General features: G+C 44.8%; 10 protein-coding genes, 1 long non-coding RNA gene and 1 pseudogene across 29 annotated transcripts; 5 read left to right on the top strand and 7 right to left on the bottom strand.

Annotated features, from left to right (window-relative positions):
- Window positions 1–547: 547 nt before the first annotated feature.
- STK36 (serine/threonine kinase 36) lies at window positions 548–22,733 on the bottom strand. 2 transcript variants are annotated; one of them, XM_081879164.1, is made up of 27 exons: window positions 22,530–22,733; window positions 21,609–21,723; window positions 21,237–21,377; window positions 20,615–20,692; window positions 19,491–19,621; window positions 19,155–19,404; window positions 18,219–18,312; window positions 17,929–18,098; window positions 17,637–17,833; window positions 16,875–16,989; window positions 16,627–16,770; window positions 15,529–15,708; window positions 14,611–14,708; window positions 14,164–14,269; window positions 13,517–13,658; window positions 12,722–12,849; window positions 12,507–12,611; window positions 12,238–12,333; window positions 11,671–11,765; window positions 10,832–10,895; window positions 10,248–10,358; window positions 10,036–10,110; window positions 8,626–8,797; window positions 8,235–8,382; window positions 4,000–4,159; window positions 2,793–3,536; window positions 548–1,420 (listed from the first exon to the last, which is right to left on the bottom strand). In XM_081879164.1, exons 2-27 carry the CDS (start codon window positions 21,690–21,692, stop codon window positions 1,274–1,276), a joined length of 3,975 nt encoding a protein of 1,324 aa, XP_081735290.1. In that variant the 5' UTR covers window positions 21,693–21,723; window positions 22,530–22,733; the 3' UTR covers window positions 548–1,273. The 2 variants fall into 2 exon arrangements, with proteins under 2 accessions (XP_081735290.1, XP_081735289.1); XM_081879163.1 differs by having other exon boundaries at window positions 22,476–22,733.
- A 96-nt stretch (window positions 22,734–22,829) lies between these two features.
- On the top strand, window positions 22,830–31,283 carry RNF25 (ring finger protein 25). Of its 2 annotated transcripts, none has more exons than XM_081879196.1 (10): window positions 22,830–22,939; window positions 24,454–24,528; window positions 24,953–25,055; window positions 25,149–25,216; window positions 25,979–26,048; window positions 26,150–26,221; window positions 26,632–26,772; window positions 27,684–27,773; window positions 28,458–28,592; window positions 28,934–31,283. In XM_081879196.1, the coding sequence occupies exons 1-10, from the start codon at window positions 22,890–22,892 to the stop codon at window positions 29,672–29,674; spliced, it is 1,545 nt and encodes a 514-aa protein (XP_081735322.1). In that variant the 5' UTR covers window positions 22,830–22,889; the 3' UTR covers window positions 29,675–31,283. The 2 variants fall into 2 exon arrangements, with proteins under 2 accessions (XP_081735322.1, XP_081735323.1); XM_081879197.1 differs by lacking the exon at window positions 22,830–22,939 and adding an exon at window positions 23,377–23,504.
- A 2,351-nt stretch (window positions 31,284–33,634) lies between these two features.
- LOC309336755 (olfactomedin-4-like) lies at window positions 33,635–41,362 on the top strand (annotated as a pseudogene). Its single transcript, XR_014161581.1, has 4 exons — window positions 33,635–33,877; window positions 35,370–35,543; window positions 38,768–38,937; window positions 40,133–41,362. The product of XR_014161581.1 is annotated as an olfactomedin-4-like (transcript).
- A 180-nt stretch (window positions 41,363–41,542) lies between these two features.
- Window positions 41,543–51,369, bottom strand: BCS1L (BCS1 homolog, ubiquinol-cytochrome c reductase complex chaperone). 3 transcript variants are annotated; one of them, XM_081853076.1, is made up of 8 exons: window positions 51,262–51,369; window positions 48,456–48,832; window positions 48,169–48,308; window positions 47,102–47,296; window positions 46,324–46,387; window positions 45,951–46,120; window positions 43,910–44,027; window positions 41,543–41,975 (listed from the first exon to the last, which is right to left on the bottom strand). In XM_081853076.1, the coding sequence occupies exons 2-8, from the start codon at window positions 48,773–48,775 to the stop codon at window positions 41,723–41,725; spliced, it is 1,260 nt and encodes a 419-aa protein (XP_081709202.1). In that variant the 5' UTR covers window positions 48,776–48,832; window positions 51,262–51,369; the 3' UTR covers window positions 41,543–41,722. The 3 variants fall into 3 exon arrangements, with proteins under 3 accessions (XP_081709202.1, XP_081709201.1, XP_081709200.1); XM_081853075.1 differs by lacking the exon at window positions 51,262–51,369 and adding an exon at window positions 50,962–51,049; XM_081853074.1 differs by lacking the exon at window positions 51,262–51,369 and having other exon boundaries at window positions 48,456–49,186.
- Window positions 51,334–65,604, top strand: ZNF142 (zinc finger protein 142). Of its 7 annotated transcripts, none has more exons than XM_081852206.1 (10): window positions 51,334–51,467; window positions 52,155–52,242; window positions 53,962–54,272; window positions 55,762–56,475; window positions 57,034–57,282; window positions 57,834–58,646; window positions 59,526–59,703; window positions 59,827–63,058; window positions 63,790–63,895; window positions 64,865–65,604. In XM_081852206.1, the coding sequence occupies exons 3-10, from the start codon at window positions 54,011–54,013 to the stop codon at window positions 65,350–65,352; spliced, it is 6,042 nt and encodes a 2,013-aa protein (XP_081708332.1). In that variant the 5' UTR covers window positions 51,334–51,467; window positions 52,155–52,242; window positions 53,962–54,010; the 3' UTR covers window positions 65,353–65,604. The 7 variants fall into 7 exon arrangements, with proteins under 7 accessions (XP_081708332.1, XP_081708331.1, XP_081708337.1 ...); XM_081852205.1 differs by having other exon boundaries at window positions 52,155–52,238; XM_081852210.1 differs by lacking the exon at window positions 51,334–51,467 and adding an exon at window positions 51,502–51,558.
- A 1,738-nt stretch (window positions 65,605–67,342) lies between these two features.
- PLCD4 (phospholipase C delta 4) lies at window positions 67,343–87,567 on the bottom strand. The gene is made up of 16 exons (XM_081852747.1): window positions 87,343–87,567; window positions 86,996–87,054; window positions 85,635–85,793; window positions 82,847–83,077; window positions 81,776–81,903; window positions 80,696–80,927; window positions 80,130–80,331; window positions 79,601–79,745; window positions 79,015–79,167; window positions 78,273–78,440; window positions 77,190–77,346; window positions 76,565–76,681; window positions 75,030–75,208; window positions 74,098–74,233; window positions 72,750–72,899; window positions 67,343–71,162 (listed from the first exon to the last, which is right to left on the bottom strand). Exons 2-16 carry the CDS (start codon window positions 87,018–87,020, stop codon window positions 71,059–71,061), a joined length of 2,286 nt encoding a protein of 761 aa, XP_081708873.1. The 5' UTR covers window positions 87,021–87,054; window positions 87,343–87,567; the 3' UTR covers window positions 67,343–71,058.
- Window positions 87,568–108,755: 21,188 nt separating this feature from the next.
- CNOT9 (CCR4-NOT transcription complex subunit 9) lies at window positions 108,756–119,785 on the bottom strand. Of its 4 annotated transcripts, none has more exons than XM_081853388.1 (8): window positions 119,614–119,785; window positions 115,293–115,472; window positions 114,796–114,911; window positions 114,254–114,363; window positions 112,690–112,799; window positions 111,801–111,899; window positions 111,210–111,301; window positions 108,756–110,409 (listed from the first exon to the last, which is right to left on the bottom strand). In XM_081853388.1, the coding sequence occupies exons 1-8, from the start codon at window positions 119,635–119,637 to the stop codon at window positions 110,241–110,243; spliced, it is 900 nt and encodes a 299-aa protein (XP_081709514.1). In that variant the 5' UTR covers window positions 119,638–119,785; the 3' UTR covers window positions 108,756–110,240. The 4 variants fall into 4 exon arrangements, with proteins under 4 accessions (XP_081709514.1, XP_081709513.1, XP_081709515.1 ...); XM_081853387.1 differs by having other exon boundaries at window positions 108,756–110,415; XM_081853389.1 differs by lacking the exon at window positions 119,614–119,785 and adding an exon at window positions 119,027–119,296 and having other exon boundaries at window positions 108,756–110,415.
- A 201-nt stretch (window positions 119,786–119,986) lies between these two features.
- On the top strand, window positions 119,987–152,563 carry USP37 (ubiquitin specific peptidase 37). 3 transcript variants are annotated; one of them, XM_081852606.1, is made up of 24 exons: window positions 119,987–120,333; window positions 123,661–123,870; window positions 125,157–125,325; window positions 125,492–125,589; window positions 126,921–127,102; window positions 127,374–127,445; window positions 128,511–128,608; window positions 129,632–129,716; window positions 131,460–131,621; window positions 133,551–133,682; window positions 134,206–134,329; window positions 134,915–135,120; window positions 135,879–135,996; window positions 137,566–137,645; window positions 138,554–138,718; window positions 139,229–139,294; window positions 140,344–140,488; window positions 141,283–141,538; window positions 142,919–143,085; window positions 144,063–144,126; window positions 145,904–146,019; window positions 147,257–147,326; window positions 147,771–147,909; window positions 148,704–152,563. In XM_081852606.1, the coding sequence occupies exons 2-24, from the start codon at window positions 123,715–123,717 to the stop codon at window positions 148,789–148,791; spliced, it is 2,958 nt and encodes a 985-aa protein (XP_081708732.1). In that variant the 5' UTR covers window positions 119,987–120,333; window positions 123,661–123,714; the 3' UTR covers window positions 148,792–152,563. The 3 variants fall into 3 exon arrangements, with proteins under 3 accessions (XP_081708732.1, XP_081708734.1, XP_081708733.1); XM_081852608.1 differs by having other exon boundaries at window positions 144,066–144,126; XM_081852607.1 differs by having other exon boundaries at window positions 123,698–123,870.
- A 1,214-nt stretch (window positions 152,564–153,777) lies between these two features.
- VIL1 (villin 1) lies at window positions 153,778–185,264 on the bottom strand. Of its 2 annotated transcripts, XM_081852704.1 has the most exons (21): window positions 185,139–185,264; window positions 179,299–179,448; window positions 175,255–175,360; window positions 173,952–174,026; window positions 171,766–171,962; window positions 169,269–169,377; window positions 168,097–168,207; window positions 167,189–167,391; window positions 166,219–166,297; window positions 165,766–165,864; window positions 164,327–164,480; window positions 162,872–162,972; window positions 161,583–161,720; window positions 161,079–161,237; window positions 159,737–159,916; window positions 159,414–159,559; window positions 156,968–157,112; window positions 156,281–156,469; window positions 155,707–155,775; window positions 154,715–154,852; window positions 153,778–153,961 (listed from the first exon to the last, which is right to left on the bottom strand). In XM_081852704.1, the coding sequence occupies exons 2-21, from the start codon at window positions 179,430–179,432 to the stop codon at window positions 153,848–153,850; spliced, it is 2,646 nt and encodes an 881-aa protein (XP_081708830.1). In that variant the 5' UTR covers window positions 179,433–179,448; window positions 185,139–185,264; the 3' UTR covers window positions 153,778–153,847. The 2 variants fall into 2 exon arrangements, with proteins under 2 accessions (XP_081708830.1, XP_081708831.1); XM_081852705.1 differs by lacking the exon at window positions 185,139–185,264 and having other exon boundaries at window positions 175,255–175,365; window positions 179,299–179,396.
- A 4,141-nt stretch (window positions 185,265–189,405) lies between these two features.
- Window positions 189,406–218,743, bottom strand: CTDSP1 (CTD small phosphatase 1). Its single transcript, XM_081853440.1, has 7 exons — window positions 218,538–218,743; window positions 203,790–203,938; window positions 199,191–199,292; window positions 197,988–198,044; window positions 196,538–196,630; window positions 195,745–195,930; window positions 189,406–194,860 (listed from the first exon to the last, which is right to left on the bottom strand). Exons 1-7 carry the CDS (start codon window positions 218,602–218,604, stop codon window positions 194,732–194,734), a joined length of 783 nt encoding a protein of 260 aa, XP_081709566.1. The 5' UTR covers window positions 218,605–218,743; the 3' UTR covers window positions 189,406–194,731.
- A 9,825-nt stretch (window positions 218,744–228,568) lies between these two features.
- SLC11A1 (solute carrier family 11 member 1) lies at window positions 228,569–253,096 on the bottom strand. 2 transcript variants are annotated; one of them, XM_081852969.1, is made up of 15 exons: window positions 252,731–253,096; window positions 246,920–247,041; window positions 244,240–244,362; window positions 243,694–243,813; window positions 243,039–243,145; window positions 240,791–240,861; window positions 240,515–240,582; window positions 239,020–239,175; window positions 237,162–237,320; window positions 235,774–235,872; window positions 235,124–235,243; window positions 232,500–232,649; window positions 231,765–231,838; window positions 229,751–229,904; window positions 228,569–229,005 (listed from the first exon to the last, which is right to left on the bottom strand). In XM_081852969.1, the coding sequence occupies exons 1-15, from the start codon at window positions 252,747–252,749 to the stop codon at window positions 228,925–228,927; spliced, it is 1,623 nt and encodes a 540-aa protein (XP_081709095.1). In that variant the 5' UTR covers window positions 252,750–253,096; the 3' UTR covers window positions 228,569–228,924. The 2 variants fall into 2 exon arrangements, with proteins under 2 accessions (XP_081709095.1, XP_081709094.1); XM_081852968.1 differs by lacking the exon at window positions 252,731–253,096 and adding an exon at window positions 249,192–249,339.
- On the top strand, window positions 230,647–231,784 carry LOC309337179. The gene is made up of 3 exons (XR_014154136.1): window positions 230,647–230,699; window positions 230,740–231,425; window positions 231,670–231,784. It is a non-coding gene; the product is annotated as an uncharacterized lncRNA (long non-coding RNA).
- Window positions 253,097–260,718: the final 7,622 nt, after the last annotated feature.

Here is a 260,718-nt window from a genome sequence, read left to right on the forward strand (position 1 = left end):
TGGATTGCATTTTGGGCCCGAGCCTGAGTTTTCTTATCTCAGACACACTGCGTGATACAGTAGCTCTCACAAAAGCCTGCTTTTATTTGAGTGTAAGATTATGGCTCACATATCCACATTTATGCAGAAGTAAGCCCTACAATGTTCAGCATAGCTTGTTTACAGCTGAATGTGTTTAGAATTGCAACCTTACTTTTTTCATTTGTACATTCCCACTAATTCCCAACACAAATATGGAAGATAATTTTTCATGTTCAATTTTGTAACAAATGTTTCAAGTTAGGTATATTATGTGGCAAAATGTTCATATATTTTCTGCATCTAAGTGTGTTTTTGGCATAGGGTGTAATTCAGTGTAGCACTTAGTGCTATAGGTATGCATGAAATGAGGTCCCCAATCCTCTAGCACAAATTTTAGGGGAAGAGGGAGTCCTGTTGCATGAATGGATGCCATTCTGCACCCACAACTTATTTTTTAAGACCTCTGGGTGGGATTCAACTCTCTTCCACCAATTGCCTCTAGGCTACATCCATATGGAGGAACATGTGAGAAAACAAACCAGGTTTTATTACAAAAGCACACTATTAAATATAAAAAAACAAGAGACCAACTGGGTCAGGGTCCTAGTCAAAGAAATACTGAAACAAATAATGCATGCAATCCATTACAGTTGATCAGAGGCTCCAGGGGGGATACTATAACTCCTATCAAAAACTGAAAATGCTTCCTGCCTTCTGACCCACAACTTAACCTGCAAAAGTCAAAGCAAAAGAGGTACTACTTTATTCTGGCCAGCGATGCCACTGTTCTCTTTTCTGCTTTTAAGTAGCGATGCTTGGTGACTTGTGGCTGTCCACTCTTCTTCTTCAAGGGGAAAGGAAGAAATTCTCAGAAAAAAAGAAAAAACAACTTCATGAAAGACCAGTATCCCAAGGCACTTAATGTAGAGTGCACTGAGCTAAGGTTTTTGCTACACATGAGCTACACGTCTTGTTTAGGTAGGAGAACATAGCAGCTTGGCTTTTTCCATGGATGGTTCATAGCAAGAAAATGGTGAATGGATCTGAACAGCGGACTGTGGCACCTCTGTTCAGATGATGTAAAACAGAGTTCTACTTCCAACTACTTCCAACTTCAGCTAGAAAGACTAGCACGCTCTTGACATTTTGGCATATCGAAGGCCACTCCAAGACAGTAGCTGCAATCATATTTCAGCTCCATGGTTCTCAAAACCTGGTGTTTGGAAGAGCACATTGGAACCCTCTTGAATTCTCAGGCACTGTGTGCAGGCTGCAGGAGGTGGATCAATTTCTTACAATGCCTTGATGATGAGGGCCGTGGGCTGCTGTAGGCACTAGTCTGAGGTTTGTTACATGAAAGTGCTTCCAACTTTTCACTTGCTCCGAGTGACACCAGCACCTGGAAAGGAGATTGGAACAGATATATGTTGTGCCCTGGCATAGCCTATTGTGCTAAGCTATGTAGGGCATTAGCACAATTACTTAGAGAAGGCCTGTGTTTTTAATCCTGCCTCCAACATCACTTCCGCATTATCAGGACACTGTGTTAGGATTTCCATCTTCTGCAAGTAATGCACAGCTGATTGAGGAATATGTTATGTTGGGGATGGGACTGAAAACAAGGCCCCCTTTTGAGTAATTATGGTAACTCCCTCAATGTGAATAACACAGCAATAGGATTCTATAGAGAGCCTCATAACTCCAGTGTATCTTCAACGTCTGGTACTGAGAAAGATGTCATTCTGACAGAGCTGTTCAATACTGGAATGAACAGACTCCCATGAGAGGTGTTGGACTCTCCTTCCTTGGAAGTTGTTAAACAGAGGTTGGATGGCCACTTGTCACATATGATCTAGTTGAGATTCCTGCATTTTGGGAGTTGGGCTATATGACCCTCAGGAACCCTTCCAACTTTACAATTCTATGATTCTTGGGGAGCACAGTCATGTTTTCATAGAAAGGAGACTAGCAACTTAGGGTTGTATTCAGTGTACTGTCAGTGCAAGGCCTTTTGGCTGTGCAAAGTAACTCCCCTTCCTCCCTGCAAACCCTCTAAATCTGTTAAGGGGCTTCCACAGCCATCCAAAGCAAATTTGGGGAAGGTGTGAGGTGCACAAGAATCAAGGAAAGTTCCATTGCACAAATGCCAATCCTTGCACTAACAGAGCAAGTGCATTGGATACCACCCTTACACATAAAAAGTGATGATTGTAACTAGGTAAAGGAAGAATGAGATCTACTGTTGGATGACCTAATATAAGCTCAGGGACACTTGGAACCAACAGAGAGTTATCATGGAAAAAACATCTATTCCTTGAGAATCCAGTGGTGTGATAGTTTGGAGCTCACTTATGTGCAACTGTTTTTGAAAGAATGGAACAGGTTGAGTTATATTGATAACTGCTAATTAAGATGACAAAGCAAGTCAGCTATCACACACTGACTGTTTGTAAAGTGCTTCTCTCATAGAAAGGAAGGGTCAAGAGAATATGGCAGCTAATAGCAGCAATGAACTCTCAAGCCCCCCCCCCCCCCGCCAACAAGAACCTACCAATGTCATTTTCCTTTTTTGCCCCAATGTACAAACCTCAATTCTTGACCAGCAAGCAAAGTTTCATTATCCTCAACAACCACGGCAGGTAACCTTGCAATAAGGCTTCCGTTATGCATTGTCAGGAATTAACTGAAGCACAATAAATCTGACTGCTGGTTTATTAGGGCCTGCCCTCAGCTCGCCAAGTCTTTTCCCTCCACAGTTGCTGAACTAATACCTGGTGGATCCTGGGCTGCTGGCCAATAGATCGAAGAGCAATGAGTGCTGCCTCTTGCACAGCTGGTTGCGAATCATGACAGGCCACATCCAATAGACGACCAGGTACCCTGCTCTGGATCAGCAAATCTTCCAGTTCCACCGACTGGCGGCCCAAGTTGCCCAGTGCTGAAGCCGCATTACAGCGGGTCTTGGCTTGCGGATCACTCAGGAGCTGAACAACCCAAGGGACTGCTTTGCTGAGGGCTGGAGTAAGAGGGCCAGCCTGGTAGGCTGCATTGCCAACAGCAAAGCTGGCTGAGCGTCGCACATGTTCGTCCTCATCCGAAAGGCATTCCAGCAGATGTTCCAGCAGCCCAATCTGGTCCTGCAGAACCTGAGGAAACCCCTGTCTGTGGCGCAGCAAGTTCCCCAAAAGGCTGCAAGTTTTGGCACGAACCGGGCATTCTTGGTGGCACAGCAGGTGGCTCAGTGGTTGGGAAGCAGAGTCTGAACCACATAGGAGTCTCTGTAGGAAAGGCAAGTGAGCTGGACTGGCCCGAGCTATGTGGGTGAGCAGAGAGAGCAAGTCTGCAGTAAGGGCTACTTGGTCTGATAGCAAAATGGCAGACAAGAAGGCAACAGCATGCTTTGAGGCAGCCACCCCCACCACCTGCTCAATGACTCCCTCGTCGCTCAGCACCAAGTGGCACAGGAGACTCAATGGCAACTCTGTCTCTGAGAAGGGAAGGTGGTGAATGCAGGCCTACAAAGAAAGCAAAAGCAGAATAGTGTCTCAAAGTGTGCATACCAGTATGAAGTTGGCACCAACAAAGTTGTGTTTGTGCAAAGACTTCTGCTTATGCTATGGAACTTACTTTCCTCACCCTAGCCACAAAATCTGTTTGTAGTCTTTCCACAAACTGGACAACTTTGTTGGACATAACTCTGAACCTTTATCATTTTAAAAATGTTTCCCATAAAGGGTAAAAATTCCCTTATGTCTTTATGAGACTGGCATTTCCATCCCTTCCCCAGCCTACAACCCCCTTCAAAAAAGGCATTTGGTGCCTTGTTTTATGAAAAGCAGTTTTTTGAGTGCATCCACATAAGCACAACCACCATGAATCAGGATGAAAGGCATTGCTTTGTGTGGAGCAGGGCAACTGGTCTGGCTAAGGCAGAGTCTGCATCTAGTGCTTAGACGACCAACATGAGAAAAGGTTTACCTGGAGTAACCGTGCAGGGATTTCAGAGTCCCTTAGACCTGTTGTAATAAGCTCTAAAGTTTCAGGGTCCATGTCCAGAGCAAAGGGGAAACAGAACAGCTGGCAAATTTGGAGCACAACAGCCGATACCAGTTCTGGGTCACCATCCTCTTGCATCTGCCTGGAAGAGGGAAGAAAGCCGTCAAAGTGAGGTGTTAACTTCCAGCTGTAAGTATATTTGGGCTGCAATAGTAAGCTCCAGACTCTGGTCTGAAACCCTGGAGAGCCTCTTATCTGTCAAGTGTAGACAATAAATGAAAATGAGGTAGACTAATAGTCTAACTTGGTATAAGGCAACATTCTATATTCCATCTGCCCTGCCCTGGCCTTCAGCCATTACATGCTGGTTTTATTTTTTTATTTTTTAAATAATTTTTATTAATTTTACAACATAAACAAAAAACAAACAAACATAACACGACTTCCCCAAACCTCCCCTTCACTGCATTCTTGTTTTAAAATTTTTTAGCAATCCTTCATCCCTTTTTATATTTAATTCTCTTTAAAAATTTTTAAGCTTAAGTTTTTACAGCTGTAATTCTTTATATCCAATCCCTTGACATCTTAACATTCCGAAATTTTACAACAATTTTTAAGATAGATTTTGAATTTTTTCCAGTCTTCTTCCACTGTCTCTCTCCTCTGGTCACGGATTCTGCCGGTCATCTCTGCCAGTCCCATAAATTCAGTCACCTTGGTCTGCCATTCTTCCAGAGTAGGTAATTCTTTAGTCTTCCAATACTTTGCCAAAAGAATTCTTGCTGCTGTTGTTGCGTACATAAAAAATGTTCTATCTTTCTTTGGAACCATTTGGCCTACCATGCCCAAGAGAAAAGCCTCCGGTTTCTTTACAAATGTCCACTTAAGGATTTTCTTAATTTCATTATAGATCATTTCCCAGTAGGCCTTAATCTTCGGGCAGGTCCACCAAAGATGATAAAAAGTTCCTTCGCATTCATTACACTTCCAACAGTTGTTATTGGGCAAATGATATATCTTTGCAAGCTTGACTGGGGTCATGTACCACCTATAGATCATTTTCATTATATTCTCTTTTAAGGCACTACATGCCGTAAATTTAATACCTGTGGTCCATAACTGCTCCCAGTCAGCAAACATAATATCATGACCAATATCTTGTGCCCACTTAATCATGGCTGATTTAACCGTTTCATCCTGTGTATTCCATTTTAGCAGCAAATTATACATTCTAGACAAATTCTTAGTATTGGGTTCTAGCAATTCTGTTTCTAACTTTGACCTCTCCTTCTGGAATCCTAGTTTCCTGTCCTGCTTAAGGGTCTCATTAATCTGGTAATAATGTAACCAGTCTCGGACTTTAGGTTTCAATTTCTCAAAGCTCTGTAGTTTCAACTTTTCACCATCATATTCTATAATTTCACAATATTTTGGCCAGTCTGAATCCATGTTCAGTCTTTTTACCGCCTTGGCTTCCATTGGTGACAACCACCTGGGGGTTTTACTCTCTAACAAATCTTTATATCGGTTCCATACATTATACAGTGCTTTCCTGACAATATGGTTTTTAAAGTTTCTATGAACCTTTACCTTGTCATACCATAAATATGCATGCCAACCAAAGTTGTTATCATAACCTTCCAGATCCAGAATATCTGTATTCTCAAGAAGTAGCCATTGTTTCAGCCAGCAAAAAGCTGCTGCTTCATAGTAAAGTCTTAAGTCCGGCAGGGCAAAGCCCCATCTATCCTTTGCATCAGTCAAAATCTTAAATTTTATTCTGGGTTTTTTGCCCTGCCAGACAAATTTAGATATATCTTTCTGCCACTTCTTGAAACAGTCCATCTTGTCTAAAATTTGCAATGTCTGGAACAAAAATAACAATCTCGGCAATACATTCATCTTGATAACAGCAATTCGGCCTAACAAGGAAAGTCTCAGCCTAGACCATATATCGAAATCTTTCTTCACTTCCAACCAACATTTCTCATAATTATCTTTGAATAAGTTCACATTCTTAGATGTTAAATTTACCCCCAGATATTTTACTCTTTTTGCAATTTCCAAACCGGTTTCTCTTTGGAAACTATCTTTTTCCCCCATCGTTAGATTTTTTTCCAACACCTTTGTCTTATGCTTATTTAATTTGAAACCTGCTACTTGACCAAATATTTCAATTAATTCCAAAACTCTTTTTGAACTGGCTTCTGGCTGTTGCAATGTCAAAACTAGATCATCTGCAAATGCTCTTAACTTATAATGTTTAGTTCCGACCTGTATTCCTTTAACCAGCTGGTCCCTTCTAATCATATTCAGGAAAACCTCCAGTACCGATATAAACAATAGGGGGGATATTGGGCATCCCTGTCGTGTCCCTTTCTCTATTGGAATCTCGTCCATGACCATACCATTTACAATTAGTTTAGCCTTTTGCTCAGAATATATTGCACCTATACCGTTTTCAAAGTTTTTGCCTACCCCCATCCCTTGGAGATTCCTCTTCATAAAACTCCAGCAAATATTGTCAAAGGCTTTCTCTGCATCCACAAAAATCAACACAGCTTTTCTATTTATGTCAGTTTCCAGAAGTTCCAAAATGTCTATAATGTTCCTCACATTGTCTGACAATTGTCTACCTGGTAGAAAGCCTGTTTGGTCCCTGTGAATCTCCTCTAACAAAACTTTTTAAAATCTTTTTGCTAAAATGTCTGCAAAAATTTTATAATCCACATTCAGAAGTGATATAGGGCGGTAGTTCTTGACTTGATGTTTCTCAGTTTCTGTCTTCGGTATAAGTGAGATGAATGCTTCCTTCCACGATTCGGGAGCCTTTTTCCCCTCCAAGATTTGGTTGCAAACTTCTTTCAATGGTTGTACTAACCATTCCTTCAATGCTTTATAGTATCTCGCAGTTAGTCCATCTGGTCCTGGTGATTTCCCTAGTTGCATATCCTGAATGGCACTCTCTATTTCTTGATCTGTAATTTTCTCATTCAAACTCCTTCTGTTTTTTTCGGAAATTTTTGGCAGGCCGTATTTTTCAATAAATTCTTCTATCTCTTGTTCATTCTTTGGCCCTTGTTTATACAGTTTCTTGAAAAAACTTTGAAAACAATTACTTATCTCATTTGGTTTATTAATAAACTTCCCATCTACTTCGAGTGATGTCACCGTACATGCTGGTTTTAAGGGATGTCTTGAACAAAAAGTTAATTGCTCTGAGCCAAATCACTGTTTTTTATAAAAGAAGCATATATGCTCTTTTATAGCTATGTTACACCAGAGGGACACGGGTGGTGCTGTGGTCTAAACCACTGAGCCTAGGGCTTGCTGATCAGAAGGCCAGTGGTTCGAATCCCCGCAATGAGGTGAGCTCCCATTGCTCGGTCCCAGCTCCTGCCAACCTAGCAGTTCGAAAGCACATCAAAGTGCAAGTAGATACATAGGTACCACTCCGGCAGGAAGGTAAGCAGTGTTTCCATGCGCTGCTCTGGTTTTGCCAGAAGCGGCTTAGTCATGCTGGCCACATGACCCAGAAAAACTGTTGGCTCCCTCGGCCACTAAAGTGAGATGAGCGCCGCAACCCCAGAGTCGTTTGCGACTGAACTTAACTGTCAGGGGTCCTTTAACTTTTTTGTGTTATACCAAAGCAGAAATAGGCTTAATGTGCACACCTTATTTTGACTGTAATTTTTGGAATTAGGAATCAAATACATTGGCGAAGTTTGGAAAAGGGCAAGGAATAAAGGTTTACATAGGGATGCTGTAATAAGAAGCTGAAACTGAGGAGAGTTTGGGAGATATGCAGAGCACAACTAGTGCCTCTTTCTAATCTAATCTAATCCAATGGCCTGCTCAATAAAAACCTTTACGGACAAGTATAATCCTAAAAACTTCATCTTTAATATAAAAACAAAGGTTGTTAGAAAGCCAGATTCAGCTGCATGTATCTGGAACATTCCTGAGATTGAACATAGGGACACAGAAGGTTGCATATCATCCACTTCTGCGTCTTGGGGCAGCTTTCTTGCTGAAAATGGAAGTTGGTAAGAAGGGGAGGAGCTAGACCAAAATCAGGGTTGGGGGAGACTGTATTGCTGTGCTGTGTTTGGGTAAATGACAAGTATGTTTCTATGCAGCAGCCCCCTGCCCTTGTCCCACTCTAGCAGCATTTAGTTTACTTCCTTCTATAGCTCAGCCTCGGATTTATCACTCACGTTTGTGCCAAGTAAGTCAGGAAGTCAGGTTCAAGCAGCTTGCTCAGGGTTGCCATCATGACCCCATTGGGCTGGCCCAGCTGGAGAAGGCACTGGTGAGGCTCTCGTGTGAAGATGAAGAGGGCTAAGCTCAGGAAGAGCAAGGTTCCTACAGCAGGGAAAGTACGAGTGAGTACCCCTTAGCCACCTATTCAATGTCCCCTTGCCTTTCCCAATCAGAGAGGTGACTGCCAGAACCAGGCCTGGCACCATGGAAAGACTGTGAGCATCCTTATATACAGCCTCACCAAGACGAACCTCCTCAGCTCTGTCTTCTGACATGTAAATAGCAAGAGGAGACGCCCAAGAGGCAATTTGGGGTGGTTCTTACTAAAGGAAAGCCACTTTGTACCTTGTGGCGAGATGAGGTTCCAGTATGGCTCTGGTGCCTGCTGGCCAGCTCTCGGGGTGTCTCCTTCCATCACTGGCTCCTGAGAAGTCAAGTGGAGCACCATGGCAAAGCGATGCCACACGATGCCCCAGAGTTCGGTGGTAGCAAACTCCCGCACTACTGCTGCATCTCCCTGACAGAAGAGGAACAAGCCCCAAAGCAGTGAGATGGGAGCCTAAACACCCTATTCTGCATTGCAGCTCAGGGATTTGGCTCATCGGAGACACCTTAATTCCGTGGATGCTCCCTCTGTAGCCTGACAGACCTAAACCCTTTCTGACTGGACCTCTCTTCCCACCTGTATCTAAAAAGCAGGAAGCTGGGCGTCCACTAAGAGGAATTGCTGCACATAACTCAGCTGATATGCCCAGAAAGGGCAGAGACTTAACTGCCCTCCCCATTTTGCTAGGGAATTTAAGGTCTTCATCACCACCAACTGTAACATATATTTTCAAAGATGGAACGGGGCCAGTCCTGCAGAATCCTAAGACTCTGCTTTTATTACATTTTAGCTATCATAATATATTTTAATTGGGTGGAAGCAAACTTCTAGTCCATAAGAGGGGAAAAACAATGAGGTAATATGCAGGTGGCTATAGGTGAGAATTTGGCTGGAGTTTCTTCACACACACAAATATACATACACAGCAAATTGTATATATAGTGCAATGTCCTCATCAGTATTTTTTAAAACTTTCAAATTCTATAGAAAGAACTGAGCCACCTAGCCAGAAAATATGCTTGGAAATTATCATATCTGTATAACTATGTTAGCAAACTGAGTTGCTTAGGTCCAGTTCTAGACTGTGCTGTCTTTATCTCAGTGTTAGCCAACCTGGTGCCCTCCAGATGTTTGGAACTCCACCTCCCATCAGCCCCAGTTAAGTGTAGATTAGAAAATGGTTGGGGTGATGGCAATTGTGGCCCAAAACATTGAGGATGCCAGGTTGGGGAAGGCTGCTCCGTCCTTTGACCCAAAGTGGCCCTTCCAGTTGTGGATAGGGCAACCTCCAAGGAAGTCCATGAACAGACAGGACAGCACCTGGATGAGAGCCAGTTCCCTACTGCCAAGAGCTGAGGGGCTACACATGGCCTTGGCAGAATTAAGCAAGCCATTTCTTACCCTACCCCATTCTGCTTCACCTAACAGTAAATACTTTCCCTAATACCTCCTGGATCATTTGTGTACATCCTCTTGAGCAGCCTTTGCCAACTACGTGCCCCCAGATGTTAGACCATAACTGTCTGTTGGACCACATGCTGGCTGGGGCTGATGGGAGCTACAATCTAGCAACATCTGGAGGTCACCAGGTTGGCCAATGCTGCTCTAGAGAATGCAAGGAAGCTGCTTGGTGGGGCATGAAGTCATACCTGGCTTAATAGCTGCAGCATCAAGAGCAAGAGCCCATCATAGAAGCCAGCTCCCATGGGAGGTGGCAGGCATAGCTGAAAGACACCAAGAGAAAGGACTAGACCTGAGACAGTGACCTCAAAGTCAACCACTATATGGCATGACAAGCATGACACAGCCAGTGCCCTATGTGTCCTGATTTGCCCCTGTCTGTCTGGAGCTGGTTTCTTACCTCCGCAGGTTCTGTGAATACAGTAGCTATAATGGCCATGGCTTCCTCTTGCCTGATCATCACAGCAGCGCCATTTTGAATGAAGTATGTCAGCAGCAATCCTGCAGCACTCTGCATAAGACAGAGAGACCCCTCTGTGTGCAGGAATGGCCAGAATGCCTTCTTTACTCGAACTGGATGCAAATCTAGTTATTAGACTCCCCGCAAGAATGGCAATGCTGCTTTCTCCTTCATAGTCTACAGAAGTCCAACTCCGATACCTCTGGTATGACAGGGTAACAGGCAGACCATTTCTTTGCAGTCCAGAAGTATCTAGTACACATTTGTGGGAACAGTGGGATACCTCTTTTTCACAGCTTGTGAAGCTCTGTCTACAATACTTCCAACTGTGTGAGGAAAGATAACTGTTTGGTCCTTTCCTTGACCTTAGTGAGAATTCATCACTCGCCATTGGGTGCATTGTGGAAGAGTTTCTTGTGAGTACAAACCTACAGCTGGGGCTACTGACAATCAGATTACACATATGGGGTAAAAGAATCTATATAGACAGTTCTAAACTCTACCCCGGAGTAGAGATTACTCACTAGAACAGAGGTAGCTGTTGCATGGTTGAAAAGAGCCACGGCTTCCTTCAGCACTATTTCAGACCTAAACCACAATCAAAGAAATAGCAGCATTAGAAGGATGAAGCAACGAATGCCAAGGCCCTCATCTTTAAAGCTAGCAATACTTGCCAGACAGTTAAGTGTGTGCCTGGAAAAGGAACGGCAGCCAAAAACTAAGGCTGGGGCTGCACTGTGGCTCAAAAAATGTGATTATGTCATGTAGCAGATTCAGTGGAATCCTAAAAACCAGTAATTTCATTTTCTAAACATCAAGAAAACTTCTTGGCAGCATTGTTGCTCACTCCTGGGTAGTTTCTGCTTCAGACTAAGAAACCATCAGTTCGACACAGCTTACAGTCACCAGAAGTCTAGTCCTTAACACAGATGCCAGCTCTCTCCTTATGTATATTCTGTGTAAATAGCTGGGAGGCTATTGCTACTGGGCCCCACTCTGGGCAAGTTGCTCCTGAGTTTAGGGCAGCTACATCAAACATTAAAAGAGTGAAGTGGGAGGGATGTATCTGCTTACAGAGCACAGTGAAGCACCATTGCACATCTTCCTGCAAAACATTTCTTGGACTGGCACATTTTGCGATGGGGCATATCCCTCAAAACCAGGGTTGTGTTGGACATTTCCGGAGAACTGCAGATCAGTTTCCCTTTTTTGTCAAGTGCCTCCCCATTTTAGCACTGACTCTCCTTCTTGCCAATCCACTTCTTGTCAATCCACACCACTCGTTAAGTCTCTGCGAGCCTTTTCCCTTGTTCCCAAGCAGTCAAGGCAAGAATATGAACGGTGCCAAAGCAACAACACTTACTGAGGTGGGAGGATCTGTAGCTGGAGGAGCAGGAGGGAGAAGAGTCTCAATGAGGCTTCAGCTGCCTGTACTTGTGCCACTTCAGTCAGTGGGACCTTTCAAAGAGACAAGGCTCAGTCCTGAAACACTGGCTCCACAAACCATCACCTTTCCATCCCATATCCACTCCTAAGAGAAGCTATCCAATGTTCCTCTCACAATGTTTTGCTCTAAAACCATGCTTATCTCAGTGCCCCTCCCCTGCCCATGCCAATCATGTTGGAACGCCTCTCCTGTTTCCACACCATCCTTTCCCTGATACAGTTTCCAGTTCCTTGCTCATTAACTCTCAAACCCCAGCATCTCTGGTTAAAAAAGGATCAGGGAGTAGGTTGACGAGAAAGACCCCCTGATCGAGATCAGGGAAAGACATTTCCAGTCAGAGTGGACAATATCAGATGGAAAAATAGTTTGACCTGGTAAGAGGCAGCTTCCTTTCTCCCCCACCCCACCTTCTTAGGGCTGAGACTTTGCATGTGCTCATGATGAGGCAGTTCTCTTTGCAGTTTCAGAATAAAAAAAAAATACCTTGCCTTGCAGGGCACAAATCAGGGAACTCAGTCTTTCTGGAGTTGCTAAGCGATGGCACAGAGTCAGACTGACATGGCAACAGGCATACAGGACCTGGGTGATGGAAATGCAAAGCAAGATCAGACCACCGAGGCATCATCACTTTCTTCCCAAGTGAGGAGGGAAAAGGGAATGGATTAAGGCATGTTGCCTCCAAGGATAAGATGCCCTGGGCACCAATTCCCCGACTCCCAGAGAAGCAAAAGGAACATGGGGAGACGCGTTACCTTCAACCCATTGAGAGAAGAGGCAGAGCACTCTATTCCTGAGAGAAGACTTGGCAGCAGATCATTATCTTTCTCAATGAGCTTTTGGGCTACTTGCTGAGAGATCTGCAATGGAAATCCCTTGCCTTCAGTGCTAACACCATTATCAGTTTCCACCACTTGAGGGAGCTATATAGCCAACCTCTCAGAAACATAAATGCCAATAAAACTCCCACCTGCTTTTTGGCCTTATGACACGTGCTGTGCCCTCCTGGGATGCCGCAGGATGCAGCTAAGGCTGCAGTAGAGGCAACTGCCAAGTGTTCACTCCACTCTTGCACTGCCTTTGCTTCTTTGGGGAACACTGGTGGGGGTTGGGGAGCAAACAGAATACACCAAGTAAGGTTAAATACACCAACTGGAAGTGGAACAGAAATGCCACTTATAGTGACGACATCTATTATTGTCTACTTTTATTTGTCACTTTTTTGCTCAAAGTAGACCCAAAGCAACTTACAAGAATAATACAAATATTAAAACTAAAACAGAACAAAAACCTAAAAATGCATCCTCCATATAAAAGGGAGGTCTACTACATCCATCCTACCTTTAAACCATCAAATTAAGAGTGAAAAGCCTGGGTAAAAGAAACATTTTTGCCTGGTGCATAAAAATAGAGATGACACACTAGGCTTGCCTCTCTGGGCAGAGCATTCCATAATTAGGCAGCCACCACTGAAAAGGCCTGTTCTCATAGAATTGTAGAGTTGGAAGGGACCCCAAGGTTCATCTAGTCCAACCCGCTGCAATACAGGAATATCAACTAAAGCATTCATGACAGATGACCATCCAACCTCTGCTTAAAAACCTCCAAGGAAGGAGAGTCCACAACCTCCCAAGAGAGACCACTCCACTGTTGAACAGCTCCTACTGTCAGAAAGTTCTTTCAGATGTTTAGTCTGGAATCAGGAGCCATTTTGCATTATCCCAAAATGCAGTCAGATGGGCACATTCTCCACAGCATTTGTTACCTTCCTGAGCTGGCTGCTTACAGCTAGCCCCGCGGCAGAGCACATCCAGAAGACGGTGATGCTCCTCAAACAAGCTGGTGTAAAAGGGAATGGAGATGGATGGGCAGGCACAATCCATGCTCTCACACAAGTGGGTGAAGCACTGTAAGGATAAGAGACAAGGGATGCTGTTGCAGTGAGGATAGTATAGGTCTGGGAGTTGTGGGGAGCCTAGAGCAAGAGTGGGGAGACTTTTTCAACCTGAGGCCCGCATTCCCTTCTGGGCAACCTTCCGGAAGCCATATGCTATGCTGTATTTAGCGAAAGACAAAAGAGGGCACAGAAATGAATGTACTACAAATATGTTATATATTTTGGGATGTAGGAACAATGGCTGCTCCTCATCTTTGAAAATGTCAAACTCTGGGTTGGAACCCATTTCTGTCCCAAGCCTTAAAACACACATGTTCCAGGGGTAGGCAGGGAGAAGTGAACATTAAATTGAGAAGAAAACTGAATTAAATTTAATATAGTTTCCCTGAAATTAAATTTAATGAAATTAAATTGAGCATTGAACATTAAAAGGATGCTGAAGGGAGAGGGAGAGAGACTGAGACAAGATGGAGATGAGTAGACCAGGAGATAGGAGGCTTCAAAGGGACCCTTACCATCAGGCTTTGTTCTCGCAGCCTGTTCTCTTGGTCTGTGGGCTGAACCAGCAGTGCAGGTAACAGGGCAAGGAAGCGACTGGCAGAACTGTGGAATGCCTGCAAACTAGAGAAGTATCTGTGTTTATAGGTTTGACATAGAAGCTTAGCCTTGAAACATGGCAGTGAGCTCAACACAGGCACTCAGATTCCCTCTTTCTTTGGCCAGTACTGTATAATTGTGTAATGCTCAGAACCTGTATGATGGCAGGTAACTAGGGACATTATATGCCATTTCCAGTTCTCAGACTAAATACTGGCACAAGGCATCAGAGTGTGGAATGAAACTGCTTCTTTTTGGTATTTACTGTATTCATGCACACTGTGCTTTAATTTTGCCTACTCCCATACTGCCGACAACATAGCATAATTCACCTTCATATTTCATCTGCCATGAAAGTGTCTTACCTTTCCTTCTTTCCACTCTGCTGTCGGTTGAAATCACTGGCAAAGTAGGCTGACAGGACAGTGATTAAGTCTATCAGTAGGGTGATGTACCAGGGCTGCTGTGGGATAGAGAGAGAGGTATGTGTTCTTGGGGCTGGATTCCAACTGGTTGGGTGCCCCATAGAAAGAACCAGTAATCAAGAACTACCAGAATCATCTGCCAAGGTAAGAAGAATGGGAGGAGGAGGAAACTAACAGAGTTCTGAGTAAAGTGGGCTGAATTCTGTGCCAAATTTAACCTTTGTACAGATGCACAGAATCTGTAGAGGAAAGACTGTTTTCCATTACAGTGTAAACTCCATGCGGCACAAAATTTGGGATCAAAGAATGAGGCTTTTAAATAATCTCACCAATAAATGTTTTTAGTTCCCAGAGTTATCCACATATATGTTAAACATGCTGGTATCAGCTGTGGTAAGGTCAGACACCCTGGAGGTTTCAAGCAATCAGGTGATAAAGTTACTCAGCCAAGCCCTCGGTTCCTAGTCCCTTGTCCGCCATTCATACCTCCTCTTCTTCCGAGCTGCTTATGATTCTTGTCAAAATATCCCAGATTCTGCAGAACACTCTAACAGTGCTTTTGACCTTGTGCAAGTTAAATACTTTTACATAATGAACCTTCTTTTTTAAAAAAAAAATCCAAATACTATATGCTTAGTTTGGATTTTAGTCCAATAAGAAAAAGGTCCAAATAACAGCCTGCTATACACCTAGATGCTTTAACTCTTCAAAATGCAAGTACCCAACATGGTGTCCTCCAGATAATGTGGTCATCATCCCTGACCATTGACCATGCTGGGAGGGAGGGAGTTGTAGTCCAAAGCATCTGGAGGGCACCACGTTGGCTACCCCCTGTTTTGGAGAATGCCTCTTCTCTACCTGCTTGATGTTGATACTCTCCAGGATACTTCCCGCTAGCTCCACAAGGAAGTGGGATAATCCTGTGTCACTGCAGAAGTTGTACAACAGCTCCGTGTCACAGCGGGTACCTAACAAGTTGCCAATAACGTGGAGGGCAGGGCGAAGATGGGAAGCGCCCTCCAGCATTCCCTCCAGCACCTGTATAAGGAAAAGGGGTAAATGTACATAGGACATACAACTCTTCCCCATACAGGGCAAGAGTCATGGCAGAAACAGAGACCTTCCCCACACCAATGCCTAAAGTGCTCTAGAAACACCATACAAACTACTGATTCCACAGTCACTCTGTCTTCAACAGCATCACAGCACACTCTTGCCATCCCAAAATTCACCCATGAGATGTTGCTCCCAACTAAAGAGTTAATGACATGCCCAGCTTCCTTTCTAGGATCCACACATTTTTATAAGACCTCTATACCCTGTCAGGGACGCGGGTGGCGCTGTGGGTAAAACCTCAGTGCCTAGGACTTGCTGATCGCAAGGTCGGCGGTTTGAATCCCCGCGGTGGGGTGAGCTCCCGTCGTTTGGTCCCAGCTCCTGCCCACCTAGCAGTTCGAAAGCACCCCTAAGTGCAAGTAGATAAATAGGTACTGCTTTATAGCGGGAAGGTAAATGGCGTTTCCGTGTGCGGCACTGGTGCTGGCTCGCCAGATGCCGCTTAGTCACGCTGGCCACGTGACCCGGAAGTGTCTCTGGACAGCGCTGGCTCCCGGCCTCTTGAGCGAGATGAGCGTGGAACCCTAGAGTCGGACACGACTGGCCCGTACGGGCAGGGGTACCTTTACCTTATACCCTGTCAATTCTTAAGAGTCTCCATCTTTCCAAGCTGTCCCTAGTCTCTATGTATGTGGCTCATCATGTACTAGCTGAAAGGCCAAAACTACCAAAGGAATTCAACAAGGAAAGAGTGTTTCCACCAGTTTCTTTCCTCTTCTCTCTGTAGGAAATCTCCCTTAGCTTCTGAAGGACATACCCAGCATACAGCAAACATAACGTGTGTGTGTGTGTGTGTGTGTGTGTGTGTGTGTGTGTGTTTAGCCCTTCCCTACAACTCACCTGCCGACCAGAATCCTTGAGTCGGGCATGGATGCGCTGCACAAAAGCAGGGTCTCCCAGAAGGCTCAGTGGGGCACTCAGCTGCACATGGGAAGGATCTGTGGCATCTATCAAGTGCTGCCACTCCTCATCGCTATCCAACTCCTAAGAGGCAAGAGTGAGTCAGTGAGGACCACCACTATCAGAAAGCCAAGAAAGTACTTCCTTGCAGCTATGCAAATGACTGTGGTACCTGGCCATGCACTCACCTCAGTCTCCAGATCCACAGTGTCAATGCTGCGTCTGCCTCGTGCTTCTGCTCTGCCACTTTCTGGCCTCAGCTCTGGGAATTCCCGCTCGTAATCCTGTGTGATCCGATTCTCTCTGTCCATGAAGAAGAGGGATGAGAGGCTGAAGGTGGGCTACACAACAATGAAATGTTCTCACCCCAGCTTTGGTTTTCTCTTGTAAAGGACCCCTGGACAGTTAAGTCCAGTCAAAGGTGACTATGAAGTGCAGCACTCATCGCGCTTTCAGGCAAAGGGAGCTGGTGTTTGTCCACAGACAGCTTTCCAGGTCATGTGGCCAGCATGACTAAATCACTTCTGGTGCAACGGGACACCGTGAAGAGTGCCAGAGAGAACAGAAATGCCATTTACCTTCCTACTGCCGTGATACCTATTTATCTACTCACAATGGTATGCTTTGGAACTTCTAGGTTGGCAGAATCTGGGACATATATATGTCAGCTAATTTAGTTGTTTCCAGTGTTGTCTTGGTCATTTGGTATTACTTAGAGCAACAGTATCTCTATCTGAAAGTCCTGCAAGCTGGAACTTACGTTTCTATGTATAACTTTGTCCAGAGCTGTTTTGCTAAGCCTATGACTTCTACAGCAGTAAAAGATCTGGACCTTACTCTGATTCTGTGTGGTGTCTGGTACTGCCAGCTTTAGATCCACACTTCCCTTGCACGTGTATCATATACCACATTCTCAACAAAATAAACGCATTTCAACTCCTTCTTCTCACCGAGGTGTGGGGGAAGATTCCTTTTGCTCCCACTCCATTCCCTTTCCTCCAAGGCTAGGGTGCCTCTGTTCTCCAGTGCCAGGAGCTGCCCGATTCGCTTCTCTGGGATCTGTCTGAGCAAGGCAGGCATTGCGTGTGTGGCTCTGGACCCCCTTAGGGGTTTCTTCCTTAAACAAAACCCTGGATTTCCCCATCTCCTGTAAGAAGTCAAGCAACACAGGATGATTCTAATGGACTGCACCCCACCATACCATATGTCGCCTTGCCAGCAATGGTTCTACCTGCCTCTCACCTTTCTCCGAGCCTCCTGAGCCATCTTCTGCCGTGCTTTCCTCAAGATCTTTGACTGGCCACTGTGAGGGGCCAGCGAGTGTGTCTGCTGCTCTTTCAGGGCCTGCAGTTCAGGAGGTAGTTTGCTGGTGAAAGGGTTGGTAATGCCTTGATCCGCTGTGTCATCAATCACTGCAAAAGAGAAGGTCCATGTCGGTGACTGGGCTTGCTTGAATTGGGCTCTGTAAGGAAAGGCAGATGCAGGAGCCAGATGGGGGGAAATTGCAAGTAAGCATGGCAGCTGGTACTCACCAGTGACCCGCCCTGCAATGAAGGGGTGATAGAGTAGCTCTGGCCAGGACAGGCGCTGCCGAGGGTCTTTCATCAACAGGCCTTGCAAGAAGCTCTACACAGTAATGAGAGATGGTCACTTGCATGTCCTCACACTACTTATAGTCTATAACCCCAGCTGCTAATTTTACAAGGAAAACCTTGGAGTCAATGAAATTCCTTGGTCGCTGTGGGAAGAGTCTATTCAATCCATGCATAAAAAAAGCACATTTTCCAGAATGTTCCCATTTTTTTTCATTTTTAAGTTTCTAGCTCTGAAGATTACTGAAAAAAGTCTTGCAAACATGGCTGCATATTCTGCCTTAAGAAAGAAACCTGGTGGCCCCAATACCACCTAAACATGTTTGCACACAGAACTACATTCTTTTGTACAATGTAGCAATGTGGTGTCCTTCAGACATTGTAGACAACATTACCCTAGCCACTGGCCAAGCTGGCTGTGGCTGCTGCAGTCAAAATCATTGGGGGGGGGCATCCCTGCCTTAGCAAGTACACTCTTATCCCAGTCTAATCCCCACAGGCAGTGGGGTAGGATAAGGATTGGAGAATGCACTTAAAATCTGTATTTCTACCTTTCAGACATACACACCAACAGTGTGAAAGAGGCCAAGTGGCATGAGTGAACAAAATCTAAGGCGTTCAAGCTTCCAAGGAGAGAACAAACTCAAACCACAGATACATACAGTGTAATGCCAGAGATACAGATAGCTGAATTTGAGTCATGGGAAACCCAAAAGTATAACCTTCTAGAGCAAAATATATCTCTTATGGCCCTTAGCAGGGCAATCTACCTTACAGGGGTCTTGTGTGTGGATAAAATGAGACTAAAGAAGCAATGCATCTAAACCTGCCCTGAGATCATTGGATGGAGTGGGGAAGGCATTTAAGTACAGTTACCTTGAAGTTGGGGCTCATGTTTTTTGGCCACTTGATGGGGTCCTTGATGATCAAGCTCACCAACTGGAAGATGCTGTTGGTGTAGAAGGGTGGTGTCCCCACACACAGCTCATACAGAATGCATCCCACTGACCAGAGGTCAGCTGTGTGGTCGTAGGGTTTCTCTTCCACTAGCTCAGGCGCCATATACAGTGGAGTGCCTTTTATAGATGTCAGCACCATGGTGTGAATACTCATTGCACGGGCAAACCTTCCCAGGAAAGAAAGAAGACAACTGAGACCTTTCAGTAATGAGACCAGAGATTGGTTGGGGAGATCAGTTCTTAACGTACCTACCCAAAGTCACAGAGCTTGATCACTCCTCCTTTCCCAAGAAGGATGTTTTGGGGTTTCATGTCACGGTGCAAGATTCGGTGGGAATGCAGATAATAGAGTGCTGAGACCAACTGAGAGGCAATATCTTGCACCTGAAAGAAAATGACAACCCTGATACTTTGCAAAGCCCATTTAATCCTGTAGATGCTCCACATCTCCAGCATAAAACTTTCATTCCTTTTTGTTATCTTTGCCGATGCCCCTCAATTGTGAATCACAAGTCCTTCCCCAACACACAGAAATCTACTTGTATTATCTTAAGACAATTAGATCTATTTTTATCCTTGCGGGCAGCAGAGAGCAAGCATTTCCACTCTTCTATGTACCCTTCAGGTATTTGAAGACTGCAATCATGTCCATCTGCTGCTAGACTTCTCTTCTCCCGATTCAACGCTAGTTCAAAACACATATGTTCACTCAGGCATCACTTGAAGTGTGACTCCAGATATTCTTATTTATTTAGAATGAGGGCTGTAACTCAGTGGTAGAGCTTTGCATACAGAAGGTCCCAGGTTCAATCCTCAGCATCTCTAGATAGGGCTGGCAATGTCCCTTGTCTAAAACACTGGAGAGTCACTGCCAGTCAAAGCAGACATAACTGAGCTAGATGGACTAATGGTTTGACTCAAGGCAGCTTCCTATCTTCTTATTACTAATCATGGTGAATTTTATACTGAGTTTGTAATGTTTTATGGTTTATTGTGTTTTTATATTGTACCATACACCACTTTTGATGTTCCAGTTTGAGCAATATATAAACTGGTTAAAAACATTAATAAACAAAAAGACATACAGTACCAACTTCCTTAAACCTTTCCTTGATTTAATCTGTTCTAATATCATCCCTGGTATCAAATTCAGAGGGATGGGTCTCTAGTTTCTCAAATCATCTTTTTAAAGATTGGGACTGTCTTGTAAGCACCTCAGTCACTATTCCAGGAGATGTAACAGGTTCATGTCAAAGTACACAGCTGGAGGGTTTATGGCCTAGCAGAGACTGACACCTACCCAGACTCCAGCTACTCTCCCATTCCTGGAGTCATTCATCACACTGAATCCCCACTTACTCTTCTGGTCATAGTTACCTGCTCCTCAGGCAAGTTCCCATCATCCTCAAGGATCTGAAAAAGCTCCCCTTCAGCATAATCTGTCACTACTACAACCTAAAGGAGATAAACAAGACCAGAATGCCAATGAGAACATTTTCAAAGGTGGGACACTTGTGGGTAGGGAATGACAGTATGACTAAGCTCTCTGTACTGTTTGAAGCCAACAGGAAACCACCATCAAAAGAAGAGTGTGCAGCAGCTACCAACACATTTTTATTTGATGAAGGTCCCTATGGAGAGCTCCAAACTCTAAGTGTGTTGGGACATTCTTTGGATAATGTCATTCTGCTGATAGGTCTTGGCAGGCTAATTACCTGATGCAGCCTCAGGAACCAATAGGCTTGATGTGGCAATCCACACTTCTACAGACAAGATGTGTAATTTAGATAGCTGTTACCAAAATGGCTAAATTTTAGTTCACTCCTCCTAGGTACTCATTGGGACATCTGGAGAACACCATATAACCTAAACTTCATCAAACAAAATGTAGCCGTTTTCAGGCCTTTCTGCTTCTTGGGGGAATTTCCACAGAGCCAGGAAGACACCATTTTCTTCTTCACCTCCCACACTTAAAAAGGACTCCCAGCAAGTCCTTTACCTCTTTATCAGTCTCAAAACTGTCAAGCATCTGGACAATGTTGGGATGATGAAGCCCCCTCATGATCTCAATCTCTCGCTGCAAATTCTTCAGCTCTTTCTGTGAGCGACCCACTTTAGGGATAAACTTCAAGGCCACCACCTACCAAGAAATTATTATTATATTAAAAGGCTGGAAATGTGTCATACACTACTTTCCCCTCTGTCTGTCCCTGAAAAACTCATTGTGAAACAATGACCACTGCAGGCTCAGGAGCAGACTTCTTATATAGCAATCTTTGGAAACAAATCTCCCTAAATTAACTCTCTTGCCTGTTGATGAGGTCCATCCCCGTTCCCTTGTGCACTCTGCCCTGTTCCCTTGTGCTCTTACCTGTGCACTGTATTTGCGACGCCCCTTGTACACTCTTCCAAAAGAGCCTTCGCCAATCATCTCCAAGACATGATACTTCTCCATGATGGGAATGTGGGGAGGGGTGGGTATTAATCTGAAAGGGCAGAGACAAGAGATTAAGCTAAACACGAACAGTAAATGAAAAATGTAAGCATAATGGCAAAGCATGTCAATTCACAATACCATTTTGCAAAGTTATTATTATTATTTATTATATTTGTATACCTCCCTTCATCTGAAGATCCCAAGGCTGTTCACAACAGAAAAATGCAAAATAAGTATACAAATCATGCATGTGTGGTCAAAACCAAGAATCAAAAAGAAAAAAGGGAGCGAAGCAGTCAGAAAAGGTTGGGGAAAGGGAAATAGACTCTGGCAAAGCCAATATGACATGCATATCAGGCAAACAGCTCCAAACAGGGGTCCCAGATCTCAGAATAGTTGTGCTTTTTGCATCTCCAGGCAAAATGCATGAGATGCATGACAAGAAAGCTCTCCAACCAAGGAGCTATTGGAGGAGATATCAAGTCCTTGCAATGCTGTAAAACCATTTGCTTAGCCACCAATAAAGCATACAAGTTCCAGGACATTAGGATATAACAGAGCCATCCATGACCATCCAAATATTGCAGGGACAGTCTCATAACAAAATTAATTTGAGCAAGCACCTTCACCGAAAAAGAAGCCAATGCAAGGCATGTTTTTAATGCTTCCCAAGAAAAAAGTTAAGGCACCCCTGGTCCAAAGTGCCCATCAGGAGTCCATCAACACACACAGTCTTTTTAGCCATCTTCTTGCCTGCACAACTCTCCGAATCCCTTTTGCTATACTATATAAAGTCCTCACCTGGCCACGGCGTCTTGAGGAGCCTCCTAAGGCGACGATCCTACGCCCACTTACTTAGGAGTAAGCTCCGCAAAAGTGAAATGGAGCAGAGAAATGCCCACAAGGTCGGGCTGTGCGCTGCAGCCCGACACCGGCTCCTTCGCCTCAGCCTCCTCCTTCCAGGTCAATCCAGAGGAAGGACAGAAGCACCCACGTCCCACCCGCCCCGTCTGACAAAGCCTTTGCAGCGCTGAGCCCCGGCGGGGGCCGTTGGAACCCGGCGGCTCGAGAGCAGGGCGGGGCGGGGCGGACGGAGGCTGGTTATCAGCGCAGGCCCTGCGCAACGGCGTCTCCCGGCTGTTGCCTAGCAACCCTCAGCGCCGGAAGAGAACCCGGCAAGCATTCCAAAGCGGTTGAGTTTCCGGGCCTGTCAAGATGGCGGCGACCGGCGACAGCGAGGAGCAGGAGGAGTTGGCTGCGGATTGGTAAGGGAACGGTTCGGCCTTGTGTGTCCTCCTTTCTCTCTCAGCGGAAGGCAGATGAGCAAATGCCTGGCGTATCCCCCCCCCTTCCTCCTCTGTTTTCTGTAGCCCAGGCCATCTCTTCACGAAGGAATTTTTTTGTTTCTTCGTCTTGTTCTTATGTAATGTTCGACATGTACGATGTGGTTCGTCGTCTTCCTGGGTCTCGTCACAACCCCCGCTATTTCTGAGGGTAGGGGGCTGAGAGAGAAAGGCAGCGCCCAGTAGCCGAACAAGCAGCGATATGAATCTTATATCCAAGCCAAGTGCAAAATCCACTCCCTGGGCCAATCCTGTTCCTCCTCGCCCTTTGGTCTTCTAGCAGGGTTTTTTTTGTTTTGTTTTCTTTTGTTTTTACAAACTCCTTATGAAAAACCATAGATAGAGAAATAAATGCCTTCTCTTTACCGCACAGTTACCTGGCTAGAAGCATATGCCAACTGAGATCTCTTCTCAGTCAGCTGCTGTTATGCCACTGGTTCCTTATGGATATTATGAAAAAATACTCCATGCAACAATCTCACTCTCGGTTAGTATTACAGCTGTGTTTCTGCCCTTTGCAGTATGGAGCTGTGTCGTTTTTCAGCCACAGAATCAAAACAGAAAGAAAGTGACAGCCTTTCTCAAGCATGGTAAACTACCCACTATTGTGGGAATTGTGTGTAAGGTAAAATTCTGAGAAGTAGCCAGAGAGAAATGTTTTTGTGGTTTTCATTATCACTGGCAGCAGCAAAGGTCTGCTAGTTTAGACTTTGTGCCCCTTCACAAGTGCCTATCCTCTTAAGTGTTTTAGTGGCATTTTTAAAATTCAGGTTATTATGTTGGATTGCCACAAGATGTCAGCATTTACAAATGGGTTACATGACCCCCAAAACTTAAATTAATGTAGGCGTCTAATGTGATGTATGTGTTATTTAGAATCATAGAATCATAGAGTTGGAAGACACCACAAGGGCCATCGAGTCTAACCCCCTGCCAAGCATTTGTTCTTCTTGAACACTGATTTGCCTGCCATGGTGATACTCTAAAGCAGTTTTGCCCTGGTGGGCTAGATCTTTATCTCTCCCACCCCAATGGGCCAATTTTGAGAAGTGTGTGGGACCACCTACCTGTCAATCATTTGGTGACATATTGATATCAGGTGATTGACAGATGGACTGTTCCAACCTACTGTCATTGTTGGCCCTGGGGGAGAATTGAACTCCCTATGCATTAGCTCATGCAAGAGTTGTGTGTGTGTGTGTCTCTATGTGTTTCTGTCCTGCTCTGTACATACTGGGAGGTGCCAGTCCAGTTCCAGCAGGAAGAGGCTGGTGTGCTTGATCTGAGCTGAATTGAACTTCCTGAGCATCAGCTAATGCATAGGAGTTCAATCCTGATTTCTATCTGCCCCACACATAACATCATACATGATGGACTGGAGAAACCTGAGGAAATTAGCCTTATGTATCATATTAATATTTTTTTTTCTTACTCAGGGCTCTGCCTTCAGAAGTGGAAGTCTTGGAGTCCATCTACTTGGATGAGCTACATGTGTCTAAAGGAAATGGAAGGTAATTGCAACATTGTCAGATCCCTTGCTGGTTCTTGGTTTTATGGTATTGATCACTCCTGTGATCTTGCATATGTCATTGTGGAACTTGATTCCTGGTTTAGAAGACTGTACCCTGTTTTTGGATTAGACTACAGTGTCCTGCACAAACTCGGAATGAATTGCAACCCCTGATTCATGTTTGTTAATTTCCCAAAATATTAGTCATTTCTTTTTTCCCCTCCTTGTGTTTGATACTACCATTCTGAAATAGTTATCTTTGTAAGAATATGGGGTGGGAAGAATGAAAGGTCTGCATTATGCCTGCTTCAATCTCCTTTCAGCCTGAGAAAGGAAGGAATAACAACCCACCTGCATTATCTCTCCTGTTCCATCTTCCTTTCATTTGACACCAGACTCTCACTTGAGCCTCTCTTCAACCCTAGGTCTGTGCCGTGGGAAATATCTATCACCCTTCATCCAGCAACTGCAGAGGACCAGGAGTCTCAGTATGTCTGCTTAACTTTGGTGCTATCCGTGCCTCTTCAGGTAAAGCCTTGTATGTCCTGAGTGACTATTTTGCTATGTAGCACTTTAGCATGGCTGTACCACTCATTTTGACTTGGCTTTGTTTCTTATTAGTATCCAAATGAAGTGCCAAAGATAGCCATCCAGAATCCTCGAGGGCTGTCAGATGAGCAAATCCAAAAGTAAGTGTATTATGCAAACTCTTTCCAGTTCAGTGCAAGAAGTAAGGTTTTCTTTGTTTCAGTCTGTCACACTTTTAATGGAAAGTGTGGGGAGGTGGGAGCTTCTTTATATTGTGTTCCACCTGCCCAATGATCTTATGTGGAATATGTATTATGCAGCTGTTCTCTTAATTTAGAGCTGTGCTATGAAGGCTGTTGCTATGTTACTAACATTGGGAGCATGGGGAATGAGGTTACAAACAAGACTGGAAGTTCTAATCATGTAATCAACATGTTTGGGTACATATAAATTAATTACGGTGTTTGTGTGTAAAATTGGCATTGGGGGAATACATGTTAAAGGAGATCTTTCCCTTAAAAGTTATTGATAGGTGGACAAAATTAAGAGATGAGAGGCAATGCATCTTGGTACATTACTGTATCAGAAATGCAGCGTCTTCATCCAAAACAAAGTCCCAGCTTCTGTTGCTCTTTACACGTGGCTTACTAGAACCTGCTTTCCCTTCCATGCTTTCCCTTCCCCTAGAAGGGCTTCAAGCTGCTTTTTCAATTTCAGTCTGGTACCACTTCCTTCTAATTTGTACTGAAGTAGCTACTATGTCAGATGAGATACTGGGTGAGAGACTGGAGCCCATCCTGTATTGCTGTTGAGATTGCTATTGCAAGTGGCTGATTTAGCCACTCCAGTTCTTGCCATTTCACTTCCCTGGACATCTATTCTAGCCTTTTCCTTACCCTGCCCCTTTTTTGCCTCCATTTTAGGATTTCCCAGACACTACAATGTACTGCTGAGGCCCAGCTGGGTACAGCTATGTTATATGAGCTAATAGAGGTAAGAGAACAGAAAGGGGAGGCAGGCTGTCCAGACCTATGGCTTGGGCTGTTGCGCCTTTATTGTGTGAAATGACAAACTGACCCTCTCTGTCTTCACAGAAGGGAAAGGAAATCCTTACAGACAACAACATCCCTCATGGGCAGTGTGTGATTTGCCTGTATGGCTTTCAGGTAAGGGCATGCTGGATTGGCATCTTGTTTTCATTTGTGGTAAGCCATAGGGAATAAAAGCACTAATATAAGGAGGTGGAAGAATGAGGTGAAGCTGGGACTCACTCAGAAAGGAAGGAAGAGGGAATGGGAACTTGTTGGGATGTCCCTAGATCCCTTCCTTAGTGTTGTGTTGCATTCTGCTCTGCAAAAGTGTGTGCATGTCTCCCCACAGTGGGAAGGGGAGTAACAGTGGGAATGGGGTGCAAAAAGCCCCTGTTAATGTGATTGTATCTGAGCCAGCATCCACATATATTACATATGAATTGAATTGAAATTGGATTGAATGGGAATTATTATTTCAATGTATGCTGAAAACGCACAGTGTAGCTGATTTGTATTAATAGGAATCTGTGCCTTCCCCTGTGCAGGAAAATGAAGCTTTCACTAAGACGCCATGCTACCACTACTTTCACTCACGTTGCCTTGCCAGTTATACGGAGCATATGGAGGAAGAGATCCGTGCAGAGAGGAAAGAAAGAGTACAGCCTTTGGCACCTCTGCCCAAAGAGGTAATAGCTCCTTGCATGCACCCCACAGCTGCTTCTAGAACTTCACCAACTTTTTCCTCCAGGAATGGCTTCTGAATCTGGATCAACATTTCCAGTTCATTTTGGTTATTAGTTATGGCGTTGAGAGCTGTGGACAGGAGTTTCCCAGATAAATGTTGAAATGGTTTTCCATGGTTCAGTGCTGTGCATACTTTCGCATTTGCAAGTTATTTTGTCTACAGAGAACAAAATGTTAAGTGATGTATAAAGTCTGGGAATCTAGTTAAAGACCAGAGGAGATGGTCAACATATCTTCCTTTGCTTCAAATACTAAAGAACTGGGGTTCTGTAGATAAAAGCAATCTTCGCAGCTGTAATGCAAGTGACCAAAAAGTAAACTCACATTATATCTCATTGAACACCTGTGTTGGTGTGTTTCTTGGTGGAAAAGATTGTGAATGGACTTCAACATACACAAAAAAGCTTTGCCAAGAAACAAAAGTTATCTTCCTCCACTCCCAAACAATAGAACAGTTCTGAGGGCAGGCTTGCTAGTGGTGAATCTTCACTCTGAGATAATTTTTGCACTAGCTTTGATGCAAGTTGTGATTGCATTAGGAAGGCCCAGTAGCATCTTATAAAAGAACGCTTTACTGATGGATTTTTATAGGATGAAGTTAACTAAGTTCCCAGGAGGCTTGGATGATGAGCTCAGAATCCAGGCTGCCCCGTGATCCTTGTAGTCAAACTGCACAGCACTCTTCTGCCAATAACACTGTTGTTGAGTGCTAGAGCTCCCCAGGATGAGTAGCAGTTTATCAGGAAAATATTACTCTCTTAAGACACACTGGCGGAGTATGAGAACAGTAGCTGTATATCCCATGACTAGGTCTAACCAAGGCCGAATTTTGTTGTTATTACCTTGTGTACAGGAATTTGAAGTGCAGTGCCCTGTGTGCAGGGAGCCTCTGGTTTATGATCTTGCAACATTGCAAGCAGCACCACCTCCACAGCAGCCAATGGTAAGGAAACTTTAAAAACAGACCTTTCACATGGACTTGCTGCTCTTTAAAAGATGCACCAGGCAGGCAGCCTCTTGCTTCACTAATCTCTCTCACTTATTGGACCTGTTGGGCAACCCCATTTCTCCAAATGAGGTCTGTTAAGTGTTATTTCCAAATAATCATATACCTGGTGCTCTGTACGTCTGTAGGTGGCTATGAGTTCTAACATTCTTGCCAATTTTTACTTCTACACCAGGGAGAGGAAATTATTTTCAGCCAGGGAGCTGTCTTCCTTTCTATTCAACCTTCCAGGGGCCACATAGGAATTTTATTGTTTGTATAGCAGGCTAGTTTCACACCCCTTCTTCATTTAGGCAAAAAGTATTAAGAGAGTGAAACAACAGATATAGTCAACCCATGTCTTTGCTTCCCCGTTACACAATAGGTAGTACATTTAGTTGTGTTTAGAAATACCAGCTTAGGTTCTAACTAAGAATCCTCTGGGAGGAGCATGCTGTGACTGGAGTTTACTAATGAGATGCTCTTGCCTGTGTAAGGAGGTGGGAGGCTGCATTCCCCCCCCCCAGTCTTTCTCTCTGCCTGCCCCCCGGCAGCCCCTTTGCCCATCAGATCTGGAGGGTTGAGAGACCCAGAAGGCTCTGTTTGGGCCAGTCATCTAATTACATGCCTCTCTTTCTTCAGGAGGTGTACCAACCTGACACACAGACACTGCAGCACAGAGAACAACTGCGCCTGATCTATCAGAAGCAGCAGGAGAAAGGAGGCATCATTGACCCTGAAGCAGAAAGAAATCGCTACTTCATCAGCCTGCAAAAGGTTAGTGCAGGCAGCAGGAGTACTAAGAGGATAATGGTCATAGGGAAAGAATGAAACAATGGAGGTAGCAATTTTTACTTGCTGAGACATCCTGTCTTGTAGCACAAGAGAGATCTTTCATATTTGTATCCTACGCAATTCTTTTAAAGTGCTGATGACACTTGTTGCTGGCAAGTTTGCAAGTTACTATAGGTAAAGATTTAAGCAGCAAAGGCTGGGGAAGACAGATGGGGCGACATCGATATATTAATTCCTGTGGGATCTTTGCCACTCAGACTGAGAATCAAGCCTGCTGGGTTTATGCATTTTCTGCCCTTCATTTTGGTTTCTATCCTTTTTAGCCCCCAGATACCACTGAACATGAACAAGTAGCCATCTCAGAAAATGTTCTGGATACTGACAAGGAACTGAGGTCATCAGTAAGCTCAGAACATACCCAAGGAACTGCAGAGGCTGCTGTTCCAGTGAGGAATGAACCTGAAAAACCAGAGAGACCACCTGTCCCTTTGCATTTCCATAGCAAGAGAGAGAGGACTCGAGAGGAGAAACCATCTATACAAGGCCCTAGCTGGCAGCTGCGCTACAAGTCACTGGAGACACCAGCAGAAACTCATTGTCTTCTCACTGTTGAGGGAAAATCCAGAACCTTCAGTAGAAGACCCAACTGGAGAAAGGAGAGGGGACAGCGAAGCTGTGGGAGGTACAATCAAGACTTCTCAAAATCTTGCAGCAGAGACCAAGTGTCTTCACTGGTGGAGAAAAAAGAGCTGCGCACCAGAGGAATCTCACCAACCAAAGAGGGAATGTATTTGAGAGAGGAGAAAAATGTTGTGGGGAAATGGACGCAGGAGCAGAAAAGTCAAGCCCATGACAGTGAGGAAGTAAACTTGGAGGTTAGCCACAATGAGCTCAGGGGGTCGGCCAAGTGGCAGGGTCACCGTGGGATGCAGGATTGTAGGCAGTGGGAAAAGACCAAGGGCAGAGAACATGGATCTTATATTAAAGTGCCAAGAGGCCGAGGACGCACCACATTGAACTCAAGGAGAGAGCTGCAGAGCCAAGAGACTGAGGATGGCTCCTAGCAGGCAGGAGTTGAGGGGCTTTTTCTAGGGATGAACACTGGTGATTTTGTTGTGCTGTCAACCATTGGCCTTGATTGTACGGAAAAGCAGATCTGTCTTGAAATTCTCCTCTCGGCCATGGGTGGTTTATGTCTTGCAGAGTAGGGGTATATTGTCCTCAGAGATCAGAATTACTGTCTGTGGACTGTAGTAAATAACTGGATAATAAATGGTAGCCAAATGCTATTGCCCATGGGTAAACTGTAGGATCTTACAGTGAATCAGGGCTGTGTAGAGGACTGTTTGAGGCTGAATCACTGAACTAAAAGCCAAGCTTGAAAAATAACTATTAAGTAACCCTGTTCTAAAATAGGTGCTAAAAATAGAAGGACCATAAGGGAGTACAGGTCTCCTTGTTTACTGTCCAGAACTATGGAGAGGACTTGCCATTAATAGTGTCACTATCTTTAGACATGCCTTATTGATGTTATTGGCATATGTGAAAAGAGTGGACTTGAATCAGCATTGACTTGGCGGCTGTTGACCACAGAGGATTCTTTAAGCCCCCCAACTGTGGCCAGACTGAATGTTGGAGTCTCCCACTGCCTCATTGTAATTGGCTAATGTTCAGTAGTGATTGACCTTGAACTGCAAACATCAAACATGCCTATTCTAAAGGGCCTTTAAATTATAATAAGTCCAACTCCTTACTCACCCAGTAGTTGGATTTGGAGCTAGTATTGGCAACAAAGGCTTCAGCTCCAGGTACACCAAGGCTCTTGTCTTTGCCTGTTTTCACAAATGTGATATCCTGCAATGGTTTACTAACTGTAATCCTGTCTAGAGTTCATGTGACTTATGTTTTGGGTCTTATCATCTTTGATTCGAGCCAAATTTGGTTTTGTTGGGGTGAGAAGTCTCTCATGCTCAACTGGCTTTCCCCTCCTAACCTTATGGCTTTGTGTATGTGCATTCACCCACACACCATTCAAGAACAGCTCTACTCTCCATTTGGGAGGGTAATACCAATGTACCTACCTATTTTTAGGCTACACAGTCCCTGTCATCTCCCTCAGCAAAATGCAGCCTTGTCTTCATGGGTATTTCTGCTCAGAGGAGGAATCTGTAGTAATATGGAGTACATGTGGCCACTATGCAAACATTTTGAACAGACTTTCCTCCACTTGTATTTCTATTTTGTCACATATTTATGGCCTTCCTCCCCCCACAACAAATTTTACCCTAGGCTGTGTGAAAGTTCCCAAGCTGCTTAAATTCCTTATATGTCTGCAAAATGTCCCCCTACCCCTCCCCAAGTGAAGCTTTGCCAGACTTCATAATTTTCCTTTTCTGCTTAGCCACAGTAACATTGTAGATGTGTGACAACTTTACAGAGCACAGTGGCCAAAATGACCTTACAATAGAAGTGTGACTGATTTTAAACCAGTTCATTCTAGAGGCTAAAGGATGTCATTACTTATTTGCATGCATGCACATATACCAGTTTGAGCAGTTCTGCCTGTTAAAAGGATTGATGTGAGATTGATTTACCTCCCTGCACTGTGGTGAGGTGGAATTTGTGGTGATGTGATGCAAAACAGGAGTATTAAAAGCAATTTGAGTAAACCAATCTATGATTCTCTTTCGTGGATAAAGAACATAGCTGCTGTGCTGCATGTGATGAGACCATTCAACATTAGAAACCATCTAAAAAGAGGCAGGGAGGTAATAACCTATGACCCATGTAGTTTAGCTAAAATGAGGAACCTTTTGATTATAAATGACAAACAATCGTGTTCTAATCTGGACATCTTTCTGTTGGATTCACATTTTCTTTTTCTTTTCTTTTCTTTTGTAAACTATTCTTCTAAGGAGAAAGGCTGCTTCATTTTGCACCACTTGAAACTTCTGAACAATAATGAATGGTAGCCTACATAGAATATAAAACATGGGTAACACAGTATCTAGATCCTGATTGGCTTTTCTGGACAAGGTTATAATACTGACATAGGTCCAGGTCCAGGAATACCTAAAAGCTATACATCTTAGGGACTTGGGTCATAAAAACTGACCCAAAGGGGCTAATTGGTGAGCAAAGTGCATATAGCTCCTGTAAGTGTGCATGAGTTAAAAAAAAAAAAAAAAGAAGGTAAGAGCTGGATGACAGGCTACTTTATTAGAGTACACAAACTGTTCATTTGAGCTTGGATGGATTATTTCAGATTACCTGTTAAACTGAGCAGTCTTCCTGATTTGCTTGAACCAAACGTGCAGATATACAATGTCTGACTCTGCCCTATTGAGCAGCCATCTTGACCTGAAGGGAGGTTATACAATGATGAACACTCATCCTGATGTGTGGAGGTTATATATATTTCCATCTATATATATTTCCATCTTTTATACCACACATTTTCATGCAATTCCCAAATTGCAAAGAGTCTGGTTTTTAAAAGTGGATTTTGTTGCAGCAAAGCACTTATTCCACTTGAATTGTATAGACTTATTTTTCTGATATGCAACTGAATTCCTTCGAAATGTGTAATGGGAGGGTGCCATGTGAGAGGTATGGCAGAAGAGAGAGATGAACGTGCTCAAAACTGGAACAGGAGCCAAACATTAGACAAGTAGGAAGGGATGAGGCTGGGAAATAAAGGGACAAGAAGAGCAAAGGAGTGAGGGTACCATTTTGTGGGACTGAAGGTGAACAAAATACTGTTTGCCCCATTTGTTCTCTAGGACTGTTGAGATCCTTAAAAAATATCCATCACTATTAATAAGTGTTTGATTATAGGGCATACACAGCGTACTCATGGAGGAAACAGCTGCTGCTTTTTTTTTTCATTCTGACATCCTTGGTGAATGGCTGTGCCTTCTTTGAGTAGGTCTCAAGGCTTCTGGATCTGTGCTGTTGATCACATCCTCTGCTTGACACTTTCCCCTTCTATTGTTTTGCTGTCTCCTGATAGTTCTGCCTTCCTTTTTACCAACTGCTCTCGATCCTTTGAGGACTCTCTCCCTCATTTCATAAACCCACCCCATTTTCTTCCATCATGTCCACATCCAGCAATTTCTTTTATAAAATCTCTGAAGTGCAGGATCTTTTTCTTCTTGAACCTTCCTAGTCTTTCCCATGCTTTCGCCTGTTTGTCTGTGATATATTAGAGTTACTGTCCCACCCTGGGTTAAAACTAATACCTCAAGTATCTTCTCTCTCCACCCCCCCCCCCAATGTATGAAAGAACAATTCCCCCTTTCCATGTTTTGCTGTTGTAACATTGGCAAGAAGAGCAAGTGCTGTTTCACACCTGGGTGTTGCTATAAATAGAAGTGGAACCACCCGCCTCAAGGAGAACACTCAATGGCACTAACAGTACGTCCTAACCCAGCCTGCATGGAGAACCTCATTGTAACCATTAACTCAGATCAAACAGACTTGGGAATCGTTAGAGATCTGGCAGTGCTGTTTACGGCATACGTAGCTTACTGCGCGCACACACATATATATGTGGTTGTTTGTTGTTGTTTAGTTGTTTAGTAGTGTCTGACTCTTCGTCACCCCATGGACCAGAGCACGCCAGGCACTCCTGTCTTCCACTGCCTAAACTCGACACAAGTATTTCCAAGGTGGGAAGAATGAGTGTGTACAGTGGTGCCCCACAAGACGAACGCCTCGCAAGACGGAAAACCCGCTAGACGAAAGGGTTTTCCGTTTTGGAGGCGCTTCGCAAAACGAATTTCCCTATGGGCTTGCTTCGCAAGACAAAAATGTCTTGCGAGTTCCTGCGGGGTTTTTTTCCCTTCCCCCCCCCTTTTCCTAAGCCCTAAGCCGCTTATCAGCTGATCCGCTAAAAGCCGCTAAACCGCTAATAGCACTAATCCGCTAAGCTGTCAATGGGCTTGCTTCACAAGACGAAAAAACCGCTATACGAAGAGCGTCACGGAACGGATTAATTTCGTCTTGCGAGGCACCACTGTACATTGATGTTTGGGTGATGGGCACCATTTTGAATGAAAATAGTGAACCAAGACATTATTTTGGTGTTACTTTGCCCATTTTTGGCACAGGTTCAGTCATCTGTCGAGATCATAACGAAACATTGCACAAGGGTTCCCAAGATGGGGGCAGCAATCTTTGGCAATGTTTGGATGCTGGATGCCAAGCCTGTGCAGAGCTTGTCTGAGACCCATGGCAGAAGTCCCCTGTTGACTGAGAGGAATGGGGTATTATTGGCATGACAGTCCAGCAAACCCCTGCCCCGTCCCCCAGCTGGCTTAGCCCTCTGAGGCCCGGGGCAGGTATGCCTGGCTCCCCCCACTCTACAAAGGCTTCCTGGTCACCATCTTGAATCATGATGGCAGACCAAAACATGACTTTGGCATGAATTCACCCAATTTTTGGTGTGACATGTCTAAACTCACAAATTACACTAGCTGTTTAAAAATAACAACAACAACAGGTTCCTAAAAATTCCCAGGCAGTGCCAGGCACCCCCTGCTAATAAAAGTGGGGGAACCATCTTAGTGATATTTTATATTAAATCCTGATGGGATTCTGATGCTGATGTACTGGGGATGCTGTGAAAATTATTCCGTGCATGAATGAGGAACACTTACCTGTGATTCCTGCATAGCAGGGGTGGAATAAATGAGCTTTGGAATCCCTTCCAAGTCTACAATTCTACGATCCCACAATAAACACCCATCTGGAAGCACCCCAAAAGCCCAAGACGTACGAGAAAACAAATGATTATTTCCCTTTGGCTTTGACACATCAAACAGGGTTTTAAATGCAATAATTCCTACTTGGAAATAATTTATACAGTGGTATAAAGAGGCATGACATGGGTCTGGAGATTCTTGCATTTCATTCAATATTGTGAAACAATGTTTTTGTTCAGAAATCACATGAGACGCAACCAGAACTTAGTACTAAAGTGAGTTACTTAAGCTGCATATATACCTTTAAAGCATATTCTGCTTCTGGGCACTGTCCTTTACTCCTTGCAGAGTTACGATTCCCAGCAACCCTTAAAAAACTGCAGTATCTAGAATTCTTTGACGGAAAGAATGTACTTTGAATATAAAAGTGTAGTGGATATACTCCAGTGGGAAGGGAAGGGGAGGAGAGTAGAGTGTGAAGGGATCGTGGTTTAGCACCAGCAAGCGTAGATTGAAAGGAGTGGATTGAGGCTGTAGGAGAGCAATCAGCTCATAGGCCAAACAAACTACAGTGGTACCTCAGGTTAAGTATTTAATTCGTTCCAGAGGTCCATACTTAACCTGAAACTGTTCTTAACCTGAAACACCACTTTAGCTAAGGGAGCCTCCCGCTGCCGCTGCGCCGCCGGAGCACGATTTCTGTTCTCATCCTGAAGCAAAGTTCTTAACCTGAAGCACTATTTCTGGGTTAGCGGAGTCTGTAACCTGAAGTGTATGTAACCTGAAGCGTATGTAACCTGAGGTACCATTGCAGAAGCTTTATTCTTTCAAATGGTAACTACCTAGACTCAGTACAATCTGTTGGAAGAGACTTTGCCCAAAAAACACAATGTAGAAGGCTCAGTCTAGTGCTGAATGGGGAGCATTTGCTGGCTAAAGGATGTGGTGGGGAGGTTGCTGTTCTCAGGAAACTATCCTGACCTTAGTTGACTATCAGGTTATGAGAATCAAGCGATGAAGCATCCCATTTGCCTTTCTGCATCCATCATCCCAGGTTGCTGCAGATCAGATCATCTTCCACGATGGACCAATAGCAAGTGATGACGAAAACAATAAATGTATCTGCAGCATAGAGCTCCCCGACACTACTTTTCCTTCACATCTGATGGTTATCCTGGAAAATGCTTATAAGAACCTGAGTACTATTTATGAAGAAGAAGCGAGCAAGGTAAGGGGGCACACTTCGGCACATAGACAGCATGCCAAATATTTATTCCCTGCCTTGAATCACTAATGCTGTCTAGTTCTGACTGTTTCCAGCAGCTGAACAATATAACACAACACAATCAGTGACTACAGTATCATATGAGCACTGATCCAGAGCATATTTTCTACAGTGTTTATATTTGCTTACATGTAAGATTGGCTTGTTAAGAAATTGAACTGCATCCCTCTCATATTATTTCTTACAAGTCTGGCTGATGAAGAATTGATCAAGATTGGCTGATGAAGCATTGAACGAAACAGATTGGTTATCCGGAAACTCTGTTCTGGAGATATTTGGTGACTTTTGAATTATTCTACCGCGACTGGTGAAGAAGATTTAGAGACTTTGGTTGCAATTTCTGATCATTTGTATTAGTCTATAAATAGTGTTTAGTGCCATTGTTATTGGCCATCATGCTGTGTTATATTGTTCAGCTTGTCTATATTGCAACACAAGGGTCTGTTTACGGATTACTGTTCCCAGCAGCTGGCAACACTACACAGGGGAATTGTACTGGGGGGGGGGCGTGTGTGTGTGACAGAATGTGGCTCACAGATCTTTCAAGGCATGTTAAGAAGAAGAAGAAGAAGAAGAAGAAGAAGAAGAAGAAGAAGAAGAAGAAGGGGAAGAAGAAGAGGAGGAGGAGTTTGGATTTGATATCCCGCCTTTCACTCCCTTTAAGGAGTCTCAAAGCGGCTAACATTCTCCTTTCCCTTCCTCCCCCACAACAAACACTCTGTGAGGTGAGTGGGGCTGAGAGACTTCAAAGAAGTGTGACTGGCCCATAGTCACCCAGCAGCTGCATGTGGAGGAGCGGAGATGCGAACCCGGTTCCCCAGATTACGAGACTACCGCTCTTAACCACTATACCACACTGGCTCTCTAACCCTTCCTCCAAAGCACTGTTACTGGATAGCCCTGGTAAAATAGTCCACCACCACCCACTATAAACTAAATTTGTCAGTCACAGAAGTGCTCTGAGTTCTCCCATCTCCACACCCCAATGTTTGTGAAAGTGCAAAGTTGAAGTCTACTCATTGTCTGGATACACCTTCAAAACTGAGTGATAAAAGAATGGTTGTTCCAGAGAAAAGGACAAGCATGGAAGCAACAATTGTAATGAAATGGTTGTTCATGATTTGTGGAAAGATGTTTTCAGTATCCTGCTAAGTGTGTGTCCTGCAAATTTCTCTAGGCTATGAAACTCCAGACAGACTTGGTATCATTTAATGGTACCTTGGATAAATTAACCGCAACAGTGTGTCAGGTTGAAATGGAAGGTATCAAGGATGAAGAAACTTATCAAGACCTCCTAGAAAAAATTAATCATACAAAGCAATGGGCTCGGGATCTGACTACATAATGCTCTAAGTGCAACTGATGCGGGCATTACATCTTTAACCAAACAGGTAGGTACAAAATGTTTGGGAGCACAGCAGTTTGAATTGTGCTTGCACATTGTACTGAATACACCAAGAGTGGTGCTCCTGTTTGAGAGGATTCAAACCTGCTTTAGAAAGGGCATTTGGGGGACTGTTTGGGGCTCTTCAAGGAAACTTTTAAAATATTTCTGTGCAATGCTGAGTCCTCCATGGCTAGAGAGCTGCTTCAGGGAGCAGGAAAACATGGGATGAGAATTTTGCCTATTTTAATGCTTACCACTAGCATAAAGTCTCAAAAGAGCTTATTCCTTCCTTACCTTGTTATTTTTTTTAAAAAAACAGACACTTTCAACATTCCATGACTCATGGACCTAATTAAGAATGTTGTGAGCAAAGGCAAAAACCTCTGCTCCAAGGCATGTAAGATGGAGCCAAGCATCATTTTCATCAGGGATTTGGGGACTGGCAGTCCTACTAACTTAGTAGCACTAAGCCCATCCCTGAGCCAAAGGATGCTCTGCCAAGGCTCTTTGAGCACATGCTGCCACAACCACTATCCTCTTTCCTGGCCTCAAAGGTGATTTCTTAGCAATTGAGGACAGGGATGTGAGGAGGGAGGCTGTGCAGAACACAAGTGCCTTCAAGCCTTTTGCAAGTGCTTGCACTGACTTCTTGCAGAAAGCTTAAGCTCACAAAACTGCAATCCTTTGGAATTCAAACAGTGAGATATTCATGCATCCCTAAACGTAATGACTAGATGCACCTAAGTCCTGTTCAAATGTTCTTCAAAAGTGGGTGAGAATAGCACATGGAGGGGAGGGGAGTTGAGTTGGGGCCATGCACTCACATCTCCATCCACAGCATCCCCACTGCCCCTCCTCTGACATACACACATTGAACGAGGAGGTCTGGAAAGGGGACCTCAGTGGCTGAGCATATTGTAGATCCTCCCTGCAATTGGAAAACCAGTACTAGCAGGTTTCCTGATCTCAAGGAGGATTCTAAGGGCATTCCCTTAGGCAACATCCACACCATACATTTGAAGCACATGGCTTCCCCCAGAGAATCCTAGGAAATGTGTTTTGTGAAAGGTGCTGGGAACTGTAGCTCTGGGAGGTGTAAACTACAGTTCCCAGGACACTAACTGCCCAATTTCTGGTTGAAGTCAGAACTGGGCCTCTGGTTGATCTCCTTGATGGGCTGAGATATAATGGCTCAGGCAGGCCTTAAGATATCCTGGACCCAAGTTGTTCAGGGTTTTGAATTTTTCTGAAAACTGCAGGTTCTTTTCACACATAGTACATCTTTATTGTAAGATGCTTAGCTGGGGGGTAGGATTTGAGAAATAAAGGCATACCCCCTTAGCACTTCTGAGATATTTCCCAGTCATTCAGAAGCCTTGGAGAAGATTCAGCTATTAAGAACAATCAGTCAATGTCTCTGGGTCATAGAATTATAGAGTTGGAAGGGACCGCAAAAGTCATTTAGTCCAACTTCCTGTAATGCAGGATCTTTTTGCCCAATGTGGGGCTTGAACTCATGTCCCAGAGATTAAGAGTCTCATGCTCAATCCATATAATAACAAGAGAGGTAATTGGTTACATCATCTCTCTCTCTCTCTCTCTCTCTCTCTCTCTCTCTCTCTCTGTGTGTGTGTGTGTGTGTGTTTGTGCATGCTTTAGCCTTTCTCATTCAATCACTCATGAAGCTGTCAAACACATCTACTACCACAACACACAGGGAGACGCTGCAATAGAAAATTGCTTGGGGCTGTTCAATTAAACATGTGCTAATATGTTTCAGGTCTCCAATGTCTCCAGTATTGTGTGGGAACTAGAAAAGTTTGACGAGAACAATGTGTTGTTGACACATAGGGAAATAGCCACTCTCAAGAAACAACTGGCCGATTGCGAAGACTGTTACAAATCCCAATTCTAGCCTCTCTCCCTCTGGAAACGGGACTCCAGAGTTTGGTGAGTCCTACCGTGTGATTGTGGGCTGGAACTTCTCCTTACATTGGTTTGTCTATAAGCTACATTATCATCACCATCATTATCATCACCATTATCACCGTCACCAGAATTAATATTTGTTGCTTTTTTCATAAAAGTGACTGAAAGCAGCTTGCGCTGTAAAAACCACCATTAAAAACAAATATAAGAAAAATAATAACATCACGGCATAAAATGCTCATTGTATATAAAAGAGCAGATCCAAGTCAATCTGCCCCACTAAAAATGTGAGTGGAAGAAGACACCACAAACATAGTTAAGTACTCTCCCAAATGAAGGGCCAAAAGCCTAGGAGAATAAAAAAAATGTTTTTGCCTGGGACCTAAAAGCAGATAACGCAACCAGGCATGCCTCCCTGGGGAAAGCACTCTACAAACGGGGAGCCACCACTGAGAAGGCTTGCTTCAGTCTGGTCACCCCACAAACTTAACCCAGCTTCTTCTCACAACTAGCACATCCTCAGCGAGCTATTTGAGGCACCACCTGACCCAGGAAAATTTTACCGTCGTTTTAGCTTTGAGCTCTTTCACTAGATCAGTTCTCAGCCTGTACCAGTAGAAATCGGGGTAAAAGGAATTTCCTAATAATTACTGGATTACCTCCCACTTAATAGTTCTTTATATTATAAAGAGGCCTGCAGAGCCCTTCTGGTGCCACAGGGTCCCCCCGCCATTTGACATTAGACTTGAAAGAAGCATTCTGTTGCACTTACTAATAGAATGTAGCATGTGCTTGTGCTTAGTGCTCACAGCAGTTCTCAGGTTTGCAAATGATCCCAAAAGGGATGATGACCACCTGCTTTAGTGAGAATTTTGGAAGGCAAACATGTAATGAACAGCTGATCAATGACAGTACAGAGGAGGAATTGGGAAGCATTATGCAGAGAAAACACAGCAGGGCAGAGGAGTCTGGGTTGGGGGCCTGACCCGTTTTCTAAATGCAGTGGGATAAAACTTGGCCGAGCTTTTGAAACAAGCAGAATGCCTAACATGGTCACAGAAAACAAAGATGATTTAGTTACTTATCTTGTAAAATTTATGCACCTCTTGATTGTTAAAAAATACACACAAAAAAACCTCAGAGCAGTTTGAAGGCGGAGAAAAACTTGTCAAGAGGAGCCACAAACAAAAGTAATTCCCTTTCTATTGCCTGGCAGGTAACTGCGACAACAAGGTGTTGATAAACATTAGCAAGCCACTTATAGTGAAACTCAACTGGCGAGGTTTAAGCTACAAATTCGGAGCTTGGGGAAAGGACTTTGCTGTTGGAAACAAGAATCCTGACGCATACTGAGTTGCCCCACTCAACACAGACAAGCGTTTGTTGGAAGCCTACTGCATCTACAACTCCTATTCCGACCTGCTGCTCTACAAAAACCAAATAGAGAAAAGCCTTTCTCAATTTGTTGGGTTCACCTGGAACTACACTAACTGTGGGCAGGGAAGCGGAACTATTTTGTACAACAGCAGCTTCTATTACAACTGCTACAACTCCAGGAACCTGTGCAGGTTGGATGTGGCAACCAGTAAGGTCCACCGCAAGGCCGTTGAAGACGCCGTGTTCAACAACTGGTACGCTTATAGCGGAATCAATTGGCAGGACTTTTGATTTCTCCGGGGATGAGAATGGACTGTGGCTCATTTACTCCATGGAAAAAAACAAGGGGAAAATAATGATTGGGCAGCTGGATCCCAATACTCTGACAATAGTCAAGTCATGGCAAACCTCACTGTACAAGCCTAAGGCAACCGGCACCTTCATGATCTGTGGGGTGATGTATGCCTTGATGCGGGTGACTGAACACAACGAGAAGATCTTTTACAAATATGACACTAACACAGCCACAGAAGGCTCTATGGACATCATCCTGGAAAAGCTCACAGGCACACCGCAAAGCATAAGCTACAACCCCAATGACCACAACCTATACATGTACAATGATGGCTGCCTGGTCAGTTATGATGTGATATTCTGACGCGTAGCCCTGTTCCAAAAGAGGAGTGTGATCAGTGTGAAAGAGCCAGATACTTTTGCGATGGTCGGTAAAAACCACTTCAGCTCACGAGACTTTGCCATAGCCTGAAAGAGAAACAAGGCCAGGCACGCACAACATTTACCTATTGGCAAATACATATTTTAAATGGTAAAAGTCTTGATTGTAAGGCCAGCAGGCAGTTTCTATCTTTAAAGGGTATAATTAAACAAGCCCTTTTCTTCACAGTGCAGTCAAGTGTCTACCTGTGTGAAGAGAACATGTCACAGGGTTGGCTGCTCTCACCATTGAACCTCCACTGCCTTTCCCTCGCACCAAATGATTCTGGCAGTAACAGGATTAGGGCTTTGGTGTGGAATCTGCTATAGATCATGCCACTGAGTAACTAGGAGTTCATAAACAGCAGGCATACACCCTGAAATCACCTTGCGTGTGTTGTGTTTGTGTGTGTCTGTCCCCTCCGGCTAGTTATGACACCTTTTGGGCCTCTCCTCAGGTGTTAACATTTGCCATCTGGAGGACATAAGTTCCACAACACCTGAGCTTCACATTTATTCATTTTCAAGAGTTGCATTGTAGGAGTTATGTTGGGTTGCTCTTTATTTTCTTTACAAAAAGGTGGCCTCACTGAGGTGGACATGTGGATAGCATCATCCTCATGATTATCTCATCCCACCTAAACAAATCCATGCATGCAAACAACCCTTTTCCTGGGGAAGCCATATGCAAAGCGGTCTCGGGGTTTGTTCAACATCAGGATATAAGAGCTTGCACGTTCTTAAGGGCTGCGTCCGGATCCGCCTTGTATAGCATGAAGTGGCCTTGGACTTGCGCGGCACTGATCCGATCAGAGGCAGACACGGCCTGTTTGGCAAACTCCTCAGCCGCAGCTGCTGGCTGGTCTGGGTAGAACCTCTGGAACATGCGCCCGAGCTGCCACTCTGAGCAGTACCCCACGTACTGCTTCAGGTCCACCCGGCCGGGCCGAACTAGTGCTGGATCGAGCCTGCAGGGAAAGAGGAGAAGACAAATGAGGCTCAGCAAATGCTCAGGTGGGAAATATGGTTCTCTATGCTCCTCTCACTTGGGGTATCATCTCCTTGTTCTCTCTCCAACCCCAAGAAGATACAGGGCTAGGGGAATCTGCTCTCCCCTTTATTTTTTTGAGCTCCTCTCTAAAAGAATATAAAGTAACAGTGCCTTGTAATTTAACTACACCCACGTCTTGCTGCACTCACCCATCATGCTCCTTTCTCCATACCTGCTAAGTTACCCATCCCCTCCTACAATCTCAGAGGAGCCTGCATGGAACCAGGAACAGTAAACAAGGACAGAACCAGATCTTCAGCTTCTGTGTTAAATGCTGCAAACCAGCATGACCAAAGGAGGCAGAAGTCCATATGTATATATACCCCAGACCACTCCCTAGCAAGCATGACCCCAGCATTACCCAAAGCCTTACCCAGCCAGTTTTAACTGGCTGACCCTGTCTGCTGAGCATTTGCTCTTCTACCCTGCACATGACTCCTTCAGCACCAGGCTTACATGGCTGGCAGAGTCCTGTGCTTGTGGGAGAGGATGTGTCACAGGTCTTGGAGACTACAAGAGCCCCAAGATAAGATTCTCTTCCGTCTTCTCCTATAGTATCATCTTCTGGAACAGGAAGTGTATCTTCATTCCTGCTGCCTTCCTCCGTTTTATACTTAAAATAGTTACCAGCTGGTCCCCAGAAAGGCAGACTTTGCCTCATAAAGACAGCACTTCCAAGGGGTGGGACACAAACTGCCCTCCTCTGTTACACACTGCAATCTCCTTCTTGACTGAGTTACAAGGAAGCTCATGGAGTTGCCTTGTGTGAGCTAGGGATGGACGGATCAGTTTGTTTGGGGTCCATGTCCAAAGTGTTACAGGTGTTAAGTCTGCTCTGTTGCTTTTCCACTTTAAGATCTGTATTTTTTTAATTTAAAAAATCCATACAAAAATTCGTATTTAAAAATGCATTTTATTATAAATGCATATTTAAATAGTATTTATCACAGGGTATGCATCTCTAAATTCATTTCCTCCTAAAAAAAAAAAAATATTAATGCATTTTGGGAACCAAGGACTGTATTGCAAAATTTGGAGGAGTGGGGAAGCTGAAGGATAATTGTGAATTCGTTTGGGAGGTACAAATTTGGCTAGCTTGCATGAAAATGCAGACAAAACAAAACTCTCCTCCACCCCTAGCTTGTCTTCACCTCAAAAACACCAATGGAGACATCTTAGGCACTGTGTTACTTGAGGAATCCTTGGTCCCACCAAGGGAAGTGAACCCTTTGGATTGAAGTGGCCTACCACCAAAGGGACTCCATTTGCAGGCTTCCTCCCAGCCACTGAGCAGTGAAGTAGGCTGATTTGCTGGAATACTGGTCTTCCTGTGTGTGTGTGTGTGTGTGTGTGTAGCTGTTTCCCTCGCAAAACAACAGTCCTGCTCCTGTCTGCGTTTGGGCTACCGAGGGATTCAAAAACCTGCCTCAGGGGATACATAACTTCTCCTCGTGGCATGCTTTGGCACCGAATGTGAGAGGGTTGAGTGGAATGGGTTGGGCGAGGTTATCATGGTGTTAGTGTCCTCACCACATGCCGGCTGGTGGTTTCAATGTGTCACCAGTGTGGGACTTCATGTTGTGAGGGGAAGGTGATGAAGGAATTTCTCTATGGGACTGTCAGTTGTTGCTACATCGTCTCCTTCCCCTCCCCCTTTCCCCTTCCTACTTCTGTTACAACAGTTTTGATTTAGCTGCTAGAGGAATGTAGAATCCTAAACCACTGTAGACTCCAGCCTATCAGCCACTACCTTCCTTGGGTGCCATTAAATGATCATTCCCAAGCAAAAGGTTATCTTCAGCAGCTAACAACCTCTCTATCTGCCCCCATTTTCTGTGCAATGCTTCTGACCTGTCCACATAATTGGTGGTCATGAATACGATCCTTGCTTCGGAGGAAGCCACACCATCCAATGCGTTGAGAAGGCCACTGAAAGTCAGGCGTCCCATGCCTTGGTATGCGTTGGGGTCTGGAGGGAAACACAGCGGCACAGAGACAGCTCAGAGGGAGACATTATAGGTACAGTTGTGACCAAGGGCTGCCCAAATTCTGTCTAGGTTTATAGCCTTCCAGGGGAAGGGCAACAATCCCACTGTTGTGGTCTTATGTTACAGTAGTACCAGCTTTATGCTCCCTGCCTGATGTGCAGTGAAAACAAAACAAATTCCTTCCAGTAGCACCTTAAAGACCAACTAAGTCAGTTCTTGGTATGAGCTTTCGTGTGCATGCACACTTCTTCAGATACCTATCAGATACCTTCAGATGCTATCTGAAGAAGTGTGCATGCACACGAAAGCTCATACCAAGAACTGACTTAGTTGGTCTTTAAGGTGCTACTGGAAGGAATTTGTTTTGTTTTGACTATGGCAGACCAACACGGCTACCTATCTGTAACTGATGTGCAGTGGTTTGCGAAATGTTGCTGACACACTGCTGTCCAAATAGATACATGAAGGGGTCAGAGAAAATCATGCCACCTGGTGGCAAAATGCAAGTCGATAGAAAGCAGGACAATAAACAGTCAGGATCCTATGTCAAAAGAAGGCTGGCAAAAAGAAGTGCCTCTAGGATCTCTGCTGGCGAATCTCTTCCACAATGCAAAAGATGTAAACCTGTCCCCAAGCGCCTGTCTTGTTTCAAGTCTCTCTTTGTATATGGATAACTGATTTGGAATAGGTGTCACATTAAAGCCTGCAGATAATTATTTATCATTATATTTATTCAATCTATTGGTAGCTTGCTACGTAAAAAGTATCGAAGTAACTCACAAAGTTTTAAAGACATAAAGCAAAAAAACAACAACACTCAATAAGAAGAAGTATCTAAGTAACTCACAAAATCTTAAAGACGTAAAGCAAAAAAAAAAAAAAAAATCAATAAGAAGAAAAGAGAGCAATACGTTGCAATTAAAAAGAAACTGTACAAAAATCCAGAGAACAGACACAGTAAAGCAGCAGGGGGGGAAACTTGGCAACAAAGCATATCATCCAGCAAATCATCACCATCTGTCAAATACCTGAGTTAAGTTTTTAAAGGTAAAGGTACCCCTGCCTGTACGGGCCAGTCGTGACCGACTCTAGGGTTGCGTGCTCATCTCACTCTATAGGCCGGGAGCCGGCGCCGTCCAAAGACACTTCCAGGTCACGTGGCCAGTGTGACGAAGCTGCACTGGCGAGCCAGCACCAGTGCCGCACACGGAAACGCCGTTTACCTTCCCACTATAAAGTGGTACCTATTTATCTACTTGCACTTAGGGGTGCTTTCGAACTGCTAGGTGGGCAGGAGCTGGGACCGAACGACGGGAGCTCATTCCGCCGCGGGGATTCGAACCGCCGACCTTACGATCAGCAAGTCCTAGGCACTGAAGTTTTACCCACAGCGCCACCCGCGTCCCGAGTTAAGTTTTTACCTGGTGCCAAAAGAATTTTAATGATGGCCCCAGGAGGACCCCACTGTGAAGAGCATTCCACAAGTGGGGAGCCCTGACTGGAACACCCTCTTCCTTGTCACCACACTCCAGACCTCCCTCAGAGTGGGCATTAGTAGGAGGATAAAAAATCGAAGGGTCTGGGTAGGTTCATAAGGGAAGACATTTTCCAAAAGACATTGGTGTCCTGAGTCATTGACCCCTCTTTGTCAGCACCAGGTCACCAACCTGAATCCCATTGCAAAGTGCAGCTTGGAGGAAGGAGCTACTATTCAGCTCTCATTCCCCTCACTCTGAATAAACAATTAGCTTGGGAAAGTTGCTGCGGTGCAGCACTTAATCAGGATGCCCCCACAGAGTTACAACACAGGGGTGATGAACGCTTGGTCCCAGCTCAGTCAGAGGCAGCAGAAAAGGGCAGCCTGGAACAAAAGAGTGGGGAGGCGCCATCTGCCTGTCACTCACTTTCGGCAGCAAGATCCCGGCTGACGAAAGCAGCGTCCACGTCCTCCAGGAGGATGATGCTCTGTTGAGGAGCTACGCTCAGGAGGTGGTTAAGACGATCATCAGAGAGGCTGCGGTCGCTCAGGCTCAGGAGACAGATGCTGTACTGAAGTTCTCCAGCAAGAGCTGTGCTGTGATAGACAAAGGACAATGTTTCCACTGAAGAAAACTATGACAACACCTTGTGCAAAGGTGTAAGCTGTAGGGAGTGATTCCTGACCAGGAGCTACACAAGGTGCCCAGGGAGGTACCCTCAGAGACTGTATCCATGGTCAACAACTTTGAGAAAAGGGGGGTTTTGGGGGGGAAGGAAAGCTGAGGACATGGTACTCACATGAAACTGCTCTTTCCACAACCTGGGGGCCCGTACAGCAGGTATCCTCTCCGATAGGGGATTCCTACAGACAAAGAGGCTAGTCAAAAGGCAGAAAACTCAGCCTATTCCAACTTCTTATGAAATCTGAGCTACCATCATCACACCCAAGAATAAGAATGAGCTGATCGATGATTCCTTGAGCTCACCCCATAGTGGCCAATTCCAGCTGCTGATAAAGAAATATATTGCACAGGGCTCTGACAGAGTACCCAATTTCCTGCCACCCTAAAGGTTTAGGGCACCCTGAACAAAAGCACTACTTTAACCAACTTGGCAAACAGTTGATACAAAATATTGTGGCAAATGCCAGAAACTTAGTGAACGTTTGGTTTATCAGTACTTGGCTGTGCAGAGACTAGCCAGGACAGTCTCTTTCGTAGAAAGTAAGGGATAGTTCCTAATTCTCAAGGATTGGGACTATGCAGGGGCTGTTGTAGAGACTGCAATGAGGTAAGAAGAGGCTTCCCGCTGCACTCATAAGGAGAGAGAGGCATCATCACAGTTGGGAGTCCAAAGCAGGAAGAAGGCGCAGACAGTTTGGAAATGACAGGGATGCAGAAGGCAGCAGAGGTGCCTTTGTGCGCAATAGCAGAGGGCATTGAGAATGATAATCTGGGCTAAATAATGGGATATGCTGGCTCCGTAAGTGGCACCCCCCCTGCCTTAATTTAGCTCATAAAGGAAAAGCTCAGGTTGTGAGGGTATCTGAATGTCACTCCCTGAAAAGTAAACTCACCTCGATCAATGTACCACTTGGGGTTACCAGTGAACTCTTTCACATCCTGCACAATTCTCTCGGACACTCCTTTCTCAAGCACTACAGAGGTGAGCGGACGCCGTCGTCGTGGGAAACCAAATGGCCGCCATTCAGCCCCCATGGCTGTGTACATCACCGTCTTTCCTTCTTGCTGCCTCAGAGCCAATTCTTTGGCTGCAGAGAAAGGAACAAAGCTGGGGAAAGGGAGCTAACTGGTTAGAGAGCCAGTGTGGTGTAGTGGTTAAGAGTCTCGTAATCTGGGGAACCGGGTTCGTGTCTCTGCACCTCCACATGCAGCTGCTGGGTGACCTTGGGCCAGTCATACTTCTTTGAAGTCTCTCAGCCCCACTCACCTCACAGAGTGTTTGTTGTGGGGGAGGAAGGGAAAGGAGAATGTTAGCCACTTTGAGACTCCTTCAGGTAGTGATAAAGCGGGATATCAAATCCAAACTCTTCTAACTGCACATCTGGATACAGATGGGAAGGTGGTAGAGGGAAATTGCCTGTCTGCTAAATATAACAAAGAAGCAAGGAAGCATCACCAAAGAGAATGTGTCTATTTGGAGGATAGCCCCAGCTCTAAGTAGGGGTACTTAAGGAACTGGAGTTCTGTGAACTCTGATGCAGAGTGATATAATTTCTACCTCCTGGAATCAGGTGCAGAACAGAACATAACTAGCCATCAGACTTTGGCCTTCTCTAAATTTTGAAATACAGTTTTCAGTTCAAAAAATGCCCAAAGGCATGCAAAATGCATAATTTGGAATAAAATACATTTAGAAATCCATACAATGAGCTACAATCATAGTTATTTCATAAAAATATATTTAGGTATGTATTTAAACATGATTTTTTGCATATTTGTTTTTTAAAAATTGCAGATTAATGCAGAAACAGGATGGAATGGACTTACTAAAGAACACATGTAAAACAAACCTGGGCCCAGAAATAGACTGATCTATTCATCCCTAGTGCCAACATCATCATTAGATGTATTACCCACCCTTGCCAGCAGGCACCACTACAACCAAGGAGAGCTATTGTACCTTCCTGTAGGATGTTGAAGAAAACTTCTCGGTTGCTACCGATTGCTGTGAAGGTGACAGATTCCCAGGGGGTGCCCGTATGCAGGTCAATCATTTGTTTCTCCCGGTTCCGTTCAATGCGGATCCACTTCCTTTTATACCTGGAAGCAGAGCAGGGAACATGTGAACAGGAACTGGTGGTGGGGAGACAACTGGATGAGCAAGCGTGCACTATTCATGACCACCACTTCCTTATTAGCCTTGCAATACTTCTGCCCATCCCAAAGACGTTCCATGGCCTCACTTACCAAATGAAATGGTTCCCAGGGCTGGGGATAAAGTCAAACTTGGTACTGATACGGCCACTCTCATGCTGCAGGTATGAGGTCTCCACGCTCAGGTGCTGGGTGTGCTTTGCATGGTGAGAGATCCAGCTCAGCAGCCAGTGGTAACTCTTGTCCTTGCTTGGCACCTCTAGGGTGATCATACAATGCCGCCTGAAAGCCACCAAGCCAAGCTGTGCCCCTTTACGGGCCAGGGCCAAGGCTGTACCTACACCCACCAGGCCAAAGCCTGCTCCGAAGTATGGATTGTCCTTCAGGGCCGAGACAAAGTCAGAAAAGGGCATTGTTGTGGGTGGGGAAATAACTCCAGTGCTAAAGAGCCATTCCTAGCAGCATTTCTTCTAAACACCACAACAACACATGGAGAGGAAGAGAAAAAAACAACAAATTAATTATGAAGATATGGGTGGCAAGTATATTGGTCACCTAACTACTTCTTCCAGAAGACGAGCTTTATTGACAAATTCTCTTTAACCTGGGTGTGAGGAACTTTGACCCTCCAGATGTTGCTGAACTACAACTCCTTCCCTGGCCATTGGCTATGCTTGCCGGGGCTGATGGGAGTTGGAGTTCAGCAACATCTGGAGAGCCAAAGTCTCACCACACCTGCTTTAGCCTCTTCCATGCTACCTTATTTTAGCAAAATAAATACCCTGGCAGATCCCTCCCCACTGGAAAACCAGAATACAAGTAATTATGCATACATACTCACAAATTCAGCTTCCCTCTCTATAGTAGTTTGAAAGATTGCAAAGCAAGGCTGCCGCCATTTTGGCTTGTGTAAAGAAAAGTGGATATTCCCTAGCTTGCTTTTGTCGGTGTAATCTGGAAAAATTGATGAAATTGCACTCTGTGCTTGGGCCGTGTCTTCAGCAGCCCATTCCCCATGCTGTTAAGTTAGCACACCGGCTTCACTGGGTGGCTTAAAATAGTCGAAGGCTAAATGCCTGGAGCGTCACTCATTCATCTTCTCTTTCTCTAATGTGTGTATGTGCAGAGATGGGTGTAAAGCCAAGGCTGCAGCAGCATTGGCAGGAGTATGAGGTAGTCACTGAGAAGAGGTTTTGCTCGGTGCAAGGTACCAGCAGAGAAGCTGAAGGTTACATGCTGTGTGGTTCCCTATAGCATGCTGAGCTCGTTAGGATTCTTGCTCCGTGCTTGCAGTCATGGGATTGTTTTATGTTACATGACAGTGTATGTTTTCATTCCACAGTGTGGGAAGTGGCGGAGACGGAGCTAGTATGGTAAAGTTTTACTTCTAATTAGTCAAACCTTGGTTGTCGAACATAATCCATTCTGGAAGACCGTTCAACTTCCGAAATGTTCGATAACTGAGGTGTGGCTTCCGATTGGTTGCAAAAGCTTCTTGCACTCAAGTGGAAGCTGTGTCAGATGTTTGGGTTCCAAAAAACATTCGAAAACCGGAACATTTACTTTCAGGTTTTCAGCATTTGGAAGCCAAAGCATATGGTAACGGAGGTGTTTGGGAACCAAGATTTGACTGTATAGTAGAATAGTTCATGATGTACCAGCATCTCTTAAAAGTTTATGTAGCTAGGGTGTTTATGCTTATCTTAAACACAATAAACACTTTATACTTTGAATTGAACTGAATGGGGAAGGAGTCTTCTTAACCAGGAATTCTATCTGCTTTCTCCACATCATGCATAATTTTATATAACATGTTCCCCTTTACCTGTTTTTTTCCTGAACTAACGTCCCCACCTCCACCCCCACCATTGTAGCTCTTTATCATAGGGAAGTTGCTCAATTTGGACTGCCCTTTTCTAGCTCAAATGCTTAGGCATGCCACCACAATCAAATTTTGAAAGGTCACTCAAAAGTAGCTTGTTGTGTGGCCCAGAAAGCTAGAGAAACATAACTCGGCAACTAGTTACTCCGCCAAATACATGGGGGCCGAATAGTAAATCATTCATGTTTTGCAGCTCATATTCACTTTGAATTTCTTCTGTTTGAGTTAGCGTTTTGTCTGCTCTGTGGAGCTTGCTGTTTATTTCCAATAGCATTTGTGGAAAGTAGAAACTGAACTGATGCTCTCTGAAAAATTTCATTACTTGTGTGTGTGTTTTTTTGGAAAGTCAGCCACATCCCAAATGTTGGTTGCTGCTCTGGAAACATCTGCCTACCACGACTAGAGATAGGAAAATTTATAATACTTTTCTCCACACTTTTAAAAGGGGTGCGATGCTGAGGAGGAAACCTCTCTATGGGGTTAAGTCCCATTGAGTCCAATGGAACTGACTTCCGGTTGAAATGATGCAGGGTCTCAGGCTCAATTTCCTGTCTCGAAAGGAGAATCGTCTGAACCCGCCGCCCTTTTCTCTTGCAGCACTTAATCGCCCCCATAGCATCAAGAAGGTCCTTTCCTTCGTGCCCTCTTCCACACGCCCGGCATAAAGGAACAACACCCGCAGAGTGGAACACGCTCTCCACGCATTAAAGACCTCACCTCCGGGTAGCGCCTCTCTTTCCTTGCTTTTCTCTATGGTTCTTTGACCGGAAACAATTCTTTTCTCTACTCTATCGTCCCCCTAGATATAGAGATATGAAAAGAGTTGCAGTAAACTTATACTGTAAATGTATAAACTTATAAATGTATATTAGCATAAATATCCTTTGATGATGATTCTCTACAAATGCATAATGACAGTCGTTTTGATATCTTCGGGGTGAATCCTCTATCTTGCAGTAGGGACAAGATTTCGATCCTAAATCAGAAGTTACGATAAGGGTAGTGTGCAACTCTTACTTTTTTCTATCTCTACGATAACCCCCAGCTTCAGAAGGCGGAAGTTGGACCGAAGTCGGCATTTCCTGTGCTTATATGTGACAGCAGAGCGGACGCGTTTTCCGGCACTCTATGGTCCCTGAGGGAGCGTTACGTGTCTATATATTTCCTTCGCGGTCACGCCAACCCAACCATTTGCCTGCCTGCCTGGGTTCTGGACTTGCGAGGTGAAGATTAACCCCTTTAAAGCGGTTACGGCAATCCCTGGAAGTCGCTCTGGAAAGCTTCCCTTTATGGTGCCGCCTCTGGTCCTGGAACGTCAGTCAGCAGTTACCATAGAGTTGCGGGGTGGGAGCGGGCTCTGGGCGGCACAAAGCGGGGAGGGGGGATGAGTCTCGTTCTTCCGGGGGGGGGGGGGGAGAAGTGAAAGGAAGAGCTTTTGTTTTGTTTTAAGTGGAATGGGGCTGTGGGGCTCCTCGTTGGCCTAGGAAGGCGGTGGACAAGCAAACCAAAGAGGGAAAGGGAAGGAGGTGCCCGGTGGTGAGTTGACTTGGGTGGGCCCTCCAAGACTCTCACGGCATAGCTGTCAACTTTTCCCTTTTCTTGCGAGGAATCCTATTCGGAATAAGGGAATTTCCCTTTAAAAAAGAAAAACGTTGACAGCTATGTCTCACAGGGGTGCAAGGAAGGCAAAAGGTGCTCCCAGAGACTCATTGCCCCCCTAATGCTGTTGTATGTGTGCTTTGTAATGGGGTTGGGGCGGGCGGGTCATGGCCTGAAAAGGAAGGGGCCCCCACAGGGCTAAGCTGAGCCCTGGAGTTGGTTACTGGCCATTCTGCCTCAGGCATCCTCGTTCATCCTTTCCCTTAAAATATCCGTATTTTTCTCTCTCTTTCTCTTCCCTTGCACTTCAGAGAGCAGTAAAGATGGCCCACGCCTGGCACTGGGAGCCTGAACGGCTGCAGAAGAAGCCCACCAGGAGGAGGAGAGGAAACCGGGTGTGTAAGTTCAGCCCCATTGTTTTAAAGCCTGCTTCACCACCCAGTCAGGTGGCTACATTCCTGCAGGGCTGCTTTACCCCAGCTAGTTGGGATCACTTGCCAGCTGCTATCCAAAAACATGCAGAAGAGGGGATATGGTAAGATGTGTATAAAACGATGCATGGTGTAGAGAAGGCAAACAGAACCATGTTTTTCTCCTTCTCTCCTAATATTGGAGCCTGGGGTCATCTAACGGAGCTGAAGGATAGGAGATTCAGGATATATAGAAGGAAGGACTTCTTTATACAGTGTGTAATTAAGGTATGGAACTCACTGCCACAATATGTAGTGGTAGCCAGTAGCTCGTGTTACTTTAAAAAGGGAGCTAGACAAATTCACAGACAATAAGGCTATTAGTGGCTTCTAGGTGTGATGGCTATATTCTGCCTCTAGGTTCAGGGATATAATGTTTCTAAATACCGTTTACAGGGGAACAACAGTGGGCGAAAGTTTGGCAGAAGCTGACAGGACTTTTAATTCTAAATGGGCAGTGCCCTTCATTTTTTCTGGAAGTTTTGTTAATCATAGAAATAACTATATCATCAAGCATACATGGCACTTGCATATCTAGCACGCTGTTACTTATGTTAATTTGGTCTGGAATCTTTCCTCTAAACATTCTTGGGCATGATTATCTGAAGATGCATGCCAAAATGATTAGGTAACATATTTGTGAGTTTTACTGTGTGCCAGTAGGCAGTTCTGTGTGCTGTTCTTACAGGAAGCAAATTCAAACCCCCAAAATGTATGTCCCAGTGTGAGTCTGATCCTGGAAATTAGCTTTTCATCCATTTACAACTGCCCATCTCTGAGCCAGGTTTATCTGGAATGAATGCAGTGGAGTTCAGCTGTATGTGAAACTATTACCAAGGTGTTTAGACTCCAAGATTTGAAGAAAGAAATCTGGAGAGAGTGTTCCTATTGATTAAAGTACTGGGCTTTACACAGGAAGAATTAACATACCTTTACCAGCTAGAGTGAAAAAGAACAGCTTGGTATTATATATATAATCTAGTACAGGAAGAAGTCTGCAGGATTGTAGTGTTGGGCTCTGCTGTGTTGCTAAAGCAGAACATTCTGCATATTGGTTCTGGGATGTAATATGTTTTGCAGTAATGGAGATGCTTTTAACTGAGCTAATAGAAGACAGTAGACTGTGCTGGCCAGTGGAAGTAGACTGGCAAAACCTCTTCAGGCTGTGAGGGTAGGCTGCAAATAACCCAATAAATTGCTATCTTATCTAATGGTAGAGCAAGCCCCATTATGTTTTGACAGCCTAGATGCAGTGATAAAGACTATCAAAGTGTTTTCAGCTCTAAATTCTTCAGCAGTTTGCCTTAAGCCTCCATACAGTTGGTTTTAGTCTATTCCAGACTTGATTGTAAAAACCACTGACATAGCTGCATAAACTTTCATCTTTCCTCTGTGCTTCTCTTCTCCAGGAAAGTAAATCTGTGAATGTCCTGAATTTTCCCATCCTGAACCAAATACTGTCCTGTTGAGCTTTCTGCTTAAGCAGACATAGTTGCCAACTCCAATAGCTGCCTAATACTAACAAAGCTAACAGTTAATATTGGGCATTACAAAACCACCCCATACTCATTTATTTTGAAAAACTTAATCCTTGGTTGCTTCTCTTCAGGAAAGCAATGGTACCATTTTCTTGCTATGTTTTTAACAGGAGCTGTACCCCACTTTATGTCATGGTGCAAGGCTACACTGAGGAGTGAATGACAATGAGCACGGGAGCAGTTACAACGGAACCTGTGGGAGGAGACAAGATGAACGCACTATGCCAGGAGCTCTTGCTACCCGGCTCAACAGATGCAGGAAATGAGAACAACCATAGCATCTCCAGTGAGAACTTAGTGGTGGGACAAAGCTTGCTTTTAACAGAGGCTTCTGTGGTAGGAACAGAAACTGCTGGTGTTGAAATATTTGTAGAAGCCGTGACTAGCAGCATGTCCCTCAGCAATCCTGGCAGCACTACAGGTATGTTGTGCCCTGATGGGTCTTTGTAACCATGTAAGAATGAACCACTTTGTCACTGTCCTCTTTTAGTGTGAGTGGTTTCTGTCATGTGGCATTTGTATTCTAAAGGAGCATCAGAAAGAAGCCTTAGGATCTTAGGTCTGGTACAAAAGGCCAAGAGACCTGTGAAAGAGTAGTCTGGCTTTTCTGCACCTGATACTGTATTCTGTAATTGTAAGTTGCTTTGATACATTTTAAGTAGTCAGCAGCGAATAAATGCAAGAAAAATGAGGGTAAAGTTTGTACATCTGTTATCTGGGAGAAGGGATATCTGCCACATTCTGTTATCTGCTCTAGGAATTGGAGAGAATGGAGATTGTGTTCTGATTGGGGTTCCTGGGTCCTTGTTATTATCAATTGTCCAGCAAATCACCAAGATAAGCTATGACTGTGGCTAGATTTGCTTGAGGTACTGTGAGCAGCTGAGATGGAAAAGGTGCAAGGTGTATTTGCCTAATAGGAGGAGGCAGGGATTTATTTTCACTGTATCTGATGGGATATTGCTGAGCTTGCAATAGGCATGAAGCTTACTGTGGATCTGTTTGCTGCACCTTCATAAGGCTGCTTATGGGAGCTACCCTTCAATGTCATGGTGATAAATATTGGACTAATGCCATGGAATATAAGGACCAGAGGCCTTACTATGTTCTTTGAGGTCTACAGTTTTGCCTGCAGTGCCTCTGCCATACTCAGTACAAATGACTGAACTATCTTTAGGACTAAGAAGCTAATGTCTTTATTAGGGCAAAGGGGCTGATACTGTGTGCCTCAACATCATCCTCTGCCCCCGTCTCTTTTAACAGTGCTGAGGAGCATGAGGGGTATAGAATATGGGAGAGTGCAGTGCGGTGCCTTGGAGGACATCAAGAGCATAGGATTTGCAGGGTACCATATTTACAGCAAAGTAGGGTAGGATGTTTAATGAAGGAGAAGACACCACTTACAGGGATGTTTAGGTGGTGGCATGTGGGAAGGGGGCTTAGGTGTTAAGGAGTTGGAAGCTTACAAGGGAGTGATTGGCATCAGTGATCTTGCAAAGGAATTTGAGAGGCAAGATTCATATAGGTGGTACACACTGAGACAGGATAGTAAGGGACACGTTTGAAAATTAAGCAGTGGTCCTACCATTGCCCTCCTTCAAATCAAACGTGATATTTTCCTGTGAAAATGTTTGGGTGTGGTTCTAAACACCTGAAGCATGGAGAGTCCCCCCCCCCTCCGCTCCAACCCATTTGAATTGAATCCTGTGTTCTGATAACAGTTCTTATAGGTGACTCTCCACCTATATGCTGATGGCTGTGACAGAGCTTTGGAGAATTCTTGCCTGTAAGCTGACACAGTTTTTAGTAATTTTTGCCTTGGACGAGATTTGAACTGAGGCATGAGGTAGGTGTGTGTGGATTTTTTTCTACCTTATTTTCATCTGTTTTTTTAAAATATCTCCTTACAGAGGTCTTGGTTAAAGTTGTGGAGCTCTATTTCTGCGAACGGTGTGGGCAGAGCTTCTCTGACCCTGGCCTGCTTTCCCAGCATCAGTGCATTGAGCTTCCCAGAGGACAACTTGCAAGCATCCCTCAGCTCCAAGAGCTACCACTGGGCCTTACAAGCCAGAGCCTGGCTGCCTCTGGAGAGCAGTCGACAGTCTATGAGGCACAAGCGCAGGGCTTGCTGGATAGAAGCAGGCAGGACCCTGAATTCTGTACCGATCCCCTCTTGTGCCCTGTTTGTCAGGTGGAGTTTGCCTTGCCCACTGAGCTGAAGGAGCATTTCAGGGACCACCAAAAACCTACGGGTCCCCAAGTGTGCTTTGAAGAAGGCTGTCATTTCAGCTCGGAGGATCGCAAGCAACTCCGGGGGCACCTGCGGCACGTCCACCAGGTGTGCCCAGTCACCTGCACCTACCGTGGCTGCTCGCTCTTATTCCGAAGCCGAGAGGACATGGACCTTCACCGCAGAAGCCACTTCCCATTTCACTGTAGGCACTGTGACTTCATCAGCGGCAACACCAAGCAGTTTGGGCAGCACCGACACAGCCATCTGCAGGAGGCCACACAGCAGGATGTGGAGGCAGCGCTGGAGACGGGAGCAGTCGCTGAGAGCACTGAGCACAGCTTCACTGCCATAGTGGGGAAGCGGCTCACCCATCATCTGCTTCTAACATCAGGTACTTGGGGCTGAGGAAGAGACTAGGGTGGGCAGAAGGGGGAATGCTTGGGAGCGATGCCAGCCACCTACTTCTTAAAAACCCCACTGGATCCTAGGGGTCTCTTAACTCACTTTTGTGACAGCTTCCACTTCACTTAGAGACAATGCCATAGGCAGAGGTAAAGGGGTGAAGCTCCATTAGTCAGCCGGCTTTGTTTAATGATATTGTTTGTGGATGTGGAAAATTATAGCATGAAAAGATGGTGGTAGATTCTGAATGGTGAACCATGGCAGGGAAAGGGATTTGAAATGGTGGGAAAGTTATGGGAATGTAGTAGCTGAGAGCAGCTCTTCCTTTGAAAATGCCCAAAGTTTAATCCTCCTCTCTGTCAAACCATGAAGGTCTTATTTCCACTTTTTATGTGTCTTAATTTTAACCCTCTTTTCTAGTTCCTGTTCTACTTCCCTTTGCCTGGTTCTCAATATGCATTTATTTGCATGTTATCATTTGCTCATCTCAAGCCTTTTCTCTATAAAAAAATGGAGTCCCTGGTTTATATTTCATTTTCTTTCCAAGGAAGGGAAGAACCACTAAGCAAGGCTGAGAATTGCTTGGAAGTTCAGAGTGGTTGGGATGTGACTGAAATGGAGCCTGGCCTGGGGGCACATGTTGGTAGCAGTCATGTGCCTCCTGAGGACTCAGGACCCAAGGAAGACACAGGGGATGAATTTCAGGAGGAGGAGGAGGTGGTGGTGGTGGTGGTGGAGAAGGAGAGCTTTGAGAAGAAAGCATCTTCTAAAAGAACAAAGGCTCAGCTGATCAAAGGTAGAGACTTGCATTAATTTGCGAGCAGTACAGTTTCTGGCATTTCTTAGAAAAGCTTTGCCAAACAGCAAATGCACTGGCATATTACAGCATGCCCTATATTTGAAGAGGGTCTCCCTGCCTGAACTGGTTGTTTTCTTTCCTGAGTTCAGAGGCAAACTACTTCACACATTAGTTCCCACTTCTGCTTGGAAATCTATTTGTGATGCTTTCTTTTCTTTGGAATGGGGTGGAGCATTGAATGCAATGGCTATTCTCCAGTGGGTGCTAACTGATTCCCAATTATCCCTAAATCTCCTGAGCTACTAGAAGCTCTTAAGCATAGGGTGGGGTTTTTAGATAAATTTTATATCTGTAAAAAAACCCCCTCTATTGTTATAGGCCATTGCAATAATTTTTTATTGTAGGGTAGAGAGAACATGGGAAGAGATTGCAGTTCGGAGCAACTGTTATTGCTAGAGATGAGAGGCAGGCAAAATAGACTTCTGGAGCATGACCAAAGGCCTTTTTATTCATTCCTCTGCACTTAAGGCATGCTTCTCTCATTGCAGAAGGTGCGGTTGAGGACTCCAAATACCTGTTCAAGACCCACATGTGTCCGGAGTGCAAGCGTTGCTTCAAGAAGCGGACTCACCTGGTGGAACACCTTCACCTCCACTTTCCTGACCCCAGGCTGCAGTGCCCAAACTGCCAGAAGTTCTTCACCAGCAAGAGCAAGCTGAAGATCCACATGATGCGTGAGAACGGGGAGAAGGCCCACCGCTGCCCGCTGTGCCACTACAGCTCTGTAGAGAAGAATGCCCTCAACAGGCACATGGCCAGCATGCATGAGGACATCTCCAACTTCTACTCGGACGTCTACTCCTGTCCTGTGTGCAAGGAGACGTTCAAGCTTAGCCATGCCCTCAAGGAGCACCTGAAGACCCACAAGGCAGAGCCCAAGCAGCTGAGCTGCTTCCAGGCCGACTGCAGCTACTGCACCGAGGACCGCAAGGACTTCCTGCGGCATGTCAGGGAGGCGCACTACATCAAAGCGGTGGAGTGCAAGTACTATGCCTGCTCCCTGCTCTTCCCCACCGCGGAGGTCATGGAAGCGCATCGCAAGACGCACTACGCCTTCCACTGCCAGCAGTGCGACTTCATCTGCTCCAACAAGCACGTCTTCCGCAAGCATAAGAAGCAAGGCCACCCGGGGAGCGAGCAGCTCCAGTGCAGCTTCTGCCCCTTTGCCACATTCAACTCTGTGGAATTCCACGACCACGTGGGCAAGATGCACGCCAGTGAGAAGATCCACAAGTGCACCGAGTGCAACTTCGCCACGGCACACAAGAGGGTCCTCATCCGCCACATGCTGCTCCACACAGGCAAGTTTGCTTCTCTGCATGGGGACTCCTAGGGAAGCTCTGGAACGTGTCAGCTTAGGTTAGACTTGTTTTTCCTGTACAAAATCCTGGCCTTCTGGGGCCAGGTTCTGCCCCACACCTCTTGTTGAAAGACCTAGATTCTGTACTGGAAAGGGATTGAGATTCTTTAGTAAAATTTAGGCATATTTGCCAGAATTTCAGTTCTGGTTATAGAGTTCAACAGTCTTCAGTAGAAAGTTAGATTCCCTGACTAGACTTTTGTTGGAGTTTGCAATTTTTGGCAGCCCATTCCCTATTTTAGTTGCAATTTCCCACCAGCCTTTCCTTTTCCCAGCTAGCAGCCTTGGATGCAGCTAGGTGAAGGCGCTTAGAGCACTGTTGCATTTACCTGCCCACCCCAACCTCCCAGCAAGCCCCTCCAGATCAGGAAGGTCTGGCAAGCAAAGGGCAGAAACGCGGAGAAGGACTTTCCAGTTTGTGGCCCTGCATGGTGAAGGCACTTGCAGTGCCATGGTGATGAAGCGGCCAAGCAGCCCTAGCTTTCCTCTCCACTTTGGAGTGAGAAAGAGGCAGGGATTGGTGCTTAGCCAATGGGATCATTGACACTCACCTCTACACTTGCACTGTGGGAAGGCATGCTTGTTGCTTGTTAACGCTTACTTGAGGGCAGTGCCACACATGGTTAAAACCTGGGCGGCATCCATATGCAGTGACAGTAAAGCAATATGCTGTGGGAAGGAAGTGCTACCATTTATTTGGGGGTTTTTTGTGGGGCAGGGCAAAGTAGGGCCTCATTTTAAATTGAAAATCTGCTGCCCTCAAGGGGCACTGCAGGCAGGACTGTCAATCTACAGCTTCCAGTTTGCTCTGTGACTTTAGGAGAGAAGCCTCACAAATGCCAGCTGTGCGACTTCACTTGCCGAGACGTGAGCTACCTTTCCAAGCATATGCTGACCCACTCTGATGACAAGAACTACATGTGCACCGAGTGTGGCTATGTGACAAAGTGGAAGCACTACCTGAATGTTCACATGCGGAAGCACACGGGAGATCTGAGGTACTGAGAGACCCCCTTCCCCTTCCCCTGGCTTGTTTCCTGTATCAGGAAGTAATCCGTATGCAGAGCTGAGGCTTTTCTCCTTCCACCGTCTTGACCCACTCTTGTTTTGTGTGCAACCAGGTATCAGTGTAACCAGTGTTCCTACCGCTGCCACCGGGCCGACCAGCTGAGCAGCCACAAGCTGCGCCACCAGGGCAAGTCCTTGATCTGCGAGGTGTGTGGCTTTGCTTGCAAGCGCAAGTATGAGCTGCAGAAGCACATGCAGGCGAAACACTCCCAGAACTACCAGTCTCCCATCTTCCAGTGTCAGTACTGCAGCTACCAGACCAAATACAAGCAAGCCCTGCTCAACCACGAGAACTGCAAGCACACCAAGCAGAGGGAGTTCCGTTGTGCCCTGTGCCCTTACCGCACCTTCAGCAATACCAGCCTTTTCTTCCACAAGCGCAAGGTCCACGGCTATGTGCCCGGTGACAAGGGCTGGCAGGAGAACTATGCCAGCAAGGAGCTGGAGGTCACCTCGACGGAGGTGCTGCTCAGTTACAACCTGGCCATGACCCTCCATGCTGAGCCCAGCCCCTCCCTTCCCAGGAGGCATGACAAAACCAAGGCCCTTATTTCAGAGGTCCAGGAGGAGGATGGCCCCCAGGAGACTTTCATCATGTCTCTCTTTGGGAGTGAAGGCAATGCTGAGACCGGGAGAGAGGAAGTGGTGGGAGAGCAAGACCATAGTAAGACAGATGCAGCCCCTTCAGAGGAACTCTCAACCAAAGCCTTTCCGAAGGGCTCAGGGGAATCGGGCAGTATTGGGAAGCCCCTTCCGACTTGCACACTGCATCTGGAGACCCTGTGCAGCTCTGATCCAGAGCAGCTGGTTGAGGAGATGCCCGCAGCAATGCCAGACAGTGGGGTGGCCCAGAATTGTAAGGAGGTGGAATCGGCCTATGAAGCATTAGGTTCCAAGGACTCCCTCCTCCTGGAGGACAGCGAATCTGCTCTTGACGACATCCCTGACTTTGAGGAGGAGGCAGAGGTCCATGAGGATAGAGAGATGGAGCTGGAGAAAGGTGCTGGGTCAAGGACTGTTGAAGAGAACAAAAAAGATGCTCAGCAGGATCTGGGGGACAGAAAGGGTGATGGGCAGGACTCTGAACTTCAGCAGGCACCACCCAGCCCTGAGCAGGGATTGGGGTGCAAAGAACCCAGTATACAGGAAGCTTGGCCAAAGGGGTCAAAGCAAGATTCTCTTCGACCTGTTACTGGCCACGAGACTCTCCTTGCCCCAGAAGATATGCTTCCTCCCTCTGAAGAAGGCTCCGATTCAGAATCTGTGCTGAAAGCTCTAAGGAGGCAGGACAAGGAGCAAGCGGAAACCCTGGTCCTGGAAGGCAGGGTGCAGATGTTGGTGGTTCAGTCCGAGAGCCGCGTCTTCAAGTGCGAAAAATGCTCTTACATCACCAGGAAGGAGAAATCAATGCTGGTGCACTGCAAAGCTGGCTGTCAGGGCAGGAAATGCCCCTTGGTGTGCCAGGAGTGTGGGGCCATTTTCAAGCAGCAGAGAGGCCTGAATACTCACCTCCTTAAGAAATGTCCGGCCCTCGTGAAGAAGACTGTCGGGAAAGCAGCCTGCTTAGACCAGCCTGTTGCAGTACAGCCCAATGGCAAGAGCCTAGAAATAGCGGAGGCTAAGAAGAATGGGACAGGAGACCCGGACGAGGAGGTGAGCATGCTTCAAAAGGCTTCCTGGGATGCAGAACCGAGGCCTGTGAATGCTGAGTCTACAGCCGCTGTCCTTCCCAACACACAGCCCTTGGCCATCAGCTTGCAAGAGAAGCCATCTCAGGGTGTCCCTGAAACCATGGTAGAAGAACAGTTGCCAGGAGCTACCGCTGACACAGCTAGCTATCCCTTGGAGAAATACTATGTGGAGCAGAGCAAGTTCCACTGCAAAGCCTGTTCTTTTGCCTGTTCGCGGGTGTCCACCATCCGCTCCCACGTAGAGGACGGCTGCCGTGGCTCAGAGCAGTTCTGCTGCCCGTTGTGCTCTAAGCCGTTCCGTTCCAAGAGGGCCGTTAAGATCCACCAGTTGGAGGGGCACGTTGAAGCTCATCCCACCCGGCTGCTAGAAAGGACCAAGCGCACGGCGGACTCAGAGGGCGGAGATCAGCAAGCAAATGGACAAATCATCTGTAAGGAGATGGGTCGGGCCAATGAGCCAGCGGGAGCAAGCTCTCCCCGCCCTGTGGCCACACACAAGAAGCGGCACTTCTCCTGCCCCTCCTGCCCCTTCACGTGCCACCAGGAGCGTGCCCTGAAGACCCACAAGAAGCGGGGCTGCCTGAAGCTGGGCGAGTTCCGTTGCACGCTGTGCCCCTTCACCTCCAAGGCTGCGGCAGCTCTCCGACTGCACCGCAAACTCCACTGCAAGTACTATAGCAGCCGGCCGCAGCTGACCTGCCGCCAGTGCGACTTCACCTGTAAGCAGGTGCGCTGCCTGCGCCAGCACGTGCGCATCAAGCACGAGGGTGAGAAGCCCCACAAGTGCCCTTACTGCGAGTTCAGCACCACCCGGCGCTACCGGCTGGATGCGCACCAGTCCTTGCACACGGGCGTGGGCCGCATCGCCTGCCCCACCTGCGGCCAGACTTTTGGCACCAACTCCAAGCTGCGCATCCACCGCCTGCGGGTCCACGAGAAGAAGCCCACCCACTTCTGCCCGCTCTGCGACTACAGCGGCTACATCCAGAACGACATCACCCGCCACGTCAACAGCTGCCACCAGGGGGAGCTGAACTTTGCCTGCGCCCACTGCCAAGCCCGCTTCAGCTCGGAGACGGCCCTCAAGCAGCATGCCCTGCGCCAGCACGAGGAGAAGGTCTCCTACGCTTGCCCTCGCTGCGCCTTCGTCTGCCACAGCGAGGCCACCCTCAAGTGCCATGTCCAGAAGCAGCACCCGCACCTGGAGTGCACCACCTGCAAGGCCACGCTGGCCACCCGCGAGGAGCTGGAGGAGCACAAGAAGCTGCACTTCAGCCACCACTGCGACATCTGCAGCTACGCGGCCAAGGAGCGGCAGCAGCTGGTGAGCCACTACTTGGAGGCCCATGAGCCCCCCGCGGCCAGCGAGAGGCCGCTCAGGTGCTCCTTTTGTGACTTCAGCTGCTGCCACCAGCTGGTCCTGGACCACCACATGAAGGGCCACGGTGGCACCCGCATCTACAAGTGCTCCGACTGCGAGTACGCCACCAAGAACAAGCAGAAGATCACGTGGCACATCCGCATCCACACCGGGGAGAAGCCTTACAAGTGCCACCTGTGCCAGTATGCCTGCGCTGATCCTTCGCGCCTCAAGGTGAGAGCCGTCCATGCTCGGGATGATGGTTAATAATGATTGCCTTGCCTGATTTGTCCACTCCCTGCCCAATATGTACCTACCTGTTTTCCCTCTTGGAGGGACTTAACTTTAGCTTTATTTGTTCTGGTTTTAACTTCCTGTTATAAGATTTAATTGTCACCAGTGGAGGCAAAACCTATCCAGTAAGATCGCCTTTCAGTGACAGACTATATGAAACATCTGTTGCTATCTGGGTTTTTTTCCAGCCCAGCTAGACTGGCTGCTTCCAGTCTGTGATTCTGGTCTCTTCCTCCTCTCTTGAAATCTTACAACTCTCTCTTATGCTTCAGCCAGTCTTGCCCCTCTCCTGCATGCATTTTGAAAGGTGGAAATGAAAAACAAAATACAAAACACAAAACTAAGGAGTGCCTCAGATGCGGTGTGTTAAGTCTGGCCTTTGTTACTGTGACTTTTCAGTGCCTTACTGTCCGTAGTATTCCCTCTCTGTCCTCATGGTTGCCTGCTAGGACCACTGATCCACTGGGTGAATTATTTTTTTCTTTATTCAGTTTATATCCTGCCCTTCCTCCCAAAGGAGCCCAGGGTACCTGTAAAACATTTGCCTCACTGTTTAGTCTTCCTGGGTTCATATAATAATGTTCCAATCAAGTAACTGGATTAAACCACCTGTGAGGTTGGTGTCCCGCATGTGTGACCCCCCTCCCATTTGTCTCCCTCTCTCTGCCCAGTATCACATGCGCATACACAAGGAGGAGAGGAAGTACCTTTGCCCGGAATGTGGCTACAAGTGCAAGTGGGTGAATCAACTGAAGTACCACATGACAAAGCATACAGGCAAGTGCTTCACTGGAATATGGAGGTCTTGGGAACTCAGGAGCTAGAAAGGGCATCCTCTGTCCCTCTTGGGGGATAAAGCCTTGCAGGGCCATGTGTTTTGTTCACATGATGTGAAGAGCAGAACCTCTTGTAGCCTTCCAAAAGCTGTATGCAGAGACAAACAGTTGGCATGGTCCAGATTTGATAGAGATTTCTTTCATCACAATTGGACTTATGAGAGTAGGCACGGTGATCTGTAGATTCTTGAAGAAATGTGGCAGCAGTCTGTTCTATGAAGAACTAGACAGAATATTGTCCCTTGTGAGATGGTGCTGGTCCACCAGTGCATCTATTTTGGGTGGGGATATCAGAGTAAAGAACTGACTGTAGCTTTTGGAAGTGTTGGTACGCATCAATTTTTGAAATACGTATCTCACCGCAGGCATGCCTTACATGCTAACAAGTTTAGCCCTTACCATTTTCATGCCTGTGCCTGGGAGCAATTGTTGGACCCTTGCAGGCTGAATGGCACTCTTGCTTTCATTGTTCCATCTCCAATCCTTCTGGTTAATAATGCACTGAATGCCACACTGATGAAACTTGGGCTGTGCTTAGAGTATACCCATTGAAATCAACAGGCTTAAGTTAGCCATGTCCATTGATTTAATAGGTCTGCTCTGAGTCTGATACAACTGCTTATTTCCATTTGAGAGCATTTCTGCCTGGTAGCATTTGGGTTGCTGAAAGCGTTTTCATTAGAATTTGGGGTATTTTTGTAGCCATAGTTCAAGGCCAACATATGAGGCTGCAGTACTGGGTGGAGATTTGGGGACACTCCTTTCGCCAGGGCATGCACTTCCTGCAGAACATGGATGAGCGGCAATGTTGAGCACTGTTGAGGTGGAAGATACATGGGCTGTGGCTTGGTTTTGATGGTCTGGCATCTCCCACCTGCTTCCAGTGTGTTGCTCTGTGCTTTCTACACAGGGATCAAGCCATATCAGTGTGACGAGTGCGAGTACTGCACCAACCGTGCCGATGCCCTGCGCATCCACAAGGAGACGCGCCACCGCGAGGCCCGCTCTTTCATCTGCGAGCAGTGTGGGAAGGCCTTTAAGACTCGCTTCCTCCTCAAGACGCACCTGAAGAAGCACAGCGAGGAAAAGCCGTATGTCTGCAACGTCTGCTACCGGGGTTTCCGGTGGGCAGCCGGCTTGCGGCATCACTATCTCACGCACACCAACGAGCACCCTTTCTTCTGCCGCTACTGCAGCTACAAAGCCAAGCAGAAGTTCCAAGTGATCAAGCATCTGCAGAGGCACCACCCTGAGCAGGGCGGGACAGAGGGGGATCTCAGCAAAGGGGTGGGCAAGGACCCTAGTACACTTCCTGTCCACCTGCATGATGCTCAGCTGGAGATCCCCCCCTCCAAGCACCCAGAGGTGATCGAGGCCCAGGTGTCACCGCATGGCTAAGTCAAAGCTGGGGGGAAATGGACTTTGCACATTGAGACAACACTTTGCTGTGGTTTCCATGAACTGGAAGTAGGTGGAAGCCCTCAGCCTGGAAGCACACAATGTGCCCATCCAAGCTGTTTCAAGCCCGCTAGGGCAAACACTGGCCTCTCTAGGTCAGGCGTACGCCATTGTGTATGTTTTATAGTCATATCTGTACATGGGATGTAAAATATGTGACTGTATAAAAGGGATCTCCAGCTTTCTTTGCAATTTTGATGGTGTTGAATTCTTTGCTTTGCCCAATAGGGCAGTCAAGGTGAAGGGTGAGTGCTGGGAGAAACAATACTTTATAGAAGTTGGGAGGGAGGATTGAGCCTGGCTTCTGAAGAAGGGTCTTGGTATGAGAATAGTTACTCATAAGGTCCCATGTTTTCTGATAAGTCTGCACTATTGGGAAATGGTCTTCCCTGCTGAAAGTTGCATCCAAGCACCTCAGGACAGAGCTTTGTGATGCACAAAGTACATTTTTGTGCTACCACCCTTCTGCCTGATGCATTTAAAAATGAAGTTACTTCTTTCATATCCACCTGGACTTAACCATCCAGGAGTCCTTTACCTTTACCGTTTTTTGCCCCAGACATTTGTGTTACTGTGGAATGATGTTCATTTTAATCGGACAGTGCTAATTTGCAAGAGCTGCTTTCTGCTTGCAGGAATTTCAAAATTAGCATGGAAGGTCTTGTACATACTTCTTGCCAGTGGCTTTAGTGGGAGAGGCTTGGCATTTTCTTCCTTTCTTCTAGGGAGTGCAGGGACACATGTCAATCTTACTTGGAAGTAATCAGTTTGTTCCAGCTTGCAAATGATGAGAGCATTTGATAAAGCCTCTTTATGATGGGCCAGGAGCACTTAGCAGGTTGCTGTCTTGGAAACCCTTATGACAAAGTGAGTTTATAGCTGCACTTAATTGATTTTTGACATCGTAGTACTGTGCCACAAGCCTTTCTGGGCAGCTTTACTACACTAAGCCTTGCCTTTCAGGTTCACGTACTTTCCACCCCTGCAGTGTTTCCTATGAAGATTGTTCATGACGTGTGCGTTCGCTTTTGCTGAAAGACAAGTTAGGTGCTGATGCTGCATAACACTGAGAGTTGTAAAAATTTTGAGCAATAAGGTCATGGCATACTTGTCCACTTTTTAAATTTCATGTGTGTTTACTAACTCTAGTGTCCACTCTGATATGCACAGATCAGACACTCGCCCATCCTTTATTTCCCCATAAATGATGTGTTTGAGACCAGAAATATTCATTCTGGGCAACAGAACTGGCACCAGAACCTGGAGTCATCCTTTGCCTCCTAGTTTGAGCTGCTACTCCAAGAGCTGTGTTTTGAGTGTGAGTGTGTGATGCACAAAAAGAGAGGCTCCCTCTTGTCCCTGTATATGCATATGGTTGCTGTGAATGAAAGATGTCCTCTTCTTTGGAAACTCAGCTAAGCTCAGTCTTCCTCTTTTTATGGTAAACTCCAGGGGTTTGTGTTTCCTCTTTTTCTGTAGCCCACAACATTTACGAAAGGCTTTGCAGCTTTGATTATGTCATGGAATGGATGTCTTCTAACAGAAAATTGAGTAGGTACTGCCATTTCTTAAGAATTGCAAATTTAAGGTTGATTTCTACTGCTGTGGTAGTCTTAAACATTGCTTTTTTGTTCCTATATGCTCATGTTTTGCTTGTGGATTTCTCATTTCTCATTTCTCATGGGAAATGGGATGCTGGACAACATAGGACTTCTTTGCTTCTTTTCTATAGCTCTTCATTTTCCCTGTGTTTTAATCTTTATTCCCAACCTTCAGTTAGCCAAAATCTAAATTGTGCAATGAAATGAAGCCATGAAAATGTGCATAAATTACCCCATGGCAGAATTGTATGTCTCCTCAGCTCCCCACTTTGCAGTGTTTGAAACTCCCAGCATTCTAGGCACATTTTGCAACAGGGAATTTCAGACCATTTTTAACTTGTCTTTTTATTATTTTGATAAAACCAATTTGCATATGTAGGGTCTCAGCCCTTTACAAAGGAGGCAGTATTTGGGAAGTAAATGACATTCCATGCATTGCTATAAATATTTTTAGACATATATTGCATCTGTAAACATACCTGAGTTAAACAAAGATGTACAAGTAGGAGGGTTGTGGCTAGGGAACAAGACAAGCTGACTGGATGCATAGGCATGCTGTTAACAGGCAAGCTAGCTTGCAGGTAACTGTGTCACATCCATCACAGCCAAAGTGCTGTTTCCACATGAATTAGGTTTCTGTTCTGTGAGACTCTAGCCCAAGGGCAGCCAACATGGCACTTTCCAGATATAGTTGAACAACATCTCCCATCATCAGCAGCAGATAGCATATTCAGTGACTAGGTATGCTAGGAGTTGGAGTCCAGCATTGAGGGCATCATGCTGACTATCCCTGATCTAGGACTGGCAAAGTCCAACTGGCCTCCAGTGGGGTGCATACAGGGTGTACTTCAAATGATGAGGGACTACAACTCCCATCATCCCTGGTCAACCTGGCTAATGGTAAAGGATAATGGGAGTTGTAGTTCAGCAGCCATCACATTGGCTGCCTCACTGCTCTAGCCCATTTAGACTTAAGATGGAGGCAGCTTTTACAGTATCAAATTCCTCTTCTCTTGGCTACCTTAGAGTTGCGGAGAGTTATCCTGTCTTTTGATTTTTCAACCAGCAGGCCTCTGTAGTTCTATCTGCTATTTCTGCTTCCCAGCAAAAATCATTCCACACAAAAGGGTTGCCTCTCAGAGGCAGAAGCCTTTGGCTGCTATGTGGAAGTTGTACATGCACTATTTTGTGTGACTGGATAATTTAACAACTGAAATTGCTAGAGCACAAAAGCACTGGAGTATACCTGCTGCGAGACCAGACTAAATGGTAAGGAGGTGAGCCATGGTTATAGGGGCAAGCAACCTTGTTGTTTTGCCTTGGTAATGGACTGGATGAGAGCAAACAAACTGAAGCCTAATCCACCTAAGACTGAAGCACTGTTAGTGGGTGATTCCCTAGACCGGATGGATGGGAGGTTCTTGATGGGGTTACACTCCCTCTGAAGGAGCAGATACATAGCTTGGGGGTACTTCAGGGTCCTTTGCTGTCGCTTGAGGCTCAGGTGGCCTGAGCAACCCAGAATGCCTTCCATCAGCTTTGGCTGATGGCCCTACCCCTATGCCCCTATCTGGGCAGGGATAGCCTAACTTCTGTCATCTATGCTCTGATAACCTATAGGTTAGTTTATTGCAACGCATTATATGTAGGGCTGCCTCTGAAGATGGTTCGGAAACTTTAGCTGGTGCAGAATTTGGCAGCCAGGTTGCTCACTGGGGCGAAACAGGTTGAGCATATTACATCAATCCTGGCCTGACTGCACTAGCTGCCAGTTAGTTTCCAGGCCCAATTCTAAGTGCTGGTTTTGACCTACAAAGCCCTAAATGGCTGAAGACTGCAATACCTCAAGGACTGCCCCTCCCCACACGAACCTACCCAAACAATGTGATCATAATCTGAGGCCTTTCTTTGTGTGCCTCCACAAGAGGTCAATAGGGTGTTAACATAAGAACAGGTGTTTTCTGTGGTGGCTCCCTGTTTGTGAAATGCTCTCCCCAGGGAAGGCCACCTGGAACCTAGGTGCCAGGTGAAAACATTTCTCTTCAACCAGGCATTCAAGTGATTAACATTCTGTAGCCTTTTAAATGTATTTGTGGGAGGGGAATTAATGGTTTGCTTTTGTTTACGTTTTATTATGCAGTTTGTATTCTCATTTTGTATTTTTCTATTGTGAACTGCCCTGGGATTTTTGGATGAAGGGTGGGATACAAAACTAATTAATAATAACAGTAATAAGAATTGTGCCACTGGGTACATTTTTTGAGGAAGTGCTGTGGGTACCAGTCACAAAATGGCTGCTGTAGGAATGTGGCATAACAGAAAATGACTACCACATGACTAAGAGAACAGACAAGGAGGACTACAAATGGTACAGATAGCCCAGCCCCCCCCCCATCATTAGGTGGAGGAGGACACCAAAAGCGTGTATAATCCTGGTATCTAAAGAAAAAGGGTTGAACAAGAAGCTCAAACAGTCTCTTGCACATTATGGATTTTTGAGATGTTTGCTGAGACCTTTTTTGAGCACCATAGGAACTAGTTGATGCACTGTCACCTGTGGGTTCTGTGTTGGTGACCATTGTTCTCATCACATTTTTGTGGAGCTAGCATCTTAATTGCATCAGAAAAAAGGCGTTATGTTTATGGAGGCTTTGAGAATGCCAAGGCATTCCTGCTGTGGAAGAATTCTTACTGAGGAGTCAGTTGTATGAATATTGTTAGTGCTGATGCAGAAAAAGACAAGCTCATCTAGAAGAATCTTATCGCTTCCTACTTGGAGTTGATTTAGAGGATGATTCGAGTCTAGCCAACATCTTTCTATATAAAGGCAGAATTAGACTGTCAGAGCTCCTTGGCCAACACATACTTGAAAGGAAGCCGATGGTTATTGAGCTGAGAAAAGGAGTTGTTGGCATTCCTTCTATCTTTATGGCCGTCTTCAAGGAATCAGTGGGATAAGTCCTTTCTACTCTTTCCCTGAGGGCTGATAATCATAGGCACACACTGTACATCATTTGATGGCTTCTACCTAGCTGTGCAAACTGCCTCCATTGGAAAGTATTGTCAGCGGCTCTGTGGAAGGCTTTCCATGTGCGATGTCAGTTTCCCAGATGCATGTTGTCAAATGTTTGCGAAGCGAGGCAACATCCAAATATACAAGCACCCTATTAGCTGCTAACTGGGTGGTGGTAACGGGAGGGCTACAGCTAGGAGATGAGGAAGGAAAAATCTTGCAGTATCTCAATACCATTCAGATTGGGCAAGGTGAATAAATAGAGCAGGGTTTCCCCTTTCTCATGCAATCTGCAAGGAAAAAGAGCAGGTGGTCCAACAACTTAGCTTCTTCCTGTCTCTCTTGCTCAGTTAGAAAGAGATGTTGCCACAAGAGTCAACCCCGGAATCCTTTCTCTCTTCTCTCGGTTATTGCCAAATCTTGTCAGGGGCATCCAGGAAAAGCTTGATCAGCCACCTTCTGATGCTACTTTAAAGGTGGCTAGCAGACTGGACCTACTTCTGGGCCCAGGTCAGAAGAGTTGCCCTTGAAGACAGTTGGAAAAACAAAGCCCTTTGGAAAGACTTGATGGTTGGCTGATGTTATTGAAAGAAATTCACCCTTCCTTTTGAATATCGTTAAGTCTGCTTTGGGGAAGGTCCCATTCGCGGCTGCAGTAGCCTGTCCTGCCCTTTTTGCACAACGGAGGTAGATTTTAAAACTGAACCATACGAGTGGACGGATATAGTTGGAGGGTCTGGGAACTGTGCAAATCACAATAGTTTAAATTCTTTCTTTAAAAAAATAGCAGCAAAATGATATAAAACTGTTGGGTTGGGTTCTCGTTTTGAAAAAATAATAATAATATATATATAGTAGTGCAAAGTAACTTTTCAGTCCAGTGCTGTGTAGGAACAAGAGAGGCAGGCAGATGGAGTGGGGTATGGCATCCATTCTTAAGACAACTCTTGTCCCCTTCCCTCCCCCTCCCCCCACATTCTCCAACCTAAATGGGGCAGAGAGGGAAGAGCTGTATTTGGAGACACAGTTGCTTTAGTCACTCTCTGTTGACAACTCCCTGATTCGGATATGGACAAATAGGGAGGCTGGTGGGATCCCCGTCCCATCCTTGGAAAGAAGGTGGATGTGGCGGTATCCTGCATGGGAGACAAAAAAATAAAGAGCCACGCACAGTGTTTGAAGCTGCCTTGTGTTGAGTTAGGCCAAGGGTAACCAACCATGTTGTTGGGCTCCAGCTGCCATCAGCTCCAGCCAGCATGGCCAATGGCCAAGGATTGTGGGAGCTGTACTTCAACAACACCTGGAGAGTCCCATGCTTGCTATCCCTGAGTTAAACTACTGGTTCATCCAGCCCAACTCTGCCTACTATAACCAGCAGAGCCCTGGTGGGATCCTAAAAACACACACAAACCAGGGCTCATCTGCATGCATAGCCTGTGCTCTCCTGCTGAGCTCTAGATAATGATACAGGCAGAGATATGGGCGTAGCCAAGGGGGGATGGGGGGGCAGCCACTGCCCCCCCAATCCACAAAAAATATTGAAAAGCATTGAAAGTACTTAGTTGATTGAGGTTCCAGGCTACACCCATGGGCAGAGAGCACATTTGTCTCTAGAGTCAGCTTTTCCTGGCTGTCTCTCGAATGGTTACAAATGCTGGGTTTCTCCCATTCCTTTGAGTAGATTTGATGTTTTATATATTCTGCTTGCCCTGCAGCAGATGCATTTATTCGGTTGATCACAGCTACAGCCTGTAGAAGTATATATTCTAGCACCAATACAGGGCACAGTATTTCTCTTCTCCACTAGATGGAGGCAACATGAGCTCCCTCCCTCCCCCTACAAAAAATAAAAATAAATGTATGTACACAGGATGGGAATGCAAAACTCTGCAGTGTGATCTAGGAGCAGCTACAAGTATGGTAATAACTAATCCAAATACTAAGGAAGCAAATCCATTGATTCTGAGGATGGACTCATACATAGTCCCGCCCCCCCCCCATCCTGCAAAGTGAGTGGTACTTCTCATGGGGGAGAGTTAATCTGTGGGTTGTGATAAACGTCAGGCCTGCTTTGGAATTAAAAGTAAAAAAAAAAAAAAAAAGAATCCAGGGAGCAGCTGTATAGGTTTAAAAGGGCAGCAGTTTTAACTGCATCTCTATCAAACTGATTGATTGAATCCAGACTTACAATGCACTCCTAATTCCACTTACCTGGGTAAGCCTCACTGAACTCAGTGGGATTCACTTCTGAGAAGACATGGTTAGAAGGGCCTTGGCTCCTCCACACTTCCACTTGTCTTGTGCCTGGAAAATGGGTCCAAGCGGCTATTCCTTTGCCGCACTGCTCTCCCCTGGAAAACCTGCTCTTTACTGCTGAATTGGAACAAATGGCAATTCAACGAAAACCTGATTGCTGTTTGGTTCCATTTAGCAATAAACCACAGGTTTCTGCAGGGGAAAGTGGCAGGGTAAACGGAGGTGTGGATGAGCCCAGAGTCTGGATCTAATCCTATGTATTTTTGTGTTGTGCTGTGGTCATAATATCCATGTGCTGATTTACTGAGTTGTTACAGTCTCTGTTGAAGGGGGTAACTTAGTCTGCCTTCCTTATATACACAAATAACTGTCTCTGGCTAACCTTGACTGACCTGCCAGGGATGCATTCTGGCAGCAAACTGGCACAAGATAGTCACACCCCACAGGGCTAAGAGGGGGATGCTCACCTGCTTTGACACTAGTAAGAGGTAGAGTGTACTGTCCCACAAAGTCATTCCGAGATGCCTTGTCATAATCCTCCACCACAAAGCGCAGAAGTGCCAGCTCTGGTACCCAAACCTGGAACTGAAAGGCCTCATTCCACTGTGGGTTAAAACCTATCCAGGGATATGAAAGTGAAAAGAGGGTGTTGTCACAGCACATAATCTGTATGTGTCCCCCAGCCTCTCTCCATCTTCACCTTCATAAAATCTCACACAACTTCCCTCTGCATTGCTGCTTCTGAGATTCCTCAGCTGCTCTGGTCAGTTTATCATCTAACCTCAAAGATATCTGGCCTCTTTGCATCACTTTTCTACCAATGGTCCAACTGGGCTTTTAGCGTTTTCAATGCCCCAGGAAAAAAGAGAGAAGATGCCTTTAAGTGGGAAACCAATGTCCCCACTGTGGAAGGACGTGTGGATCCAGAATTGGTCTCCACAGTCACTTAATGGACTCATTGTTAAAACTGTGTTTATGGAAGACAATCTCATTCGGATACAAGTGGTCGCCAAAGAAGACGATATGCATATACTGTACTATTGTGGGACCTTGGTGGAGAATTTACCTTTCTGCAAAGTTCAACTTCCTTTTCAAAATGACTATGAAAATTTCTAGCCTGCCAGGGTGCAGAGGAAAATATGAAAATGTAATGGAGAATGGACACATGTTAGTCATGAGGTGAAACTTCACTTGTGTCAATGGGACAAGTCGGCTGCAACTCATTTTATTTGTTTTATTTTAATGTATTTATGGACTGCTCTTTAGGTATGACATTTCAAACTGGCTAAAATAATAAATACAATACATAAGAACAGCATAAGAACATCAGCACATACCAATCCACTGTTTTCAAAGAGGCTTAGTCATACAACTAACATTTGCTGGATTGTGCCCAGTGTGGTAGGCCACAGACATGGAAACCCAAGGCTTCCAAAGGTGGCTCATATGCCCTACACATGAGTTATTTGCTTCCTTGGGGTTCCAAGTCCCCCTAATAAATCCTTCCCCTGTTATCTGTTTCCACCTCTGCTGCTTCCTTGTACTTCACCACCCCAGGTCTTACCAAAAACAAAAATATCACAATTTAAAATCATGCCTGACATGCCTAGCATTTTAAGGACATTCATTCCTATGGAAGAGTTTGGTTTTTTTAAATGTAGAATCTGAGTTCCCTTGGCACAGATAACACCAGGATATTCATTCATTCATCCTTAAGTAATTAAGAATGAGGGGCATTCATGTTGACACATGCATGAGGTCCACGTAAAACCCCATCTCAGCAGTTCTTTACAATGACCAAGAGAATTGCCTCACCGTTATCATCAATATATTTGGTCTCCTGCTTGGCACTATCAGCAGGGATCCCATGAATCTCCACTCGCACTAGTGGATCGATGATGGAGCCTTCTTTGCTGTTGGGCATCTTGGGGAGTTGCTGCCCACTAATGATCTGGAAGAGAAGATTATGGTGAGCATAGAAGGGCAGTCAAGTCCACATGTGCAAACAGCAATGGGTCAGCAGCTGCACCCTGCAACTCACGCAGCTCAAAACAGTGACAAAGGAAGTTGGTCACTATGGCATATAAGCCCAAAGACACAAAGGACTTGGAACAACACTCTGCCTGCTTGATACAGTGGTACCTCGGTTTTTGAATGTAATCTGCTCCGGAAGACTGTTCAAGTTCTGAAATGTTCAAAAACCAAAAACTCAAAACGGAAGCCTCAAAATGGAAAACTCAATTGGGAAAACTCAAAACGGAAGTTGTGTGGCATGTTCAACTTCCAAAAAGTGCTCAAAAACCGAAGCATTTACTTCCGGGTTTACGGCGTTTGAAAACCAAAACGTTCATCAAGGAGACGTTCGAAAACCGAGGTACCAATTTATCCCAAACTCAGCTTTCCCAACAGAAGTAGATCTTTGACTCAACCAGGTATGGGGAAACTTTGGCCCTCCAGATATGGCTGACCTACAACTCTCATCAGCCCCAGAAGCATGGCCAGTGGCCATGTTAGTTCAGCAACATGAGCGTCAATATTCCCCACATCTGCAGTAGGATAGTAGCACTGAGTAGCTATTAAAAGATAGCAGGATAGATAAAGCCTCTCTCTAGGTTGGACAGAAATTTTCCAAGATGGGGGCCACATTCTCTCATAGACATCTGGAAGCTTCTTATTCTAATAAGTTATTCTCTAAAATCCTAAAAGCCCTGTTAGGTTAAGGTATGGGCAACAAACTCACACAGTACCTTAATGGCTATGTTAAGTGGGCTACCATTCTCCCTGCTTTGGGGGTTCTCAGGACTGAAGGCTGTCTCTGGGTCTTTCATGAAGCTCGGCTTTAACACGTAGCCACAGCGGCCATTTTTACTGAAGAGCCCATCGCACAAGTCCATCTCTGTACCAGCCGTTTGAAAATTCAAGGCCACTGGGAGGAGGAGGAGACAGGAATCTTTCAGACCAGCAGCAATTGGAGGCAAATGAGAGAGCAGTCTTCTAGCTCTTGCTAGCTTATTCCATGCAAGGCATCTTAGAAATACAAATTAAAGCCCAAAGTGCATATTGTGGAGAGAGGACCATCATCCCACATCTCCCTAATAATGGGGGGAAACATATGACATATCATTGTCTTAGTGTTTCCCTCCCTACACCCATTTTCACTGGCTGCTGCTTATCCCATTTCTGGATCTCTATCTTCCCTCAGTTCCTGCCTTTCAAATCTGCATTTGCAAGCTTGAGGAAAGCTGAGGAAACCAACATTCAGAAGAGTTGGGGGAAAATCCCTTCCCCCATATAAGAACAGCCATGCTGTAAAGCCCAGTTTTGACCGCTAAAGCTTGGCAATAGCAGAACAAATAGCAACAATTATTTATATAAAGCACCACTTTGAACACTCTGAAGCACACTGCATATTTATTTTACATCTTGCCTTTCTGCCATCATAGAACCCAGTGTGGCATACATATGGCTCCCAGACAGTCACCCCCAGACCTGCAATGTTGTAACCTTATGTGCCTTCAGATGCTGGGATCAGGTTTACTTACTTACTTACAATATCCAAGGTTGGAACAGCTTGCTACTTCAGCAAAGTTCGCTGAGACACAAATGCAGGAGGGAATTTCCAGGAAAGGATCAGTGTAGTAGGAGTAGTTGACCCTTCCCTAGATTGCCATCTTGCCAAAAATACTCCCTGGCATATGACAACTTGTCCCCCTCCCAGAAAGCAGGATTCTGAGACTAGGCAAATGAAGGGGAGGCAGCATTTGTGGGAATAAGTGAATAAATAGAGCCCTGCTGGCTCAAACCAAAAGCCTGTTTAGTCAGCCTCCTGTTTCCCACAATGGTCAATCAGATGTGCAAGTGTGCGCTCTCTGTCTCTCTGTGTCTGTGTCTGCGTCTCCCTCTCGTTCCCCAGTGACTGCTAGTCAGAGGAAAGCTGCTGCTGATTCTCAGGTAGCAGTCAGACATTATGACTCATAGCCATCAATAGTCTTATACCCCAGCAGTTTGTCTAATCTTCCTTTTAAAAGCCATCTAAAGCCCCATCTGCACTTAAAGCAGTATCAAACCACTTTAGTCCTGGCTTCCTCCACACACACACAATCCTGCAGTCTGTTCAAGGTCCCAAGAGATGCTAGGAGACTTTATTCCCCTCACAATCCCCAGAGTTCCCGGGGAAGAGGGTCTGATGGTTAGACCACTCTGGGAGCTGCAGCTCTGAAAAAACACACAAGGGTGACTTCCTCACCCACCCACCCCTTCAATCCTTCTGGGGCTGGCATACCCAGCTGGCACCCCACATTCCACATCGCCTGGGGGTTGTAATTGGAGGAGTCCGTCCGCAGACCGCTGGGGAAGATGCGTGTCAGCTGCCAGGCATTATGGCGGATGAAGTCATTTCCTGCAGGAGGTAGTTAGCACACCAAAAGTTTAGAAATCTGGTATTTGGGAAACCCGCTCTCCAGTTATTAGTGTTTGGAGAATGTGACCATCTGCAACTAAGTGGGGTGTGTGTGTGTCAGAGAAACAGTTTGCATCCAGTTTACCTAAAATGTGGACAGAGAACATGGAATTTCTAGCTGGTTAGTTGGAATTAGGGTGCACACCCCACCCCAATGCGTGTGTAGGTCTTCACAAACTGCTTTCTGGGAATTTGATGCAGAATTAGAGTGGTTTTGTTGCCTGCTTACAAGAGGTTGTTTGCTTCCACTATGCTGTGCTGGTATGTTCTCTGACCCAAAGGAAAGTGAATCAGGGAGTGTTGCCTCTGACTTTCTGACTGCTTGGCAATATGGGGCAAATCATTAACATCTTAGTGTATGCTGGGGAGGAGTCAGAGGAGTCATGGGCCCATCAATGCATGTTCCTAATGTCTTGCCTGCTGGTTGCCTCCATCCCCGGTTTCTCACCAGCCTCTCGGATGAGCTTGCGGGCCTTGGATTCAGCAAAGGAGGACATCTCGTAAGACTTGTAGTGGCTGCGGGAGTGCTGGAAGCTGTGAAAGGGCACGCTCTTGCAGTAGACAATGCAGTCAGAAAGCTCCTGGGAGAGGGACTGTTTGGCCTTCTGCAAAGAACGTGAGACCAACTTGTAAATGATGACCATGTGTACTGCAGACACGGGAGTCAGATTGAGTTCCACACCTGCTAAAAATAGAATCAAAATATCAGGCTTTGCAGGGGGGAAGGCTCCTTTTGCCTTTAACTGGTGAGGGGCAGGTAGAGTTTTGGCTCCGGGAACTTTACCTGTCTTTTGTTAGAATGTTTGGGAGGAGGAGTCATACCTCAGCAGGGAGCCTATGCACTTTGCATCCCTGGCATTTCCAATTTTTAAAAAGACTAATTTAAAACCCTGCCTGGGAGCTTGGAGAAAGCTGCTAGTCAGAGAACCCAACGGACCAGTGGTTTGACTCACATACAAAGGCAGCTTCACATATTCCTGCAATAGGAGAAGAGCCCCCTTTTGCTCCTGAGAAAGAGCCACCAACTCCAAATGGTTCAAAGGCTGTAGTGCAGTGTAAGAAAGTTTGCTTTCTCTCCACATCAGGGTTTTAGGGTTTCCCAGTAGAATAAATGTAGCTCACATTCTATCAAAAACTAACCTGTATGTGTGTATTGTCGTCAGTCACTCCTGCTTTTGTGGGCAGGTATCTCCCACCTGTCGGTATCTGGCAAGTGAGGTTCAAGTGCATATCACTCTACCACACTAGTGCAACAGTTTTTAAAAGCAAACAAACCCCGGACTTTTAGCAGTTGGGGCAATGATGGGGAAATGCATTGAAATTGAGGGATGAGCAAACGATTAATGGGAAGATGTATCAACACTTGGCTGGCAAATTGTTGCATAACCTCCCCACAAACACATTATAATGAATGCTCATAAAGACTGGACGTAACTGCTATGTGAACTTTGTGCAGGCAACTCCAGGATGGATCCTCAAAACATAGCTGCCACTACCTCTAAAGAGCCAACTAACCAGGGTTTCCATGTACCTTCTCTTTCTTCTTGTCTTCATTGCGCAGGACTTCTTCCTCTGCCTCTGGTCCCTCTTCCTCCTCCTCCTCCTCTTCCCGCTCAGGCGGCTCATCCAGATGCCCATTCAAATAATCCTCCAGGTGTCCAATCTTCTTCCCTTTCAGGATGATCTTGCCCTTCAGCTCCTGCATGAGGACACAGGGTGGGTCATATCAGGGCAGACATGATGGTGCTTTGAGTTCAGGCAATGGGGAAGGGCCTCTAGCAACACCAGCTCAGCCAGGCTGTCCTGTAAAACTCTGCCTTGCTCCACAAGTATGACAGCCTCTTAAATATGCTCACAGCAAACATCCTGCTCAATTAAAGGTCCCCCGATGTCCTTTTACTCAATCTTTCACCATGATTTTAACAAAGTGTCCCCAATAATTATCCCTCCAGTACCTCTGCTCCTCCAGTGCAACTGCTCCTTTCTGCCTTTAATACTGTTCTTGAAGTTCCCCTTAGTGGTTCTGACAAAAAATGCTTTAATTCCCACAATAGCTACTTTGGAACCCCCTCCAGTCCCCAGTCCCTTCATCTGCCTTAACCTTCACCCCTCACCTCTGGCTCCTCCCCTTCCTATGGCCACCATTTTAATACTTCAGACTAATACGTAAAAGAATTTGGGTCACCTGAGTGTTAACATAACAGTCCTAGGATTGCAATCAAGCTCTGTAAGCCCAGGTTAAGGAAAGACAATTGACAACACCATGTCCCCACCTCCGGTGAAGGCAACTGCACTGGGACACGTCCATCAATGGTGGTGGTGAGGAGCTGCTCTCCCAGAATCCCCTTCAGCTGCTGGGCCATGATGTCCTGCTGCTCTATGCTGCAGTGGTTCTCAAGAGACAGGATAATGGGGTATTTAGAAGCCTGGGAGAATGGAGACATAAGAAGTTAGAGGTGGTGATAGCCCTAAAGTGTGGAAGGTTGAAGGTGGAGTCTGGTGACATAAAGAGGGGAATGGAGCTGTTTGAGGGATAACGAGCCACCTTAAACTCAGGATTCCTAGAGACCAGACAAGTACTGTAGGATAGAGAGAAATGAAGCCACTGCTGAGATGTGGAACCACAGCCATTTGAAACAACAAGAAGGAAAGATGGTGTGCCCTATTTAAATCTAAAAAAGGGAGGGGTTTGGGGACAACTGGAACTAAAATTAGGCTCTCACAACTTTGATGTGCTGTCTGGAGGATGGGGGAATTTAATCAAAAGCAACACCTTGAATTTGGCTGGATAACCACTCAGCAGCCTTTACAATTCCACCCTACTGACCCCATCCCTTGTGGCAGAAAAGTCCAACCTACCCGGAAGGCATATTTATCGAGGGTTGTCACAACTTCCCGGAAGGGGATCTTAGAGGTGAAGGTATGGCCGTGGTAGACAATAGGCTCCCCATTAGGTCCGTCCCAACAGTCCACCTCTAGGCATCGGCAGCCCCGCTTCAGAGCCCTGCAGAGGAAAAGAGGGCAATTCATGAGCCCTTCCTAGCCTCTCGGTTTGTGAGCAGTATGCAATAAGTGAGGAACGTTTTTAGGGGGGAAGAGGTTGTAATGTTGAGGGAATCCAATCTATGCATGAGGTTCATCAGTGTGTGAAGCAATTCCAGTCAATGTTTTATAAAAAGCTGAGGAGATCTGGGGGCTAGGCCTTGAGATGCAGATTTCTGGTAGGCTTTTCTCTTGCTTAACATGTATTTGAGTTTGCTCTATATCAAGTGATTTGGTCACCAAGCTTTGTGTAAAGAGCACATCTTACAGAGGTCATAATTGTGAAAGGTATCTTGTGAGTGGCTTTGTTATGAAAGTGAGTCAACTGCCTTTCGATCGAGATTACCTGATATATCCCTCCACGCTGCTTTGTCCTCTCAGCTGGTCCTCCATCAGGTATGTGTTGTGGGAGGAGGAGATAAAGTAATGGCAGAGGGGCTGAGACATATCCTGAAAGACCGTCCTGTGCTCAGGGTTGAAGATGGAGCCATCGCGGGAGCAGAGGTACATGAGGAACCCATCAATGCTCAGGATGTGGCGAGCCTTGGCTGTGGGAAGAGAGAGCCAGTTGGAGAGAGAACAATACTGAGGAGGAATTAGCCTCTGAAAAAAAACAAAAGACACTGAACTGGACAAAGCCCGTGAAAGAGGAGCCTTTGGAGTGCTGGGGGAAAGCATCAGTTTCTATGGCAATAGGTGTCATGAAACTGATACAGGTGGTGATAAGTGCTTTGTGGAGATCTAGTGGGACAAGAGAGACACACAGATACCCTCTCCCCCTCAATGCCTGGGAGCTCCTATTCTGAGAGAGGATTTGGCACTATTTGAGGGACAACCTGTGCTAACCGTGGGCACTTGTCCAGGTTGTGGGCCCGCCAGCTCTCCCCCCTCCTCCACCCCCACCCCGCCAACCTGTCTCAGACGGCTCATATCTGTCAATCATCTCCATGGCGAGCTCATCAATGCCAGCCCCCTCCATCTGCTCCTGTTGCAAGAAGTCCACAAACTCCAACAGTGTCAGCTTTTTGCCATCCTCGGAGTACTCCTGGAACAACTCGAGCACCTCGTCCCGCTGAGTCAGTGCTTTGTAGAAGAGCACAAACTCCTCCCCCTCCAGTGTACCTGTCTCTGATTTGTCGGCCATCTGCAAGGAATGGAAGGGTCTCTGACCGAGGGGGTCCTTTGTGCAGAAAGGAGAACATTGCGATAAAAGCAATGGGGTGAGGCAGAGCCAGCCAGTGTGAGGCCCTCTAGATGGCTTGGACTACAACTCCAACCTGTCAGCTTGCCCAGTGGTTGAAGGCTGGTGATGGGAGTTTGTAGTCTGCAACATCTGGAGGGTACCACATTGGCTACACAGGGCATACAGGATCAGAGGTTTACTCATGAGGATTATTGAGACATACCGCTGCTGCTGCTGCTGCTGCTGCTGCTGCTGCTACAACACTAAATGTGCCCTAGCTGATGCACAGTACATCATAGCTATATGGTCCTTGCCCAAGGAACTTTAAACTACCATAAAATGACTAGATGGAGGCAGGAGTAGTAAAGGGCCAGGGATTAAATGAAGAGTGTGGGTAGGATGGGGGGCAGCTTCTGGATCTGGGATGATCCACCACTGCTCTTGCCAGTGTCTATTGTCAGCCTCCACTGGGAAAAACAACATGATAGAGAGACTTGGGGATGCCATGAGATGTCTCTGCAGGTGACCTGCAGTGATTTCTGTACTATATCACTGAGTTTGACTAGACAACAGACAACACACACAGCCACGTGGATGATGCTTTGACAGAGAGATATAATGACACTGGACAACAGAATAGCCAGGTTTGGGGGCACAGCGTGTAAGCAAAGAAAAACAGAAGTGAATATATGTGCACTAGGGTGTATCATGGGTGGAAATGAGGTGCTGTAGTCTTTTGAAGAGCAAGCTCAAGGATTTCCCTATGCAACCCAGTACCGTAACTTCCCCACCACAGCACCCAAATTTACTTGGAAGAGCCGGAAGGCATGGTCTTCGTTCATAGCCACGTTCATCATCCTGAGCAAGTGCTGCACCTCCTTGAAATTCATACGTCCATCCTTGTCCTTATCAGCTTTCATGAACCAGTCACAGATCCATGTGCAGCCCAAGACATGGGTCAAGGAAAACAGTCTCATAGTGGCCGAGCAAAGCTAAGTCTTCAAAACTAGCCATAGCATAAAAGAACACTCTAGTGTTGCGCAGCCAAGATGCTTCAAGAAACATGTGTGTGTGGACTCCTCATCAGCCTAATTCCTAGAATTTGGCAACTATTAACAATTGCATCTTGTTGAAATGCACCAACACGGGTTTAATTTTCATAAGACTAAGCCCTTCATTCAAAATGTTACCTATTTATTGGCCAGTTCATTTATGTATTATTCTCCATTTAAAATCACAGAGTAGTTCACAGCAGAAATCAATAAAATACAACAACTGGCACCACCTTCCCCCTCCTATACATTCTATTCGGAATCTGTTATCTGCAGTTTTGCATGGCTTCAAGTAGTGCTTATAAAAAGAGGAAGAGCCAGAACCAAAGCAGACTGGAACAATGGGCAGTTCAGGCAAGACATGGCTGGGTAGTAGTGAAGAAAGGTTTGTTCATTGCAGGGGGAGGGACATGGTGTGACTGCAGAAGTAATGAGTTGATAGGGAAGCACCACAGAAGAGATAGTGGAGACAGCTGAAGCTGTGAAGGAAAGGAGAGAAAGAGATCTAAGTGTCAGCAATTGAAGACAGGAAATTACCTTATCTCAGATCAGACCCACTGGCCCTCTAATTCAGGATCATTTACATGGGCTGACAGCAGCTGTCCAGGATTTAAGACAGGAGTATTTGCTGGAGACACCAGAAATTGAACCCAGTATTTCTGTGTGCAAAGCTTGTGCTCTGCTACCAAGCTACAGTTGATATCAACCTCATATTTGATATGAATCCTGGGTCGTATCTCCAGCACTGGAGAACAAATACAAAGTTGAGCTCTTGAGTTTAGCTTTTACAGGCATGGAAATGGACAGTGAATAATTCAACATAAGGATATTGATCCATCTTCTCCTTCTGGTCCATGTTAGTGACAATCTCCACAAGGCGCCGCAGGCCTTGGATCCAGCACTGAGCTTCCTCCGCTGAGCTGGCAATTAGGTCTAGATTGTTACGGCGCCCGTGGAAGACGACCGTGAAGCAGCATTCGGCTGGGAACTCCTCCGCTAGACTTTGCAGGACCTCCGACTGGTGTCCCTCACGCACAGTCTCCACATCACTCACTGAGACTTGGGAGAGAGGGATAACAGCCAAGAAACATCAGCCTTCATGCAAAGATTAGAGCTTAAGGTACAAAATTAGACCCTTGCTTCTTAGGTTGGGCCCCACACGAAACAGCATCGGCATCATTACCTAGCATTTATCTATTCACATATTCAGCTTCTTTAATCTGTCTGTCTATTCACCCAACTCTTTACTAGAGGTTCTATCCAAAGCAGCACTACGTGAAGATGTCATCAGCACAAGGATTTCAGCTTGTGCAGTGGAACCCTCTCCACTTCTTCTCCCCCTGTGCATGCTCCCTAAATACGTTCTAGGGGTTTTCCCCAACCCTCTGGAACTTATTTTGTGGGGCGCAGGACCCACATTGTGGGAGCAATGGGGTGTGTCCTGATGCACAAGTGGAAATCCTAGCACTGATGAGATACGGTAATGGGCTTAACCGTCCAGGGGTCCTTTACCTTTACCTTAGTTGAACAACCCGATAAGAGCATAGAATTCTGCCTTATACTGAGTCAGATCATTGATCCATTTAGGCCTGTATTGCCTATATTGGCTCACCAGGATTTCAAACGGAGTCTTTCCCAGTCCAGTTTAGAGATGCTGGGGATTGACCCTAGGATTTTCTATGTCAAAGGCAGATTTTTCTGAACTACAAGCCCTTCCTATCCTGTCCTGAGCTACTGTGCTGTCACAGAGTTTTGACCTCCGCAGATCACAGGGGAAGAGATGAAAAAGCATTTTATTGGATCAATTAATGTTGGGACATAATGTACATCCAGCATAAACTGATGGCGGAAGACATCTCAAAGGCAGTTGTGGGCAAGATAGTTTCACCCAGTGGACCATTAGCCTGGAGAAGTTCCAGGAGCAGGGTGAGCGTTCACAGAATCTCCAAGAGAAAATTAAACATTTCTGTGGATGACAGAATGAAAACATCCAGTACTAGAACAGATTATGCAATAGACAGAGGGAAGATGCACAACTTCCAGCACTCAAGATGAATCCAAATATAGTATATTCTCTTCCAGCCAAACATATATTAGTGACCAAAGTGGCAAATCTAAATTGCACCACATGCATAAAAACTTAAATTAAATTAGCTGGCAATTTGATGTTCAATACCTGCTGCCTGAGGTCATCACCTCACTTATCTTTGTGACAGGATCAGTCCCGCTTCAAGTGTCACCATATATGAAAGTCAGGCTCAGTACACCATGCCCAGTGCTCTTTTAGTTTTTAGATAGGCACATCTAAAATGCCCCTTGCAAGACATTCAGAACATAACATGCACATATGCAAATGCACACAAACATTTCCCTTTGTAGTACACATTGTGATGATCTGTTGATGGATATCAGATGATGACAGGGATTTGCAAGTAAGTATTGGCAACAGCTGGATGGAGAAGAAGTGTGTGTGCTTTTGTGTGTGTGTGTGTGTGTGTGTGTGTGCGTGCGCGCGCGCGCACACACACACACGAAAGAAAGAGAAGTCATATTAGATGTCAGACATGACTTGCAGTTTTAATAAGTACATAAGCAGCAGTATGTTGAACCAAAGGTAAAATGTTCTGGAAGGCATGCAAACACCATCTTGGTAGTTGAGATAACCCTAAACTAATTGGTAGTTGTTGCAAGAATGAGCTCATGTGTGTTTACATCCACTTGCTCTGATGTATACTAAGTGGCTTGCGTCGATGCTATGCTTATCTGTGAATCTTGGGACGCTGGGGTCTAGCCCCTGAGAGGGGAGAAGCCTTGGATAGCTGCCACCCATGGCCTCACTGGCCAGGTGTGATGGGAACTTCTGAGTAAACTGATGTATTTTGTTTTGTACATAAAGGATGTCTACATGTTTGCTTGGCTGCAGACAAGCCATCGCCTTGCTGCAGTGTCCATCCTGCATCTGTAAAGGCTGGGAGACCTGGCAGGCTGATTTGCTGTAAGTCTACACCTTCTTTTAATAAAGCACTAGAATTGATCACTCTGGCATTTTTTGACATCCTTCTTTGGTATCCCTGCAACCAACCACTCCCACAAGCTTTTCTTTTGGCTGGTGGATCAGGACGAGCAGTTCTTGCCAATAGATTGAAGGTGGGCCTGAGGGTCAGATCCAATTGTATTGTTCCCAGAACATCCTGTTGGCACCCCATGACATCAAGAGTCAGAGTTTTTACACCCCAGTCTGAAATTCAATCTAAATTTGCATCTAAATTAGCATTTATGTTATGGGCCTGTTCCCTGAATCTCTTAAATACCTAGCAGTACTCCTGTTCCCCGGTGGAAGTCTGCTGCAGCCCAGCACTTTTTAAAAATCAAGCTAAGTAGTCTTTTGGCTTGGAATTGTGTGATTTTTGCATTCTGATCTCTTCCAATGACTGGTGTTGCCAGACTGTCATTAAACAGTTTCATGTGGGGGCTTCTGCAATCTGGACATGCTCCAACCCTTATGAAAGGATCCCCACATTGTGCTATATGCTTGCCTGAAAGTGCAAACTCAAAGACAAGGTGACATGGAAACCAGCCTTGCTAACTGCCATTCAGAGCAGGGAGTGGAACTCACAGGCAGACTTGGCTTTGCCAGACATCTTGGATTTGTACCAGACGGTCATGCAGTCATCCTGCAGCATGAAGTACCGGGGTTTCTTCCAGTTCTTGGACTTCACCTTGCGCATCATTGTCCCCTGTTGCATCTGCTCCAGGTTCTCATCCAGCTGAAGGCCTGAGCAGGAGATTGAGGGGACTGCATTTCACATCAAAAAGCGAGTGAGGGATTACCGCCCACCCAGGATGGGGAACACAAGGAATATTTGTTTGTGTTTAAGCATACAGATAAGGAACAGAAACTGACCCTATTGAGATGGGATGTCAACTTCAAGATCAGAAAGACCCAGCTTCTGGAGGAAACATTATGCCCTGAATTAAACAGCCATTCCATAACATCCTTCTAAGTAGCCTACCCCAACCTGGTTCCCTTTGGTTGTTGTTGGACTACAACTCCCATCATCCCTGTCCACTGGAGATGGAGTCCAACAAGATCTGGAAGGCACCAGGTTGGGAAAGGCTGCTGTAGAGCAAACATGTTGATTCTACATTCAGATCTCCTTTTTGCTTCCAGCAACAGTAGTCACAACCTGCCAGGTCCCCTATATTTCTCCCTTGGACCTAGAGGGTGTGTGGGATGTATTATTACTAGAGCAGTCAAGTACAACATTTTCCTTTTGTCTAGAATGGACACACTGAGGGATGTGGCTCCAGACAGGGAGGACTTCCTGTCATACCTGCTCTGGAGCTTCCTCCCCCTGTGTGTTACCAGGTAGATGGGCGTGAGAGACCCTAGCTGACCAGATCAAAGGGCTGGTCATGCAACCATCTCACTCTTACCTTCTTACTCTTGCTGGCTCTTAGCCAGCACATGGCTCAACCCACATAGGATGGAGCCTACAAGCAGAAAGTCTAAGATGTAGCTCAGACTTCTTTTCACTGTAACCACAGGATAAAGCCTGCCTTCAGATTACTGCTGTGAACTGAATGTGAGTAAAACTTTATTCTTACTTTTAATGAAGACTCTGTTGTGTTATTATTATTTTAAGAGGGAAATAAAGGGGAAACTTACCAGGAACAATCCAGACTGAACAAGCCAAACTGGATTGCTTAATTAAAGGATTCTAATGAATCATCAAGGAATGTTGCTCTGCTGTTTACTCACTAGCGTGAGTGAGGAGGGATAATATCAAAACAATATATTCTCTCCTACCTTCCTTAACATTCCCACAGGGATAGGATGAGCAAGTCAGCAAGCACTACTGATGGCTGCAAGGGCTGTCACTGGGGGAAGATCTGCAGATGGCATCTTGCCGAAGGCCACCCAAAACCTGGAGGTAGCAATCTAGAGGTTCCCTGGAGACTCAGGAGAATACTCACGGACACTGTAGAGAACTGAAGTCATGGTTCTTCTTCCCGTGGGTTGGCACAACAATCACCTAGAACACAAGAGGGTCAATTGGTTTCAGAATTGCCATATCCCGTAATTTGACCTAGCACTTTCTGAAGACTCAGTATCTGATTTATTTTCTGATGTTTTGCATAAGCAATTCTACTCCCATAATCATACAGAAGTGCCTTTTTATTCTTAATTGCCTTATCAGTCCTTTGATAGAAGTCACAAAAATATCTTAAGGTCAAGAAATTATATCTGGTAAAAAAAAAAGGGGGGGGGTTATTTGTTGCTGCTGCTGCTAGGATTTATTTCCACAACCTCTTAGCATTACCATTAGCAGTGATAAAAATATATATTCTCTCTTCATAGCACTTCAGGAAAATATCAGAATAAGCACCCTCATTTTGACGTAGTTTTCTCTCAGACATGGAGCCGCTGCGTACTTATCTGTGTGGTTCCACATATGTTTTCATACTTGCAATGATGTATCTTTTAGAAAATTTCCATTAAATTTCATGGTACATCCTGGTTGATCCGTCTTAATGCTCAATGTAATACAAAAAAATCTGGGATAATGATTTCTTAGGTTTGTCCACTAAGACTTGTTCTAACTGGATCAGTGATCAAAGGTTTCATTACTTTGATAACCCATTAATACAAAAAGTGCCTGGTTTCAAAATACTGGGAGAGGGAGAGAGAGTGACAGGCCAAAGCACCACCAGTGACCAACCAGATGCCTATATTGGAAGCCCACTAGCAGGAACTTCCCCTCCACCCACCAAGTTTTTATTAGGACTGCAGCACACAAAGAGAGAAGGTTTAACCTTTTCCTCCACAGCTACAATTTTAATTAAAATAGCCCCCAACCACAGCAATTAACTTTTTTTGGGGGGGGGGGATTTGTCCACTGGGCAACTTCTGTCTGGATCTCAGCTGGGAAACAAAACCAGCTCTCTTTCAATGCAGAAAACCTTCCCAACCCTATCAGATAGAGATTTTTACTTGCCACTGGCCACTAGATGAATAGCCTGCTTTTAACATCTGTCGTTTTAAAAATGGGCAGCATATTTACCTATTTAACCCCCTTCAAACTCCAAAGCAATGTAGAGAAGGAGAAGGCTATTCTTTTTAGAAAGGCTTTCTTTTTTGCAAATTCCAAACAGGTGGCTATGCTAGTATGAGGGCAGCAAAATAAGAGTCTTGCGGCAGCTTAAAAACTAACACATTTATAATGGCATAAGCTCTTGTGGACCACAGTCTGCTTCCATCACATGCATCCATGAAAGCTCATGTCATAACTCTTCTTTCTTTCTTTCTTTCTTTCTTTCTTTCTTTCTTTCTTTCTTTCTTTCTTTCCTCTGTCTCTGTCTCAAAAAATGCACTTCTCAGTCCCCCAAGCGACAGAATGTTCCAGGACAGTCTGTCATGGGGTCTGTTTCCTTGTGAGGAGTGAATAACTGGAGGCACAAAAAACCCAAAATGCTAATTTAAAAGTACAGCAGGACAATTGGCAAACATGCAAGGAATACTAATTCCCAAAACAGCACCAGTCCACCAAAGCAACAGCATTTGCCCAAAATTACTCCATAACAGCCAGTGGCAAAATCCTTTTTCTCTTGCTAAATACAAAGCTGCTTTTTTTTTTTCAGGCCCTACAGAGCAAAACATAACCCAAATCCCTGTAGCTGGAAGTAGTCACCAGCCATCGAGGGCCATTGAAGTAAGTGCTTTCCGCCATCAAGCATTACAACAGCCTGGTGTGGAAAAAAACACCAGTTATGCATATGTAAAGAGTTCATTTGAGAAGCTGAAAGGTACTTCAAACAAAGGATAGTGTCTAGAGAGGGCACACGCTTGAGCAATCTTAACAGTTGCCTGGGATGTAGGGAAGGAGATGATCCAAGGAATACACGAAAGCAAATTTTCCATCAAAACAGTGATTTGGGAAAACCAAATGCTTTACCCTGGAGTTGGGGATGGAAAGGAAATAAAATTCTTCAGCTGCTGAATAGACAACAGAGAGCAATTGGAAAGGATCTCAATCATGGCAGAAAGCTCTGGTTATTTGCTTTTCCTATATAATTTGGCAAAGTGCATGTCCAATCATTCCAATAATGTACCACTTCATTAAATTAGACTGAGGAACAGGCTTCCTGCAGTATCTTTCATTAAGGTAATCAAGGAACTGCAGCATCAAAAAGACTAGCTGTGTTGGTTTGGTAGAGCACAAACAGCAAAGTGTTTTTTGGCTCCTTCAAGGCCAACACATTTACTAGCTTTTGTGCACCAGATTCTGCTTTTGTCAGAAGCCTGGAGGGTAATCCTGAGACGTAAGACCACCCTGAGACCTCTGGAACTGCCCTGAGACCTCTAGGTATAGGGCGGTATATAAATTCAATAAATCATCATCATCATCCTGAATTAGCAAGCGTACTCTGGGGCGAAGAGATGTACAGGAGTGAGTTCAGACAGAAGTGAAATGCAAAAAGAACAGGAAGTAATGTTTACCTGAAAGCAAGATAGTTACAGTGTCCAATTAACAAGGCAGTACTGGTAGTAAGACTAATGTTTTGTCATTGATAAGCTAATGAACCCATGTAGTGTGATGTCAAAACAAAATCAAGCCTACAATCTGGATTCAAGCCACACGTGGCTTGAATTAATTGCCTGATAAATTGTAATTCAGCAGTTTCCTGGCAGAATTCCTTCTGAAGTCCATGTCCATACTTTATCCCAGCTTGATGCCACTTTTGCTTATTATTGGCATTTCAGGAAAGGATGAGAAGTGGGCAGGGGACTGCGTCTCTGGAAATAAATTTGACCCTTGGTGGTGACCCCTCTTTAAATGCTGAACCTTTCTCCTCCTAATGTACCTAGGAGGGTTTTTTTGTATCCTCTCAAAAATGGGCTCTTAGGCAAACAAGGTGCACTGGGGTATCAAAATTATGGGTGTGCGTTTAATGGAACGAAGCAGCTGACTTCTGGGAAGAGGTAAAAGTCTGTAGAACATGCAGTCCTTTCCCCTGCATGATGGTGAAAGGCAAGTGCAATGCTTTGCCAGGAGAAATCATCATCTCCATGCATAAGCTCATTCTTTCCCATTGCAAAGCCAATCTGTCTTCCCCAAGGAGATGGCTATCCAGAGAGAAAGGACAGAAAAGGATATGAACCTTGAAGGAAGCCCCTGAACATGCGATCTTTGTGCAATGTGACAGCTGTGAGCTGACGCTGACCTTGAAACAGCTCAAGCAAGAAATTATAGACCACGTCAGGAATTGCAAGTAGCACCCTAGGAGCACACTGGCCAGCAAAAGTAGGTTAAATTAATGTTAGTTTCTCTTGTTATTTTCCCATGCCTTGTCCAAGGTGCTTTGTAATCATTACTCTTAATAATTTACATAGCATTTTTCATGTACAAAAGGGTGCCACAGTATTTTAAATTTATTGGTTCTCTCCTCCCCCAGTAATTTGAACCTGATAATAATGATAATGATAATAAGAGGTATTATCTGAAAGAGGTATATATATATATATATATGCAGGTTTTGGTGTCCTCGGGTGTCTTCCCGTGTAAAAGTTGGGGTGTCTAGGCGACGTTTCGACGAGGTCTCACTCGTCATCTTCAGGCTGGTGCTTTCGGCTTCTTGTTACTGGAACAGAGCAGGATCTCAGTGTTTGAGTTCCTATAAATACTGTAGAGGGGGTGTGGTGTATAGCCTCCAATGTTCTGGGCAGAGAGGAAGTTCCCAGGCTAGTGTGCCTTTTCTTCTTTTGTTCCTTAATTACTTGAGAGATATCTTGAGTGATTTCTTGAGTGATATCCTGAGTACCACTTAGGTGGGTCATTAGGTGTGGATTAGTTGTTAAAGTCTTTGTGTCTTGACCTCTTGAACTTTGTGAAGAGTTTTCCTGAGAAGATGGCTGTACTGTACTTAGTTGTGCTCTGGCTTGGCTTCGTGTATAGGGGCGAGCTGTGGTTTTGTGGCTTGTGTCAGCCAGATCTGTGTAGGGATTGCAGGGGGGTGCAGCATCCGGAGGTGCCACCATGGATTCCACAATCCCCCCGAATACATCTTGGACCTGACCAACCACTGCCTAACCAACACGTACTTCATCCACAATGGACAAAGATACAAACAGATAGAAGGAGCACCTATGGGATCACCCCTCTCACCGGTCATCGCAAACCTGTACATGGAACACTTTGAAACCAATGCTTTAGACAAGTCAGAACACAAACCCAAACTTTGGCTCAGATATGTTGACGACACCTTTGTAATTTGGCCACACGGGAAGGAAAAACTGGATAGCTTCCTCACACATCTCAACAACTTACACCCCAAAATACAATTCACTATGGAAATAGAAGCCAACAACCAACTTCCCTTCCTTGACGTCCTAATCTACAAAAAACCTGATGGCTCCCTAGGACACACTATCTACCGGAAAAAAACACACACCAACCGCTACTTACATGCACAATCACACCACCACCCTGCACAAATAAACTCCGTAGCCAAGACTCTCATCTCCAGAACCAAACGCCTGGCTGACAAAGACCACTTGACAACTGAGTTACAGAATCTCTCAAACGTGTTAATTGCCAATGGATACCAGCAAAACAGGATTACGAAGCTAATCCAAAAGGAAACACCCCCCAAAAACCAAGACACAGAAGAAAACAATGGCATGGCCCTCCTTCCTTATATCAAGGGCACTACAGATAAAATTAGCAAAATCCTCCATAAACACAATATCAAAACAGCCTTTTGCACCAACCAAAAAATAGCCAATATCCTCAGAAACCCCAAGGATAAAATCCAGTTGGAAAACCAAGGGATCTATGAAATACCCTGCAAAGTCTGCCCAGCCACGTACATTGGACAAACAAACAGACGAATAAATGCACGTATCGCAGAACACAAGAATGCCGTCAAAAAAGAAGAAAAAACTTCCTCTCTTTTCCAACACATGAAAGAAACAGGACACGAAATTAATTTTGCAGATTCCAAATTGCTCTTTAACACGGAACATCACCACAAGAGAATAATCATGGAAGCCATCGAGATAGAGAAACACCCTCACAACATGAACAAGCATGACGACACATCCCGCTTGCCAGACATCTGGAAATTAGCCCTCCCCACAAAAACTGACACCAGATCCAGAGGCACACAGAACGCCAACACCAATCAACCACACCAGACCCAAACCCAGACCCTCTCCACAGATGAATTACAGACACCATCCAGTAGCCAATCCATGGTGGCACCTCCGGATGCTGCACCCCCCTGCAATCCCTACACAGATCTGGCTGACACAAGCCACAAAACCACAGCTCGCCCCTATACACGAAGCCAAGCCAGAGCACAACTAAGTACAGTACAGCCATCTTCTCAGGAAAACTCTTCACAAAGTTCAAGAGGTCAAGACACAAAGACTTTAACAACTAATCCACACCTAATGACCCACCTAAGTGGTACTCAGGATATCACTCAAGAAATCACTCAAGATATCTCTCAAGTAATTAAGGAACAAAAGAAGAAAAGGCACACTAGCCTGGGAACTTCCTCTCTGCCCAGAACATTGGAGGCTATACACCACACCCCCTCTACAGTATTTATAGGAACTCAAACACTGAGATCCTGCTCTGTTCCAGTAACAAGAAGCCGAAAGCACCAGCCTGAAGATGACGAGTGAGACCTTGTCGAAACGTCGCCTAGACACCCCAACTTTTACACGGGAAGACACCCGAGGACACCAAAACCTGCATTCCTGTACCCGTGAAAATCTACGAAAGCAAATATATATATATATATATATATATATATATATATATATAGCCTATCCATGAGAACTAGTGGGGTATAGTGGTTACAGTCTCAGATTTATGTGGCAGAAACGTGAGTCGAAATCAGTGCTCAGCCATAACGCTTACCGGGTGACCTCGGGCTAATCTGTCTCTCAGCCTAGCCTAAGCTCACAAGGTTGTTGTGAGAATAAATGTGGTTTGGGGTGAGGGGAGAAAGAGCAATGTATACTGCCTCTTAGCTCTTTGAAGGAAGGAAATAATGTTTAAAATCTGATACGTAGAACCCATTTACACACACTCCTTTTTCAAAATCACATCTCTTTGATAGGGAAAAGTTTCCCACCATGTGCTAAGCCAGGGTAGCCAATGTGATACCCCTCCAGGTGTTATCGAACCACAACTCCCACTATCTCTATCCTTCGGCCAGACTGGCTGAGGCTTATGGAAACTGTAGTCCCCAACACCTAGAAAGCACCACACTTAACAGCATCAACATCTGCAGAGCTTACCACTGTTCTAAAGGCTTCCATTGGTAACATGTAACAGACAGGATGATACTTTTAAGGAACCAGGATATCTGTGCCACTATTCAGCTTTTCTTACCAATCTGGCTAGATGTAGCCTCATGCAGAAGACTCATACAGTAGATTGTTCACCCTCTCTCTCTCTTTTAAAAAGCAAATAAAATAAAATTTAAGAACAGGCACACAAAGGGTTACAGGTCCAGATGGAAGGGAGAGAGTTCTATTGCAAATGACATCACAGACAATGGCACAGGGATGTCCATCACACTCACATAGCAACATTCCACGCAGCAATAGCATCAGACATGCTATCAGAGTTTGAGGGGGATAACCATGTACACACCGCATTGAGCTCCTTGGAGAAGAGGTATAAATGTAATAATAAATGCACTGCATTTTCTCAGGCACAAAGCAGCACACTTCAGATGCTCAGAAAAACAATGTAACACCACAACACAAGCACTACCTTTAGGGCAGATATGTAGATTGTGTGCTAGATTTGGGAAACACATATCTTATACTGCATAAAAATGATTGTGCAGAAGATCTTGAGGAATAAGTATTTCCTCCAAAGCCACTGCATAAGTCTGTGTCTAAGGTGGGTTCCAGGATTCAGCACTCTGCATAAAAGTGCGAAGGAGCCCCACTTTTGCTATATTCATTCTTCGATTGTGACCTCTGGAAATTGTCACACTGTGGTGTTGTTTTCCTCCAGAAGAAATAGCCTTGCTTGAAAAACCTATTGGGTTGAATATAAGTTACCTTATTTGGAAATAATGGCTCCTGTGCAGCAAAGGTTAGCCCTGACCAAATCTTGTTGGAGTCAATGAAATAAGTTAAGCCTAGCTCTGTACCTGGAATACTGGGATGTCTACAGGTATATGCATAGTCAGTCATCAATGTTCAAGGATAGAAACCTCCACCCAAATTATGCATCGGAAAATGCCTTTGCACCCTACTATCCATGGCAAGCAAACTTTGATTCAGCAAAAGCTCAAAATACCTTCCTCTCCCCCCCCCCTCTGTCCCAATAAATGCTCTTCCTTAGATGATCAAACCTTTAAGAGTTTTCTCCTCTAAGCTGTCAGTGTCTAGATTCAGGTTGCTCCATGCTATTTATGTCAATATCCTCCTCTCTTTATAATAAACCACATATTCTTCAAATCCAACATCAGGTTTATTGCTAACTCACCCTTGTATAAGTTGTCCCATGGCATGCTGTGACTCAAACTAGCTAAAAACCCAAACATGTGTTCCGGCTGCGCACATGTAATCACAGACATGTGTGGACGAGGACATGCAGTAACAATCCAGGTTTATACCACAGTTTATTTCACACTGTCATCAGTAATGGATATTCCTAGGATCTGGACCTCAGTTGCCTGTGATCTGGAAGTGATTGATGAAAATGGAATTCTATTACAGCCCAGAGCTGATAAACATTTCATCTGCAGTACTCAGAATAATAGTCATGAGAGGATTCCAAAACCGTAATGCTCCTGGCAAGACTATGTATATGCTGAGCTTCTTGGCTAGTAGCCATTTGATAACCGTATGTTCTTTACATTCATCTGGTCTGGGGGGATTTAACCTTGCAATCACCAATGGACTTTGCCATTACTGTAAATGTCATTACAACAACTGTTAAGAGGCTTCTAAGGACAAATGTTTTAGTTGCTTAAACCCTGCATCTTATCATCACGCACCACACCATTTGAAAGGAACAAGGTTGCTAGAGATGGAAGAATATTCAGGAAAATCCTATGGGCTTTTTAAAAATCAAAGGGATCTGTTGTCCCTCTTAAAAACAAAAAGCTTACACTTGTATTTGTTTAATTGTGAAATGAATGTGTTAAATCCATGAAAAGCACATTCATTTAAGCTACATTTCATTATCATGTAGTTTTTTAAGTGGATACATTTGCAACTCTCTCACACCACAATCCTGTAAGACATTTGGGATTTAAGCATAACGGCACTCTCGCTCCACAACAGATCTGTAGAATGTTGCTGTGTGCTTTCATCTGTTTTCAGATTATTACTGGTTTTTATTTTTATTTTGTTTTAAATAGTTTTATGCTTTTCATTGATAATTTTAATGTTTTATTTGCTTTGTAAACTGCTTTGAGGTTTGTTTGTTTGTTTGTTTGTTTGTTTTTACAATCAAGCAGTGTATATATTTTATGAAATGAATGAATAAACTCTCTCTGAATATCAGCCATATATAAAAATGTATGGTTATTAAGATCCACCACCAGACCCACTGCTACTGTGTTTACTGGAGTAATAGGGCTCCCGTGCCTTTAACAGTTGTTTGGATAAATGGATTTTACTATCATTTCACAGTGCTGCATGAGCAAGGAGGACTGCACTTGCCAAAAATTCCTTCTAAAATGCAACGCGTGAAGGTACAGAAGCCCTGCGCTCCTTTTGCATCTCATCAGCCTAGCAGCATTCCACATCACAAAGGCGATCCAGGCAAAGCAGTCTGTCTTGCCTAGGCAAGACGGAGGGAACTGGACTAGACAGTTGACTCAGCTTTTTCATGCATTAGCAGCAAGATCACCAATTACATGTCCAAGTCTGGTTCTTGGAAGTTCTGATGCTCTTAGTTTTGCACCGTTCAGTCCCTTTTCAAAATCCTGAGCTCTCTCTCTAGCTCTTCTCAATCTAATCACCTCCCTTGTGCAGTTTATTGATGCACCATTCATGTTACTAATCATGTGGTTATGTTGCCTAAGGCTTCTCTGTGCCATTTGCATGTGGGTTTTCCCCAAGTATGTTCTCTTGCACACTGACACTTGCTATCAGGAATGGGCTGCTTTGCTGTGAGACAGAAGCTGACACACACACAGTAGCGGGCCTTAGGGCACAGTGCTGTGAAAAGGATCCAAAATAGCTAGTGGGGGATGAAAACCTTTGTGAAGATGGAAGAAGTCCAAAGAGATTAACGCTGAAAAGATGGTGAATCCCAGCTTTTGCCCTGAGGCCAACATAGTGTGATTTCTGAACAAGACAGCTTTATGTAAGTAAGGTTTCAGTTTTTTACCCTGGTCAGGGATCTGGCACATGTACATTTTTGTCAGTGTAGACAATACTGTGTTAGATGAAACAATGGTCTGATTCAGTGAAAGGCACTAAGGAGGCTTCCTAGTGTGGTGCCCCATTGCTGGTGTTGAACTGAGATTCAAATGCCACTCTCATCAGCTTCTGTACATGAAACAGGAGGTGCTACAGTGGTACCTCGAGTTAAGAACTTTATTCATTCTGGATGTCTGTTCTTAACCTGAAACTATTCTTAACCTGAGGTACCACTTTAGCTAATGGGGCCTCCTGCTGCCGCCGCCACGCAATTTCTGTTCTCATCCTGAAGCAAAGTTCTTAACCCGAGGTACTATTTCTGGGTTAGCAAAGTCTGTAACCTGAAGCGTATGTAACCTGAGGTACCATTGTACCTTGTTCTTGCCTCAGGCAGCAAAATGCCTTGGGTTGGGTCAGCTTGCCAGGGATGCTCCCTGTTATCTGGTACCTGTTCCTGGTACAACAGTGAGACTATTTTGTCTAACTTTACATTTGGGGAGATGTTGGAGATACTTTTTAGATGTTGTTAGTTTGTACCCATAGGCACTAGAGTGATCTTGCCTCCCTCTCCCTGTTCTCTGCAAATCAAATGGGAAGCAGGGGAGCCCATCTCTAGTGAAGGTTGGGGGGGGGACCTTTGGCTCTCCAATTGTTGCTGATCTAGAACTCCCATCTGCCCTAGCAAGCATGGCTAATGGCCAGGGATGGTGGGAAATGTATTCAGAAACAATTGGAGAGCCAAAAGTTCCCCACACCAGTTCTCGTACATGTACATGGGCATAAACAAGGAAAATGCTTCCATTTCCTCTCTCCCCCAATAACCAAAGCTCAAAAATGTTTCTGAATGTGTCTAAGTATTATTATAGTGGCCATTTTGCAGTCATTACAGTGTAATCAACGCAACCATTGTAAGAGCAAACTATTAAACATTCCTAAGGGGGTGATCAGTATACTAACATGCTCTGCTTCAGAATTTATTGCAGGACAAAAATAGCAGCTATTGTGGAATAAACAAATACAAGATTTAACAGCTAGCATAGAGTCTGCAGCAATACATAATGAATGGAGTGCAGGGAATTGTTAGGCTGATACGGTCATATAAGTAGCTGTAATCAGTGCTTTTTTTCAGCCGGAACTTGCTGGCACCTCTCAGGTGGGCTCCATTGCTGTTATAAGAGTACAAGGGACATGTTAATGGTGAGTTCCGGTACCCGTTTTTCTAGAAAAATAGCATGGGGTGTAATAAATGTGCAAGTATCTAGAACAGGAATGAGTAACCTGTGGCCCCGAGGATGTTGTTGGAGTGTACTGATTTTGTTTGTGACACTGATCCCAGCCGGTCTACGAGCCACACCTGCAAAGGAAGAATTAGGAGCTCACTTTAAACTCCCCAACTGTTCCTTTGTAGCCACATCCTTATGACAACATCACACACGACATCAGGTATGGAGCAGGTGGTTGTGGTTTGGGGAAAACAGCCTTGTGGACCAAATTGGGACTTGTGCTGGGACAACTTAGAACCATAGACTAGAGATTCCCTACTACTGGACTATAAGGTTCATCATCTTCAACAGGTTATCATTCTCTGGTTTAAAACATAAGGAAACCCACGCTGGACCTGATCCAAGCTTCACCTAGGTCACAGTCACACCATACATATGAAGTACTATGATACCACTTTAAACAGTCACAGCTTCCCCCAAAGAACCTTGGGAGCTGTAGTTTATTAAGGATGCTGAGAGCAGTTAGGAGACATTTATTCCACTCACAGAGCAACAATTCCCAGAGTTCCCTGGTAAGAAGGATTGACTGTTAGAAACAGAATCCAGTGACCCTTTACTGTGCTGAAATTGCACAATAACTCTGGACCTCATAGCTGAAGGGCACTTTTAGATGTCAAATGTGGTGAGCCACGTCAAAATGTGGCAAGCTATTTTGACATTTCCCTAGAGTGGTTTGAGAGGGCAGTAAGGTGTACTGCAGTGAAATAGTAGAATTATCTGTACATGCCAGGCAAGAGAGGGGTGGGAAGGAAGGAAGGAAGGAAGGAAGGAAGGAAGGAAGGAAGGAAGGAAGGAAGGAAGGAAGGAAGGAAGGAATTATCTATTTTTTGTGATGAAAGAGACAACAAAATTATTAAATACAGAGTACCAAAACAAATTGAGCTGCCTTGCAGGATTCACTTTAGGACACCAAGTTTGCCTTGTCTCAAATGTGCCTTGCTTCAGGCTTTCCCAGAAGCTGAAAGCAACTTATCCTGGATTGAACTCCAGGGCTTATATTTAATTCCTCTGAGGTCTGGCACAGTAATGCAATCTCCTGTCTCAATCCCGCAGGAGCGAGCAACACACCTCCTCCCCTTTGCATACACAAGAAAGGAAGGGGGACTCATCATTTGATTTCACATGCTGGGCTGCATGGATTGTGAAAGCAGGAGGCCCAGGGTGCCTAGACACACAGGCATATCAACAGCATGTACTACTGCCTCAGTATAATGCAAAAAAGCAGACTGTGCTTCTTGATCTTTTTATGGAGAGAGAACAGCTTCTCCCAGGGCTGGGTCAAGACATTCCACTGCCTGAGGCAAAGGGTGAGATGGCAGCCTCTTCCATTCCATTTACAGAAGCTGACCAGACTGGGAGTTGAATCTCATGTCAGCACTGGTCCTCCATGGCATCTAAGGGCATCAGGCTTGCCTAAAGGGTGCACAGATAGACCAGTCCTCCAGCACCTCACTGCACACCAGCTTTTGCCATCTGAAATGGCAGCCTCACTCTACCTAATGGTAGCGCCGGCCCCAACATCTCCTATCTTCTGCCTTTTTGCTGTTTTGCTTAACGTCCTATCTGATGAAGACTTGTGATGAACCCCAAGGCCTGCTAGTTATTTTGTTAACAGCTTCCAAAGGCAGAGTCTGTCAGGATTGTATATTTTCAAGGGATCCATCTGAGGATTAATAGTTTGATGCAGCAAAAGCAACAGTCTTGTAGCATCTGAAAGACTAATGCATTTATTCTGACAGAAGCACTTGTGGACTAGATACAACACATTTGCTTAAGTCACAATAAACTGACTAGCTTTTCAGGTACAGCAAGATTGTTGCTGTTGTTTTTTGTGATGTTTTAGTTGGTTTCAAGTGACACTAGCAGGAAGCAAAGATGGACATTGGGTGAATGCATAGTAATATTGTCATTTAAAAGCAACAACCAACATTTCAATGTTATGTGTATGCCAATAGGAGTATAAATGAAGAACAGCATGCGGAATAGATGAATACGTGTCACCTGGAGGCTCTTTGCAAGAGGGGATCTAGGGGCTTGCCTAATAGAACAGCCTCGCAATAACGTCATGTCCAGTTTTGCAAGATCTCCAAGTAGTGATGAAATTGTTCCTTTGCCTTAACAGCTATAGCTGTGCCTGATCCATAGTGGAACTCTGGTACACCCAAAACAAAAACTTTTAGTACCAGAGACAGAAAGAGATGGAAAAGTGCTCAGGGGCATTTTGGTGTTTCTTACAACCTTATTCTGCTGCTCAGCAGTCACTCTGACCATAAATCTCTGTTTCTAAACAGATGCAAAAATATATATATATATATGCTTTTGGATCAGGGTTCAGATCCCACCTCTTGACAACTCATTGGCATGTCATTACACAAACTTAGTCCTGTGTCCTTAAAATGGGGGGGGGGGACAATGACCCTATCTCTCAGAGTTGCTGCTAGGATGCAAACTTACTAGGAAGTAAATCCTACTTAAATCAATGAGGCTTACTTCTGAGTAAGCATAGAAAAAGTCATATTGAAATCTGAAAGACTGTAAAGCACTTTGTACATTAAAAGAAAGCAAAAGTACCCTTGGCCTCATTGGTCTCCACACCCCACCCCTCTTTCCCAAAGTATTTTCTTGCCTCTTTTTAAAGCTTTTTCAGGCTTCTTCTTCTTATCCCCTCACATTTTTCTTCTTGAGGAAAATCTAGCCATTCTCATTTCATTTCTCACAGCTCCCATCCCTCAGACTCATTATATTTCCCCATCCTAATTCCGTCCTGCTTTTATTTATTATTCACAGATATGACAAAAGCCAGGAGGAAGATTTACTGACCCTTAAGCAGCAGCCAGCAGAACAAACTGCAGCATTTAAAAAATGCCAGCTTTCATTTATAAAACTCTCAGGGATTTAATCTCCCCCCTGAAACATTTGCCCTTTCCAAGGCAGCTTTCCAGGGATGGGGACTCAGGCTCATTTCTGAATTTAGTGAAATGCCATACAAATGCATGCATGAACCCCCAGAATCAAAAATGCACATCGGAACAAAAGCAGAGTTGAGGCGGCAAATGCCTTCTCAAAGGCTTTGCTACCATATGTGCCTTGTGGCTGTCAAGTGCCGTAATCAGCAATTAATTTAATTTGCTCTGTCCCCTTGTGGCTTGCTTCAGTGCTTCACCCAGATGTTCATGTCCTGGTACCCAGATGTTTCTTATAATAAACAACCCACCCCTGCCTGATGCAAAATAGCTTCGGCTTTGTTCTGTTCAGTTTTGCCTTAAACAGTCAAGAATCCAAGAAAGAAAGAAAGTTAATTCTAACTACTACATTTGAGCACAGATGCACGACATCCTGCCTCACATCAAACACTGAGCATCACCCACACATGCTCCAAGTAAACATGCACACATTTCTCATCTCCATGCGAGCTTTAGAGTTCATATCATATCTGCATGCGTGCTTCTGAGCTCACATCTGATCAATAACTCACTCCACTCAAGGCTTTCATTTATCAGAACCCATTTTCTGAACTATCTGTGCCTCAGCCAGGGAATGGGAGAAAACAGCCATACCTCTGAACCCACACAGAGTGCTTCTTCCTTGCCACCAAGTAACCACAACAAAATCCTGTGCATCCTGAATTAGGCTTGAAGCTGTCCATGGTAGATGGTGTCATTTCTGTGCACACCAGAGTAACGTTGTTTCTCATTTTAAAAATATAGCACACACTCGTGGCTTGTCTTTGAGTGCATGTTTCTCCTTCCCTCGCTGCCTCTCTGTTTCCAGTGAGCACTGCAGCAAAATGTCCCAATTTCCCCTAGTTGCACCAAGTCCTTGCAATACAGCTCTCTTACCAGTAGACAGAAGATCCCTGGGTTGGAACAAGGGCCCTGTTTCAAAGTGTCTCCAGGTCTTGGAGTGGCATGGCGGTGGCGGCGGCAGAGGCAGATCCTGCTCCGGGTTCCCCGACTACTCTGCCTTACCACCTCATGCTGTTGGCACACAGGACTGCTACTGACGCAGCAGCTGAGCTTGCACGAAGGAAAAGGAAAAATGATCTCACAGCAGTTCAGCCCTGCCCAGTGCTTTGCCTCTTCACTTAAAGGCACAGAGCTAGAGGTTTACTTGTCACCCCGCCACCTGGCAAAGCTGATCAGCCTTTGCTCAGAGTTGGAGGAGACAAAAATAGCCGCTCTGACAGTTACAGCATTTGGATGAATACATATAACTATGCATAAATATCCATACCTATGGATAAATATCTATACATATGGATACATCTAATCAGGCAGGTGTTCAGTCCAGTTTGGGGCACCTCCAGAGTGCCACTGTTTTATGGGAGAGATTCACATGCATCTGGGAAATTTAAGTGCACATAGTTAAAGCGGGTTAATGTGTTGTGCCGCTCCAGCGTGACTTAACACTGACTTTCTCCTGAGGTTAGGAACGTGACCAGGGAAAGGCATTGAAAAGGGTGGGATGAATGAATGACTAGCTGGAAGACGTATAAACATGCGGCAAGCAAATTAGGATGGATGCTCATTGTTATATAGACTCCCAGCAAACAAATCAGAACAAATACTCAGTAAAGACCAAATGTCATCTAACCTCCATGCAAGCTTTATGCAAGTGAATCAGGATGGAGGCTGAACAAGCAAGTCATCTGGTGGAGTTCTTAGTTCTTGTGAAGCATTCATACACACACACACACACACACTTTTATTGGTTTTTTTAAACATATCATTTCCAACAGTCATATAACATATCTTTTCATCTTATACAATATTTTAGACTTCCATCAACACCTCTGATGATTTTTTGTTCTTTATCCCTTATTCTGCATTTCTTAATTTCACCATTACTATTAATTGTCATTAACTAATAATTCTCCTCATAGTCTTCCTTGCAATATTTCGAATAATCCTCCTTACAAAACTTCTTGCAGTCCTACTAGTGTAATCTGTTCAGTACAATTACTTTCCAAATAGTTTGTATATTTACTTTTCTTCTAAGAATCTCTGATCCCGCAGGTTTCTAATCCTTCCAGTTAATTTATCAAGTTCTGCATAGTCCATCAATTTCATCCTCCATTCTTCTTTCGTCAGCAATTCTTCTTGCTTCCATTTTTGTGCCAATAATATTCTTGCTGCCGTCATTTCATAGAAAAACAATTTACAATCCTGTCTGTTAATCTCATCACCTACAATGCCAAGTAAAAATGCTTCTGGTTTCTTAACAAATGTATATTTCAACATCTTTTTCATCTTGTGAAGCATTCCTGCCCATATTACCCTATTTTCGTTAGCTCTGCCACCACTTTAGAATTACCGAGGGGCAGTGAATTAGCAAATCCAGAGGGCATTTAAGAATACAGGGACTAAGCAATTTAGTTCTGCCCTGAGCGATGTCATTTTAGAGTTGCATATATTAAGATGCATAGATATTTGTAAATGCATTAAATGACCAATAGGCCACCAGTCTTTCGTACCGAAGATTTCTAGACCGTCAAATTATTGGGAATGTTCCTTGAGGAAGCCTACACCAAAGGCCTCCAACGTGAAGATTAATGCTCACCTCCAGTGCTTTCCTTCACGAATAACAGAACCTTGAGTATCCCTGTTCACATGTTGAATTTCAGTATTGTTATATGCCACCCCAGCCTCTCAGTGGTGTTAGATTCCAGGGGTCCAGGCGTTTACCCAGGGTCTGTGTTTCCTTTCGAAACGAGGCACAGGAGAGACTTGGTGTCTATATGATATATGGTTTATTTATACATTTATACAATCTGAGCACAGATGGAGGGAGTGCAGAGCATTTACGTCTCAAGAGGGTCCTGTTTCTTCCATTGCTGCAGCTTCAGACTCTCTCTGTAGCATCAAGCAGACTTCTTGACCACTGACCATGCTGGCAGGGGCAGATGGGAATTGGAGTCAACTGTTGGGGAGTGTAGGGGGAGGGAGGAGAGAAGGATAATTGCCCCCCCCCCCGAAGCATAAATCCTTAGGCTGATGAAATGTTGGCTTAGTGCTATATTGCATTCCACCCCCAAAATATTGGTGACCTACAGCAAATAACCCAACCATCTAACACTCTACCTTCTGCCTGCCTCATATAGAAGGTAAGATGACGAATTACTTGCCCAAGCCTGACTCAGCTTTCTACAGTGTTGCCCAAGTCCAACACACACACACACACACACACACACACACACACACACACGTGAGGAGAGAGAACACTCTACACCACACTCACCTGTGGTAGTTGCAGTGGATTTCTAAATCCCTGCCCTACCCACCGGCAAAGTATAGGTAGGCCTGTTGGACCATAGGACAAGTTCCAAGACCACATTAGGGTGATACCTTTATTAGGGTAACCAAAGGAGTTTTTCTATTACCTGTAAACAGAAAAAACCCAGCTGTTTTGTAAATTTGTCTACATCCTTAGGCAAACCACACAGGTTCCTTGCTATGTAGAAAACAGCAATAAAGAGAAACTTGCTTTACTGAATAGCTGGAGGTTTCTGAGCTGTTTGGCGGTGGTATCCTAAACTGGAGGAATAGGATTTTGCACCACCTGAAGATGGGGCTAGGCTCTCTGAGGCAACATACTGTTTCCAAAGATTGAGAGGCAAACATTGTTGTGCTTCCTTTCCCCAGTAGACCAGGTGTGGGAAGCCTTGGGCCCCCCAGCTGTTGCTGAACTACAATGCCATCAGTCTCGGCAAGTATGGCAAAGAGGCAAAAATGATGGGAGATTGGGAGGCGTTGCTGCTCAGGGAAAAGAGAGGAAAGGCAACCCCATCTTGTGATATATTTATTGCATTGCATTGTATTAATTGGTCACTTTTTTCCTTCAAAAATTGAAAGTGACTTTTCCCCCTACTGCATTTCTCTTTTAAAGTGAGCCTCACATAACAGCTGCTCTCTGGAGGATTGTATCCAACTTCTACAGCCACAGGATGCATTTTCAGATATAATGTGTCAGATATAATGATGCAGCTCAAATGTCTCTGAGAGACCTCTGAGCTAATAATCATACGCTCAGCCCTCATATCCATAATCACCTTTATTCAGCTTGTGACAGTAGTGACACCTTTGTGGTAAGTTTGCTTTAAGTGGTCTATTACTTGTTATAAAGTTGTAACGTCTCACTATAAAAACATTTATGGAAAGCACATGCCTCAGGTATGTGAGATCTAAACGATCTCTTGCAATCTGATAACTGAGTACTGTACCATTTAATATAATTCTTAAATAAATATTAGTGGAAACATGCTTATTCTTATTGTTTTTGTGAAAACCTCTTAAGAGTTTTATTATTTTAAGCAGTATAATTTTTTGAAAACTAAATATTAATACTCAGTTTATTAGTACTAATTTTAATGAGTGTGTGTGTGTGTGTGTGTGCTTTGCAATGTATAAATGATTGTACCACACAGAAGGATCTGATCCACGCAGAGTAACCTTACTGAGCCATTGCTAGTACAATGAGGCTTCCCCACCTCTCCTCCCCACCGTTGCTACTCAGATTATTATTTAGGACTATGAGGAAAGATGCCTCTCTCAGCATTTGAATTGTGGCTTTGATTTAAAGATTTGTCAGCATGGGATGTAAGATTTATTGCTCAAGACTGTACAAGCCCATTAAGAGTGTGTGTGAATCCTCATTCTCCAAGATATTTGTTTGCTGCAAAGCTCATGCATGTAGTTTTAATATGCATGTTGGAAGATGACTTGAGTACAATCCAAGTATATACAGTAATCTGGTATTGGGAACATGGGGAAATGCCTATTGTCTTTCTCTGCAACACAACCCTCTGTATAAAGGTGTCCCAGTTTTATCTATGCCATCTGAAGTCTGCATGTTATAAAGGTGTCCCAGTTTTATCTATGCCATCTGAAGTCTGCGTGTCTGCCTTTGATAAGGAGATAGCCTTGTGTTGTGAGTCAGGGCAATCTTAGGGCTTTAGAAGGCATTTTTTTGCAGCAGCCAAGAATTAAGGGTCCATTTTTGTGAGTATGAAACAACTGCCTCAAATCAAACACCAGTGTCTTTTTTATTGTTCAGTTGCAGTTCAAGAGATAGGTACAATGATTCTGAATAGCTTGAGACATTATACACACCACACTGCTCTGGTCTGAAATCTGAGTGTCCTGATGACTGCTTTGTTACTTGTTGTACTTTGAAAAGCTAGCTGGGAACAGAAACTCACAAGGAGCTTTCCAGGGAGTTTCATGAGCCTCATGACAAAGCTCACTACATATATGCAACTCCCAAGGGGCATGGGAACACCCTCTGCTGCCCATGGCAGCTGCTTTTAGACCAATTGGAAAGCTACTTGATCAAATACCATCCATTAATTATAAAAGGCGAGTCTGTAACTCAAGAGGGGGAAAGCTTAGTGCCAGGGAACAGAAGGGGAAGGTAACACAGCCAACCTGGTTACTTGCACACTTAGGATCTTCTTTTTCCCTAATCTCTGACACGGAGCTTAATCGGAGTCAGGATTCACCTCTAGAATCAGTTTTCTACCTAAGGGTTTTCTAAAGAGAAATAATTGGACTGCCTCCGAGCATGAAGATTAGTCCCATATTAGAAAAGGTGGATTCCAGCTAAGAGATGAGATGTGCTTTGAGCATATTTTAGAAATTAAGCACTGGTCACATCCTCTGTAGCTTTGGAAGCATGACCTATTCAAGAAGGCAACTAGGAAGGCACTGTAACTAGGCAGTTTTGTATATGTATATGTAATATATTACCTTATCACCAAGATGTGGCCTTTCCCCCAAAGTTCCATACAGTGGTACCTCGGGTTAAGTACTTAATTCGTTCCGGAGGTCTGTTCTTAACCTGAAACTGTTCTTAACCTGAAGCACCACTTTATCTAATGGGGCCTCCTGCTGTCGCCGCGCCGCCAGAGCATGATTTCTGTTCTCATCCTGAAGCAAAGTTCTTAACCTGAAGCACTATTTCTGGGTTAGCGGAGTCTGTAACCTGAAGCGTATGTAACCCGAGGTACCACTGTACTTGCTTTCGGATGCTAGTGGGCAAATTTTAAGACTTGCAATACCTTTGCTCAGTTCAGGATGTAGTGTCACTTGGATAATGCATTCATAAAATTGTAGTACTATTTTTGGAAAGCAAAAGCAAAATAAAGGTCATTAAAAGCTTTCTACATTCATGTGCTATTAATGCATTAAGAAACAAATACACAGTGGTTGCTGCAACAGATTACCCATGTATCTATTAAAAAAGAACAAAGTAAATACTGGGCCGAAGCCAACATTGTGTGAGCAGAAGGCTGTTTGGCTTGTACATGGGCAGCGTTGGATACAATCCATTGAAAATTAATTAGCAAATGTTATGAGAAATCTTTGCAGTCAGCTGTGATAAACAGAGCACATGCTGTGAACACATGTATGCACCCAGTTTATGTCATACGGTTAAGGTGACAATCCAGAACCTTATCAATGGACATTTTGCCAGTGGCTAGAGTGGGATGTGACTGTACGATTACTTTGGAAACATATTTCATTCCAGCCTGCTGTCCCCTTAAGCACTGGAATCCCAACTCTCATACTGCCTTACGCTATGAGAAGGATTAAGCTTTCGGCAGCACCCACTGCTGATGTATTAACTGAACATGTCATTGCTATTCTTGGTAACAAAGAGGACAAGTTTCCTAGGTCTTGGCCAGGTGCCTGCAGAAGCGATTCAGTGGCAAGACAGAACCCAGAACAGAACAGATGATCCATAAAATGCCATTCTGATTGGAACAAATGCAGCTCGCTGGCCAGGATACAATCTACAAGCCCATGGGAATTGTATTCCATAATTCTGCAAGGCAAGGGCATAATGTGGTGATACAGTGTTAGAACCAGATTAGGACCCAGGAGACCAGGAGACCAGGGTTCAAATTCCCACCCAGCCATGATGCTTACTGGCTGACCTGGGCCAATCAGTGTCTCTCAGCCTAACCTACCTTGCAGGGTTGTTGCGAGGATATAATGGAGATGGGGGAGGGAAATGTATGCTACCCTCAAGCTTCTTGGAGGAAAGGTGGGATATAAATGCAATAATCATGAAATTATTTTTTTATTATGCTGAATCTTATTTATTTTAGCATATTGAAGATTCAGGTAACATTTTTATATAGATCACCAATCTTCTTTGAATTGCCTAGTCATAAATTAACATACCAAAAAGGCCACATTGTAAGAGATGTATTTAAGAGTACACTTGTTGTTTCTCTTACACCCTTCCTAATCTATATATCTTGTTCTGAACATTAAGGATGCTGAGAACAGATCACATGGGAAGCCAGAAGTAGCTCTCTAGCAGACATTATTACACTGGCCAATATCTGCTCAACTTTAACAATGGCACTTCATACCTTCCCAGCTATTCACTTTTCTCTCTTTCTCAGATCACACTGGTCCATCTTCTGCAAACCATAACATTCAAATTATTTAAAGATCTTGCTAAAAGTATGCCATACTCCCTTTATGTATGTGATGCAGTGAAGAATATTTTATTCTACTCTTTTTGTCACCTGCTTAAAACATTTTTTAAGGCAAACCTATCCAGACATGTAGCTGTTTTGATCTCTTTTACTGTTCATTTTAATCATTTTAAAATGTTTTCAATGGTTTTTAATTTATTGATAATTTTAATATTTCTTGAAAACCGCTTAGGGGTTTTATTGCACTCAAACGGTATATATATTTTGTTTAAAAAATGACACTATGCTCTTGAACCATGGTTCTCAAAATAAAGCAGAGTTGCTAAGCAGAAGCATGTGACTCCACCTTGGTTTAATAATATAGGCTATATGTGCCACACACACACACACACAGGTTGTGAACTGCTACCCAGCATAGTGACACTCACTCCAACTCAACAGCTGAGGGCTCTCTGGGCAAAAAGCACAGCTCTCTCAACCGGAGGGAAATGCTATATTGCCCAGTGATAAAAGGCTTTGAGAGGACATTTTTGGTAATGTCTACAACCCTCCCTGCCATTCTTCCAAGCCATTATTTTAAGTCAAAGAGGATCCAGATTCATTTGGCTTATTTTTTATTCAAGTTACAAAACAGAAAGCAGTTGGTAAAGTCCACTCAAGGCAGGGATGGATAAAACAAGGCTGTTATAAAACGGAGGCGCTGTAAGAGCAAAAGCAGTCCATGGAGAGGGAAAAGTTAAGACACCCTTGGCATGGCATGGCCAGCCATCAGCAAAGAAAAGAGAGGAAATGGAAGATAGGTTCCTACCCAAAACAGCAGCAGGTGCTGAGGCCAAGGGATCTGGCAAGGGACCAGAAGCCACCTGCTCCCAGCCTTGTTGTGCAACTGACAAACAGCTTGGATGATTTCCCCCTCCCTCCCCTTCTTTTTGTTTGCTTCTCTCATTTAGAGGGCAGGGGAGAAGATGTCTCTGCTGACTGCTTAATAGCTCCTCATCCATCGCAGACGCCAACAAACAGGAGCAGGTTCAAGGTGATAAATTGGATGCACTTAGACTGGTAGCAGGGGAAGGATAAGATAAAGAGCATGAGAGCCCTTGCGTTTTGCAGCCATTATGCTTTCCAGCACTAGCCAGCAAGGCTGAAATACCTGCAGCCTTTACAGACTGTCTGAAATAGCTCTTGGTCCCTGTCTATTTGTTCACACTTAGAGTTAACCCTACCCTAACCAGAGGCATGGGCTGCTACAAAGTGGAAGGCCACATGGCTTGCCGGCCATGGCATCCATGCAACAACTTTCTCCTCTGGCACAGTTTGAAAGCTGAAGGAATGTTTTGGTGGCATTCTGGATCTTACTGACTAGGTGGTGGAGGATCATCCATAGAACATTTGACACTGGTTCAAATACAGTCACAGAGGCAGGGACTGTTCTAATGTGTGGCCAAAGGAATGGAGTCCAGGAAGTCTCTGCCTTCTGACATACCAGGAACAATCCTTTAAGAACCTGTGGATATACTATGTTATCATCCCTCTCCCAATCCCCCCGAGATTGGGCTTCAGCCCCAAAGGCTGAACTTTTTTTTTTAAAGGATCAGCGGGGCTCCTCTTATGAAAGCGCAATTCCCAGTTCAGAAAAGGGAAACAGGCCTCCTCTGCTTAGAGCTAGATTCAGCTCAAAAGGTACGCCTAAGAGGGTCAAATGATCAGACCAACCTTTATTGAACTTACATGTAAACACTGAATAACAAAGAAACTGAGGAATACTTCCCAAGCCTGCCGCACTGAACCAGAAAGGTAGATACACCATTGGTAGCAGCACTGCCCAGCTTGGTACTCAACTGATCATCGCAACAAAGCCCACACCCTAAAAGAGGGCTTCTCTGTCCCAACTGTGTTTGCTGGTGTCATAATCCTCAGAGGCATGGTGAGACGTTGCTATAGAAAAGGCCTGCAGTCCAGGTAGCTACTGACAGTCCAAGGAGCTGCCCAACCATGCCTGACAGGATCTGGAAGAGGTCATTGGTTCCTGGCTCTCTGTAAACCTGAGCTGTTTCCTCCTGGGTTCTGCCACCTCCTTGGCTGTCACTGCGGAGGAAGGGGGATGCCCCTGGGGTCGGTGACTTGGCCTTCCTGCAGATTCTTGACCAGCTGCGCCAGCCAACGCTTGGTGGTAGTATCGTCTTTCAGAACCTGGGCAAAGGTGGTGTCTTTCAGCTGGTCAGGAAGGCACTGCCTGAGGGCTTCCCGTGCCCTACATCAGGAGACAAGAAAGAGGGGGGCCAACAAATAAACTCACATGGACAAGAGGGGAGCAAGCCCCCCTCTTGAATAATTAAGGCTACAGTTTCTGTATCAGAAGCATCTACACATACCTGCAGGGTACAAGCATATTCTTTATACCAGGGGTGGCTAAACTGTGGCACCACAGACATTTGCTGGACTACAACTCACAGCATCCCTGACCACTGGCTATGCTAACTGGCACTGATGGAGGTTGGAGTCCAATGACATTTGGAGGCCACAGGATAGTCATTTCAACTCCATACGCTATCCTGCATCTTCTCCATCCTAATCAATGGAGTCAGAATGTGACTTATGAAGGAAGATTAATGACTTGCCTAATGTTAGGCATCCAGAGCAGTCAAGCACATGATGACTGCTGGCTGGCTTAATAAACACAGACATTTTTGCAGTTAGAGATTGAAGGGGAAAAGATTATAAACTCTCTCATAATTACTGTCAATACATGTTCCTGAACAGTGAGAAGACTCTGGTGCTAAAATAAGTTTGCTTAAATAAGTATAATCTTACATGATCTTGCTTCAGTCTTCAGAATCTTGATGAGGCGGTCAGAAGAAACTACTTGGACTTTAAGCTCCTGGCATTTATTGTACGAATTGCCAGGTTATGCTTGATTTGCTCTGGAGATACAGAAGGAGCTGGATCCCCATCCTGGCACTGCAAAGTGTAACTGTTCCTGGTTCTGCAGCACAACACCAACCTGCACCCCACCCCTATCAAGAGATCCCAAGAAACTTCTAAGGTGTCTACCTTGGATTATCAGAAAGGCGGAGGTAACAACGGACCACATGTTTCAGCAGCCTGGCAGAAGGCTCCTTGGAAAGCTGCAGGACCATTTTACCCTGGTTTAAAAACAGAGAATTTAGAACAAGGACATTTGCTGGTTAAGTATGTGTAACAGCATTTGTTCACATTTATCCCTTGTTACCTTTTGCTACTCCCATTCCCACCCTAGTTTAATTTAGATTGTAAAGTATAAGCTCCTAAAAAGCAAGGCAAATGTCTGGAAAGCTAATTCTGTCTCTAATATGTCTCACCCCACGAAACACTGTCAAGCATTAGCAGTGACTTGCTCCTCAGGTGTTGGAAAACCAATCTCCTCAAAAATAGGAGTGCTTTCACACAGCCATAACACCATGAATTGTGTTGCTATGTAATGCTCTGGCATATTTCTTCCTTGAGATTAGGAGTATGAAGAGGTGGCCCTGTTGTTATGATTAGACGTGACTACTACAAAGATCCAAACTACATTCACTACACTTTCCACCAAAGAGCATTTAGCTTCCCTAAATGCAGGAGCAATGCTGAGTTACCAAGCCCTTTACAATCAAAGCCACATACCAATATCATTGCAACGTGAGAAAATCGTTCGTAAGTCTGACAGATATATGCCAACCCCGTATCATCCAATAAGATCTTTTGTAGAATAAAAGTAGCAACCTGAAAGACAGAAAAGAATAGGGTTGAACAAATGCTTGAATTGCAGACTGTGCAGGATTAGGGTGGGATGTCATATTACTAAAAACTCAGCGAAGCTGGAGGACAAAGAGCTTGTTGGGAGAAGACCTATGAGAAGAGATTTTACCCACTATGAAACCAAATAAAAACCTTATATAGCACTGACAAGAGGAGAAGCAGGTACTGCAATTATCTATCTTGGTGCTAGCAACTAAAATTTTATTGATCCTGTTGACCAGAGGAAGAAACCTGCTTACATTTTGCAGACAAATGGTGACAGGTTGGTGGCTAGCTAAAATTAATAACCTAATGAAGAGTGACAGATGCATAAAGGTGTGACTAGGAATAAACTGACTCGTGAGTGTGACATAAAAGATGCTAAGGATCTTGAGAAGCACACAGGCACCACCTGCAGGCTTCTCAAATAACTGATACTGGGGCGGCACTTACACAATAATAGATCCTTTTCATACAGTTGCTGGAAAAAGTACTGCAGAGTTGCAGCAAGAATTGAGTACAAAAGCACCTTGGGTGAGAAACTGCACAAAAAGAGAATAAATGTCCTATCCAGCTTTCCTCTCATAATAGTGTTTTGAAAGAGGCAGCCAGTCACGACAATTTGAAGTGGGTACATCTGCAATCACTCCTCAGAGAGAAACAGCCAGCTAACCTCAGATGGAGAAGTCTGCTGCATGCAGGAACATGATGCATTGGAAAGTAAAGAGAAAACAGTCAAGAAACTAGAACCACTTCATTACACTAAAAGCAATACCGTTTTGGAAAGTTCGCTGCCAGACTCCATGATGCGTAAGCACAAAGGGATAATTTCCGTTGTCAGTAAGAAGTTGATTACTTCTTGCTCATCTGTCTTCACCAGGGCCCCTTTGAAATATAAGCAAAAAACCCAAACTGCTTCATATAACTTTGCAAAGGCCTAACAGAAACATGCATATAGGAAACAACCAGGGCTAACAGAAAATCAGTGCAGTCTAGAGAAGAAGTGGGAAATTACTGGATAAGCACATGGTTGAGCTCCCAAGAACCCAGGAGCAAATACTAAGGATTATTATTTTATTGAAGCAGCAGCCTTTTAACCTTTCCTCCACCAATCACAAATTCCTCCTTTAGCCAATGAAATATCTAAAGCCTTTTACACTCTTACCTATAGAACAGCAATTCCATCTGTCATGCTTGCCAAGGCAAGTACAGCACTACCTTGTGACAAGTATGACAAGCAGCCAGTCATGCTTTCCATTGTGAAGCTGCAGCGGCGGGTAGAGATTGCTCTGACAGTTGTGCTGTGATCTCTGCCTTCTCTCCAGCTCCAAGGTTCAGAGGAAAGGTGCAAGTTGTTGGACAGTGGCATGACTGAATGTTACTGCTGCAAGATGCTCTGCGCATCTTACAACTGTGGTATCCAACTGGCTGCTCTTCTTACTGGTCCTCCACTCACAAAAGACAGATGGGGGGCACTGTTCTGCAATGGTGCTAGGATGCTTTTAAGCAGTGGTACTCAAGCCAGAATACTCTCCTTGCACTGTGTGTGTGGTTTACCAGGGTAGGATGGGTGTGAGGCGAGGTTGGCAACTACAAGTTTTGGATTGTCCAGCAAAGTTAATAATGAAGACCAGTGAACATAATACATTCAACTTTTTTAACTCATTGGGTTCAATCACCCAAAGAGATGCTGCTATGATCTTTATAGAGCTGCTAGCCCTGTCAGCTAGCTAGGAGCCCGTGCAGCTTCTGCATTGTCTGGCTATGTGGCTTCTCAATGCCAATAAAAAGGCAGCTTGTTGCATGGTGCACCAAATAAAGCTTCCTGAAAAATTTCTGGTGTGGTCAATGAGGTTACAATACACAGTTGCAAGTACTAACCATTACATCTATGAGCACACTGAAGTTGTGTACAGTATTTGATTGGATAGATAGGATGCGCATCAGTAATGATCCCTTCAGTGTTCTAGAATTCCCAGCCCTGCTATTTCCATCTTTCCCTAAGGTAATTTGGGAGAATGAGACTGGAAATTTGTCATTCACCCAAGGATCACAGGGTGATTTACAATATAAAAACACAAATATACATAACTTTGAATTGGGCCCAGGACTGGTGTACTTCCCAGAATCCCAGGTACTAACAACAGTAAAGAGGAACAACATGGAAATTATTTCTAGAAATGAGAGTCTGCTACGTGATTCTCTATTTCTCTGGAATGTTAGAATTCCCTCTTTTACAATGCATGGCTAAGTCTCAGAAGAGTTCAAATCAGATCGAAACCCTTTTCTGACCTACAAACTGATGAAGACTTACCATTCCCAGCATCACAGTCACTTACCAATTACTCCAAGACTTGTGAGTCGTAGGTACTCGAAGGGTCGAGTCTTGCTGACAGTGTGCAAGAAGGGATACAAGAAGAGAGGGATGTGAGCAGCAAGGAAGGCTGACCTAGACAAAGGAAGAAAAAAGCATTTAGAATGTATCTTTTGGATATTTGTTTACACAGAGTTACTTTGTGAAGGCTAGAGAACTGAATTAGGACCTCACCTTTAGAAAGAGAAGAAATATGAGGAAATACGCCTGTAAAACTAGTTTTTTTACTGACAAACTGACCAGTAAGACAGGCAGCTTGACTGTTTTATTCACTGACTTGGCTCAAGTCACTAATGCACTCTAAAAACAGTGTAAAAACCAGCAAGTTACAGATACCATGTGCTTCTAATGTATGGTGTGGATGTGACTGAGAATATAGTTCTGTTGACGTACAGAGCCCTGCAGATAAAGAGGCTTGGCGGAAGCATATTTTCTCTAGTCTGGACATATACCACACTAACCAAAAGTTATTTTTTCCAGAGATTCAATACACCCGAGTATATTAACCTTGTTTCTGGATGCGATGCAACACACTGCAGAAGTGCCAGAGCATTGCAGACTCTGTTGGACTGATGAGCTGTCAAAGTTGGTGGATTTATAGATGGATAGATATTTACAATTTCCTATGAAAGAAAGAAAACAGGAAATATTTGTGTGAAAATTCTTCCACACATTTAAGCACTCCAATATTCAGAGTCAAAATCCTCCCACTAATTACTTGTGATTGATTAATGTGTTAGATAGAATTTCTGCCCCCACACTAACAACTAGCTACAAAAGCTGTAACATATTAGACAGGAACTAAAATACATATGTCCCAATAAGATGTCCTTACTTGGGTGGCTCAAGTTCTTCATTGCCATCTTCTATTGTCCCAAACTTTTATTAGGTCAAGAGACAGAATTTCAAAACCCTCAGTATCTCAAGACTTTCAGAAAGACATCTAGCAGATTGCTTGCAAGAGTCTAGCAAGCTATTTCAGTTAAAAGTAATATGCTACCCACCTGTAAGAGAGCTGCAATTGTACCAAAAGAGTGCCACAACATTGGTGCGAGATCAGGGACAGACTCTCGCTTTTTACTCAGCTCCAACAGTGCATTCTCACGAGTCTCTGGGCTGGAAAGCTCATTGATCCACTGATAAATCTTCTCTCGATCAACCTGAGCCAGTGCCGTTGGCACAGGCTTTAAAGGAAGACAAGAGGTTCAAGTCAAGGCCTTTGGTCCCAAGTCAAATCAGTATAAACATTAATACAACCTTGTACAAAACTTCAAGGGTGACCAGGAGTGATTAGTAGACACTTCCAAGTAAACATAGTTGAGATTAAGTCCCACATATTTTAGTGGGACTTGCTTCTAGTCAAGGCACAATAACAGCACAGGGGAAGGAATATGTCACAGTGGGGGGGGGGAGTTGCCGGATGATAGTTCCATTGGTTTGTGTGTACTCACTGCAGCTGTGCGATCATTTTACCATACTGTAGCAGCTGAGTTATTAAAATCATCATTGTTAAATATAAAAATAAATAAGTAAACAAAGTTGTTTGGGCACCAAACAAAAATAATATAGCACTTTAAAAATGACTATCAACAAAACTGGTTAATACAGCACAAAAGGCTACAAATCCATGACAACAAAAACAAAGCAGAGAATTAATACCAATTCAACTTCAGCAACTATCATAAAGAAGTGGAGCATAAAAGCCTTCCATGCTCAAGATCTTGAGATATAGTCCCTCTCATAGCCACCACTCTTTATCTCGGTCTGTTCCAGATTAATTAATCCAAAACACTTCTGTGTATGGCTCTGCCTCTGCCTATTGCTGCTGATACTTCTACCTCCCTCAATACCTGACAGAAAACAAGGTTGCCCACTCCTGCTTCAGGGGGGTGCAAAGTGATGATTAAAGTTAATAAATGAAATATTCCTCTACTACTGCATCCAATGAGGAGTAGTAGTCCAAAGCATTGCACACTTTTTCATCAGCTGTGCAAAAAATCCCTTGTTCAAAACTCTAGGGCTGCTCCACAGCAAATGAATCCTCAGTGCTTTATGTCTGCTTTGTTAACACATTCCTTCTATTATGGGACTCTGTTTTCTTTTGGGACTTTATTAAAGGCCCAACATCTCTTACCCAGAAAACTATTAGTGAAATAATTGTGTTTAAAATGGCTCATAGTGTCACCATGTTGAACAGTTGGCTCCAGTCACAGAACAATAGATTCAGGGACAAATACAGGAGTGGAAAGTTGCAGGAAAGAAAGGCTGATAACACCCCATGATCCAACTGTGGCAGTTCAACACGAAGATCAGAGCCTGTAAATAGGCTTTATCCGAGCAGCAGCACAAGAGATGAGCTTAACTTTCCATTACTTACAGAAATTCATGCAACCACAGTAATAAAAAATTTAATATAAGCGACCTTTTTCAGGATAATTGCTACAGTATTGCTTTTGTAAGCTAGACATTTCTAGTCACTTACTATTTCACTTGCCTTAAAGCATATGAAGGTACTTTGCAAAGGAAATTTTTTTTATAGCCCTTCAAGAGGCCTCATTTCATAATTACCTTCATGGTAAATGGAAAGATCTTTAAAATCATTTTTCCAGTGACAGATGCTGTAGTGGTGTGCCTACCCTATCCATTAAATATCCACAGTTCCAGAATGTCAGCATGAACTTGATAAAAATAAACGCACTAATTAGACTAAAGTCTGCTATTAAGACTGTCAAGACCTGAAAAAGTCAAGTGTTCACCATCTGAAGTAGCAGATTCACTTAAAACTACAGTAAGTATAATACAAGTAAGAAAATGCCTAAATATTATGTCAGACAGAAGTACTGCTTGTTAGTGGAGCTAGCACAAATTCTGTTTCACCTGAGTGAACTGTCAAAGACCAGAACTAGGTGAGACAGAGCTGCCACAAAAATCAGCAAACCTGTGTGAAGTTCTCTCTACCCTCCTACATAACATGATCAGAGATATGTATTGCAATATTATTCTATCCAAAGGTAGTCACACTCAGGGCAAACACATTAAGGTTAGTGGACATGGCTAACTTAGGCTCATAATTTTCAGTGGGTATACTGAGTAGAACGTAGCTGGATACAATTCATTACATGTTTATTATTTTATTAATTTAATTTCTATACCGTATTTCAGTTTCTGTTAAATATAGAAAAGATAAGGAGGGTTTTAGGATGAAACTGCAGTTTTTAGAAGCAATTCCATGTTCTTCGTTATGTACAGTTTCACCCAAAGTTGATATAGGGTTTACTATATATATTGAAAGCTGCCCAGAGTGGCTGGGACAGTCCAATCAGATGGGCAGGTTACAACCACCATATTTTTCGCCCTATAGGACGCACTTTTTCCCCTCCAAAAATGAAGGGGAAATGTGTGTGCGTCCTATGGGGCGAATGCAGGCTTTCGGTGAAGCCTGGAGAGCGAGAGGTGTTGGTGCGCACCGACCCCCCTCACTCTCCAGCCTTCAGGAAGCTATCCGCAAGCTTTGGGAGCCCAGCGGAAGTGCCGCCGGGCTCCCAAGGCTTGCGGGCAGCAGCCTGCAGCCTGAAGCACGCGGCGAAGCACGCCCCGTGCTTCGGGCAATGTCCGCCGGGCGCGCAAGGCTTGGGGCGGCAGCCTGTTCTGGAATCCCCCCCCCCCAAAAAAACTAGGTGCATCCTATGGGCCGGTGTGCCCTATAGGACGAAAAATACGGTAATTAAATTGGTATTATTATTACTACTACTAATGGTGATTTTTACTGGGCAAAACCCATAAATACCTACTGAGCCAGAAGAGACAAACTACCTAAGTCAGCCTAGCAAAATAAATCAAGCTATTTACATGTCTCTACTTAGCAAGCAGCCTTAAGAGTATTAAACTCAAAGCATACAAGCAAGTGCTCAAACTGAATCATTCTGGATTCATTCCCCTACTAGTGTCTAGAAAGGAAATGTTGCATGGCAAGTTCTGTGAAGATGCTGCAAAGGGGTACCTAGTTCTCTAATATGGGGTTACTTTTATTGATAATTGCAATATTTACAAACACAAACCAGAACACTAAACTTATTATACATAGATACATACACCTCTCAACTTAGTTTACAAAAAACAACAACATACAAACTAAACATACAGACATAAATCTTGACTTCCACCTATATGTGGCTTCCTTTGTTTCTTTTCTTCTTTTCGCTGTTATCGGTATTATTTTTGACTATCTCATCTTATACCCATTTCTTCTTAATTTTTTACTCTAAATTTCACCCATTGCATATCGATATATTAATACCAGAGCAATGTTTTTGGATGTATTCCTTCACGCAAGTCCACTCCTCTATTAGTTTTTGGTCTGATTGGCTTCTTACTACTGCTGTAAGTCTTGCTGATTCTATATATTCACAAAATCTTATTTGCCATTCTCTTATTGAGGGAGTTTTTCTCCCTTTCAATTTTTTGCTATAATCATTCTGGCTGCCGCGGTTGCATGTAAGAAAACTTTTTTCCTAACGGCAGGAATGTCAGTCAATATAATTCCCAAGAGTTACGCTACTAACCAAGTTATTTTACTTCCCGCTATCATCACCACTTGTCTCATTACAAGCAACGCACATGAGCCACGCCACTGTTAAATTAAAACATGAATGAATGTCCCACGTGGAATTTTTGCATTTTAAGGCTGCGATCCTAAACACCGAGAGAAAAACAGAATTCAACTCAGTGTGGGGCTTACTTTCATGCAAGCGCGGTTATAAAACGACTTCCCAGACAACAGATGAGAGAGAAGTAAACCCTGTTTTGTGGCGGCACATTATTGCAGACGTGAAACTCTAGAAGAGAGAAGCCCGGCAAGCCTTGTTGAGAGGCGCTTGAATGAGAGTGGTCGGGGTGCGCCTGTCAGGATACGTGTCTGTCTATATGCATCTGCATCCAGCCTCTCGAGCCACCTTTTTATCCAGCAGCATTGAGCCATGGGCAATTAGGAACCCGCATAGATTAGCATATGGAAAACGCACACAAGCGACGCCTGGCTCATGCAAGAGCACCTGAAGGGAGACGCCTGCGGAGAAGCTCCCTTTGACTCCCCTTAGAGGACAGCAAAGGCCGCCGCCTCGCGCAGGAGGAAAGGCCGTTAGGAGACGCCCGTTCCTTAGGAGGGCAATTTGGCGGGAAAATAGAGCCCCGCTCCGTTCTGTGCCCCCCTCCCCACATCTCTCCGACCAATGAGGAGAGAGAGAGGGAGAGAGAAGGGGGAGGGTGCCTCTCACGCTTCTCAGCCAAGGCCCTCGTCGCCCTGCGTGGATACGGCAAGCGACTTACCGCGGCCGTTGCCAAACTGTGCATGGTCGGAACTTCTGCGCGAAGTAGAGCTCAGGAGGCCTCTTCTACTTCAGCCGCCGCCATCATGGATCGAAGCAGAGGTCGCCGCCTCTTCCTCCTCCTCCTCCTCCTGGCTCTGCCGCCGACGCTGCTGCTGCTGCTACCGCTGCGACCTCTGACCTCTCTCTGGGCCTCAGCGGTAGGCCCAAGGAGACTGGCCGGGCGCATGCGCCATGCTATCTTTAAGCGAACTAAAAAAAAAAAAAGGCACGAGTTTGCGCGTGCGCAGAAGTTACGAGCGTCGTCGTCACTTCTCGAGTAAAAGTTGCTTCTTTCGCTAAGACTTGTCGACGGCGGAGAAAGCCAGCCAGCCGTCGCCGTGATGACGTAGGGATTCCCCCCTCGTCGCTCCTCTTCCTCCCCCCTCCTCCCGTCGCGCAGTTGTTGTTTTTTCTTTTTGCGTGCTGCGTGCTTGCGTCAGGCGGACCGTGGCGCGGCTGATCTGGTTCCCGCCATCTGCCCTTTCCACTAAGCTAAGAGGAGGCCGGGCCGCGGTGGGTCGAGCCAGGCCAGGCCGGCGCCGGGGCTAAAGTGGAGAATAACCCCGAAGTAGGAAGGAAGGAAGCGGCAGCACTAGCAGGGAGACAACGTCCAGGCCGGGACTGGTCTGTGAGGAAGCGGGAGGTGGAAGGGAAAGCCGCCGCCCGCCCGCCATCGCCGGTGAGTGCGCCCGGGCAGTGGCGGTGGGTCTTGGGGCTTCCTCGGAGCGGCTGACTGCGGGCGAGGGCACGAGGGAGCCCCATTGGTACTCGCGGAGCAGGGAAGGGTAGGGGGCGGCTGTGCGTGGGCGGCGGCCGGGCGGCCGTGGAGGCGGAGGTGGGGTCTCCGTAGCCGCTGTGAGGGGGGGGGGGTCGCCGCGCCTCAGCGTCTCTCTCTCTCCCCCCGCGCCCTTGACCTTAGCCTGGCCCCTTTCGCTTCCTCAGGCCCAGCCGGCTGGCCGCTCTCCGACTACGGTGCGGCTGCTCCAAAGCTGACCCTCGGCCCTCCTCCCTCTGTTGCCTTCCCCCGCTGGTTTAGCTGCCTCTCCCAGGCGTACCCCAGGCCCCAAGACGTAGCGGCCGGTCGGGTAGCCAGCTAGCCAGATTACTAGCCTTGCCCCAGGCAGCACGTAGAGATAGGACGAGAGAAGCTGCTGCTTCTCCTCGTGGGGAATTTCTGCCTGTCGGGCTGTTCGCAAACACGACAAAGGTTAAAAACAACGCAGCGTCGGCAACTAGCGCCGTCCTCTTCTTCGGTTGCTTTCCCGCTCCTGCTCTGTTCCTCCTGGGATTGTTCACGTCTCCCTTCTGAAATGTAGACTTGGCTGGTTTTAGCTTTGTCCCGCTGATCAGAAATTTACTTGCAAAGGTCCAGCAGCCACTTTCCAAGTCAGTGTACCAGGTGCTGTACAGTATTCAGGTGACTGGGTTCCTGCTTGCTTTTCAGTGAAAGCATTCACAAATGCAACAGAGTTTGGTTAGGAAATGTACTTCAACAGAGTTTGGTTAGAGATCTCCATTAGGCCTCCACCATGTCTTTCACCACCGTTTCTTTGTTTGCCTTGAACTCTTTGCTGAGGTGATATATGTGTTGAAAATCCACCCAACATTCTTTACTGTTGCCCTTGCAAGTACATTGTTTGCCCTAAACAGTTGTTGTAGATTATGATCTGTATGGAACAAGTGGTTCCTATTTTGTGAAAATAGGCTGGTCCCTTGTACCTGTTAAAATATTGGATTGTAATGCTGTTATATTTAGAACATTAAGACTCCTGATTGTCTTTTTGAATTCTGTGGAGTGTAGGCACTTTTTGTGGGTAGTTCTAGTGCAGTTAAGGATTTACACTCCATTTTTTTTCGGTATGTGCTCACTTATTGTGCAATTTTGTACATGCCTGCTCTGAAGCAGTCCCAGTCCCTCTGAATTCAGTGATGCTTACTCCTAAGTAAGGATTGCAGAGTTAATTTTTCATTTTTATTTGTTAAATACACATATCAGGTTTTATGGTCCCAGAAGGCTCTCAAAGTAACTTGCAGAATTTGCAATAAAATAAAATGCTAAAGAAACAACTGTTTATAGTACATGCTGATATACTCAAATTCTAATAATGAACCAGACAAGCAAGAAGACAGGACTTGGCACATGTCTACTGTTCCCTTAACATATTTTCACTGAATTTCATGTAGTTGGGTTTCAACTTGGATGACTAAACATCTGGAAGATGTCCCCCCCCCCCCGAAATTGGAGATACACCCCTAACTTTTAGGGAACTGTCATCATTGAATTTTAAAACATTAATAGTATTTATAGGGCAGTCACATTTGTGCAACAAGGAATCAGCTCAGTTTTTGCAGCTTGAGAGCATGCAGTGGTTTTAACCACCATGGCGTATGGCTAACAAGAGCTAGTAGGGAGTGGTGAATGCATCATTGCATCAGGAGAAATTTCCCACTGCCTTGAAGGATGCAATGGCATGACCCCTGTAAAAGCCCTCCCTGGACTCCTTGTCAGTCACAAACCTTTCTGGGCAAGATGCCTGAGAGGGGGGTGGCCGCTCAGCTGCAAATGCTCATGAAAGGGACTGGTTATCTAGATCACTTTTAGTCTGGTTTCAGACCTTGTTTGGGACTAAAATTGCTTTGGTCACCCTGATAGATTACCTCTGGAAGTGAGGCAGAGAAGTGTGACCTTGTTGAGTCTGCTGGATTTCTCAGTGGCTTTGGTTTAGTGGAGGATATGATTTTGCACTGGTTGTACTTCAACTTATGGGACAGTACTAGAGAGGTGCAGTGTTAGAAACTAAGATATGAAAGCCAGGAGCTAAATGGCACCTTAAACCTAGGTTATGGGCGCAACAACAGAATGTCAGGCAAGCTTTTTAAAAAACAAGAAAACAAAGCTGAGAATGAACGAACTGCAGCTAAAATATTACGTTCATTTTTCACATGGTCTTGTCCTTCCCCTGCCCACCCACTAATTATTAGCGTGTCTCTTCTCCAGTCTTCAGAGAGTAGCTGGAAGTGGGGAGGCAGAAAAAGTTCCTCCTTTCCTTCCACTCTGCAGTTTTAATCTGAAATCTTAGGCGCAGTGCTGTGCCCAGAGCTCAGAAACTGCTCACGCCAATGAAATTTCCTGTTGCAAAATGCACCTAGAACAATGGGAGTTTCGAACACTGGAGGGGTGGTATTGCAATACGTTGCTCATCCGCATGGAAGTTAATCCATGGAGTTCTTCAGGGAATTGAGTGCCACCAATATGTGGATGACTTTGAGCTTTACTTACATTAGTCAGTTGAGGTTGCAAGTTCTGGACCCATTGCCTGTAATGGGCTAGGTGAGGGCAAACTGAATTGAAGTTGAATCCTGCTAAGACATGAGATGCTGTGGCTTGTTGGTTCCAGGAAGTAGGGGAATTACCTCTTGATGGGGTTTATACTGCCCTTGAAGGAGCCGGTGCATTGACTGGGTGTACCCTGGATACTAATCTCTCACTGGAGGCAGAGGTATCTTCAATGGCACAGAGTGCCTTTGCTCAGCTGCAGTTGATGCAGCAAATACAACCAAAGGACAGCTTGGCCACAGTGATTATGGTAGCAGTGACCAGCTGTACATGGAAACCTGAAGAGTTCCCAAGTTTCCCTAGAAACATGTTGGTCCGTATGCCTGTCGCATTAACTTCAGCAGTGGGTAAAATGTGGGTGGTGCTAGTAAACTGACAAGTGTTATCAAGTTTAATTCCATATTCTGTTGTGTCTTTTTTGTGATACCTGTTCTCAATTACCTACTTTGATTTTTTAAAAAAAGACTTAAATAATGTGGAGCAGAATTAATAATCTTTGGGAGACCAATACTCATATTTCAAAAAGAGTCCATGCACACTGAGTACATACCCTGAAAGATGGGATAATTATCTGTAAAAATAATATAGCTCTTTGATTTAAAACAGTTGCTTAGTTTTGAAGATGGTTATTGAGGAGCTGCTAACTTCGTTCCTTTCTTTCTAAAACAGGATTTGTGTTTAAAAGCAAACTTCATTATTTTCATAGACTAGTTGTATGAAAACATGGCTCCACTGAAATTACGTGGGACTATTCGCTTGCGCAGCATACAGACTGGGACTACAAAATGGAAAGAAGGGACATTCGAAATAGTTGATAAGGATAGCAAAGTGACTCTGGCGGTTCACTACAATGCTGGAGGAATGCCAAAGATATTTCAGGTACCTCAGAATCTCAAAGGCCTTTTGTTTCGGAGTTGTACAGGAGCTGTATGCCTCTGAACAACTGTTCTTTTAAAGTCCATTTAGCTGTCACTTGAACTTTCCTTAGAGACTTATTCTTTTTTCTGCTTTCTACAACACTGATCCTACTGTATTGCACTGTGAATTATTGAGGTGTACTGTTCAATGTACAGTGGTACCTCGGGTTACATACGCTTCAGGTTACATACGCTTCATGTTACAGACTCCACTAACCCAGAAATAGTACCTCGGGTTAAGAACTTTGCTTCAGGATGAGAAATCGTGCTCTGGCGGAGCGGCGGCAACAGGGAGCCCCATTAGCTAAAGTAGTGCTTCAGGTTAAGAACAGTTTCAGGTTAAGAACGGATCTCCGGAACGAATTAAGTACTTAACCTGAGGTACCACTGTACTCGTAGAACAAGGATGATTTTAAAAAACAACAACTAAACCTTGGGAGAAAATAATACCTAGATGTTTCATTATTTAGTTATTTAGAATATTTTAATCCTATTTTTGTGACTCAAAGAGGCCCTCAAGCTGGTTTACAAAAGATTTTCAATGAGATAAAACATTTTAGGTATTAGGATACTACTGGCACTGGTAATAAAGAAAAGTTTATTTGTTGTCTGTTTCATTTTCTGCTGGTTATAGTATTGAAAATTCTTAATGTAGATTCATTGTTAGATTATTCCTCTGTATACACTCTTCCCATAATTAGCTGTGAGTCATAGTGGCATTTTAGATTCATGGGGATTTTGTATCCAAGGCTACAGTCTTATCACACTAATCTGGGAGTAAGCCCCAATGGCCACAGTAGCTCCTGCATAAAATTTCTCTTCATGTCTACCTGGCTGCTGGTGCACAGCTCATCTCTTTTCTTTTATTTACAATGTTTATATGTAGTCTAGTCTGGAAAGATAATCAGCATTGCTGCTATTGCTTTTGGGGGGAAGAAATTCTAGAGACTAAAACAAATTTATTATGGTTTAAAAGTCCTTCATAAATGGAAACTAAATTTTTCCTTAGGTAGTGTTTTTTGTTATATTCACTATCCTTAATGTGTACACATAAGTGTTGCAAAATTGCAAAGATAGGAGCTGAGGGAATTGTTTTTAAAAGTGTACTGAGTAGGAATTGTTTACTGGTGTGGGATAGCATATGAACATACATAGTCTTTGTCAGTGTGAAGCATATTTAAATGCATCTTTCTTAGTATGGAAATATGTATCTTTTAAACTATCCATATGATACTTACTGTTTTACAGCTAAACCATAATATAAAAAATGTGACTGTGCGACCAAGTAGAGGGAAACTGTGTTCCTTGATTATATCATTAAAGGATACTAGTTACCTGACAGTGGATAAAATATCACCTAAGGATGCAGAGGAAATGAAGCAGTTTCTGGAAGCTGTTCAAAATGGAGTTCATACAGGTTAGTGTTAATTATAGATTTAGAGTGTGGGGAAATGACTTCACTACTTGTTTAGGCTAAAATCAACTTTTATAAACAAAGTCTACAGTTAGTGAAAAAATAAAATGCTAGTAAAGCTTCTTGTATATACATTTATAAATCATAAAATGGTGTATTTTTGTTGTAGCTGTGAAATCATCCCAAGGGTCTGGCAGTTTTGGTGTTCTGGGCAGCAGAACCACACAGAAGGATTCTAATAGGCAATTCCCATATATTGAAAACCAGGTATTTTAATCTGTTTCCTTCTTTTCTTATGCTCCTATTTCTATATCTGCTGTATACAATAAATATTATCTGTCCACATATTTAGTAGTGAAAAATGGGAAAAATTTGAATTTGTGTATATAATAATCTTTAATATCTCCCAATAAATTTCATTCCAGAATAAAACAGCCTGTGGGCATTCCCACCAGATATGGAGAAAGTCCCTTTATTCCCACAGGTTGATGATTTCACTGATCTCAAAAGTTAAAACTATCTTATACAGAATACAGTAACTTTGCTTCCCGTCCTTTTGCCCCAAAATGTTGCATCTAAGGGAGATTAGGCAGAACCTTCTTGGTGTCTGTAGGGAAGAACAAAAGACTTTATTATTTCATTCATCTATTCAGGGAAGACATTTCTAAGTTCACCTTCAGTAGGTGAGTCTGTCAGCCTTGGCTACCAGTTTCGACTTCTTCCAATCCCAGAAGGTCTCTTTTCCTGCTCAGTGAGGGGAACAGCCACATTGGGGGCCTCTGACACATATGCTTTCCTTTTCCCGAAGTTTCAGATCAATTTAGAATGTCACACGGGACACATTTGGGGCAATTGTTTCTAAATTTTGTCTTTGAACTGGGAGGAGACAGCCCCCATGCCACCAAGAGTGGAGATAGGAAGTTTAATGTAGCCCTTCGTCTGGAGACTGATGGGTGGAGTCACTTGCAGGATGCCCTCCCATCTCCAAGGAGAAGGAACACTCGCGATAAGTTCAAGGTTCCGTTTCAGGCCACTGTTCTTAAAGAATATATATTGCTTCTGACTCTGTAGCACTTGTAGTCTAGTCTGCCAAATAAAGGAATAGTAGTTAGAGGCTGATTGAGACTAAATCTGAATACCACACCTGTATCTTACCTTTATTTGGACGGTAAGGAGGTACCTCCTAAGATCTTCTTCTTCAAACTGTTCTACTATTCTTTTTGCTTTTCATTTACAATATGCAACCCGGCCAAAGAGGATTTCTGATGTGAGGTGGTTACATACAGCCAGGCATCTAGTTAGCCTACACAGGTAATCTAGCAGGTTCACAGTCCATTTGGGATCCTATGCGTGAATCAGTGACTGCAGCGAAGTCTGTCATCATGGCAACTTGAAATATGGCTACTGCAGTAAAATTATGGCAGCTGCTTATAAGTTCTGTATGAAAGCGCCAGTTACTACAGATGTAATCCATATGCAGTGTTTGCTGGGTTGCCAGGTGGCCTGCTGATAGCATATGTGCCACTGACTCTCTGAAATGGGTCCATGATTTGAAATACAGTATGCTGTACTGATTACAGTGTTTATGATTCTCATAGACTCCTTCAAAAAAAGGGATTGTAGAAAATAAAGATGAAACTCAACTTCGTAAGGTGCTGGGCAACCCAGGAAGGGCATCCATTAAGAATTCTTCAGTAACTGGAACGCCTGGCTACCGAGTTACCATTTCTAGTCCTTCTGCTGCTTCAACACCTCACAGAACAGGGCTGTTGGAAAACCGGTATGAAAATAAACTTTTAAGGCACTGCAGCCTTTGATATACATTCATTAAAACATGAATAGCTTTGAACATAGTATTAGTAAACTGCTTTTCCATGTCTTTATTAACACTCTTTGGAAAATGTACTAAAAGCTTTAACTCTAAACTAGCTGGAAGGCAGTTAACCATTTTTACATTTTATGATAAGACTTATGGAGGTTTCATGAGAATGTGAGTTGGGCTCACATTGTTTGCCTGTTGACGAAAGGATTTCTCCCCCTTAATAAAACAGTGAAAGAAGGAAAAGGACACCACCTACCTCCGAGATGAATGAAGATTACCCAAAAGAGAATGATTCATCAACGTATGTTGTTATGGTTCTTACTTTTTATTCCCCTCCCCCCACATTAATTCTATTAGAAAAAAAACTCCTTAATCTCTCTTCACTCTTATTTCATAATGCCTTGCAAACATGAAGCACTTGAAAATTGTAAGGATTCAGAAATATGGAATGTTGTATGTTTTTAGTTTGGTATGCCAGTTAAAAATGTTCTTCATAGTTGCCCTTCATGGTGATTACTGAATGAGTGATTTGAATCTAATGGTCTTTTATAATTTTACTATTAAAATGTAGGTCTAAAATGTGGCCACAAACATGATATGTGATTTGACGGTGAGTTTGGGGTGACCCAGTGCAAAAATCCTGAGGATCCATGTGGATCCGTGCTTTGTAACCATGTTTTTATGCGATTGCGGCCCCATGAAACAGTGGATGCGTGGATTTTTTGGTGCAGGCTGTTTCATAGACATGCTATGTGATCTGATAGTGAATTTGTGGTGACTCAATGCAGAAATCGTGAGGATCCATGTGCTTTTACCTCCCCGCTCCCCAGCAGCCTCCTTTATCTCTAGAGTCCCTGATGTCCCTCCCGATCCCTTGCCAATCAGCTGCTCAGCGGCTTTGTTTCAACACCCCCTTCCCGCTTTCTTAAAAAAAAACAAAACAAAAAAAACCCATGATCTGCTTTTTGCCCCTGGGCAATTCGACTCCAGGGACCACGCATTTGCTCCATTAGATGCAAAGACATTTCCCCTTACTTTTTAGGAGGAAAAAAGTGTGTCTTATGGAGCGAAAAATACGGTAGTTTGTTCCGGAGCTCTGTTCTTAAGCCGAAACAGTTCTTAACATGAGGCGCTCTTTTGCTAATGGGGCCTCCCACTGGTGCTGCGCCACTGGCGCACGACTTCCACTCGCATTCCGGGGCAAAGTTTACAACTAGGGGCATGTACTTCCGGGTTAGTGGAGCTCATTACCCGAAGCATTTGTAAGGTGGACGGTATGTAACCCGAGGTTCCACTGTACCTGAGATTTTAGGGAACTTGTAATGTTTTACATAACTTATTTAAAGTTATATGGGTTTATCTGCAGCAATAACAAAGCCATGACTGATCCAGCACGGAAATTCTTATATAGCAGCAGGGAAAAACAGATGAGCTTGAAACAGACTGAGGAGAATAGGACATCAGGTAAAATAATGATACTGTTTTTCACCATCTTGTACAATGGCTAACTAGTTAAAACTAAACACATTTTGTTTTTATTTTGAAAACTGAGCTTCTAAAAGTCTCTGTATAATGAAATTATCTTTGTTCTCACTTGAGAAACATTAGAAGGGCAAAAATTAAAATGTAAACCATATGCTTGAGGTTAGCTGAAAGTAAGGAAGTCCAAATGAGAGTTTTATCTTGATAATTGTTTAAATGGGGGATTAGAAGGAGGAGAGAGTGCTACGATTGCATATTACAGAAATGAGTCTGCAATTTTTTTCTGACTTCCCACTGATTTTCCTTATTATTCCACCATGGTGATCAATAAATTAATTCCCCCTGGAGATAGTAACTAAATTAGACATTCTGTACTTGAAATTTAGGAGATAGCATTTTAAATTTATTTTGATAAACAATGCACTGTGTATTTTCAGTAAAAAGTAATGCTAAAGTTGACTGTTCCAGGAGCAATTATAATATCACTCAGTAGATGTTTGCTGGAAACTATGTTGGGGAAAGGCATGCTTCTTTCTTCTTCTGGCTTTGAATCTGAAGTTTCCAGATTAGCAAAGCAACCCTAATAGCTAACATTGTGCCTCTACATATAATATAAAAGCACATATGTCCTGTCTTGGAGGGTTTTAAAATACTTTGTGTGTAATATAGTTACACAAACACCCACTTATATTGCATAAAACTAAGCTTTCTGGAGGTTAAGTGAACCCATGACGTAGCTTATAAATCTCATTGCTGTAGCCAAGGCATAGAGTTTTGAGACGTGATAAGGGCAAAAGATTCCCAAGGTTCATATGATGTGAAATATCTGTATTTTGCCTGGAAGATATATCCATTGCAGTATTTTATAGCAGGGATGAAGCCTTTGGCAGAAACTAATCACAGTTTAATTGTTGCATCTCCTTTGAAATGTTGACTGTTGGACAGTTGTATAGTTTACTTTCTAAAGACAGTTCTTACAGAAATTGATTTCTTTTGCCTTTTAAGGAGTTTTGCCTTTACAATCCTCTTCATTTTATGGAAGCAGATCATCTTCAAAGGATTATTCAGCTGGCAGTTCTAATTTGGACAGGTGAGTACCTTAGCTATTTTCTTTCAAATTCTTGGTCACTGGAGTGCTCCATTCATCAAATGGTGTAGTTCGTTCATGAAAACAGCTTCTTATGTTACTCTTAGCACCATTTCAAACGTTTTCTGTATAGGAGTAAGCAAATCATAAAATGCTGGGTGCTGTGCTAATTGAATACATCTAGGTGATATAAGAGCGCATGCCCTGTCCTGTATAAATGGGTAAATACACACATGCAGATCAGCCTGATACTAGTCAGCAAGACATTTTGGCAGACCTTTGTACCCAAGCAAAAAACCCTGTGGCTCTTGGGTTGTTGCATCTTCCTCATCTACTAGCTGCGGCCAGGGAAGCTCCTTTTCTACAGTGACAGAAAACCTCTTGGTTGTTTAGTATGTACAAGACTAAAGTACCTAATGGTGCATATGGCTTATGGCTGCCATCTAATGCCTTGTCCAAAAGGCAGTAATCAGTCAGGGAAAACCTTTAAGTTAAGCTTTCTTGGGTAGAGCAATATTGATTATAGTCTACAGAAATGTGCACAAAGGAAAACTTGGAATGGGTGGCCATAATTTATAAACTCCATGTTGGTGTAGCTAGGAGGAGATTAGAGCAGGGGTGGTAACCTGTGGCCTGCCAAAGGTGCAGCAATAAAACGGCTAGTACATTTGCAAAGCTAAGCAAGGTCTAGTATAGTTTCAGATTGGATGTGGGAGGGGGGAGCGTGTTGAGATTCCTGCATTGTAGGGGATTGGACTAGATGACCCTTGGGGTCCCTTCCAGCTCTACAATTCTTTGATTCTATGACTACAACTCCCTTCAGCCTCATGCAGTATGACCAGTAATCACATCCATGGGTTAAAAAGATAGAAAGCAGGTATTATTTTTGCTAAGACTGGTCTATCCTGCTTCATCTAGTATCTGCCACAACTGTGTATTATGCTTCAAACTCCCATGCCTGTGGGGTATTCAGCATGCTAGCCAAATTTTATTTCTGCTCATCTTCTGCTGGAGTATGTTTAGCACTGTGAGCAGCGATGGAAGTATACATATTTTAAGTGTTTGGGGAACAGATGGCATTTATTTATTGGGGGGGGTATTTGTTTTTGTTTCATTATGTATTTTGTATTCTTCTGTTATGAACCACCCTGGGATCTTTGGATGAAGGGCAGTATACATAAATAATAGTAGTAATAGGTAATAGTAGTAGCAGCAGCAGCAGCAGTAGTAGTAGTAATAATAATAATAATAATAATAATAATAATAATTTTATTTCACAATGCTTTATTCCAAAAGTGTGATCTTCAAGTGTAAAGTATTTTTAAGGAGAACTTGTTATACATACTTAAAAACCGTGCAAGTTGAAAAATGAATTTAGAATTCTTTTTACTTCTACTTCCAGCAGGTTTATCTATAACAGGGAGCTGGAAATGTGTTGCTCTTTAGTGGGGTCTGTGACTAATACTCAGAGGAGTCTTTGTAGGCTGTATAAATGTGATTCATAATCACATATGGCCCTTCTGTGGATGCAAAGCATCCTGCGTGTGTGAGAGGAAGAGGAAGAGGAAGAATGAACAAACATTTTGGGAGGCTGACCACCTTGTGATAACTTCCTTTTGATGCATCCCCATTCAAAGCATCCTCAGTGCTCATGGAATATGACTGCTGCTTTATCACTGGTGGCAGTAGCTGGCATTGTTATTCTTGAGATGGATTTGATGGCTATTTATCCATCTCGCCTTGTAGGACTAATCTGTTGAATCAGACTCCTTCTGCGAAAAGAAGCTTGGGGTTTCTCTCTCAGCCAGCCCCTCTCTCTATTAAAAAAATGAGACCTAACCAGGATTACATGGGATGGAACAAGCCACGAGTCCCTCTTTCCACTCACCCACAGCAGCAATTGCAAGGGTAAGTTTTTAGATTTTCAGTTTCTGTGTGTGGGCACACTCTGTTCTCAGTTTAGGTATTGGTTACATAGAAACAAATCCAACTTGTCAGCTTTTTCTACAACTAGATATCCTTCCAGCACCATATCTCCATGTCTTCATTTTTTAAAACTATTATTCTTGTGCTGTGTGTTTAACATTAAGTTAGAGTCCCTTTGAGCAGGGGCTGCCACTTATGTTCACGCAAACTCAGTATTTAACAATTTAATAGCTTTGTAGATTATTAAGACGGTGAGCAAGGGCGGACCAGAGTTACCATATTTTTCCGTGTTTAAGACTAGGTTTTTTTCCTTTAAAATAATGTCAAAAATTAGGGGGCGTCATATACACGGATACATCTCCCCCCATTTTCTTAAATCTGAGTCTCCCCAATCTTACACATGGGGGCGTTTTATAGACAGAAAAATATGGTGCTTACATTGTTACAACATTCCCTGTTTTACAAGTAGGGTTTTGAATGTATTTCCATCGTCCTAAATCTTTTCCTCTTCTATTTCCTTTTTTACCTCTTCGTCTGCAAATTAAACACGTGAAGTAATGATTCATTGTATTGAGGATTGCCCATCAGGTTTCTAGAAAAGATCTGTGATAATAATGAATCTCAGTGTGTGACAAATCTATTAGTTCCCCCTCTTCTGCATTCCTTGCATTGTTTCAAGAGCCTTTTTGTAAAAAAGAAAATATTTTTGTTTGTTATGTTTAAAGAAAATTAATAATACCGTATTTTTCGCCCCATAGGACGCACCAAGTTTTTTTGGGGGGAAATAAAGAAAAAAAATGTTATTTTCCCCCCAGGCGCTTGTGTGGCTGGCAGCGGGGAGAAGCTCTCTTCTCCCCGCCGCCCGCCTGCAGACCAGGTCCGGGGACAGCGGGAGGACGCGCTGCGCCTCCCAACTGTCCCTGGAGCTTGCGGGGCAGGCAGCGGGGAGAAGCACTCTTCTCCCCGCCGCCCGCCTGCAGATCAGATCCGGGGACAGCGGGAAGACGCGCTTTGCCTTCCCGCTGTCCCCGGAGGTTACGGGGCTGGCGGCCGGGAGAAGCACGCGTCTACCCGCCGTCAGTCTCCAAACCACATCGGGAGACAGCGGGATGGCAGCGTTCCGCCTCCCCGCTGTCCCCCGACCTTGTGGGACTGGCGCTGCGGCTCTCCTGAAGCCTGGAGAGCGAGAGGGGTCGGTGCGCACCAACCCCTCTCGCTCTCCAGGCCTCAGCGAAAGCCTGCATTCGCCCCATAGGACGCACATGCATTTCCCCTTCATTTTTGGAGGGGAAAAAGTGCGTCCTATAAGGCGAAAAATACGGTATCTTCAGATGGATTTGTCACAAGCATCTTATGGGTAGTTTGGATGACAGTTTATAAGATCATGCTTATAGACCTTACAAGTACAGGCCTACTACTTAAGAAGCCTAAATGGAATCTGGGATCTAATTGGCTCTTATCTATAAACATCATACAAAGGTTTGTTTAGAAATCTTTCCACACTCTGTTGTGTAATGTTATGATTGTTATTCATTGCATACTCCAAGCAGACAGACTCCTACTCCTAATCAGTGTGTGTATGCATGTGTGTGCACACTGTAGTCCATAGGTAGGCAAACTAAGGCCCAGGGCCCGGATCTGGCCCAATTGCCTTCTAAATCCGGGAATGGTCCGGGAATCAGCATGTTTTTACATGAGTAGAATGTGTCCTTTTATTTAAAATGCATCTCTGGGTTATTTGTGGGGCATAGGAATTCGTTCATAATTTTTTCCCCAAAATAAAGTCTGGTCTGAGGGACAGTGGACCGGCCCCCTGCTGAAAAAACTTGCTTACCTTCTGTAGTCAGTGTAAAATATCTGTGTTGGAAATGTTCCAATGTAACAACTGTGTCACCTTGTGCTTCTTCACAGGTTTACAAACTTGGGGAATACCTGTTACATGAATGCTATTTTACAATCTCTATTTTCAATTCAATCATTTGCTAATGATCTTTTGAAACAAAATATCCCATGGAAAAAAGTTCCAAACAATGCACTTATCAGGTAAGCACCAGCTTTGTGAGTTAAGTAAACATTTTTTCCTAGTACAGCTTCAAAAGAAGCATTCAGATTTGGCATGCATATATTTTTGATAAAGTCCTATATTTCCTAAGGTTGCTGCTTTTATTACTGCAGTTCCTCATTTATTGAGCCTCTGCTTTTTCCTCTTTCTTTGCTATGGTAATGAATAGATGTGTGCATTGTATTGAAAAAGTTTTGCAAGCACAATAAATGGATGCTTAGAAAAACAGTAAGTCATAAGTTTCCTGGTTATGTGGAGAGGGGCATACCAAAGTTTGAATAATACATTCCTATAAAAAGGGATGTCGTTTTTTTACTGCTCATACAAGATCCTGCTAATAAGCATAACATATTTTATGTGAGTTGATTTTAAAATACATGCAATATAATGGGAAGGAGTGTGAACAAATTTCTAAGGGTATGTTAATTTTGCAGATATTTTTAGCATTAAACAATGCCTAACTTGCTTTTTGACATTTAAATGTCACTGCATTAATTTGTCCAGGCGCTTTACCCATCTGCTTGCTAAAAAAGATGTTTGTAGCCCTGAAGTAAAGAAAGACCTACTTAAGAAGGTGAAAAATGCAATTTCAGCTACTGCAGAGAGATTCTCTGGTTACATGCAAAATGTAAGTATTTCGCTTTCTAGCAGCTGAAGTATTTTAAGGAGTGATGAGACCAACTATGGAAATATTGATGCAAAAAGAGCTGCATAAAATTGTACAATTTCCCACTGAAAAATACCCTTTAAGCATGAGATGCATTTGGTCCCGTGTCTGTATACACATAATGTGTGTTTTGGTTTAGTAAAATGTTTAGTTTATTCTTTTTTGCATTCTTTTTTTCCTTTAGCCTCTCTCTTAATTTGCTTTTGTTTGGTTAAAGTTAGATCTTTTTTCTGTTTTGTTGTTTTTCACCTTAAATAAACAAAGTTGTGATTACGTATTGGGGGAAATGAAAACCACAAGTACGCAGAGCTAGTAAGGAGGAGAATTTTAGGTTTTATTAAAACTATGTTTTAAAACTTAGTTATTTGGGATATTTGTAATTCAAATTGAATAGAATATGTGGATTCTGGTATGAATGTATTGTTTGGGACCTTACCCTCTTTAAGAAATTGAGGTAAATTTGGTTTATATATAAGATACATTTAAATAAATGTGTGAATGGGTCTTGAAAGTCACTATTCTAAGGAAATGTATACATGTTTTTAGGATGCTCATGAATTCTTAAGTCAGTGCTTGGATCAGCTGAAGGAGGATGTGGAGAAGCTGAACAAAACTTGGAAGACTGAGCCAATATCTGGTGAAGACAGCTCTCTAGGACGTATATCTGATGACTTGTCAGCCACCAGGGTGTACACATGCCCAGTAATTGCAAACTTAGAATTTGAAGTTCAACATTCTATCATATGTAAAATGTAAGTATTTTAACAGTTTTTCCCCCTTGTTTCATTGTTCTACGCTTCTGTCTCCTCCTTTCCTTTTCCTCTGCCCCCCTAAAATCTGCTCCAGAAGTCAGGGTGGGTGGGAAGAGGAATTCCATCACATCCACTGGGGGGGTGCTGGATCTCATGCCTAGAGAGCTATACCATCTATGCTGCTGTCATGTAATACCCATTACTACTAGGCATTCCCTTTGTAATTCTAGCTCTTTTGCCCCAAATGATAAATACTTCTCTACTTTTCTCCCACCCTTCTTTTGTAATGTTAATGTTAGAAACAACTACTTCATTTTAATAAGTGCTATTGTTGTCAAAGAAGTTGCAGTTTGGACCTCTTTTTGATATCCTATTCTATTTTTTAATGCTTATTTTGGTTTTTATAATATTAAATAAAGTAACTACAAAATACAACAATATAGAATTCCTATTAATATAAATTACATGTTTCATTGCTTCAATTACATATCCTCTTCTATCTTTGGTAGTTAATTCAGTGAGACTATTTCTCTTACCTCTTCCACTAAATATATGCCAAAATATGTATTTATTTATTCTACATGGTTTTTTACAGACTGGTATTACTTCTTTTATGTAATGCTTATTCTTAAGATATCTGAGTATGACTCATATACTCAGAAATTTGGATATATTTATGAGTTACTAATACAACTTGTAATGAATAGGGAATATGTGGGTAGACTAAAATACACAAGGACATTTTTTTTCCAATGCAGGTGCAGTGAAACAGTCACCAAACGGGAGCAGTTTAATGACCTTTCAATTGACTTTCCAAGAAGAAAAAAACTTCATCCATCTCGATCTATCCAAGATTCCTTGGACCTCTTTTTTAGGGTATGCAATATACAAGGCTTTTTAATATCATTCAGCATATCTTTGATTAACAGATCCTCCCCCCTCATCTCACCATCGAAGTGTCTGAATACTTCTTGCTATCCATTCTTTTCTTCATGCAAAGCTAAGGATGAATGCATAGATTTGCATGGGTTCCCCATCAGCTCTAAGTGAAGACCTAGGTCCTTTGTAGGAATCACTGTTTGGTCAGGTGTGGTGCTGGCATTAGTTGAACAAGACTCAAAATATTACAGAAGCCCAAGCTTCTGCAGCAATAATCTGTTCCATATGTTATGATTTATTTAAATATTTATAAGCCACAATTTTCATAAAAGTACAACATGATAGTACCACATACAAAGTTGCAATAAGATCAGTAAAAACATTAATAAAAACTGCTAGGGTGAAAGAAATCTACATTTTGAAGGCCTATCTGAATAGCACAGTTTTCAGGAAACAGCTAAAAGTAGGCTGGGATGATTCCTGACAAGTCTAGCAAGGAAATCCATAGGGCCTGCCACATTAAAATCTTGGTTCCTAGTAAAGGCCAACTGAATCACAGGGGCATGGGGAGCCACCAGAAGTGCCCATCAGAGGATCTCAGTGATCCAGGTAGAGCACGAGGAACTGGATGGTTTTTAAATTACTTTGAGTCTAAGTAATTTAGGCCTTTGTGAATTATGCACGGAGATGGGGAGTGGAATGAGAGAGAGAGTCAATGAAAATTGATATATAAATCTACCTTTGACACTGGGTGGCCAAGTACAGGAGAAGTTGCCTTTGGTTAGGAATATTAGAATCGTTTGTCCAGTTTTTGTGTTTGAATCTCGGATAAGCGACACTTCTCCAAGTATATTGTAGTACTTACTTTGGACAATAGCGCAGAGAACACATATTAAGAAGAAATAACTTTATTATTCTACACTGCTCAGCTTTGACCCCACACTTGGCAAGGCTACCTTTCCAAAACTAAACTTATTTGTCTCACTGTTATTCTAATTATTTATTGAATTTATATACCTCCCTATACCCGGGGGTCTCAGGGTGGTTCACAGAATAGCTAGTTGGAACCTTCAAGGCAACTTATGTAACCATTTAGAGACCAGTAGCAAAATTCTAACCAACAATATCTAACACATATGTTGATCAGACCTCATCAGTATCTAGTCACATTAATGAATCCTTTGCTGCAGTCATGTGCACATTTACCTGGGAGTAAACCCCTTTCAAAGCAGAGCAACTGCTGAATGAAGATGCATGGGTTTGTACTGATTCATAGAACAAAACACTTCTTTCAGTGCTGCCATACTGTTGGGTTTAGTCATATATCTGAGCTGATTATAGTTCCCATAAAGCTGGAGTCCACAGGGTAGCCTCTGTGCTAGACAGACACCAGCCTCCCGCAGAGCACTATAATCAATGTGAACCATACAGTTTATTTGCCAATTGCATTCTGAAATAGAAAGTGAGTCTCTGCACTTCTGAGATAGACAGTTACCTGTTCCTAAAATAAGGTTTGATAGATTACAATCCTTGTATTGCATTCATTGTTTGTATTATGTCTCTTAGGCAGAGGAGATAGAATATTCTTGCGAGAAATGCAATGGAAAATCTGCTCTTGTTACACACAAATTCAGTCGGTTTCCCAGGTAGGTATATGGTCTTGGTACAAAATTGTATGAAAATACTAGTAACTTTCAGGCTATATAGAAGATGAACAAAATGAATGATGGGTAAAAGTTTAATATTGGTTTAAAAGTGGCTGCCTTGCTCGATTGTAAATGTAGAACAAAATAATGTTAGCACTGGTCTTGAAAGACCTACATTGGCTCCCAGTACGTTTCCGAGCACAATTCAAAGTGCTGGTGTTGACCTTTAAAGCCCTAAACGGCCTCTGCCCAGTATACCTGAAGGAGCGTCTCCACCCCCATCGTTCTGCCCGGACACTGAGGTCCAGCGCTGAGGGCCTTCTGGCGGTTCCCTCATTACGAGAAGCAAAGCTACAGGGAACCAGGCAGAGGGCCTTCTACCGGTAGTGGCACCCGCCCTGTGGAACGCCCTCCCATCAGATGTCAAATAACTACCTGACATTCAGAAGACATCTTAAGGCAGCCCTGTTCAGGGAAGTTTTTAATCTGTGATATTTTAGTGTATTTCTGGTTTTTATGGAAGCCGCCCAGAGTGGCTGGGGAAACCCAGCCAGATGGGCGGGGTATAAATAATAAATTATTATTATTATTATATAGCCCTGAAAATAGGAGTTCAGTAGATGGCCTTGAGGATGCTTTATAGCATCCCTGTTTGACAGAAGGGACTTGCAGCTGCAGAATTCTCATTCTAACAAAAATTGTGGCATACTTTGATGCTAGATGAAAAACTATATATTCTCATGACCTTTCCCACCCACACAGTTTTATTACGTATTGATAGCAAGCTGGGGAAAGAGCACCAGGTCTCTGTGTTGTGGGAGAAGTATTCTGTCTGGGAATAAAGAACTCCTTTGTATCTTTGTTAAAAAGACATTTATGAAGTTTCCAACTGTTTTTGTGTCTTGAAGGGTCTTGATTCTTCACCTGAAACGGTACAGCTTCAATGTGGCACACTCCCTCAATCACAAAGTTGGACAGCAAGTGGTTATACCAAGATTTTTAACCCTGCAGTCACACTGTACAGAAAGCACAAGGTCCCCACTTAATCTGGGGTGGAGTGCACAGTCAGCAATGTAAGCTACGCCTTTTATTCCTCCTTTACCTACAAGCCTACAAACATCTTTGAAATACTTCATGATAGATACTTTTCTTTAGGAAAAGGTTGTGATCATTTCCTTTTTATATTGCGTTTAACCAACTTGATCTTAGAGGTTTGACTCAGTTGTCCTGTTCTGCAGGTCGTTCTCGCTGGTCTATGACTTCCAGGAACTTGAATAAAGTTAATTGAGGGTGCTAGTGGGGGATTGCTTAAGAATGAGGATAACTATAAAGTGTACATTTGGAAAAATGAGTTAGACAGGAACAGGCTTCAGCAGTGCCCTACTGAGAACCATTGCAAAAAGTGTAAAGGGATAAGGTATTTTAACATATATTTTGTAGCATTGTATTGTTAATCCAGTGCAAAGGTTTCTTGTCACATTTTTTTAAAGATATAGACTAGAGTTTGGGGTCACCGTCAGAATGGTCATGCATAGTTGGCTTTCAAATGTCATACAGTAAACACCTGCTTTTGTTTTAATTAGCTCTCGACCACTGAAAGTATCCCAAATGGTGAATTCCTGTTCTGCCAGCATTTTCACGCCCTGTCGGTAAGTAACAGGTTTACATGGCTATGGAACCTGCAGTGAATAAGTATACAAAAACAACCCTGATTCTCTTCACTTTTTTATTGTACATCCTTGCTTTTATAATCAGATTAATTCTGTGTGGGTATTAGCGAGCAGGCTGAAGCATGTTGGACATTTGGTAGCTATATTTTCTCCACTTGGTTAAATTGTGGATAAAAGTAATATTTTACTGCTGTAGCTGTTTCAAGCTAAGACCCTGTCTGAAACAATCCCAGTCTGACAAATTGTTTCTCCTCTCTGTGGGAATGAGCCATGTTCCTCTTCGCCCCTCCCAAACGCACCTGGCTTCAGCAAAACATTTTGGTTTCTTAATGCACAGCTTTCCAAGCCAACTGACCCAGCTCATTTCATATTCATAATGACAATTGAAAAGGATGTGTCATGTATTTTATATGGGTTACACTGAAATAGTAAATTTTAGCATGAAGCATTCTATGAGCAGATCCACACCGTACACCTAAAGCATGTTTACTGCGCATGGCTTCCCCCAACAATCCTGGGAACTGTAGTTTGTTAAGGCTGTTTGGACTTTTAGCTCTGTTTGTGAGGGAGGAATTACAGTGGATTCTTTGGGGAAGGTCATTTGCTTTACACGTATGATGTGGATTTGCCCTGTGTATATTATATCCGAACCAGTTCAAAATTGCTGAGCTGGTTACCAAACCATTTTTTAAAAAGTTGTTGAGTGACCACCATCAACAATTAGTGACTTGGAAAATGCCATTGAACCAGACGGAAGTTTGTAATCTTGGTGCTCAAGAGCTGCAGGAATACTAATCCTTACCTTGTGCAGAACATTCTAAATGTGGATTAAGAAATTTTTAATATCTTATTGTTAAGGGTCGATGTTACCTGAATTGTAGAAGTGCTGTAGGTTAGTGGATTTATTTGAATTCGTGTATTAAAACTGTATAGCTGTAATGTGAAACCTCCTTTTTTAACCTGATGTTATTTGTCCCTGGCAGATTTTTTCAAAGGTAAGGAATAAAGGTTCTGTGTTTACTTTTCAGAAAGTACTCGTTCAAGTTTAAATGTCCTAATCTAAGCACCCTGGATTCAGACAGTGAAGATGAACCGCTGAAACGTCCCGTTGCAAACAGCCAAAAACAATGTGATTTCCAAAGCAGGGAACAGCAACGAGAAGAACTAGAGAAAGTAAGGAGAGGGTTAGGGGCAGGGGAAGCAAACACGCTCTGTGACCTGTCTTCCCCAATCTAGTGCTCTGTTACCTGTCTTCCCCAATCTAGTGCTCTTCATATACTTTGGGCCACAACTTCCATCGGCCCCAGCCAGTATAGCCTAGTTGGAGGAGCTAGAAGTTGGAATACAAAACAACTAGAGGACATCAGATTGAGGAAAGCTGCTTTATTGCCCATATGCAAAGCGGATGATTGAGAAGACAGGAATAGGGAAAAGTGTGCTCTCGCTCTGCCTGTCTCTGTGTGGGTGTGCACAACTGTGAAAAGCTATGGCGAGTGCCAGCCCAGTTGGGAACAAATGGCATTAAAGCCTGAAGAGGAATGAACAATCCAGGTCCATAAAACGTGGTTCACATTGCCAGACATCTCATTGCTGGTACTTTCTGGCTCTTTTACACATTCTTCTTTTCATCTTGATCTGCTTTGTGTGGAGAGATTTTCAAACATTTGAAGTGGCTCGTGGACTGGTGTAAATACTAGAGTAGTTCCAAATAGCCATAAGTTGGTGTGGACATGCACTGAAAAGATACACTGCAGTGTGTGTCGCAATGCACCAGGTGGTAACAAATGGAGAAGCCCTTCTCAGGGCGTAACTGTGCCTCTTCAGTCCTGAAAACCTGACACTTGTAGATCTGGTGATCAGAGACAGTTTTGGCTCTCAAGAAAATGTTGCACTAGTTTTGTGAGTGGTTAGCTCAGCCTCTGTGGTAGTCATACCTACCCAAACCATTGTGCCTTTATCACCTGCAGGGTTCAAAGAAAATCAAAACAGAGAGTGATAAGGCTTCAGAGCCAACAAATGCTGGCTTTGATGGAATGAGTGAGGAGGAACTTTTAGCAGCAGTCCTGGAAATCAGTAAGAGGGAAACATCACTGTCGCTGAGCCATGATGAAGACAAGCCCACAAATAGTCCAGACACTGGCTTTGGAGATGATGAGCTGCAGGAATTGCCAGATCATATGGAACCTATGGATGTGGAGAAGCCTAAAGCCCTTGCAGAGCCAGGTAAAAGTAACATTTCAAACAGTTTTTTAAAATAATATATCATTTTTCTACATTTCAAAATCATTTTACAAACTTTAAAATATCCAATGACTTCCCTTCTTCTCCTTCCATGGTTCATATTATATATAATACTTTCCTGCATATTTTACTATAACCATTCAAATCAATTTTCCACTTTTACATTGATCAAATATTGTTTGTTGAATTTATCTTCATGCTGCCAGCGTTTTCAGCTGTGTACAATTATTTTCCATATATTCAATAAACATTTTCCACTCTTCTTTAAATAAAATCCTTTATTATTTTATTCACATAATATACATTCTTTACAGCAAACAACTCCAAAATAAGCAGACAACCTTTCTAAAACTTTTTGAAACTGCTCATCCATGTTTTTGACCAACATTTTGGTTTTGTCTGAATTTATTTTAAAACCTGCCACTTCTCCAAACCTTTTAATTTCTTCTAGCGGTTTGGGAACGCTCTCCAATGGTTGTTTCATTGTTAACACCACATCATCAGCAAATGCCCTTAATTTATAGACTCTACATCCCACTTCAGTACCTTTCATTTCTCCTTATATTCTGAAGCAATATTTCTAACATCAAGATAAATAACAACGGAGAACTTTGTCTGGTTCTTTTTCTTACTTGACATTTGTCTGAGAGAATATTATTTACTAATATGATGAGAGTTACCTGTAGCTCCATAAATCTATTCTGTTGGTTTTCCCAACACTCTGGAGCAGATTTGGGGAGGGCACAGGGAGAGGAAGTAGAAGGGTTTTTTTATGCAAACGCAAATCCTTGCACTAACAGAACCAATTTGGATACTGTCCTATGTTGATCTTTTCACATGTAAAAATATGGCTATCCATTTTAAGTTCCACTTTTATTATAAAAATAAGCATAGGTTACTTAAAGACAACCCATGTGGAGAATCATGCAAAAATTGCCTTCTATTTCTCTTCATTTTTAGAAACTTAATGTAAAATAAAAATAAAAAATGGGAATACCAAATTAAATCAGAAGTCCAGAAAGGCAAAATTTAGGGTGAGCTTGGTTTCTCATGCTGCATACTTCAGGCACATAGGTGCAAATAATCTTTGCTCAGTGTGGTTTTTTTAAAAGGTGTACACTAAAATACTTGATACCACTCATTTTTAAAGCCTTGATCAAGTGGGAAAATGTTCTTCACTGCAGAAAACACTCCCCCCCCCCCTTGATAGAATTCATCCTGAAATACCAGTAGATGTCACTCTGCTCCTGAGACTTGGGTAGAATGAAAAGGACTTAGCTGTTGACCACCAAGAAAAGTCCCCCCTGCAACCGCTGCTAAAAACAAAATTAAAGCATAAATGTGGTATTTTTGTTTCCATAGGTTTTGCCAACTTCCCTGAGATAACTAAAGATTTTGATGAGAATAAGGAAAATAAAACTCCGGAAGGCACTCAAGGGGAGGTTGATTGGCTGCAACAGTATGACATGGAGCGAGAAAGAGAGGAACAGGAGCTACAGCAGGCTTTGGCTCAGAGCCTCCAAGAACAAGTAAGAGCCAATGCTCTTTCACAAGCACTTGGAAATCAAAACAGCCAACCAGAGATTCCTTCTCTGGTGATAGGAAATCACAGGGCACAGTTAGTGTCTCCTTTAAGAAGACGTATAAGAGGGGTTATTTTAGCCTGCTCCATAACACAGTACAAGAGACCTTTGATTACTAATCTTTTTTGGGGGGGGCATTGAAGAGCTTTTGTAAAGTTGGATTTGAAAGCTTTCATGAATACTTTCAAACCGATGAGCTGAATAGGCATAGTAGTGTTTAGGGAAGCTTTTAATGTTTGATGCATTACTGTATTTTAATATTTTGTTGGAAGCCGCCCATAGTGGCTGGGGAAGCACAGCCAGATGGGCAGGGTATATATAATAAACTATTATTATTATAGTCATTGGGAATTATTGTGAATTATGAGGCGAAATACTCTAAAAATAAAAGGGTTTGTCTTATAACTGCCCTGATTGAAGTAAGTGAGAGGGCTTTTGGGGAATACAGAGCCACCTACCAATGAAATCTGTTTTTTGTTAAGCTGCAAGCACTGATACTCTTAGAATTCTTCTTAAATGCAGCAGATTTTTCCATTCTTCATTAATGGCTTGTGTCCTCATTTAGCTTTAGGCAGAGAGTAGCATACGTTTTGCTACATTGCGGGAAATTTTGTTCAGAACTATTGTGCTTTGCAAGCAGTTCACATTCATTTCAAGACTTTTCAAAAGAAAAGCTGTAGAGAGCTTGTTGTGGCACTTGGGGACTTGCTGTGTTGCATACCAAACTTGAGCAACTTGAACAACCTTTTAATTAAGGCTGGCCCTGTGGAACATTTGGGCTCTGGCTGGTCTCAAACGTGCCTGCACAGGGAATTAGGTTTGTTGTAGAAACTAGAGTTGCATAGTTCTCAGTGGTAGTAACAGAGAACCTATAAAAAGAACAGGAAGTGTCTCAGTGAACTAAGTTTGGTTCTCTACCCCAGCAGGAGGCGCGGGAACAAAAAGAAGATGATGACCTTAAACGAGCCACTGAATTAAGTCTGCAAGGTGAGATGTACAGGAGAAAATAGGGATGAGTTTTCCTATCATTCCACAATTGCTCACAGTACTTGAAAGGAAGCTGGTATTTTGTTCTTTGCCTCATTTGTATTACTTTGTGCTCTAGTCCTTCCAGTTTAGGTTCAATATAAAAGCACATTCAGCTGGTAAACTCTGAAACACAACATGCAGATCAGTGGAATTGTTTTATTATTCTTTCTTTTTTTCTTCCCTTGAAATTCCTCATTTTCTGTCAGAGAATCCTCATTAAGTTCACATTCCAATTTCATTTTCTGCAAATTTTTGGCAGCAACTCTGCTTAAAAGCCTTTGTAAAAAGTAAATGGTTTAAGCTCTCCCCCAAGTGAGTTTTCTTTGCCTTCCAATGAATACAACGGGGGGAAATGTGTTTGTTTGGTAGACAGTTACAGGATGTCAGGGAACTGCCATCGGAGCCAAGGGTGGTGGTGAGGCTCCATAATGATGCTGGAGAGGGAACCAGCAAGGAGAGAGAGGAAGCTTCCGCTGGGGAAGGAAATAGACGTGACGCTAGGGAGAAGGGGGAGTCTGAGGGAGCTTCGGAGAGAAGGCTCCAGGACTCTTCCAGTGAAGCCAGAGGGGAGAGCACGGGACCTCCTCTGGGGACGCCCACTCTGCACAGAAAGGTTTCGCGCAGAGAAGGCAGGCGGCGATTGGGTGTGAAAGAACTTCTATGTTGGAAGAAATTCAGGAAACGCCCACTGACGGATTCTGCCAGTGATTGAGACAGTCACGGTGCACTGACTGTCCAGCCTGGGGAAAGTTTTAACCAAACTACTCAGCTCGGAGCAGTTTGCCCCTTACGCACAAGCAACCCCATACCCCATTACACAGGACATAAAGGAATTGACTCATATCATTGCTGCATGAAAGCACAGATAGTTAAGAGATGCAAAGTACTGGTTTTCTACTGAAGGCTTTTGCTACTAGAGAGAGGTAGATACAATGCTGGTTGGATTTGTGGGCGTAGCAGAATGCTCTATAGGCAATCATAGCTTGTTTTCTGTGGTTCCTTCTCCCTTTCAGTTTGTTCTGCTGACCAACTGTACTGTGCCTTGTATGTAGGCTGATCTGTGATCCACCAATCCTGACCTGTCTTACCGAGTCAGTGGTAAAAATGTGAATGTCAAATTTCCAAATCTGTAAAACTTAACAACATGGGGTTTAATCCTGGTTTAGGTGATCTACAGCAAAAGCTATGACAAGTGGCATAACTTTCATATGCAAGTAATTAACTCAAAGCAGAACTTTTTTATTTAGCAGTAAGCAGAGTTGGCTTCAGAGTATTATTATTGCGATGATGGTGGTGGTGGTGATAGTTCTGTGAAAACTAAAGCAGAAATGTTACAGAACCTCAAAGCTTAAAATTTCCCGCTACTTAGAAAAAGTTGCATGTATTTTGCTCAGTCCAGCAACTATTAAATTTCTATATTTTGATCACTTCTTGCCATGAGCGAAGAGGCAAGATGCTAACACACTAGTTGCATTCCACCTTTTAACTGGAGCAGCAACATTTGAGAGCAGTACCTCAATGAAGCCTTAAAAGGATGTTTCCTTGCATAAAATTGAAAATACAGAAACTATTTGCTGTGTGTATATAGAATATTTACTTGATGCCCATTATTACAGTGCTTTATTTAGCAAAGGAGAGGGAAATATTTTGGATAAATGGTGTGCTGGTATATTGTCAGTTTTGTGATATGCTTATGATCAAGGGTCTTAAACAGTATCATTTTCATGGTGTTTAGAGTTTAACAGCTCTCTTCTGGACAGCCTTGGCTCTGATGAGGACTCTGGGAATGAGGATGTTCTGGACATGGAGTACTCAGAAGCAGAAGCTGAGGAATTGAAAAGAAATGCTGAGGTGATGGTCTGGGCTATTGGGACTAGTTCCCATTTTATTACTATACGTGGAGTAAAAGCATATATAAATGCTTATGGGGAGCTTTTCTGTTTTGATGGTTCAGGTTGTTTGGTATGATATCCTTAGCTATCTTTGAGACTGTTTGTAAAGTTCTCTCAGTGGGTGGTGTTTGAGACTTGGGTTCAAATGCCTGCCTCATCATTTGGATGAGTTACTCTTCCTCTTGAAGATGAGGGTGGAGAAATAGTGATTTCCCTTTAGGGAGAAGGATGGAGTGGGGGAAATGCACATCTTGATTTGTTGGCTAAGCAGGGGTGGGGGGACTTGTGGCCTTGTATAGATTGTTGAACTCCAGTTCCTATCAGCTCTAGCCAGCATGACCAGTGGTCAGAAACTAAGGGAGCTGTAGTGTAGCAATGTCTGGAGAGGACCACAGGCTCTGCATCCCTGGGTTAATTAAGCTGGTATTTCATGCAGCACAGTAATTACATTATTGGTAAGATAAGTTTCTTAATTGTGAAGTAATCATACAAGCACCTGTTTAGTATTATGTTGAAGTTTTGTTTTGTTTGTTTGCTGTATAAATTGAAAAGGTTATTTTTATACTCAAAGGAAAAGGTTTTACAAGCCCTTCAACCTGCATTCCTAAAACCCAATTTTTAACATAGTGAAGTGTGACAGTAACTAGCCTTCCCTTTTAGAGAATGCAGGCAAACAATTATTTTTCCACTGTTCCTTCATACATCTTGAATATTGTTGTAGAGATGTTTGAGACAGTCTTCTTCCTCACAATTTTATGGCTATTGTGCCTGTTGTATTCTGTTGATGTTTCAGAATAGTTTCTTTGTGCTGTCTCTCTCCCTGCTGGTTTACACATGCCCTCTAGGAAATCTTCCTGTTAGTGCATTGAAGGCTGTGACCTAGGTAACACCCAGTAAGGTCAGAGTTTCCGTACTGAGCCTTTTGGAGCTCTGCATTGGCACATTGACGGCATTCCAGTTTCTGGGGTTTTAACAATGATGAGAGCTAGTTTAAAAATGAGAGGAAGTTAAGGCTGTATGTTCTCTGCTCCTGAGTTACCCGTAAGCTTTGACCTGAGCAAATTAGCAATATCTCGAAAGGTTTGCTCCAGTGTTTGGCGCAATAAAGATTTTATGGTAGCTAAACCATAATCTACCTACCTTTCTCAGTCTGGTAGAAGAGCAAACTTAAACTAATAATTGACTTTTTTCCTCAGACAGGAGAGCTGCCCAACTCCTATCGACTCATTAGTGTTGTCAGCCATATTGGAGACACTTCCTCCTCAGGTAAGGCAAACATCACTTCCTTGATAGCTCTGCTCACTACAGGAAAAGTGTGTCTCTTGTGTTTTTTCAGCAACCAAAACCACAAAGGAAAAAGAAGAAGATTGTTAATATTTCATTTTGTGTGCTTGGGGGAAAAAAATCAGTTTTCCTAGAACCAACAGGGTTGTTGCCTAAATTCAGCAATTCAGTTAAGCTCACTGAAGCCCATAGAAATAATTATCCAAGAGAAACCAGCTATTTTAAGTGGAATTCATCTTGCTAGTTTAAATCAATCATTTTCAAAATAGCAAAATGCAGTTTGTACTAGGGAGTGTTATTGTCTTTCAGTTTATTAATTAATAAACAAATTGGCTTGAAAATACTTCTGATACTTAATGTAGTCTGGAAGCTACAGTCTATGGTGTTCTAATATTTTCTTTCTCTCTCTCCCCCATCATATTGAAGGTCACTATATTAGTGATGTGTATGACATTCGCAAGCAAGTATGGTTCACATACAATGACTTGGAAGTATCCAGAACTCAAGAAGCCTCTGTGCAGAGTGACAGAGACCGGAGTGGCTACATCTTCTTTTATATGCACAAGTAAATGTACTTTATGTGTCCTCCCCAAATGGTCCAATCCTTTTTTATTTGCATTTGCATTCTCTAAAATGGCCTCGTGTTTCTAATTCCTGTTTTCCTAGTTGCTAGTTATAGTATGGTCCTGAATAGTTTATAAGAATTATTGGAACCTGTTTAATAGCCCTTTGACTGGGAAGGTGCAAAATAGCGAGGCTGTAACTCTGGAACCTGAGCAGATTCTCTTGCATGCATTTGCCTGTCTTTTTCACCCTCTACATCAGGGGTGGGGACTCTCCAGTCGACAGGCCAATCTTGACCTGCCAGGAGGCCCAGTTTTTTCCTTGAGGCTATCCCCACTTATCAGCCAACTGATATCACTGTGTGATGGCAGCTGATGGATTGGGTGGAACAGGGTTCAATCCTACTGGATACTGCTTCACCAGCACATTCCTTGTAGTCCCCTGCAGAGAATATGATTGAACCCTACATTCAGCAGCTGGTGATCAGAGAGTTCAGTCCTGCTAGGTGCTGCTTTGCTTGCAGGTTTCTTGTGGGAAAAGCAGACCTAACCCTGGCTGGCCAGCTTTGACTAGTAAATGGGACCTCTCACCTCTCACTCATCTAATGTCATCATGAAGTCAGCTGGTTGACAGGTGAGTGGCCCCACTCACCTATTAAAGTTCATCCGTGGGGTACAGGAAGATAAACATCTGGCTCACTAGGCCTAGAAGGTTTCCTACCCCTGCTCTACAGCTTTGCTTCCCCATTAAAAGCTTTCCTTCTTCTTTGATGTGAACCTCTTTTGTGTTTCCCAGGGAGATATTTGATGAGTTGCTAGAAACGGAAAAGAATATGCAGCTGCCTTGCACGGAGGTGGGGAAGCCAGTTCGGCAGCCCATTTGAAGAACGTCGCTTTAACTGAGCACAAGTGATTTCTGAACTTTTGCCTGACATGCAAGAGCCACAAACCCCCGAGAACTCAGGGCGTAGTTGAGACAACCCCATGGAATAGGAGGAATGGACCACTTCACGCCTTCCTTTTGAATTTCAACCATGCAGCTAAGCTTCTTTTACCTGGAGTTTCCTTCTTATTATTTTGTTTTAAATAGTCAAGAAATAATTGTGCCAGCAGCCATGGTGTTAATCAGGCCAGAGGATTTAATGGCTCCTTCAAAAACTCATAAAAGGATGGTGTGAGAAGCGACTTCAAGTTCGCCCATTTACCTCTCACAGGGAAACTGAGAAGATGCTACATATTGGGTGGTTTTCTATGCCTTCCCTACACGAGAGCAAAATAAGCAATAGTCTCGAATCTGGTAAATATTGTGTACATAACGTGAATTGGAAAGTGCTGAAGGCTGACTCAGCTAAATGGAGTACCCTGGCATTGCTGAAACTGGGACACCCATGGTCTTTAATACAGGATCACACAGATCCAGGAAACAAACTGTCGGTGCTTTGGAACCCATGGATTACATCTTCACATAGTTCACTTTCGTCCTTGTTTTTAAAGTTAAAATATATACTATATAAATATATATATATAATTTTTAAAGTTTTTATTCTTTTTTGACTGTGTTCTTTTCTAAGTACTGCCGTTTGCAGAAAGGCTTTATTTCTCTGTGAGCATTTGTGTGTATAATCTGTATTAGTCTGTGTATATATATCTAGATATATATTAGCTGTGTTTCACTGAAGACTGTCCCGGTTTGGCAATGAGAGAGGCAGCTAACTGGAAATGCAAGTCCTGGCTTTTGGCAGGCCTTTTTTTACCAGTGCCCAGCTAGTGCTAATCAGTAAATGAAGCACGAACGAGAGTTCTGTTTTCCCTGTGTTTGTGTTGGCTTTCAGCCCTGAAAAACTGCACGTGCTTGAAAGGTGTGTGTGTGTGTGTGTGATATCCCAGCTTTACTCTGTTGGGCAAGAGTTGTATGCCAACAGATGAAATATTAAAATGTACCTGGATTTATTCTAATTGTGTGGTAAGTGCAGTTAAATCAGTTGAAAAAATCAGAGAACTCTCAAAAGTGGTTATTTGATGTTTTCGAAACATTTCAGGGTGTAGATGTTAGGGTTTGGTTATTTAATAGTATTTGGATAACACTAAATTCATTTTGTAGCTTGTTTGACAAAAAGGACGAACAAGAAAAATACTATCTAGAATTAATTTGTTTCAGTTCCTCATTTTAATGCTGGAAATTTATTCCAGTTTTTTCACTTTTACTTTTGTGGCAATAAAATTGCTAATAATTGAGGTGCCTCTTGGTTTGCCCCTAACTCAGACTTTTCTTTTGAAAAGGTTAACGGGTGTTGAGAGGGTTGTCGTCCCCCCTTCTTGACAATTGTTTTTAATTACAATTAGAACTTCCTAAGAAATATAATCCTTTGACTAGAAGACACAAACCATGGGCATTAGTAGGCAACAGGTATTACCTGTTGTGGAAGGATTTCCCTGCCGGGCTTATAGAATTACAGGCTGTGTTAGGCAACTCTGAATGACATTTGCTGTGTCAAGGGTAGTAGTAGGGTGATAACTTTATTATTTGCTTGGCTAATCTGCCAAACCAAACAAAAGTTCTCCCAAGTCATACTGCCAAAAACATAGTGTTTAAATTTATTCTATCATTGTGATTTTGCACTGTTGACGGTCAGAGTTATTTGAATGCGCTTTTTAGTAAGGAATAAGGGGTTTTTCTTGAGGTCAAAAGAGGAGCCTCAAAATGAAATACTGTTCTGGAGTAAGGCTGTACATCTCTTACTGATTCTGAGATAGTGCTGTCCATCTCCCCCCCCCCCCCCGAAACTCCCAGATAAATGCATTAAATAGTTGTCATGACACCTATAGGTTCATATTGATAGCATGGTCAAGATAAATTAACTCCCATATTTACAGTCAAAATATTATAGGTAGGTGTCATAATAAGACAGTATAGAGCATCCAGGTTCAGGTTCAGAGTCATCCAAATTGTCAGGAATGTGGAATTATTAGAGCAATCATATGTTTTTGCTTCATCTAGTATTGAGAATGCAACTTAGCCAGAAGTGACTGTAAGCCAGTGATTATGTCAAGCTATGGCAACTTTCTAAACAGTTTTTTGCCCCCTAAGGTGAAATGTGCTGGCAAGGAAGGTACTATCTAGTGCTCCCTCTATATATGTAAATTTACATTTACATCCTTGTTGGCATTTGCAGTCCATTAAAATCTGTAGAATGTGTTGTGCGAGGGAGATTCTAAGCTCAATCAGTTTTTATTGTCTACTGTTTTAACATGAAGTGCTGAAACTGTGCAAGAGTTTACGTTTGTACAGTTTTCTCGGCCATTCAGGATTACATTTAGAACCAAATTTTAAGTATGTGGTTTATAGCATCTTGTACTATAGGTAATCTTGAGAAATACAGAAACTTTGGGGACCTAAACAGCAGTGGCTTACTGCTGCTGTTTAGAATCCTGTTGCCTGCTAAAGGGAAAGTTTGTTTTTAGAGCAGTGTGATATGTAACTTTCTGAGACATTATTCTTGGTTTCAAAAGAAGGAAGCAACTAAACATGAGTTCACCCAATAGAATTTATTGTTTGGTTCATGCCTGCATATTTTAAACCTCACTTTTCTACATTCGCCCTATTTTTGCTGTATTTTTCTGCTATATTTACTTTTTGATAAAGAAGAATAGCCATATATGTGTTTGCACTAAGTAACTAAACTCTCCATAACCTCCACCCCTCCCCAATAAATCCTGTATATAGCTGGATTAATAAAATAGCTCAGGTTGTTTGCTAAAGAAAACTTTAGAAATCACCATGCACCTATTTTTTAATGAAGATTTTTCCTTATATAAGAAAAAGCTTGTTCTTTCTAGCCATGGGCTACAAATTGAAAACCTAAGCATGCAAATATAGGGCATTAGGCATCAGTGTTTCACTTAAAGTTAAACCTGTCCATCAGTTTTGCCCTCACTACTGGAAGATGAATGCTCAGTGTTTTATAAATGGAGTCTGTTGAAATAACCTTGAAGATACAGAGGATTCCAGTGATTTCTCTATCCTGGGCTCCCCGCCCCCTTCCACCATGGGGGAGCCCACAGCATAAGGTGTACTACTTGTTTCAGGCATGCAGGGTCTTTCAGGTGCTAGATGGGTTAACAAAACCTGCTTGCCCTGCAGCTAATTAAAGGCTGGATTAATTATAATTAAATAGTATTTCATTGGAAATCCATGGAATTTTTCAGATCCCTGTGATGGGAGTTTGGGGTAAGATGCGGAGTTGAGTTTCTGTATAAGAATTGGTGTTCTTTTTGAACCAGTGTAACATGGGGAGTGAACAGTCTCGGAATGAAAATGAAGTGGGTGGGTTGTTGCCCCTATGCTACTTCCCAGTGTTAACCTACTTCTTTGCTCCCCTGCTTCTTTAATAAGTTATTCTCTAAAAACTTAGGGGGAGTGAGTGAGTTGGGGCGAGAGTTCTTGTCATGTGTGTTTGAGGCAGTTGTCTTGGGGATTTTTTTTTAATGTTGGGAGTCACTTTGTGTCCCTTGACACTTAATGTGGAGCAGCACTTTTCTGTGTTTTAGCAGACTTGTTTCTATGTATTCTTTACTAAATTCTGCCTTCTTTTCTTCCTCTTTAAATGATGTGTAGATTGATTTCAGAGAAATTAAACACTCTTCATTAATGCTGAATCTCGTTTCTTTTTTTAAAAAAAGATTCAGGTGTCTTACAGCTTTGTTTAGCACAGAGTTACATTCTTCCCCTCCCTCTGCAGTGCATTGCACACCCTCAGAATATGCTTGAGACGGTTGGATGGTTCTCAGATTTCACTGCTGTTTATTGTTGTTGCAGATGATACTCTAAATTTATGACCTTCTATTTTTATGATTCTTCAAAACGTATTCCATTCCTTGGGGTTTGTATCCAACACAGCTGTTTCGTTAGTACAGCAGGCTTCCACTTGCGTAATGGACTTTTCCCCTCCTCTCCCCTCTAGCTCCCCGCGGACCCTCAAAATCTGCTCCAGAGGGTTGGAGGACTCTTCAGAGCAGATTTTGAGAGCATATGGGGAGAGGAGAGGAAGGAGAAGGCCTGCTTGCATAAAAGCTTTTGATGCAATCCCTTGTGTACTTGGTTTAGTTTAATTTTAAGCGTAAATCTGTTAAGAGAAGATACGTTTCGAAAAGCCATTGTGATCCATAGAGGAAAGAAATGTGCATTAGAAAGCTGACTTTCTCAGAAAGTCACCAAGCCACCAAATGTGCAGTTGAAAATCCATCCTAGTTCTGCTTTTGTCCTGTAAGGTAAGGTGTGGTAAGTTGCTTCTCAAGTGGGGGCAGGTCCTCATTTTGAAGACCTATGTATCTGCATTATAAAATGCGTATGGTAAGCCATATGGAATACTTTTCATTAAGGAAACTTCAGCTTGCTGTTCTACTCATTGCTTAAAGCCTGATAAATGGAAGTAACTGCAGTTGCTAGTCCTGTTGTCGGCATTTTTATGTGTGATTATTGAATAATGGGAATTTGGAGTCATGAATTTTCTGTAAAATATATTTGAATTGCCTATGATTAGCCCTAGCCCACTAAATGTGATCAAAAACCACACTTCTGTGTGCAGGCAAATTGGAATTCACTCTGCACTTCTGGATTCAGCTACAAGACAGCCTTGTGTTGGTGGCTCACTAGAATAAATCACTACCTCGTTTCATAGGTGGAGAAAGATGAGACTCAAGTGGGCAGACACAAGTTTTAAAGGCTCCTTTTTTCCTGCCTGGGCTGACCTGTGTTTCTAGTAACTCAGAATTTGACCACCTGTAGGGTTAATGAATAAAATCCCCTTTGTTGCTGTATATAATCCAGTGGCAGAAAATGCTTGATTGTTTATTCTGGGATGCTCCAAACAAACTTGGAATTATTTTTATTTTAAGTAAAAATATCCACTTTGAGGCAATGACAGCAGAAAGTTTACATTTTTAGAAAAGTCCTTTTTCCTTCTTGAGATTCTGTTGCTTCCATTGAGGAAGGGCAGCAAAATTTTGTCGGGACATTCCAAAGACAGCAAGAAAATCTTCATCTGATATGTAGTCCTATGGGATGGGGGGGAAAGGGCAAGGATGAGAGAGAGAGCAAGTCCAATCATAAAGGTAACACTGTAGTGAAAACACTACGTCCAGATTTCCTGTGAGTATTTGGGGGCACAGCCTGATAACACTTAGACAAGATGGCATGCTCAGAACAAGTTAAGGAAACTGGAGATTGTTCTGTATTTTTCTCAAGTTGTTGCCACTTTATGCTGGAGAAGAATGAATGAACAGTGGGAGGTATTCAGCTAACTTTTTACGCCACTGCAAAAATTAGCACTGGCACAAATTTTCTTCCTCCTCCTTCTCCCACACAATTTCCAAATCAGCTCTGGAGGATCAGGGGAACCACCAGAACAGATTAGGGGGGAACACATGGGGAAAAGAGGGAGAGAATGTTCCATCTCTTGCTCACACACAAATCCTTATGCTGATGGTCTCCCAGCCTTAACACTATCTTGAATACAACCTAATATTAATTGGGGCAGATGGGGATGGCTATGGAACGGAACTGTGCATATCTAATACTTGTCCAGCCTTCAAATGCTTCAGCACACTAGCAAGCTTTTATTCCTACACCCATTAGATGTTTGTAGCCCTGATTTAGCATACGCTAGCCTATTCTGTATCTGGATTTGGTGATGTGAGATTAAGCTGTGCCAAGATCTGCATACACCACCACTTTGAGCTCTTTGGAGGAAAGGCAGGATATAAATGCAATAAATAAACAGAAATGTGAATGCAGCCCTGGGATCTCACCTCCTTCCTGCTGGGGTTTACATCGCTGGGTAGTTTCTCTGCAGACACATTCATCAATTTCTCCAGAGGGTAGGTTGACATTGAGATACTACCCAAGGTTGTGTTGGCAGTGAAAACTGTTTTTGCATCAAGGATTTCCTGAAAGAGAAATTGGAAGGGGGAATCCCCAAAGCTCAAATGTGTCTTGTATCCATTTAAACAAGAGTTGAGGCAAGGCTTTTTTTCAGCCTCGACAGAATTCAGTTCCGGCATCTCTCAGGTGGGCATCATTGCCATTATGGGAGAACAAGGGAGGTGTTCATGGTGAGTTCCAACACCTCTTTTTCTAGAAAAATAGCACTGAGTTGAGGGAAGGTAAATTGGCATGGTAAGCTGAACTGTTTTAGATCAATAAATGCATTTATTGATCTAAAATGCAGTATTGTGGGTTCTGGTGCACTTTGTAAGAAAGGAATTAAAAAATAAAAATTCTAGTGCCATCCAGAGGAATAAGAATTGTAGAGTTGGAAGGGACATGTTGGTCTGTTGCGGCAGAAACAGTCTAGTACACAATCACTTGTGCCATAATGCTCTTGTCTTTAAGGTGCTGCAAGGAGGTCAGTCACTACAGCATCAGAGGAACAGTGAGGGAGGTGGAGAGGGCATGCTGTGGGCAATGTCCTCTACAAGCAGTTAACCTCATCCTTAAAGAGGAATGCAACTCCGTTGCTCCTCAGCTGTGATCATACTAACTATCCCTCTAAAGGGAAGTTTTTCTGGAGTAAGTATTGCAGCCTTTTATACTGAAATAACTTTAAAAGAAGGCCTTACATCCCCCAATCAGATAGTACAGGCATGAAAAGCTACACAGCAGTTACTGCTATAAAATGAACTTGGGTCCTATTGTTCCTGGTTTTCTATGAATTAAATGGCAACTGTGCCACCTGCACTTGTATATAATCAAACACGTGTTCTCCTCCCTGCTTTCTGTCCCACTCTTCAGTAATACTTACAGAAGTGATCTGGCCAAGGTTGTCCTCATCTACAAGTTCAGCTTTTAACTCTTCATAGGATTTCTTCTCCTGCATGAAGATAGACCACAAAAACCTTGGGAGTTACCAGACTACCCACACACATGAACATTTTGATTTGACTGAAGGCTAGAGAGTTAAAATAGGATTCCTTAAAGAGAAGTCTGCTGAATCTTAAGCCTGGTAACCTATGTGCTCATCATCATTTGTGGATACAGACTGTCTGGATGTAGCTAGCTACACTTCAGCATGTTGAAAGTTCATGAAAGCTAATTCTGAGGAAAATCTGTAGGTGGGGTGGGTAACGTGCTTCCAGCTCCCATCGTCTCCAGTCCACCTGGCCAAAGGTCAAGGATGATGGCAGCTGTAATCGAACAACATCTGGAAGGTTAGAGGAGAGCTCTAACAAGGCAGAGCAATTAGAGGGAAAGTAAAGTTTTCTACACATTTCAAACATGTCTTTGAATTCACATGGGATTAACCTTTGTTGCACGACGTGGTGTTCTCAGCTGCCTTCTGTTAGACCTGAAAGAATAAGGGCCACTAGGTCACTTACTGTCCCTTTGAGGGGGTCCCATGCTAGGAACCAGCCAGTGAATGTCGGAGGCTCAAAGCCTTGCTTCACAATCACAATGGGAGTGTCAAGGTCACGTCCACCCGGGTGAGTTCGCAGGTACTCCTGCACCGTTACGGCTGCTGCCTCCTTCTCAGCCTCATTTGCATCTTTGCCGATCCAGAAGTAAACCTGGCCGGAGAAAAAGCTCTTATGAATGGAAGCGGACATGCAGCTCATGTGCCAGTAGCTGGATCAAAAGGGAGAAAGGTTCAGGGAATTCTGCCCTTGCGTTTGTGTTTGCCTGTGTATATCTCTCAACCGTAGACTTAAAGCTTCTGTGGCAGACCATAACCCCCTAAACCTTAGGGAACCTTAGCTAACAGTTTCTAGAGGGGTAGTGGTCATATTCATTTCTTACCCCAAAAACAACAAAATTGTGGCACTTTAAAGGCTAACCAGTTGGTTAAGACAAGGTTTTGTGGACTATAGTTCACACCATCAGCTGCATGGAGTGTTAATATAGCACATTAATTATATCAGATGAGAAGTGTGTGTGCGCGAACAAAGCTGTAAAGAAATTCCAGCGTGCAATATTAACCATGAAAGTAAGATTCAATAGCATTATTACGGGGGGGGGGGGGGACATTCATTGCCAATGTGCTTCATTACCCCCCACCTCAGACCTACCTGGTCCCAGGCATCCAGTAGGAACACATCATCTTCTTCCAAGTCATCTTGAGTAAAATTTGTGATCTCCATGGCAAGGAAGCGCCCTGTCTTATTGGAGCATTGAAAGAGCCGAGGTGCGATGGCAATTGTTTCCTCCTGTAATCTGCACAGAAAGAGGGAGAGAGACAGGTCAGGTGGCAGGTCAGCTCCCTATTTGCGCACAAGCACATGGAGAAAAAGCCATATATCCAGCTTTTCTACCAGGCCACATCAGATGCAGCCGTTCTCAACCTGTGGGTCCCCAGATGTTGGACTACAACTCCCATCATCCTTGAGCTCTGGCCTTGGGGTGATGGGAGTTGTAGTTCAACATCATCTGGGAACCCACAGGTTGAGAAAGGCTGAATTGGAGCAATCTAGAGTAGAGAAGCAGCCAGAAAGGGTGTGCGAGGGTTTCATTTCCCCCTGAAACTCCTTGCCACTTGCCTCTAAAATAACCACCCTCTGCAAGTGGATTTGAAGGGAGGGAAACTGACACTTGAGGTTTTCTCGCACATGCCTTAAAAAGCCACCAGAGTCTTCCGATTTTGAGTGGAGATGGAGGCTGTGGCTTCTTCCATCCAATTCAGACTTTGGCATTAGGAGAGTAAGGATTGGCGTGTAAGAGTGCATTGCCTAGGCAGGACCGGCCCTGCCATTAGCCAGTGTGAAGTAGCCATTTCAGGCAATGGAGGCTGGGAGAGATGGCAACCACACTAAGAAAATTTAACTATGAACCCCCAAATTTGGAATCCTGTTCCAAACCTGTACCAAAGGTTTGCACGTCTTTTACAGCAAAATCCCAGCATTTTGCAGCACGCCATAAACTGAGCAATTGATACATCAAACACAGGCTTCATGCTTTATATTAACTATGAACCACAAATCAGTGCCAAATGGTGGAGTTCTAGCCCCCTGAGTGGAAGCCTCAGTAGCAGCTATGCTGCCTTGTTGGTGGCCTGGGCTGGTTGGCTTCCTTGCCTCACAGGATTCTGCAACCAGCATGCCTGGAAAGGGCCCCTTGCCCAAGTGATTGCCGACGTGGGGATCCAGGGCACAGTCCTTCAATGGCTGCGCTCGTTTCTCTCTGGTCGGGGACAGAGGGTGGCGCTTGGGGGGGAATTGTCATCGCGCCACTCCTTGGTGTGTGGAGTGCCTCAGGGTGCGATTCTCTCCCCGATGCTTTTTAACATCTTTATGCACCCCCTCGCCCAGCTTGTCCGGAGTTTTGGGCTGGGCTGCCATCAGTATGCTGATGACACCCAACTCTATCTGTTGATGGATGGCCATCCTGACTCGGCCCCGGACACACTGGCGAGATGCCTGGAAGCTGTGGCTGGATGGTTACGTGGGAGCCGGTTGAAGTTAAATCCTTCGAAGACAGAGGTCCTCTGGCTGGGCCGGGACGATATGGGATTGAGGGGGCAACTCCCATCTCTTGCGGGGGTGCAATTAGTGCCAGCACCGTCCGTTAAGAGTTTGGGTGTAATCTTCGATACCTCCCTCTCTATGGAGGCGCAGATTACAGCTATAACAAAGGCGGCATTTTTTCATCTCCGCCAAGCTAAGCAGTTGGCCCCTTATCTCTCTCGCCCTGACCTAGCCACCGTGATCCATGCGACGGTCACCTCCAGACTGGATTATTGTAACTCGCTCTACGTGGGGCTGCCCTTGAGACTGACCCAGAAACTCCAGCGGGTGCAGAATGCCGCGGCGAGACTCCTTATGGGGTCTTCGCTGCGAGATCACATTCATCCAGTACTATACCAGCTGCACTGGCTCCCGGTGGAGTACAGGATTAGGTTTAAGGTGCTGGTTTTAACCTTTAAAGCCCTATACGGCCTAGGACCCTCGTACCTACGGGACCGCCTCTCCTGGTATGCCCCACAGAGAAACCTACGGTCTGCAAATAATAACACCCTCAAGGTCCCAGGCCTCAGAGAGGTTAGGCTGGCCTCAACTAGAGCCAGGGCCTTTTCGGCTGCGGCTCCAATCTGGTGGAACGCTCTGTCACAAGAGACTAGGGCCCTGCGGGACCTGACATCTTTCCGCAGGGCCTGCAAGACAGAGTTGTTCCACCAGGCCTTTGGTCAGGGCGCAGCCTGACTCCCTCCTCTGGCAACCTGCACAGAATATTGCTTAATCGGTTGCCACTAATTTAATTTGATTTTAATTTTTATAATGAATATTTTGAATGTGTGATTATTTGATTATTTGATTATTGTTAGCCGCCCTGAGCCCGGCTTCGGCTGGGGAGGGCGGGATATAAATAAAATTTATTATTATTATTATTATTGTAAGGTAGTCAGTGGAGGCCATGCATTCTGGCAGCCATGGTGTGCACACATCTGCTGCTCTGATGATGTGATGCAGGCAGCTAGCACTGCCCCTGCAGAGCAGTACTTGCCCAGGTGCCAGATGTTACCTTTTGTTGTTGGCGTACTGGGACTTCCCGCCTAGCGCAATCCAGAACTCCGCAGGCTCCTGTCCTTCTGCGATCACTGCTTTCTCGGTCTTGGAGATCAGGTCAGCCACACTCCTGGCCATCTCCCTCTCATCCCCACTGCAACCCTGCAGGAAGGAAAACCAGACTGTGGTGTGGGGGTTGGGGGTTGGGTCAGCCTTTCAATTAACTAAATTCCACTCCCTCTTCCAAAGCTGAGGATGTTTGTTCTGATCACACTTGCTAGTGCCCTCAGCCTCCAAATCACCCACCAGCTGTGCACTTCTCCCGGAAAGGATGCCTACCTTCCCATACCAGAGGTAGCAGCAACTCTGAGTCTTGAGGATAAAGACATCGTTGGAATTGAGGGAGGAGGCCCGGGGTGGCACCTCAAAGGCCTTGGTGTTGAACTCGTTGGTCCCATGCACCTGGAAAAGGCGGGTGGTGGGCACTGGAGCTGTGCTGCCAGCTCGGGAGGTACCACCCTAGGTGTAAGGAGGAAGGGGAAAAAGAATTTAGACAGCTATGAGAGTCCAGGCATCACTCCAGGCTTCTAGGGCTTGGATACTACAAGAGCAAGAGAAATTATGCAAAATTCATGCACACTTTCTGAATGGGTGCTGTGTTGAGGAATTCCACAGCCTCTCAGCCATGCTTCTATAGAGCATGAGCATCACTGCACTCCAAAGCCCAGTGCATTGGTTATATCATCCCAAATAAAGGTCATAGGACTGCATGAAAGCAAGATCTATTTGTTAAGCCTCAACCCTCCCCCAGAGACATAAACTATTTTGTACAAGCTTTGTCCCATCCATTATTTCACCTTCCACTGCAGAACTATAGGAACTGGCCGCAAAAGGCCCCTTTCCTGACACAGATGAGGTCAGGTCACTCTGTGACTAACGCATTCTAGGTTCCCCTTTGCCTTGATAGCTTCCCATTCCGCAATAGCCTTTTCTGCCACTGGAACTTAAACCCGCTGCTCCTTGTCCTGTTCAGGGCATGGAATGAATGGGATATTTCCCCCTCCCCTTTCTGAAATCTGACAGGAGGGTCACATCCGCTCAATATACAAAGCGCCGCCACCAAAGGAAAAGGGATGAGGAAGCGGTGGAGTGCTCAACCACAAGCAGTTTACAAAGTGGCAACAAGAATACAGCCTGTCATAAAACTCCCTTGAAGTGGTATAACTCCAGATTAGGAAGCTTCGAGACCAAAAGACATGTGAAGTGGGAAAGATGTGGTTTGATCTCCCAGTGGGCTTTTAATATTATTATTTAAAGCCCCTCTGGGATCTCAGATTTTGATTGGAGAAGTGCTGCTGGTGGAGCAGGTGTTCACTTCTCTGTGATTTTCCTAGTCTAAATTGCTCCCCAATCCCCAAAACTATGATTATTTCCACTGAGGGAGGGGAAACAAGGGAACCTGTATTGTGCCTGTTACCCTCCCCCACCCCAAATACCTACTTGGATGCAAAACCTAAATCCTCCTTAGAACTATTGTTCTGATCAAAATTAGAGCCACCACCAGATACTCTAAAGTTCTCTTTGGATTTCCTGTCTCGTATCTGTTTTGCTCCCCATTGTACAGCTGGGAAATGGAAAGGGAGGCAATTTTAACCACCGAGTCTGTCCCTCTTGTGCTCACCGAATACACCACCATTCGTCCCTTGAAGATGGCCATAAGATGAGCAGGCTCCTTGCCCATAGTCACTCGCACCTGCACAGGTTCACCATTATACTGTTGGTCCAGAATGACAGCCTGGTAAGCAGAGGCAGTGATCTCATCGGGGCTGGCATGGCGACCCTGGAAAGCAGCAACAGAGTAGGCTGACTTAAAAGGCTGGGGTACAGTTCCGACTGTCTCTCAGCTACAATTCAATGGAGAAAGGACTTCAAAACTCATGACTGTGTTGTGAGCAATGGAACACAGCATCTTACAACAGAATCCAGTGGCATCTTTAGGGTCCTGAGAACTTCAGACTCCTTTGGAAAGGCAAATTCCTAGTACTTGTTGTTGTTGTTCTGAACATGCAAATGGTTTCTACTGCTCCTTGGTGACATGTGGAAGGTCTTTCTTCTCTCTCCATCTCCTTGGCCTATACTCTGCTTCCTTTGCCGTAATCCCTCCTGCCCACCTCCACCTGCTCACCTGCCAAATGTAGATCATGTAGTGCATTTTACTGGAGACTAGATACTTGTAGAGGATAAGGTAGCAGTCGCCGCTGTAGAAATGACCAAGCCAGCGACCCTCCACTGGTACCAGTTCCAAGTCCTCAATTCGCCAGACCTGTCAAGGCAAGTGGAACATGAGCAACAGGGTAGTAGTAGACATTCAAGGGGTAGGCAGGGGTTGGTGGGTGGAGGTTTCCTCAGTATAGCCAGGAATATAGTGCTTGGCAAAGTTAGCTCAGTTAGCAGTTAGGTCCATCATAACTGGACACTGCAGATTCTGAGATTTCCTGGGAGAAAACAGGAGGGCAAATGGAAGTGTGAGCAAGCCCCTAGAGTAGTGGTGTATATCTGAATTTCTCAACTGTGTACATTTGGGGTGATGGTGGAAGGAAATGTGGCACTGGATACAGAATTCAGCCTTCTAAGGAACTCGATTCTCATTTAAAACACCACCAAAGCATCACTTTTCAAGTCCTTATGGCTATGGTGATATGCTTCAACTTTACTGTGTGATGCCTTGTGAAGTCCCAGAGAAAGAAGTAGTGATGAAGAAGATGGTCCTCAGTTCCCTTGCGTTCCTGCTGATGTTGTCCTTACAGGGCCTGTGGTGAGCCCAGGGCAAAGACCTTCCCGAGCCTACAAACCTAAGGAGCACCAAAGCATACCCCACAGCCCTACCAAAGTTATAATTGAATGGTATTGAATTTATATCCCACCCTTCCTCTCAAAAGTGTCCAGGGCCTTATGTTATGTGGCATTCATGCTGCTGTTCCCCAACTAGCCAAGTCACTGGCACTGGATATAATTTCGCAGCTTGTCCTCCTTTCAGAAAGGCAAATTTGGACAGCTGTAACCAAAGAGATTTTCAGTCCTTTTGTTGCCACAGGTTCAAAAGGTGTGGCTAGTTTGGGGCTGGTCCTGCCAGATTTATTGCAGTTGCTCACCTTTAACTCCAGCTCTACTTTCATAATGCTAGCATGGCAATTCATTTTGCATATTTGCAGAGCTGAGGCCAAGAGGAAGCCTTTGAGATAGACCTCTCTTGTGCTCTTGTGTCTCACAACAGGTTATCCCACTAAACTCAAAGCCAAAAGGGGGTGGGGACTTGGGTGGGCCTGGTTCTTACCCAGGGCTTTTTCCCCCCAGCCGAAACTCTCCTGAGCTCAGTTCTGGCACCTCTCAGGTGGGCACCATTGTCATTACAAGAGAACAAGCATGTGGTGATTTCTGGCACCTCTTTTTCTAGAAAAATGGCACTGTCCTCACCTCTACTTCTCCAGAGCCGTCATCCACCATCTTGTGCAGGGCAGCCATCTCCGGCTTGGCATGGAGAGTGGTGGCATCAAACTTCACTTGCTCTACTTTGGCTGTTGGGCAGCCAGGGAAGAAAGTAGGTAGGTTTGGTCTTAACCAGCACATCTGCATCTGAGGGACCGTGTGGCCCCAAGGATGGGCAATTACAAGCTAAAGAATAAACTTTGATGGGATGGATGGAAACTGCATGTGTTACTCCTACAGGAAGGAGGCACCACCATGTATGGTTTCCACAGCAGAAAGCAGAGGATAGCAACCCACATGCTTATAAAACCCAACATTTGGGATTCTGCTGAGAACTGCCCTGGGTTTGTCAGATGCAGGGCAGTATGCAAATTTTAACAACAGCAGCAACAACAACGACGTTTCATTCTAAAGGTGTGTTTGTTCATATACAACACAAACCCTCAGCAGCTCATGTCAAGGATGCTGCCAATATTAAGGAGGGGGTTCACAATAAATGCTTCTTTCAACCCACATTCAAGGCCACAATTACCCAGTGTGGTGCTCTCCCATCATGCCTAACCATTACCGGCCATTCATTGTGCACCTTGTGGATGGCAGGAACTGGAATCCCACAGCTAGAGGGCACCATGTTGGTTACCACTGCACTAGACCTCCGTAGTGGGGGTTTTTGTGTGTGTGTGTAAACAAGAATGAGTCTGGCAGAGCTTTAGCTCCAGAATTCCCAGAACGGTTTCACAACCAATTCCTCTTCCCAAAGGACTCTGGGAACTGCACCTCTGTGAGGGGAAGAGGGGTCGAATAAAAACAACTCTAAGCAGCCTTAATGAACTACAGTTCCCAGGATCCTCGGTGAAAAGCCATGACTCTCAAAGTGGTATAATAGTGTTTTTAAGGTATTGTGCAGATATGGCCCATATTAACTATGTACAGTGGTACCTCAGGTTAAGAACTTAATTCATTCCAGAGGTCCATTCTTAACCTGAAACGGTTCTTAACCCGAGGCGTGCTTTCGCTAATGGGGCCTCCTGCTGCCGCTGCGCCACTGGTGTGTGATTTCCATTCTTATCCTGGGGCAAAGTTCTTAACCTGGAGCAACCACTTCCTGGTTAGTAGAGTTTGTAACCTGAAACATCTGCAACCTGAAGCGTCTGTAACCTGAGGTACCACTGTACTTAAGTACATATTTAACTGTGGATTTTCAATTTTCTTTGCAAATTGAAACTGTGGGTTTTCAAATTTCTTTGCAAATTGATACAGAAAAAGAGAGAATGAATTGAGGAATGAACACAGAAACTGACACAGAACAGACTGATCTGCCTTTTCACAAAAGAGACAGGCCAAAACAACATTCTTTCCCACCTCTTCTTGTGGGGCCCATACCTGTCAGAAGCAGCTTCAAAACCATCAGCTCCACTAAGTTGATCAGACTTCAGCACTTACCTATTTTCCCAACTGTGTTGGTCTTGCCAAAGCCAGTGCTTTGATGGGGGAGAGTCCATTTCTGAAAGAGCTGCCTAAAGACAGCAGATTCAGAACCGTCATTTTCAGTCTCCACGCTGGTGCTGGGTGGGTAGTTCTTTGCCTTCATGTAACCCTGAGATGACAAAGAGAAGACCAGAACAGAGCAACTTTCACAACAAGGTGAGGAAGGACTCCACAGAGACTTAATTAAACAGAGCATATCTGGAAGTATCCTAGACTATCACCCTCAACAGGCCCAGTGTTATCTGTTTAACACCTGGGGCCTGCAACAAAAAATGATAAGTGTATTCCTCGCCTACTATAACAGCAGTGCTCATGTACATGGTGCCAGCCAGCCAGCCAGCCAGCCAGCCAGCAATGCCCCCGTTAGAACACTCCATTCCATCCCTCTGCCACCAGTTTTCTTTTTCAACTAACACTCAGCATTCTGTGGTTACTGAGCATGCTTGGTCCTCATTGGTCAGGATGTGGGTTTTTTTTGTGTGTGGGGGGGGGAGTGTTGCCTCTTACATTTTGTTGGTTTTTAAAGCTCTATTTTGTTGTATGGTAGCTTCCTCTTGTTTCTCATTAGTCCTGTTGGCCCTCACCACCTGCTTTGGCTATTAGAGGGGCTAAAGATGGCTTTGGGTTCATCCAGGCTTTATGCTCTTACATTAACTTAGGATAAAAAGGAAACAATGTAGAACACAAACTAGCTTGAGCTCCAGTCTTTTGCACCCCTGATTTCTAGTGTAGTAGATGCAATGCGAGACAGAATTGCTGCATTTTTAAATACTGTATATTCTTCAAACTGGAAAATGGAAGGTCTAAAAAAAAAAAAAAAGCATGAGTTTGCTCGTTGTTTTTTTGCAAATGGTGTCCTGTTGAATAATATCCACCAAGAATTTACTGTAATTTATATGATTTATTGGGGCATTTGTCTGCATTGGTACAGTCATTTTTTGCTGTTGACGGAACATTAAACAAAGGACTGGTGGAAGAATTCCTTCCCAGAATTTGCTATCCACGATTTCACTTTGCTTCAGTATAAGGACTGTGATTAAATTATTTTTTTTAAAGCCTGTAAAGTTTTTTCTGTTTTATATACTTGCTTCCCTGATACCCTCCTTAAGCCTATGAAATGGATGAGGCTAAAAGGAAGACAGGCAAGTAGGCATAAGGTAATATCCAAGCCCTGGTCCAAAATCCAGACAGAGAATCTAAAAGAGTTGGTAGCATTCATATTAGTCAAGATCTGGAATCATGGAGCCAAAAATGGCTTTGATCCCTTGAAATGGCAGAAGAGAGAGTGGAGGCACTTTGTTCCAGTATCTCCAAGAAGTTCTAGAACATTGCAAAAGGTCCTTGCCCAGATATGAGACTGTATGGGCTCAGCTTTGCCTTATCCTCTCACTCACCAGGGCCCGTGTCATCGCTTGCCGCTTCTCCTCCTTGCTTGAATTCCTACCCTTCCACACAAAGATCTTCACACCACCTTGGTCCAAGATGAAGCAATCCTGACAGGAGACAAAACAAGATCAGTTGTTTCATTATAAAGAAGCTGTTTAGGCCAGTATAGCCTTCTTTTATTACCAGGCTCTCTCTTACAGCATAGGTGGGTAGCCAGTAATTCTCTAGATGTTGATGGACTCCAGCTCTCATCAACCTCAGCCACCATGGTCAGTGGTCAGGGATGATGGGCATTGTAGTCCAGCAACATCTGGAAGGCCACAGTCTCACTAGGCAGAACGGCTACAACTGTGTTAGATGACATTGGAATAATGTCTCCTCTGGTCTTCCCTTCTCTCCAACCCCCAACCTACGCTTTAAGCTTGTCATGGTGCAACCAATCCCCCAGGGATGAGTCTTACCTCATTCTTGAGAAGGTCCTGGGTGAGGGGCTGGATGGCAACTTCTTGGATAAGAAGGTTCCCTTCTATCTCAGAGACTCTGGGAGAGGAACAAGAGGGTAGTCATGGGACCAGCTCTCCAAAGTGATGTTGCTAGTCTACACTCTGGGATGAAGATTATGCAAAATTATAATGGTCTTAAAAGCTAAAAATCAGGACTGGGCCTATTCAATATATAAAACCTTGCAGAATTCAGTTTTCTAGAGAACCTTACAGCCAGTTCAGTTAACATAAAAGTGGGGTGGAAAATAATGATAAATTACTCCTCCTTCTTTTTTCTGTATTTCTCCTATGATATCTGAAGCAGAACGTCTGCATCTCACCTGCAGTGACATCACTGAACCCCAAATTGCCTTGGCGCATTCACACACTAATTTTAAAAAGGGGAGGAAGAGCCAGGAAACTAGGAGGATATTTTCTTCATGGTTACAAGGAAATATTTGAAAATGGGGGCAGTGTTGGCCAAAACAGCCCAAAAGCCAAGGTGCCCAACTGTAGGGTCTCCTTCCCTTTTGAGATTTATCTCTAGTTTATTTTCTTTCCTTCATAGTTCCAGGCTCCTGCCCTATTCCTGATCTCCCCATTGTCCTCCCTCATACATCCCTTCTGGATGCCTTCTGCTGTCGCAGTTCTTTCCAAATCACTTTGAATCCACAAGAAAAAACCCAAACATGGCAAACAGAATTGTACTCATTAAGGAAGGTCACACAAGTGCTCTCAGGAGCAGTATTGATCCCATGAACAGAATAAATGGAACATTTGCTTTCTTGACCAGCGTGTGTACTTCCATCAGAGGCTTTCTCTCCCACATTCCCCTGTTCCTGCATCCATCAAAGAGATGTTTGCTCCTCTCTCCCGCAGCTGTGCATCTTTCCACACAACCTCTTTGCCTCACCGTAATCCCCACTACCACACACCCAATGTCACTCACTGGTAGAGCTTGAGAGAAGATTTCAGCTTCTGGTCCACCACGGCATCTGGGATGGCAGGCTGAATGTTCCTCTTCTCCCCCAGCACATACTCCATGATCTTCATGAGAATAGGAGATGCAGCTTCGTCCTCTCCATCCACCACACCTACCTGCGCGCGACCCCCACGCTCCCGGTCACGAATGTCCTTGGCTAGGGTCATCCCCTGCAGGAAACAGGTCACAACCACAGGCCAAGGTCAGGGGGTGGCAGGAGGAAGCCTGAATGGCATTAGAAGAATGAGAAAACCCACAAATAAGAGCATGGTGGGTGTGAACAAGAAACCCCATGCAGGATCAGGCCTAAGGCTTTTCTAGTCCAGCATTCTAGTCTCACTTCAGCTATCACCCAGTTCATTTATTTCCCTTTTTGTCTTAGCCAACTCAGACACAGAACTTAACACCTTGAAGCACCTTGTAGTCATGAATTATTCCTACCACCCTTCCTAGGAAGGGGAGATATACTAAAAAGAATGATGCCCAGTGGCCATTTTAATACATTGAATTTATGAATGGCTGCTGAACTACACAGAACTATGAGTTGATCATCACAGAGTGAATCCATCAGTGTAATATACCGTAATCCCAAGGCTATTAGGAAGGCCATTCAGTGTCTTTAGCATGTCCCACCGCTGGGTTGTTATGTGATAAGTTGGTGGCTTCACTTGATCCTGATTCTCCCATTTCCTCCCAATCCATATTTTTTTTGGTCAGCAAAACAACCCTCCTTTTCTTATAATAGAAATGTTACATTTGGATTTCAAATGTCAGATGTCCCACCCAAGAAAGGGCAGGCACCAAAATCCTCCTTCCTTGCACAACTCCCGTCTCCCCTGCTTCCCCACTTCCACCTCCCATGGCAGACTTTGCACCTTCAGTCGCTCCAGGCGGTTGCTCTCTGGACCGTTCCATTGGATGATGAGCTTCCCCAGGTCTAGCAGAAACACATCGCCCAAGTTGAAACTGCTCCAACTCAGCTCCACCTTTGCAAGAGGGGGAAAAAACAGCTGGTGGGAAAGCCTATGTGAGTTTACTGAAAGACAGTCATACTTGGATTCTATCAGTCTGGGGACCTCACACAAGATGATCCCTGTTGGATCAGGCCAAAAACCACATCTAGCTCTCATTATGGCCAACCAGATGCCCGTGAAAAATCTGGGAGCAGTTGAAGATATATGCACAAGCTAAGGAAGCTACAGATCAGGGCCTCAGATTGCAAAGGACCTGTAAATAAAAAAAATACCTATTTATTTCATAGATAGATTGTTGGCTTGCAGTTTGCTGGTTTGTAAATATAAAAGTTATTTCCATTTCCACTGTCCTTTCTATTAAAAGAACACCTATAGTAATACATATGGGGCACGGGTGGTGCTGTAGGTTAAACCACAGAGCCTAGGACTTGCCGATCAGAAGGTCAAATCCCCGCGACGGGGTAAGCTCCCGTTGCTCGGTCTCTGCTCCTGCCAACCTAGCAGTTTGAAAGCACATCAAAGTGCAAGTACATAAATAGGTACCGCTCCGGTGGGAAGGTAAACAGCGTTTCCGTGTGCTGCTCTGGTTCACCAGAAGCAGCTTAGTCATGCTGGCCACATGACCTGGAAGCTGTACGCCGGCTCCCGCGGCCAATAAAGCGAGATGAGCACCACAACCCCAGAGTCGGTCATGACTGGACCTAATGATCAGGGGCCCTTTACCTTTTTATAGTAATACAGGTGTAAAAACAGGATGGGCCGCCCCTGCCAGCAGCACACTGCCTCCGACACTGGAAGTAGAAACATAGCCATTGTGGCTTCAGTGGCCACTGATGACCTCCACAAGCACATCATTAAAAATGCATCTACTGTACTGCTCCAACAAGAGGACAAAAGCACTGCAAAATATTTGATTTTTGTAAGATCTGAGTGCGCCTTCATGAGCTGCAGAACTGTGATGAACCTTGTCTTCATGATCACCCACAGTGTCTAGATCTGACAGTTTTACCAGGAGCTAAGCTACCAGCCCTGGCCAGCCCTTTCCCAACATTGCCAGCCCATCTTTGACCCACCTCTCCTGCCATCACATTCTTCTTGCCCTTGACGTGCAGCAGGCGTCGTACGTTGTACGTGTTGGTCTCCACGTGCTTCATGCCAGATGCCACTCCACCCTTCTTATAGCTGCAGAGGAGAGGCAGGGTCAGGGTCTGGACTGTGGAGGAGAGCACCAACATTCCCAAACAGCTAAGTCTTCAGCTGCATACACAACCATGCATCTAAGGCACATATAAAGCACACAACATCCCCCAAGGAATCCTGGGAAGTGTAGATCGTTATGGGTGCTGGGCATTGCAGCTCTGTGAAGGGTAAATTACAGCTCCCAGGATTCTTAGGGGGAAGCCATGTGCTCTAAATATAGAGTGTGTATGCAGACCTCCCATAGAAGAAAGGGTTGACCTCTACCCAGTATGCCTCATAGAAGCATGGGGCAGAAAGGAGTGGGGGAAGACCTGCTGCCTTCCACAGCCACTCTGCTTTAGGTTTTCCAGAGCCTCTGATGTTAAGAACATTATGTTAGCTACAACACACATTTCAGGCCCTTAAATGGACAGACCTGTGTTCTATATAGTGGGGTGGAGGGCAACCTTCTGCTGAGCGTTACATTCCCCCAAGTGTAATCTGTTGGGGGCTGCATATCAGCAGTGGGCATAGCTGAAGCCAAATGTGGGTTGGGACAACCCCCCCCCAAACACATTTAACCCCTCATGAAACTAGGACCAAGGACCTCATAAAATTGGACCACAGGCTTCCAAGTTTCCTACCGCTCCTATAAGGTGTCAACATTAGACATTTTTTGTACCCAAAGCAAAAGTGAAAATGATGCCCTTTGCTTTGGAACCCATTTTTTAATTTTATTATATGTAGTCCTGGTTCAAACATAAGATGATGAGCCTCGCATATATTCAGGGTCCGATTCCTCTCCCCCACCCACCCTGGCTCTCCTTCATATGCAAGGGGGAAAAGATTGAAAGCTTCAATTGTTGGTTTTGAACAAACCACAGTTTATGTCTGCAGTTGGGACATGATGGTTTATTTGCACTGTGGTTAGTTCAAACAAACCTAGATCAGAAACTACAGTTAGATCCTCATTTGAGCTCCCTAGCAGTTAGAATAAACAACAGTTTTCCAACTTTAGAATAACATGAAACTATGGCTTATTCAAAACCAAAAAAGGAAGCTTTCATTAACTTCTTATATACAAGGAGCAGAGGACAACATACAAGGCCAAGTCTCACTGTGGTTCTTTTTTAATGCTAAACAAGGAGCGGCAAATCTCTTTCAGCTGAAGTCTGAAGTTGTCCACCCCTCCAGTGACATGTGCCAGTGAGAAGTGTGGTCATAGCACACTTACCACACATACACACACAGAGCCCCACCCTGCAAGCAGGGACATGCACTCACATGCCCGGCAGAGGGGAAGAGACACAGAGACACACATATATTCAGGAAGGCAGGCAGGCAAATTTACTCAGCAGATGGGGGTCACACATGCAGGCAATCACACCCACACTTTCAAGTAGACAGTCACATACAATCCACAGAGGAAGAACAGGCAGGATTGCTAAACCATGGTTAGTGTCATGTCTTCTGAACCTGGCCAGAAAGAGAAGAAAGGTAGTGCAATGGAACCCTCTCTGGAATCTGCCACTTTGAAACAACTACTTTGTAGTAAGGACAGCACTGTTTCTGTCCCTGTCTATTTTTGCTTTTGACCAGTTATCTCCAGTTCCTCCCAGCTGCCCCTTTTCCTCCAGCTGCTCACTTTAGGGAAATAGATTGCTTTGTGTTAGGCTGCCCGCAGGGATTCGTCAAAATCTGCTGGGCTTCATTCTCCAGCACTATCACTGAACTGGTTCTAAGTCCTGTCCTCTCGGGACGTGGGTGGCGCTGTGGGTTAAACCACAGAGCCTAGGACTTGCCGATCAGAAGGTCGGCAGTTTGAATCCCTGCAACAGGGTGAGCTCCCGTTGCTCGGTCCCTGCTCCTGCCAACCTAGCAGTTTGAAAGCACAGCAAAGTGCAAGTAGATAATTAGGTACCGCTCTGGCGGGAAGGTAAACGGCATTTCCGCTCTGGTTCACCAGAAGCAGCTTAGTCGTGCTGGCCACATGACCCAGAAGCTGTACGCCGGCTCCCTCGGCCAATAAAGTGAGATGAGCGCTGTAACCCAAGAGTCGGTCACGACTGGACCTAATGGTCAAGGGTCGCTTTACCTTTCCCCTACCTGTCCTCTCGCCCCATATGGCCCCATCCCACTAGTCCCCACCCAGATATCCAGATTTTTTATTTTTTTCAAGAGTTGTCAAGTACCTATAGGAAACACCGGAAGGGCTGATGTGTGTTTCTAAACACAAAGTGGACATGTACCGGAGGAACTATTGCCAATTGAGACTACCTAGCATGTTTCTCTTAACACAGGCACAACACATAAAAATGTAAAGTGGCTCAAGGAATAAGAAGCTGTAATTGCCTGGATCAGCCACCAGAAGCAATAAGGAGCATTACGTACATTAGCCCCTGTTTGAAGTAGCTCCGGAAGGCGTCACTTTCGTAGCCCTGGACCTCACGATGCTGTACGGCTACTCCTCCCAGGTAGTCATCCATCTGGGTGGTGTAGATGGCAGCTGAGCCCTGCTCATCCTGAGATGATGAACTGCCCAGCCAGAAGTGGACGTCATAGGTGAAGTTGTTCCCAGTCTTATGCGTCTAGTTGGAAAATTGAAGCTGGTTAGCAGGCCCACCAAAATTGCAGAGACTTCTCTGTCCCACGGTGCTCAGTCAATGCCACAATGATGGGCATTTTGATTCACACACTCAGCTCTCCAAGTCCACCTACTAGTAAGGGACATTGACTCAGATCTCTACTCTCAAACACAAAAGGGTTTCCTCATGCATGGGCAAATCAGTATCACTATCCTAGCCCCAGATCTTTGCTGAATGTAAAAGCAATGGGGAAAGTAGCTAATTCTAAAACAAAAGCAAAAACATTAAGAAAAGTCACACTGTGACATTTCAAGGCCAGAAAGCAAGCAGACATCTTTGAGGATGGAGCTGTTCTGTTCTCTTAGAAACCTTGCAATGTTTATCCTCCTTCTATAACATATATCACACAGAGCAGGGTTCTTGCAAGGAGTTCTGCTTTGATCTACCTACTCAGCTCATTCATCTACCCATGCCTTATCGATACAGGTGTTCACAAAAAGGCAGAGCATGAGAACAGAGAAGGGTTGGGAATGGAAGGGTAGGATGTGAAATACTGTATTATTTATTGTTTTATATCGACCCTACCTTTTGACCAAAACCAGCTTTCAAGGCAGCTTCCAATACACAGAAATGCAAGAACAGCAATTTAAAAAAATGAAATTAAGTGACTGTGTTAAAGCAGCTAATATAAAAACAGCTCTGAAATGAAGCAAGCTTTAAAATAGATCAGCAACAAAATAAAAAATACTTAGGATTTTATGTATCACTTGAGAATGAAGTGTACTTTATCTTGTTATCCCTGAGCTGAGAAGGAGTGACGCTTAAGCCCACCTTATTATAAGATCATGGCAGAATTGAACTGGCAATGTTTTCATTCAGAGCTCCATGTCTTCTCTTACCTACCATACGACATCAGCTCTCAAAAGGTATTTAAACCACTTGACTCTCCAACTAGGGTAATAACTGGTCCTGTTTATTAAATCAATAAAGTGGGTAATTGTTTTAAAACCCCAAACTTGCCTTGCTTATGCTAATAGGTGATATTTGAGAGGTAAGCAAAGCCATTGCAACAGATGCTGAACAAATGAATACAGCAAACCCAGACATTTTTGGATGCACAAAGTGGCGTGAATCAAGGCCAGCTCAAGACCTTTGGTACCTAAGGCACCCCCTCCCCATTCTAGGTAAAGGTCCTAATTGGACTGGCAACTGAATATGACTTTAACGCTGGTCATGGGAGAGTGTTAGGGGAATGGCCATAGGGATAAAGCACCTGCTTTGCCTGCAAAAGGTCACAGGTTCAATCCCTGCCATCTTCAAGCAGGGATGGGAAAGATCCCTTGTTTGAAACCCTGGAGAGCCACTGCCAGTCAACTTCAACAATATTTAGCTAGATGGACCATTGGTCTGACTCAATATAAAGCGGCTTCCTATGTCCTCTAACACACCTAAGGCAGCAGACTACTGGTAGTTTAGAGGAGGCCAGGAAAGGAATCATTGATATCCTCTTACAGAAGAGAATGGTTAGTGAGGGGCAGAGGGGGTTGCTGCTGCTGTTCCCCAGCATCTGCTGCCTGAGATGGTCACTTTGCCCAATGGTAGGGCCAGCCCTGGTCTGAAGGCACATAATGTGGTCCTAATGCTGAAGACAGCCCATCTCTGGGAACTGCTCCTGACTTCAAAAATTACATATTAATGTTGTTGCTGCTGTTGTTAAAATCTAAGTAATAGCAACTTAGTGCGGCCTTTAGGGTGGTAGCCTACTGTATACGTAAGTTTGACAGGACTGGAGTACATTTACTCCTAGCCACATAGAACCTTCCCTTGAAGTATCCTTCTTTGGCCTCATCATGCTCCATGGTGCACCTCCCATACTTTACATGAGAAAAGTTCCTGCTTTTTTCTTGGGCTGAGCCTCGTCCTTTTCTCCAGCTGTTTTGTCCCATCAAGCATAGTGACACAAAGGCCTCCACCATTCTTAATTCCTATTACCGAGAGAATTATATAAGCATCTCCTTCGTAGAAGTTCCCATATGTTTTCGGTGGAATAGGCACCATCTCCATATTCTGGAAGGGAAGGGGGGTTGGAATTAGCTGGAATTATATACAGTACTAAAGATCATCACACACCCTTATGTTGTGTAAAGAGCATTCTTCCTGCCTTTATCTTCATTTTAAAACATTTGGCCTGCCTTCCTTCCTTCAATAGCCTATTTTTTACCAAGTCCCATCACCTTAATTTTTTTTAGTTTTGCCAAATCCCATCACCTCAGTCTTCTGAGGAAAGGCCATAGCTCAGGGTAGAACCACAGATGAAGAGAAACAATAATTATCAGGATCAAAGAACAGGAGGGGAAGGGGGGGAATTAACTCTATCCTCCCCTGTTGCGGTCTTGATGAAAATCCATCATCCAAAGCTGCTATTTGCATTGGGAGGAAATCCCCCCATTGATGGCCAGCTGTAACAGCTTCTTTTGCCCCAGCTCAGCTGGTGGAGGCTTCCCAGTGCTTACAGCAGCTTCTGGATCGGGGAGTATTTGGGTTTGGGACCATGGCTGTAAGTGAAAGGATTAACCCCCTTTCCCCTTATGTGATCCTAATGCTGACCAGCCTCTCCCATAGCTGCTACTTCGTGCACATCAATTGCATTTATATAATTAATATCAATCTAGTTTGGCCCTCAGAATAAGAGATTCAATACAAGGACTCTGCACCACTGAGCTGGGAGTCTAGAGCAGGGCTAGGAAACCTTTTGCAGCCTGAGGGCCACAGCTGTTGCCAGTTGTGGGCAGGGCCAGAGACAAAAACCGGGTGGAGCAACAAATTTCTTTTTTCCTTTGCTAGTTTCTACACATTCACACAGACACACCCCCCGCCTTTCCTCCCCACCACGACAGGGACTGAAGGCTCCATATAGAACCACATACCCATACACCCCTTTGTATCCTCCACACAGGCAAGGAAGCAGCATTATTCGAGTTCAAGAACACATTCCAGCCAGGCAAAAACACTCAGGGTGGAGAGCAGAACCACTGAGTAGTGTGGCCCATGGAGAGTTCTGAGGCCAGGTAGAGAAGCCATGGGGGCTACATTTGGCCCTCCAGGCCTGACACCGCCCCCCACTCCTGATCTAGAGTGAATTGTGTTTCAGCTTCTCCTCTTTCTCCTTTAAAAGGCAGGAGATCCCAGGAGAAGGTGGAATCGTGGGAAGAGAAGAAACACATACAGAGACATGCCTCCAAATGCTGGTCTCTTTCTCACCTTTATACTACCACATACTTAAACAAACACTCACCTCAATTCTCCATATCTGGAGTCCGGGTGTGGTTTTGTTCAGAGTCCTGGTCACTTTGGCACTAAGTTCTGCTGACATGGTGATGGTCAATGTTTTGTGGGGGGATCTGCCCTTAGGAATGGGAAAGTTCATTAGCAATGTAGCCAGGTTACAACCAACCAACGTTTAAATATTGCAGAAGAATGGTCTATGCTCGGACCCCAAACTTCACATCGCTACTCCCCACCTCCACATTAATGTTGTTAAGAAAACCAGACTATTACTCCTTGCATTCATTCAGATCACATTCCTAAAAGTTTGCTAAATGGTTCACACTGCTGTGCTTTAGGACTTTGCTCAACCTGAGCTGCTAGATAACTCCTAGATCTAATTTCTCCTTGCAAGAATTTAGAGCGGAACTAACCAGTTGGTAGCTAGTTTAAAGGAAACTAGACATTTTAACTACCATGCAGATGAACTGATATCTTGTGATGTCTGTGTCAAAAGCCCAAGGGCTTTGCTTAAATCAAACTAATTCAGCTCTTGCCAAAAGACTTGTTATTACAATGTTATTATTACCAAAAACATTGTTTGGGTTCACTCAAATGAAAGGTAAAGATTTTTACAGCTGGTGGGAAATCAGCCTTAAACCTGTGTCTCCTGAATGAGTAATTATGTATGTACACACATGCTTTCAACATTGCCAAGGATGTCACAGCTGATTTCCTTTAAGTTTATTTCCTATTTCCAGAAGACAGAGTGAGAGAGCAAGTGTGTAGGTGTAGGAACAGAAACATTGGAAGTTACTGAGTAAGATATTTGGTCCATCTAGCTCAGTATTGTCAACACTGACCAGAAGCAGCTCTCTGAGCGACATGGAGATGGTGGGAACTGAGCCGAAGAGTATGTGAGAGAACGGTTGAGGGAGAGAGGGCATGGGCCCCAGCCCCCTTCATCCCCACAGTGAGTAGGATGGAGCCACGTGTCCTACTTTACACAGTAAAGAGTTATCATCTGAGGACAGGCCGGTCCAAGCCCAGTTTAAAGAGAAATAATCTCCACAAGGGACAGCAGAATTGGACCTTGAAGTTGCCCATCCAAAGTCAGCTCTTGGACGACCGACAGACTGCGCAGGCACACACAGGTCACCTGATCAAAGTCTTCTCCAATATGGTGAGATGTACTTTATTTCAATTTAAATTGTAGTAATGGTTTCTAAATTTGAATCTATGCACATGAATTAACCTATGCAAATCTTAGGGAAATTGGTGCCCTGGGAAAACAATTTGCTACGATTCAAACCTAAACCTGCCTCTCATAACAAAATACATGCCCAGCTCTCCAGCTCCTCTTCACTTGAGCTCCAGGTGTTTCCCTAATCAGCTAAGTTTGGCTTTTAAGGGGTGAAAAAGGCAGCAGTCGCTTTCCACAGACCAGCTCAGGATATTAGGGAGTGCAGTGCAGTCTAGCTCAGGCATGTAAATCATAAAGTCCATAGAGGTGATGCACACCTGTAATTTCTCTGCCTGGTGCTAAAATATGAATGCTTATCGGCAATTTATAGGCAGGCCTGTACGCACGCAGGCAGAAATGCAGAAAAGCCATTGGACATATCATTGGTCACAGAAGTCACTTCTGAAAGAATCTTAAGATTTGCTTAAGGGGAAAGCAGCTTTCAAAACCTTAAGATTGCAGAGCTATGCTTGGAAGTATGTTGGAAAAAATGCTATGAAGATTAGAAGTTAGAAAATCGACTGAATTAGATTTTTAAGGGTCATTGCGGAAGAGGACTTCTGTGTGGGTTCCTTGCTCCTCTTCATGATTAGCAAAAGCAAAATAAATTATGTAAAACAAAACAAAACCCAACATTTTGCATAATTCAGCTTTCATCAGAATTTGGGATATCTTGGTTCAAACCCTTTTTATTTTTTTAAGTGCTATGCATGCAGACAGCTCTGGATTTGAGAACTTGAGAAGGCTTGGAAAAGGGATTTCCATTTATCCCTTCACTCTACATCACTGCCACAGATTTCACTTCCAGGCAATGGGTTTTAAGATGAATATGTTAAATTGGGCAATGAACATGAAACGTGATTTCAGGTTTGCAGGAAGGGGCCATAGCTCAATGGCAGCACACATGGCTTGCGAACCAAATGCCTGGCAGCCTCCAGTTGGAGTCTCAAAGAGCAGAGCCTAGAAAGACTTGCCTAAGACCAGGAATCCTTATGCTCTCTACAGTAGATGATGATGAGCTGCAGCTCCCATCAGCACCAGGCAGCATGGCCAATGACCAAGGGTGATGGGAGGTGCAACATCTGAAGGACCACAAGTTTCCAATCCTGGCACAGCAAATACAGGACTAGATGGGCCAATAGTTTGATCAGGTATAAGGCAGATTTGTGTTTTTATCAATTAATTGATTGCATTTTTTATCCCTGTTCCATTAAAAGGAGCTGAGAGGGATATATAATAAAAGTTTAAAAACAACAGAATCCAGTCAAAATAATTGAAATACTAACACAAGTACCTCAACATTTAAAAAACCATAGCACAATCACAAAACCAGCATTAGGATCATAAAACTGTAGAATTGGAAGGGACCCCAAGGGTCATCTAGTCCAACCCCCTGCAATGCAGGAATCCATTGCAGTCCCTGGGTGGGCTTGAACCACCAACCTTCTGGTTAACAGCCAGACACAATTAGCATGCCTTCATTCTGCTAAGGCTTAAGTAAACAGATGCATCTTTAACTAATGTTTAAATGTTAAACAAGGAGGAGAACCACAGCTCTAAGGGGAGGGAGTGCCATAGTCAGGGTGCCACAGCGAAGAAGGCTCTGCCATGTGTCTTTAAGATAGGCGAGGGAAAGCATATCAGAGATTAATCCTAGCAAGGAGCATGAGTGAGAGCTTCTCTTGCCTATCTTAAAGACTAGATCTGCTGATATAGAGGCACTCCTGTGGGTACTTGGGCCTTGATCCATTTAAAGCTTTGCAAGCTAATACAAAGCCTTTAATTGGGCCCAGTAGCTCACAGGCAGCCATTGCTGCCTTTCTAGGATCAATGTCTTATGTTCCCATTTTGCTGCTCAACAACGGGCACTCTCATGCAGTTCTTCACATATCTGCAGCAATTTGCTCTGGATCTACAATGCCCCCTGGTTCCTATTAACACTTTTAAAAACCAGGAGAGGTCCTCTCTACCAGGAACAGGGGAGAAAATCAATTCAATTTGCATTTAAAACTGAATTGATAAGAATCACACTTTCTGAAATAATATGAGAACGGAAACACCGCCACCCTTCAAAATCCACACTTTCCCAAATTTTGTTCTCCAACGTTTACCCAAACATGTGTGCTAGGGGGAAATGAGCATAAAAATGAATATATTAGTGGAAATAAGATACAAAAAGGCATTACGTTAGGGGAAATTAGTTGCAAAAACAATGTGCACATTGGTGAAAACTGCATGTAAAAATGTGTTTCTTAGGAGAAATTCGCACAAAAATGCTGAATAATTTCCATGAGGATTTTTTTAAAAGCACAAATTGCTGCAGAAATGTGAAGAACCAAATTTAATTTCCCCATAAATGTTTCCACTTTCCCCCCTGGTCTTCACACCTCTAACCTCACGCAGTGTAGAGTCCATAGAAAATGAGTTCAGTCCAAGCAGGAGGCATAAGCATCATTTTTGCCTCAGGAGAAACCTTGAAATTGGGGTCCTGGACCCTAGCTTCACTATAAAGGCTCAGAACCTCTTCTCGCCCCTCAGAAACCTGAAATCATTTGACAAGAAAAGCCACCCAGACTAAGCAGAGGGGGGAAGGAGGCTGCTTGCTATCTTCTCCTAGGACGGCTTTCTTCAAGCTGGTGCTCCCCTCGTCTTTTAGACTACAGCTGCCATCCACTTTCGCCTGCACATTCTGCTACCCCCAAAGATCTAGAAGGCACCAGCCTGGGGAAGGCTGCTTTGGGCAAGACAATGCTGGCATGAAGCCGAGGGCTAGAGCAAGGACAGATGAGAGTCCAAAGCAGGCCCTGGATCTCCCCGGAACCACCTCCTTACCTTTGCTGCGGTGTCTGTTTGGTGGGCACACAGCACCTTGGAGACGGACTGTGCCTGAACAGAGCAAGCAGCGGGGTGACCTTTGGACCCTCCTTCCCTCGGCACGGAATGCCATCGCCACCTGCCTTCGCCATATAAGGGCAATCGTGTCTAAGAACGGAAGAATGGCAGAGTGAGCCTAAGGTCCTTTGACACACGAGCATTGGCACACGAGCCTCATCTCACTCCCCATGTGTGCACACACCTGAGCAGAAATTGCTGAAATGTCCAGATGCATGGCAGTCCATGTCGGTTTAGTACATTTCAGCGAAGTTCATTTAAAAAGCTCACTTTCACTTTTTGAAATATAGCAACCCTAGCCCAACCTCCTACAATGCAGGTATCTCAACGAAAGCATCCATGACCACCTAACCTCTGCTTAAAACCCTCCAAGGAAAGAGAGTCGACAAATAGAAACATTGGAAGAAAGAACTGGGCAAACCTTTGCAGTTTTGATTCTTAAAAATGACAGCAAGTTTTGGCAACAAATTAAGTTGCAGGTGGAAATATATCACAATCAATGCACCAGGCTTTTAGATGTGGGGGACGGGGGTAGGGGAATAGTGGGAAAGTATTATTAACAGTGAGCTAGCAATCTGTTGACTTTTTGAACTGCACCCTTCTTCTAAACACATTCTATTTTTTACCCTCAACATTAGTCAGCACCAACTGTCCATTCTGCAGGGGAGCATAGGGTGATCCTTGCACACAGTCATAAAAAAACCTGTAGGGTATGGCATGCTCATCTTAAATTTTCAAATTGAATTGTCCTTCAGCCAGTTAATGTTGCACATTAAGATGCATTTATAATTCATATACATTCTGAAGAGTCATAATTAAATTTATTTTCGTTAATCATGTTTCATCTCCAATCAGAAGGCATGCGATTGGATATTCTGTGTGTATGACTTCTCTTATAAAACTTAGGGAACTTCCAGACCACCTGTTTGGTGAACATTCATCCTTGTGTGGGAGATTGTATGACATGGCTATAACTCCTCCTGACCCTGGTGAACTGGAACACACACAAAACACGGAATGGGCTCCCCAGCTTTGTACACATTTCACAGCAGCCCATCTGGAAGTGCCCTTCTACTCCTGGCAGAAGCAATATCTTCCTTTGCAGCCACACCTAGCTCCGAAAGTCTCCCTCAGTCATCCTACGCTCTAAGCATGCGATTAACAGCTGTCAGTGACCCCTTGAAGGGCCAAAGGCCTTCTCTTACTCTGGCAGTGATCTTTTTATGGCTCTGGGGAAACGCTCGATTTATCTTATCTCTGCCGTTGAGCTAGCAGAAATAAATCTCTCTCCAATACAACTCCTGCTGTCAACCGCTCATTCCTATCTCCCTAATTGACAATGTACTAGAAGGGAAGGAGTTTTAACAATTTTCAATCCACAGTTCAAGCCACGATCAAGGCAGCTTACAACATGGAAAAGAAAGGTTAACTACAACATAACAAAAGTAAAAGGTAAAGGGAGCCCTGACCATTAGGTCTAGTCGCGGACGACTCTGGGGTTGCGGCGCTCATCTCACTTTATTGGCTGAGGGAGCCGGTGTACAGCTTCCGGGTCATGTGGCCAGCGTGGCTAAGCCGCTTCTGGCGATTCAGAGAGGCATGGAAATGCTGTTTACCTTCCCACCAGAGCAGTACCTATTTATCTACTTGCACTTTGATGTGCTTTCAAACTGCTAGGTTGGCAGGAGCAGGGACCAAGCAACGGGAGCTCACCCTATCGCGGGGATTCGAACCACCAACCTTCTGATAGGCAAGCCCTAGGCTCTGTGGTTTTACCCACAGAGCCACACACATCCCATAACAAAAGTAGTCATAAATAAATCTCAAGATCTAAAATAAAGATACAACAAAACTAACAACACCCAAGAGCACCAATAACAATAACCCACCATCAAAAGAACCAAACAGCACCCCAGCCCAAGACTCTGTATTTGCTTATAAGGAAATGCCAAGCGATAAGCGATCGATTGGTGGAAACGATCAGGGCTCTCTTAAGCAATGCTCAGAACAGCATTGTAACTTAAAATAATTTCATCCCCCTCCGGTCCAAACCAGCCCTGAAAGGGAAATCTACAATTAGGCTCTCCCCTGGCTACTGTTTTGCTAACTGGCAACCCCACTGAGTGGTTCTGAAGATCAAGGACAAGGGTTTTGTGCCTGTTATCCTGTTGCTCCAGGACAGGGCATGTAACTCTTTCCTCGGTGTAAATTTCCCCACCTCCCCCACCTCCCAAGCTGCTATGAGTGGGAGGGGCATGGGAAAGAGAGGAGCAGAAGAGATTCGTGCACCTGCAGTGCTAATAGATAAAGGGTGGGAGGAGGAAACAGCCTCTCCCAGAGCACAAAGTCCCAGTCTTCAAAGCAGCCACTGAAAATAAATCACCAGCACCACCGGACAGCAGAGGCACATTCAGAAAAGCACACTCTGGTAACCAGCAGCCTTGATTACCACAATGTGTTATATATGGGGATGCCTTTGAATACATTTTAAGGAACTTCAGTTAGTTTAAATAAAGCAGCCATGTTGCTAACTGGCTCCTGTCCTAAGGAACATATCCTGCCCATTTGGAAGGTGCTTCACTGGGTGCTTATTTGTTTCCATTGAGCTTGTTGTCAACTGCAGATTTCAACCCATATCTTACTCCACGGTCAGCCCCACATTCTACCCCTGGCACCACTCCAGCTCATTGAACTGTTGCATCAGCCTAGCGCAGACAAAAAACATCATCTAGGCATCATTTGTAAGAACACGATTCCATGCAGGGCAAAGAGGAAGAATCTTATAGGACAGGTGACTGAATAGGCTTGCCATACCTCTGGGAAATCCTGGACGCGTTCTCTTTTGGGGAGGCCAACATGCCCATCTGGGGGGATTTTTACATTTTAAAAGGGAATGTCTGGAATTTTTGTTCTTTTGTTTTTTTTGGGGGGGCAGCGGCTTGGGCGCAGGCGCTTGGGCATGGTCTGTCTGATTTTTTTGCTCTCCAAGATATGGCAATCCTATGACTGAAACCTTTGGCCCTCTAGATGGTGCTGAAGTACAACTCCCATCATCCTTGGCCATTGGCCCTGCTTGCTGGGGCTGATGGGAGTTGTAGTTCAGCAACATCTGGATGGCTGAAGGTTTGCCACATCTGGTTACTGACAAGGTTACTGACAGGAAGGCCAGGATCTAGGATACTTGTGGGTGAGGGGAAGATGCTGGAGTGGTCTTATTTAGGAGAATACCAGTGGTTTCAGATGGGAAGAAAGTCTGTTCCCCATTACCTAGCTGATCCCCAGCAGCTTATTCAAATATTAACAAGCAATTTCCTACTTTTATTACTTTTATCGCTTGAGGGAAAACAAATAGTGTATGGAGAAGAGAAACCATTTATGATGTCGACTCTGGCCCTGGCCTGTGGACTATCATCTTTTGCAGTGCCTTGGAAGGATAAAGGAATTAGAGCATGTGTAGTAATCTTAGGACACCCACACTAGAGACAGGATAAAATTTGAACTAAGATTTTTGGCTTATTAAAGGGACAGTGTGTACACGAGGGACTACTGATACTCACATTGGGGTCTTAAAAGTGTTGACTGTTTCTGAAGACTCAAGAGGCACGGTTGCTGCCACTACCCTCTGCCACTACCTCAGCCAAATATTCCCACAACTCAGTCCGGCTGTTAGGGGCAATATATCTCTGTACCAAATCTTCTCCAGTTGTACCTTGGACAGTTTAGCCAGTTTAGATATTTATTCAGGGCACCCTCTCAGACTAACTCAGCTAACCAGCTCCCTTCCTTCATCTTCTCTAGGTGAGTGTTGATAAAACACAGAGTATTAACATATATCGTAGGTCTCAATTGCTGCCTGGAGCTAATGGGAAATGGAGTGCAAGACCACCCAAAGGGCCACAGGTTTCCCACCTCTGCTTCAAGGCCTGAATTAACCCAACTATATTTCTTAAGCAATTACTGTTACTACAACTCCTGCTAGCAGTATTTTTTAAAAACAGTTATGCAATAGCTCAGGAGTATGAATCATCAAACATCAGATAGTATCTTGGTTCCATAGGGATGCAGTCTCTATCCTTGAAGACAACCCTATCAGCCAACAACCTGGCAATTGCATCTACAGCTATGAATTGGCCTTTGTTACTCACAGTGCAGAACACTACATTACAATGATCAATTGTGAATGGTGGGGGGAATATTTTTTGCCATTTAAACATTACTGCGTTAGTTTAATCCTTTTGCATTATAGTAAATGAATGCATCGTCTAGTTTCCTCATTCTGCTCATGCTTCTTAGACTTTTGGAATATATTCCTGCCTTGGGGGTGGGTGGGTAGGTATGTTCCAGATAATGACTGTTGGGTCAAGCCTCCTCATTTAAGAAAATGGGTGATGGAGAAATCCCAGAGTCAAATGCTTTGCTGCATTTCCATTAATTTGAAGGCTGCACCTCCCTCAATCCATTGCAGAAAGTGCTGGAGCACAACTCTCAAATGGCATGCTGATGCTTCAGTGGCTACATTGAAGATATGGCATACCGGGGGCGCCAACTAGAATAACATATTGTGGGGGCCTAGGTAAGCCCCGCCCTGCATAAGCGATCACATGATGTGGAGCACACACACCATTTGAATGACAATGCCCATCACCTTTGTGGGGGCCCAGACCCCTGAAATATTTTATTGCAGGGGTCAAAGCCCTCATGGCCCCTAGGAGTTGGCTGCTATGTGGCATACAATGGAGCTGCTTCTACATGAGTTGTTTCTGCAGTCAGGCCTGCCTGTCTCCTCTTTCCCCTGGCTGTCTGGACCGCTGTTTGGCCACCCACTCTTGTGATGATGGGCTTCACTTTAGCCTCACTCAGCTTTTCTCCCACATAAGAATCTTTTAAATACCTGCAACATCTCAACAAAAATGCATGTCCTCCAATGACCCCTATTTCCTGCTTGTTAAATCATAGTTCCTATTTGGGTGCTTTTCAAAATGCTGTCTGAACGAACTGCTTCTCCACCATCCCATCCCATAACTGTCTATTCAGATAAGTGATGGTGCTGATTATGTTTCTGAGTTGCCACTATTCTGTAATTAGCGCAACCAGAATAAATTTCTTCCTTCCTTTCTTTTCCTTTTCCTTTCCTTTTCTTTCTTGCATAGTAAACACCAGTTTAAACCTCTCAAGGATGAAAAAGTGAGGCATACATTGAAAATAAAAAGTAAAACTTATTATCCATGTACTAAGATGTCCACTTTCAGAAGTCAGTACAAGGTGAGTTGTCGGCTGTCAATATGATTTAATATTGCATAGTGTGCAAAGAGCCTCTAGCAATGTGGGGTGGAAGGGCTGTAGTTTAGTGATAGAGCCTCTGCTTTGTATGCAGAAAGTTCCAGATTCAATTCCCAGCATCCCCAGAAAAGGCTGGTAATGTCCCCTGTCTGCAACCCTGGAGAGCTGCTGCCAATCGCCATCTCTTCAAAAGGCAGAAAATCATTGTTTCGCGCAAAATTCTGGTTTTCCAATGATTGCCATCTGACCAACCCATTGGTTGCCAACTCACAAGTAAACACAAAACAGCCTGGCCTGCTCTTGTGATGTTAACAACAGCTTGATATGAAGAAATCAGAAGGTGAAGCTTTTCACAGCAAAGAGATAAACATCACCACTGACTATCTGGATCCTAAGCTGTTTTCCAGAGAGACAGCTACAGTGGCCAGCGGATAAGTTGACAATCCTACCTGCCCCACCTTGTGACATTCCAGCTCAAAGACAACAGCCTCACAGCTTACCTGATGCAGGAGCAGATGCCAAATGTTTTTAATACCCCCAAATTATTAATTCGGTTCTGTAGTTTGTTGCTGGTTGTTGTTGCTATGCCCTAGTCTGTGTGGGAGAAGCAGAACAGTCTGGGTGAGGGAGGGTGGCAAAGCCAGCAGCCTAGGCATGGATTATTCCTGCTCCAGTAGACAGCCAGTTAACACCCCCCTTCGTGGCCCCCAGTGAGCTGAATTCCAGCAAACACTATTTAAAAGGCGGTGTGGGGAAGATAGACGCTCATGCAGTGGGGGGTGGGGGGGGGGAGAGAACAGAGAAAACAAAGGCCAAGTCAAGCCTAACTAGGAGGAACAGAGCCAGACAGAGACTGAGGAACAAACAAACAAGATGAAGAAAATTGGCCTTTCTGCAGCCTCTGGGTGGAACTAATGGGTTAGATCCAAAGCACAATAGAAAAGATGAACTGAATGTGCAGGGACAAAACTTCAGGGCTGAACCATCCCTCTTCACTTGACCGGCCCTATCATTAGGCAGAGGGAGGCATCTGCTTTAGGCAGCTGGTTTGTGGTGTTATAAAAGGGCTACAGATTTTTTTATTTTCACTTTAGGTGCAAAAGTAACTTCTGTACTGGCCTTGGGTACTATGGCCCTTGATTAGGGACAGGGGCAGCAAAATGCCTTGGTCCAGAACGTGGCTGAAGTTGATTCCTGGTTCCGTATTCTGAGCATGGACTCTTCAGAGGCATGGTGGATTAAACCATTGCACCCAGACTCCCAAACAGGTGCAGAGAGGGACACTCAAGCTTGTAGGATTGTTGGGTCCAGACCCTCAGGTAGCTTCTGTAAACTAGAGAGTTACTTAGCAAGGGAAACCATGCATGACTTCTCTCATCATCATGAGAAAGGAATGTGCAACAGGTGAAATTCTCCCCACTAAGATGTATAGTGGTACCTCTGGTTACATACTTAATTCGCTCCGGAGGTCCATTCTTAACCTGAAACTGTTCTTAACCTGAAGCACCACTTTAGCTAATGGGGCCTCCTGCCACACCGCTGCTGCACGATTTCTGTTCTCATCCTGAAGCAAAGTTCTTAACCCGAGGTATTATTTCTGGGTTAGCGGAGTATGTAACCTGAAGCGTATGTAACCCGAGGTACCACTGTATGTGAAATGACACTTAGCCCTGTGACAAAAGAGGCCAACCCCACTTATCCTGGTGCTGGGCAATGGGCACAAACTCTCTCACAGAGAAGCAGTAACAACAACTTTGCAGTAAGCTGACGCGGGTCTAAATCACTAAGCCTCTTGGGCTTGCTGATCAGAAGGTTGGTGGTTCGAATCTCTGCGACAGGGTGAGCTCCTGTTGCTCAGTCCCAGCTCTTGCCAACCTAGCAGTTTGAAAGCACGCCAAAAAAGTGCAAGTAGATAAATAGGTACTGCTCCGGCAGGAAGGTAAACGGCGTTTCCATGTGCTGCTCTGGTTTCGGTGTTCCATTGTGCTGACCACATGACCCGGAAAAACTGTCTGTAGAAAACACTGGCTCCCTCAGCCTGTAAAGCAAGATGAGCACCGCAACCCCAGAGTAGTCTGTCAGGGGTACTTTACCTTTACCTGTTGTTGTTTTTTTACTAACATTATATATTAGTTAAATCTCTATCCGAGTCTTTCTCCCTGGCGTGGTTGTCAGGGACTGACTGGACACTGAGGGCTGGTGGCTGGATAGTGATGAGCGGGCATTGGGAGAAGCGGGGGTTGGAGACAGACTTTGAAGCAGGGATCAGTGAACTGGGGGAACCTGTAACAGCCAGGAGATGAGAGTCAAGCAGCAGAAGCTGCTGCAGGACTGAATAGTGAAGAACAGGGGCAGGAGCAGGAAGAGATACCGTATTTTTCACCCTATAGGGTGCATCGGCCCATAGGGCGCACCTAGTTTTTTGGGGGGGGAATAAAGAAAAAAAAATATTTCCCCCCCAGGCGCGGGGCTGGGGTGGGGGAAGCCCGAGCTTCCCCTGACCCCAGCCCCCAGAACAGGCTGCTATCCGCAAGCCTTGGGAGCCCGGAGGGAAGTCGCGCCGGGCTCCCAAGGCTTGCGGAGAGCTGCCCGAAGCCCGGGGTGCGCTCCGCTGCACTCCCCAGGTTTTGGGCTGCAGGATGCTGTCCGCAAGCCTTGGGAGCCTGGCGGGAAGTCGCGCCGGGCTCCCAAGGCTTGCGGATAGCTTCCTGAAGCCTGCATTCACCCCATAGGACGCACACACATTTCCCCTTCATTTTTGGAGGGGAAAAAGTGCGTCCTATAGGGCGAGAAATACGGTATGTCAGACTGGTGTGGAGTCAAGGGTTTCCACACCTCCGCCACCTCTCCTGCTCCCCTGTCTCCCAGGACCAGAAGAGGATTGAAGAGGGAGGAGCAGAAACAGGTTTCACGCAGGTGTAGTCTTCGCCTGCTTGCCCACAGCTTTGGGTGGCGGAGATACATAAGCAGAAGGTTGGGGGTGGAGGTGGGGGCTCCCTGTTGCTGCAACTGCCTCATTGGGTACACAAGTAGGACTGATGGACATGCCTTTTCTTGCACACCCACTTTCTGCAACCAATATTGCAACACCTTTCATATCAGCACCCCCAAACCACTTAGACACAGTCAAGGTGGAACCATGCCGCCTTTTGCAATGGTATTGGTTGTAAAGTCAGGGATAGGGAAATGTTGCTTCCCCAGTGGCTGTGTTCTGCCTCCACTGTCAGTGGCATTATGCCTCTGAATCCTAGTTGCTGAGTATGGCAGGTGGGCAGAGTGCTGTTGCGCTCAGGTGTAGCTTGCAGGCTTCCCACAGGCATCTGACTAGTCCACAGGATGCTGGACTAGATGGACCACTGGCCTGATCCAGCAGGGCTCTTCTGGTAAGTTCTTAAGGCTCCAGCTTCCTTCACCCATGACTATTGGTCATGCTGGTTGGGGCAGCTGCGAGTTGAGAGTCCAAAAATGTATGGGGGGTACATATTCCTCATCTATTTTTCTGAGACACAGAAACCAACTAGGACATTTGGAGGCTGTGCGCATAGATGGGAGATGTAGAAGGAGCAGGGAACCCTCTTCTGTAATGGAGTAAAACTATTATCATTTTCTGGGAGGAGCATGTGTGTTTCCCTGTGTGCAAAATGGCCTGGCCCACGTCAGTGGTTGTTTTCTTCTTTTGTAATCCAGTCCCATCCAGCACCCTTACCTCTTTGTTGCATAATTGGGTTACTTCTGTTAGCCAGTTGAGTCCTTTTGAAGGTCACCCCAAAGTCCAGTTCAAATTGAAAGCATATGCTCCACCACTGATCTACAGTCCCTCTCCAGCTCTAAATATATCAAGAAAATGGTTAAATATCCTGCCTGTAGTGAGTTTCAGATTCAGATTATCAGATAACTTGTCACTCGCTTTGTCAACGGTTTTAAGTTGTTACTTCCAGAACTTTCTACACACGTCAATTTGCATTTGGTTTGTTCAGTTCCAAAGCTGGGAAGCTCTGCCTCCACCACCAGATGTTGGTGGCTTCAGTTCTCATCATTCCCGACCGTTGGCCAATTACGCAGATGCAAAATGGGGTCTGGCAACACCTGGAGGGCCGCAGGTTCTCCATCAGTATGTCATTCATTTTTATTTGATTTCTCACAAAAAAGGCGTCCGGCAACTTTTTCATTCTTGTTGCTCTTTTGTGCATATTTTCCAGTTATAGTGAGAGATTTTTAAAAGATGGGGTGACTCTACACAACACTGCAAATGCAGTCACACCACAGGTTTATATAAAGATACTGACGATCCTGCCCTGTTCATTTTCAACCCCTTTTCTAAAAATTCCTAACATATAATTTGCCATTTTTTGCTGCTGAGCACTCAAGATGAATTTCAGACATCTTCCAAATATGACCCAAAGATCTTTCTAGTCCTGCCACAGACAATTTAGACCCTGTGTGTTCTCACTTCTTAGAGGGCTTCCAGTATTCAAATGTGGAGGGAATAGTTGGCCAACGAATGTTCACGTGTGAGGAAATAAACCTTCATAACTGGCTTTATACTTTCAAACTGCTCAGAAGCCCTTTTGACAAGTAAGCGACGTATAAATTAGACAGTAAATCATAAACAACCCTAAATCATAATCCTGTTTTAAGGACTATTGCACTAATAAAATGAAATTCCCTTACCTGTATTGCATTTCTTCTTATCACCCATGATCAGCAAAGAAACAACAGCTTATGCATTAGGTTACACAGAAAAAAAACACCAAGAGGCTGTTCTCATGAGTTTGTAATTTTTTTTCTTTAAAGATTATTTTACAGTTTGAATCACACAAAAAGGCACTTTTGATCTGGAATTGTGATTTTTTTACACTCTCTCTTCCATTTGTTAAAAAAGATCAGCTTGTGGTCAACAGAAGATACACAGCATGAGTCTGAACAGGTGTGAGTGGAGAGGATCTCCATCTCCTCCTCCAAAGGCAATCGCTCATGGGGGGGGGGAGCTAGGCATTGAGGCAGGGATGGGGAAACCTGTTGGACTCCAACTACCATCAGCCTCAGCCAATAGCCAGGGATGATGGGAGCTGTAGTCTAGCAACATCTGAAGGGCCACATTCTACCCCTTGCCAACCTGCATTAAGGACCTTCCAGAGGGCAGTAAGGCATAGCTTCAATAAGAAGCTTGTGGCCTGAGAATCTGATGGGACAACTTTCTCTGTCACCCCAGAAAACTCAAGAGGGCAAAATCAGCCATAGTGACATGGCTAGTTGAAAACTTGTGGCTCTTTGTAGTTTCCAGGTTGGCACTGAAAAGGTTATCAGCTTTTACTTTTCCCAATAAAACATGGAGTTTCCCCAATACTGCGTTAAACTTGCTCGCTGTCACTGAATCTCTGCCCCAAGCATGAGGAACCTGTGATTCTCTCTTGCTGGACTCCAACTCCCATTGGCCCCAGCCAGCACTGCCGATAGTCAGGAATGATGGGAGTCGGAGTTCAGAAATGCCTGGAGGGCTTCAGGTTCCTTGGTACTCTTCTACTCTCTCTCCTTTGCTGCGAAGAAAATAAATGAGAGGAGAGAGGGGTGCAATTTAATGGGAAAAGGAGAATAGCTTCACTCTTGAGCAAAAGCCATTCCCCTGTAAGGATGGGCTTGCTAGCTACTACATCCGCAAGTATCATTTTTGGTGTAAATAGCTAGCATCCAGTGAGAAGGGGGTAGAGGTGGATGGACAGAAACAGAGAATGTGTCTGTAGCAAAACAGGGAAAGCGAGATGTGAACAGGTTTGGATCTTCCATAATCTGATGCAGGTGGAAAAACAAATTAAAGGTGGAATAAGTGTCTTATCCTAACTACTGGCAAACTAAGCTTAATTAATGCTGAGCTTATTGATGTGTTAAAAATGAGGAAGGGGAAATCGGCAGGCGTTTGGAGAAGGGGGAGCATACTCTCTGACAGAGGTGTCCACTCATGGGCAAAGATCACTCGCACCTTTTACACCAAGAATAATGGCAACCAACCACACAAAAACAATCACCATCTCCCAGGAACGTTGTTAAAAATACAGCTATAAAAATCCTCAGATGGTTTCCCTCCCCCCCCCATCCTGCTTCATTGTTTTTTATTTTCCATTTTTCCTAAAATATATACACATTATACATATTTATATAATCTAAAAATGTGCCCAGTTAAAATTCTTCTTTCCACATTCTGTAAAAAATAAAAATATGTTTTTTCTGCGGGGGTGCACAGGGCAACTCCCCACACAGAAGGCTTGTCTGGATGAAGCTCAGACTAGGAGCATTTTGTCTGTTGGGCATTGCAGATCATGAGTGACTCATGGCCTCGAGCAAACGGACACCTCAACACTGCCAGACTAGAACAATTGCTGAATGTTCTGTGCAGAAGGATGAAGAGTTTCTGCCATACCACGCTGCAAGAGACTGGAGAGGCCAGTGGAATTTGATGCAATTCAGATGGTACAAACTTGGCCAAATTTAGCTACTCCAATGGGAGAGCACTGGGTAGAGCAGGTGTTTGTGGCAACTTCAACTCAGAGGCAAAAACAAAGAGACATGTAGAGCAACTCCATGGAAGTTTAATCAGAGGCAAGCCCCAATGCATTAAATGGAACATGTCTCTCAAGAAAGGGTGCACTCAGTTACAGCGGCAATTCCCCCACAGCCCCAAGAGTGGTTTGCATCTTAGACTGTTGCTGTAAAAACAACAAAGTGTTAGCACCTATGGTACCACCAAACTCTTTGTTGTTAATTTCACTTGACTTTGGTACAGATTAGATTAAAAGATATTATGCCTAGGAATCTTCTCTATTTTGTTTTGTGCCACTTTGGCATGATTTTACCCTTGCATTTAAATAAAAAAGTAATTTGAAAGTTCACTATTTAAATACATATTTAAATGTGCATTTTCTCTCAAAATACCTATTTATACATTTAAAATGCTGAGGGAACTGTGTTGCACAAAGAAGGGCTGTGGGGAGCTGTTTCGATCCATCCATGAGCCTAGGAGGGGCAAATCAGGGCTTTTCATGTAAGAACCTGCAACCTTCCTCAGGCATCCCAAGGAGCGACTATGGATAATGGGTATCCTGCATCCTACTGGCATAAACACTACAAATATGCAAGCAACAAAAAGGAAAGAAAGAGGAGGGATAATTTTTTTTGTTTAAGAACATTTTCTTTCTAGGGAACGCTTGGGATTTCAACGGAGTATGTGTGTGTAGTCTTATTTTTACTGTTCCACTGAAAAAAACTTTTATACACAATAAACTTTTTCTGAAAAGATATTTCCCTCCTGCCTGCTCTCATTGCTTGGTTTTAAATTTGGCAATACTAAACATTGCACATTCCAGAGGGATAACTCCAGCAGCAGCTCAGGTGTGGGGAAGCTTTGGCTTTCCAGGTGCTGCAAGCATGGCCAATGGCCAGGGATGCTGGGGGTTGTAGTTCAGCAACATCTAGAGGGACAAAGGCTCCCCACACCTGCAGTAGCTGCTAGAAGCAGGAACGGCCCTCCAATTGTTGTTGGACTGCAACTCCCATCTACCTTGGCCATTGGCCAGGGCTGATGGGAATTGAAGTCCAACAGCATTTGGAAGGGCAGAGGTTCCCTGCTGCTCAAAGGTTTCTAGGCATCCAGTATCCCCCATAATGTCCAATCTGGCAGTGATGAGGTACTTCCACTATGTTACAACAGCAATTTAGTAAGATTTAAATAGAAGGTCATAGTTTGCTGCAAAGGACTGCTTGCTTGCACCCTGGCAGTGAGGTTCAGCAATGCGCTTTGCTCTGACTCAGCAGGCTACTCCAGGAGCCACTACTGAGAGCCAAATCCTGCCCCATTCCTGAAACATTCCATCCTGAATGGGCTGAGGCTCTGAAGAGCCCTGGCATCATGTCCTTTCTTAACAAAACAGCCAAGAACAATAGTAAAAAAAAAAAAAAAGGCACAAGGTTTTCTTGTATCCAAAAAACAATTTAAGGCAAATTCAGAGTGGCACTGGAAAGAAACCAAGGCAAATCCATTATCTTGCAGAACAGATTGGCAGAGGACCAAGGCAATTCTACTCTGACTTAAAGATTCTCTTTCCTTTTAAAAAACAGGCTTTCAAAGCTGCTGGGCAAAGTGGGGAAAAAATGGTTCAAAGGGAAGGAACGGTCAGCTTGATTTTGGCCCAAACCACCTTTGGGAACTTGAAGTGGCTGGACTGCCGGCAAAGCATTGGAAACAGAGGCGCCAGCCGCCACCACAACCCAGCATTGTGTGTCCATCCACTCTTGTCTCTTTAGGATACCAACAGGTCCATCACTTCCAAAAGGCACAATTTCCCCCACATGCCTCAAAAATCCAGGAGGAGAATTCCAACCACAGCCCAAAGGCAAGAGTTGCACCTCAATGCCTTGTAAGGTTTGAAGGCACTACAGCATAAGAGGAAAACAAATAAACCCACAGCGGCAGAGAAAGAGATTGACCCCTCTCCCTGTATGGCCTATGCATATGTGATTTATGGTCACAGGAAGGGCTGAGTTGAAGGAGCTGAAGAATAGGCCTTGGAAAAGCCAGAGGCTGAAGGAAGAAAAGCTGAGGGCTGGCGTAGAATATAGAAAAGCATCAAGGAGGACAACTGGAGTGAGTCATACATGGGTACTGCAGGTCAGTGTCACCAACCCACACTCTTAAGCCTCAGAGTCTTTGAAGAATTTATTCTGGGTCAAACCTGATTGTTCAAGGTGGCGGCCTTCCTCCCTAGCACAGATCAACCAGTAGCGCTTACTTTCCTCACAGCCATCTTCACAATCTCTCATCTCAGACCCCCTTCTCTACTAGCGATTGATATTGTGAACCATCTTTCTCTTGCTCCAAGAAATCACAGCTTCAGGCATTCTCTCCAGATAGAATGAAGGATGGGGTTAAGGCAGGCGATCTGGGGCTGGTATAACCACTGGATTGGTCACTCCCTCCCCTCTCAAGGCACCTGTCACAGGGCCCTGTTGACAAAACTGACAGAGCTAGTTTTATCTTGCGTCTCAGCGGAGAAAAGCTTCTCTCCTCCCCAAACACACCAATTTCTTCCCTCTCGCTCCTCAAGTATCTCTTTCCCCCCTCTGTTAGGTTGCTACCAGTTCCAAAAAGTTAAGTAAAACTTGGGATTTTCCTCTCCAAATCAGGATTTTCTCCACCAAGGGGAGGGAGAAACAACTCCAATCCAGTATGCACCCCAAAGGAGAAAGCTTCTTCAACAATGGCAAATAAGCTGCATCCAGTTTAGGACCCCTCAAACGTTCAGCCGAAACCCACCAGCTTTGCCTGTCTTTCTGAAGCAGAAATGCCCTCTCTCTTTGACAAGATGCAACAGAGTCCCTCTAAATGTTCAATCCACTTTGTATTTCCCCACATCTTTCCAGCCCCCACTTTATCCTGAGTCCTGCCTGTTCTCTTTCGTCTCCCCATCCCAACTTCTCTCAGATACTTCCCACCTGGGGTCTCTCCCTGCCTCCACTCAAGTCAGTGGCCGCCACCACCACAAACAGAGCTGGGACACTTATAAGCCCAGAAACCTAGGCCTCAACACCTAATAAAGAAACAGGAGGAAAAGATGCAAACAGTGGCGAGATGCAGTGGGTACCTGGGACCACCAGTTCTTGTGTAGCACCCCCAACCTGGTGGCAGGGGAATGGGGTAGGGTTCTGGTTTCCCCCCCTTGATTAGAGGAGAAAGGACCAAAGGTTTGGTCCCACTTGGTATGAGAGGGGCAGGAAAAACTGGGCTGAGGTCCTAGTCTCCTCAGCCCATTATTCAAGGGGGCAAACCGTTAAAAACACAGCGTCGAAAGGGGCTTCCTCTCTCTGGAGATGAAGATCACACTCGGACACTGAGAGAGAGGGGTCCTGTCCTGCTGCACCACGGAAACAAGTGCTCTCTGATGACGCCCCCTGCAGGGTTTCTTGTGCTCTGCACTGTGCGTTGAGGCTGCCAGGGGCTAGGCTGAGGGAAGGAGCAGGCTGTCCTGCTCAATGAAAGGGAAGCAGCTGAGACGGGCAAACGCCCCTCCTCTCCTCTCCCCTGCCCAAAGCTCCCCTGCGGTCACTAGCTGCTAGTCCGGTGCTGCTTTAGCACTGTATAGACGTCGTCCACTTTGCTGAGTCTCTCAAAGAATGGCAGCAGGTCCAGGAGCTCCGTGTCAGCCATGTTGTCAAACCACGAAGCCACAGGCACCTGCCACGGTGGGAGAAGGGAAGCGGTTAGGAGGCAAGTACGTAATACATATAACAATGATAATGAGTTGTAGGTAGGCGTGCTTTGAGCCCAGAAGAGTGCTCCAGTTGCCACAGTGTGCAAACAGTGGGGCCAAGACCCGGAGGCAGAGCCCCACTCTCCCCATCATGGTGCATTGTGGGAATGGAAGAATGCCAGCCTAGTGCAAGAGCAGCCCAGACACACAGAGTCTCCCTCAGGCTTTCGTTGAGGGAGCTCTGCATAAACTGTGTTTGCCCAAGTGTAAGGGGAATTTTGTAGTGCTGCTTTTGCCAACCTGGCCCCCTCCAGCTCTTTCTGGAGCAATTTTAAAACATCCCTGTTTACCCCAGGCATTTGATGCCTGAAATATGCTGCTTCCGGCAACCGCTGGCTGAGAGTGTGTGGTTGTTCTTAGCTATTTTTAAAATGCTTTTCAATGAGGTTCTTACAGGTGTGTTTGCTACCCTGGGCTCCTGTGGGAGGAAGGGTGGGATATAAATTGAAGAGATACGGTGATCCTAGTAATCCAACTCCCACCGGCCGCAGCCAATGAGAGTTGTAGTCCAAAAGAGCTGGACGGAAGCAGCTTGGTGAACAGGAAAAGGGAGAGTGCTGCAGCGAAGTGTGAGAGGTCATCCCAAAGAATGGGCATGTGACCATCGCATTGAGGTCCCCCCTTGCTCTGTTCTCCACCTGTATATTTTAAGCTTTGCTCTAGCATGCAGCTCTGTGCAGGAGGGTGGAGAAAGTGAGCCTGTACAGCTTTTTTTTTTTTTTTTTTAGTTTTCTGCCTACACAACCCCCTCCTTCCGCTCCGCATTGCCAGCAAAAGCCAGGAAGCTGATGGCTACCTGGCCACTTACAGCATTATCTGGGTGGAAGACGTAAGAAGCAGGTGAATTGTCCACTATGATGATCCGCGTGAGGTCGCGGCCCAGGCGGCTGAGGTCCTTGACGTAGTTTCCACGGTGGAAGACGCACGACTCGCGGAAGAGGCGGGCACGGAAGGCTCCCCACTTATCCAGCAGGTCAGCCACGGGGTCTGCATACTGGGGTTAGGAGGAGAAGGAGGGTCAGTTTGACCACACTCAGGTGTGCGTGCCTATTGCAAGGGATGGGACAGATTGGAACTGCTCCACTTGCATCCACAGAAGCCCGCTTCACCTTCCTCTGATGATTAGATTTCCGTTTCTCCCATCCCAGCAGGTAAGTGGGCGTATTTCCTGGGTTCTCGGCCAGTTTCCCTTGCCCAGGTAGAAGAACGGGGGCTAGGTTAGAGGAAAAGAATCGCTGCAAACCCTTTCCTCGGAGTGCTCATGTTTTACGTTCAAGCTCCTCCAAATGCTTTATTGCAATGCACTCACTTTAAAAAGTTGTCCTCCTCTCCTGACGACTTAATCCAGCTCTAATCCTGGATGGGAGGCTAACCCTCTCTACTCCAGTTTACAGTAGGGATGAAGGGCTCTGTATTTCTGTTTGACAATCCACTGCGGAAGAAAAATCAGTGCTTGCCTGCCCAATGCAGCTTGCTTTTTCTTCCCAGTGCCTCAATTTCCCCCAATGGAGCCCACTACATGGGTGTGGTAGGAGCAGGGGAGGAGTCTGAAGTCAACAATCACCCTTTCCAGTGTGGAGGTGGGAGGAGGAGAATCTCACCTTTGCCAGACTAGCGGTGAAGAGCACACACTCGAAGAGCTCACCCATCCGTCGTAGAAATTCATCCACATGCGGTCGCTTCAGGACATACACCTGGGGAGGGGAAGGGAGAGTATGGAGGTGGGGTCGCAGGGCACAAATCCGCTCACTAGTTAGCTGAAGCATGGGGAGTCCCCACCCAGTCTTCCTGGCTAGTGAATACCACGGGTACCATGTTGTTCTTCTCTTCAGCAGGTTTAAGTTGAGCATCAGAAACCCCCACCCCCAAGAGTGGAAGAAGAGACTGGCTGGTGGAACAAGTTGCCCAAGGAGCACACAGAGATTTAGGAAGGCGCCTCTTATACCAGATCAGGCTATTTGTCCATTGGGCCCAGTGCTCTGTACTCTGACTGGCAGTGGCTTGGGGAGTGGGGTGTTTGTCACATTATCCTTGCAGACTGGAGATGATGGGGACTGAATCTGGGGCAGGTGGTCTGTCCCCTAAGCGATGACTCAACCGCAGCATGCGGTTGTTCAGGTACAGACGCCTGAGTCCAAAACACATATGTCTGGCTGCAAGTGCGACAAAAAACAGCCAGTCTCCAAAGTTTCAGTGGGAAGAATTTGGAAAAGGAGGATACAACACAGATTTAATATTAGTTCTTAGTATTTGAGGACAGGTTGGCAACTGATGTGAACTATCAAGATGACTTGTGGACATCAGAAAGGAATACAGGTTGGAGAAACTTCTGCAAAGGATAGTTTATCCAGGCCTACATGAAAGATTGGCTCTAGAGGTCCTTGTTAGCCTTTGGAATCCAACTCTAGGATCTCACACATCCCAAGACAAGATACTCTATGACTTTTCATCTAGTATCCTGATTCCACCCAGTATCCTGGGGCTGGCTGCCATGCATGGGCAACTTGGTACATCAGAAGAAGAGGTTCCTTTACTTCCTACATTTCAACATGCTGCACTCAGATGTCCCCTCTGAGATACAAAGTGTGTGATATGAAATGGTGTGGCTGGTCTAGATCACCCAGGAACCATTCAAAGCACCTGAAAAGTGTCTTCAGTGGATAAGTTCCTCTTCAAAGGCTGATGGTACGGAGCTGTTGTATCCATCCTGGCTGGTGCTGCTGGCTGCCTCCAAGGCCAAGTAATCGAGAACAGGCTGACTGCAGTATTCACAGCCTATCCTGGATTACTTGAACCTGGCCACTGCCTTTCTAAGTAGGGATGGCAAACATGAATGAAAGGGGTGCAAAAGCTCAGCCCCATCCTCCACCACAACTGACCCCCAAGCGGTTTCCTTCCTTTTCCTGAGCGCTGCATAGCAACGACTGCCCCATAGCCACCTTTGGTGATTCAACATCAGCTATGAAATGCAGCAACCCCCTTTTGAGAATAGCACTGCCAATACCAGAACCCCTCTTTTTACCCATTAGGCTCTCCCGGCAGCATCCATACCTGGTGCATGACCCCGTCAATCTCCACTGGGATGATGAAATCTGCATTGTTCACCGGCTGGGAAGGGACAGAGTTGGGAAGTTAGACCTCCTCTGCTGGGTTCCTCTGCTCTTCACATCTTCCCCACTACCAGGGTTGATTCTCATAGCCGTACTCTCTCATCATATAAGCTTAGGTTTCTGCAACAAGGCCATCTCTAGACTTTGGTCTTCCTGCAAGTGAGCCATTTTGCTCCCTCACACCGTACTTCCTCTCCACCTGCCACCGTCTCTCGGGGCAACTGGCACTAGCACACATCTTTGGCAGCAGGAACTGAAGATGGCTCCTCTCTTACAGAGTGGTAAATGGAGCCTTCTCCTGGCCAGCAGAGCTAATGGTCAGCAGTGGGGGGAGTCTGGCAGCATCTGGAAGGACAGGTTCCTCACCCTTGCCTTACCCACTGCTCCAGAAGAGCTGGTGGCAGCTGGTTAACCAGCAGCTGAAAGGCAGCACAAGGTCCATATGGTGTAGCCAGGGCTGTTTCTGGGCAAAGCACAACCAGGGCTCTTGGGTTTGCCAGGAAAGGAATCCAGAGGCCTTTACTTCCAAGCATTTATATGCTACCCAATAACAAAAGGTGGTTTACAACAAAGAGAAACTATTACATTTTAAAAAATGTTGTCATGGTAGGAGAATGGGTAAAGGCCAAAAAAAAAAAAAAAAAAAAATCCCTCCAGATTTTGCAAACCTGAACGGCAGATTCCATTACCTGGGAAATATCAAATTGTGCAGCCTGGTTATATCATGAAACTAAAGGCAGCTAGGTATAAATGCAGTGCAACTCAGGATAAGCAAGCTGAGAAATGGAGCTACACATTCTGTAGGTGCTTCACCTAGCTCTGGACCAGAAGGATGAGAATATTGGATTAGGGAAGAGAAAGGTGGGAGTGACACCTCTGGATTTTATTCCTAAACTTGGGAAACAGAGGAAGGGGGTGTGTGCTAGTCATTAAAGGGACGGAGGCAGGAGTTAAAAGGTGTCTTGGATTCTGCACTAAGGAGAGGATAATCATGTGAACCTCCTTGATTTCCAAATAGTGGGGATGTGGATTATAAATTCTCTTAAAATTTATAAATAAATAAAGCTGTCTGGATGGAGAGTCAACAAAGGGCTAGAGCAGGCAGTGGGGTGTTTGTGTGCAAAACAGTTGAGAAAGGACTAACCTTAAAGGAGCTATGTACCAATGTCTCATCCAGGTCAATGACCACACAGATTTTGCTGGAATCTTGAGGCTTGGTTTCTGGCAGGAGGTATTTGACAGTAGCCTGCAGAAGCACATACACACACAGGAGAAAATATTGTGAGGAGGAGTGCAGGACACAGAGTCATGCTGCAAGGGAAACTGGCAGCTAGCAGGGCAGTGGAGATGGTGGGCTCAGAACCTGTGCTGACTCCCAAGTCTTCAAATCAGTATTTAGGGATGCTGTGGCTGGTATAAAGACCTTGGACACGGTTCTCCTGGAAAGCAATGATGAAGTCCAAGGTAGCACCAAGATAAAGGGACTGGGGACTGGAGCATCTTTTTTTAAAAAAATATCCAAACCATTCCCCATCTTGTGAACTTGCAGTCACAAGTTTTACTTTGGGGAGGAGGAGGAGCTGTGTTGGGGTGACATTGGAGTGGGAGTAGGATCTGCTCTGAAACAAAGCACAAACATTTGCAATTACACAACTGGGCACCAGAGGGCACTAGCGACAAGGATCAAGATGCTCTAGTATAGAATCCACTGGACTTTTGACTACCAGTTTGAAAGGAGCTGGTAGCTCAGCAGCGCTGGGCTAACAAAGCCACCAGTGCTCTTCCTAACTTGGCTGGCAACCTAACCCAAGCAGCCTGCCATGTGTTTAGGCCCCTGGCTTCATGAAAAGAGGAAATCTAACCCAGCAACAAACCTGGACAAACAAAAGGACAAACAAGAAGAGGGCTTAAATAGTACTTAACGCAATATATTCAGAACAAAAGGCTAAACTGATAGTTAACAATGTGGTTACAGAAGAGTTCAAAATTGAAAAAGGAACACGACAAGGCTGCCTGATTTCCCCTCTGTTATTTATTTCGGTTCTGGAGGTGCTCTTGAATATGATCAGAGGGGACCGGTTGGTGGAAGGGATTCAGGTCGGAGCGAAACAATACAAACTTAAAGCTTTTGCAGATGACCTAGTTTTGACCTTGCAGGAGCCAGAATCTAGTACGAAAAGAGTATTACAATTGATTCAGGACTTTGGTCGGGTGGCGGGATTTAAATTAAACAAACAGAAAACCAAGGTGTTGGGAAAAAAATTGACAGATACAGAGTCAGAACGGATTCAGAGAGAAACAGAACTAACTGTGGTTAAAAAAGTAAAGTACCTAGGGGTAAATATAACAGCAAAAAATCTGAGTCTATTTAAGGATAACTATGAAAACTGTTGGTCTGAAATTAAGAGAGACTTGGACAGTTGGACAAAATTGAAGCTTTCTTTGTTAGGCCGAATTGCTGCTATTAAGATGAATGTATTGCCAAAAATGTTGTTTTTGTTTCAAACATTACAGCTTGTGGACAAGACGGAGTGCTTCCGGAAGTGGCAGAAAGATATTTCTAAATTTGTCTGGCAGGGCAAAAAGCCCAGAATTAAGTTTAAGATATTAACTGACGCGAAAGAAAGAGGGGGCTTTGCCCTGCCAGACTTAAAGTTGTACTATGAAGCCGCAGCTTTCTGCTGGCTAAAAGACTGGCTACTTCTCGAAGACACTGACGTACTGGATTTGGAAGGTTTTAACAATGCTTTTGGTTGGCATGCATACTTATGGTACGACAAGGTTAAGATCAATAAGGCCTTTAAGAACCATATTGTTAGGAAAGCAGTATTTAATGTCTGGACAAAATACAAAGACTTATTGGAAAACAAGACTCCGAGGTGGCTTTCGCCTCTGGAAGCTAAGGCCCGAAAAAGACCCAATATGGAGGCCAAATGGCCAAAATATTGGGAAATATTAGAAAAAGAGGGAGACAATTGGAAATTGCAGAGTTTGGAGAAAATGAAGGATAAAGTGCGAGACTGGTTACATTACGCTCAGATTAAAGAAGTCTTTAAAAATGACAAAAAGTTAGGGTTCCAGGTGGAGAAATCGAAGTTAGAAACAGAATTGTTAGAACCAAAGACTAAGGTACTATCTAGAATGTATAACTTGCTGTTAAAATGGAATACACAAGACAAAATGGTTAAATCGGCTATGATAAAGTGGGCGCAGGACATTGGGCATAACATTATGTTTGAGGACTGGGAAAGGTTATGGACCACTGGGCTGAACTTCACCGCATGTAATGCTCTGAAGGAAAATGTAATGAAAATGATATATAGATGGTACATGACCCCAGTTAAACTTGCCAAAATATACCATTCGTCTGATAATAAATGTTGGAAATGTAAAGAAAATGAAGGAACATTCTTTCACCTCTGGTGGACATGCCCTAAGGTGAAGGCCTTCTGGGAAATGATATATAATGAGCTGAAAAAGGTATTTAAGTATACCTTCACTAAGAAACCAGAGGCCTTCCTTCTGGGCATTGTCGGCCAGAAGGTGCTAAAGAAGGACCGAACATTTTTTATGTATGCAACAACGGCAGCAAGGATACTCATCGCTAAAAACTGGAAAACTCAAGATCTACCCACACTGGAAGAGTGGCAGATGCAGCTGATGGACTATATGCAACTGGCCGAGATGACTGGCAGAATCCGAGACCTGGGAGAAGAGAGGATTGAGGAAGACTGGAAGAAATTTAAGACGTATTTACAAAAACATTGTAATTTGGTTGAATGTTAAGAAGGATGCTAGATTATAAAAAATTGGCCACCACTAAATTAGATTTGAATTTGATGATAAATGAGATTAAAGAAAATACAATTTTTTTGGAGAATTGCTAGATTATATTTAAATGAGTGGATATAAGATCATAAACAAGTTGATAATTTGCTTGGAAGAACCCTTTAACGATGTAAATGGGAGCGGGAGACGTGAGGGAGTCCAAAGAAGTGATGAAACCATGTTATGATATAAGTAAGATTGTTTATTATTTGTGCATTTGTATTCAAAAACTCTAATAAATATTTATATAAAAAAATAAATAAATAGTACTTAACCAAGGGGGTGGGCTCTCTTTCAATAAAGGTTTTTAAACAGAGGTTGGATGGCCATATGTTAGGGATTCTTTAGCAGTGATTCCTGCATTGCAGGGGGTTGGACTAGATGAACCTTGGAACCCCTTCCAAATACCATGATTCTATAAATGCAAAAGCTCCGTGTTACACCAATAGTTAAGAATCCTTAAAACATCAGAGCACTACAAAGATTAAAAACAGACAAAAGCTAGTCATGGATTTGCCTAAGAGAGCCACCAAAGGTTGCTTGTTTCACATGCAGCAAATTGTGCTTATTCCTTTGGGGGTAGCTCATCGGTTATTTGTCTGTTTTCATACTCCATAGTTATAAAATGTCTGCACAGTGTTTGTGTAACTGGAGAGCTCTGCATTTCTTAATCATTAGCCCTACACACACACACACACACACACACACACACACTTACTTTTCTTGCTTCTCCTTTTTTAAAATTCAAGGCAGCTGCATCTGGGGCTCTCATCCATTTCCTTCTCCCCCCATCCTGTCACCAGCCCCCCTCTCCCTTACCTGTCATGTGGCACATTGGAGGTCCTGCTGAGCTCAGCAAGGGAGTGCAGAGGGCATGTGACAGGGCCAGCAGGGGGGTGGAAATGGGCAAGAGGAGCTCAGCCGGCCTCAGCTCCTACAGCAAAGGAAAATGTAAAGGTCTATTGCCCCGATGCCTGGGGTACCAAGGTAGAAACCTTGCCTCTGTAGAATGCAAGTGCCCTCGCTGCAAGGACGAGAGGCCATTTAATGTGTGGAAAAGGGTAACTAATGCATATTAAATGATCTGTAATGTGCACTCCAAGTCTCTTGCGAGGTGCGCAGGGGCTTCATCATGCCACATGACCAAGCCCATTAAGATTTCTAAGCACTCTCCTAGCTGCAGCCTGGCCTGAATGGTTTTAACACTGAAAATATTTGCATCCATTCAAAAGGCTTGGGAATTTTGCCCAAAATGAAATTTAAAAAGGCATCACGACTATGAATGGATGGGGAGAAGCAGAGCCTGGGAGTTGGAGGGGAAAGGGAGGCAATGTTCCTTTTTGTAAAATCTTGGAACTCCTGTAATCAACCAAGTTTGCTGCCCTAAGGGAGGGGTGAGCAGAAGGCAGATCAGGATTGAATGGTAGATCTTTGGGTCATCTGCAGAAGATCGACAAGGGTTCTTACTCCCCAAATGTTTATCAGCGAGAACAGCAAAATGGCACCATCTAAATTAGGCTGCTAAAACGAAGGAAGCTAACCAGAAACGAACTTTTGTGTGAAAGGGCTATGAGGTCCGTTCACTTCTGGTGCTGAAAACTAATTCCTAGGCTCAAAGGCCCCCTGCTTTTTAATTCCAAAGCTGTCTTTTGCACCCAGCTTTGGTTGGTAGATCTTGGGGTTGTGGTTAAACACACACACACACACACACACACACAGAGAGAGAGAGAGAGAGAGAGATACAGAGAGAGAGAGAGAGAGAGAGAGAGAGAGAGAGACACCCCCCCAAAGTAGATCCAGCAAAAGTCTAAAATGTCAATTTGCCCAAGAAACCACCCCTGGCCTGCCCCACTAGATACTTAACCCTTCCCTTGGTCATTTCAAGCAAGTGATCTGCCAGCCACCTGGGGCCTACCTTGGGCACCGATCCATTTTCCTCCACCAGGAGTGGGGCGTTGTTGTTGACAGGGATAGGCTCCGAGTTGTCATGGCAAAGGCAGCAGAAGAGGGACTGGAAGATGCTGCGGTTCCTGGGCTTCTTGGAAGGTGATGGGTTCTGAGCACCTGCATGAGAAGGAGGGGATGGGGATGAAGGGGGGGAAACAGAGATAAGTATAAATATGATGGGAGTGCTGTCTTGTCAAACCCTCGTCTTTATTCTCCCCGCTCCCAGGCCTGGCTGCTTCAGAGGTATTTTTCCACAGCCCTGCCCATAAGACTCAGTCTTGCAGGTGAGACATGGTACAGGTTGGGCCACTGTTGAATATACTCTGCACTTTGTCCATCTTATCCCTTTGGTCCTTTGCAGAAGTGCCCTAAACACAGTGGAAAAACTCTTGCAAGTGTCTGAAAATCTCAACAGGGGGCACTAACAACAAGAGCTTCCTGGCCCAAGGGATATTTGCTTTCCCTTCCCTTTGTGGGTCGTAGTTTTAAGGTGCACACCAAATAAACACTTTGCACGTGCACAGAGCAGGTGTGTTTTCAACCGTGTGCATGAGAAGGACACATCTGCCATGGAACCAGTATTGGCTGTGGCTTCCTGCACAAGGTCAAGAACGTACACTTGCCATTCTGAGAGAGAAAAGAATAAACCATGGGAAGTAGAATCAGCCACAGGTCCTTGGAAGACATCCAAATCAACCCATCGCCAAAAGCAGGCCACAGTTCTGTCAGCTAGAGAGGTCCATGCATCTGGCCGACTAGAGAGGAAGATGGAAGGCGGGAGGTGCCAAATATAGCCAGGCCAACTGCTCTGACACAGACGGGGAGCTTGCAGCCCTCCAGATGTGACTCCAAAACTCCCATCAGCCCTGAACCAGAATGGTCAATGGATGAAAGCAGCTGAGGAAAAGGTGAATTTCATGCTAGGGAGCACTAGGAAAGGAAAACAAAAGTGCCAATATCATAATGCCATGGTAGAAATCCAACCACACTTGGAATACTGCATACAGTTCAGGTTGTGTCACCTCCAAACGGAGTGCAGAGAATTTGAAAAGGTTCAAAAAAGGGCAGCTGAAATGATCGAGGGCATGGAGCACGAGGAAAGGTTGAAGCATTTGGAGACTTTTGGGTTAGAGAAAAGGTGACAACAGAGAACTACAAAATTATGTACGGTGTGGAGAAAGCAGACCGAGAAGAGTTTTGTGCACTCTCTCGTCATCCGACACCTCATAGACATCCAGTGAAGATGAACTATGGAAGATTCAGGACACATAAAATAAAGCACTGCTTCACAGAGAGAACAGTTAAACTATGGAACTCACTCCTCAGGAAACAGCGATAGCCGCCAACTTAGATGGATTTGAAAGAGGATTAGGCAAATTTGTGGAGAAGGCTCTTGATGGCTACTAACCATGATGGCTATGCTCTGCCTCCACAATCAGAGGCAAGCATGCTGCATGCTGGAAACCACAAGAGGGGAGAGGCTCTTGCGCTCGGTTTCTGCTTGAGGGCTTCTTCCCCCAGGCATCTGGTTGGCCACTGTGAGAACAGGATGCTGGACCAGAGGGGCCGCAGGGTGGGATGTTGATACAATCTAGGTAAGGGAGGAGGGTTTGTGGGTGGGATGGGCAGTGAAGGAACAAACCAACTAAAAAGGCTCAAATCCTACCTGGTAAAAGACCCGCCAGGATTCAAATATTTGCTATTATTTCCAAGGTTTTGGCATTTTCAATAGAACGGATGTGCTGCAGGGGCCCCTTCCTTTTGCCTATCAGAACAACAACAACAACAGCAACAAAACACACAAACCACCCCATCTTCTTTTCCTACTTCTCACACAAACATCCTCTTCTGGGTCTAGGCAGATGGGAAATATGGTCTCGCTTTTCCTGCCACCTGCCAATCTCTCTCCTGTCACACACTTGCTCCAGGCACCTGGAGTACTTGAGGAGTTTTTAATCACATGCCATTGCCAAGGTTCTGGATTAAATTCACTTTCACATCTAATCCCTTTGCTTGTGAGCAGCTCCCGCTCCATAATCCGGGCCCCAGATAATGAGATTCTCCTCTTGGAACAGCCTGGATCTTAAGACACCAAAGCTGTGGGTTGGGAGTGAGCGGCCAAGGAAGCCAGCCAGGCAAGGAGGTGCAAGGGGGCAGGGAGTTGGCAGGCCCTCCTGCAATCCCCATCTCTGCAGTCGCTACCTTTTCAGCTCCCTGCTGTTCCAGGTCCCCAATTCTGCCAGTCCCAACCAACAGAGCTCTTGGTATTCCAGAAACATGCCGAGATGCAAAGGAAGAACCATAGCTCACTGGCAGGGCACCTGCCTTGAGCGTAGTAGGTCCTGGGTTCAATTATTGTCACCTTCGGTTTTAAAAAGGAAAGAGGCAGCAGCAGGTGATGGGAAAGGGTCCCCTTGGCTTGAGGTCCTGGAGGACTGTGGGCTGCTAGTCCCAATAGCTATGTTCTACCTTTAGTGTTTTTGCCCTCCGAATTCCAGTTGCTGGGAATCACAAGCAGGGAGAGATGTCCTGCTTGTGGGCTTTCCATAGGCATCTGGTTGGCCACTGTGGGAACAGGATGCTGGATTAGATGGGCTGTTGGCCTGATCCAGGAGGGCTCTTCTTATGGTCATCAGTGGGGAAGAAATCTGAGCTGGATGGACAAGGGCAGCACTAGCATCTGAGCCAGCTATTTAGCCAGCTATATGAAAGCCGCAATGAAGGCTCCTGCAACTCTGCGTCAAGGTGGGTTCCTCTGCCTTTACTTTTAACGACTGCCTCAACACCATGTGAAGAACAAAAACAGGTATTCTCCAAAGATTAGTCAGTAGCCACGAGGGAGAGGTTGAAGCTGGGTGCAAGCGGGTGAAGTGTAGGCAAAGAGGGGGACAGCCTTTCAAATACTGCAAGATCAGAGAACCAAGATCCTGCACAAGACACGGCTTCAGATATCTAGAGTTGCTGTCGGCCCTACGTTGCTGCATGTAAGATGGTGCGCGGAGCTCTTTTAGCGAGTAAGGTTGATGCACACAAACAAAAAATGGAGGGAAGGACTAGCCAGAGGTAACACACGTCTTGCAATTTTACCTCTTGCTGGTTGCGCTCATATACATTATCTTCCATGTGTGAAGGAGGAAAAGGGTATTGCTTCTCTGCATCTCAGAGCTCTCACTGAGGGGACACAGCTGGGGTGCAGTGATGTACCACTTCAGGCTGTAGGTGCAGGCTCACATGACTAAGCATTCCTCTCTTTGTGTGTGTGTGTGTGTGTGTGTGTGTGTGTGTGTGTGGAAATATATGTCCAGAAAGACAACTAAATGTCAAGGTGAAGAGTTCCAGCCTACACTTCTCTCAGACAAGCTAGCTTTCCATGCACAATTAATTAATTAATTAATTAATTAATTGCTTTCAAGTTATGTTAGCTCCCATGTGCGGGCTAATGGAGCACAGTTCAGTTGCCGGTTTACCACCACAGTGAGGGCCAAAATGGATGTAAAAGCAGCAGGGGCACAAACTCCAGGGGGTTGAGCTCTTTTGGCCTCTCCAATAATTTTCAGGGGGGGCTAGATACCCCCCCCAATGTTCCCAAATGTCAGGAGACAGAGGAGGCCGAGTGCGGTGCCAAGCGTAGCTCTAAGGTCTGGCTGCCAAGTGCGAGAGAGGAGGAGCTGCCGGCTACTGCATTCAGCTCCACCCTCTGGTAGCCCGTTGCGCGCATGATGTCGTGCGCGTGATCTGGGCCCCTCAACCTTTGGCACAAGTTGGCACCTCTGAACAGCAGCAAACCTGTGTGTAGAGTAGCGGCCTGCCACCTAAACCCCATAAAGCAGTGGGGGCACATCTACATGAGGTTTGGCTTTAGGTTCAGTTGCAGCAAGTGTCTTTAACGGGGGGGGGGGGAGTACAGAAGTACAGAAAGATCAGCAGTAGGGGAAGAACAGCATCAGGCTACCCTAGTGACTTATGCATTAATGCCCACTTGTAGTTTGCAGGTTATGCAAATAGTGTTTCAGGACAAGCAGTGAGATGTCAGAAGGCAGAATGGCAATATTGGACATGTTGATCCAGAAGTGACACATTGTTCCTATGCCAGCGTATTTGCAATCTCAAGAACTGTTTGTCTTGTATACTTAATCACCATCCCTGCATTTGGCATATTTTATTAGGTACACCATGTTCTTTGGTTGGCAGATATACATTGTAAATATGCAGCAAGGGGGAGGGCTATCCCTCTTCCTGTTTGGTCCTCATTTTCGCAACAACACGGTTGTTGTTCTTTTTACTGTCAAGGGCAACCGGAAGGAAACAGCACAACCTTTTTAGCCCCTGCTGTTGGGGAATTTTTGTTAAAAAAACATTTCTGTATTTAAACCAGAAGGCCGAGTAAAGCAGTTTCAGCTAACCACCTATACAGCCTTTTAAAAAAGAAAGGAAAAAGAGAGACCTGGGATGCGTAACATGAATACAAAACACCACCTGAATATTTGCTGGGGCTTCAAAGCCTGAATACTGAGCAGCTGCTGAAGCATAAATGCAAGGCAATGTGTCAGTCACTGGCCAGACACTTGTGAAACAGTCACATACACCCCGCAAAAAGAAAAGCACAGCTCCATCACCTCCCCACCGCCTGCCATCCTGGTTGAAAAACAACATCCCAACTCAGAATCTGCTGTAACATCTGATCCTTACAAAAAATAAAAAATAAAAATAAAATCACCAGGGAGAAATCACTTCCGATTTCCCAATACTAACCAGAATACAGAATACAGAATATTGTAAGAGGATGGTGTGGATGCTATACATTGAGTTTCCCCAGGCTGGATAACAAAATGATGCATAGGAAGCTGCTTCATGCAGAGTGAGATCACTGGTCCATCTAGAGTAGCATTGTCTACACTGATTGAAACTGGGACCTTCTGAATGCAAGCCTGGTGCTCCACTCCTGAGCTACAGCCTTTCCTCTCTTCATTTTGTTTTTGTTGTTCCACATCTGGCTCATGGCCACTCTTTTCAGCAGATGTCACAAATTTGTTTCGGGGGGGGGGGGGGAAGAAATCAAAAGAAAAGGTGGCACCACCACAGAGAACTATGTCAAATTATGTCCCCATAGTGAAATATGCAAATCTAAAGCAATATCCCATTAAGAGCAGAACGCAAAGCAGGTGACCATAATGATTCCTTAGAAGACAAAAGCCTGGGCACTCAAAAGAAAACAAAATCTTTATCATTCACACTTCAGACATAAAAGCAGGCAAGCCCAGTTTCTGACTCAACAAGCTGTGTTTTATCATTGAATTTATTTATTTTTTATAATTGTACGTTCAATTGTTGTACCGTACCACCTTATGCTGAAGGGCAGGGTAAGAAATCTTATAAATAAATCAATAAGCAAATGGATCCAGCTTACTAGGCCTCTGACCACTCCACGGCAGCAACCATTGTGTCAAGGAACCCTGAGAATTCATGCTCCACAGTCAGAATTCTTAGCAGGATAGAGAAGCAGTGTGTGTGTGTGTGTGTGTGTGTGTGAGAGAGAGAGAGAGAGAGAGAGAGAGAGAGAGAGGGAGGGAGGGAGGGAGGGAGAAAGAAAGAAAGAAAGAAAGAAAGAAAGAAAGAAAGAGAGTGCCAGTGTTGTTTAATGGATGTATAGAGGGTCTCTCTCCTTTGCTACTTATTAAATTGGGGAAATAAAAGAGTCTCACTCTCTCAGTATTCTGGGTGACAGTCAAGTCCTTGGGCTTGCTGGTGAACAAAATCTTGAGTTTGTCATACTACGCATTTGTGACATTTGGGAAACCAAAAGGCTGCATTACTGAGGGATGAGATTAAAGAGTGCTGAAAGACTCACAGGAATGTGGAGTTTGTTGATGCCTCAGAAGATTCCTGCTGCTCTACTTATGTCTAATAATAGTGGTACTAAATATTTTAATAGCATACTTCACGTTTTCAAAGGGTTTCAAACAAACCCTCTAAGTAATTCTCACAACAGTCCTGTAAGGCAGGCCAATATTATCATTCCCATCTTCAGTATGAGTCAGATGGAATAGCAGTTTGCCTTTAGTCACCTCAAATGTTAAAAAATTATTATCTGAAATCCTGGACACCCAACTGCCTGTCAGTGTAGACAATGCTGAGCTATGAATGTGAGAATGAGTCTCGTATTCAATTCTCATCTCAGAGTGCTGGGCACACAAACAAAAAAGGGTGCCTGCTGACCACTGTGTGCCAATGGGCAGAGCCACTCCCAACAGTCCACCATGTGCCCAGGTGGTCTGCAAATTTGCCCTAAGCAACAAAGATTCCATTTATATACGATGCAATTCATGTGAGTGGAGTGGCATGTCATAAGCTGTACATAAGTCGAGACCCAGTGTGGTGTACTGGTTAGAATACTGGACTAGGACCTGGGAGACCAGGGTTCTAATTGACCTTGGGCCAATCCCTAGCTCTCATACTATCTGACGTCACAGGCTTGTTGTGAGGATGAAATGGGGAGTAGGAAAACCATGTGTGTCACCTTGAGCTTGGAGAAAAAGTGGAATATCTTTTTTTTTAAAAAAAAAAAGAAATGAAGGATGAAAATAATTTCTAAAAGCAACTCCTTGTGTGGCAGACCTCTAAGTTTTAAACCCACGCAATCTGTGTGGAGGTTTACAAAAGGTTTATCGCATGGAGCACTATCCATTTGGTTCCTTTGCAGATACCCACATGGACCTTGCATCTATTAACTGTTCATTACTATCAATAGAATTGGTAGTAATCTTGGGTGTTATCCAGTTCAATTCCTTGGCCTTAGGCAATAGCCCCTACTATTATACTGTGCCTGAAAGGCACTGATCCAGGTTCTTAATAAAAATCCCCATAGAAGGAGATGCAAATATCATTTTTCCTGGAATGCAATAATCAGAGAGTGGCTGGATGTAAACAAGTCTGGAAGATCATTTAATCCTTTGCCAGCCCAGTTCCTTCCAGATGTTTTGGACTACAATTCCCATCACCCCCAGCCAGCCCCGGAATGAGGTTGACAAAGGCAGCTTAAGATAGAAAGAAGCAACTGTCTTTTGACAGTTTTTCTGCCTCACATGAACATGCATGACCCTTGAAAAGGTCCCTTCAAGGACACACGTCCCTCCCCCAGCCCATCACTTGACCTGGTTGGCTTGAGAAAGGAGGAGGAGACCAAATTACCATGATCAAGGGGATAGGAGTTACCCAACACTCTCTCAGTCCAAGTCCAGCACAAAGCCCTGACCATCCCAATCAGAGATACAAAGCATCTGAAGATTTGGAAGGCATGACAGTGGTGGCAGGTGGGGGTGGCATATTGTGGGGGAAAGGAAAAATTTGCCATACTAATGAACTGAATTATTAAATACAAAATGTACTACTTTGAGAATGTGAGAAGCACTTACTACTATTTAGTAAACAGCACATAAAATTGTGCTTCTGCTATTTGGTATATTTTGAAGGAGACACACACACAGAGAGAGAGAGAGAGAGAGAGAGAGAGAGAGAGAGAGAGAGAGAACACATTCCTTTGTTTTAATGGAAACAGAAACCTTCAATGCTCTGGTAAACAAAAGTGAAAGTTATACTTGGGGCTTAGAAATACAGCAGCCTTGCCCAACCAAGTACAGTACTTTTCTGACACTGTGTAGGACTTCAGCCTTGGCCAACACAACCAATGGTGAGTGACTGTGTGAGCTGTAGTCTGGTAATATCCATAGGTTCATAGGTAACGATAATGATAATAATAATAATAATAATAATAATAATAATAATAATAATATTGTACCCCAGCCACTTTGGACAACGCCCAACAGGATATCAAAGAACACACCAAAATATCAAACATTAAAAGCTTCCTGAAACAGAGCTGCCTTCAGATGTCTGCAAAAAGTCAAGTAATTATTTATCTCTGACATCTGATGGGAGGGTTTGCCACAGGGTACACAGAACTACCGAGAAGGCCCTCTGCCTGATTCCCTGTAACTTCACCAGAAGGGCCTCGGAGCTGGACCTCAGGTTCTTCAACTTGGACCTAAACAGACCTAGAAGAATGCTGAACTCTCTGTCTTAGCCAGCCCTCCTCAACCTGATGCCCTCTAGATCAGGGGTCAGCAACCTTTTTCAGCAGGGGGCCGGTCCACTGTCCCTCAGACCATGTGGTGGGCCGGTTATATTTTGAAAAAAAAAAAATGAACTAATTCCTATGCCCCACAAATAACCCAGAGATGCATTTTAAATAAAAGGACACATTCTACTCATGTAAAAACACACTGATTCCCGGACCGTCCGTGGGCCAGATTGAGAAGGCGATTGGGCCGCATCCGGCCTACGGGCCTTAGGTTGCCTATCCCTGCTCTAGATGTTTTGACATACCACCCCCATCAGCCTTGGGCTCAAAATGGACATGCTGATTGGGACTGATGGGGCCATAGTCCCAAACATCTGCCATGTACCGAGCTGGGAAATGCCCATACATAGTATGCCTTATCACGTATCTCCCAACAACATTTTTATTTTTTCTATATTGGACTTTGGGGCTGGGAATATGGCACACTCTCAATGAAATCTGCCACTGTGCAGATAATCATCTCCTGCAGGTTGGGCTGAGACAGGGAGGTTAATTCAATCAGTTAAGGGTTCCAACATCAACTTGCCTAGGACATTAGTACTTAGCAGGAGGGCTGTTGTTGTTGTTGTTGAATTTATGTACCACCCTATACTCGCAGGTCTCAGGGAGGCTCACAGGTTATTATTATCCTTACACACTTTGCGTAGAATGAAGCTGCAGACTGACATGGTGGGACTCTGGGGCGCTTGCTTCAGAATGCAGAGGAGCAGCTTGTAGCTTAATGCCCTTTCACATTTAAAACAGCATGTGATAAACTAGCATATCGTGGTGGAAGGTTAAGAGCAGCTTCCTCCACCCCATCTGATAATTTATTAAAATAATATTTAACATAGCGCTTTCAACGTACTTCACATGCTCTGCTCAGTTGTAACCCTTTCAGCACCCCTGCAAGGTTAATTCAGTATTATGCTATTCACTGTTGCAGGTGGGGACAGACCCTGAGGGGCTGAGAGGCCTTTCCCAAAGGCCCTCTAGTGACTTTGTGGCAGAGGCCAGACTCAAACTGGGGACTTCCTGGCTTGCAGCTCAGCCTGCAGTGCAACAGCACAGAATTCTGCCACAACTCATAAGTCAGCATAATAGGTAGAGCTACTCGGAGAGCTAGATTTGTGTGGTGTGGGAAGAGAGGCTACAGAAGCTCATCCAGAGGCTTGAAAGTTGGCTGAGACACAGAAAGAGAATGACTTACGGAAGCAGGTAAAAGAGCTGTATTGAATGATTAATCACCTTTTAGAGAAGGTGGGAGACAGAACTGGACATTAAACAACTTTCTGGTCAAGCAAGAGGAAACAGAACAGGAATTGAGTGGGAGTTACAAACATGGGCACTTCCCCATTAAAATTCATAAAGTACTTTTTAAAACACACAGAGAGACAGAGACAGACACACACACTGGTGGAGGAAGAGGGGTGCAGGGGGAGAGCACTGCTCCCGGCAGCACAATCCTGGTGGGGTGCCATCGCTGCTGTCCTCCCCCCCCCCGCCTGTGCTGGGTGCCCTGCCCCCAGGACGCCCGCCAGCCCTGCCCCTGCCTGCTCTCCAGCCCCTGTGCTGGAGCATGAAGCTCCGCCACTGGACACTCACACGCACGCACACACACCCCCCCCCCTTTGGAACAGGCTCCTTAAGGGGCAACCTACAAAGAGTCTCTTTGGTCAGCTACTGTTCCACTCACAAAACACAGCCAGCTCCGCTTGGATGGACAGTGTGGCCTCTTGGGCGTCTCCTCTGATCTCATTACTACAGACTTTGTGTGGCACTTTTGGAAACAAGAATTGCATTGGCAGGTCCAGATTCAAGAACAAGGGGGCTGTATGTGGGCAATAAGAGAAGTCTGCTATATTCTGTGTTCATGTGACATTTAGATTTACAGCCAATCCTCTAAAATAGGACAAAGCTTTTAAATAAAGAACGTTTGGGCTATCTGGAGGTGAATTAACACACATACCATCTGCCACCATCAGTGTCTGCACTGCAAGCAGAACCATCCTTTGAGCCCTTTACTGAAGATCCTGTGTCTAGACATGACTCTGCAGGTCGCTGCTTCATACAGGACCAGTACTGCACACTTTAACTGGGAACAGCTCTCCAGGGCCTCAGGAACCACCTGCTCCCCGCTACTCTTTTAACTGGAGAAGCTGGTAAAATGTGGGCTGGATGAGGTAACTGTTAGGTGGATTTGCAGCTGGTTGACTGACCGAACCCAAATACTGCTCACTAATGGTTCCTCATCATCCTGGTAAAAGTGACAAGTGGGGTGCCGCAGGGTTTTGTCCTGAGCCGGTTGTTGTTCAACATCTTTATCAATGACTTGGATGAAGGAATTGAGGGGATGCTCATCAAATTTGCAGACGACACCAAACTGGGGTTAGCTAATGTTGCAAAAGACAGAATCATGATTCAGTATGATCTTAACAGATTGGAGAACTAGGCCAAAACTAATAAAAATGAATTTGAGTAAGAACAAATGTAAGCTTCTACACTTGGGCAGGAAAAACCAGCTGCAGAAATATAAGATGGGGGACACTTGGCTTGCCAGTAGTACATGTGGTCTTAGTAGACCACAAGCTTAACAGGAGTCAACATTGTGATGCAGCAGCAAAGAAAGCTAATGCAATTCCAGGCTGCATCAACGGATGTATAGCATCCAGATCAAGGGAAGTAATAGTATCACTCCATTCTGCCTTGATCAAACCACACCTGGAATACTGTGTCCAGTTCTGGGCACCATGTTTAGGAAGGATATATTGACAAGCTGGAACATGTGCAGAGGAGGGTGACCAAGATGATCAAGGGTCTGGAAAGAAAGCCTTATGAGGAACAGTTGAGGGAGCTGGGTATGTTTAGGCTGGATAAGAAGAAACTGAGAGGATATATGACAGCCATCTTCAAATATCTAAAAGTCTTCCACTTGGAAGATGGAGCAAACTTGTTTTCTCCTGCTCTGGAGGGTAGAACCTGAACCCATGGCTTCAAGTTTCAAGAAAGGAGATTTGAACTAAATATCAAGAAGAACTTTCTGACAGTAAGAAATGTTTTACAGTGCAATGGACTCCCTCAGAAAGTGGTGGACTCTCCTTCACTGGAGGCTTTTAAGCGGAGGCTGAGTGGCCGTTTATCAAGGATGCTTTAGCTGAGATTCAGAACTCGGTGTCCCAACCTTATAATTCTATGGTTCTCTGATTCTATGCCAGGAATTGAATCTAGGAAATTGCCCTATACTGAGTTAGACCTTTGACCCATCTAGCTCAGCATTGCCTACACTGACTGGCAGTGGCTCTCCCAGCCTTGTGGGGATTCCCAGCCCTACGTGGAGATGCTGGGGATTGAACCTGCAACCTTCTGTATGCAAAGCAGATGCTCTACCACTGAGCTACAGCCTCTTCCCTCTCTTTGTTTTGTTCCACATCAGGTTCATGGGCAATCTTTTAGGGAAGAAGAATCGCTCAAGGGCAGAGGACATGTTTTGCACCAGAGAGATTTCAGATTCAACCCTTGAACTCTCAAAAAAAAAAAGGCTGGAGAAAATCTGTTTCTGAAATTCTGGGACTGTTGCTAGACAGTGTAGACCTACGGTAGCCAACATGATGCCCTCCATATGTTTTTGGACTACAACTCCCATCAGCCCTGACCAATGGCCATGCAGGCTGGTGCTGATGAATGCTTAAGGACCCACCAATATTCAGAGGGGACCACGTTGACCATCCCTGTAAACACATCATTGAGCCAAATGACCAGTGGTTTAACTCAGTATACGGCAGCTGTAGTGCTAGGACTCAGTACCCCACAGATTGTAGTGTGGCACAAGCTAAACACAACTGGCCAGCCACATACAGTGGCAAGATAAAGCCCTCATTTTGGTTGCCTGCTCAGAACAGTTAACACAAGAAGAGCCTAGGTGCATCAGGCCAAAAGCCCATCTCATCTTCTCCCAGTGGCCAGCCAGAAACCTATAGGAAGCTTGCAAATAAGACCTGAGCACCACAGCAGTCTCCCAACCTGCAATTACCATAAACTGTCCCACAAATACATGTCTGCCAGGATGCATTTTTCTGTTCCATCCCTGTTGTGCCTAAACTGCCAGCTTTAGGCTCTACCTTCTTGCTTCCGACAGAGCGTTTGCAAAATATCACCAATGAAAAGGAAGGCTGATAGCACTCCAGAACCCTGTCACACAGGCCTACTCATGCCCAACCTCTCACCCATCAAACCATACACACAACACCAGCCGTTTATCATCCCCCACCAAGTACATGCCGATCAGAAAGTTGGCGGTTCGAATCCCCACGACAGGGTGAGCTCCCGTTGCTCAGTCCCTGCTCCTGCCAACCTAGCAGTTTGAAAGGACGTCAAAGTGCAAGTAGATAAATAGGTACCGCTCCTTCGGGAAGGTAAATGGCATTTCCGTGCGCTGCTCTGGTTCGCCAGAAGTAGCTTAGGCATGCTGGCCACATGACCCGGAAGCTGTACGCCGGCTCCCTTGGCCAATAAAGTGAGATGAGCGCTGCAACCCGAGTCGGTCACGACTGTACCTAATGGTCAGGGGTCCCTTTACCTTTACCAAGTACATGGTGACATCCCCCACCTCATTTTGGGAGCTGCAGGCAGGCAGCATAAACAGGACGTTTACTGACCCCCTGGTGGGGCTATAATGTGTGATTGTTTGGGTCAAAAGTTGGCTGAGGGAGTTACAAGTTGCTGCAGACCCTTTTCTGCACCACCACTATCCGCTGTCAAATATCTTAGTAGCCAAAGAGAAATTCCTGTGCCTCCCCAATTCAGAACAAATATTGTCTTGCACCAAGGTCAGCTCACTGGCCCATCTCTCTCAGCGCACTCTACTAAATGGCATTGGCTCTGCCCAACTCACCCCACCTGCCTTCAGCCAGAAGGTGTTGTTGTTGTTGTGTTTTTAAAGATGGCCGAAAGCAGATGGGTCCAAGTGGGCACATGAGCATGGGGGAGCAGCATCCCCTTTCTCACCCGCCACCGACACATCTGACCCAAGAAATGCCCCAATTTCTTAGTGAAAAGGCCTCAGGATTTCTTAACCTTGCCAGCCAGCTTCCTTTCTGACAGAGCCAAGATCACCAGGAAGCAGTGGGAGAAAGGCTAAAAGCAGCTAGCAAAACACCACACCACACTCACACCATCTTGGGCTATTCCACTCCCCCCACCTTCCACCAGCAATGTTTACAACTCACCCAGCACCGAGAGAGGGTGCTAGGAATGGCATCTTTCCTCAGCCCTATCAGAGCAACTCCTTCATAATCGCCTATCTAGTGAGCCCACGTGTGCCTCACCTAGAATGGAAAAAAGGGAGGTGTAAGCTAACACCCAGGGTCAAGGAAATGCTGCTCTTGCTAGTAAGTCAGGCAAAATCTCTGGATCTCCAGGAAGTTAAGAGAGAGCCACCCTGAGTCTCAATCCTGAAATAATGTTGAATTGGGAACAGCTCCCTATCTAACATCTCTGGCGCCATCAAACAAGACTCCTCCTACAGACGTGTGTTTACTAATACCTGGCACAAGTCTGGGTGCAGCCCGCCCCACACCTGCTCAAAGGGGGCTTTCCCCTGCTCCCAATCTCCCATAGCAGCAAACAGCTCAACCAAAAGAACCTCACCGATGAAAAACGCACTTTCGCTTTAAAATGCTCTAAAGCAACAACTGTCCCATAACACGCAAAGGGAAAGATGGAGGGAGATGCATCCAGGATATGGGGTGTGGGTTTTTTTTTTATTTGTAAAAATCAATAAGAGGATGCCTTATACGCCTCCCTAATGAAGCCTGTTGCCGAAGCACAGCTTCCTCTTCGCTCAATAATGCCACACACAGTGAGGAGGAAATCGGGGTGGGGGGCAGGAAAGCTATAGGATCCAGAATATAGACGGGAAGGGAAGTAGGACCCCGCCAAAAAAAACCACCCAGTTTTTCTCCTCACCCCATAAAGCCCTTAAGGAAATAAAAACTCGAAGGAGCTACTGCGCCAAGCTAGCATTTCAGGGCACCCTCCAACCCCACGGGGCGAGGCGGTTATTTCGAGAGCCAATACACACAGACAACACATACACGTGTGCAACGCGCCGCGCTCGCTACCTCGGTGGCTCCGTGTCCAGGGCGCAGAGGTGGACTGGGCGCAACAAATCGGACAGGTTTCCTGCCTCTTGGGCCGACCACGCACCAGGGCGGTGCATCGTGGATCGATATATCCGCGCAGGAGAATGGGGAGACGGGGGGGGGGGGTACCCGGAGGAAGCGCGCGTCGCCAGAAAAGCGGCTTGGCCGCTCTTCTTTTCCTGCCACCGGAACCTGAGGCCGGCGTGGATTGATTTGCGCGTCCGAGAAGGGCGCGCAGGCTCCCTCAACACCCCGCTACACCCGCTTATTGACGCGCGCAAGGCGATCCTAAGCTCCCTTGTCACCGATCTGTCAAGTTGAATAGGTGGCGCGTTATGGAAACAAGTGGCCCCAAGCCCCGTTTCTTGGCGATCTGGAGGTGGGCACCGAGAAGATGCCCTCCCGGCCCCGTCTTTGACCTCTGCCCCTCGGGGAGGGCAGTGCGCGCGGGTCTCTTTACCTTTCTCCTGCAGAGGCGTGTTCACCTCTTCCTTGCTAACCTGGGTGATAATGGACCCGCTGTCCATTAGACCAGAAGGGCAGAGCGCTCTCTCTCTTCCTCTCTCTTCCCTCCTTCCAATTGTGTCTCCGCCGCTTTGAGGAATTTTCCAGGAGTTAACAGATTGTTGTTGAGGTGGTGGGTTTTTTTTTTGGGTGGCGGGGAGCTTTTTTAAAAAAGAAAAGGAAATGAAAACGGAAGGGGAAAATAAAAGGGTGGGGGAGGGGCGGGGGGAGATGGGGAAAGGGGAAAAACAAAACAAAAAAGGGGGGAAAAGAAAAAGGCAGCGGCGGAGGAAACTTTGTTACAACATGGAGTTCCCTCTTCACGATTTTCTGATACAAACATGGAGCCCAGGCGCGGTTTCAAGCTACCCCTTAAAAGGGCAATGGCTGCAGGTCGCCCGGGATAGCCGGCGGCGGCGGCCTCCGGAGCGACCCCTCTTGGCCACCATCCGAGGGGAGGGGAGGGATTTTGTCCCCCTCCGGTTCTGGGGCGGTGGGAGGGATCCGTTTGATCCGAGTTTGAGATCGCCCCGGATCGGACCACAAAGCCGCTTTCATCCTGGTGTTTCGTCTGTTCCCGTTCTGCAAGGCGTCGCTCGCGGGCCCCGCCACCGGGATTACTCGTCGTAGTGAAAACCGCTGATTTCTCCGATGATCTTTCCTTGCCCTCGTCGCTGTGACGCCGCCACTTCTGCGCCTCTGTAAAGAGACCCGCCGCCTCCCTTTTGAGAGGGGGTTGTTTTAATGAAAGAGACACTGGATGGAAGCCATCGATCCAGTTGAAAACACAAACCCCTTGCCCCGTATAGATCAGGGTCACTCTGGACCAGATGCAACAGAGAGGGATGCAATTGTGAAGTGATGCAGGCTTTTCATCTTTTCCCACTCCTGCTCAGATAACATGAGACCCATGAAGGACCCTGCGTATCTAAGGCGGGGGCCGGGGCCGGGGGCGGGCCGGGAGGCATAAAGCTGGTTATCCCTATAGAGATCCGTAATCCTCTGCAAAGATGGGCTCCAGAAGAATAGTCATGTCAGTCTGTGGGAGCCCTGATATTTGGGTGAGACCCTCTACCAGGCAATGTTTTCAGATTATCAAATTGGAATTCCTGGAACCGGAGACAGAGCCTCAAAATCCTCCCTGGGGAGGGAAGATTGAAACCAACCAACAGGAACCTGAAGTGTACAGTCCAGGACAAACTTTACTTGAGTCTGACCCTTAAAAGCTCCAAGAGGTTTGTCATAGCAGGAGCTTTCATAACAGGTGCTTACATCACGGGATACCTGAAACAGGTATCTAGATATTGTTACTAGTCCCCCCAATGTCTGAGCAGTGTGAGGTCCCATGGCCCAGGGCACTCACCTAGGGGCTGTGTTTCCTTGGGAAATGAGGTGCAGAATCCAGGAATTAGAAGAAGGACAAGACATTCAGCCTAACCCCTTCCTCTGAACATAATTTCCTGAACATGGGAAGCCAGCCTGGGTTGTTTTTTAACATGCAAAATCCAGTACCTGGCACCCAGGAATTAGAAGAGGGGGTCCAGGCACCCCACAACACACATAATAGAGGGTAGATAGAATTGTGTATTGCACAGTGTATAAAACCCAGGAGATCCTTCTGCGTCCTCATATGTGTGCTTATTTTTGGGGTTGAGAGAACTGTTCTGCTGCTGTGGTGAAGTTAGGTGGTTTCATAGCAGTCTTGCAACCAGCCTTCCCTCCAGGCTGTGTAGGTTGGACTGTTTCAGAATTCCATCCTTGGCAGCAAAATTAAAAGCATAGGAATTACGTGTAAAACCTTGTTTTGAGCAAGTCCAGCTATGAAGTAAGCTGGCGTCCCCCTTCTTCCTTCACTTAACAGAGAATCAGGCAACAACTTGTAAATTTGAAAACAAGATTTACTTACAGATAGGTAGCCGTGTTGGTCTGCCATAGTCAAAACAAAACAAATTCAAATTCCTTCCAGTAGCACCTTAAAGACCAACTAAGTCAGTTCTTGGTATGAGCTTTCGTGTGCATGCACACTTCTTCAGGTATCTGAAGAAGTGTGCATGCACACGAAAGCTCATACCAAGAACTGACTTAGTTGGTCTTTAAGGTGCTACTGGAAAGATTTACTTACTTTGTTCTCATGCATTGGCTCACAGCAATGGCACCAGTAAAAACGATGGAAGCAAAATACTTATATTTACAGTATAACCAGCTTCAGGTATGTGCCTAAAGCTGGAGGAAGTGAAGGCATGTCTACATCCCACACTGGTCAAAGTAAGAGAGAGGAGAACAAGAAACACTATACAGTGGTACCTCAGGTGACATACACTTCAGGTTACATACGCTTCAGGTTACAGACTCCGCTAACCCACAAATAGTGCTTCAGGTTAAGAACTTTGCTTCAGGCTGAGAACAGAAATCGTGCCCCGGCGGTGCGGCAGCAGCAGGAGGCCCCATTAGCTAAAGTGGTGCTTTAGGTTAAGAACAGTTTCAGGTTAAGAACGGACCTCCGGAATGAATTAAGTACCGTACTTAATCTGAGGTACCACTGTATGCTCCTTCCTCTCCAGGAAAGCAGCAGAAATGACATCACACAGAGCCCCCTCTACGAATTGTACTTCTATGGTCTGAGTATCTGCCCATTAGCAATACAGCTCTGTGGACTTGGCCCCTTCTCATGCTGACTAGCAAGAATATGTATTTGTTTGGTTTGGCTGCTGATCTCCCACACATATAGAGCCAGTGCTCAGAGATTGGCTCTGCTGTTTCATGTTAGGAAGACCCCTTGGAACAAGCCAAAAAACCATCTAGTCCAGCATCCAGCTTGCCACAGTGGCACAAGGGCAAGAGTGCACACCTGCTGTTGTTTACTGGTACCCAGAGGGATGCTGCTCAGGGCAGTGCACCTGTTTTGCATTATTTACTGCTCCCCCCCCCGCCACACCCATGCGCCAGTCTATTAAATTTAACACCTCTTGCCTCGCTTTATCTAAAGACTAAGCCCAAGGCATGCTTCAACATCAAGCCAGATTTCCCTCCTGCCAAAAGAATTCCGTTTAGTTTGCCAACTTGTAGCCCGATGAAGGGCTCTCTAGGACTCTGAAGCTTGCTCACTATTTTGTGACATTGTGTTTGTCTGAATAAAGGTATGGCCCTACTATGGATTTGGGTTTTTCTTCTTTTTCTTATCTCCTTTTTGCGGTGGCGCCCACGCGAGGACACACCAGAGACGCTTTTGCCGAGTTCGGCCTCGCCGCCGACTGGCCCCTAGCGCAACAGAGCCATTGCCCTTTTAAGGAAGAAGAAATTCTTCGCATAAACAAGCTTTTGGGCCTGGAAGCTGGGTGCCCCGTCCTCGCAAGATTCCGGAGCGATGGGGAAGGCAGCGGTGCGGGGGTCGCTGGGTGCTAGGAGCGCGGGAAACTTTATCTTCCCCGAGAGAGCCGGCGGCGTACGAGGAGCAAATCCGGGGCGCCTTTGGAAGTTGATCGGGAAGGGGAGGGAGCCGGAGGGGGCGCAGGGGAAGACTTGAAACGGGCAAGGGAGCGTCGGGCAAGAGCGAACCCCGGCCAGGGGCGAAGCGGCTCTTTTGGGTGGGGAGGAGCAACGGCCCAGGCCGGGAAAGTGGGACGCCCCTGGGCCCAAGAGCGCCTTTCTCAGCCAGACGGTCCCTACGAAATCCGAAAGGCCTTTCCTCCGCGCCCAGCTGGCGCCAGTCCCGCGCGCCTCCGCTCCCTTTTCTCTTGGGAAGGCGCCAGGCGCGGGTCTCGCTCAAGTTTCCCCGCTCGAAAGAAAAAGGCGGATTTCGCCCCGACGTGATCGAGGGTGGAAAAACAAGAATCCCTTTGCGCCCTTTGGAAGCCTTGATGTCCCGGAGTTAGCAAAAAGCAGGAACAGGAGGGAAGGTTTTTACAACCACAGGAATGACGTCTTTGGAAAAAAGGGAAAGTGGGTGGGGGGAGGAGGGAGAGAGACCTCGCAATCTTATCAAAGTTCCCTATTATGCCTTGCTGGCGCCCTCTACCGGCGAGTCCAGGTACAGCAAGGTCCCTCGCGGGGTCCGCGCTTCTTTTTGCCTGGAGTTTACTTGGTCGTATCCCATCCTGCTTGTCTCCACGTAGAGGTTTTTTTTTTCCACCGTAAGAGACCGGATAAAAGTTCCTTTCCTGATTCTGGAGCGTAGAAGTGCTAGCTTGCCGGGTTAGCTGTCGCTGCCCCGCTAGAGGGTGATACGTTTTTAATTTTTCCTTTTCGAGATCCCCGTTTCCCCGAAACTCAGAGGCACTTGGAAGGATTCCATGTGTGGGCGAGCGGGGACTAGCCTGTGTTATACAACCCATCCGACCCGACGCGATCCAATAAGCTTCTATGGCTGTGCGCAGCGCTAACCCGGAAAGTCTGGGCTCCTCACTTCGGCTATGATCAAAGAAGGCCTCCAGCAGCCGGTCCCTGAATATCAGGGTTACGCTGCACATGGCCGCTCCTGCTCCGGTTGTGACCCAAGGCAGAGGAACACGCCCCTGGGTGGGGCACAATTGGGCTGTTGCGGATGTCCCCAGGGGCTTTGCCGCTTTAATTGCGCCCACGCTTAATTCTAGCGCTGCTCTTCCCAAACCGCTTGCATGATTGCCTCTTATAGCGAGCACATCCCACGCGCGTCTTAAGGAGCAGTTTTCTTCTAAACGGTTCAGCGGGCTATTGTAGGAACGCTGCTTTATACTGAGTCAGCTCATCATCCATGCAGCTGATATTGCTTGCACTGACTGGCAGTGGCTCTCCGGGGTCCGGAAACCCACCCAGACGGGCGGGGTATTGATAATAATGATAATTTTCAGACAGGAAACTTTCCCACCCCGACCTGGAGATGCTGGGAGTCGCATTTTACATGCAAAGCAGATGGTCTAGCTACAGCAGAAATTGGCAGGATAAATTGGAGCCAAGCTGGTATTTAAAGAAAAATCGGTGCCCCCTCCCCCCTTCAGAATGCATTCTTATTTGTTGTTGTTATTCTTTATCATCTAAAATCTAAAAGGGGGGGAATCAGGCTCCAAACTGCTCCACTCAGGTTGCAGACTATGTGGCGGTTTGGGGTGGGTGGATCAATGGTCAGTTTCTACTGCTTCCCTTTCCATGCCCACTACTTCCTTCGTGCTTTCATTTCTTTCCTGGCTGTGCTTGTAACTTTTCAGTGCACTCCTGAAGGAATTCCTGCCCGTTCTTTTGATTCCTCAGATTTGCACAAAACCAGAAAACCGCACAAGCCTGACTATGTGCTTTTGCACACTTCTTGTATGAGATTTAAACAAAAATAACAACATGTGCATGCAGCTACCTGCATGTATCCCTTGCTAGTTCTTGATTGGCATAATGGAATAAACAAATTAGGAGGCAGAGACAAACACCAAAGGGAACTCCTACTGGTATGAATGGGAAATATCAAGTTGCTCTTCATATACGAATTCAAATATGCACAGCTGTGGACTACTTAGGTCTAATTGGAATATGGAGGGGGAGTGGATTAATGCTCAAATGTGGACAAGCGTTAAGTGTAATTAACTTAGTCTGGATACAACACACCCTCTTTTATGTGGATACAACACACCCTCTTTTATGGCATTGATTTAACACAGTATAATAAAACACAGTTTTAAGAATTCTGTCACAGTTAACTGTAGCTGCTGAACAGTGTTCCACTGTACTCCGGCCACAGCCTGCTACCCAGTACTATTCATGAAGACACCTTTTGATTGAACACAATTGCTGGCTATCTTTCCCTCTTTGGAGCTCCAGCAGACAGCAAAACTGTGGTTTACAGGACCTCAGGACACAGCCTGCAAGTGATACTTTGTGCGATTAGATTCCATTTTGTTTCTATCACTCTCGTTGTTTGTGAGGTCAGCTGGGTTGTCCTGCACAACTTCCTGATTCTTTCCAACGCTAACAGTGCCTCTCTGCTTCTCACAATCAGCTGATTTCATCCACCACCTTATATCACTACTAATGAAAACGTTGAATAGCTTGCTCATGAGCTCTTAGCAAATTCTAGACTTTTTTGCTTGCCTTATCCAGCTTTTGCTGCTTCTTAGTTCTTACAATACCTATATTGACACCTGTCTCTGTTCTGTTTAAGTTGTCGTAATTGTACTGTGTTGGGTCTGAATACTTTTGAAACAGTCCAAACACATGAAACAATCCGCACATTTTTCCTATGCCTGGAAAAATCATTTTATACATTCAATAGAACCAAGTGATAAAGCTTTTCCTGAACTTTAGCATCACTTTAGGCTATAAGTGTGCCAATCATATATTTAAATGATTTTCCATATGAAACCACCCCACCCCCAAATATTAATATTAATATTATTATTAATAATAATGGCTAAACTTATCCTTTAAAGAAGATATTTCCTGGCAGGTAGTTGTGTCACTTTCCCAGCTTCAGCTCAATTTCCCTGATGACCATCTGCAATGTGGGGCTGGTGATACTTGACTTTACAAGGCTGCTGTGCACAAGCAGCAGGGATGACTGCAGCCTGGAGAGGATTGTCAGGAAAAGACCATCCATTCAAACGTGTTGGGGACTTTCACAAGGAGTGGACTGAGGCTGGAGTTACTGTATCCCTTAACTGTGTTTATTTATACGACTACATTTACCACTGGGAGCGAGGAGTAGCAACTGTAATTTGGTGCCCGTTCAGCTAAGGAGGGTAGACAGCAGGTTTAGTACTCAGAGTGGAAAGCTTAGCCCTTAGAGAGACTCTGAGACACAAACTAATAGGGACGGGATCATCTCTGGAGGCGGCTAATTCACTTAGACCTGAGCTGGAGTAGCTATGGTGAGGGCCAAGAGGGATTCACAAGTTGCTTGCCTGGAGGACACTTAAGAATGAGTATTGTTCCTGTTGTAAATAGGAGTAGGCTGAGCACCTCTGGGAGCAGAGCTTCACTTTCCCTCCAAAGATGCTAGCTGGCAATTCCCTTGAAATGCAACGTATAGGTATTGGTGGGTAAAGCAATCCAAATTTGGGAGCGAATGACATGATGGACAGCCTGCCACTTCAGAGGTGGCTCACATTGGCATGAGCATGAGGTATGTGTGTGTGTGGGGGGGGTATGGTTCTCATTCCCAACTTGTTTCCAGATTGGGGGATAATTTACACTGCCAACTTTCAGGTACAGTTGATGGGCCAATCCTGGGGCCTAGCTGGGGAGCTTTGGAGACAGTGGATCCTAAGCCAACTCCGTCCCACCCAGCCCATTTCAGACCCTACAGCTGGTGAAAAGAAGCATTGGCAGTAAATTCATTCCTGCAAAGCTGTTTATGGGAGTATTACAGGTAGAGCCTGTTTCCTCCAGCTGAGGGGCCACTTCTGTCCTACCCTAACCTCCTCCAGGCAGTGGCTATGGGGATTAGGACTGCTCTGTAAAGTGCTGGTCACATTATTGTTGATTGACAATGCAAGCCTTGTAAACAGAATGCTGAATTTGGGCATGACAAGCCTTATCAGGTTCAACTCTACTCAGTTAATTAAGTTTTGATTTCCTTAAGGTAGGCTGCCTGTACAGTGGTACCTTGGTTCTCAAACGCCTTGGTACTGAAACAACTTGGAACCCAAACAAACCTGGAAGTGTTCTGGTTTGTGAACATTTTTCAGAAGCCAAACCTGCTCCGTTTTGAGTGTTATGCTTCTGATTTAAGTGCCACTCTTCCGTTTTGAGTGCCACACTTCTGTTTTGAGTGTTACGCTGAGGTCTGTCTGTTTTTGTTATTTATTTTGTGTTGGTTTTTTTTGGCGGCTTTTTTGTTTTGTTTTTGTGACTGTGTGGAACCCAGTTCAGCTACTGATTGATTGATTGATTGTGTGACTGCAGTACATTGTTTACTGTTTTTATTTTATGGATCAGTGGTCTCGTTAGATAGTAAAATTCATGTTAAATTGCTGTTTTAGGGGTTGTTTTTAAAAGTCTGGAACAGATTAATCCATTTTGCATTATTTTCTATGGGAAAGCACACCTTCGTTTTGGAACGCTTTGGTTTTGGACCGGACTTCCGGAACGGATTAAATTTGAGAACCAAGGTACCACTGTACTTACTTAACCTGTTGTAAAGATGAAGGGAAGTACGGTAACTACAAGGCACTTAGTATACTGGAACTTTCCGTAGAATTTATAACCAATCTTTAATTTGACTTTAATTAAAGGGTGCTCCCTCTGAATGTTTCATTTATGCAATTGTTTTCAGCAGACCCATTAGCACAGAATACACAATCCAATCTCTTTTGGTATGAGCAAAGCATTTTATTGTCTTTTCCTCCAAACAACCAACTATTTATTTATCTTCTTTAGTTTAAGAAGAAACTCACCCCCCTGCCCTAAGTAGCTATAAAATCCTTCTTACACTGAAATGGTCATATTTATTTCCATTACTTCACCCATCAGTTAAAGAGTGAGGCAGTTAACAGAACTGAAGACAAGATGTAATCAGTTCAGCAGCCCAGAGATAAAACCAGAAGTGCAGGGAAACATGAATATGCTTAGGCTCGTTAAATCAGCCTTCCCCAACCTGGTTCCCTCTAGATGTTTTGGACCACAACTCCCATCAGCCGCCAGCCACCACAGCCTTTGGGGAAGACTGCTATAGACTAACTTTCTGGTGAACGGCAGTTGTCTTCAGCAGGTATCAAAGGGACAGCTATCCGCCTAGACCCCTCCCCCAAATTTAATTGGCTCTTATGCCTCTGTCAGTCAAAATCAGCAGATGAAAGTTATTTGCAGTAGGAGATAAAATCTACCACCTACTAATATCGGCACATAAAGCTGCTGTTAGAGGCACAAGAGCAGAGTCAAGTATAAAAGCTGGCAATCCTAGATGGTGACAACTTTAGGTGCTGGCATTCTGTTCTCTCACAAATGTGCAAAGGGACCTTTAACAGCCGTATAGATAATTTCAGCAAGTGTAGTTTTTTGTTTCCTAGGATGATGACAACTTGTACTTTGCCAGATTTTCCTCTTCCGTGCAATTATTAAAGGCACATGAACTCCACCAGCCTTTCAACCTAGTAATTCTGCTTTTCAGGTCATGAAACGTTCAGCTTTGGCCCAAAATGACAACTTTTTGTGTCTAATTCCCCATTTCCTCTCTTCTGTAACACCACGGGCAACCTACCTGTGTCCTGCTGCCATTGCATGATGCAAAAATAACGCAGAGTCTTGTGGCGCCTTTAACAAACACCATTTGTTAGAGGTGCCACGAAGACTGCTTTTGCTTGCTATGGCAGACTTAATGCGGCAGCCCATGAAGGGCAAGAGGCCTCAAAAAACCCTGCAAGGAGGGTTGCAGCTGCATCCAGTGGCGTAGCGTGGGTTGTCAGCACCCGGGGCAAGGCAAGTAATTTGTGCCCCCTAACCCATGGATTTGCGCCCCCTAACCCTAGCCCCCAGATGTTGCGCCCGGTGCGGCCGGCCCCCCCTGCACCCCCCACGCTACGCCACTGGCTGCATCAGCTGCTCCTTCAAAGAAAGTTGAATAGGCCACTGTGCAGGAGCAGCCGGCAAGTAGGGGCAGGGCCCAACTTCCTGGCAGTGTCCTTGCTGGGACACTTTCAGAGGAGGAACACTACTGAACGGATGTTGCCGGAAACTGCAGGGGGGGGGGGGAGAATGCTGTTGCGCTCAGGTGTGGGCTTTCCCTGGGTATCTGGCTGGCCACGGAGAGAGCAGGATGCTGGACCATATGGGCCACTGGCCGGATCCCACTGGGCTCTTTTCATGTTCTTATGGCAATGCAGGAGTGGGGCAGCGAGGTTGGGGCAGGGTGCGCACACCACCCGGGCCCGATGCCACCACCACCTTGCAGCTGGTGCTTACTGTCTCAGTAAGCAGCAGTGATGCCCCTGTTGGAGGTCAGCGCCACAGCACTTCCCTGCTCCCATCACTATATGTAGCTTGAAGTAGGGGTTAGCGTAGGGAGCCAACAGAAGAGTTTATTCGTTGGACTGTCTTCCCAAGAGAGTTTATTCCAGCTAAAATACAAACAACCATCTTGTGCTGAATCTGGACAATAGCCTGTGAAGTCCAGGCCCACCTACATGGGGGCACTGACCACAGCTCTTTCACAGAGTCTGAAGATTCCTTACAGGATACCGGAGATGAACCCTGGAAACTTCTGCACGCAAAGCAGGTGCTCCACTGTGGATTGCCAGCTACCAGTGCTTAAGTCCATCTCTTGCTGGTGGACACCAGTGTCCTGGAGCCTCTGCCTTTCAGCAGATCCAGAGGGGCAGCTGCTTCCAGTCCAGGAAGGAGGAGGAAGATTTAGCAGCCTCTGGCGTGTGTGAGAGAGGGATGGCCTATCACTGCAGCCCATAACTGAATCGAGTGTGGGGCCCACGGGCCAGGAAACGAGCTCCATGCGAGATGAGACACGTCCAAATCTAGAATGGAGAAAGAGCAAGACGAGGATCTAGCATCAAACTTGGGGTCTTCACAACCATATCAAAGAGCTTTCAGGTTTCCCTCCTACCTGCAATAACAGCCCAACCATTCTCCCTGATCTGCCTCAAACAGACCCCCCATGTTTTTTCATGACTCTGTTAAGTCATCCAGCAGTGGTTCCTCACTGTCCTTCGGGAGACACTCACTTCAAGGGCTGCCCCTTCACTATCCAGGGGCTAATGGTCTGTGCACCGGATGCTATGGCAGCGCTATGCTTTATAAATACCTTCCCAACCCTCATGTGGCTCCACCGTTGATGGTTATTGTCAGGGAGAAGGGAAACAGCATTTTCTATGATATTCAGTGGATCGTCAGGGCTTGCAAAGCACCATGGGCAGGCAAAAATGGGTCACACAGTGCCACTATGATGTCAATTGACAGGCAGCCCCACCCACCCATGCGTGGGGTGGGGGAGATAAGGATCTAGCCCAGACCTAGTTCTGCAGGTGTTCCTCATAACAAGCTTGCAATATAATCCTAGGGCTAGGATATGGGAAATGATGAATATCCTCTTTGGGGATTTTTCTTCAATTGTTTTCAGTTTCTTCCCCTTTAAAGCTAAGAATGAGGAGCAACCTTGTCAGATCAATGATCTACTAGTCCTTGTATCATCAACCGTAATTTGGGAGGGGCCTCCAGCCCAGCCCTACAGATGGTGCCCCGTTTTATCTATGATCTTCATACCAGGTAGCAGACGAAGGCCACGTATGCAGCTAGCGCCAATGATATGATGATGTAGTATGCCAGATGATTCAGGCCCATTATAGCTGTCACCACAAAGTACAGGTTGATTGCACAGATCAGTCCAGTGATGAGGATCATAATGATCTTGCTAATGCTAAGAAGACCAGAGAGGGAGAGGGAGTTAAAAAAGAAGAAGAATATTCAAGATCATGACTATCAAGATGGAACAATCCTGGTGGTCAATCCACAGATTTTTACATCCACATCTGCCCCAATCATTGTCTGGGGGCAGATGGTCCTGTTTAAAGAACTAAACGAATATGAGGAGCGTTGCAGTCCTCCCTCTGCTTGTGTAGGTTTTTATAGTATGTATCTATGCATGTATGTATCTATGTATGTATTTATAAACCACATTTCCCACAAATAAGTTGTATTCAAAGTCATTCATAAAACATGGACAATTTGGGTCGAACCCAAATACGCATGTATAAACAAACAAAGAAAATATGACGACTTATGACCATGCAGTGGGATTTTCCCTCTATCGTATTCCCAACCTCTTCAAAATCTGCTCTGGGAGGTTAGGGAATCCCCAGAGAGAGGGGGTGGGGTCTACAGTGTGTGGGAGGTGACATTCTACTGCATTATCGGAAGTTTTCTACTCGTGCAACAGTTTATTTGGATATAACCCTTCCCCTCCCCCAAAGTCTGTATTTGTGTAACAATTTATGACATAATCTTCTACCACCATGTAGAGTCTGACTCAAAGACTCTGGTTTAAATCTACTAACCACAACAGGTCAGATTTTAGGGGACAAGCAGGGGAGAGAAGCTTCCAGTAGGAAGGGCCACTCAAAATGCTATCCAAAGGGAGATAAATAACTACTGCTGATGGACTGGTACACAATTGTGAGAGGGCTAAGTGTTTCCAAGGGATCCCCATTGCTCTGTGGAGGGGCTGTAGCACAACAAAAACAGGATCCTCCCAGGAAGAACATTTCTCATATGAAAAGTTACGGGAGTTCATCGGAAAGTTACAGAGTAGGCACTGAGTGAAGCGGCAGCAGTATGACTGTGCCAAAACATTTGCAGGCACAAATAAGATTGAAAGCCGGATTGTGTGACCACCCCGATAGCATCATGAGCACAAATCATCATCTATGCACAATGGAAAGGACACCTGGGAGGGTCCTGATGTCACTTTCCGGTATGTTTGCTCCTCACTTTCCTTACTGCAAAAACTGTCTTTTGGGGGAATCAGGTTTGTTGTGCAAGACCTTCCAGGCAAATACAGTGGTACCTCTAGATACGAACGGGATCCGTTCCGGAGCCCCGTTCACATCTAGAGGTAAACGTAACTAGCGACGGCGCGTCTGCACATGTGTGCGGTGCTTTTCACCGCTTCTGTGCATGTGCGTGACGTCATTTTGAGCGTCTGCGCATGCGCAAGCAGCGAAACCCGGAAGTAACGCGCTCCGTTACTTCCGGGTTGCCGAGGAGCGCAACTCGAACGCTCTCAACTCGAAGCATATTTAACCCAAGGTATGACTGTATAACTGACCTCATTTGCCAGTATGACATTGAATCCCAATCAACATTAGTCTGGAAGTGCCCTGGGTGGCAGATGCAGCAAAATCAAGGCATGGATATTGTAGAGCGCATTGCATGTACAGTGGTACCTCGGGTTACATACGCTTCAGGTTACATACTCTTCAGGTTACACACTCCACTAACCCAGAAATAGTGCTTCAGGTTAAGAACTTTGCTTCAGGATAAGAACAGAAATCGGGCTCCAGCGGTGTGCCAGCAGCAGGAGGCCCCATTAGTTAAAGTGGTGCTTCAGGTTAAGAACAGTTTCAGGTTAAGAACGGACCTCCGGAATGAATTAAGTACTTAACCAGAGGTACCACTGTACCAAGAATGTTCCAAATCAAACATTGGCAATGGGAGCATACGCATCCTTCCTTAGGAAAATAACTCCTCACAAAACGAGCTTCCCTATGGAGCAACTTACATCCCATTGACAAAGTCCTGCATGAGAGGCTGCATGCTGGTGAAGGTGAGAACAGGTATGACAGCAAAAGGTAGCTGGAAACGGAAGGAGACACAGGGGTGAGTGTGGAGGCATATTTTCAAAATGAATACTGTTGTCCGTTCTCCTTTCTTCGCCACTTATTTTGTCACCACTTATTTTCACTAGAGGACCACAAAAATGTTTGCTGCCTGTTTGGTCATTCCTACTCCTTTCCAACCCATCCTGGTTCTATATTCATTTTATTCCTTTAATATCCCAGCTTCTTCTCCAAGGTGGTGTATGTGGTTCTCCCCCTCCTCATTTAATCCCCACAATGACAGGCCCCCAAATCACCCAATGAGTTTCATGGCTGAGTGGGGATTCGAACTCTGGCCTCCCAGGTCCTGGGCCAACATTCCAACTACCATACCATGCTGTAAAGACTAGCCCAGCCCTTGGAACCTGAAGGTATCTTGCCTTTCCCTGTGACACTTCTACATGCACAGGAGCTACTCAACAGGCCAGTATGAAATAACAGATTTCTAGAATGACAGAGATGGAGGGGGTTTCACAGGGTAGATTCCTAAGGCCCCTGCCTCACTGCCTAATGGCAGTTTCAGCCCTAGTAAGGAAGAGAGGTATGGGCAATTGACATGGGGCTCCACAGCCGTTCATGTCTCCTGCAACCCACTGTTTACAGAGCGCTGCAGTGTGTGTGTGTTTCGGACATCTCACCAGGATGCTCTGCAGCACATTGAGAACGTCATTCAGGCTCGTCAAATCTTCTATCCTCCTGAAAGCAGCAACAAAGACCGTGGGAAGGATAGCGAAGGCGCGAGTGAAGACCACCCGGGCAAAGCGAGACCAGCGAAGCTTCAAGAAGCCCTGAGAAGGGAGGAAAAAAAGCAGCTCCTGGGTTTACAGAAGTCAACACACCATCACCCATTGAAGCACATGCTATTCATCAAAGATCCTCTCCCCTCTACTTGACACATTGGTTTTGAAAAAGGCTGCCACCTGGTGGCCAATTTAAGTCACCAGAAAAAGATGAAGAGCTGACGAAATAACAAGGGGGAAACGGATCCAGTCTCTACATGCCTCTCTACTGGGGAAGATGACCTCCCTTTGAACAAACGTACCCCCTGAACAGTAACTGTAAAACTTGACATTACTAGTATACTGAATCATCTGCACTCTGAAAGCATGGGCTAATATTTTTTTAAGGTGGTGGCCCCCACTGCTATCTTTCTGAACTTCTAAGTTGAGGGAAAAAATGCATTTCCTCACTTCTGTCTGGTGCCCATAGTGCAACCACACATTTGTGCTGGACCAGAGCAGTTACGTAGAAGAAATTAACTATCACGTGATAGATGAAGATGATGGTGGATGCGATGGGCAAGCCTCCATGTAAAAGAAGCAGCATGCCTCTAAATACCACTTCCTGGGGAACAAAGAGACTATTGGCTTCGTGCCTTGCTTTTGGTGAGCTTCCTGGAGGCATCTGGTTGGCTACTGCAGATGCAGAAGTCTGGACTAGTTGGACCTTAGGGGTGCTTCCAGTCCAGGCATTTAGTGTGGAATTGCCATGCTTTGTCCACTCATCCACACAACACTGTGATCCAATCATTGTCATGCATTTTCTCTGTAGTTTTCCCATCTTTTCTCAAATCACAGAAAGACACTTAAAAAGAGAGAGAGAGAGAGAGAGTAGTACAGTGTCTACAAGTGCCTTTAGCATGACTCTTGCATATTTTAATTTTTTTTAAAGGACAGGATTTTAAAATAGGCCATAATCTATTAGGAAAGTGAACTTATCACAGTTCAGCAGACACTGTGCATACCATTCTACAACCCTGCCTTTATATATATATATAAATATTTTAATTATGAATGAAATGTTTTTCCATGATATAATGAAATTTATGTATAGCACCATAACACCCTTCTGCTACAATGTTCTCTTTTTAAAATGATTTTTAAAAACAACACTTTTTGCTCGCTGCCATTAACCATCATGCTGCAATGCTGCTGATTTTTTTTTTAAAGGAACATTCTGTTTAAATAAATTGTTTTATGGTTGTGTATCACTATAACTTTTTCACTTAAAAATTATGGCATCTTGGCAAAAATTAGAAGACTAGTATTAAAAATTAAGGAGAATCATCCAGTGGCATTCACTGGATCATTGTGAATGTGTGCTGAGCTTCAGATTCAAGTTCTGACCTACTGAGAGGAGGTATGTCACACCCACCGGTATGTACACAACGAAAAAAGTGAAATACTCCTGCACTTCTGCTTGTGGTTTAGAATGTGAAATTGTAATTGGCTAGCTCTAAGACCCACCTGCCTCAAAACAGCCTCAGCCATCGGATCCAGGAGGCCTCTTCCTATGGGTAGACTTGCAGGTGGAGCAGCTTCCCGCTAGATGTCAGCACTACAACTGTAGAGTGCATGACCCACAACCTATTTACCACATGAGTGTGGGTTGTTTCACAATAAAAATGCAGCTATGCCTTCAGCCTGCTGTGGCTTGACTTAGAGACTACAGTTTTGCAATAAGGTCCTGCCCTGCCTTGCAAAAGAGGCACATTTTCTTAACCATCATACAGAAAGCCTTTTGGAAACATAGCGTTTCTGGCCCTTTCGTGAATAGTGGGACAGCAAAAAACGGATTAGTTACGGCTCAAAACTTTGCTGCTCAAGCAGAGGGTCTTGATCCTGCACAATAACGGCTCCCTTGACAAGGCACACAGATGCAGGCAAACCATACTGACAGGATGTGGTCAGTTCTGGTGAGGAAAAGTTACTCTGTACGTTCACAGAGAAGTCTTGTCTTTATCACTGCTTGTTACTTTCTTGGACTAAGCAGTGGCACTGCAGCTTAATACTCAGGCTCTAAGCCCAGCAAGTGAGATCCTCACTCCAGCCCCCACATGCCAAATTTGACAGTTGAGCAAGGTTGCCCACCTGTCAATCAACTGGTGCCACTATGACATCAGGTGATGACCATCAGGACTTCAGGTGCTTTTCAGTGCTGCCAATCAGCTAAGACTTTAAGCCACACACCCCCCCCCCCAAACCAGGGAAGCAGCACTCACACTGCTTCCTGGAGCCCTGCTTCCAAGTGAGCCAAATGTTGGCTGCAGGATTGCATCACATCACCATCCTAATAACAACACGAATAATACTAACAATAACTATTGCTTTTCTTTTTCAGCACACGCCACAATAATATCGGCAACTGCTTTTTTCCGTTTGAGCAGCACATAGCAGAACCACACCTTTGAACTTGCCTGCGAGGTTCTATCAAAATCAGGATTAACCAGCCCCACAGAAGACAGCCCCACATAGTTTCTTACCTCCATCACAAACTGCCCGGCGTATGTCCCCGTCATGGTTGAACTTTGGCCTGCGGCAAGGATCCCAATGGCCCAAATGTAGAGAGCAATGGAGCCAAAGTAGCATCCCAGGATGAGTCCCTGGGCAGGAAAAGACACAGATAAATGGGGACGCGGGTAGTTAAGCCAGGGTGACCAGGTGTCCTACATTACAGAGTACAGTTCTTTATTTGGAAGACAGTTCATTTTGTTTTGGGAAGGTGTTCTCTGTCTGAAGGGCTGCCCAGTCCAAGTCCAGTTTAAAGTCCAGTAAAAAACCCTAAGATGGGAGAGCAGCAAAGGGGGCCTAGAAGCAGCCAATCCACACTGAGCAGCCAGACAGCAGACTGGGCACAGGTTACCTGGCCAGTCTTCCCCACTGCAGTGATATGCATCATATTTCCATCTAAATTGTAGTAATTATTTTTGCATTGGGACCTCCATATATTAAATAGCATGTGCAAATCTGATGCACATTGGTTTGCCTTCTTGTTTTGGGATGGCGGTAAGTGACTACCCTAAGTGAAGCACTGATACTCTTAAAAGCTAGACACCATTGTTTTCCTATATTTATGTGCAAGCTAATCTTCTTTCAAGCTGGGGAAATGGGCATCATTCCGCCAAAAACTTACCCCCTGGAAGATGTCCACAGAGACAGTTTCATTGTTGTCAGGAAAGTTTGGGAAGAGGCTGCCATTGGCAAAAATGCTGGCATTGGCACAGGTTTCATGCTGGAATACATGGGCAGAATAAAATGAAGATAATTTTTTAAAGGACATCCATTGGGGCCTCAGAAAGGTCACATCCTTTGCACTAAGGGCAAAATATTCCAACGTGCTGATGGCCCATAGAGACAAGTCTACAAGGAAGAATGCCTCAGACTCAGAGCACAGCCACCAGGAATGGCTGCATATACACCATAAATTTAAAGCACATCTCACTCCTGAAAGACCAATAATGGGAAGTGTAGTTTGTTAAGTGTACTGTGAATTTTAACTCTGCGGGGTAAATGACAGTTCCCAGGATTCTTTGGGAGGAAGGAGGAATGTGCTTTAAATATATGGTGTGTATGCAGCCAAATATGCCTTAAACAGCTAAACACTTGGGTCCTGTCCCTCTTTATTCAAAGCTATTCCCCTCTTTCTTGAATGAATGCACTGCCCCAGAGCAGATGACAACTCAGAGACACAAACTGGGAGGTCTCTTAACTCTGGAAGAATAATCCCAGCTGGTTCATAGCAGGAGTTTCCAAATCAAAAGTCCACAAGGGGGAAACACTAGGCCAATGCTCCATGTAATACAAAGTGTATATCCCTTAAAATAAAGGCACACATCATTTTTAGTGACAGTATTCATTTTGCACTACGTTACTCTCAGGCAATTACGAATGAGACTAGCTGGGCCACAAGGCCACTGCCTCAATTAGGAGAAGAGTGGCAGTCCAAATGGGGCATTCCTACCCTTTTACAGACCTCATCTGTTTCCTTCAAATGGAGAAAGCAAGCCCCTTTGGTTGCCCTAATGGGAAACTGATTAGTGCAGTTGCTTCCTAGCATTGACAGGGAGCTCCACATGCAAAGGAACAATCAAAAACTCCACTTAAGTTCCCAATTGTTCCTTTGCAGCTTTGTCTGTACCTGCCCCACACCTGACACTAGGCAGCTGTGGTTTTGTGGAATAGCCTCTCAGGCCAAATTGGGACCTGTGCCTAGCCTTGTTCAGTCTGCAGCTCAGAGGTTCCCCACTGCTGCCCTAATTTGTCGTCATAGTAGTATCACAGCTAAGAAAGTCAGCTCCACCCTTGGAAGTTTGATGGAATGAGCAAAGAGGAAGAAGTTGGCCAATCCCTGACTGGCTAAAGAGAAACATCACTCTTCCTTTCCAATCACACATCATCCACTCATTGGTAAAGTAGTGAAAGAAGAACTCTGAAGTGATAGAGGAGGAACTATGGGACCTTAAGTCCCAACCACTCTCAAGTGAGTAGGGCGTGGGGGCAACACAACGCTATGTCACTCACCACATCATGGTTCTGTTTACGAAAGAAGGCCTCTCCAAACACAGACATAACGAAGAGGTTTATGAGGAAGGAAACGAAGAGAGCAATGGTCGACTCAACCAGAAAGTACATGTTGGCCTCCTTCACTGCCTTCTTGTCAGTGCGGTCAATGTCTCGGGTCTGTGGGGAAAGCAGACAGTGTCTCATAGCTCTATCACATGAGTACTCCTTACCCCCCCATTCCCAAAGGTACTGGAGCCAGGAAACATTGTGGTTGGGGCTGTTCTTGTGGCTGCATGGATGGTCATATAACCTCAGGCTGTGAGCTCACCTTAATAAGAGAAATAAGGAGAACCCTCCCTTCAGATGGCATTTGTTTTCCCGTTTCCATTATTATGGGCTGGCTCAAAATTCCCTCATTGGGCAACATCCAAGACCTCCCTTCAGCGGAGGCAAGGTACTTTCGAAACAACTGTTTGCTTGTTCCGGTTAAAAATATTGCCCGGTATTTATTCCAACACAGAAGAAATGGAATAAACCATCCCTAAATTATTATTTTTAAAAAACCAAAAACCGAAACCTAATTAAGGTACTACATGTTCCAAGGCAAACACAGGATTCCAATCTCATGCTTAGAAACATAGCCAGCTGCCTTCACCAGACCATTGATCCCTCTAGCTTAGTACTGTCCACACGGACTGGCATCAGCTCTACAGGATTTCTGGCAGGAGCTTTCCCCAGCCTTATCTGGGAAGATGCTCTTCCACAATGGCCCTTCCATAGTTAATAGGAGGGGCATTTGCAGGGGAGGATCAGCAGGTCTGTGCAGAATTCTTTCCCTTCCCTCCCTTTCTTTCTAATGCAAGATGTAGGTACAGTTCAGACTCTTCTCTCCTGTGCTTCCATGGCTGGGATAGATTAGTAGCTTTGGCCAGTGGGGGAGGGCTTGCTTGCTCCAAGACGCAAATGTCCTTGCTGTTTTATTTGTTTGTGCTGCACTGCTTCAGCCAGGACCCACTTCTAAACCTCTGCCACCATGTCAGAAATAGTGTTTGCAATCACTTATAATGATGTCTTTTGAAACAAATGGACTTCCTCATGTTCTATGTCTATGTGCTGTTTGCCGAGTCAGATCCTCTCAATCTGTGCTTTTGCTCTGTGCTGTGGAGTTACACTTTCTGTCAGCTACCCTACTCTCTTACTTAGTTCCACATACGTTAAGGGGGGGGGTTAATCTTTTCTCCACCAACTGATTCTTCCTTGCAAATGTTCCTTTACAGATAGTAATATTTAGCCTTTCCCACCAGCAAAAGCACCAAATTACAAGTAAAATTAGATGAGGGGACAGCCTTAACAGCAGCAGCAACCGCAACAGCAACAATATTATTTATACCCCACCCATCTGGCTGGGTCACTCCAGCTACTCTGTGTACCTTTCAACACATATAAAAACATAATCAAACATCAAACACCAAAAACTTCCCAATACAGAGCTGCTTTCAGATGCCTTCTAAAACTTATATAGTTCTTTATCTCCTTGGCATCTGCTTGGAGGTCATTCCACAGAGAGGGTGCCACTGGCAAGAAGGCCCTCTGCCTGGTTCCTTGTAACTTCACTTCTCGCAGTGAGGGTACCACCAGAAGGCCCTTCAAGGGAAGAATGGGTGACCAAGGGAAGGACTGGCCACTTTCCCTTGTCATCTGTCAATTCTTCCCTGCAAGGTCTCCCTTCCTCTGTATTTGTAATCATTGTTGTGAGTTTGGGAGTACATGTTTGTTGAGACTGAGCACATGCCTCCCCCATGAATGAATGGGAAGACAGGTCTGAAGACAGCCAAGAAACCTTCTTATCCAGGACTAGGAGTTTCCTACGACTGACCTTCACGAGGGAGGAGTGCAAGTAGATGTTATGGGGCATGATGATGGCTCCAACCAGTCCCACAGCCTGTAGAAGTTCGTTGTGTCCACAGCCCTTGCAAATGGGGAGAAACATCCCCTTCATCACCTTTCCCTGGTCAGGATGCACTACCACATACTGCAGAAGGGAAAAGGAAGGAAGGATCAGGCCGCGTGCTCTGAAGGCAGTCTGCAAAGCTAAAACAGCAAGGTTGATGAGGCGTGGGGCAAATCTGTCACTTTGGGTTTTTCTCTGTTTCCCAGCCTTGTTTATTTCACCACATTTCTGTACCAATTTGCAATTATTCTTTTTAAAGTTCATCATGAAGATTTATCAGCGTTTTAGTGTACACTTTTCCTAATTTTTATTTGTAATTTTGCACAATATACTTAATTTTGCAAGCAATTTCACCCAGTATATTTTTGTAGCTCATTTTCACTAATATATGCATTCTGTATGCACATTTTCACCCATTGTTATAAGTAATTGTTTTGTTGCAGAATGGCACCGCAAAATTCAGAGAAGTGTGAATTTCCAGGGATCAGTGTACTGTATTTCAGATTGTGTATTATTTCGGGAAGTGTGAAAATCTCACCCTCTCATCCCTATTTGCAATGGGGTTAGGTTTCCTTTTACACTCCAGCCTGTAATTCTTGCATGTTTAAAATGGGAGTCACTCAAGGAACAGGAGGGGGCAGAGCCATGCAAAGGTTCCTGGGAAAATCCCTTTCGAATGCGGAGCAAAGTCCAGGCAAAAATGCTCAGTTTTAACTTAGCTCCACTGTTTGAGTGCTACTTTGATATCGGAGTACACACAAAAATCTTTTCCAACACTTGTAGTTTGAGTGTACTATTAACTTAGGTATTCATTGCTACTCATTGTTGGTGTGTACATTACCCTGGATTGATTTTTAAAAAAATTATTAAGCAAATCCAGGGCTTTTTTCCAGCTGGAACTCTAAGGTGGACGCCAATGTGTTCATTTGCATTCTGGTAACTCTTTTTCTAGAAAAATAGCACTAGACAAATCCATAGAGCATAACTATGTAAATGTTTGTGTAGCCATGAAAGGTAATTGGAACCTCCACATTCAGAGACAACACTAGAGTACCTCAGAATACCAAATACTGTGGACAAATAATATTGGCTGCAGTGTGGGGGTGTGTTGCTGCCTTCATATTGTTCTTATGAGCTTCTTGGAGGAATCCAGTTTTTCAAAACCACCAATTAGATCAGTCTTGAGATGTTTTGGACTACAACTCCCATCAGCCCCAGCCAAAATAGCCTTGGTAGCTGGGACTGATGGGAACTGCAGTTCAAAATATCTTGAGGGCAACAGTTTGGGGAGAGTTAGATGGATCCCTGAGGTGACCTGGAAGTGCTCTTCTCAGATCTAAAGGGTCAGGGCCCGGCCAGAATGGAGGAGAGTGGATGAAGGCATTGTTTGCAGTGGAGCCTGGGGGATGTGTGGGCTTACCTCATAGCCAAATGTCAGTGCCATGATTGTGATGAGGAGACCAAAAAAGGCTTCCAGCTTTCTGAGACCTGGGAAGGAACAGAAGAGGCCAAAACAAGCTCATTAGGGGAGGTGTTGGGATTCAAACCTGCTTCAGAAATCATTAACTTTTAGCTTGAGTGCTCTTTGTCATGCAACAAGCACATTTCCTCAAGAAATCCCCTCGTAACCTTTGAAACACTTCACTAGCTGACTGAGTCACACATTCAACTATTTCCCCCTGTACAGGATACATACCATATTTATCTAAGAAGAGGAAGAAGAAAGTGTCCACAATGGTGATCAGGACTCCACCCCACAAAGGGATACTGCAAAGGAAAACCAGAAGTTACCAACCTGATAGAGGGAGAGGGGACATTAAGCCCTCTTTCCCCTAAACACGGTTAGCTTTTTAGGGCACAATGACTACTCAACATCTTGCTGCCACAAACAATATCTTTGTCTGAAGGGAAGAGGAGACCTGTGCTTTGGGGGGGGGCAGACTCTGGGTTACCAATTCATTTCTTATCTGATGGGCCTTCTCTAATTGTTAGTAGTTCTACAATGGGCAGAAATCTATAGATGCACGTCTGTTAAAAGGTTCTGTTTTGTGAGAAAAGAGATGGCAACCTTACCAAGGTATCCCAAGAGCAGAGAAAAGCTTCTAGGCTTCCTGTAGTAAATTCTTACATTTAAGAGATCATAGGAGGCTGTGGAACCAGATTGTTGATCCACCTAGCTCTGTATTGTCTACACAAGCCTTCGACTTGCTGCTCTCCCTGGTGTTTTGAACTACATCTCCCATCATTCCTGAGCTTTAGTTGTGTCATCTGGGGTTGATGGGATTTGTAGTCCAAAACATCTGTAGGGTAACATGTTGGGAAAGGCTGGTCTGCACTGACTGCCACTGACTCTCTGAAAGAAGCCTTGGTGATGCCAGTGGTCAAACCTGGGACTTTTCACATGCAGAGCATGAGCTGTTTCACTGAGTTATTTTCTTTCCCCCAAGGATTATCCCTTATTCAAGGTCAGTATAGCTTTACAGCAGGGTTTCCCAAACGTGGGTCTCCAGCTGTTTTTGGACTACAACTCCCATCACCCCTAGCTAGAAGGACCAGTGGTCAGAGGTGATGGGAAATGTAGTCCAAAAACAGCTGGAGACCCAAGGTTGGGAAACCTTGCTTTATAGGATCCCTTGCTTCTATAATTTTCCTTTAGCAACTCAGAAAGACATAGAATCATAGAGTTGGAAGAGACCACAAGGGCCATCAAGTCCAACCCCCTGCCAAGCAGGAAACACCATCAGAGTACTCCTGACATATGGTCGTCAAGCCTCTGCTTAAAGACCTCCAAAGAAGGAGACTCCACCACACTCCTTGGCAGCAAATTCCACTGTCGAACAGCTCTCACTGTCAGAAAGTTCCTCCTAATGTTTAGGTGGAATCTTTTTTCTTGTAGTTTGGATCCATTGCTCCGTGTCCGCTTCTCTGGAGCAGCAGAAAACAACCTTTCTCCCTCCTCTATGTGACATCCTTTTATATATTTGAACATGGCTATCATATCACCCCTTAACCTCCTCTTCTCCAGGCTAAACATGCCCAGCTCCCTTAGTCGTTCCTCATAAGGCATCGTTTCCAGGCCTTTGACCATTTTGGTTGCCCTCCTCTGGACACGTTCCAGTTTGTCAGTGTCCTTCTTGAACTGTGGTGCCCAGAACTGGACACAGTACTCCAGGTGAGGTCTGACCAGAGCAGAATACAGTGGCACTATGACTTCCCTTGATCTAGATGCTATACTCCTTTTGATGCAGCCCAGAATTGCATTGGCTTTTTTAGCTGCCGCGTCACACTGTTGGCTCATGTCAAGTTTGTGGTCAACCAAGACTCCTAGATCCTTTTCACATGCACTGCTCTCAAGCCAGGTGTCACCCATCTTGTATTTGTGCCTCTCATTTTTTTTGCCCAAGTGCAATACTTTACATTTCTCCCTGTTAAAATTCATCTTGTTTGTTTTGGCCTAGTTCTCTAATCTGTCAAAGTCGTTTTGAAGTGTGATCCTGTCCTCTGGGGTGTTAGCCACCCCTCCCAGTTTGGTGTCATCTGCAAATTTGATCAGGATGCCCTTGAGTCCATCATCCAAGTCGTTGATAAAGATGTTGAATAAGACCGGGCCCAAGACAGAACCCTGTGGCACCCCACTAGTCACTCTTCTCATCTAATAATCAGTTAAAGGAAGCAGGCATCTGCAGTATTAGTACCTTATCCCACCCAGTTTATGAGGAAGGTTGTTCACTATTAACTGGGGAAAGATTATACCCGATGTAAAAAGAATAAGAGAAAAGTCAAAACTGCTGTGATTGTGTTGTATTTCAGTATCTGCCAGCATCTTCTTGTCTGAGGAATCTAATTGCTTAACCCAGCGCAATATGGTTGTGGTGCAAAACTGGTCAGCAACATCTTGGAGACCTGCCCACTCACATGTGGCCGTAGAAGAATGGGGAACGTACCGTCCAGCTGACAGAAGGTTGAAGGCAATGGCTGTGCCTATCACTTCCTGCATGTCAGAGCCAATGATGGCAATTTCTATCATGATCCAGAGCAGCACACGAGGAACCTGCACCAAACAGAATGGGAGTCTGTCAGATACAACATGGACAGGAGCTGGTACCCCAAAACTGCTCTATGGTGAGGTTTAAGCAGAAGCTCCCTATGCCTCTAACAATGATCACAACTCCAGAAGCTTCACATCTGGCATGTACACTGCTCGATATCGTACCACTTGTTCAACCCTTTTCAGTGCAGAAATGGGAATCTTTAAAGTCAGACAGTCCTCAATCAGAGTATGCCTTCAGACAGAGGTAAAGCTGATTCCACGTTCAGATTGAGAAATGACTGGGCTGTTTGGTTCAATTCACAAAGCCCTCCTTTCCTAGCTGGCTAATTCATACTAGATATTTCATTCATTCATTCATTCATTCATTCATTCATTCATTCTTGACTTTGAGGTAATCAGAGACATGGAGGAGATTTAGTTATGCCTCTAAGCACAGTGGCATGGCAGACCAGAGTCCCTTCCACCAACTCACAGGAAAGGGAGATGTTGCAGCCAGTGTTTAGTACCTAATCATGCAGTTCACAGCCTGATTCTCCATTAATACTCACCTTGGGATAGTAGAAATGGCATATCTCTCCCAAATCTTTGCCTGTAACGACCCCGAGCCGGATGGCCAGTCTTTGGCAGAGCAAGCCCAGGATTGTGGACCAGAGCAGAACCCAGAGCAGCTGTGCAGGGAGCAAGGGCACATGGCGTCACTAGGTATTTGGGGCTTCTGCAGCAATGCAGCAAGAGCACAAGCCCAACCTCAAAGCTTTTGATTAGCCTCAGGCCTATAATTCAGTGGTGCATAATACTCAGATGCTAGTTGGCCATGCAGCATGGGGTGGATGGAATAGTGCCAACTCTACTAACCCCTGCTGAACCAAGAAGAAGACCATTGCAGATTGCAGCAGTGCAGGTCCTATCCCACCCCCACTCTTGGCTGAGCGATGATGTTCCTAAAATGGGGTGGGAAAAGGCTGCAAACACTGAGTACTTAGAATTGCCCCAGCAGAACCCCAAGAAAACAAGGAGAGGGGTGTGTGAAGCCCAAGGGCCTTATATTGTCCAGGCACACCCTACAACAAATGCCTGCTCTCTCCTGTGCTCACCTGAAATCCAGCCACAGCTCCACACTGCAGGTCTGATTCAATGTTTCCTGGGTCCAGGAAGGCAATGCTCATGAGGAAGCCAGGCCCGGTGAATGCCCAGAGCTTCCTAAAACTGAAACCATACTGGGGAGGAAAAGGTGTAGGAGAGTCAATGAAAAGGGACAGGAGAGAAGAGAGAGAGATTGGAGGTCATCTTATCTCTACTACACTAATTCACACTTAGCTCTTCATTCTGTATCAGGTCTTTATTTACGGGCAGCTGCTCTGAATGCTGCTATTTTTCACACAGTTTAGGAGAGCAAGTACCATGTACATCATTGCTTTCAACCAGCCAGAGCAGGGCAGGGCCACTGATAGGGGGGCACAAGGGGCACACATGGACCATGCTCTGAGCCAACATGAGCCCCGACCTCTGAGCTTGCTTTAAAAAAATAAGTAAATTAATCAGACATTTATAAAGAAAGTTAGAAAGCAAAAGCTGGAGGTAAGATAAACAAATAATAATATATTCAAAGTAATTCTATCGTGCAAATATATAAAATCCACACAATTCTTTTTGAAAGTAACATTTTGGAACAAGCTGTACTCAGCATTCCTGTTTAGTTTTTGTAAATATGGAAGCTCTGTTCTTCTCAAACAACCTGTTAAATGAGGCTGAATTAACGTTGGGGATTTGAGGCTGCAATTTGTAGCCTCTTTCTGAGGCGTAAACCCCACTGAGGAGTAAACTTAATGGGACTTACTTTTGAGTGAAGATGCAAAGTATTGCATGGTAATGGCTGCAATTATATGCAGAATTGGTTGCCATAGTTCATCTGTGATGATTGCACAATTGAGCTGTAAGGTTGCAATGCCACACACTTTCCTGCTGAACAATCACTCTTAGGGGAGCTGGCTGATAACGTCACAGAAATTCTGTCTTGCTTAACCCTTGTATGTCACAGAAAACACATGATTGCATTGGAACTAAAAACTTGTTGCAAAACTACTTCCTCAGTGTGAGAAAGGAACTGAAATGTCCTACTGTTCACCCCAGATAATGACTCCTCTTTCTATTCCTTCAGCAATTCATTCAATTCCAGTAGCCCTCTATCCTCTTCCCCCACCATGGAAGGGGAGTAGCCTTACAGCAGGGGAATAGCCATTTACCATGCTTTTAAAAACATCATCATGGAAGATGCATGCTCCAGCACTGGAGTGGAAGAGTATACCGACGTCAGATGATGGGCAAAGCAAACTTCCACTATACTATATCTACATTATGCTGGGACTGGAGATACCTTGCCTGCTGAATGTCCACTGTCTCCAATGTGTGCTCAGCCCAGGAGGAGGAAACCACATCACAGAAAATACAAAATGGCAGGAAAGCAATAGAGATGCTCACAGGATCCCTTGAAACTCTGCTGGTGCTGTCTGCATGGAACAGGCCAATGAACTCACAGGGACACCCACACTCCACATGAACACACTAGACCAGAGGTTTTCAACCCTTTTGAGTCCATGGCTCCTTTGACCAGCTACATTTTTTCTGCGGCACCCCTGTGGGGCTCAGGAGCCCAGTTATGTCACCCCTTGCCTGCAGAGCTGACAGGCTCTCACCCTTTTTTGAACACCCTCCCTTCTGGAGTGTTCCCTCAGCCTCCTCTTCTCTTCTTGGGAGTCCTCCGGGCAGTCGCTGCCACCAGCCCGGTCTCTGAGCTGTCCCCCCCCAGCCCCAAAGAGAGGGGTGTCTTCTCACACTACCCCACAGGGGTCTGGGACTTGTGTGTCCATTCCCAACAGCAAGGGCTGGTGGACTGGCTGGCTGGGCTCCCATGCCTGCCTGCCTGCCTGCCTGCCTGCCTGCCTGCCTGCTTGCTTGCTTGCTTACTCTGAGGCTGCCTCAGCTCCTGGCAACTAATGCCCCCTGGCCAGCCCCAGAGGCACCATTTGCCTGCGGAGCTTGTAGCCAAGGCTGTTGCAACAAACAGCTGCACAAGCCTTTGGGAGGCAGAGATGAAAGAGGGCATTAGAGGAAGGGAGGGAAGGAAAGAGGGACAGAGGTCCATGTTGACTGCTGCACCCCTAACCATCATTCAAGGCACCCCAGGGTGCCACAGCACACTGGTTGAAAAGCACTGCACTAGACCCTTTTACATGGCATTGATATTTATTAAAAGGATCCATCTATCACTCTCAGTTCCCCATAACAGGCCAACAGTCCAACCCCAAGAGAACGAGCCATGTGTTAACCATCTGACCAATGATTTACTCCACTCGTCAGGATGGATAAATCTCTCAATTTCAGTTTCCCTTAGCTCCTGATTTTTCCAGTCTTAAATTCAGCTGTCCACATTTTCCCAGATATTTCCAGTGGGGGGGAAGGCGCTGTTTTTTAAAATCTTCATGAAAATTCACCAGCACTTTAATGTGAATTTCAACTAATAAACACACATTTTGCATGCAATTTTGACTAATACACACATTTCTGCAAGCCATTTCCCCCATAGAATGCATTTGTGTGTGTTATTTTTACTAATATACGCATTCTGCATATACTTCCACCTAATATATGCATGTTGGCTGGAGAAATTAGAAGTGTGAATTTCAAAGGGGTGGCTGTGTTTCGGTTTGCATGAAAATTGGGATATTTCTCATTAAAATACAAACAAAGTCAAATTCCTTCTCCAACCCCACTTACTCCTGCAACATCTGGAATGGCAATCTTTTCATCCAAGTAGGTTTGATCTCCAGCCTCCTGCTGATTATTCGGTACCAGTGAATTAGTGGCGCCATATCTTGGTTTCCTTCTGATTTCACCGTCTGTGAAGAGCCCAAGGAAAAGAGAGGGAGCTTGTAGCAGGCATTAAAAGAAGAAGAGAATCTTAAAGAGAGACTTGCTTAGTGACTGAAATGATACAGCATTATTATGATAATCAGTGAAAATAATACTTAGCATCTTGCAACACATTTGAAGTGCCTTGAGTAGTCCTCAAAATTTTTTTGCAAGGAAAGCCAGTATTATTCTTCTCACACTGCAAATGATGGCACTGAGATGGGAGCCCTATATTGTCCATGATGCTGCTGAAACCTCTCCGCACTCACCGTTACATCTAAGAGCACTTACCTGATGACGTAATATCATTACACTGCAAATTTCACTGACCCTGCCAGCAGCCACAGCCAATGATTTGAAAAGGGGGGGGGGGTGGAGCCACTTGCAACAAGGTAACCATTAGAAGAGCCCTGGTGGATCAGACTCAAAAGACAATCCAATCCAGCAAGCTGCTTCCCACAGGATCCAACCAGATTCCTCTGGAAAGCCCATAAGTAGGATGCGAGGACAATATCCCTCTCCAGCTGTTGTTCCCAGTGACTGGCATTCAGATGCATGCTGGTTCTGATCCTGGAGGTAATATAGGAAGCTGCCATATGCTGAGTCGGACTTCTGACCCATCTAACTCAGTATTGTCCACACTGACTGCCAGTGTCTCTCCAGGTAGTAGATATTCCCAGTCCTACCTGGAGGTGCCAGGGATTGAACCTGGGATGTTCTGCATGCAAGGCAGATGCTCTACTACTGAGCTATGGTCCTTCTCAAGGGTCATAGGAACATGCAAGCCCACTCACCACGGCAAGGTGATGATCAGTGTACTGGATAAAGCAAAGATCACCAGTGTTGAAGCAATGATTCTTCAACATCAACTTCATTGGACTGGTCATGTTGTGTGGATATTTGATGATCGTCTTCCAAAGCAACTATTCTATTCCGAACTTAAAAATGGAAAGCGTAATGCTGGTGGTCAACAAAAGAGATTTAAAGACTGTCTCAAGGCAAATCTAAAAAAATGTAGTATAAACACCGACAACTGGGAAACACTGGCCTGTGAGTGCTCCAGCTGGAGAACAGCCTTTACCAAAGGTGTCATGGACTTTGAAGACACTTGAACACAAGGGAACACAAGGGAAAAATGTGCTAAGAGGAAGGCACGCCTGGCAAATCCACACTGTGATCAACTCTTGCCCGGGAACCAATATTCCTACTGTGGAAGGACATGTGGGTCCAGAATTGGCCTCCACAGTCACTTATGGACTCATTGTTAAAACCGTGTTTATGGAAGACAATCTTACTCAGCTATGAGTAATCGCCAAAGAAGAAAAGAAGAAGAAGAAGAAGAAGAAGAAGAAGAAGAAGAAGAAGAAGAAGAAGAAGAAGAAGAAGAAGAAGGAGGGTCCTTTTTCACTCATATAATGCCATCATGACTATATCCTCTTTGTTTAATTCCATCACAAGGCAGCACTGTCCCATCATTATATTATAACTCTTACCTACTCCTGAGATAACAGTGGTTTTGCCCTAAGGATATCTGACAAAGGTGAAAATTGAACAAGGGGATTCTGTCTAACGGTACAATTCCAGCCCAAATTCAATGGGGCTTACTCCCAGGTATGTTGAGGTTCAGATTACAACCCAAACCACTACACTGTACCAATGAGTCGCCACCATTGGGACTCAAGCTCACAGCCCCATTTGGCTCAGTGACTCGGCTTGCAGTCTTCTCATCCATGTTCTCAAGGGACAGGCCCATACAAGTGCAACCATGCTCTTGGAGGAAAAAGCGACGCTACAGCGACTCTATAGGAGCTGCTACCTGCATGAATGCCTGCAGTGCCTGTTGCAGCTATTATACACCCAACAGCCTATCTCTTGGAGCTGTGCGTTAAAAGAAACTTGAGACAGAAGCCCTCTGTCATTCTGCTTTTATGAAGTTGTGTTTACTGATGCCAATTCTGCTGAGAAGAGAGACATGCAGAATTGCATTAAACAGAAACAGGAAATAATTCATAACTCACAGGTTCAGAGAAGCATACAATAGATTTGCAGGTGACGCTGTAACAATGCTGATGTTTCTAAAGTCTGTTCTATGCTGGAAAATACTATGGCAAATGTCAATATCCTACCACAATCTTACCCATGCCGTCTATCTGTCCTGCATGTGCTTTCCAAGCTGAGCTCCTGCGCAGCCCTGATGAGATGCTCTGCTTGCCGCTCAGATGCATATAAGCCAAAGTTCTGTTTTCTGATGAGACTGAACAATCTGGAGAAACCAGTCTAGTGAGTCCTCACTCCCTTTTTCACTGCTCCATGAGGTGAAATCTCATTTGCATATTCAGCTAGGGATACATACCAGCAGGTCTTACTGCCAGATCTAAGATGGAAAAAAACACCCCTACCCTGACACAGGGCTTGCACTTACCCTGTGCTGGATCTAGGCTTATACTCATCATCGGAGGCCAATCTTCGTGTGCCTTCTCCAGAAGAGGTCTGGAGGACAGCACACAAGAGTGGCCTTTTCTGCAATGGCTCCCTCTTTGTGGAATACTCTTCCCAGGGAGGCTTATCTGGCGACATCATTATATATTTTTAGGCACCAGGCAAAAACTTTCCTCTGTAACCAGTCCTTTGACCTTTAACTATCTGTGGCCTTTTAGAAGTGGGTGAGGTGCTTTTGAATGTATTTCTCTTTCCTCTTGGTTTTAATGTATCTATGGGAGATTTGTTGTCTATATGTTGGTTGTGCTTTGGAATGCCCTGGGCAAGACTGCCAAATTTAATGAATAAATGAATGAACAAAAAAACACAACCTATTTTAAAATGAGTAGATTTCCAGTCATTCTTGCACCATTCCAAGAAACTTCTTAAAATTGCTGACAAAATAAAGCAGCTGTCTGTATTCCTATGAATCTGCAACCTTCTGCATGCAAAGCAGATGCTCTACCATTGAGCTATGGCCCTGCTAATTTCTTCAGGACGAAAAAATAAAATGTATGGGCAAATGTTAAATGAGGCAATTTGAATCTTGCTTTTGCAGGTGTTGGTAGATTACTGTATGTATCAAGGCAAAACAAACAAATCCCTGCGTGCGTTTACTTATACAGCGCTACCTCAGGTTAAGTACTTAATTCGTTCTGGAGGTCCGTTCTTAACCTGAAACTGTTTTTAACCTGAAACACCACTTTAGCTAATGGGGCCTCCTGCTGTTGCTGTGCCGCCGGAGCCCGGTTTCTGTTCTCATCCTGAAACAAAGTTCTTAACCTGAAGCACTATTTCTGGGTTAGCGGAGTCTGTAACCTGAAGCGTATGTAACCTGAGGTACCACTGTATATGGACTATGATGATGCCTGGAAATCTAAATTCCTCTCAGCATCAAAGACAGCATGCACAGCATACGTTTAAAGCACATTGCTTCCCCCTAAGAATCTTGGATACTGTAGCTTCCTCATCACAGAGCTACATTTCACATCACCCTCAACAAACTACAGTTCCTAGAAAAATGGAGGGGCCACAGTCTTCCCCATTACTAACTAAACTATAGTAATTATTTCTAAATTTGCACTTATACAAATACCTTATTCATTTTTATTTATTTCACAAAATTATTTTATTTCCTGATTGTAAAAAACCCAAACAAACCTCAAAGAGGTTTACAAAAAGAATAAAACAGGGAAATTATCATTAAAATAAAAACCCAATTAGAAACAACTATTTAAAACTTCCAAAAATAATTAAAATCCACAATAAGCTAAAAACCAGATTAAAACACACATCAGCATTCTATGTCTCTGGCTAGGGTTTGCCTAAGCAAATTTTTAGCATGTGCCAGAGAGAGAACTGTGAAGGTGCCAGCCTGATATCAAAGGCAGGGAGTTCCCCAATTACAAACTGAAAGTCTTAAGCAAATTCGTTCTCTCCCCCCCCCCCATCCCTTTCTTGCTGAGGAATTTCCTGTCTTTTGTGTGATTCACCAGCATTTATTTAATTATAAACCACCCTTGATATAACCATACATTTTAGGGTGGTATCAACTTCAGTTTATAGGCTCTCATTCAGACAGTGGTGCAGTAGCACCTTTGCTGAAGTTCAGTAACAGCTCCCCAAAAACCATTACAGTGGTACCTCGGGTTAAGAACTTAATTCGTTCTGGAGGTCTGTTCTTAACCTGAAACTGTTCTTAACCCGAGGTACCACTTTAGCTAATGGGGCCTCCCATTGCCGCTGCGCCGCTGCTGCACAATTTCTGTTCTCATCCTGAAGCAAAGTTCTTAACCCGAGGTAATATTTCTGGGTTAGCGGAGTCTGTAACTTGAAGCGTCTGTAACCTGAAGCATCTGTAACCCAAGGTACCACTGTATATAGTTTCCTCCTATTTTATCCCTTCACAGCCTATCCTGCTTCTTGCATGATTTACCAACCCATTTTCCTCTCTTACGGTACTAACCAGATAGTTTGCCCAGGCTTTGCATATGGCAGAGACAATTCAGCATCCTTTGAACGAAAGACCAACTTAGACTTGATGTTACATCTTTAGCCTAAGCTATGCATGCTGATAGGGACGCAGGTGGCGCTGTGGGTTAAACCACAGAGTCTAGGACTTGCCGATCAGAAGGTCCGTGGTTCGAATCCCCGCGACGGGGTGAGCTCCTGTTGCTTGGTCCCTGCTCCTGCCAACCTAGCAGTTCAAAAGCACCTTAAAGTGCAAGTAGATAAATAGGTACCGCTCCAGCGGGAAGGTAAACGGCGTTTCTGTGCGCTGCTCTGGTTCGCCAGAAGCGGCTTAGTCATGCTGGCCACATGACCCGGAAGCTGTATGCCGGCTCCCTCGGCCAATAAAGCAAGATGAGCGCCACAACCCCAGAGTCGGTCATGACTGGACCTAATGGTCAGGGGTCCCTTTAGCTTTATGCATGCTGATATTCTCTTTTTCCACACAACTATTAAAGGTGCAAGAGTCCTCTGTCCTCTTTTTCAACTGGCCAGCCTTAGCACTCAACTTCTGCCCTCAGAAGTTCCAGTTCTGGATTCATAAATAATCCAGAATAAACATAGACATCAATCATGCCCTTACATGTGGATCACAACTCCACAGAGGGTGTCACAGACTTGAGATGAACCACCTCAAAGCCTGCCATGAAGGATTAGGTTGCTGACACAAAGCAATGTGGTTAACATGTAGAAAAAGGCAAGATTTCCCCACACTGTCAAGTTCCTGGAATGTTTACACAATGCTATAGCAATCTCTGCTATTTACTGTACTGTATATAACAGTAATTGCATTCATTTACAGTTGTCACAGTTGTTTTTAGCAGAGCCCTTGTGATAGGCAGACACTAAAAGATACATATATTTTCTTGGCTGGAGATGCAGTGATGAGGAAAGTTGTGTTTTTCTTTTCCATTAAGCAGCCGGTTGGAGGTACAGAAAAAAACAAAGTTGCAGGACTGCAGCACCAACAGTACTTAGTCATCTCATGGACAAACAATGTAAGCTACCATGGTAAGGAATATTTATATTTTCATATGTCCTTGTTGTTAAAGTCCTTTTTGTTAAAGTCACATGGATTTGAAAAAAAGGGGAGTAAATCAGATGAGGACAGGCAGTGTCAAAAAAGATCCATGCTTTAAAAAAAAATGTTATCATCACAACAGAGGGAAGAAGTAGAATGAAACTTACCTGGTCCCTGTGATCCCATCGAGAATTTCTTTCTTTCTTTCTTTCTTTCTTTCTTTCTTTCTTTCTTTCTTTCTTTCTTTCTTTCTTTCTTCAGAACTGATGCAAAACTGGGTATCCACAGATTATGAGCACCAAATTAAAGCAGTCCACATGTCTAAAGAACACAGAGTGATCAGAGGAAGGCAATTCTTGAGAGTGAGCTCAGTTTAGTCAGTCCGGGATTTTCATAAGGAAGCAAAAGAAGGAAGTCCTCCCCTGACTGTAAAAAGTAATAATGGCACTACAAATCTCTGCCCCTTTCTCCTAACCACCCATGTACAACCCTGGGTATCTTTGCCTATCCAAGGAAGAAGGTATGTTAGATACACTTCTGGTTTTAGTACCACAAAGAAACCTTTCTGAAAAATGTAGTGGATGTGGGGAGGGAAGGTTGGCACACAATGCCAGAGTATAGGGCTTATCCACACTTACATTTTGCTCCACTCTTTCCAGGCAGAGTTCCACATTTTAACACTTTGTATCAGCAAAAGCTTGGTTTCTTACATGTTTGTGTATCGGGCTGCTTTTAAAAGGACCAGCTGAAAATGTGGTCATCCTAAAGCAAGTGCATCCTATAATCGTGGATAATCTGATAAATTTGAGAAACTAAGTAACCTGAAGAAGGTTCATTAATTTTTAGAGCCAGTTTGTGCTGCCCTTGATTAAATCTGAAAGTATGCAAACACCCACACTCCTCTTTCTCTTTCTTTCTTTCTTTCTCTCTCTCTCTCTTTCTGTCACACACACACACACCGCTTTTGCAACTGGGATTCTAATAGCTGCATGACATCATCAAGAGCTCCATCAAGTGCAGCTTTCATAGTTATCCAGCTAAATGTACTATTAGATCGCAGCATTTATCCTCAGTTTATGCTGGCTCTCTTGTTTCCCATTGAAGTTCTAACAACCTGTCAGGGGACTGCCATTGGGACAAGGGAGGGAGGCAGGGGGATACAGAGAGCCTCCCTGAGGAGCAGCTCCTTGTCCAGCGGTGGGAAAAGCCACACCTCCAGTGGAGCAGAGGGGCAAGGGGACAGCCAAGCAAGGGGAGGGCTTGAAGATGCTACTGAGAGCCCAAGTGCCTCACCTAGCCCGGCTGGCCAGGAGGCAGACACGCCATTTCCGTCACCCAGCTTGCACAGAGGGGTGAAACATAAGGAGGGGAGGCGGACATTTGGGGTGTCTAAGTTCTTATGTTGGGGGAGAAACTGGAAGGGGCCACTCCCAGAATCTGCAAGTGACTAAGACGGACATGAACTTTATGGTTCTGCACTGTAAATAAAGGTAAAGGTAAAGGTACCCCTGCCCGAACGGGCCAGTCGTGTCCGACTCTGGGGTTGCGTGCTCATCTCGCTTAAGAGGCCGGGAGCCAGCGCTGTCCGCAGACACTTCCGGGTCACGTGGCCAGCGTGACGAAGCTGCTCTGGTGAGCCAGCACCAGCGCAGCGCACGGAAACGCCATTTACCTTCCCGCTATAAAGCGGTACCTATTTATCTACTTGCACTTAGAGGTGCTTTCGAACTGCTAGGTGGGCAGGAGCTGGGACTGAATGATGGGAGCTCACCCCGCCACGGGGATTCGAACTGCCAACCGTACAATCAGCAAGTCCTAGGCACTGAGGTTTTATCCACAGCGCCACCCGCGTCCCAATAGTAAATAGTTTGCACCAATAAAACCTGTTAAAGACAGGTTGGAGTCCTGCCTCGTTACTCACGAGCAAGCACCAGCAGCACCTGACACAACCCTATTTGAATTGCTCCTCCATACACCCCACAGTCCAATACAAACAAGAGCTGTGAGCTTTATAACCTGACCTGGTTGTGGTATATTGAATAGTTTCAAGGACACCTTGCTATAAATATTTAGTAACTTGCAGAGTCCCCCTGGAAACCTGCATTTCCTGCTAACACGAAGCAGCCCACCCAGCCCACCTCCTGAGCTGTGCTATCATGTCTGAAACCACTCAGTCACACAACACAGAACCAAGCATCAACTTGTGTTGCCTGCTCTACACTCCAATGGCAAGAAACCGAGGCCAGCATTGTAAAACCAAAGATACGCCAATGATCCTTTTTTTTAGTTAGTGTATTTGGAAGATTATACATTTGGTAGTTTGTCACACATACATATTGTTGCAGGCCACCCCAGCCTCTGAGTGGTGCGAGATTCCAGGGTCTGGTTTTCTTGAAATGAGGGACAGCGGAGACTGTGGTGTCTTTATGATATATGGTTTATTTACACATATATAAAATCTGAGCCCACGATGGGGGGCTCACAGCATTAACACCCCTAGAGGGTCTTGCTTCTCTCATAGCTAGCGCCTTGGATTCTAGCAGAAATCAAGCATGACTCTCTGGCTTCTGTCTGCTTCTAGCCCAGCTCACATACTTTCAACTCTGGTTATTGTTGTTTGCACTACCAGCCAAAGGAGCAGAGGTGGATTTAGGGCAGCACAACCTAGCTCAGTTGGTTAGAACATGGTGCTCCTAATGCCAAGGTTTCAGGTTTGATCCCTATATGGGACAGCAGCCTATTTCTGTGTTGCAGGGGGTTGAGAGACGTCATAAAACAGAGAATGTCTAAGATGGGGATAAAGAACTGGTGGCCTTCCAGAGGTCACTGAATGTCAGCTACCATCACCCCTGCCCTTTAGTCACACTGGCTGGGGGCTGATGGGAATTATAGTTCTACAACATCAGCAAGGTCACAGTGCTTTCCCACACTAATGTAGGAAGTGAGATCTCCTGCCCACCCCCTGTGGCCTATGCTCCAGTGTTGAAACAGTGAACAGCTTCTGCATTCTGAAGCAAAATCCTTATTCTGTCATCCTTATTTAGCTACTTTACTTCCCACTGTGCAATGAATCAACTCCAAGATTCTGCACGATCTTTTGAGGAAGAGTGTATGTGTGTGTGTGTGTGTGTGTGTGTAAGACTCTGTTGGTTTCATCCATCCCTTTGCGCTACTTGCTTTGTCATCATTTTTATCTTGGTTTGAACTATGCCTTGTAACTGTCATCAACTAGCCAAATGCACAGGAATAGTGGAAGGCACCAGCTGGGGAACCCCCAAGGGAAGAAGGCTCAGAGTGGTGGTGGGACGACGATGAAGGAGAAGAGGAAGAAGACTGAGAGGAGAAGGCATTGGAAGCTGAAGAGGCAACAGGATTTAGTGAGAAGGGGGAGTCTGGGGCAGAGAGAAGTACAAAATCAGAAATAGAAGCAGGAGAGGAGGAAGGCCAAGAGGCAGAGATGAGTCAGGCTGGCGAAGAAGCCAGGGTGTCTCCCCCTCCTGCTGCAAAAAGCTCCCCATCCCCCAAGTCTCCCAGGACCAGGAGAGGCATGAAGTGGGAGGAGCAAAGGCAGGCATGCTGGTGTAGTCTCAGATTGCTCAGATTGGGAAAATCCCTGGAGAGGAGGGGATTTAGGCAGCTGTGGGAAGGCTGTGGGAGATTGTTGTCTCTGCCACTGCCTTATAGGGGCAAGACCTACAGAAAAAGAGTTGCTGTGTTCATCTATCATTAGTCCTAGCATTCCTGTGCAAATTCTGTTTTTCTAATAAAGATTTAACTTCACCTACTCCACTGAGCTGTCCTGAACCTTCCAACTTTCAGCGTCATGTCCATGAGTTATAGCTTTATGAGAGAGGGAGAAAAAAATCTTTATCCTCTTTCCCCCGTGACTCACAAATTGTGCTAACTTTTATCATGTCACCTCTTACTTGTCTATTCTCTAAATTAAAAAGCCCCAAATGCTGCAACTTCTCCTCGCATGGGAGTTGTGCCATCTGCTGGAAAATTTTGGCTGCCTGCATTTGGCTTTCACATTTTTGCAAACCAGTCTTGCAGAGGGGGCCCCCTCTTGTTGTGGTCCTCTTTCCCACAGAGGCATGAGGGTAACACAATGACACAAATGGAAATGCACATGAAAATGGAACATGAATGTTCAGTAACGTAACCGGCCTTAGTGAATGAAGTTATCCTATTCTTTTGATCTTCGTGTGATCATTGCTTGCATTTTGCATTCTATGGGTTTTCTAAACCACTCAGAAAGCTTGGTTGGAAGGTAAATCTGACATCATAGAATAGTGCTTTGTTTGCAAAAGAGGTATTATTTTGTTACATGGAAGATGGAGCAAGTTTTTCTTCTGCTCTAGAGGCTACAACCCAAACCAATGGCTTCAAGTTACAAGAAAGGAGATTCCAACTGAACAAGCAGAAGAACTTTCTGACAGTAAGAGCTGTTCAACGGAGTGGAATGCAGTCTCTCAGAAGGCAGTGGGCTTTTCTTCCTTGAAAGTTTCTAAGCAGAGGTTGCATGGCCATCTGTCATGTGCAATTAGTTGAGATTATTGGATTGCAGGGGATTGGACTAGATGCCCCTCAGGTTCCCTTCCAATTCTACAATTCTACGATTCCAGGATCCTGCTCCTGTAACTTTCCAAGCAGCTTGATTTGTGGACGTTTGGAGCTGTTGGCATTTACCTCTGCACAATGAAAAGTTTTACCTGATTTATTTTTTGCCCATAAAGCTGTTCACAGAAAAGACAGAAAGTTCACCGAGGAGGTGCTTTCCTCCCTGGCCGGCTGATAACATTTGTAGGTAGAATAAGTCATGTGATTTCCAAGCTGAAGAACTGAGGGATTTTATGGTGTTTGTGTGGTAGAGGAATTATCCAGATTTCGCCACACTTTGAGACACACAACTGCATTAGTCATCCATGAACAAACCTCATATTCCTGGCACTCACGTGTGCTCACTTCAATAGTAACAGCCGCTTCTTTGTTTGAAAGCAAACTTTCCCTGCCATGTCACTACTCTCCATTAAGGCACTAGGCCAAATTGAAAGCAAGCAGCCCCCATAATTAAATTATCTCTGTACTTGTGTTTTTCCTGTTTGTGGAGAGAGAGAGAGAGAGATCCCTGTATGCAGATATAAGTGGGGAAACATTTACCTATTGAATTTCTGCTTGTCTCACAGGTGTTAAAGGGCCCAGGCACAACCTTAAAATGCTAGAAATGATTGACAGACAGACAGACAGGGTGGTTAAAGAAGGGAGGATGGAATAGACACTGGGCTAGGAAAATGGTGGGTTGTGGAGCTGGAGGGAAGAAAGGTTGGTTGAGTGGAGAATGTGAGATGTGCCCCAAAGGTCGCATAGCTCCCAGCGACAGTGGGACTGGAAGGCTGTGTGCAATAGGCTGGGAAGAAGTGGATTAGCAAGGGATCTTTTGAAGGCTGTGGACTATGGGGCAGAAAGCCAAAATACATTATTACCAACTCTAGGTCCTAAAATAGAGGTGCCATATTTCAAGCAGTGAAAATCCGGACAGAAAAGTTGTTGAGCTTTAAAACTGCAATAAAAATTGCAGTTTTTGAGCTATAGTCGTTTGTACCTTGGAAGTTAAACAGTATCCGTTCCAGAAGTTCGTTTGACTTCCAAAACATTTGAAAACTACAGTGCGGCTTCTGATTGGCTGCAGGAAGCTCCTGCAGAAGCCCCAACGGATATTTGGCTCCCAAAAAATCATTCGAAAACCAGAACACTCACTTCACGATCCAAGGTATAACTGTATTTTTATGGGAAATTGACAAAAATGGCACTGCCAACATGAGCTTCCATACTGCCATATGTCTGGATTTTCCCGGACATTTTGCTGATTTCCGACCAGACACTGCTGCTGACTGCAGTATTCCGGATATGTCTGGGAAATTCTGGATGTATGACAAAAAGGAGTCCTATACTTTTAGGCATAGGAGACTTCTGCCGATGGTGAAAAAGCTCAAAAAGGTTCAGAAAAGGCTGATTAAAAAGCAGGTGTAACTCTGGGGAGGCTATAAAGTTTTGGGATTCTTAGTTCAGAAAAAGTTGAGCAAGGGGTGGACACTGTAGAGGTTTATAAAAATGATGCATGGTGAGAAGGTGGATGAAGAGTAGTTTTTCTCCTTCGCTCATAAAGCTAGAATGAAAAGTTATCCAATAAAGTTGAATGGTGGGAGATTCAGAACAGACCAAACTGAGTACTTCTTCAGACAGTGCAGTTAAACAATGCAGATTTCACTTCTACTCAGTGTGACATTGGCTATAAATTTATATGGCTTCAAAAGGAGATCAGACAAATTTGTGGAAGGCTAACCATGACTATTAGTAATCATGGCTGTATACTACCCCTAGTATCAGAGACCAGCCTTTTTTTGGTTCTCTGTAAAGCACCATGTACACGGATGGGTGTGATGATAGTGGGTTATGGTAACAGCTGCTTGCTGTTCATATAATGACTTCAGTGCTGCATTTTTATTGTGCAAAAGATTGTCTTGTATTACTGATTGCTTCAATTTTTGCAAGCTACTTTCGATGCATGCTACAGAAAAGTGGGTATAAATATAAATATAATTTTTAAAGTATTCTTATGATTTTTAAAAATTCACTATTTAGACAGTTCTTTGGCTGCAGGCAGGCTACCAACTATGTACAGCTACGCTAAGCTTTCAGCATATGGCTGTATGTAAATGCACATATACTTTTATAGCTCATATAAACACAAACATTTGATAGGGTTTGACAGGCCCTAGGCAGTCACTGACCCCTTTTCTTTGTTCTCATATTACACAAGGCCTTCACTGATGCAAACCTAAAGATCACATGGCAGTAACCTCTATTGAAATGAATTCCTTTTTGTTGAGTAACTATAATTGAGGTTTGGCGGTGTTAATTTTCTTAAACCACAAGCATCCATTCCATCTGTACAAGAGCATTATCTTTGATTCCAGAGAGCCCTGTTTCCTCCTTTGAAGAAACATAAATGGTTGCAAATTGTCTTTATCACATTGAGCTTATTTGTGAAGGACGTTGAACACTGGCCTCACATGATGCTGAGTCATCATCTCAGTCACATCCCCAGTTCTCAGAACCTGTTCACCTCCTGTTTAAAGGGACAAGCTACACTCCAAGCTCACTGTGGAAAACAGATGGCAAGCATGCTCTTGCCACTGGTCCTTGTACCCACCATCTTACTATTGACTGGTTTTGATGAAGGCAGGCAGCTAAGTACTCCTCAGCAGGTTGGATTTGGCCCCTGGACCATTCCTGGCCTAGGAGTACAAATATAGGTGAGCAAGAGAGCTATGTTTCGTTTTGCTGTGAACATTGGTTCTTCTTCTCATATCTCCCAACTGTTCTCCTTTATTCTTCAAAGGGATCTTTCTTGGTTAATTATTGTCCCCTTCACAGCAGCTGTGGGGAACCTGTGGCCCTCCAGACGTCACTGAACAACAGCTCCCATCGGCCCCAGCAAGCATGGCCAATTGCCAGGGACAATGGGAGTTGTGGTCCAGCAACATCTGGAGGACCAATGGTTCCCCATGCCCACTAAAAGAGGTTACAACAATGGTGTGGGGGGTATATTTCCATAGTTTCACCCCACAACATTGGTGTAATGTTTAAAGGCCCAGCACAACGAGGTCATGTGCAGGTCCTTCTCACAGAATTGTTGCCCATCTGGGACCATAGTGACCACTGAGTTGAATCATTCAAAATGTTGAATGATTATCAAGCTTGAGGGACTGACTGTATGAAGGCCGCGATGCTTACTAATATGCTGCTTTCTTTTGAAGCTGGAAAGGTTCTGGTTTCTCAGTAGGCAAGAAAGAGGAAGGACGGAGGCTAGTAAGTTCAAAAGCAGCTGGTTTGCCCCCTGGAGTACAGATGTCAAGGCCTGGGGGAAAAGGCAAAAAAACAAAACAAAACCCCCTGCCTCATAACTCTCATCCAGGGTGACTCAGTCAGAGCCCTGACACTGGAGCAAAATAAAATGGGTATCTGCCCTGTAATTTTGAGGAGCAGAGAGGAGTTGCCCAACACATAGGGGATCAGAGGGACTCATAGCAATGCTTTCAGGAAAGTTTTTAATTTTCCTGTTTTGTTTTTTAAATAGCATGGTGGCCAGTGC

Source organism: Podarcis erhardii (assembly GCF_964252035.2).
Source record: "Podarcis erhardii genome assembly, chromosome: 1".
NCBI lineage: Eukaryota > Metazoa > Chordata > Lepidosauria > Squamata > Lacertidae > Podarcis > Podarcis erhardii.

Excerpts from the sequence above, each read along its gene's own strand:
- STK36 (XM_081879164.1), bottom strand. The coding sequence starts at position 21,692 with ATGGAGAAGTATCATGTCTTGGAGATGATTGGCGAAGGCTCTTTTGGA. Across the intron at positions 18,313-19,154 it reads ACATGAGCCCCAACTTCAAG|AGCTTCTTGCAAGGCCTGTT; the intron begins GTAACTGTACTT and ends ATTACTGTGTAG. Across the intron at positions 4,160-8,234 it reads CTGACTTACTTGGCACAAAC|GCAGATGCAAGAGGATGGTG; the intron begins GTGAGTGATAAA and ends TCCCTCTTCCAG.
- VIL1 (XM_081852704.1), bottom strand. The coding sequence starts at position 179,432 with ATGGCGAAGGCAGGTGGCGATGGCATTCCGTGCCGAGGGAAGGAGGGT. Across the intron at positions 156,470-156,967 it reads TACTGGATGCCTGGGACCAG|GTTTACTTCTGGATCGGCAA; the intron begins GTAGGTCTGAGG and ends TTCTCCGGCCAG. Across the intron at positions 154,853-155,706 it reads ACCTTGGCCAGATCACTTCT|GAAATCCTTGATGCAAAAAC; the intron begins GTAAGTATTACT and ends TTTCTCTTTCAG.
- CNOT9 (XM_081853387.1), bottom strand. The coding sequence starts at position 119,637 with ATGCACAGTTTGGCAACGGCCGCG. Across the intron at positions 111,302-111,800 it reads CTCACGTTGCAATGATATTG|GGTAAAATGGTCCTGCAGCT; the intron begins GTATGTGGCTTT and ends TTTTTAAACCAG. Across the intron at positions 110,416-111,209 it reads CGCCTTTCTGATAATCCAAG|ATGTAGGGCACGGGAAGCCC; the intron begins GTAGACACCTTA and ends TCTTGTCTCCTG.
- USP37 (XM_081852606.1), top strand. The coding sequence starts at position 123,715 with ATGGCTCCACTGAAATTACGTGGGACTATTCGCTTGCGCAGCATACAG. Across the intron at positions 125,590-126,920 it reads TCCCATATATTGAAAACCAG|ACTCCTTCAAAAAAAGGGAT; the intron begins GTATTTTAATCT and ends TGATTCTCATAG. Across the intron at positions 127,446-128,510 it reads AAAGAGAATGATTCATCAAC|CAATAACAAAGCCATGACTG; the intron begins GTATGTTGTTAT and ends GTTTATCTGCAG.
- PLCD4 (XM_081852747.1), bottom strand. The coding sequence starts at position 87,020 with ATGACTTCAGTTCTCTACAGTGTCC. Across the intron at positions 79,746-80,129 it reads AGCGTGGAGGGATATATCAG|GGCTCTGAAGCGGGGCTGCC; the intron begins GTAATCTCGATC and ends TTTCCTCTGCAG. Across the intron at positions 75,209-76,564 it reads GAATGTGGGGTGCCAGCTGG|TGGCCTTGAATTTTCAAACG; the intron begins GTATGCCAGCCC and ends TCCTCCTCCCAG.
- ZNF142 (XM_081852206.1), top strand. The coding sequence starts at position 54,011 with ATGACAATGAGCACGGGAGCAGTTACAACGGAACCTGTGGGAGGAGAC. Across the intron at positions 57,283-57,833 it reads AAAGGCTCAGCTGATCAAAG|AAGGTGCGGTTGAGGACTCC; the intron begins GTAGAGACTTGC and ends CTCTCATTGCAG. Across the intron at positions 63,059-63,789 it reads CTGATCCTTCGCGCCTCAAG|TATCACATGCGCATACACAA; the intron begins GTGAGAGCCGTC and ends CTCTCTGCCCAG.
- RNF25 (XM_081879196.1), top strand. The coding sequence starts at position 22,890 with ATGGCGGCGACCGGCGACAGCGAGGAGCAGGAGGAGTTGGCTGCGGAT. Across the intron at positions 22,940-24,453 it reads GAGGAGTTGGCTGCGGATTG|GGCTCTGCCTTCAGAAGTGG; the intron begins GTAAGGGAACGG and ends TTTCTTACTCAG. Across the intron at positions 27,774-28,457 it reads CACCTCCACAGCAGCCAATG|GAGGTGTACCAACCTGACAC; the intron begins GTAAGGAAACTT and ends CTCTTTCTTCAG.
- BCS1L (XM_081853076.1), bottom strand. The coding sequence starts at position 48,775 with ATGCCCTTTTCTGACTTTGTCTCGGCCCTGAAGGACAATCCATACTTC. Across the intron at positions 48,309-48,455 it reads CCTGGGAACCATTTCATTTG|GTATAAAAGGAAGTGGATCC; the intron begins GTAAGTGAGGCC and ends CTCTGCTTCCAG. Across the intron at positions 46,121-46,323 it reads TGTGGAAAGAGCAGTTTCAT|CACAGCTCTTGCTGGAGAAC; the intron begins GTGAGTACCATG and ends TGTCTATCACAG.
- SLC11A1 (XM_081852968.1), bottom strand. The coding sequence starts at position 249,279 with ATGCATCTGAGCGGCAAGCAGAGCATCTCATCAGGGCTGCGCAGGAGC. Across the intron at positions 240,862-243,038 it reads AACCTTCTGTCAGCTGGACG|TATCCCTTTGTGGGGTGGAG; the intron begins GTACGTTCCCCA and ends TTTCCTTTGCAG. Across the intron at positions 231,839-232,499 it reads ATGTGCTGCAGAGCATCCTG|CTACCTTTTGCTGTCATACC; the intron begins GTGAGATGTCCG and ends TTCCGTTTCCAG.
- CTDSP1 (XM_081853440.1), bottom strand. The coding sequence starts at position 218,604 with ATGGACAGCGGGTCCATTATCACCCAGGTTAGCAAGGAAGAGGTGAAC. Across the intron at positions 203,939-218,537 it reads CACGCCTCTGCAGGAGAAAG|GTGCTCAGAACCCATCACCT; the intron begins GTAAAGAGACCC and ends CTTCTCATGCAG. Across the intron at positions 196,631-197,987 it reads TTGACGGGGTCATGCACCAG|GTGTATGTCCTGAAGCGACC; the intron begins GTATGGATGCTG and ends TCCCCTCCCCAG.